Source organism: Thamnophis elegans, chromosome 3 (assembly GCF_009769535.1).
Source record: "Thamnophis elegans isolate rThaEle1 chromosome 3, rThaEle1.pri, whole genome shotgun sequence".
NCBI lineage: Eukaryota > Metazoa > Chordata > Lepidosauria > Squamata > Colubridae > Thamnophis > Thamnophis elegans.
In genome coordinates this window covers 68,476,918-68,720,710 of record NC_045543.1, presented here as the reverse complement: position 1 = coordinate 68,720,710, position 243,793 = coordinate 68,476,918, and the positions used below count along the sequence as shown (strand labels likewise).

General features: G+C 41.0%; 2 protein-coding genes across 3 annotated transcripts in view; both read left to right on the top strand.

The window, feature by feature from the left end:
* The first annotated feature begins 8,033 nt into the window (after window positions 1–8,033).
* Window positions 8,034–128,228, top strand: SH3GL2 (SH3 domain containing GRB2 like 2, endophilin A1). 2 transcript variants are annotated; one of them, XM_032214667.1, is made up of 9 exons: window positions 8,034–8,207; window positions 97,675–97,743; window positions 103,532–103,604; window positions 106,983–107,126; window positions 108,757–108,890; window positions 111,264–111,422; window positions 115,433–115,536; window positions 123,498–123,622; window positions 126,458–128,228. In XM_032214667.1, the coding sequence occupies exons 1-9, from the start codon at window positions 8,163–8,165 to the stop codon at window positions 126,658–126,660; spliced, it is 1,056 nt and encodes a 351-aa protein (XP_032070558.1). In that variant the 5' UTR covers window positions 8,034–8,162; the 3' UTR covers window positions 126,661–128,228. The 2 variants fall into 2 exon arrangements, with proteins under 2 accessions (XP_032070558.1, XP_032070559.1); XM_032214668.1 differs by lacking the exon at window positions 8,034–8,207 and adding an exon at window positions 86,112–86,153.
* Window positions 128,229–205,080: 76,852 nt separating this feature from the next.
* ADAMTSL1 (ADAMTS like 1) overlaps window positions 205,081–243,793 on the top strand; it is a 542,768-nt gene continuing 504,055 nt past the window's right edge. Inside the window, 1 exon segment of the mRNA XM_032212442.1 lies at window positions 205,081–205,502. Within this exon segment, the coding sequence (XP_032068333.1) occupies window positions 205,413–205,502 (90 nt within the window). The 5' untranslated portion in view covers window positions 205,081–205,412.

Below are 243,793 nucleotides of genomic sequence, written 5' to 3'. Positions count from 1 at the left end.
GCAACTTGTCTTCTACTAACTGTATCTACTTTGCTCAAAATATGATTCATTACTAACGTCATCAATATTATCTATTTCTAATACTTCTCTCAATTTCTAATTGTCCTAATGTAAGTCGCTCTTGCTGTAAGAAAGGATTTTTTTAAAAGATCAAGACTAAATCCAAGAGAAACCAGATAGAGAATACTGAACTACTAAAACATATTCCTTTGTTTTATTTTTATCCCACCTTTTCTCAACACAGCTTACAACAGATTCTTCTGTTATGGTATCATCCTAAAAGCAAGACAGATTGGGCAGAGTAGCTGGCCAAAATCATGCAGTGAGCTTCGTGGCCAGGTGGTGGCTTGAAAAAAATCCCCAACTCAAAATCCACCATCTGTGATCGCACACATACATCCTTAGCAGTAAGTCGTGTTGAGTCCAATGACGTATATTACAAGGTACAACATGTTCAATCAGTGTGCATTACCTATGCCTACATATGCCAGTGAATTACGGACATTTGTTCTGACCTAGACTTCCCAAGAGCAAGAAGCAAACTCCTTGTCCCAACAAAAAACCCTTTACTGTGAATTTAAATTTTACTGTGAAAATTGACTGTGAATTCTGCTCATTCACATCAAGCAAAGTATTTCGAGAGAGGATTTACAGTCACAGACCTTATGTGGCTTGGAGAGCTGACAGGCCGATATCTGCAAAGCTTAGCAAGGAGTCTTGGAGAGTCACGAACCAGTTAAGTGAACTAATGTCTCCTGTAAACTTTACTCCCCTTTCACTTCTCTTTTATTTTCTCTGGGAGGGGTCATTCATCGTCCACCTGTGGCCTTACTCCCAAGCAAACCCATTTGTTAACTTTTCCCTTCATCTAGCAACTCTGTGCATGCGCACACTGGGAACAGGCTCCATCTGTTTGTCTGCCTCACTGATGTCTGCCTCCAAAGGCAGCTGATAATTGGCACATGGCTCTGGCCCCCTCTCTGCCTCCAACACAGAGCCCTCATCAGAGCCTTCCCCAGACTCCAGGACTGACCCAAGTTCCTCCCAACCTCCTCATTGTCTGAATCTGGCAGGCCACAACAACATTAACCTCACAATCAATACAAACGCTACAAGCAGTGCAAAGAACCATGGAAAGATACATGCTTGGCATCCCAAGACAAGATAGAGAAACCTGCACATGGATAAGAGAAAATATAGGATATCATCAAGAGAGTAGAAGAATAGAAATGGGCTGGTCACATAGCAAGAAGAACTGATGGCAGGCAGACTAAGGCAGTTATACAATGGATCCCACTTGATAAAAGGCATCCACGAAAGGGACACAGAACAAGGTAGATCAATGGCATCAGAACTATTGCGGGCCCAATTAGCAAAAGAAAGCTCAGGGCTGTATAGGTTGGATACACGTGGAAGAGGCCTTCATTAGATGTGGAGTATCCACATCCACAATGGTTAGAATGATGATGACAACAATTTGAATGCTCTAGGATGGCCTTGATATTTGGCTTAATATCAAGATCCCTTTGCAAGAGATCACTTCAGGCCTCTTCCTTCTTGGTGAAAAATAGGTTTAAGCAATAGCAAGAACACTTGGACCACTTCACAGTGCTTTTTACAGCACTCTCTAAGGCAGTTTACAGAGCCTATTGCCCCCCAAAAACTGGATCCTCATTTTACCAACCTCGGAAGGATGGAAGGCTGAGTCAACCTTGAGCCTGGTGAGTTTCGAACTGCCAAACTGTTGGCAGCCGGCAATCAGCAGAATTAGCCTGCAGTACTGCAGTCTAACCATGACACTTTTTTCTAGCAATAGAAAAAAGTTGTATCAATGAAAATCAGGGCGTCCCCATCCACTGCCTCTTCAGTGCTTCTGCAGCCCCCCAAGCAGTGGGGAAATTCAATTTTTCTTTTACTACCAGTTCTATGGACATGGCTTTGTGGGCATGGTGTGCCTTTGTGGGCGTGGCAGGGAAAGGATACTGCAAAATCTCCATTCCCACCCGACTCTGGGGTCAGCCAGAGGTGGCATTTGCCGGTTCTCCGAACTACTCAAAATTTCCGCTACCGGTTCTCCAGAACCTGTAAGAAACCGGCTGGATTTCACCCCTGCCCCCAACAGATTATTCCCTTAACAGAACAACCCGTAAGAGACTCTAATGTTTCATGGCGAGAAAGATAGAATATAAATAAAGGCAAATGCCTTGCTGTTTTGGCAGCTATTCTTTAATAACGCTTTAATTGATTTTTGTGTCGACTCTGTTTTTACATTCAGTTTTTTTTAAGATGACCTGATACTGTATCTGTAAAATCAAATGATAGAAGATAAGTTGTTTAAATCATTCACTTTCATCTTGTTGCAGTGAAGAATCAATACTAAACATTCAAATGGTCATTTTAAAGAAGCAAAGCAAATAGCAATAATACAGATAGTTGTCGACTTACAAAAGTTTGTTTATGACGGTTGCAAAGTCCCGGGGTCATGTGATCACTTTTTGTAATCTTCTGATAAGCAATGGGGAAGCTAGATTCACCTAGCGACTGTGTTATTAACAACTGCAGTGATTCATTTGACAACTTTGGCAAGAAAGGTCATAAAATGGGACAAAACTGACATAACAAATGTCTCACTTAGCAACAGAAATTTTGGAGTCAATTGTGGTCATAGGTTGAGGACTACCTGCATATATTTATAACAACTTGAATTATTTTTTAAGAAGGTTTTTTTTCATGTAACACATGATGGCAGTAAAGTAGAGGAAATGTTACAGCATCTGCACATACACAAAAGTAAAAACTTTATTTTTTGTTCATCCACTGAATTGGATGATTGCAATGACTCCGGCTGTACCCATCTGGGATGATGGCAGTCTCTTTCTTATTAGTAAGATCAGGACACATCAGCATGATGGATAATCAAATTAATTAAACATTGAAGAAGAGTGGGGTGATTTTGTTATTTTGTGCTAGATTCTGTTCAAGATTATCCTGAAAGTCTGTTAGCAATATGGAAAATTGAGTTTGAAAGGAAAAGGCCCCATTGAAAAGTGGCAGCCAAGTAAAATAAATTGGAATCTGTGTGTCATTCGCAGCACCTGTGCCTTCAACTCAGTGGATGCCTTAACTCTGCCTCCTTCTTTTATTCCTACCATTTGGGGACCAGGGATTTGCTTCATTTTGATTGACACCCCCTCCCTTTCCAAAGCGTTTTCTCCTTGACTAATCCTCTGGGTATTTTATCTGTATAACAATAAGCTCAGCGTCTTGGAATTCAATGTATGTGCTGAGTAAGAACGTGGCTGTTTTGCTGCTGTTTTTAACTTTAATATTTTGTGTGCTTTTTCTGTTCTGTGTGCAGATATTGATATTATTATATCACAGTGGTGGCGAACCTTTTCAGCACCGAGTGCCGAAAAGGTTGAGTGGAAACATCACGTGTGTGCTCGCTCAATGGGGTGAGGCTCCGGAAAAGCCGAACTTCCAGGTTTTGGCATGCATGCGCGTCCGATGATCAGCTGGCCAACGTGCATGCACAGGCCAGTTTTCGGCACTGCTGCACATGCAAAGGACACCTGATCATCGCATGCGCGCCAGAAACAACAGGCAAGGCAGGCGTGCCAGATGACATGACTTCATGTGCCACTTTGGGCACACGTGCCATAGGTTCACCAACACGGTTATATCACCTTGGTAAACACCTATTTTCTATTTCCTATTCAAGTCCTTCTAACTCCTACTCATTTAAAAACTCACTATACATCCACAACCATTTACAATACAATACAATAGCAGAGTTGGAAAGGACCTTGGAGGTCTTCTAGTCCAACCCCCTGCCTAGGCAGGAAACCCTATACCATTTCAGACAAATGGCTATCCAACATCTTCTTAAAGACTTCCAGTGTTGAGGCATTCACAACTTCTGGAGGCAAGCTGTTCCACTGATTAATTGTTCTAACTGTCAGGAAATTTCTCCTCAGTTCTAAGTTGCTTCTCTCCTTGATTAGTTTCCATCCTTTGCTTCTTGTTCTACCCTCAGGTCCCTTGGAGAATAGTTTGACTCCCTCTTCTTTGTGGCAGCCCCATGACACTGCTATTATGTCTCCCCTAGTCCTTCTTTCTCTTAAACTAGACATACCCAGTTCCTGCAACCGTTCTTCATATGTTTTAACCTCCAGTCCCCTAATCATCTTTGTTGCTCTTTCCTAAGGTACTTCCAGTAACATGTGATTGCACTTCCAGGACCTTATTTATGAAAAAATTCCAACTTTTTCTATTAACTTATTTACCAATAAAGTATGAACAATAGTAAAGCAAACAACATAAAACAGCAAAATTTATTCTGAAACACTAGAAGCAGCCATAGATCGAAGCAAGGGAAAAAGCAGTATTTTACGTGAAGAAATTGATCTCAGCCAAAGTCTTAGTAAATTGTTAGGTTTTATCTCAGCCTCTAAAATATTGGGGCAATTCTACCAGGCTTGATACATTGTATTTACTATTTGTAAGACTATCTGTATTTCAATTCTCATTTTTAAAACTGGCATGGGTATAAAGAGAATGCTGTCCAAATGGGAACAACCAATTATCTTTCTGTGAATGACAAGTAGTAGCTTTTGGTCTGGAAATTATTAACAGTGATATATGGATATTTAGTTCTGGTCCTTCTAATGCATTGTGTTGATACAAAGGGACACCTATAAAAATCAATGTAGAGTTATAGATGTATTACAGGGAGCAAGAAATAACTAAACCACTGAAAATATTAAGGGATAATTGAATTGCACAGTCAAAGCTGTAAATATTTTGAAGTCATAATTGTATGTATGTAAGTAAAAAGCAAAATGTGCTTGAAACAAGTTACAAAGAGTGGATTTGTAATTTATGAGGAACTATAACGTGAAACAATACTGTAATGAATGTTGATCTAATCTACTTTTGTAACCTTCTTTGTAACTTTTTACACCATATTTTAGAGATACATTTTGAAGCATCCTTTGGGGTTTTATTGCTTAGTTGCTTATAGTAGATAAAATGGAAAAAATCTGCCTTTCTCCAGATATTGTTAAACTCCTTCCATTCTCCATTCTTATCCAAGCTCTTGAATTGATGAGAATTATGGGTTTAATGTCAGAAGAGAGATGGGAAACCATTCCTGGAGGATCATAGGTAAATTGTGATAAAACTACCAGTACTTTGATTATAACGTGGCTGGAAAGGAGTTAATTCCTTTGCAGTTTGTTGTTTAATAGTCCTTGAAATCAAGTGGGACACCTGGTGGAGGAAAGTAAATAAATTTTCAGGTTTCTCAGACTTCTTAGGCATTTTCAAACCACTGCTGTTTACCATCTGTTCTTCCAAATCAAAGTCAGTTTGTAGTGTCTTCTCTTCTGCCAACTGAGAAATACAGGGAATATATAGAAATAGTTGTAGTGCATATTATCATGAGAGCTTATCAGTAGTTTTAATCACTGATGTCATCAAAGTAACGAAAACCCACCTGGCACAGATGTCATTAGCCATAGACCCCAATTTTACACATTCAATTTAAAACAATTGGTTCCTGAGCCTCCAAGGTGAAGGGCTAGAAGAAGAAAAATCCCTTTCCGTTCCTTATGAATGTAGGAAGTTATCACCCAGCCCGAACCCAGAAAAATGAAATATCCTAGGAAATATTGAAAAGGCAGAATATTTTTCTGGATGTGAAAAGGAAGAAACATGTTTTAAAAGACAGAATAGCTCCCTGTAGCTTCCTACCCATCCCTACTTTGTCAATGGGCCATTAAGAATGCCAAGCTAGTCCACTTTACTTAATAAAGAGTTCTCCCCTTCAGCTCCAGGGGAATGGGATTAAGGCATGATAATATTGGCCCTTTACCCAACTCACCACATGGCATCTGAGAACTCAACCAAACCTGGATTCAAAACGCAGCCTAAAGAGTTGCCCCTGCATGGTCGCATGGGAGTCTGACAACCAATCAGAATACAAGCTCAAGATCAAAGGCCAGAGGGGGATAAAACCAGAGACTCAGCATCTCAGTCGGCCCTTCTCTTTTCTCCACCCAACATTGAAGCATGTCATCACCTTTTCCGTTCAGGACTCAAGCCATGTGGTCCTGTCCACCAATAAACCATCTTTCCAAGCAGCCTCCATGTCTCCAGTGTCTTTTTCCCCACTTGGAGCCGAACCCAGAAGGACATTTCTTTTTTCAAGAGAATGCCCAAGATGAAGTAATACCTAATTAGGGTAGTCCCAAAGGTCCTTTTTCAAAAGACAACTGAAGAAGCTCCTTGGATGAGAAGCAAAACATCTTCAAGGAAAAACAAAGTCCAGTTGCCTTTTGAAAAAAGCACCCTTGGGACCACCATGACCGGGATGACTGAGAATCTCCATAGACCTAATAATTTAAGACCTAAATTATTTTCCTTTCATTTACAGATCAGCCTCCATGGTGTTTGAAAAAAAGTCTCATACTTTGGCACAAAAGTTAACAGGGTATGCAACCAATGGCTTCTTTCTTAAATGGTAGATTTTACCCTTGCAGCGTATGTTTTGGGCATACCTAGAGTAACTGAGAACAAGTTTCCTGTAGTGGTTAAGATATAATCTTCTAGGCTTGCCTTAGGCATAAGAGCCGGCTAGGTGACTTTGGGATAGTTGCTCTTTCTCAGCCCAATCCACCTCACAGGGTTGTTGTAGAGAAAATAGGAGTCTTAGGTAGCACATGCCAGACATGTAGCAAATCTCTACTAATGTCTAGAGCAGTGTTTCTCAACCTTGGCAACTTTAAGTCCTGTGGACTTCAACTCCCAGAATCCCCCAGCCAGCATAGTATAGCTGGCTGGGGGATTCTGGGAGTTGAAGTCCACAGGACTTGAAGTAGCCAAGGTTGAGAAACACTGGTCTACAGTTATTGTGGTTTTCTGCTCAGTCGTTGCTTTTTATTTTTGATCATTTTAACTAGGGATATCCAACAAAGCATGATCAAAAGTCACAATGGTGTCTGTGATGGCGTGATTCAAACTCCACTAATTTTTATGTGCAGACATTCATGAATCTGATTCAGATTCCAACTACCTCCTGTTAGTTTGAAGATGATTAATGAGAGGAATTGCAGGGAGCCTAAGAGGAAAGATTAATATGTCTTACTAGTTTCGCATGAAACTGCAAAGAGGAGGAAGTGTATGCCAGAACACAAAGCTGTGTTGCTATGAGAAAACCAGGGGCTAGATAACCTAGTATCTGAAAACCTGTCCCATTTGTGGGTCCCAAGTATTAAAGTATTAAAAGTGGTAATTTAACATCAATGGGGTTCTATTCAGATCAATTTTGCTGGCTGGGTTTGCACACTACTCCATACCCACAAATTAGCAGTTCATAATACTACAAGCACCAAGTATATAGTTAGCAAATGGGATGCATGCTTATTTTTATTTTTTATAGTAATTATTTATTATTCCAAGCCCATTAAAATCACCGCGGGTCTATTCATATGCTGTCAAACCCAACACTGCAATTCCCAGCTTTGAGGATGTCGCAGAGTCCTTGTCCGAATGCTGCCTTATCCAGTTCTTAACTCTTCCGTTTCTTCGGGGGGGGGGGGACTTCCAGCGACTTGCAAGCTAAATGAGCGTGTGCAGACGAGCCAGATCCCCCACATCTTGAAACACACAAGCCAAGATTGCTGTGAACCAAGACCGGACGGGCAGGGGCCAAAACGAACCTTGAACTGGCCTTGAGCAACCCCTTCCATCAATCATACGGTCGCCTAATACTCTATTCCCAGGGGTGGAGATCTCCAATCGCCCCTGATCTACAACTCCCATAGCGATCGGGGGTGGGGGGTTAGGAAGAAGACGCCTACAAGACGTTTTCCTCCTCGGCTCCCACCGGGAAAGCCAGGCAGAAAAGGGGGCTGGAAAAGTGGGGCGCCTTTCCCTTTAAGAGGACGAGTTCCCACGACTTGACGTCAGGGTGTTTCTGCACCGCAGCCGGGATCTGATAACCCGTCGGGGAAGGTGGAGGGAGGGGGGGCGGCCGAGAGGCGGCAGCGAGGGCGACCGAGCAAGAGGCAGGAGAGGGCAAGAAGCATCCCCGGCCGCCTGCCTGCGCTCCCGCCCGCCCGCCCAGCAGTGTCCACGGCCGTCCACCTTCCTCAGCAACCATGTCCGTGGCGGGCTTGAAGAAGCAGTTCCACAAAGCGACGCAGGTAGGGCGTCGGGAAAACCGGGGCTTCTCGAAGGAGATTCCGGCTGAGAATCTGGCGGGGGGAGGGGGTGCAGAGAGAGAGAGAGAGAGCGAGAGATATGTGTTCACTCTGTCCAGCTTTCCCAGGAGCCAGAGCCGCGGGTGGCCTCTAGGGGGCGCTGCGCTTTGCCTTCCGCGCCCCGGCCCGATGGGGTTGGTGGTGGTGCTGATGGGGTGGAAGGAATGGGGCTGCGGTGGCCTCATTTTCCCCTTTTCCCCTCCCATGGGAGAAGAACCCGCCAGATGTCGCTTCATAACGAGACGGGCTAGGAAAGGAAAGGGGGTTGCGGGGTGGGGATGAGGGAGAGAGGGAAGGAACACGCGGTTTTGTGCATCCTCTTTGGCGCACTTCTGCAGGGGGTTCCCGTGAAATATGCACCGTGGCCCCCTTTCTCCTCACCCTTCCCCCAAAACCAAAACCCACCCCCAGGGATTGAAGTAGCAGAAAAGAGAGTGAGAACGCTTTGACTGCTAGCATTTGAGCTGCAGCGAAGAAAGAGAGAGAGAAAGAAGAGAGACCGGCGCCAAGAGACTCCCCGAAGGAAAGACGCTGTTTCCCCCCTGCGGGAGGCGAAATAGCAGCGCGCCCGCGGACGCCCTCTTGCCGGCCGTCTGGTCCGCTTTGATGTTCTTTTCGAACGCGCTTCTCCCAAAGGACATCATTGAACGCGCAGAGTTCGATTTTCGGCAGAGACGGAATCGCGCTCTCCTTTGATTCGCCTTCCTTTCCCCCTCCTTTCCCCGCCCCCACCGATCCTTCCCTGAGGGGCAGCATGGCCCCTGCAAAGCGCGGGAGGAGATGCGTGTTTATGCCGCCCCCATTCGGTTGCAAGTCTTTCACGGTGGGAAGGGGTGGGTGGGAGAAAAGGGAGCGAAGTCCGGCAGGCGAGCTGAGGTGATGAGAGTGCCGGGCTCTGATTAATGGTCTTGGCGCTTTCTGGTTGGCTCGCCGGGCCTGGCGCTTATGTAAACCTCTTTATCCTGCAGAGGTATCTTCCCAGGCTTGGATCTCGGCCTCCTTGGATCGAGGAAGAGATGAGTTTTAAAAAATAAAATAAAATAATGTCCAGGGATGTTATGGATCTTTGAATTCAAATACTCCTTTTAAAAAATGGGCAGTGAGAGTTATTTAAGGTAAAAGCCTCAGACAAGCATGACACACTTTAATTTTTATGTATTTATTTTCATCAAGCATGAATTAGATAACGGATATAAGTATATACATGATTATGAATACATGAAATGAATACAAATACAAGGGAATATTAGGACAGGGACGATAAGCACACTGGTGTGCTTATGTGCGCCCCTTACATACCTCTTAGGAATGGGGTTTTGATTATATATATATATTTGGCTGATGGATAATGGGGCAAAATGAGCTCAATTTTGATAACTAGAACCATTCCTGAGAAAGAGAAAGATTAGTCTGTTAAACCAGGACCCACAGGAAAATCTACTCTTCTCAGTTTGGGGGAGGAGGGGAAGGGTGCTTAAAAATTGACCTTGTCCCATTGATCTGCGTCTGCCACTGGAGGTGGTTTAAAAATAGATGAAATAATGCGCACAGTGAGCCCTCTGTTGCCATTTTGGAAAGACAATCTAAGGATTATGTCCCAACAGTCATATTTAGGTTACACAGATGTAAATTCTACCAATTCCACCAGATTGGCTCACTGATTGATTGGCAGAACTGCAGAATGGAGAGCTTGCTTTCTTTTTGATGTTGGTTCTTCACAAAACACCTTTTGGTGATCTTTACTTAGATGTAAACCAAGTAAATTCCATAATTGTGAAAACTCTGACCTAAATTCTATGCACCATGAAAACCACAATTTTTTTGTGAACCATTAAAAGAGCATAAAGCCTTTTAAAGCATCTTCTAACAGATCTTAGAGGATGTGTGCGTGACACTATAGTTTGTAAAACTTCCATGTCCCTGAACCCTTTTGACCAATAAGCAGGAGAAGTAGACCTAGGCTGACTTAATGGAACTGACACTCCTCATACATTTTCTATTTCTAAAAGTATGTTTTTGGAACTTTTATCAGTTTGAAGATCACATACTTCAGAGTTCTCCAAAGGCTTATGACTTGGTATGGTTTGATTCTGGGATGAACTGGGAGCATTTCTGGTGCTAAAAGTTGAAATGGGTACGTTAAGCCTAAGTGACGCCTTCTGATTTGTCCCTTATTACAGTTTTTCAAAAGGGGAAAAATTTGCTGGCATTCTACATTCTGAAAGTAATAAAAGGGAATGAAATTGGTCTACATGCATGCGTAATGCACTAATTGTAACGTTTTGCTCTGTCACTTTTATCTAATCAGTCTTCAGTGAGAGCTGCTAATGAGGTTAAATCTGTGGAGAAGAGGGAAGCGATGTTTTGACAGTTTGCTACTAGTTAGGAAATCTAATGTAAATTTTGTATATAAAAAGGTGAGAAAAATTCTCCCTTAGTTAAGCGAATGAATGCCATTAACATTGACAGAAGTGTTGGATCCTGAATCAAGTAGGTCATCTAGTGACTAAGGTGCCATTAGTTAATTCATTTGGATTTGTATGGAAATGTAATTCCATCAGTAATAAAAATCCTGTGAGTTGATGCGTTTGGTTTACATGGAGAGAGGATACACCTCCTTACAAAGTGTACTGTGTCTCATTCACTTCAGGTATGTGCCATTACATATCTGCAACATTCATGATGTGAATACAGTGAATAAAAAGCAGTCCTAAGTAGTCTTTAGAGTGATCTCTAATCTTATGGCTCTTAATAGGTAAGCATAAATAGTTGTTCTGAAGAAAACTTAACATGGAGTTTATCATTATTTTAAACAGTACTATATTTTTTTAAAAAATGGAGAAAACTGCAAAGCTAAATGAAAAAATCTCAGAAACTAGTTAAAATACATTTTTTCTAAATGTATATGCATTTTTGTTGTGATTTACATTGAAATTGGTTTCCTTGACATGCTTCTAGCTAGAGCTGAGCAGGTCAGTTTGGTGATGCCTTGTCCTTTGTTCACCTCTTCAGTCGATTATGACCCTGAAATAGCATAATCTGACAAGTCTAAGGTCCATATATGTTTCTTGTACCTTCCATTAGCTGTGTAAGATAAAAGCTACCCATTCTTCAAGAATTTTGGTATTAAAAATAACTTATAACAATAGCAATAGCAGTTATGTTGCTATTAATATCAACTTATGTTGATATTGTCGAGGAATCTTAATGTTGCCATAAGTGGCATACAGTTTTTAAATGAATGGTGTAACAAAAGGGAGTTCTGGGCCCAGTGAGAAACTCATAATGATTGGCAGATAAATAATTGGGTAGTATTTTCTAATTTCCTGCCTGAGCAGAGGGTTGGACTAGAAGACCTCCAAGGTTCCTTCCAACTCTCTTATCCTGCTAACAGGAGTTTCCATGATCCCAGGGTTAAGTAATCAGTTTCTAATTCTCCTTGTTTTCAGCAGTACTTTAGCTCAGTTGCCCTCCAACTGAAGAGGTTCAAAATACCAACAGAACATGAGTAGTTGAGAACTCATATAGGACATGATCAGAAAATAGCTCCATTGCAGCAGTTCACTGCAGAGGTGGTGTTCATTCTCTCCATTACATAAGCAATGTTAGATAGGATGAAAAGTGAATCCTGTGTGGTTGAAGTAACTTTTGATGTAACTTAAAATTTATTTTTCCTGCATACTTTTTTTTTGGGGGGGGGGATTTCCAGAAGTCTGTGCTTTCTATCTTTTTTAATATAATTTTTATGAAAGTTTTTTTAAAAAAAGATAAAAACTAATACAAACTAATATGAGAAATAAAAGAAATCAAAGAGAAAGCTAAAAGTGCAAGAAAATGGGAGAAAGTAAAGACAAAATAGAAAAGAAAGGAAAAAGATACAAATAAGTAGTTTCTACTCTTTATATCAGTTATAAGTACAAATATAATTTTAGCTCTTACTCTGTGGTTACATCATTTTTTAAAAATTTGCTTTAAGATTATAACATAACAAATTTTAGTCCTTTCAGCCACATATTTTCTCATTGTTCCATCTGTATATTATAATTTTTGCCCACTATATATTCTTCCACTTCTTCCATTTCATATTTCAATAAAAGTTTATACATTTTAGCAATTATATACTCATCATTTGTGCACAATTATGTTTCAAATTCAGTCTTACAATGTTCAAAACCGTAAGTTCTTTTCTATACTTAAAATATTTCTAATAATTGTAAATAAGAGAATCATTAACTACTATATCTCTCTGCCACCAGTTCTTCTTTTGACTTTATTTTACATTTTATGTCCCCTTGAAAACTTTAATATTTCACAATAAGTCAACAGTGTTTTGGTTTCTTGTATACAAAACGCTTCTTGTGTTGTGTGCTTTGGAAACAGAAAGGTGGTTTCAGGCACAACCTGGGCTTGTAGCTATTTCCCATTCTCAGTATGGCACATTTAATATACTGATTTTTTAGACCCACAGCAACCTTCACTTTTATCATACCACAAGTATCCATGCCACCCAAATCTCAGATCATGCGCTTATTACTCCAAAAGTCGTCTATTTCTCAGCAACCCTACAGTTTCATCCAAACCAAACAGCAAGCTGAAAAATACAGTTTTAAATCAGGTAAACACAAACTTCCTTTTTTGCATCTTATAACACCTTATCAATAAAGGAGAATACTTGTAGCCCAGGGTTGCAATGAGGGTCCTTGGCTATTTTCCTCTCAGCTTGGTTGTTATCTTGTTCCATCACCTAAATTAGGTAATATCATCAGTTTCAAGTTTAATTTTATTTATAGGCCGCCCAATCCCGGAGGATTCCAGGCGGCTTACAGAGAGGGGAAAGAAAACAAAACAAAATAAAAGAAAATAGACAAGTTAAAAAAAACAACAACACAGATACATTCATTTTAGTCGGGGCTGGACCTCAACACTGAGGTCAACAGCCCCAGGCCTGCCGGAATAGCCAAGTCTTGACAGCTTTTCTGAAGGCCATGAGAGTGGGTGAGGTCTGGATTTCTGGGGGTAGTTCGTTCCAAAGGGTTAGAAGGCTCTCCTCCAGGGAGCCGACAGCCGACATTGTCTGGCTGACGGCATCTGAAGGAGGCCCACCCTGTGGGATCTTACCGGCCGTTGGGAGGAATGTGGCAGTAGGCGGTCTCGCAGGTGTGCTGGTCCTAAGCCATGCAGGGCTTTAAAGGTAATAACCAACACCTTGAATTGTGTCCGGAGACCAATAGGTAGCCAGTGCAGCTCGCGGAGGATAGGTGTGACATGGGTGTACCTAGGTACACCCAATATCGCTCGTGCGGCTGCATTCTGGACTAGTTGCAGTCTCCGAACGCTTTTCAAGAGTAGCCCCATGTAGAGCGCGTTGCAGTAATCCAGACTTGAGGTGAATAGGGCATGAGTGACGGTCTGGAGTGTCTCCCGATCCAAGTAGGGCCGCAATTGATGCACCAGGCGAACCTGGGCAAAGGCTCCCCTGGTCACAGCCGAGAGATGGTGTTCCAGTGTCAGCTGTGAATCCAGGAGGACCCCCAAATTGCGTGCCCTCTCTGAGGGGTGTAAGTTTTCGCCCCCCAGGATCAAGGATGGACTATCTGGGCTGTCCTTCGGGGGGGAATATCCATAGCTACTCGGTCTTGTCGGGATTGAGCACGGGTTTGTTTACCCCCATCCAGATCCTAACAGCCTCCAGGCACCGGCACATCACGTCCGCCGCTACACTGAGCTGGCACAGGGCAGAGAGATATAATTATGTATCATCAGCATACTGATGATACTTAACCCCGTGCTGTTGAATGATCTCTCCCAGCGGTTTCATGTAGATATTAAATAGGAGGGGGGACAGGACCGAACCCTGCGGCACCCCATATTTAAGGGGCCTAGGGGTCAACCTCTGTCGCCCGACCAACACCGACTGTGACCTGTCAGAGAGGTAAGAGGAGAACCACCGTAGAACGGTGCCTCCCACTCCCACCTCCTCTAACCGTCGCAGAAGGATACCATGGTCGATGGTATCGAAAGCCGCTGAGAGGTCAAGAAGCACCAGGATAGAGTGCCCGCCAGAGATCATTGGTCAGTGCTACCAAAGCGGTTTCTGTGCTGTATCCAGGCCTGAAGCCAGACTGAAAGGAGTCTAGATAATCTGCTTCATTCAAGGTCCTTCGGAGTTGAAGTGTCACCACCTTCTCAACAACCTTTCCCAGAAAAGGAAGGTTGGAGACAGGATGATAGTTCTTAAGAATAGCTGGGTCCAGAGAAGTCTTCTTAAGGAGGGGCCTTACCACCGCTTCCTTAAGTGGCTGTGGGAAAGACCCCTCCTGTAAAGATGCATTCGTAATCATCTGGAGCCAGCCTCGTGTTACCTCCCTGCTGGTCAAGACCAGCCAGGAGGGGCACGTGTCCAATAAACAGGTGGAGGCACTCATCGCTCCCATGGCCTTCTCCACTTCCTCAGGTGTGACAAACTCGAACTCATCCCAGCAAATCTGACTAAGACCCTCCCTCGGCATCTCAGCTGGTGCTGCCCAAGTAGAGTCCAGGTCCGCCCGAATCTGAGTGATTTTATCCGACAGAAACTGAACAAACTCCTCAGCTCTTCCCTGCAGGGGTTCCCCCGCCTCCTCACCTTTTAGGAGGGAGCGGGTCACCCTAAACAGGGCGGCTGGGCGGGATTCCGCGGATGCAATAAGAGCGGAAAAATATGTACATTTTGCGGCCCATATCGCCACTAAATAAGTCCTAATAAAGGCTCTTAATAGTGTTCGGTCAGATTCGGAGTTACTGGCCCGCCAGCGTCGCTCTGGGTGTCTCTTTTGGCACTTCATCTCCCGGAGTTCCTCAGTGAACCAAGGTGCCCTCCTGGACCCACTGCTGCGGAGAGGCCGCAAAGGCACAATCCGATCCAGAGCCGCTGCAACATTCCAGGCTGCGACTAAGGCCTGTCGGGTTGTGGGCAAGGGAGTCAGGTATCCCTCCAAGCTCCTTCTGAAATCCTTCTGGATCCATCAGGCGCCTGGGGCGGAACCACTTAATCGGCTCCACCTCCCTGCAATGGGGGAGTAGCATCCCAAAATCAAGCCTCAGCAGGAAGTGATCTGACCATGACAAGGGTGAGATCTCTATTCCCCTTAATTCCAGATCACATCTCCACTGCCCCGAGAGAAATGCAAGGTCGAGTTTGTGTCCAGCTCTATGGGTTGGACCCTGAACTACTTGGGTCAAGTCCATGGTTGTCATGAAAGCCATGAACTCCTGCGCTCCATCAGAGTGTTTGCCCAGGGATGGCAGGTTAAAGTCCCCCAGTACCATCAGTCTGGGGAACTCCACTGCCAACCTGGCTACCACTTCTAGGAGCGCAGGCAGGGCCGTTGTGACGCAGCTGGGAGGTAGGTACGTCAAAATCAAGCCCAATTGAACCCCTAGGTCCAACTTCAGGAGAAGAGACTCACACCCCACAATCTCTGGGGCAGGGCTCCTGCGAGGAGCTAATGATCTTCGGATAATAACTTATCTGGTGTCGCGGTTGGTGTAGCACCTGGAACCCATCTGAGCACATTTCCGAGAGGGGGACTCCTCCCTCTTGGCCCAGCCAGGTTTCAGTTATACATGCCAGGTCTGCCTCCTCGTCTAAAATTAAGTCCCAGACGAGGAGAGCTTTATTTACTACAGACCTGGTATTTAGCAGCAGCAACCTGAGACCGGGGCCCTTATCTCCTCTGCCACCAGGCCCTTGAGTTGAGCCAGTAGGACCGGAACAAGGAATCGCTGTAAGGTAGCGAGTCCTTCTTCCCCGGTAATGGCCAGCCCTACAGCTCCCATCATATCTGCCCCTCCCAGTCGTAACCGAAATGCTCCGACACTCCCCCATCGCCGTAGACCCCCACCCACCTCCCATGGCCCCCATTCTTCCCGACAGGCCGCGCTCAGCATTCATACCAGGATGGGGGGGCGAGTCTGGGCCCCCATCCACTTCTGCATCTGCACTCAGTGGAGGGGGCTTCAGGTTGCCCACCCAATCCTATCATATACAACACACAGCCACTCTCCTCATACACCCCCACTACAATAGTTAAAATACAGAGTAATAATATAAAAGGTTAATCAAATATAAAAGTTAAAAGTGGGAACACGCTCTCACCCATTCATACAACATTCCCTCAACAAGCAAGATAAGCACAGTTCTTGACCCGCAAAAGCGGTTGGCACAAATTTAAAATAGGTGAAGTTGGTAAAAGTTTGGGAGGGGGGGGCTCTATGCTATTGATCTTCTCCCCTGCGGAGTCCAGAAAAGTACATGAAGTCTGAGAGTCTAAAATGGCTGAGGGGGTTGATGCCAGTTGGGGGGAGAGCAGGCTTCCTGTCCACGTTCTCCTCGTCCCCCGTCCTCTCCTTCTACGAAGGTTGTATAACACGGGATCACACGTAGAACTATCAGCATGGCCAGAGGTCTCCATGGCCGCAGCAACAGTTAGAATAATAAGCAGAAAAATCCCTGAGGACAAAGGCGGGGGCGGCCAGAGGGCGAATCAGTGCAAATTTACTGACTAATACTAGTTTGGATAATAAAACATCTGCATCAAAACAACCCAGCTCAGAGAGTACCATCGACCCCTCATTACACCTTACATTTAATTTGTGCTTTCTTTCCTGTCACAACAGTTTAGATATGCCACTGTTCACATGGTAGATCAGTTGCCAAAACATTATCTGAAACAAAAATCTCATTTTAGGGAAGACATTTTTTAATCACAGTAATTCTCCCCAGCAATGTCCATTTTTCTCACATCTTAACAGATCTTTTAAAACTTCATTCCATGCCTTAACATAGTTGTTTTGAAATAACATGCAATTCATATTTATCATAGAGATATAAAGCTGTTCTCATTTTTTAAACTTATTCATCAATTTTGTTCCATTTTCTATTTTCACATTTTTTTTGTTAATCTTCACATTTTTTTAAATCTAGAAACCTGCTAATGGATCAAATTCATTTAATTTACATGCTAATATTTCATTTTCCTTTAAAGGATCTGACCAAGTCATATGCAACAACTCTTAATATACATTTGTTTTTTCAGTCTTTATTTCCAAAATTCATTTCATCTTTTATCTTTATTTAGTATTTCAAGGAAGAAAATAAGAGAGGGGACAGTGGTTATTTTTGTCTTGTTCCTTTTTGTATCTCATAGAGCCATGATGGCGAACCTATGGCTCACATGTCACAGGTGGCATGAGGAGCCATATTTGAGGGCACAGTAGCCCTCAACTGGTGCGCATGCGCATCATCCAGCTGATTTTCACCCTTCCAGAGTGCCGGGGAAGGCCGTTTTCACTCTACCCAGGCTTCAGGAAAGCCTTCGGAGATTGGGGAGGGTGAAAACTCCCCTCTCTCGCACAGGGCGGGGGGAGGTTGCACATGCACAGGTGGGGGGGTCACATGTATGCACGCAATAGCACGCGCACACACAATTTTGGCACACCTTTAGAAAAAGGTTAGCCATCACTGTCATAGAGTATTGTTAGATCTCCATTAACAAATATTTGCTCTTTTTGTGAAGTATAAATTGATTTTACCTATTTTCTAAGTTTCCTCCGAAATTTGTATCTTCCAAAACCTTGAACAGGAAAGCCCAGTTCACATTGTCAAAAGATTTATCTGCATCTAAGAAGATCAACGCAGCTTGCTCCAAATATTCAAAAATATTCAATATATTTCTAACATTGGCGTTTAAACTGTATTTTAGGTTTAAAAAAAACCCCAAACATTGATGTTCATGAATACATTCTTGCAAAATTGTTTTCGGTTCAGTTCTTTTGTTGATGTTCCTATTGAAATAATTATTTAGCCAATTTTTTGTAAATTGGAAATCTGTAGAGAGGGGATAGCTCTCCATTAGCAAACAGTAGATTCTTGTTAGTAGTATTCATACTAGAGGGAAATATAATGGGATTTATCTGTTTGACAGAACTAGTGTATTTATTCTCACCCCACCATCATCATGTTCATATTTGTTGGAGGAAATGAACATCTACAGTACTTTGTTTTCCTTTTCCAAGCAGTATAATGCCAAAAGGTGTTTTAACTCTCTGAATGTGTCACTGAAGATGTGAAGCTAAATTAACTTAATTGCAAATAGATATAACAGGATCTCTTACATGAGTTCATGCTTTGGGTGAACTCAAATCATGTGCCCTGTAAAATGTGAACTGACTTTGTACATGTCCTCAAAACAAAAATATATTACTAGCTAATATTATTTGAGGGAATAAATACAGGTAGTGCTCAACTTACAATTGTTCAATTAGTGACTGTTCAAAGTTACAATGGCACTGAAAAAAGTGACTTACGACCATTTTCCACACTTACGATTACTGTAGCATCCCTAGGGTTACATGATCAAAATTCAGACATTTGGCAACTTACTATTTATGACAGTTGCAGTGTTCTGAGGTCATGTGATCACCATTTGCAAACTTCTGACAGAATCAATGGGAAAACCAGATTCACTCTACAGTGATATTACTAAAAACTGCAGGTATTTACTTAACAACTGTGGCAAGAGAGGTTGTAAAATGGGGCAAAACTCAGTTAACAAATGTTTTGTGAGCAACAGATATTTTGGGTTTGGTTGTGGTCATAAGTTGAGGACTACCTGTCTAACTATATTATGTTGGCTAATGGAAAACTATCCTTTTTTATTCTATTGCTTATATTTCTTATATTGCTATAAGAAATAAATGAAATTTCACTAGATAGGATTTCTGTGATAATACTGGATAAATATTTCATACTGGAAGTAAAAACGCTATCATGCAGGTTTATATATGCCACTTCTGTTCCTGGTTTCTTGAATAGCATGTTTTTATTCCCATGGTCGAAAAGTCTTTTTATGTGGACAAAGCTGATTTAGAAAGCTGACAGGTGTTACTGATGTACCTGTTTTCCTTCTCCTCCCTTTTCTTTGCTTTTTCTGCTGAACAAGTCACAGGTTAAGATACATTTTACATTTTGAGGGAGCCTTAAAATGTCCCTACTGGGAATAAGGATCATTTAATTCCCAATGAGTAAGATTTAAGGGCTGTAAACCAATTTATTAAGTGCTGAATTTCCAGTTGATATGAAAAGGTTTTGAGATTTACACAGCTGTGAAATGTTGAAGTTAATGGAGTTGCTTTAGATGGTTGAAGAAAATTATGGGACAAAATGTGGAATGTCTGCAAAGGCCCTGAAGATAAAGTGCACAGACTAAAATTGTTGTCCTTAATCATTATTTCATGTGGTGATAAAGGTTACTGAGGTGATTTTGCACCAAACCTAACTAACATGGCCTAAGGAATAATGAAGTTGCAGTCTTAACAATAATGGAAGGTCACATTCTGTCCATTTCTGGTGTAGTAAAAACACATGATTCAGTTTAGCCGATTAATGTTTCTCTGATTATTTGATTTTTTTTCACTTAATTGGTATCTCCCAACTGTAACCCAATAGATAACCCTTCTATGTCATTTTCAGCTATCAGTTCTTTCAAAGCATTGTCCATGTTAGAATAGTCATCTTTGGAAAACTGGAAGCTTTCAGATTCGGGTTTTCCCAGATGTGCCAATATGACATCGCTAATAAATTGGATTTTTGAGGAAACTCAAGCCTCGGAGTCTTCTTTCATTGGAGGTATTACTTGGAACCCTGACATTAACCCGAATCTGAAAGCTTCCAGGTTTTCCTCACCAAAGTGAAAGTTCAGGTCCTTGCCCAGAACCCACATGTCCATCACATAGTCCAGTCAGGCACCGTCCCAATTGGAGATGCCGCCTAGTCACACCACTCCAGGTGCAGGGCAAGAGGTCCTTGACTCTCTGAGAAAGGAATGTTATTTAGACTATATATCTCCTATACTCCATATAATCCCCCTCCCATTTTCCCACAGCAGAAAAATGTGGCAGGCCTCACAGGTCACCCTTTTCTGGTGTCATCATCAGAAGCTTCAGCTGGTCTCCTGCAGCCATCTGGAGGGTTAGGTGAAGTGAGGACCCAACTCCTTCAAACGTTGCCTGTCCCTGATCTCTATCCATAATTTGATTTATATCCATAAATAATGGATGAGTATGATTTATATCGACAAATAATTACCAAACCATCTGGTAAAGTCAAGGTATTTTTAAAGGTTAATATTGATATGCATGCATATATTAAAACATGTAAATATAACAACTTGCTGCTTGTCAGCTAATGCCATCGTGCACTGAAAACTGGTTTATAAAATTTCTACTATTCTTCATCAATCCGTTTCAGATTCTCTGTTAAGAAAATTCTTCTGGATTAAAATCTACAGAATTTTAGAGAAAGGCCTTGTATACACTCAGTCACCACTTATATATCCATATATGCAACATTGATTTTAAACGATTTCTGTTCCTGCATTGCCTATTTGTTTTCAGGATTTCTGCCTTTGGTGTGATTTTTCATCAACACAATATCTTGGCTTATTTTAAGGCTTTGTGTGATGATGCAAATCAATCATGTAATCACAGACTTTATTACTAATCTCCTAGGTTTTAGAGTCATGAAATTCAAAAAAAATGTGTTGGAGTTTACTGTGGGTTTCATTGCATTATATTCTAAGCAATCAAATTCAAGATTATTTTTGCTGACAAATTTTAAAGGGACTTGAGCTAATTTGAATCTATTTCGGCATACTTTGCCACTCAAGGCTATGGCACACAAGTTCTATTTCATACCACAAAAGCAAAAAAAGTTATATGCTTGTTTCCTTGTGGCTTAGCTCTGTAGGAACTGAGCTCTTTTCTGTGAATCTGTATTGTGAAACATTGAGTCAGATTTGATGAGTTTTTGAATGATAGATGGGTTCATTTCCACAATTCCAGACTAGACCCCTGAACCTGATCTAGGACTCTTACTATGTCCGAATATGAAGTTCCATACAAAATATATACATTTACTCTTAAATCTTGTTAAATTCAGGCATCTGTTGTTGAACAGCTTCTGTCACAAGTCTGATAGTTCCCTACTTCACTCTCAAGTAAATTCACATTGTTGGCCATATATGGAAATAAGGGAAAAAATACAGGGTCGTCCAGACTTCCCTTTATCCAGATGAGCACATGTTGTTTTAGTTGCGAAGTCATGTCATGACCGCATGGACAATGTTCCTCCAGACCTTCCTATCCTAATCATCCTCTGGAGTCCATTTAAGCTCACACCTATTGCTTCGGTGACTCCATCCAGCCACCTCATTCTCTGTTGTCCCATTCTTCTTTTTCCCTCAATCTTTCCCAGCGTTAGGCTCTTCTCCAGTGAGTCTACATGAGGTATCAATTCCAGTTAATGATCATAGGATATATATTTTTCTAACTTTTGGCAATTTAGTGAATTGGACATAGAACAACAATGCTGATCTTTCATTAAATATAGGGAAATGCAAGATGCACGCAAGAGAGGAGGTTTGAAACTACCCAATCTAAAACTATATTACGATGCAGTGGTATTATCTGTAATTAGTGATTGGATCGATTTAACCAATGATAGGATATTGAATATTGAGGGACATGATCTGGTATATGGCTGGCACGCTTACCTGTTATTCAACAAAAAACTGGACAAAAACTTTAAAAGTCATATTTTAAGAAATGCTTTATTGCGGGTCTGGAAAAAATATCAACATAAACTAAATGACAAGATACCCATGTGGGCAATTCCTAGACATGCAGTTGAAAATATGAATATAGCACAAAAACAGGATAGAACTACTTACAGACAGCTCCTCATTTTGGAAAGGGGGGCACTACAACTAAAATCCTTAGAGGTATTGAAAGAGGAGAAGGTAGTTCAAACATGGTTCCGGTATGGGCAATTACAGGCCAGGTGGAAAATAGATCAAAAAACTGGTTTTATCCAAGTTGAGGATAATCTATTTAAACAAATAAGAGACCAAAGTTTAATGCATATAAAGAGGATATATAATGTATTAATACAGATAGTTCGGAAACAGAATTAGTTAAAGATTGTATGGTAAAGTGGGCTCAAAATATTGAAGAACCAATAATGTTGGATACGTGGGAAAAAATTTGGGTAAGAAATGTGAAATTTACACAAGCTCAAAACTTGCGAGAAAATTTTTACAAGATGCTCTATAGATGGAATTTAGATCCTAAAAAGTTGGCTTCTATGTATCCGAATTTACAACCTAAATGTTGGAGATGTGGTTCTCTTGACGCTACATATTTCCATATATGGTGGACTTGCCAGAAGGTTAAGGCATTTTGGATAAAAATATGGTGGATTATGCAAAATATTTTTAAAAGAAGGATAAAGTTTACTCCTCAGTTATTTTTGTTAGGTATAAGTACTGACTTTACAGCGGTAGAGATTAACTTTATTTTGCATTTAATAACTGCAGCAAGACTGTTGGTGGCGCAATATTGGAAGAAGGAAGACTTGCCTACAATTCAAGAATGGACATTGAAAGTCACAAATTTAGCCGAGATGGCTAAAATATCTGCATATCTTAAAGACCACTCAAATGAGGGATATAAACGAGACTGGAAAAAATGGGTTGATTATATACAAAATAAATATGGGACTAAGAAATTCCAGATAGCCTGTGCTTAAGATCAGGAATGATTTAAATTGTTTAAAGATAGCTTAGCAAGAAGGAGCTAAGCTCAATGTAGAGATGTTGTTAATTTCTTATTCTTTTTTCCCCCAATATATTTTAGACCGTGTTTGTTAAAAATCTATACCGTGTACGGGTTCTGGGAAGTCAGGGGGGGGGGAAGGATGTGGGGGATCGGGGGGAGGGTGGGGGGAGGGAATATATTAGGTTAGACAAGATGTGTTAGATATCAATGTAATGTGACTTCACATGCATACTGTTCTTTTTTAATTTTTCTTTAAAAATAGGATAGGCCAAGTATATTGATATGTAGCGGAAATACACCAAGGAGTGAAGGAGTGGGAAAGAAGAAAGATGGGCAGAGAGGGATGGGAGAGAGGGTGGGAGGGAAAGGTGAGAAGGAAGGGGGGAGTGGATGTGGAGAGAGGAGTGGTAGAGGGGGAGGGGAAGTAGGGTAGAGGGGGATGATGGAGGGAAGATAGAAAGTTGGTGGGTGGTGGAAGAAAGGTGTATGGAGAGAGGAAGAGTTATATTGGGTTTCTATTTTCTGGGGCCTTGTTGTCAAGAGGAATTGATGCAATTATTGTTTAATGCTGTATGGTGTTGGTTATGTACAGTATACATATGAGTGTATGAAAATGAAAATAAAAAAATTTTTGTGAGAAAAAAAAGAAGAAAAAATATAGGGAAATTCAAGTCGCCTAAAATGAGCATTTCTTCACTTAAGGCATAGTTTTATCTGTTGCATTTATTGCCCTTAAATGAGGTTTGATAGCTATCCATTTAAATAGTTTGAGAAGGAATAATTAGTCTCTAATTAATTCAGGGAGATTAATTTATTAATGGTTGTATGGCCTTTAATTATATCTCAAAGCAAATGGCAAGTCTTGGAATTGTAGGAATTGGCAGAGGAGAAAAATTCATATTTGTGAATTTTTTCAATGCTTTTGGTTGCCCCTCTGAAATACACTAATTGGGCTGATCCAGCTGATATCTCCTTAGTTAGTATGGTTGCTAAAATAAATAAAAAGCACTTATGAATTTCCTTTGACTGGGGAGCACCAGAAAGGCCTGTTGCATTAGGTTTAGAGAAACTGAGCCCTACACTGAACAAATGACAGGGAAGCTGCATAATCTTTCACTGTAAAGTTGTAGAAAGATGTTGAAAGTTCCTTACTCAGCTTTGGAATCTGTGAGTACGTGTGCCTCTGCACATTGCCATTTCAATGTAATGTGTTGAATTTGGGAGTTCAAACTACTCTAAATAACAGTTGAACTCTTCTATATCAGCTTTCTGTAGGGTCTATAGTTTTTCTACTTTTGTCATTAAATTGTTTGAAAACTGCCTAGAGAAACATATTTTAATTTTCCACAGGATTACAGTTTATAATCAAAAGTGCAAAGCTTCTTAACCTTTCAGTCTCTGCCAAATCTGTGTTTAAACTTTGAGTGTGAAACAAATACTTCTCCATCTGACATGCTGGAAAATGCCTGAAAACCATAGCCAGTTTTCTATGAAACTGAACAGCTTTTTGAACATTTTGCAAAGTGCATGATTCTGTAGAAGATGGAAAAGGGAAATCTGTATATGCCAAAGTTTGTAAAGGTTTCTCCTCTAAGGACTACATTTGTCTTGTTGGAAGTTATGTTTTACATTTACTTAGTAACTAAACTAATCCAGGCATCCAGACTAATAATTTCCTTGTTTGTTTGAAATATTTAACATGGTTGCATTATGGATTCACATTAAAGTACTGCCCCTTCTGTTTTCATGCAAAATAAGTTCTTACACTGTTATTTGCCATACAAAAGTTAAAGTGGTTGGATAAAAACATTAGTGAATTAGAATTATGGGATCCATACTGGTTAAATTGAGTGTTCATCAACTGATGAGTGATTCTGTATTGTCAATCTGTTCTTGAGTTTCTAACCTTGTGCTAATATGGTGGCCTCTAAATCATAATTTATGGCTATAGGCAGACTTACATATATATGAATTTGAAGTCTATGCTACATTGGGTTACTTAAAAGAATATTGTTAAACTAATGAAAGTTTAGTACATTGTACATACCTAGCTACTGTTTCATTTTTGATAGAAAGCTGATTCCTATGGCTTTTCAGAGAAATCTAAAAAATGATAAATGTCCTATGGGATTAGTTAAAGGAAATTTTTTAACTTATCTGTTAAGTATAGGCATAATTTACTGCTATTCAGAGGGATATAAATGTCTTGTTATACATTTTGGCTTTTGTGATAAATATAGTATATCTTATGGATACTATTAGGTTCACACAGCATGCTATCTAGATTAAAGTTGGGTTGAGTAATTTGTAGTGTGTACCTGAAAATATATAAACCCCTTTGGTGTTTCCAGAAAGTTTACAGATTTTTCATTTTCAGAGATTTATGTAAGTCCTACTGCTAAATAGTCCTCCTGCTATTTTATAAATAAAAAAAATCAATGTGATCGCTAGGATTCAAAAATGATTTGATGGCTCATAGTCACTGCTAAATAAAGGGAGTTCATGAGAACAACGGATTGCAAAGTGTAATGCTTATTTTAATTAAAAGAAACCAACATTTTGCATATCAAGTGTGTGTGTGGGGGGGAATTATGCCCAAACCAAGCTCAGTGCATTCATTTAACCCCATTGTCTTGAGGATTTCATGAAAGTGGGCTGATTTGGACCAGGCTAAATTATATTTGTTCCTTTCACTTGAAGGTGCTTTTTCAGAAAGCAACTGGAATTTGCCTTTTGCTTGAAGAGGTTTTGCTTCTCATTCAAGATGCTTCTTCAGTTTGGACTTAATGATGGAGAATGGAAGTGAAACGTCTTCAAGCAAAAGACAAAGTCCAATTTCCTTTTGAAAAAGCACCTTTGGAACAACCATAACCAGGATGACTAAGAACCTCCATAGACGTTCCTTTCATTGAGGTTTTCAACCACACAGATTCTTGAGACACTACTTCCCCTGCTCAAAACAAAACCCAAATGAAGAAATTAGCACCATTCAGCATAGAACAGATTAAATACCAATCTCTAAAGCTCTTGGATTCCTCCAGTCTACTGTCAGAGCCATAGCCTTTGGATGACAAAAACTGTGCAGAACAGAACCCTGAATAAAGTAGCTAGAACTTTACCCAGAGGCATCTTTGCCTTTTGAATAATGCTTGAATCCTCAGGGTTTTAACTGCTTCTTGCAGCCTGGGGGTGTTAGATGCCTCAGCAGCTTGCTTTTTTCTGAGCAGAAGTCACATACGGAAATTGCTGTTCCATAATTTCCCAGGAAACCATGAATTGTGTTTGACAGATGTGCAGTTATTCCTCTTTCATATTTGGGATTTACACTACTGTGTTGCCTTTAGAGTTGGTAGCTATTATCTATGCAGCACTTTCCCCTTGCATTTATTTGGTCCTAAATATTACGGCTCTGAGAATTTGTTTTTCCTCTCTTGATAAGCTGTTTGCTTTTTCCTCTGCTGTCTGGGGCAACTCCCCACAACGCCATCCTCCCCACTATGTGTCTGGAGACAGGCTCCAAATGCTGGAATCCAATTAAAACTTCCCTGTGGGCCTCTCGCATTCCCTGTTTCTCTTTGTTGCAAACCTGTAGAGTTAACAAGCAGTAGAATGATGCTGCACACTCTGCTCCCACAGCTCAGAGTATGATTATTTATTGAGTGCTTCCAGCCTGCATGATGAATACATTATTCTCCGACAAAGAAGGCAGCCTAATTTAAAATAGATAGTTGATAATGATATTGAATTTCTTAAATGGCAGGTTGGCATACCAGCAGTTGCCTCTCATTAAAAGCATCAGGCAGTGGGAGAATGTTATGATAAAACTACCACAGCGTGATTTTTTCTGACATTTTCTTGCCATGCTACAATTTACAGTTATCCTACAATTCTATTGTAACTCAGGTGCACATCCAACTTTTGTGTGTATGTTTTCAAAATATATGGGTATGGTACATTTGCTATTATTTAAGTAGAAAAATACATTGTAAGTATAGTGTCAATGATTGCAAATTGGCACATTGGAAGCAATCTATTCTGAGTAGTAAATAAACATAAATAGATCTATTAGATAAGGCAACTATTTTAAGTAAATTCACATTTAATGACACATTTGATGAAGTAAGTGCAACTAAGCCGTTCTAGATCAAATCCTGCCGACCCAATGTTAATGGGTGTAATATTTTACAATGACGAGGATTTACTCCAGAAGCAGAATTAACTTTTTCAGCTGAGTTGAACTACTGGGAACCATAATGCAATAGTTTTCAGTCAGTGTGTCAATTCTTTGCAATATTAAGGAACAATTGAAAATTCTATGCCCCTCTCTGTTCTGTCTTTTCAATCTAATTTATGAATGTTTCCCAAATCCCAGCATGATGTATATCTGTCTCATTATTACCACCCCTGTTGCTTTCGCTTTTGTTCTATATTTAGAACTGAAGCAGCATTAATAAATAGGAAGTTATTCTAAGCGGACACGAAACTGCTTCCATTCTGGTTTCAGTCTTTAAAAATCAATTTCCAATCAAGATATGTAGTGGCTGCTTTTGAGATTACAAAAGGTTATTTAACATTAAACAAAACCTTCTGAGATTAAGAAATAGTTAGAAACTGAAAATCAAGAATCAATTGGTTAAGTACCCAGAAGTGATCCAAAGGACACTGGTTGTAGTATCCAGGATCCCGGGGAAGGGAGCTGTGAGAATACAGGCAGTCCTCAACTTATGACCACAGTTGCGACTGGAATTTCTGTTGCTAAGGAAAACAGTTAAGTGAGTCACATCTGATTTTACTACTTCTTTGCCACAACCATTAATGAAATTACTGCAGTAATTACTACCACAAGGTTGTTAAGCCAATCTGGCTTCCCCTATTGACTCTGTTTGTTGGAAGCCAGCCGGGAAGATACAAATGCTCTCACATGACCTGGGATGTTTCTGCCATTGTAAATACACGCTGGTTGCTAAATGCCCAAATTTTGATCATGTGACCGTAGGGATGCAGCAACAGTCATAAGTGTGAGGACCAGTTGTAAGTAACTTTTTTCAGTGCCATTGTAACTTCAGACAGTCATTAAATGAATGCTTATATATCAAGGACTTAACCTAGAAGAAAAGCAAATAAAGTAGGGAACTTTGAGAGGAGAGAAGTAGATTTTAAAAATATCCAGGAATAAAACCAAAAGTATAGGGGTATAATAATGAGAAAAATATGCATCATATTGGGAGACATTCATAGGCAGGATTGAAAAGCTAGAAGGTAGGAAGGTCATTCCAGTTAAGCAATCTGCCTGCTAAATAATTAAAAGTGCATGGAACCAGTCTTCAGAATACAGTAGATTTTTGAAGGGTGAAAAATTGCCAGATGCATCCAATATGACTCTTTTTGATTAAGGAAAACATAGCTTGAAGTAGTTTTGAAGAAATTGAATGTAATTATTTTAAACCTTTATATTTAAAATGGAAAGCCTTTGGGAATGTGTATCATCAATGCTGCATAATAGAAACTACATTAATAACTGCAGTAGAGCTACCAAAATTCAATACAATAGAATAAACTAAAACAGGCCCCACAGTCTCAAATGCTGCAGTTTACACAAAACATTTGGTAATTGTGCAATTGCAATGGACATCACTAGATCACAAGTATATCTTCATTATGTGATAACTGCAAGTTAAGGATAATCACAAGCTTTTCTCAATGAAGTTGACAAATGTATCCAGGGAACAACAGAAATATTAGACCAGTGTTGGTTTGCCTGGGTGAAGCATTTCATTCTCCATTGCATCTACCACTTCTTATTTTTAATACAAAGTGTTCTGACCCCCTTCTCCGTCCAGTAACGAATGCCGAGACAAGATTAACTGGAACTCCACAGCACTTTATTAGCAGGATTAGCAGGAAACATAAATCTCGGTGGCTGAAAGCCCAAGCATAACAAACAGATAAGAACCTTGGCAGCAACTCAGACGTTGATAGAGACAGATAACAGCTTCTCCAGCGTTAAGAATGAAGTTGAATCCTGCAAACCAGACTCCTCTCAGAATCTCTCCTTAAATACAATCTTGAGAGGAGCCTAATTACAACCACCTGGGTCCAATGATCTTTTGTAACTGCGTAGCTGTTCTCTCCGTCGATCTGCCCAGCGTTGCCGGGCATCCAGGACTACCTCCCTTGTCTCCTCATCACTACTCCAAGGCATGACGTTAGGAGCACACTCCTTTCGTCTTTCACCGCTGCTCCATGCCTCAGGCGCCTCCTGGTGGCCAACCAGCCTCTCTGAACCCTGCTCGGAGTCGGAACCCTGTCCAGGGTCCTCCACCTCTTCCAGAACTGACTCATAAGGCCCCTCGCTGGCGGAGTCTGCTTGCAGCTCCAACGGCTCCTGCTGGGTCACAACACAAAGTGATATGCTGCATGCCCACACATGTTACTCTGAAATGAACTATTTTTAATTTGTTAAACTCTCTCATTTCCTAGCCATAAAAGTCTGTTTTAAAAAAAAACCCAGCTTCCAGAATTCCATATTATGTCAGCTTGCACTTCTAATAAATGCAACAACAAAAGCCCTTGAAAACTAACACCTTAAAAACAATGTCTTAAGGGAATGCCATGAATGCAGAGCTTCATTACCACTGATTTTATTTATTTATGAAATTGGTATTACCACCCATCTCACCAAAAGTGATTCTGGGCAGTGTACAACAATTGCATAAAAACCACAAAAATAAAAATAACAGTTGTAAAAAATAAAAAAATCTACATTGAGAAATCAATAATGACAAACAAATACACTAGTATTAGTAAAGTATTTAGTAAATCATCTATATTATAATAGGGGAAGTCCTAGAAGCTGTCATTACAAGAGAATTGATGGTAAAATATGCTATTCCGATGCTTAATTTAGTATCCATTCTTATAAAAATATCTGAGAGAAACTGTCTGATCCATAGTTTTTGATTATTTAAGTGCCCTTAAATCCAGGACTGAGCTTCAAAAATTTTAGCAAAGGGTTTTCTGCCTGGCTGCTGTGTGGGTGTGCCATGGTGGGTGTGGCCTAGTTGGCCTCCTGCACCACAGTGTATGTGTGTGTGTCTGTGTCTCTGTGTGTGTGTGTTTGTCCTCCCCAAGCTCCTGAGGTTTTCCTCAAGCCTCCGGGAGGGCGAAAGCAGCCTCTCTTCTGTAGGGGTAGGCCCTCTGGAGGCAGGAAATGGGCCTGTTTCTGGCCTTCCCAAACTTCCAGTAGGCCCTTTTTTCACCCTCCCCGAGTCTCCCCGTGTACCTTGCACTTACCTGCATCCAAAATGGGTGGGATGGGGACTCCTGGGAGAGGTGAGGTGGGTGGACTAGCAAGGAGTGGGATTTGGGGGTTCTCCAAATGGCACAGAATTTTACCTAGATTCTCCGAAGCCCTGCAAACCTCCAGCAGCCCATCTCTGCTCAAATTAACTCTTAGCAATCACAAAGGTAGATTTTTTTTCTCTGGTGATCTGTCCCTAACACTGGTCCTTCAGCAATTCCAAATGCTGATGTTGCAATTGATTCTATCCATCTTGCAGCTGCTAGAGCTCTTCATCTTTTTTCTCCCACTTACCCAGCATTAAAAGCCTTCCCCAGAAAACTGTGCCTTCACATAATGTTTCAGAAATACCGATTCATGGTATATTCAGCTATTTTTGAAAGGTTGAGTTTGCTAAAGGGCCAAATCCCCCCCGCCCCCAAAGTAACATGGGTCCAGCACTATGGCAATTGTGTAGTTCAGTAAATAGCCATATAGAATAATTATCAATTGTGTGCATTAAGGCTGTACATACACAACCCAGAGTCACATGTGTGAGATGCATGGCTGCTTAGTTTTGGAAGCAGAAGCAAAAAAGTGAATCTATGCTATGAGGTTGCAGGATTGTTATCAGCCTGGATCGATCAGCACCATGGACAGCGGTCAACATAGCTCCCCCCCTCCCCTTTTGCTTCTTGCCTACTAATCAGTCTGATGACTGCAGGGACAAGTTTGTGCAATTTTCTAGGCAATATTTTCAGAAGTGCCTAAGGCTGAGACAGGAAGATTGGATAAAAAACAGCTCTTAGTTCAGTATCTAAAGCAGGACTATAACTCAAGCTTCCTCCTTCTAGTCCCCAGTGTGTTAACCACTAGACTGAACTGCCTCGAATATGTTAAAAATGGAGTTTGGAAACAGTTACAGAAGATAATGTTTCTCTTGCTAATGCAACACAATACGGAATGATGTCTATGTATACACCTGTTGGTTGGCTAATGAATAAGCAGATGGAATTTGTAACCAAAGCAAGAGCTGCATGTTATGATAAATGAGAGCAATTCTGTTACACTAAAAGCATAAATTAAGAAAGTTGCATATGCAGATTTAAAATGCATCTGGGAAATGCTTGCATTCTTAAAACTGTGTGCCTACTGCATTTACATCCAAAATGTTGTTTCTGCAGCAGCACGTACTTAGCAGCTCATATATCCAAAGGCAACTTATAAAACTTCAAAAGGACACAAGTAGTAAGCGTGCTTAAATGATGCTAAACCTTTCCCTGCTGTTATTTAGTTTTGAACATATGCATAAATACGATTTAGCCATGTTATCAACGTGCCTTCTTTTCCATCAAAATCATCCTAAAATCTGAACGATGCCTTTGAACATCTTCAAACATATATGTTTCAGGCATTTAGCATTCAAAATAGGAGTACTATGGGCTTGTCTCTTAACCAATTTCTTCAACTTTATACTATATGATGTGTTGGACTTCAGTTCCTATAACCTCTAAGTAGCTAGCATAGGAAGGCAATTTTATTTTAAGATCTTTGATTCTCTTTATTTATAATACGAAGGGGTAGGTTTGTAGGGTCCCAAATGGAAACTATTAATTAATCTTAAATTGCATAGTAATTTGTTTTTCAGCTATTCAAGTGACAGCATAGACCAGGGCTGTCAAACTCCTGGCCCTCGGGCCAGACACATCACGTGCTGGCCATGTTCACATCTGGTTTAATGAAGGGAGGGGAGTCCCAATACGTCATGTGACACTGCTGTGACAACATGAGTTTGACACCCCTGGTATAGACCATTCTTCCCACTCCACCTCCAGATTTTGTATTTGACAATATCTGGTAGTAATTCTATTTCCTCCAGCAATTGTAGTTTTCAGTTGTCTTTGCTTTCTCTTTCCTCTATTTAACAGAATAATTGTGTGCTTCTTTGCAGGGGAATTATACAAGATTAACCGGCTTGGAGTCAGAGAAAATATATCAAATGAGTGTACGTGACAAGTTTGGGATGTGTATCTCTACAGTCAATTGCAAGACTGAAGGTGACACATCACAGCAGTGTTAATTAATTAATGAAGTTGTGCCAAAATAGAAAGGAAGGCTGTTGCTTGTCCCTAATCCTTCAGGGATAGATAAAAGTTGAAATTATCCAGATGAATATGAACAAAAAAATTGACTGGGCACAGTGTTATCATGTGCTATGTTTGATTAATCCAGTAACCTCTAGAAAGTCTAGTTACGTAAGCAAAGTGGGATTGTTCCAACAAAAGTTTTAACATTCTCTTAAATCTCACTGAGTTTAACTGGAGAACCAGGGCACAAATGTTGCACAAAACAAATGATGCATAAATATAAACCCTCCGAGTTTAGATCTTTTTCAGAGTTTTCCCCCAATCCTCCAGAGCAGATTTTTTTAGCAAAGGGAAAGCAAAGTTCTTTTAACAGCCTGTGGAAGCTCTAGGCAACATTAAGAGTCTCCCCTTCCTTTTGCCCCCTACTTTTATTGTGAGGGAGGTTGGGATGACAGACAACTTCAATCAGCTCAGCAAATGAGTGGAAACTTGACAGTAGGTCCTTCATGTTCGCATTGATCCTCTACATCAGTGCATTTTCCTACATTCAGTTAATTTCTGATGCAGATACCTGAAATGCTGAACTCTGATGTGCATCTAGGGCTTCAGAAATTTGTGTCTGATTGTGATAGGCAGGAATGTATCTCTGTTCCACCCTGAGTCTAGGGCAGTTTTTTGTTTCTGCTCCTCCCACTAAATCCTCTCTTCAACATCATTATTTTAATCAATTTTTAAATTTCATCATTAAGTTTCATGGAATTCTATCGTAAGTTTACTTGTGAAGATAATAGGTGTTAATACTACCAAGTCTTTACATTTTTCATATTAGTACCACTAATTGTTTTGTGTGTATGTGTGTTTGTATGCATATATAAGTAGTATTGTTTAGAGATGAATGTGAATGTGTATAATCTCTCTCTCACTCCCTCTGTCTCCTGTCTGTCTGTCTGTCTGTCTGTCTGTCTGTCTGTCTGCCTCTCTCTCTCTCAACGTGTGTAAAAGAGTTCATTCTCTACCTAATTGGGAAGAATTAAATGCACCAGTCTTTTGAAGCAGCCATGCACAATTTTGACCAGACCACAGTTGGCCTTTCAACAGTGTATCAGAGGCTGCCCTCTAAGAAGGGTGTGTGTGCGCAGGACAACATTAAAAATTAGAACATCTCCAATTTACATTTAAATTGAATTAAATAGGTAAGATGATTACTCTCCACTGATGAACTAAATAGTTTTTGTCACCACCTGAAAAAGTAGTTTGATAATGATGTTTGCTAGTCTTTGGAAGCTATACAGCTGTAAATTATGTGTCTTTATTTTAAAGCCAATAGTCGTTACTGTGGTTTCAGCATCAACTGACAGCATAATTTCCCATCCACCCAAGCCACATCTTGACAACTTTATAATTGCCTCCAGGCCATGGTTAATATTTTTTTTAGCATTTAATTTTTAGCTAGCACGTTAAATTCTTTTAGATGTGCCACATCTTTCTGAGAATTTCTCTTGAGGTGGAGGAAGTATGTGGGTCTGCAGAAGATATATGATGGTTATTGTCAGCCTCTATATTGTTTGCTTGGTATTCGCTGCCATAGTAACAGGGGGAGGAGAGGGTTTCAATATTTGGGAAGGGAAGCGAGCTGGAGGAGCTATCTTGGGATGAAGAAGGAGTTTTGTTCACACCTTCTTCTGCGCATGCTGAATGGACTTGTTTAGAACTGGCCAAGGTTAACCATCTCTGCATACCAGATGGATTAAGCCACCTGAAAATGCACCCCACATGACACCCTTGGGGATTGGACATTCAACTTGGGGTTGTTCCGGGGAGAGCTTTGGACAAACCTTTGATATGTACAATTTCACGTCTGACAGTTATTCTAGATAAAACCTGCATAAGTATTAAAATGCACTTACATTAGGGAATTGAAGAAATGAAATTAAAATGCACTTACATTAAGGAATTGAAGAAATGAATTTTTGGATTCCCTAATCACCTTAAGAATGGATTATTGCAATGTGTTCTATGTGGGATTGCCCTTGAAAACCCTTGGAAGCTGCAGTTGGTCCAGAATGCAGTGGTGCAAGTAGTAGTGGACATGCCACAACATGCCCAGGGCAGATTACTTTTGCAAGCTGCATTGATTCCCAGTTGGCTTCTTGGTGCAATTCAAGATGCAGGTTAACACTTTTAAAGCCCTTTGTGGCATAATAATGACAGCCGTCTCTGATAATTTTTACACATACTGGTAAAATCTGGCAGCGTAGGTGTTTTTTCAGATTCTCTTCAATTAAGCAGTGTCATCTAGTGTGAATTGGCACTGTGCCTTCTTTATAGTGGTGCGTGCTCTCTGGATTTGTATCCCTTCTCCAACTTATATAAGGCATTCATCCTACTGATATTCCAGAAGGCACTGAAAACATGGTTATTTTCTCTGATCAAAAAGTAGGATGCTGGTATGCTTCTACAAAATCTAGGTTAGCTTCTGAGGGGTTCTTTTCTTTCTTTTTGTTTCTCTTTGTTCTTTCACTTTTTTCTTTAATGGTGTAAAACACTCAGAAGGTTACTGAGAGATCAAACAGTCAAGGGTGCAATTCATGAACTCTGAATTGAACTTCACTAGAGCTAGAAATTCTACAGAATTTTGAAAAATAATGGTTTTATTTCAAAGGGAAGGCATTTCCTATTTAATTCTTAAGGCACACATATTTCATGAAACTCCTTTTAAGTTTTTAATATTTTAAACTATTAAAATATTGAATATTAAAATATTCAACATTTTAAATTAAAAATATATTGACCACGTTAGTTCCATTTGTTTATTATGATGTCTCTGAAGAGTTCTTACTCTAGTTTTGAAGTTCCTACTGTAACATAGACTTCAGTTGGGTTTCCTTGTGAGAAGGCAGAACTAGAAGCAAACACTAAGCCCTTCCTTCTGCCTGTCCTTGTATGAATAATTAAAATAACCTAACATATCATAGGCTATAAATAAAACAATGACATTGTATGTGATCTGTTAGATGCAAGAAAATAGGTCATTAAAATAATATATTCTCACTCTTGGAAGGAAAAAATATTCTGGTATCCCTTTCACTAATTAGTTTGAGTGTGAATATTGTAGGTGAATAGAATGCTGTAAAATGCTGACATTTGCCATTTTGTTAACATCATTTGTCCTTTTAAAGTTTTCCAGTGAAAAAGAAGGCAATCATTTCCTTCAGGGAGTAAGAACACTGGATGCTACCCTGTTCCCCCCAAAATAAGACTTCCCTGAATAATAAACCCAATTGGACTTTTGAGTGCATGTGCTAAAATAAGCCCCCCCAAATAAGCTCTCCTCCAAAATATTGCAACCCAGCAGCAGCCATGAGGTGACCACACTCACTGCCTCCTGAACCTAAAAAAAGGGCCTCCCCGAAAATAAGGCCCTGTCTTATTTTCAGGGAAACATGGTGTTGATAGAACACAGCTACAGACATTATTTAGACTTTATTGGCCAATCACTACCAATGATGACTGGGAGACACTTGTATCCATTTTTGAAAAATACATGGGCTTAAAAATCTACTTTTTAATTTATTTAAAAAAAAACACATGATAGGCAACGGAGACTATCCGTTAAACGGAGACACAAGATAAATATAGTAGATATAGTAGATATTTAATGATTATGAATCCATCATGAAACTTTGTACATTTTCCCTCTGACTAACAGGATCCCATAAGATATAATTTCTCTGGACCTATTATGGATAAACAGTTGATGCTTTATACCACCATTCAGTTTGGTCTAGTAGTTACAGCACCAAACTTGAGCCTGGGAGACCTTAAGTTCTAACCTCACTTTAGGCATAAAAGCTGGCTGGCTAAAGCTGGGCCAGTCATTCTCTCAGCTCAACCCACCTTACATAATTGTTGTTGTGAAGAAAATAGGAAGGAGGAAGGAATATTAGGTATGTTCGCCATCTTGAGTTATTTATAAAAAATAATATTGGCAAGTTTGGAATAAATAAAATATAGGCCCAAATACCTATATTGTATGTGATATATCTAAATATCTCTTTGGTACTTGATGCAACAAGCAAACCAATGAATTGTTTTGCCTTCAATGTGTGCCTACTTTTCCTATGAAAAAAGTGTCATGGTTGCCCATAAGTGGGGAGAATTTTCTTTTGGCTGCCGATCAACAATCCCAGCCACAAAATGTCATGTCTTGTCATTCCTCACTGGTCATTCATAATAAGGATTTCAGAGACTTCTTTGAGAATTAACCATTACACTGGGTTTTTAATATGACAATAGATCTGTTTAACCGGATCTAAGAAGAAATATTCTCCAATTGCACATGCCCTAAATGGGGAAAAAGCTTTATTTTGTTTAAGAAAAATAGTCTCAATCTTGCTTCACATTTCCTTTTTATCTATTAAAAAGTGAAAAATTAGAACATTGCACTTTTGAAATTTCTAAATGTAGTTTGTGTTCTGCAAATTTACATACATGGGCAGTTTTTTTTTATTACTCATGGCATCATGAATAATCGGGTATCATGTTCATCTACTTAATTATTTTTCTCTTGAGCAGGATGAGTTATATAATGGCTCTTAGCTATGTATGGCTCTTTCCTGCTTCAGAGAAGAAACAGGAGCTACAGAATTTTAATGAGGAGAAAATGTCTCTAGGATAAAAAATTAAATGTTGGTTGAATGCAAAAGTTCATTCTGAATACCAGAATAAAAAGATCCATCCAGTGGTGTGTGCTTCATTTAGTGACTTCCATGTTTAGTGGCAGTGACTGGGTTTACATATGAGGTTCATTTAGTTTTGGCTAAATTCAGGTTGTAAATTCAGCCTTCACAATATATTTGCTCTGTCCAGGCATTGGCTTCTGATAGAAGTGAGTTCAGCAAATGTATATATAAATGTAAATATAGATTTTGGTGGGATATTGCGGCACTATGGTGGGTTATATGATATTATTGTGTGGCTGTGTGGATTATATTCTGATTTTATGGAAAGCTGCTATCAATTGTTGTAATGGGCTGTGAGAATAACCTTGGGAGATAGGATAATGAACCAGGGGAGAATAGAAGGAAGAGGGATGGAGAAAGTGTCTTAGACGGACCCTCTCTAGACCTCTAGAAAGTAAAGATGGGAGGGAGGGACACACTTTCACACTTGCAAGATTCCATTATCAAAATCTTACAATAAAGGCAATGTTAATATTTATGGTAGTGATTTCCTGTCTGGACTAACTGAAAGAACTGACAATTCTCTAGGACTAACATGTATAAGATGTATCATTTCACAATGTAAATGAGTTGTAATCAGCCTGCGTTGTGAGATTAATCATCCTCTTGGGATACTGAAATGAATATGGCCCTTTCTCCCACCTGGGTGGCAATGAGTTGTCTAGGAAAGCCTTATTAACTTCATTTGCTTATCAACTTTCCAAGTTGGAAATCATTAGGGCAAGTCTCTTAAATAGGGCTCGCTGACCTCCAAAATTAAAGCAGTATAAAATGAATTCATATGTATCTTACAAGTTAAGCAAATCTCAGAAAATACCATGATGTTTGGGCCATCTATTTATTCATTTAACATCACACAGAATTGTATTGTTCTATCTATACTCTTAGAAGATTTATTTTATTATTTATTTATTATTAAAATTTATATGCCACCCAATTCCGAAGGACTCCGGGTGGCTTACAAAAGAAAAAGAGAAAGAAAAAAATAAGTAAAAAGGACAGTTTAAAATTACAACATGCATTCATTCTAATCGAGGCTGGACCTCAACAATGAGTTCAACAGCCCCAGGCCTGCCGGAACAGCCAGGTTTTAACAGCCTTCCTGAAGGCCATGAGAGTGGGTATGGTCCAGATCTCTGGGAATAGTTGATTCCAGAGGGTCGGAGCAGCCACAGAGAAGGCTCTCCTCTGGGGGCCCGCCAGCCAACACTGTCTGGCTGACGGCATCTGAAGGAGGCCCAATCTGTGGGATTTTACTGGCCGCTGGGAGGTATGTGGCAGTAGACGGTCTCGAAGGTACGCTGGCCCTAAGGCATGTAAGGCTTTAAAGGTAATAACCAACACCTTGAATTGCGTCTGGAGTCCAATTGGTAGCCAGTGCAGCTCGCGGAGGACAGGTGTAACGTGGGTGTACCTCGGTACACCCAATATTGCTCACGTGGCCGCTTTCTGGACTAGCTGCAGTCTCCGAACGCTTTTCAAGGGTAGCCCCATGTAGAGCATGTTGCAATAATCCAGCCTTGAGGTGACAAAGGCATGAGTAACCATTTGAAGTGCCTCCCGAACCAAATAGTGCCGTAATTGTTGCACCAGGAGAACCTGGGCTAAGGCCCCCCTGGTCACAGCTGACAAATGATGTTCCAGTGTCAGCTGCGAATCCAGGAGGACCCCCAAATTGCGAGGGTTAAGGATGGACTGTCTAGGCTGTCCTTTGGGGGCAGCATCCAAAGCCACTCAGTCTTATCGGGATTGAGCACGAGTTTGTTCACCCCCATCCAGTTCCTAACAGCTTCCAGGCATCAGCACATCACGTCCACCGCTACACTGAGCTGGCACGGGGCAGAAAGATACAGTTGTGTATCATCTGCATATTGGTGGTACTTTATCCCGTGCTGTCGCATGATCTCACCCAGCAGCTTCATGTAGATGTTAAATAGGAGGGGGGACAAGACCGAACCCTGTGGCACATCATATTTGAGGGGCCTAGGGGTCGACCTTTGCCCCCCGACCAACACCGACTGCGACCTGTCAGAGAGGTAAGAGGAGAACCACCATAAAACAGTACCTCTCACTCCCACTTCCTCCAGGCGTTGCAGAAGGATACCATGGTCGATGGTATCGAAGGCTGCTGAGAGGTCAAGAAGCACCAGGATAGAGGAATGTCCTCTATCCCTGGCCCGCCAGAGATCATCGGTCAGAGCGACCAAAGCGGTTTCCGTGCTGTACCCAGGCCTGAAACCAGACTGAAAGGCATCTAGATAATCTGCTTCATTCAAGGACCGTCAGAGTTGAAGCGCCACCACCTTCTCAACAACCTTCCCCAAGAAAGGAAGGTTGCAGACAGGACGATAGTTTTTCAAGATAGCTGGGTCCAGGGAAGGCTTCTTGAGGAGGGGTCTTACCACTGCTTCCTTTAATGGTTGTGGGAAATACCCCTCCTGCAAAGATGCTAGTAATCGCCTGGAGCCAGCCTCGTGTCACCTCTCTGCTGGTCGAAACCAGCCAGGAAAGGCACGGGTCCAATAAACAGGTGGAGGCACTCATCGCTCCCATGGCCTTGTCCACTTCCTCAGGGGTGACAAATTCGAACTCATCCCAGCAAATCCGATTAAAACTCACCCTCGGCATCTCAGCTGGTACTGCCCAAGCGGAGTCCAGGTCTGTCCGAATCTGAGTGATTTTATCCGACAGAAACTGAACGAATTCCTCAGCTCTTCCCTGCAGGGGTTCCCCCGCCTCCTCACCTTTCAGGAGGGAGCAGGTCACCCTAAACAGGGCGGCTGGGCGAGATTCCGTGGACGCAATAAGAGCGGAAAAATGTGTACATTTTGCCACCCGTATCGCCACTAAGTAATTCCTGATAAAGGATCTTAATAGTTCAATCAGATTCAGAGTTACTAGCCCTCCAGCATCGCTCTAGACGTCTCTTTTGGCGCTTCATCTCCCGGAGTTCCTCGGTAAACCAAGTTTCCCTCCGGGATCCACTGCCACGGAGAGGCCTCAAAGGCGCAATCCGATCCAGTGCCTCAGCTGCTGCAACATTCCAGGCAGCGACCAAAGACTCGGTCAGATTGCGGACAAGGGAGTCAGGTATTTCTCCAAGCTCCCTCTGAAATCCCTCCGGGTCCATCAGGCGCCTGGGGTGGAATCACTTAATCGGCTCTACCTCCCTGCAATGGGGGAGTAGCATCCTGAAGTCAAGCCTCAGCAAGGAGTGATCTGACCATGACAAGGGCGAGGTCTCTATTCCCCTTAACTCAATATCACGTCTCCACTGCCCCGAGAGAAATACAAGGTTGAGCGTGTGTCCCACTCTATGAGTTGGACCCTGAACTACTTGGGTCAAGTCCATGGTTGTCATGGAAGCCATGAACTCCTGTACCCCATCTGAGTGTTCCCCAAGAGACGGTTGATTAAAGTCCCCTAGTACCATTAGTCTGGGGAACTCCACCGCCAACCCGGCTACTGCCTCTAGCAGCACAGGCAGGGCTGTTGTGACGCAGCTGGGAGGTAGGTACATCAAGAGCAAGCCCAATTGAACCCCTAGGTCCAACTTCAAGAGGAGAGACTCACACCCCACAATCTCTGGGGCAGGGATCCTGCGAGGAACTAATGACCTTCGGACAATAACTGCTACTCCCCCACCCGTCCTGGTGTCGTGGTTGGTGGACCACCTGGAACCCATCTGGGCACATTTCTGAGAGGGGGACTCCTCCCTCTCAGCCCAACCAGGTTTCAGTTATACATGCCAGGTCTGCCTCCTCGTCCAATATTAAATCCCGGACGAGGGGAACTTTGTTCACAACAGACCTGGCATTTAGCAACAACAACCTGAGACCAGGGCCCTGATCTCCCCTGCCACAAGGTCCTTGAGTTGAGCCTGAGGGGCCGGAACAAGGAATCGCTGTAATGTAGCGAGTCCTTCTTCCCCGGTAATGGCTAGCCCCACAGCTCCCGTCATATCTGCCCCTCCCAGTCGTAACCGAAATGCTCCGATCTTGTGGGACTTCAGAATCCAGACTGACAGGCACTTGGCCTACAACACCCCTGACATAACAATAATTGAAACGAAAAAAGTATGGTTCATTGACATTGCAATACCTGGTGATGCACAAATTGAAGATAAACAGCAAGAAAAATCACAAAATACCGGGACTTGCAAATTGTGGTTGAGCGACAGTGGGAAAAAAAATCATGTGTTGTCCCAATTGTAATTGGAGCCCTTGGAGCAATACCTAAAGGCCTACCTCGCTATTTGGAAATTCTAAATTTACCTGATATGAACATTCTGATTCTACAAAAAACCACCCTACTTGGCAACTTATATCTTCCAACGTTACCTTAACAGTTCCTAAGTCCTTAGGATTCGAGCTGTTAGGCTACCAACCAGCCCCAAAGGCTGTGAATCACACCAAAGATTAACAAAATAATAATAATAATAATAATAGCCTTTATTGTCATTGTACATACAACGAAAATGGTTATGTTAAATATGTTAAAATGCACACATTGTTGATATTTATTTCTCATTTTTATATTCCATTAAAATCCCAAAGTTCCCAGATTCTTGTTTTACTGTCTAAGAAAAGATTAGGCTAATGTTAGTGCTCCAATGTCTACCTCATGTGCTTTACTGTTTTATTTTGAAAAATATCTATCCACTCAATTTTGCCCAGGGTAAGCATTGAATTCAGTCCCTGACAGTGTTGATTAAAATGAGAGTGGGAGACACTGGCGCCACTGCTACTCGTACTTTTGATTTTTCAACTCTTTAAACTGTAACATCAACCCTAAAGCAGACTTAATTAAAATATCTTCAACAGCAGGACGACTGTCAGAGTAGGCGTTTCTGAGCTAGAGGGGCGACTGGATGTTTCGACATGCTCTCACACACTTATCATAGTTTCAGCAATTTGATTTTGGTTTTTATACTGAGCGTGAAGAACTGGGAGGTTGAATTCATTTTCAGGGCAAAGGATGATTCCAAATGCATGCTGTGCTCACATTGTCCATTCGGGAGCATGGATGGTGCACATGTTCTCAGCAGTTACACTGTGGTTCTTTTTTTCTCCTCTTCATTATCTTGGAATAGATTACAGTGGCTGCAACCTGTGAATTATGCCGAGATAGAAGTGAAAAGGAATCTTGGAAGGAATAATTTTGTTTTCTTAATGTCTCCCTCACCAACCATCATTTTATTATCCTCATTTAATTGAATTAAACAGTCACAGGGGGAAAGACTTAACAAAGACTTACCTATCTTCCAGACTCCAGGTCTATGATGGCGAATCTATGGCATATGTGCCAGAGGTGACACGCAGCACCCTCTCTGTGGGCGTGGGTGCATATGGGGGGACATATGTGCATGTGGGTGGAAGTGACGCATATGGCGGGGCACACATGTATGCAGGGGGATGGATGCATGTGGGGGGGAATGCACAGGGGGCAGGGGGCATTCGCGGGTACAGGCATTCATTCCATTTTGGGGCCATGCGTGCACACTTTGGGCATTCGGTCCATCACTGCTCTAGGAGAGTCTGATGATAGTTTCCGCCCATCACAGTCAGCACGAAATTACTGTCTAAAACACCTGGATAGACCCCAGATTGAACATGCTGACTTTATACACTGATTAATTTGGGGGTGAAGGCTCACACATTATCTGTATGTCTGATTTGTGCCAAAGAGATCTTTTATGCATATTCACTATGATTTTGATCAAATATTAAGTACATAATGTTAACAATGTACAAGGGCTATTAACTGACTCCTAGTGCGCCTATTATTAATTTTAGAATTAAATCAGTTTTTGCAACAGCATGCCTATAAAGGGGATTTTTTTAATTAAAAAAATGGTTTTTCTGTTTTCCTAGAGCAAATTAAAAGATTTCCCCATACAATTAGTTCTGGACTCCAATGCAACCTTCTTGAATGAACACACTCAACAACATACTTCTTGTTTTTCCATGGTTTCTTTTTTTTTTAGATGCTACCTTTCTTCATCCTTATTATTCTTAACAAGATAAACCACTTCTTGACTTGAGGATATAACACTTTTGAGCCAGACTGCATTTCTGAAGTTAGCTGCGTGTCATATAAAAATGATCATGACCTAGATCTTTTGATATTCAAATAGCAGCACCCCTAATAATAGCATATGGGCAAAATCTTTTGGCTCTAAATTCTCCTTTCCAGTACAGGTAAGTCCTCGATTTAACAACCACAACTGAGCCTAAAATTTCTGTTGCTAAGTGAGACATTTGTTTAGTGACTTTTGTCCCATTTTACAACCTTTCTTGCCATGGCTGTTAAGTGAATCACTGGAGTTGATAAGTTAGTAACACGATTGTTTAAGTGAATCTGGCTTCCCCATCGACTTTGCTTGTCAAAAGATCGCATAAGCCGGGGCTGCAAACTCCCGGCCCATGGGCTGCATGCGTCAATTGCTGGCCACACCCACGCTCAGTTTAGCAAAGGGTGGGGGGAAGTTCCAATACATTGCATCCCTGGCATAAGTGGATCACGTGACCCCAGGATATTGCAGATGTCATAGATATGAATCAGTTGCCAATAACATGGATTTCATTTGGGGTGGGGGAGAAGGAGAATATTGGCCTGTTGCTTGAACATCGGCCGGATCAGGGATGGTATGACTTCAGCATTGGAATGGCCTACATCCAGCTTTTTGGGTAAAAAAAAACCCTGGATAAATAGAAAAAATAATCCATTCTGTCCCCCCACTTGAAAGCATTACATGTAGTCCTCAATTTACATGTAGACCAGAATTTTTCTTGCTAAACAAGGCAGTTTCTAAATGAGTTGCGCCTGATTTTATGACCTTTTCCCCACAGTTGTTAAATGAATCACTGCAGTTAAGTGAATCAAATCCAACCTTCCCCATTGACTCTGCTTGTTGAAAATCAGCTGGGAAGATCAAATATAGCGATTACGAGGGGGTGCTACAAACATTGTAAACACGTATGCTGGCTGCCAAGCATCCAAATTTTTATTATGTGACTGGAGAATGTGCCTATTATAAATGCAAGAACTGGTCATAAGTCCTTTTTTTCAGTTCTGTTGTAACTTTGAACAGCCACTAAATGGATGGTTGTAGGTCGAGGACTACCTGTATTTGGTTTCTAATAATACTGAATACCTTGTGCCAAAATTGTATCATTACCAAGCCATGGAAATGACATACTTTTGATATCTAGGATGTGGACGCCACAGTGTCTACAGTGTAGGGACCTAATTTTTGTATTGCCTTTTTTTTATTTTCTGCCATTGTAAGGAAATAGCAATATCCTCACAACAACTGAGGCAATTTAACTCTCAAATATCACAACCTTTCATGTTTTATCTCTAGTTAAAAACATTCAGTTCTGAAATAGAAACATTTTGGTAGTTAGCAACGTTTATAGTTTTGTTCACTTTCCTTTTTGATCATCCTTTTCTATGGATGCAGTAAGCCAAAATGGTTCCATTTGAAACTTTTCCCCTCAATTCTAGGTTTTTTTTAAAAAAAATGGTGCACCCTGCATAAAAAAAGAACCAGTGAATCCAGTTTTTAATTTTTAAATCCAAGAATTAATCCTCTTCGCTTAAACAATAATGTATAATGATATAGTGGACCAGTGGAATGCCATCCATATAGTTTACTTGGACTACAGTAAGGCATTTGATAAGGCAGACCATAACCTACTACTAGATAAAATAGAAGAATGTGGGTTAGACAGCATCACCACCAGATGGATTCGTAACTTGGCTGACCAACCGCACTCAACGTGTAGTCCTCAATGGAACTGCATCTACTTGGATTGAAGTATGCAGTGGAGTACCCCAAGGCTCTGTTTTAAGCCCAATACTCTTCAACATCTTCATCAATGATTTGGATGAGGGAATAAATGGGGAACTCATCAAATTTGTAGATGACACCAAGCTGGCAGGAATAGTCAACATTCCAAAAGACAGGCTTAGGATATAGAAGGATCTTGACAAACTTGAACATTGGGCACTATATAATAAAATGAAATTCAATGGTGAAAAGAGTAAGGTTCTACATTTAGGCAAGAAAAACAATGCACAGGTACAGTATAGGTGGTACCTTGCTCAATAGTAGTAACTGTAAGAGAGATCTTGGAGTCCTGGTGGACAACCATTTAAACATGAGCCAGCATATAAATATGTGCAGCAGCTGCCAAAAAAGCCAACACAGTTCTAGGCTACATAACAGAGGGATAGAATCAAGATCACATGAAGTGTTAATACCACTTTATAATGCCTTGGTAAGGCCACACTTGGTATACTGCATTCAGTTTTGGTCGCCACAAGGTAGAAAAGATGTGGAGACTCTAGAAAGAGTGCAGAGAAGAGCAACAAAGATGATTAGGGGACTGGAGGCTAAAACATATGAAGAACGGTTGCAGGAATTGGGTATGTCTAGTTTAATGAAAATAAGAACTAGGGGAGACATGATAGCAGTGTTCCAATATTTCAGGGGTTGCCACAAACTATTCTCCAAAGCACCTGAGGGTAGGACAAGAATCAATGTGTGGAAACTAATCAAGGAGAGAAGCAACTTAGAACTGAGGAGAAATTTCCTGACAAAACAATTAATCAGTGGAACAGCTTGCCTCCAGAAGTTATGAAAGCTCCAACACTGGAAGTCTTTAAGAAGATGTTGGATAGCCATTTGTCTGGAATGGTATAGGGCTTCCTGCCTAGGCAGGGGATTGGACTAGAACAGTGGTCCCCAACCTTTTTATCGCCGCGGACCAGTCAGCCTTTGATAATTTTACCATGGCCCGCTGAGCGCGCGCAGGGGTGGGAAGGCGTTGTTCGCGACGACACATTGATTGCGTACCTGCGCGGGGCTCTCTTCCCTGGAGCCTTTGCGCATGGCCCAGGAGCTTTTGCGCACGGCCCAGGAGCCGTTGCGCTGCAGCGATCATGTCCCCCGGCCGCTGCAGCGATCATGGCCTCCGGCCGCTGCAGCGATCATGGCCCCCGGCCGCTGCGCGGCCCGGTGCCAGGTACTCCACGGCCCGGCACCGGTCCGCGGACCGGGGGTTGGGGACCACTGGACTAGAAGACCTCCAAGGTCCCTTCCAACTTGCTATTGTATTGTATTGTATTATCCTTGAGAGCAATCTCCACATCCCACATATGGCAAGTTGATTAAAACTCCCAAATTTAAGGTGACTTAATTTTAGCGGGGGGGGGGGGATGGCTCCACTTTAGGCAGAATCTGTGAATTTGTAAATATTGAATGCAAAGGACCAGCAACTTGGAAAGAAACTGTCTATTCATATGCTGGCTAGCTAATCACTGTTGGAAGCAGGTTTATATGTATCTCTTTCTTTTGATCAAATAAGTGGAATATAAAAGAAAAATCCCGAATACTGTATAGTAACTGGACTTTAGGGAGGGAATCAAATAAACTTCCCAGTTTAATATTGAGCCTTCTCACCCATCAGTTTTCTTTTGTTGCGTTGCTAGGCAACCTTGACTTGGCCCTTTCTAACAATGAATACCAACTGTTGTTTTGCTTGATTCTTCCTGTGTCACCTTTTTAACTGGAGGAATTGGCCTGTGGCATAATGTCAGGTGCTCTTTTTCACCAAGCAGGGGTTACCAGAAAACGTAATTCAGTTCTTTCTTACATTGTTCAGTCTTTTAGTAGACAGTGACTACTTTTTAAATCATCTCTCTCCCTTCCTCCCTCCCTCCCTCCCTCCCTTCCTCTCCCCTTCTCCCTCTCTTTTTACAAAAGCTAAATTTAGGACATAAATGTACAGACAAATGTTGTAAAGCTGCTTGATCGATGCATACAGAACGTATCATTGCTAGTTATACTTACTGTACTTTTGAAAGGCCTATGAATGGCACTCACATTTTAGGTGGCTCAGAACTATCCAATGAAATGAAATGAAATGAACCCATTTTCATCTTTCAAACAAACCAAATGTGGATTTTTTTACATTCCTGATTGAGAAACACATCATCTGACTATAATTATCTGTATAGATATTCTGTGGCAAAAGGATAAACACATATAAAATGATCTGAATATGTCCTCTTTATCTGTTGTTCACGGAGTAACTTTGAACACTAACAGCCATAAGCTGGTAGTGGTCTTCCTGTAAGGTTAATAGGACCTCACTTTTTAAAAAAATCTACTCAAAATCCAAGAAAAAGCAAAAATTGGAGGAACTAACATTTCCCTTCTTGTTTCTCCTGTTTTGATTATCCACCACTTCCTATATATTAAGTGCAACCACAAGCATCTCAACAGTTACTCATCCTTGACAATCACATGTCAAGATACTAAATTGCCCACTTGTATTCTGGACACCTGTTTCTCATGAATGGACTGCAGGAACTGCAGCTTTTTGTCATTGACTTGTCAGTCAAGTAGTGAGGAATTGAGGAATTTCAACCAAATTTATAGCTTTACTGTAGCCTATATAGATCTAAGGTTTGTCAAGCTTCATTTCATTATCTCTCTCCCTTTCTTTCTTTCTTTCTTTCTTTCTTTCTCTCTTTCTCTCTCTCTCTCTTTCTCTCTCTCACACACACACACTATATTCTTATTTTTTATTTTTGTATTTTTTCTTTTTTTCAATTTTTCTTTTCATTCATTTATTAGTAGTACGGTATTAGTTCATGAGTAATATTAATTCTCACCTTAATTGTAATGATTAACAAATTTACTATAATAAAAATACTATATTTAGGGGGAGAATGAACATGTGTTTTCTGTGAAAATCTTCATTATTGCCACATCAGGACAATTGTTTTTCTTTTTGAAAAATAAGGAAAGCCTAGGTTGCAGCTTGCCAGCTACATGGCAATGTATCCATCATCATTATCTTCTATTCTTGTGTTCCAAATCTCACTACTAGAATTTTTTCCCATCCAGAATAGAAAGACTTTGTTTGCTTTTTTCTTTTTTCTATAGAAGCCTGGAGGGGAAACTCCAATGTATACATGTATTTTGTAAGTTTCTTTACATATAGAAAAGTAAAAGTTTCCCTTGTCCAATCGAATCCAACTCTAGGGGGAAGTGCTCATCTCCGTTTCTTAGCCAAGGGAGCCAGAATTTCCAAAGACCTTCATGTGGTCATGCAATCAACATGACTATATGCCAAAGTGCACAAAACGCTGTTACCTTCCCACTGAAGTGGTACCTATTTATCTACTCTCATAGAGTAGATCTGTTAGGTGGGCAGGAGCTGAGGCAAGTAACAGGAGCCCACCCCATTGCGTGGAGCTTGGTCTTGATTGAAGCCTGTCAGCTTTCCACTGAGCCATTGCGCCTTCCCTTTCAATACAGAAGCAATGTTCAAAGTATTCCAAAATAGTTGCAAGCATTTTGAATCTTGAATTATGGTTTTCCACTTCTATGGATGTGCACGTTCAGGAAGGTACTTTCTGATTAAAAAGAAATATGAGAAAAGCTGGAAGAGTTTAGAACCATTTAGGTTTAAATTTCCTGTACAATGCCCATTCACTTCTAGCAAGGCTACAAAAGTGACTCAAAGAGAATCTCCCGAGGAGTGTGCTCTTTGATTAAAGATGAGAAGTTGAATCATGTCTTGGACAAAATAAGATATATCTTCTTCTAGAGTGGAACCTGTCCTACTTTACTCTGCTGTGAACATTCACGTTATTGGTTAATATAGCTTTCCCAATTTGCTTTGTTGCCTGAAGCAAGGAACAAGATGCCTTCTGATCCCATTACATCCCCTAAAGCTGCCAGTGATGAATCTCCTTTATCACTGTTTCAGGAACAATATCCATTCCCATCTGACAACAGTAGGCTACCATCACAATTGTTTCCAACCCCAATGGTATACTAATACTTGTAATCACTTTCTGCTCCCTAAAGTCTGCTCCTGAAGCTTGCTTCACTTCATCAAATGATGGTGCTGACCCTGACCATTAATTCTGGGATTTCTGTCTCATTTTTTTCTCAGATGCAGACCAAAGCTTTAATTGTTTTTTATTATTATTATTATTATTGTTGTTGTTGTTGTACAATTGTATCACAGCGGCCAGTTGTTTCGCCGGATTTGGCATTGGTTACTAGTCGGGCCCCACCCAGGGGCCTAGGACGTCGTAACGTATTTTCGTAATATGCGTGCAGATCCAAGCAGTGCGGCTTTTTGCATTTGACTGATGGTGATTTTGTCAATTTTTAACTGTTTTATTGTAATTCCAGTGCTTTTGGAATAGCACCCAGTGTGCCAATTACCACTGGAATTACCACTGCTGGTTTGTGCCATAGTCGTTGAATTTCGATTTTTAAGTCCTGGTATCTTGCGATTTTTTCATGTTCCTTCTCGGCGACCCTGCTATCACCTGGTATTGCGATGTCTATGATTGTGACCTTATTTTTCTCAACCAGTGTGATGTCTGGTGTATTATGTGCCAGTATTTTGTCCATTTGTATACGGAAATCCCACAAGATCTTGACCATCTGATTTTCGGTGACTTTTTCAGGCTGATGTTCCCACCAGTTTGTTGCTGTTTTAATATTATAATTTTTGCACAAATTCCAATGGATCATTTGTGCTACTGAATTGTGCCGCAATTTATAATCAGTCTGCGCGATTTTTTTACAGCAGCTGAGTATGTGATCAACAGTTTCATCAGCTTCTTTGCAAAGTCTGCATTTGGCATCATCAGAGGATTTTTTGATTTTGGCCTCAATGGCATTTGTGCGGATAGCTTGTTCTTGCGCAGCCAGGATTAGTGACTCTGTTTCTTTCTTTAATGTACCTGTTGTTAACCATAACCAAGTTTGTTCACTGTCCACTTTATCTTTTATTTTTTCCAGAAATTGGCCATGCAGTGCTTTGTTCTGCCAACTCTCCATTCTTGATTTTATCACATCTTTTCTGTATTCTTGTTTCATCTGTTGGGCCTTCAGTAGATTTTTGTTCTTTACTTCAATTAATAGATGTTCTTGACTTCTTTTAAATAATCAGCCAGTTCATGTTTTTCTTCTTTAACTGTTTGCTTCACTTGTAATAATCCTCTGCCACCTGATTTTCGTGGCAGGTATAGTCTATCACTATCACCATGTGGATGTAAACTGTAGTGCATTGTCATTAGTTTCCTGGTTTTTTGGTCCAAAATGTCCAAATCAGCTTGCGTCCAGTTAACTATATCAGCTGTGTATCTTATAACTGGTATTGCCCAGGTATTCATGGCCTTGATTGTATTTCCACCATTCAAGTTAGATTTCAAAATTTTCCTAACTCTGTTGGTGTACTCTCTCCTGACAATAGTTTTTACTTCTCCATGTTAGATGTTATCCAACGGCAGAATGCCTAAGTATTTGTAGGCTTCATTTTTGTTGCATTTAATTAGTTGGCCATTGGGCATTTCAATTCCCTCACATGCAATGATTTTGCCCCTTTTTATGGATACAGTGGCGCATTTTTCCATGCCAAACTGCACTGAAATATCAGTGCTGAATACTCGGACTGTGTTTGTCAGTGATTGGATTTCTATTTCTGACTTTCCATAGAGTTTCAAATCATCCATATATAATAAATGCGAAATTTTTTCAGCTTCTTTGGCTGTTTGGTAGCCTAATTTCATTTTTTTAAGATTACTGATAGTGGGATCATTGCGATGATGAAGAGAAGAGGTGAAAGTGAATCACCCTGGAAAATTCCTCGCTTGATATTAACCATTCCGTACATCTCATTCCCTACTGCCAACTCAGTTCTCCATTGTTTCATCGCCTTTTGAGTAAAGGATGTAATATTTTTGCTAATGCCAGTTGTTTCTAAGCATTTTATGATCCAACTATGTGGCAATGAGTCGAATGCCTTTTTGTAATCAATCCAGACCATATTCAAGTTCATTTTTCTGTTCTTACAATTTTCTAATATCATTTTATCAATTAGGAGCTGATCTTTTGTGCCCCTGCACCTTCTTTTGTTGCCTTTTTGCTCTACTGGCAAGATGTTGTTTGTTTCCAAATAATCCATCATGTTATCTGCAATAATGCCTGTGAGTAATTTGAAGGTTGTTGGTAAGCATGTTATTGGTCTGTAGTTTTCAGATGTTGTTCCTTTAGTTGCATCTTTCTGAATCAAGTATGTTTTTCCAGTTGTCAACCATTCATCAATTTGGCCCTTTTGTAAAATTTCATTCAATTGCCTAGCCAATATTACATGTAAACTGGTCAGATCTTTGAGCCAGAAACCATGTAATTGGTCCTTTCCAGGTGATGTCCAATTCTTTACCTTTTTAACTCGATTTTTGACCATCTCAGTTGTTTTTTCTAATACTTAAATTTGTTTGTTGCCAATGTTTTTATCAAAGTCATGTATCCACTTTGCTTCCTTATTGTAGTCCTTTGCATTTTCCCACAATTCTTTCCAGAATTCAACTGTGGCCTGCTTTTCTGGTTTTTCACTTTTGGTGTCACCATTCACATTAAGACTTTGATAAGTCTTTGGAAGACAGCGTTTATATCTTTGATACCCAAAGAGGATCAAGATACTACTCAACCCAAAAATTATAGACCTATTTCATTACTGAATGTAGATTATAAAATTTTTACTAAAATATTAGCAAATAGGTTAATGTTGGTCATTCAACAATTGATACATACGGACCAAACAGGTTTTATACAAGGGAGACAGATGAAAAGTAATGTTAGATTAATTATTAATGCATTAGAATATTTGGGAAAGAACAACCAGATCCCTGCTGCGTTTATATTTTTGGATGCTGAGAAGGCCTTTGATCGAGTTAACTGGCAATTTCTGCTGAAGATACTGCAAAAAATGCAGATAGGAGATAATTTTTTACAGTCAATTAAAGCAATATACCAACAGCAAACAGCACAAATCATAGTCAATGGAAGTTTAACAGACTCTTTTCAAATTGGAAAAGGTACAAGACAGGGCTGTCCTTTGTCCCCATTATTGTTTATTATAACTTTGGAAGTATTGTTGAATAAAATACGGGGCTTGGATGGTTTAAAAGGGATCAAGATTAGGCAGCAAGAATATAGAGTCCGCGCTTTTGCGGATGATTTGGTCATAATATTGGAACAACCGCAGGAATCCAGTATGGTTTTAATGAATACGATTAATCAATATGGTCAAGTGTCGGGCTTTAAAATAAACTTAGGAAAAACCAAAATATTAGCTATAAATATGAATATTAAACAAAAGGAAGAATTAGGAGTGATGCTAGGATGTGAGGTAGTTAAAAAAGTCAAATATCTTGGAGTTAACATTTTAACTTCAAATGGGAAATTATATAAGCATAATTATGAACCACTTTGGCATAGCATACAGACAGAGATGAAAAAATGGGAGAAATTGCATTTATCTTTGCTGGGTAGGATAGCGGCAGTGAAAATGAACATTTTACCAAAATCTTTATTTCTTTTCCAAATGTTACCTATACTTAAAAAAGATGCGAACCTTTTAGAATGGCAGAAGGGTATCAACAAATTTGTGTGGGCAGGAAAGAAGCCGAGGGTAAAGATGAAAATAATGCAAGATGTACGTGAGAGAGGAGGATTGAAACTACCTAATTTAAAACTATATTATGATGCAGTGGCATTATCTGTAATTAGTGACTGGACTCATTTAACCAATGATAGAATATTGAATATTGAGGGACACGATCTGGTATTTGGTTGGCATGCTTACCTGTTATTCAACAAAAAATTGGATAAGAATTTTAAAAGTCATATTTTAAGAAATGCTTTATTGCGAGTTTGGAAGAAATACCAATATAAATTAAATGACAAGATACCCATGTGGGCAATTCCTAGACACGCAATTGAAAATATGAATACAGCACAAAAACAGGACAGAATTACTTACAGACAGCTTCTTACCTCAGAAAGGGGGATATTACAATTAAAATCTTTAGAGGTATTAAAAGAGGAGAAGGTAGTTCAAACATGGTTCCAGTATGGGCAATTACAGGCTAGGTGGAAAATAGACCAAAAAATTGGTTTTATCCAAGTTGAGGATAATCTGTTTAAACAAATAAGAGATCAAAGCTTAATGCATATAAAGAGGATATATAATGTATTAATACAGATGGATTCGGAAACAGAATTAGTTAAAGATTGTATGATAAAATGGGCTCAAAATATTGAGGAACCAATAATGTTGGATACATGGGAAAGAATCTGGGTAAGAAATGTGAAATTTACACAAGCTCAAAATATGAGAGAAAATTTTTACAAGATGTTCTATAGATGGCATTTAGATCCTAAAAAGTTGGCTTCTATGTATCCGAATGTACAGCCAAATGTTGGAGGTGTGGTTCTCTCGACGCTACATATTATCATATATGGTGGACCTGCCAAAAGGTTAAGGCATTTTGGATAAAAATATGGTGGGTCATGCAAAATGTTTTTAAAAGAAGGATAAAGTTTATTCCTCAGTTATTTTTACTAGGTATATGTACTGACTTTACAGTGGTAGAGACCAATTTGATTCTGCACCTGATAACTGCAGCAAGACTGTTGGTGGCGCAATATTGGAAGAAGGAAGACTTGCCTACAATCCAAGAAGGGACATTGAAAGTAACAAACTTAGCCGAAATGGCTAAAATATCGGCATATCTCAAAGATCATTCAAATGAGATATATAAACGAGACTGGAAAAAATGGATTGACTATATACAAAATAAATACGGGACTAAGAAATTCCAGTTAGCCTATGCTTAAGATCAGAAATGATTTAAACTGTTAAAAGTCAGTTCAGTAAGAAGAAGCTAAGGTCAATCTAGAATGTCATTAATTTCTTTATTTCTTTTTTCTCAATAGATTTTAGACTGTGTTAGTTAAAAATCCATACCGTGTACGGGTTCTGGGAAGTCGGGGGGGGAAGGAGGAGGGGGGTGGGGGGTGGAGGGAGGGAGGGGTACACACAACAAAAAAAAATTGTACTTCAATGTCTTAATGATTGACAAATGATGACATATTTGTGTTTTTTTTTAAAGAAAAATAAAAAAGTTCTGTTTAAAAAAAGACTTTGATAAAAACGCCGTTGGTCTGATCGAAATTGCTGATTTTGTTTATATTGGATGATTCGTGCATCATATCTTTCAATTTTTCTAGCTGTTGCTGTTATCTGCTGTTTTACAATCTCTACAGCTTCATTGATGTTTCTTGTATCCAATCTATATCTTCTGATAGGCCGATCTATGATTTTGTTGTTTTTAATCTGTTGCTCATGCATGTTCTTTAAGTTACTAGCATCTGCCCTTAATTTTTTGACTTTTTGTTCTAATCGGATTTTCCACTTTGGCTTTGATGCTTGGCTTTGGCTTTGATGTGTGACTAGATACTTTGATTTTAATGCCTAGTTCATTAGTGACTATTGCAACGGCGCTGTACATTAACTGGTTCATTTCCAAGATGGATCCCGATTCAATTGTTGAAAACACTGCATTAACCATTTTCATGATAGGGGCCAAAATTTTCTTAGGCACAGTTTTTAGTGATGGTAAACGTTGCCTTTCCTCATTAAGCAGAAAATGCTCCATGATTTTATCCTTTAATTCTTTTTGTTTTTGAGTTAGTTCATCAGTTGGCTCAGTGATAACTGGTTCTAGTGGTAGTGTTGTTATTTCCTTCCCAACAACTTCTTCTGGGAGTTCTACTATAATGTCTTTAGTTGTGTCTTGAATATCAGTTATTTCCGCTTGTGATGTTGTTTTTTTGGTTTTGCAATTTGCCTGAATTTTCTCAAGTTCAACTTCACTAAACACTTTATTCCGTATAATAAATCGCCTTTGATCTGCTAGTCTTTGTTCACTAACATTTGAATCTGGATATTGTTGTTTCCATAATTCATACATTCGCTTTTTCTGGCTCTGAGTTGTAGTAACAGGCCATTATGGCACGGTTTTCATCTGCACTATATTTTTGTCGTTTTGTTGGCTGGTCCACTTGTAACCCACTTGTCGATGGATGTCCAGGGACCTCAACATCCACCGTAGCCCTTGTTAACCCGTGCGACGACCGATGTGGTATAAAATTTTTATTCGTTTCTTTCACCATATTGTATGGGTTGGCGGTTTTTTTTTTATAGGGCCAGGTTGCCAACCTGACCCCAACCCTCCTCCTTTCTCATCCGGGCTTGGGACCGGCAATGGCGAAGTTATTGTTGTTGTTATTGTTGTTGTTGTTGTTGTTGTTGTTATTATTATTATTAGCCTTATTAATAGTCTGATTAGTGGTGATAAAGAGACGGTTTGGTGTAGGCCCCAGGCTACAAACCAGGAGCCATCCTTAGGCATGAAACTAGCTGGTGACTTTGAGCCAGTCATTCTCTCTCAGCCCTTGGAAGCAGGCAAGGGCAAACCATTTCTGAAAATGTGAGTAAGACACTCAGGATTCTTATGGGTGGCCATATAAATATTTTAAATAATTTTAAATAAATAAAAATACTTTTCCAGAAAGTCAGCCAAGAATGAAGACTACTGTATATACTCGAGTATAAGCCTAGTTTTTCAGCCCACTTTTTGGGCTGAAAAAAGCCGCCTCGGCTTATACTCGAGTCAGTGAAAAATTTGCCCGAAATGGAGGAGAAAAAGGGGCGGGGCCATGCCGCTGGGTGACACTCGTGAATGGCCCAGTGCCCCTGTGAGTTTCCCCTCCCTCTGTGTCAGTTTGCCGCGCAGCGCGCACCGCACCATCCCCCCTCCTCACGTTCTAATGTAATGCAGGGCTGTCTTACGATTCCCCTTCCTCCCCCTCCTGCCGCTCTGCAACGATGTCCCACCTCCTCCTTGTTATGGCAAGCAGCCACATAGCGATGTCCCACCTCCTCTGGTACAGTGATCCAATGATAGGAATCACTGTGCCGTGTGTCATAGGAGGCGGGACATCGCTCCCGCGGCTGCACGGGACATCATCATCACAGCGGGACATCAGCATCATGAGGTGAGTGAAGTATTTCATTGAATACACCGCTAGTTTACTGTTTTTCTTTGAAATAAATATTCAAAAACATTATTGGTATCTATTTTTATTTTTGAAATTTACCGGTAGCTGCTGCATTTCCCACCCTAGGCTTATACTCGAGTCAATAACTTTTCCAGTTTTTTGTGGTAAAATTAGGTGCCTCGGCTTATATTCGGGTCGGCCTATACTCGAGTATATACAGTAATTGAAGAAACACAAACATCAGTAGTGATGATGGTAGTATTTGTATACCCCATCTTTCTGTCCATCAGGCACTCCATGCTGCTATCTATATATCCCTCCCTCCCTCCCTCCCTCTCTCTCTCTCTCTCTCTCTCTCACACACACACACACAGACACACTTTGAATGTCAAAACATTTGAAATTACTGTAAGGTTCTTTCAGGAGGCTGCCAATCTGAAAGACTTTTTCTTGCTTTTTTCATTGTCAGACATTTCTACATATCCCCATATCTCCACATATTCGTCTAGATCAGGGATCAGCAGCCTGCGGCTCTGGAGCTGCATGTGGCTCTTTCATCCCTCTGCTGTGGCTCCCCATCACTGGTCGGCTCCACAATTGATAGGGCTTTCAGTTAGGACAGGTAGAGGAAAAAAGACACAGAGCTAGGAGGAGACTCTATGGTGAGGGAACCGGACTTCTAGTCGACTCCAGAATTGAACAATGGCTTCCAGTTAGGACCTTTGTGGCTTTTGAGTGTTTAAGGTTGCCGACCCCTGGTCTAGATAAAAATGTGCATATACCAATCTGATTCGAGCCAATGTGCCATTTTTATGTGATTTTGAAACATCTATAAACTTGTAACTATCAAGTAATTTAAGATTCATGTTACTACTGCAGATATGTGTGGAGGAAGCCTTTTATATTTCTGCAGAAATGACTTGAAATGGTCTTTGCAACCATAATTTACAAGCTAGTGTCAGAACCTTAAACTTCCAAGGAGACAGCTCAATGATGTTTACAGCCAGGGATGAGCATGTGAAGTTAATGTTAAGTTAGACCAGACTCTTAGCTTGAGAAAACCAATATATCAACAATGTTCTGAAGTCTTTTTTTCCCCCTATAAAAGAGTCCTTTTGGTTAAAAAAACAAAGTTACACCAGAACTCAATAACCACAAAGTTATAATCACAATGGAAACAAAATGTGGCAGCTCTCATTACATCTTTTTCCAATGATGGTTTATGGACACCCTGCTACAAAGTACTCAAGTTTTATAATTAACAAATGCTGCATTTAACCATAAACTTAAGCCTTTAATCATTGTCACAAAAATAAATGTACTCTGGTATTATCAATAAACTTTTAATGTGAACAAAATTCAATTGCTTGTAGGAGGATTATTTACATGAAGAAATCAAGGTACATATATGGTAGACAAGATTGCCTTAAGGGTGTAGTTATTAATTATCTAAGATGAACTTTTTAGTTTTCAGTTGTCCTTCCTTACACCAATCATGATTAGATTCACATATCACACTAACCTGCAAATTACAATCCACCATTTGATTTACAAATTACAGCTGATAGATCTCAAATAAACAGACTTTTTTTTTCTTTTTAAAAGCTTGAATTCTGCAACCTTCCTGAGTCAGTGGACACATTTTTTTAGAGCAATGGTATAATAATTCTCATGAAATGGCCCTTACGGTTAGGTATGTATCAGGGGTGGGTTCCGGCAGGCAGTACTGCCGGTTCACTCATGGGCTTGTGCAGAAGCGAAAAACAAGATGGTGGTGCCTGGAGAACCAGTTCGGGGGCATGGCAGGCCTGGGTCGCTGCCGGTTCCAGCCATCCGGGCCGCCAAACCACTACCACTAGGAACCCACCACTGGTATGTCTGTATGTATGTTTTAAGCCAAGACTTGCAGCATTTATTAGCATAAAAAGAACATTAAAAGTACCATTACACACTGCTAATTCTCAGCAACCACCAAAACAAGACCTTCCAAGTGCTGTCTGGAAGTTTGAATTTAACTAATTCTTAGGAGGTTATCAGGGAAGCAATTAACTTAGCCTTAAGATGGTAATTATCTATGTAGCCCTTGGCCATTTATATTTTATAAAAATACCCCCTGCATCTATGTGCGACCCACATATATAGATGGAAGTACAGTTGATGCTTGTTTTGCTTTTCAATCTCCATTCGATTTTATTCTTAATTAAAGTTATGTAAAAAGAAAAGAGAAAGAGACTTTTGGGCATCTAGGTAGATATCTACAGGTAGGTTGGTGACTTCAGACGCGGTGTTGGAGATGAGAAGTTTAGTGTAATAAACTGTAGCAAATACAGTCTTCAAACCACCTTTGTTAGATTATATTCTAATTTAGTGCTTATTCATATAATGTAACAGGGACATAAAAACAGGTTAAAAAATTAATCTAAAAGAATAGATATAATTTTGTTCCATGGTGTTATTCTGGGTGTCCCTCCCTCCCTCTCTCTCTCTCATCTACTTGATAAAAAGTGTCCACAAAAGAGACCTAAAACAAGAAGGATCGACAACATCAACAAGCATTGTGGCCCATTACACACACACACACACACACACACACACCATTTTCAATGCAGAGTTTGGACTAAAGATATTACTAACTTGAATTTTGCTTTTCTTACATTGAATGTGAAAAATCCAGAGGAAATCTTCCATATGTGGTTGGAATTATAAAAAAAAACAATAAATGCATCTTCTGTTTGAACACGTAGTATATAGGCCTGATAGTCAAAATTCTTCTCTACTGTGAGTAGTAACAGCACTGAATAAATAATAGAACAAATACTTTTTGGATCAATTTCTAGTGCTATCTAGTTCCTCTGAAGTTCAATTTTATTCGACCTCCAGAAGGGATTGTAAGAATCTGGAATTTATTTTTCAATCCATGCAGATATTTCTTTGTGGATATCCTTACGATTGACGCTGTATGATACCACTGTAGAAGCCTATCAGGCATGTGACACAAAGATTTAGCATGCTGTTTTAGGATGGAGTGTTGCTTTTTTTTACCTACTACACACTGAAGTGTGTGTGTGTGTATGTGTGTACACACACACACACAATACTCAGTATTAATTAACATCATGAGAGATGCAATTTTTAAACTGAAAAGGTCATAAAATGTCTTCTTCTAAGTGGATGCTTTCTAAATTTATCCTTACTGTGGGGTTCTTTCTCTTTCATTAACATTTTTATTTTGAGGGCAGAAGAGGCGAGGGAATCAAAGAAGTATCTGACCAGTAAATTAAAATTTGCCTGACTGTAAAATAGGACAATCTTACTTTATTTTTGTCTTAATTAGGAAATTAAAAGTCCTACCTACAAATAATTTTTAAAAAGGTATCATTTATATAGGAATAGCAGGCAAATTCAAAATAGCAGGCAAAATCAAAACTGGGGGAAAAATACAAATTATATATCAGCAAACTGCAAATGTGGGCTGACTGGTCATTTGGACAAAAGGTTCCTGGATTTTTAAGACTTTGTTTAAAAAGTTGCTTTACTGCTATATTTTGTGTCTCTTATCTGATTATCTTATGCATTATGAAAAACACTTCCCTCCATTTATTTGTATAATCAAATATTTTTACTTTTCAGGTATCTTCTGTGTGAGTGACTTTTTTTTAGAGACAGACAGATAGTTAGGTTTACTTGAATGTTTCTTCAGGAAATTACCCACTGCTTGGGGGGCAAAAAAAGTTTTCTAACTTTCTAAAAACAGGAAGTGCTATTCAGCATTAAAATACAACTTTCCCCCAGGACATTTGAAGCAACATAAAAATAGTACAGTTAACAATATCATTCCAGTGGTAACTCTGTGGAAATTGCTATTTAAAAGGAAGGACATTTTTTGTAGCTTTATGGTTTACCTTCTAAAATCCCATCCCTGATGTGGAATCTGTAAATCTACAGAGAATTTCTTAATGATCCATTTAAATGTGTGGCACAGTATCCCCTTAATTGGACTTTTCCATCTGGTGAGTTTTACATAAAGAGAATATGAAACTTCTTCCTGAGTCTCAAGTCTCTAAGCACTGGCTTAGTGCTTCACTTTGCATCTCTTGCAAAAGTATCCAGCAGAGAACTGCCAAAATTCTGGATTTAGTGGTTTAATCTCCCTTGATCTCAAAAGGCTGCTTAGCTTCCTTCACTTACACATGGCATCCTCTTCCATCTGCGTTGAGGCAGTAAGTCCAACTAGCCTTCATGGTTCAGGGTAATATTTAAGTTCTAAAGTGGTCCATAGGCGTCGGCAATATCTATAAGATGTAGCTAACACTTCACCCGTGTCCATTATTGCACAGGTAAAAAACTTCTCTTTCCCATGCCAAGCAGAGGTGGTATTCAGCCAGTTCAGACCGGTTCTGGCATACCGGTAGCGGTAGCGGACGGTAGCGGAAATTTTGAGTAGTTCAGAGAACCGGCAAATACCACCTCTGGCTTGCCCCGCCCTCCCGCCCCAGTCGTTCCCTGTCCTATATTCCTTTGGTTTTTAGCTCAACTGATTCACGCGGCAGAGCGGATTGCTGCGCCTCAGCTGAGCTAAACAACAGCTCAGCTCATCAGCGCTAACACCAAGGGCAGTCTTTGAGTGCTGCGCGCATGTGCAAATCATGCGTTAGGCGCTCTCTCTCTCATAGAACCGGGGCAGTGGGGGGAGATTTGGAATCCCACGTCTGATGCCAAGGGGTTCATATCCATAACCACATAATTTTTCCTTCTTACAGTCCTCAGAGGCAATCAACAGGTTACATTCATTCCTAGTTTTCCAAAAACTTAAATTTACATACTACACCTAAACATATAGTAAAATTGTCATGCGTATAACATTTTTACCCATTTGTTTCAAGACTAGTGCAGAATGTCTCTAATACCAAGTTTAAATGTGAAAGGTTGTCATGTTTTAACGGTGACAATTAAGGTTACTAATTAGTAAATATATTGTGTGACCATATTGAGCTACAGATGGCCAAGTTTCATTCCCTTATCAGTTGAAATTTCAAGAATTAAGTATTTTTCAGATAGTGCTTGTCTGCCTGGGGTTTTCATTTTGTAACTGGAATCAGTGTATTTTTCAGAAATTGTTTAAAAATTTATTCAAAGTTCAAAGCCTTTATTGTCATTGTACATCATGTATACAACAAAATTAGTTTAGCCTCTATTGGTGCAGTCCATACAAGAATACAAGACAACATGAATAATATAAAGAATAATATTCTTTAAATAATAATAACTACTTATACAAGTAGTTGGGGGGGAACTAGTCATAGATTTCCATATTCTATTTATTCTAAGAAAAAAAAGTATGATATCTTAGCATAAGAGCTTTAGTATTACTGTAATTTACTAAGCCTCCCCTGCTGCTTCCCATTTTTAGACCATTGTAGGTGTCACACAAAAGTCCACACCAACGGGGGATTAATTCATAAGAAACAAAAGTCATGTCCTCTCTGTTCTGATCTACTTAGAATCTAAGATCTTGTTTAAGACGGTTTAATTTGAGGTTGCACGATTGGGGCAGATTACATCCAAGACTATTTCCTGCTGATTGCTTTTATTATACTATTTTGAGTATCATAAAGTATTGATTTAAAGTCTGGTTAAATTGCATGGATCATTTATACAGTTTTAAATGTTAACTGCTCTGTATAACAGGCTTCAAAAGAAGGATAAGATTAAAAAAAAACGGGAAGGAGGAAAGAGACAAGGTAGAAAATAAAAAAAAAGAGGCATACATATAGGTCAGCCAATGTAATGCAGCACTTAAAGGTGTTAGACTAAGATATGGAGACCAGGTTGGGAAAGCAACAAATAAAGTGCCTTACGATCCAGAAAAATGACACATTAAAAATAGCTGAACAAATTTTCATATGGATAAACAAAGATATTACAAATTACAGTTATAAATAAATAAAACAAATGTCAAGTTTCTAAAAAGAAACCTACGCTTTGTAGAACTCAACTGTTATTAAGTTCACTTTAAGGTAACTTTAAGAGAGTTAATTTGGTCTAGTGCTTACAGGATTGTTGTGGGGAAACTAAGGCATGTTAGATATTTTCACCACTTTGACTTGTTTTATAAACATATATATATTTAGTTAGTTTATATATTTATATTATATGTGAGGTCAACAGTAGTCAGTCTTGGGTTAAAATTGTGGAGATTTAGGGGTGTAACAACAGACTCATGTAGTGCATTCCAGGCACTGACCACTGTTGCTGAAATCGTATAGGTTATATATAGGTGAGATATTGATTAATTAAATAAAAAAATAACGCCTAGTCTAAAATCTAGAAGTTCTCAATTAATTCAAAGCGTTGGGGAACTCAAAAGCTTTTGTAGTTGTAAAATGTGCACATTGGCAAATACGCTTTTGGTGCCCTGAGAATGGCTATGCATTAAAGATTCCTTTCCCCCTTTTTGCATCTATGGCTGAGATGGCGAACCTCTGGCACCCGTACCACAGGTGGTATGCGGAGCCCTCTCTGCGGGCACACAAGCTATCGCCCAGCTCAGTTCGACTGTGCATGTGCGTGTGCCACCCGCTGGCAAGTTGATTTCTGGGTCTCTGCTGTGCATGCAGTAGTTGCACATGAATGCGCGGGGACAGCTGGAGTCACATGCACATATGGGACGTCCATGGAGTGGGTGTGGTGTTCCCCCCTTGCACCCCATTTTTAGTCCCAGGAGGCTTCAGGGTGGTCTGCTAGGGCCAAAATGGAGTGCAGGTGTGGGGTCATACACATGCGCAGGGAGTTTGCATGCATGCGTGGAGGGTGGGAGGTGCATGGGGGGTCATGTGCACATGCACAGGGGGTTGGATGCATTGCATTGTGGGTGTGGCATGAGTGTGGGCACACATGCAATTTTGGCACACAAGGACAAAAAGGTTAGCCATCACTGATTTATGGTATCAAGTCTGATGAAATTTCCTTCTTGGACAAATCATACAGTTATAACAATTAGTAGAGCTTTGTTTATATGCCTTCCAATTTTTGGTTATTTAAAAAATATACATAACATCTGTAGTATTTGTAAATTTCCAGAAATTGCAGCTACTACTTTATTGTAGTTGTATTAACATCTGCTGCTGATTTTTTATGGTATTTTCAGATTTTTATGATTCCATCTTTTATGTGTCCCTTTTATGGCAAGCTGTTTCTAAAACACTTCTTAGTGGATGATATACACACATTAGAAAAAATTTCAACTATACTGCTTTGACAAAATAGACTAGTTTATATTTCTTTAAAGATGTCTCATGTTTATTGTTTTCTGAAGGTCTGTAAGGGAGCCATTGCTCCCAAAACTATTACTTAACTTTATAAAATTAAAAAAACAAACTAGAAAGTTAAGAATTTTCAACTCTAAAATATGACTTATTTGGCAAAGGATGATTGGGTAGCACTTTTGTTCTCTTTTTGGAGGCACTATTACTCTTAGAAGCTGACTGATATTCTATTAATCCTTCAGTTAATCTTGACTCCCACGATCTATGTGGACAGATTTATGTGGGACTTGGCAATATATTCAGAAATGATTTTGTAGTGTCCTCTTCAGAGATATTTTTTTTGATTTCTCAGTCTAGTGCTAAAAGCAAAGGGACTGGCACAAATCACTCATCTGGCTTTTGATTTGGGAATCAGAACTCACATTTTTATACTTTTGATCAATCCCTCTTAATATAAGGTGACCAGACATCCCGCTTTTGCCGGGACACACCCGCTTTCCAATGCATTTTCCCGCTTTTTTAAAAAGCACGCTTTTTTTGGCGCTCGCAGCTCCCGCCCATCAGCTGCTAGCTTGCTGGGCTGGCTCATCGTTCTGTTCTCTATCCTACCTCCTACCTACAAATTTAAGCCAGCCCAGCCTGCCGCTCACAGATTGGATTGGCCTGGACTCCAGCCAATCAGTGAGCTGGCTGGGATGGAAAACGCGGCGTGCTTAAAGTTTTCCATCCAGCCAGCTCACTGATTGGCTGGAGTCCGCTTAGCATGCCGCATGAGTCCCCCGCCCATCCGTTGCCGCTCGCATGGGCGGGGTAGCGTAGCGAGTGAGCGGGGAGCGAGCTCGCCTTTCCAGCTCCACTTCCGGACAAGCTGTGGAAAAACCTCTGCGAAAAGTGCCACCTGGGGCCGCCGCTTCTTCTCCGAACTCAGAGTAAGTGACGAGCGGGGCGAGTGAGGGGGGGGTGGCGGGATCGCCACCCGCTGCACTGCAGCTGACTCACCCCGGGCCGGGCGGGCTGGGAGGCTCTGGGCGTCCGGGCGGGAAGAGCACAGAGAAAGGCAGAGCGGCGCTCGACGCAACTCTGCTATTTCTGCTGGAGGAGTCCCTAGATAGGGAAGGCGGGTGGCGAGGCAGAGCAAGGGAGCGCAAATGGCAGATCCCGGGCTCATATGCAGAGGGAGCTCTCCAGGCACAGGAGCGCTGGAAAAGTGCTCCGCTCATGCACCCACCGGGACGGAGCACGCTCGCTCCAGCCCTGCCTGCCGGCACGACTTTGAAGTGTTGGCTTGCCGCTTGCCTTCCACTTCGGCCCGCGCGCAAGGCAATCCAGCCCTTTCAAAGTCATGCCGGCAGTTTAGAACTCGCCCGCCATTCAGCGAAAGATGTTTCGCTGAATGGCGGCCGAGGGGCACGCTAAAGTGCCAGCATGAGTTTGAAGGGCTGGCTTGCCGCTTGCCTTCCACGTCGGCCCGCGCGGAAGGCAATCCAGCCCTTTCAAAGTCATGCCGGCAGTTTAGAACTCGCCCGCCATTCAGCGAAACATCTTTCGCTGAATGGCAGCCGAGGGGCACGCTAAAGTGCCAGCATGAGTTTGAAGGGCTGGCTTGCCTTCCATGTCGGCCCGCGTGGAAGGAAAGCCGCACTTCAAAGTCATGCCGGCAGTGGGAAGCCTTTGCCGGCCCGATACCAGCTCTGAAGTTGCTTTCCTTTCTACTAAAGCCCCTGCTCAGCAAAGCAAGTCGGGGGAAGTCCTTTGAGCCGGCTAGAAAAGGTCTGCCGCGAACTGGGAAGCTGACGCACCCCCCTCCTCTCTGCCCCCCCTCTGCAACCCCGGATACCCTCTGCCGCCGTGCCTGAAGCATGGGAGCGCTCACCAGCCGGCAGAACGCCGGAGTGGAAGAGGTGGATGTCCCATCCAATTCCTCTACAGATACCCCCCAAAATCTGGTAGACGGAGCAAGCGGGGGGGGGATATGCGAGAGGTTTGCGGGGAGTCCCGCATGGCAGGGTTTTGCGCGCGCTCCGTACTCTGAGTTGAGGGAATGGGAGCAGCGGCTGCAACCCCAGAGTTCGGCTAGGCGAGAACTTTAAGGCGAGCGGCGGGACGGACCCTTGCTGTCAATCTCCCCCCCCCTTGTGCCTTTTCGCAGCCGTCCCATCGTTCTCCCGCCAGTGGGGCTGCTCCTGTGATGTGGTCCCCCCCCGTGGCTGCGAAGGAGTTTCCCGAGAGTTTTAGAGGGTCAGGAGTACGACCCTCATTGCAACGTCGCCATTTGCAAGCTCTGGCTGCTTGGGAGGATGGTTATTTATTTATTTTTTTCTTCTTGCTTCCGCTTTCTTGCCGGCTTGCAAGGATTGTGGTGGCGGCTTGGATGGAAATAGTGACATTCGTGGCATCGCGCTTGGGGTTAAAAACTGCTTTTCGTTCGCGGCAGCAACTGCTCTTTGAGAATTCTTGCTTGAAAAAACAGGACTCCCTCACGCGGTCCTGAATTGAGGTCCATATCCCTCCACCCCTAATTAAAAAGCCCCTGGTAAATTCTTGCCTGTCCTGTGCCACTTGGCATGCCTGCCTGTTTAGTTGTTACTGCGCTGATTGAATTCTAAAATACCCCATCAATCTTCCGATGTAACATTTAACCATCCCCGCTGCTAATGAGAGTTCGCCCCTTCGCCCGCTGAGTTGGAGTCGGCGATGGGACGCGCGGGGTCGGTCGGTGGCTCTCTCGCTCGCTCCTCCCGCCGCGGCGCCAGCAGCAATGGGATATGCTTGGGGAAGGGACAGCCAGAACCACCTGCCCGGATTTGTGCTCCAGCCGTCGCCACCCGCTTCTGCTGCTGCTGCTGCAGCAGCCACCAGAGACTCCTTCCCCTCCGCCGCCCGCATGGAGTGGGGAGTGAGCACGCGAAAGGAGAAAAAAGGAAAGGGCGACGGCTCCAGGACACAGCGACCTGTGGGAGCGCCGGAGGAACCGGGGGATGTTATAGCTGCTTTTCGCTTCTCCACCTTTTCCTGGGGATCGTGGAGGAATCTTGGTCTGGCATCATTGAGGAGAACCTGCCGCGCGCCTGTTTCGAGGCTCATCACTAGCAAATACCCACCGCTAGAAGATGGGGAGGGTAACCTGGGTCTTCTCGGGCCAGGATCGGACCTTCCTGGCTGCCTTTGCCACTGCTGCCGCCGCCACTGCTTGGCAGATTCTCCTCAATGATGCCAGACCAAGATTCCTCCACAATCCCCAGAAAGAGGTGGAGAAGCAGGGCGGAGAGAGGAAAGGAAGCTGCAGCCGAAGGGAGAGACGCTCGCCCCCGTGTTCAGCAAAGCAAGCCCGCTGGCGGCGCCTGTGCTGTGGTGGGAAGCGAACTGCGGGTCCCCCCCTGCCGCCACCGCCTTCTTTACCTCTGCCTCTTCCAGAGCCCGGGGTGGCTGTCAGGGCGCTGACGGTGGAGCGGACGCGGCCAGTTTGTTACTGCTTCCAGGATCGAGACGGACGAGGGAAGCGGCGGTGGCTGGCCCCAACAACAACACGGTGCGGTGGGAAGCGAGTCTGCAAGGCTTGGTTGCTTCCCATCCGGAGGTGGCGGCAAGAGCAGCGCGTTGTTGTTGTTGGGGCCAGCCTGCTCGTCCAATGCTGGACCTTCCGTTCTTCCTCCGCACCTCGTTACAGTCGCTGCTGACGTCCGCCGCCACCGCTTCCCTCGTCCGTCTCGATTGCTGGAAGCAGTAACAAACGGCGCGTCTGCTCCGCTGTCAGCGCCCTGACAGCCACCCCGGGCTCTGGAAGAGGCAGAGGTAAAGAAGGCGGCGGCGGCAGTGGGGGACCCGCAGTTCGCTTCCCACCACAGCACAGGCGCCGCCAGCGGGCTTGCTTTGCTGAACACGGGGGCGAGCGTCTCTCCCTTCGGCTACCGGGCCTCACTGGAGTCAATTGCAAAACCGCGTTCAGCGCTTTGAGGACCTGAGGCATCTTGGGAAATGCAGTTCCCTATCGGAAAGAATGGAGTAGCTGCGAATTTGTAACAACAGAAGATAATAACTTGGTGCTTCGCAGGTTACGAAATTTGCACACTGTTTTTTAAAAGTTAGATAAAGAAATTATGCTGTGAAAGCGACTAGAAAGCCTCCCCTCCCCTTCCTGTGTGCGAGAAAGGGAAGGAGAGGAAGGAAGGAGGGAGGGGGGAAGGAAAAAAGAAGAAGGGAGGGGGGAGAAGATGGAAGGAGAAAAGATGGATGGAAGGAGAAAGAATGGGAGGAGAAGGAGGAAGATGGAAGAAAAAAAGAAGAAAAAGAAGAAGGGAGGGAGAAAAGAGGGAAGGAGGTAGGAAGAAAAGGGGAAGAGAGGGAAAGAGCAGAAAGACAAAGAGGATGAAGTTGATAGGCAAGAGGAAAGAGGAAGGAAGGAAAAAAGAAAAAGGGAGGGAGAGAGGAAAGAGAAAAGATGGAACTAGAAAGGAAAGAAGGGAGGGAGGAAAGGGGAAGACAGGGAAAGAGCAGAAAGACAGAGAAGGTGAAGGTAGATAGGCAGAAGGAAGGAAGAAGGAAGAAATAGGAAAGGAGGGAAGGAGGAAGGAACAGAAGCGAAGAGGAAGAGAGAAATGGAAAGAGCAGAAAGACAGAGAAGGTAGATAGGCAAAAGAAATGAAGCTGAAAGAATGGAAGGAGGAAGGAAGAGAAAAGGAGGAAGGGAGTGAGTGAGGAAAGAAGAGAGGATGGAAGGAGAAAGGAAGGAAGAGAGGGAAAGAGCAGAAGACGGATAAGGTGAAGGTAGATAAGCAAGAGGAATGAAGGAAGAAGTGAGGAGTCTCGAGGAGGGGGAAAACATTTAGTGACCAAAGTTACAATGGCATTGAAAAAAGTGACTGATGACCATTTTTCACACTTAGCGACCGTTGCGACCATTTTTCACACTTAGCGACCGTGGTCACGTGATCCTCATGGTCACGTGATCAAAATTTTGTTTGGCAACAGATTCGTATTTATGCTGTTTTCAGTGTCCTGGGGTGTCCTGGGGTGAAATTAAAAATTTTTTTTAATCAAGCCCCCCCCCCCCCCGGTCAAAGGCGTCCCTCTTTTCCAATCTGAAAATCTGGTCACCTTATCTTAATAGGTACTTCAAATTGTTATGTTGTGTCGAATCTACCTTACTTCTGATTGTCCAAGGGAAATAGTTTGAAAATACTTGAATCCTTATATATTTTCTCTGTTTCTGTTTCCCATTTCTCAGTATCTTTTTCATAAGAAGACTTGGAAATTCCATTCTTCCATCTTAGTTATCTTTGTTTTTCAATTTCTTTAACTCTGCATTTTACTTCCAATGTATGTGAGCAATACTGCTTCTTGCAACTGGAAAAAGTTTATGATTCTCAATAGAGTAGAACTCACATGTTTTGTCAAGAAATTGTTTTAAAAATGGGTGTTGTTTAAGAATTTCACCCCTCTTGCGATTCAGTGCCTCTAGTCTAGTGCATTTAGCGTTATTGAGAGCTGCAAAAACAAAAGCAAACGAAACGCATCCAACAATCAATTATTTTGGTCTACATTTTAACCAGCACATTAGGTATTTGAAAGAATTGATCGCAGCATGCCTTTGACATTTTGGTGGGTGCATTTATTCCTTCAGGGTATGACAGCACTGGCCTTTACAGGGAATATATTATTATATTTCACTCTAGGTGTAATGCTATAAGAATCTTTATTATAACGCAGTAAGAATCTTTTATTTTTTAACAGCAAAGATGTGTCTCTGGAACCATCTCTTCTGAAGGTTGTATCTCATCAATCTCTCTTTCCGAGGACCTAACTTCCCCTTTGATAAAAACAAAGAGAATGTTTTTCTCCAAGGACCTTTATAGCTTTATAGGCTTTCTGCTAATGTACTTTAATTAAGATTCCTTAATCTTAATTCAGTTTAAGCAGGGGCTTGAGTGTATGCCCTAATGGGTCATTACAATTCTGTAGGTTTTAAGGACATAAAATTGCAGTTGCCTGGCTTGAAGGGAATGATATGGGTTTAAATATTAGAGCTTTAAAACACAGACCAGCAGTAATTTCTAGGCAGAAAAAAAGGGAGGCTGAAAAACTGAAGTGAATGTAGTGGTCTTTTCTGACACATTTTTGGTCTGGCAAGAAGCAAGAGAAGCAATGGGGAAATGGCGTGTGTCATGTGTGTCAGTAGGGATTTTAGCTTGCTTTTGGCAGCTGCTTGCAAAGCTGTAAAAGGGTGAAGCAGAGCAATTGTAGGCAAAGGGAAAAAACAGGAGGATATTCAGACAGCAGGAACTGCCTACAGAAGTGCTCCATTTTGGCAGTGTTTTCCACGGCAGAGAATTCTGGGCGTGCAAGTCCATGGCTGTGGGAACAGGCCAAGTTAGGAAACATTGGTGTTAAAACATCACCTTATAAAGCACATGTGCTAATATAAAATACGGAACCTGGGACAAATAATTGGATATATCCATGAAAGGGCTAGAGCCAGGGGTATTAAACTCAAGGCCCGCAGGCCGGATCCAGATCTGACCCACAGGCCCTCCCTGGAAACAGCGAAAGACCGGCCCACGGTGCCTCTGCCAGCAAAAACAGAGCTTGGGAGAGTGGTGAAATTCAATTGTTTTGCTACCACTTCTGTGGGTGTGGCTTGGTGGGTGTGGCAGGAGTAGGATACTTCAAAATCCCCATTCCCTCCCCACTCCTGGGGGAGGGTATTGCAAAATCTCCATTCCCACCCCACTCTGGGGCCAGCCAGAGCTGGTATTTACCGGTTCTCAGAACTACTCAAAATTTCTGCTACCAATTCTCCAGAACCTGTCAGAACCTACTGACTTTCACCCCAGGCTTAGGAGGGTCGCACGTGGCCTCCCCAAGATCCGTTTTTTGTAGGCAGAGAGCTGCAGGAGGCCGTCACAGCTAAAAATGGAGCCTCAATGAGTGACGTAGAGCTGGCCATGTCCCCTGCCCCCCCCCAGCCCTCCAAAGTCAAACAAAACTCTGATGTGGCCATCAATGAAATTGAGGGCTAGAGCATGGATGTCCAACTTTTTGGCTTTCCCTGGCTGCATTGAGTGAAAAGGAATTGCATTGAGCCACGTATAAACTATGTAATATAGTTAATGTATATAAATGACAAACTTTATTTATTTTTTTATACTAGCTGTCCAGGGCCACATACAGCCTGTAGGGTCCAGGTTGCACATGCCTGGGATAAAGCATACCTGTAATGTCTAGGAACACATGGGCAAGTAAGGAAGGCAGGTCCTGAGTTATAAGTCAACAAAAAATGACCTTCTCTCTTTCCTCTATCTAAAGAAAACAAAACCCATCAACTTAATAATTCAAGTTGGGAAGAGATAAATCTGGGTTGCAAGAACAGCAAGAAGGAGATGGAGGAGAGATTAAAAGAAGTGGGGGGATTGCTATTTCCCCCGACCCTGAGGAAGAAGTAAGTTTAGATGCCCCAGAAAAGCCAATAGTAAGTTAAGGGAATACTGAATTAGGGAGATGACTTCCAATACAGGAATTGTTATTTGTGTGGATGTAAACAACTAAGATCACCTGAAACTCTTAGAATCAGTGGTGGGATTCAAATAATTTAACAACTAGTTATCTGCCCTAATGATTTCTTCCAACAACCATTTCACCAAACTACTCAGAAACTTAACAACTGGTTCTCCCGAAGTGGTGCGAACTGGCTAAATCCCACCACTGCTTAGAATGTTAAACTTTTGGCTTAATTTGTGTTGAGATTTAAAGACTTCCATATTTCTCTGAGAGATTAACACTGTAAATATGATTATCCTCTGTAGTTTCATGTTCTTTCCACACGATCATTGACTTGTATAGTTTCTTTTTATGCATCTTGAAACCTCATTGCCTCCAAAGGCTTCCAAACAAGAGCACTGAAACTATTTTAGTTATTATGACAATTGCATGGTCTGTTTAGCAATCTTACCTTTCCTTTGTACCATTCATTGGGAGATTATTTTTAATATGTTTTTAGCAGCACTATAGACTGTAGGTTTATCACAGAAGTCAGATTTACCCCCCAAAATCATTATTTTTTAAAATAAAGCTTAATTTATGATTAAGTCTTGCTCTATTCTGATTCCTAAGTGGGCCGTATCTTTCTCTCTAATATCCCTCCAACTAAAGCTGCAGTTATTTAAAGAGGTACTATATATTTTAATCCATTTCAACCATTCTTGTATTTCTCTGATCTGCTAGTACATTAGGGGGTGGGATTCCTAATGAGGCAACAGGCTGAAATGAAGAGGAAAGGGATCCTCTGTACAAGTAAATGGTGGCAGTGAAAGTACTATAAAGTTGCTATTCCAAGGCAAGAAGGGAGGCCAGGTTGTGTAAAACGTCTAGGACTGGGGTGTCAAACTTTATTTTATTGAGGGCCACATCAGGGTTGTGTTTGACCTCGAGGGATCGGGGTAGATGTGGCCAGCTCAACATCACTCATGCTGGGGGCAACTGTAGCGGCCAAGTGCTAAGGCAGAACTTCCCTCACTCTCATACTTTGCTTCCTGCCTTGGTTCCGGCCGTCCTTCCTTCCTTTTCTTCTTTTTCCTTCTCTCTTCAGTCTCCTTTCTTTTCCCCCTTCCTTGCTGTCTTCCCATCCTTTCTTCTTTTTCTTGTCTTTCCTCTTTCCCTTTTCCTTTCCTGTTTCTTCTTGCATGCTCCAATGCAAAAGGGGAAACATTTCTCCTTTTGTCTTGCTTTTAGTTTGTTTTGCTAGCCCTCTGCCAGTGAACATGGAAAGGGGGAGAAGCATGGGCCCCCCGAGCTCTGTTTTTGCTGGCAGAGGCACTGCATTGCTGTTTCCAGGGCGGCCTCACAGGCCAGATCTAAGCACCCTGCGGGCCTTGAGTTTGACACCCCTGTTCTAGGAGGGGAAGTAAAGCTTCTTTACCTTTTTTCCTTATGAGCTTAGCCCTTGCTCTCGCAAGTTGGCATAATCATTACAAAGTACATAAAAACACAAATGGATAGATGTGCATCAAGCACGCAGTAAAAGCCAAAGATCATTGATTTACAAATATTTCACATTGTTTGCATTAATCCTTATTTGGAAATCCTAGATATGGGTAGTCCTTGACTTACAACCATTTGTTATTGACTGGAGTTAAAATAGCACTGGAAAAAGTGATATATGTCCATTTTTCACACTTATGACCGTTGTAGCAAAAGTGACCAGATTTTAAAATTGGTTAAGCGGGATATCATTGACTGGGGGGGGGCAATGTGTTCTTGATTAAAAATTTTGCCGCCTGGTGCTGCGGCTGAGCCACCAAAGCTCCTGCTGGCACCCCCACCTGTGGCAGCGGCAGTGCCGCCTCCCTCCCCCTCTGCTCGGAGCACCTGAGCTGGGCACCACTTTTGAGAAGCCATGGGGCCTTTTTTTCCTGCTCCCACCCCCTCTGCCGCCTTCCTATTAGCTCCCGCGGCCTCATGGCTCATGTAGTCCCCCACACACACTTTTTTTTTGCAAAAAGCGCCCTCTCCCTTTGCAAAAGTGTTTGGGGGTGAGAAGGAGAGAAAGGCAAAGGCGGACCCCTTGCCTTGCTCCTTTGTGTCTAGGGCAGGGTCCCCAAACTTGGGCACTTTAAGACTTGTGGACTTCAACTCCCAGCATTCTCCAGCTGGAGAATGCTGGGAGTTGAAGTCCACAAGTCTTAAAGTGCCCAAGTTTGAAGACCTCTGCGTGTCCAGGCCCCCTCTTCCCTGCCCCCCATTGTTCCTTTAGACCCTTCCTCGCCCAGAAGACAAAGGTGTAGATGAGGAGGACGCTCTTCAGGCAGGTGATGACTGGCTTGGTCTGCAGCCTCCGTGATGGGGTTGCCATTGCGCCGAGCCTGGACGCCGCCACTCTGCCCCTTATCCAGACCAAGCCAGATTTCTCCCGGTCAATCGCAAATCCGGGCGGACCTGCCGAGCCTGTCCAGGATTTGCCGAAAGACGGAAACACCCTCCACCTCCCACCCCGTAGCCGACGCCGATGAAACACCTGACGCTAGCCGAGCACTTTTCTGGACGACCCGAACCCAATCAGAACCAACCTGAGCTTTTCCAAGCTATCCTGAAAGGAGGCAGGAGTTTCCTTTGGCTTTTTCTGACGTCTTGCCATGTGGGCGGCCACGGGAAAAATTGGGACTTTTTAAAAAACGCCATGGGACGCAGGACAAATTATTAAAAATAGGGACTGTCCTGCCAAAAGCGGGACGTCTGGTCACCTTAAGCATCCCTGCAGTCACCACAAAATTCAGACGCTTGGCAACTGGCTTGTATAAATGACGGTTGCAGTGTCTGGGGTCATGTGATCACTTTTTGCAACCTTCTGACAATCAAAGTCCATGGAAAAGTTAGATTTACTTAATAACCATGTTTCTAACTTAACAACTGCAGTGATTCACTTAACTATCGCAAGGAAGGTAATAAAATGGGGCAAAACTCAATTGCCATTTTTCAACTAAATTTGCAATCAACTCTCTAGACCCAGCTCTTCTTTTGAAGTAGAGTTAGACAGAATTGTTCCAAGAAACCATGATTGAATGCTGGTTCTTCTCTGTAAAATATAATTGAATGTCTAAAACAAGGGTGTCAAAATGGATTTCATTGAGGGCCGAATCAGGGTTGTGTTTGACCTCAGGAGGCCAGGGTGGGCATGGCCAGGGTAGGCACAGCTTGTTTAACATCATTCATGTTGGCACCTGTGGTTCCTCTGCCAGGGAAAATGGGCTCTCAAGTTCCATTTTCGGCTGCAACGGCCTCCTGCAACCCACTGCCAGCAAGGAGCTCGGGAGGGCTGCATGCGCCCCCCCAGCTCCATTTTCACAGCCCGAAGCACCCGTGGGCCAGATCTGGCCCCCAGTCCTTGAGTTTGACATCCCTGGTCTAAAGGATTTTCTCTCACCTAAGCTAGTGTCCAACTTTCTTCCTAAATATATAGCAAATAAAAATATTTTTTCAGTCATGCTCCCATAAGCTCTGTTGAGAATATTTCAAAATAATTGACCAGATAATATACAGTATATTGCTTAAAAATAAGAATTGGAGCTCAACTAACTTAAGTCCCATTAATCGGTTTAAGTCTATTCTCCGAAGTCTAAATGTACCCCCCTAAAATCTCTCAGCATTTTTTAAAAAATTATTGCACCATGTACCAGCTTTTGACCTTCTTGTGAAGCTATTTTAGCTATTATGACTTTGTAATGAATACATTTTGGCATGTGTACTGGCGGACACTGTTCCCTCTAAGGTGCGCGCGTGCGCGGCCGCGCACATGGAAAGAAATCCCCGCGCAGAAGTTTCTAACTTCCGCGCAGAGATTTCTACCAAAGCAAACGTGGGGAAGTCCTTTGCAGGCGGCTAGAACAGGCCGCCCGCAAAGGACCTCCCCAGACTTGTTTTGATGAGCCGCCAGTCCTCTTGCTTCTTCTCCTTCACCAGCAAAGCTCCCGCTGGCTTCCCGGCCCATGGCTTTGGCGTCTCTCCCTCCACGCGGAGCCCCTGAGCTGGCTCCCACGTTATCCCTCCCCCTTCCTCCTCTGCCGTGCTTTTGAGGCCGCGGGAGCTAGTAGGAAAGCGGCGGAGGGCTCGGCCGCTTTCCTACTAGCTCCCGCGGCCTCAAAAGCACGGCAGAGGAGGAAGGGGGAGGGATAACGCGGGAGCCAGCTCAGGGGCTCCGCGTGGAGGGAGAGACGCCAAAGCCATGGGCCGGGAAGCCAGCGGGAGCTTTGCTGGTGAAGGAGAAGAAGCAAGAGGACTGGCGGCTTTGAAATGCAACCCCTGCCTTGGTCCCGCCGGCCGCGGATTTGATTCGGCGTAAGTGGGGGCCGAACACATGCTGAGCCGACTTTGCGCAGTGAGGCGGAGTAATTCAACCCCCCCCCCAAATAACGTGTGTGTGTGTGTGTGTGTGTGTGAGAGAGAGAGAGAGAGAGAGAGAGAGAATTGGATCAAAATTGGTGGCCAAAGGAGTGGAGGGAGGGAGGGAAGGAAGGAAGGAAGCCCTGCCCCCTGTGAAAAAAACTGAAGATGGAGCAGTGAATGAATAAACCATAAAAGCAACAAACAGTTAATGCGTAAGTAAGCTGAGGAGGAAGTTCTCAACTAAGGAAGCAATATTAGAAAGAAATATAAAAAGCTCAATATGCCAAAACACTTATTTTAGTCTTCATTTAATTACTTGTATTGTAGTCTGATGTAACATCTTTTTAAAGTTAACGTTAGAAAAGATAGGGTACAAAACTTAAATAATAAAAAAATGTACATTCATTTTGAAAAATAAATGCAATACTTGATTAATTTCATATCTTTATTTAAAATAGTTTTGGCATGGCATATGATTTTATTGACTCAGTTGGAAATGATGTGGATGTTGTATCTGACTCTGAGGTATATATATTCTTACGTAACATAACATATAGCATATTGTCCAAACTTGCTAGACTATTTAATTGATCTTACTACTTTAAAGGGGGAGAATTTCATGATAAATTATTTTATTACATTTATGTTGCATTTATATATTATATTTATTACATTTATATTTCACATTATATATTTGTATTGTTATTTTAGTGTTTATTGTCAATTTTGATAGATATATTGATATATCAATACTGATTTTACTCATACTAAATAACAATTACTGCTATTATTTATCAGCATCAAATATTTACAGTTTTTAATATTGAGTTAGTCGTATTTTAGAATAATAGCATTATCTTTTAATAGGATAATTGGCAAAATCTAATTCACACGTGATGGGTTGCATTCCAAAGAATGTGAGAGGACAGGTTGCCTGCAAAATGCCAGGACCCAGGACCTGTTGGTGCCATGTCTCTCTCTAGCCAATCTAACAATGTAAAAGCTGAGCAGAGAGCCTTTTTTTTCCCAGGGTGAGCGGAAAAGTATAGTGTTTGAGTGGCACTTTTCATGCCTGGCATTCATCGGGTTCAAACCTCGCTCGCAATTGGCGCTTGACGCTTGGAATGTTGCGCAAATGTCCAGCAGACGCGACAGCAGTTCAAACTGTGGCTCTCTTAGGTGCTCAGGCATGAAACTGTGCCGCTCACACACTGTACTTTTCCGCTCACACTGAAAAAAAATTAGAGGGAACATTGCTGGCGGATTGTCTGATATTTAATATTCAGAAAGAGAAACGAGATTCCAAAGAGGAATAAAACAAAGAATGGAATGCAGCATCCCAGATCAGAGGGTTGAAATGAATGAATGATTGAATCATTCTGGAGAATCTTCTGTAGGGCAGCTGGACTCTGGCATATATGAGTCAGGGGCAGTAAGTTCTACTCATTCTTGTGTTAATTAAAATTTAGCAATGAACACAAATGCACAGTAGAGAAGATTACTACTTTGTCTCAATGTCTATCATTCTTCATTGACAAAGTTTATATCTGTTTAGCTCACTGAGCCTAGTAGATCCTCTTTTCCATAGCTTACCAGAAGATTGATCTAAGAGGAAATTTTTGCAATGTCTTATGAAAGGCTTAGTGATTTGAATTAATTAACATAGGTTATTTGTTTGTTTTTTTAAGTATCCTTGCCATGAAGTTACATTAAAGTGTTCAGTAAGGACCGTTTCATGTTGGAGAAGTTTTCCTGGTTCCAAGTTGGTGAAGACTGAAATTCAAAATTTATAGAAATCACCATGATACATTTCTTTTTTTAAAAATGCTAAGTTTCAGCATAGGATAAAATACAAAAAAGAGAAAAAATGCAGGTTAGGGAAAGGAGAGGTTAAAGAAAAAGCAAACCAGTAGTGCAAAAAAAAAAAAAAGAGGAAAAGGAGAAAAAAATAGCTTCCAATTTTCTTTGATCAGATACAGATATAAAATTCATTAATCTCTTATTTTAACATCAAAAATAATACACAGTATTTCTATAATCATAGAGAGTTCCAATTGTCAAATTACAGAATTAAATGTTTTTTTTCTCAGTTTCTAGCAAAAACTCCCAACAGTGGTTTCCAAGAAAAAACAAATTTAGACAAAACCTTTTCTTTAATCAGAGTAGCTTCATCATCTCAGCCAATTCCATTAGCTTCAACGTCCATTGTCCTATTGAAGGAATTTGTAAATCTTTCTATCTCTGTACATATAAAAGTCTTGTGGCTGTCATATAGAGCAGGGGTTTCCAACCTTGGCAACTTTAAGCCTGGCAGACTTCAACTCCCAGAATTCAACTCCCAGAATTCCCCAGCCAGTTGAAGTCTGCCAGGCTTAAAGTTGCCAAGGTTGGAGACTCCTGAAATAGAGAAACAAAGTCCTATGTTTTCTTTCAATCTGAAAGAGGGAAAAGCTCTGGTTTCAATTCTACATTTATTTTAAGAACTCTTCCGAATTATAATACATATCTGGTAACAATATTTTCTAGCTCCTTTAAATATCAATCAAAGATGATGGAATATGAATCTGATAGAACATTAAACATATTAGTTAAATTCCAACTTATATTTGTTGCTCCCTTACAGATCTTTGACAATTTATCAGATGTTAAATACTAAGGATACATCATGTTATAAAAATTATCTTCCAAATTTTAATTCATTGTAAATTTCAACCCTTCACATATTCGATTAGGCATATAGTCAGAATTCTTTGCTCATTTTATCATACAGACCTTGACATCTTCTGTACTCATTTTTAGCAAAAACTTACATATGATAGCAAAACCCGTCCATCATCAGTACACAGATCCAAGTCAAAATCAGTATTCTCATTTATAAAATCAAAACTTCTTTTGTCCAACTGAAACCTTTCTGTCAAACTGAACATAACCAAATCATTGACAAGTATGACCTTCCATTTCTTCGGAGAGTCAGAGGCCAATTAAGCGAACTAATTGTCTCCTGCAAACTCCACTCCCCTTTCACTCCTCTTTTATTTCGTCTGGGAGAGACCATTCATCGTCCCCCTGTTGCCTTACTCCCAAGTCAACACCTGTTCTTTAACTGTTCCCTTCATCTGGCAACTCTGTGCATGCACACACTGGAAATAGGCTCCAACTGTTTGCCTGCCAAACTGATGTCTGACTCTGAAGGCAGCTGATAACTGGCATATGGCTCTGGCCCCCTCTCTGCCTTGGACACAGAGCCCTCATCAGAGCTTTCCCCAGACTCCAAGACTGGCCCATGTTCCTCCCCAACCTCTTCACTGTCCGAATCTGCTGCCAGCTCCACTGGCCACTGGCGGACCGCAACATTGACTCCATAAACCATTTAGAGAGTAGTTCAAAGCACTATGAGTTCTGTTGCTATTGAAGATGACTATTTACAACAATAAAAAATAATACAAACTGCTTCTAAAAAACATGAAGACATTACTTCTTTGAAAATCTGAAAAGGTATTTGTTTTTCTCTTGAACTTGAACACTTAAATTTGGGTTAGGGTTAGGGTTAAGAAACTTGATTGCCTTTCTAACATGAGAACTATTCTTGGGCTCTTCATTCTAGCTTGAAAGAACCCCACCACTAGTTTATTTGAACCAAGGTTAGACTCTTATCCTCACATTCCCCTCAATGGGCTTTTAAAAAATATAATAATGCCAAATAGAACTTTTCTATTGTGTCATATTTGCTTATTAGCCTCTGCTTTGGAGATTTAATTTGGGCTAATTTTAGGAGCTCCTACCCATAAAATTGCAATATATACAACAGGCAGCCAGATGAATGAGTCAGAAGGACAGCTGAGAGAGGCTAGGTAAGCGGGGCAAGAAATGGACTCATTCATTCTCTTATAAATGTGGCTGACATCAGAAGCTGAAGCCTGCAGGATGCAGATCTACAAAAGGAGGCACTCGGGGAAGTCATTTCCTTTCCGTCACTATTGTGCGAGTATTTGCTGCGCTTCTGAAAAGAACACAGCTTGGCTGGCAAGATAAAAATCACCGCATTCACAAATCGCTGGAAGAGTGTGCAATGCTGGCAGGGTTTTCCACTTCTCTCCTCCTGTGACCCCAAAGCAGCTGTGCCCCTGGGGTTTGCCCTATTTTATTCTTAGATTGTGTGGAGAGGACTGGGGTGGAGTAATTAGAAGAGCATTGGAGACTGTTCAGAAAATAAAACGACCACCTTTGCCCTTGCACGACTTTTTAAGTTCTCTGGTTCACATTACCTGTATCTTCTTAATATTTAATATTGACATCCTGCTTCTTCTTAAAAAGCTGATAAATTACAGCATCTTAGGTTCTTGGGGAGAACTCGGTGTGCATGACGATCGACACCAGCTAAAGAACCGGCAGCCATGATTTCACACTTTTGTGATGATATGTAATAACAATTCATTTTAAACCTGTATGCCACCCAACGTTCAAGGATTCTGGATGACTCAGAAACAAAGAAATTATAAAAAAAAGATGGCAAGCATAGTGAAGGGAGGGTCATCATGACTCTTCTAACAACAGCAGAGTGGGGGGCCGGACATATCCAGAGGGCAGGTGCTGCTATGGGGGAGGTGCACTTCTGGGGTCTGAGAGATGGCATTGTTTAATCAAAGGACCCCTCCAGCTTGCAAACTCTGCAGGATCAAATTAGCTGGGCAGACATTGTAGGAAACAGGGAGTCCCTCATAGAACATTCTGGCATGTTTTATATAACTAAAGTCTTTCTATAATCTTAAAATTCTGTTTGTCTTTCCATTCTCCATCTTTTTTTTAAGCATCTAAAATCATGTTCTGTTGTCTTTTCCAGAATCTTCCTGTTTATTTGTCACAATCTGTTAATTTATACATTCCTTTGTACCTCCTTTCTTCAATATAGATTAGGGTTATATATATTAGGATTATATTAGGGTAGATTAGATATATTAGGGTATATATTATATATGTTAGGGGTTCCCCCCCAATCATCATGCCATTCTGAAATAACAGCAAAAAGCTAAATTAAAAATTTGATTTTAGAAAATTACAATGGACTAAGGATACAGATAAAATTGGACTATTGAAACTATAAAATATTAGAACTAATTATAAGGAAGAAACAGCTTCTCATGGGAAATAGATTCTGCTTTGCATTTTACAAGACAAATCAAAGATAATTTTATGATTTCAAAAACTGGACATTAAAGGCGACTAAAGATTTTAGGCAGAGAAAAGATTTACAAGCCTGTAAAATATGGCATAGCATAATCACAATAAAAATGACAAATTAGACTTTTGAAGAATAGAATAAAAAAAATGTAGTCCTAATATCAACAATGTCAGTAATTATGTTTGCTTCTATGGATGGACTATGTCCAAAAGATGTTATTAAAAAATGACAGATGTACAACAAACTTTAGCAGACAAATACAAATGGTATTGAAAGTGGATTTCAATTGGTAGGCCAAAGAGAATGTATTTTAAAAAGATGTTTCACTGGATATACAAAACAAACTGGCCAAGATATCAGAATGTAAAAGGGAAATATAAATGACAAACCAAGAGTGACCTGAATAATATTTTCTTACTGATTTACAAAGGAGGCTTATTAAAGTTTTGAAGAGCTCTGTTCAATGGGACAAAGAAGAAATGAAGACAAATCAAATCCTTTAGCAATATTTGAATCAACTAACAAGATAGAAGTAAAAGGAAGAAATATAAAGATATATTTGATCAACATTAAAACAAGTTATATGGTTACTTCTGATAACTCTTTATGGACTTTCTGCTGACACTAAGATAATATATTGTTTTATGGATTTGTTCATAGATAAGAGATGTGCTATGTGGGATGAAGAGATAAACATTTGTAGCCTTTGTAGGGGGAGTGTTTGAAGAATCACTAAATTTGTTTATTATTTTAATAAAGGTTGGAAGCCACTTCTTTATTTTCTCTCTCTCTATTTTTTCTTTTTTTTCTTGCACTTTTTACTCTTTTCCAGTCTCTTTTCTTTAAATTTAGTTTATATTATATTTTATATTGTAATCAAAATTCTTAATAAAAACATTTTAAAAGATATGAAATACTTTTGAATTCTGAGTTAACAGTACTTTTATTGTGTTGTGTGCTGACAATGGCATTGTAATGCTGTGTATCTCATTCAACTGCTAAGCTCGCTATAATTATTATACCGCAAATTAACTTGCCTGAGAAACATCAACCAAAGGGATAATTGCCTAGATCTAAATAGTAGCAAATTGTTTTGCCAGCTATAATATTTTAGCTGTAAATGTAGTGGTACTACTCATGACTGTTGAATTTAAATATGATGGCATTAAGCCAACTAGTTTACTCAAGAGAAATAAAACCTTTAATTTGCAAAGATGTGGCTTATTAAGTCAGAGGCATCACACAGTTATTATTCAAATATAATTAAATAAAGCAGGAGATGATGCAAACTAATTGTAATCTTTCTTGCCGTTTACAGGATCATCTAATTCTAAATGCATTCAAGGAATGTTTACCAAAATCACAGTAGCAGTTTTGCAAAGAGGCATTTTACTTTCTTAGTCCCCTGGAAAAGTGAACTTTATTTTATTATTGGTGTCCTCCATCTCCAATCAATGCAAGATTTATTCTGAGACACCTAATTTTGATGTAAATCAAATATTGAACTAGGGAATATGGATGCCAATTACCATGCAAAATAGTTGTGCCGTGTTTGTTTATATGATTATTTTAACAAAACTGATTGAAAACCAGCTTAGGCAATGAGATTTCAAAATTCAAACCTTATCAGCATGAGTGTTAAGAACATAGCAAAAATGATCAATGTGGGCCCCCTAGGAAGAAAGGATCTTCTTTATTTTGAGTATGTCTCAAATTCCAAATGACTAACTCTTCCATATAACATTTTAAGGATATAAAATGACTCTGATATAATAAAAGAAGAATAAAGGAACATACAAGGATATGTTAAATATAATTGCCAGATATACAGGTTGTCCTTGACTTACGGCCATTTGTTTAATGACTATTCAAAGTTATGATGGCCTTGGAAAAAATAACTTGCAACCTGCCTTTAAATTGCAACTAAAATACTACCCCCACAGTCACGTGATTGCAATTTGAGCACTTAGCAACCAAGACAATGTTTGCCACATCTTGCAGTCATATGAATTTCTGTAAGGCAAAGTCATTTGAAGATGCTGGATTCATTTAACAATGGCATGATTCACTTAATGACCATGTGATTCACTTAACAACCAAGATAAAACAATCTTAAAATCAATTGTAATAAGGTCATAAGTTGAGGACTAGCTCACAGGAGCTTCTGTTATGTTGATGATTTAAATGGAAGAGATAGAGATCAATATTATGGTCCATTTTTCATTTTGGAGTGAAGGGTGGAAATTGGAGTGAGGGAAGGATTAGGGAAAAGAGACTGGACCATTCCTACCCTAAATTTTTTTCAAAACTACCTGGCCAGTTCTGCTTCCAGAATGCAATTAGTTTGTTGCCATTTTTCAGTAATACAGTCTTGGGATTCTGTGCAGCTTCTCTCTGCAGTTAACCATGCTTATTTTTTAGCAACAGAAAGCAGATCAATTAATCAAGAATGAAAGTAATGAAACAGATCATATAAAACAGTGGCTTTAAGTATTTTGAAATACACAAAGGATCTATAATTGGGTGGATAAAGGTGGCAGAGATCTTTAAAAAGATCTAGAAATGAATGAATGCACCAATTGAACCCCTCTTTTATGTGAAAAATCTGTCAAGATTTCTTTTACCTTAAAACGCAGTGAATTACAAAAATGGATTTCAGTGTTACCTGGCTGGCTGTAATGAATATAATCTCTGCCATCTATTGGTTTTAGGTGCAAAAGTTCACAGCACATAATCAAATTAGAAAAATCCATATTCTTCATCACCATAATTATTGTGGTAAAGAAGTGTTTATAGCAACTGTTAAAAAGTTGTATTTAAAAAGTCATATTTGTGCGTCTCGCTAAAAAGGTGGATTAATTATGGAAATTTATCCGCAACAGCACATTTTCTAGGCCAGAGAACTCGATTTTATTGAAGGCCACATCAGGGTTGTGTTTGACCGTGGGGGCGTGGCCTGGGTGGATGTAGCCAACTCAACGTCACTCATGCCCGGGGCATCTGTGGTGGCCTGGGCACTGCCTCCTTCAGCCCTCTGCCCATAAAAATGGAGCCGGCGAATCCATTTTCACTGGCAGAGGCCCTGCAGGCCATTCCTTCACTACTTCCAGGACAGCCCCACGAGCCAGGTTTAAGCAGCTCACAGGGCAGAGCCAGCATGTGGGCTTTGAGTTTGACACCCCTGGTCTATGTAGTTCATTTAAACCAATGACATGTAATTGAATTTAGTATCTTAAGTTAGAGTTGGACTGGGCTTCCATAGAGTCTCCTACCGGAATGTCTCTCCAAAAAAGCTCTTTCTCCAGAATGCCACATCTCGTTTGACAGAGATGCTTGGAGAAGACAGTTGAAAATGATTTCAGTTCATGCCATGATACCTTTTCCTGGGCACATCTTATTTTTATTCCAGCAGTAATCATCTTGACAGCCTTTAATCCTGGACATTTGGGAAAAGAAAACCATTAGGGGGTGATGGTGAGTAGTAGTTAATCCAGTCTTCTTCCAAGTAGCATATAGCTGCAGCAGGGCCTATAGCCATGATGGTGAACATAGCACATGGAGTCCTCTCTGTGGGCACACGAGCCGTCGCCCAGCTCATCTCCGCCACACATGTACACATGCCTCCCACTGGCCAGCTCATTTTCAGGTCTCTGGCACGCATGTGGGAGATGCATGTGCATGCACAGGGTGGGTCATGGGCGCATGCATGGGGGGGGTGCCCACCCACAGTTCATTTTTTGTCCCAGGAGGCTTTAGGGAGGCCTGCTAGGCCCAAAATGGGGTGTGTGGGGGGGTTGTGCACATGCACAGGGGGAATGAGGCACACACAAGGACAAAAAGGTTAGCTGTCACTAGCCTATAGAAAGATTATCTAGTAATAGAGGGAAAAAGAACTCCATTTCTTTGCAGGATCCAGCCCTCTGATAAAGATAGAATGAAGGGGATCTTCTCTGGGCTATTAATCTTTAAATGACATTGATTACAGAGTTGCTCTGCCTTTTCCCTATCTGAGCAACTACTTGGCAAGGCCCTAATTTAGACAGATAATGCAGCGATTCCCCAGGAATCCTACTGCAGACAGACTGTACCTTAGAATCTATTTTAGGCATTAAGATGCCTGATTGACTCATGTATCTTAAGGCTGCGTGTTGCCATGTAGATTTCTGAGAGCTTTTGGGTATTAGAATGCTGGCATTTACTTTTTAGGAGTTGCTTACTACTCTTAACACTTCAGTGTATGATAAATAAATCAAAAACACATTTATACCTACAGTTTCTGCCTTTCCATTAGAACAACTCATTGAACTGATTTCTCATCTGACCACACCAAAAAGCTTTTGCATCAAATATTGCCACTCTGTATTTTCTTAACCATACTGAAGTTGAGATGAAATTTTCTAGGCTCTGGTAGGGGACCAGGGACCTATTCCTGAACAATAACTTTCAGCATCCCAAAAGCTTATGACTGCCCATGCTGTGTAGAACTATGGTGAGCGTGGGAGACCACACATTTCTTCTCTACTTTAGCTATGCTGAAAATCGGGTAGCCAGTTGAAAATAGGATTCTTGCCTCTTTAATAATTAGATACAAGGATGTATCGAGCAGATATAAATGTAATCTTTGCAGAAACTTCCATGGCAGAAGGTTGCAACCCCAAATTAATTAGTCAGAAAGGAGGTTATGCTGGAGTGTAAGAAAAAGGAATTCCATATGTGGTGCTTCTGCCTGCAAATTTTATTATTCTGCCTGCAAGTATTCATATTGAATTTTGAAGATTGGTGCTGTCACCTGATTTTTCTATGATCTCCAAAAAGACTTATTTCACAAGGACATTATTGTACTTCTTCTGATGGTGACCAATTCACTTTTCTAATGACAGCTTTCAAATATTTGGCAAATTGCACTGGATGAAAAGCTAACGTATCAGGATAGATTCTTTGGAGAAATCATACAAGAAGATGCAGGTGAAACTCGAAAAATTAGAATATCATGCAAACGTTCATTTATTTCAGTAATGCAACTTAAAAGGTGAAACTAATATATGAGATAGACTTATTACATGCAAAGCAACATAGTTCAAGCCGTGATTTGTCATAATTGTGATGATTATGGCATACAGCTCATGAAAACCCCAAATCCACAATCTCAGAAAATTAGAATATTACATGCAATCAATAAAACAAGGATTGTACATAGAACCATATTGGACCTCTGAAAAGTATAAGCATGCATATGTACTAAGTACTTGGTTTGGGCCTTTTTTGCAGCAATTACTGCCTCAATGCGGCGTGGCATGGAAGCTATCAGCCTGTGGTACTGTTGAGGTATTATGGAAGACCATTATGGATGCTTCAAAACAGCCTTTAGCTCTTCTGCATTGTTCGGTCTCATGTCTCTCATCTTTCTCTTGGCAATGCCCCATAGTCTCTTTATTGGGTTCAGGTCAGGCGAGTTTGCTGGCCAATCAAGCATAGTAATCCCACGGTCATTGAACCAGGTTTTGCTGCTTTTGGCAGTGTGGGCAGGTGCCAAGTCCTGCTGGAAAATGAAGCCAGCATCCCCATAAAGCTCGTCTACGGAAGGAAGCATGAAGTGCTCTAAAATCTCCTGGTAGACAGCTACATTGATCCGAACTTAATGAAGCACAATGGACCACTGTAGCAGATGACATGGCTCCCCAAATCAAAACAGACTGTGGAAACTTCACACTGGACTTCAAGCATCTTGCAGTGTGTGCCTCTCCATTCTTCCTCCATACTCTGGATCCTTGGTTTCCAAATGAGATGCAAACGTTGCTCTCATCAGAAAAGAGGACTTTGGACCACTGAGCAACAGACCAGGTCTGTTCGTCTTTAGCCCAGGTAAGACGCTTCTGACGTTGTTTGTTGTTCAGGAGCGGCTTGACAAAAGGAATACGACATTTGAAGCCCATGTCCAGGATCCGTCTGTGTATGGTGGCTCTTGATGCACTGACTCCAGCCTCAGTCCATTTTTTGTGAAAGTCCCCAATACTTTTGAATGGCCTTTTCCTGACAATCCTCTCCAGGCTGCAGTCATCCCTGCTGCTCGTGCACCTTTTTCTTCCACACTTTTCCCTTCCACATAACTTTCTATTAATGTGCTTTGATATAGCACTTTGGGAACAGTGCAGGCCACCAGTTTGACACCACTGGTAAATTCTTTTAGAGGGGATGAGTTTCAGTTAGCAAAGGTTTTAGTGTATTTCAATATAGCAAAAAAAATCATTTCCATTGAATGATAGCCAATAAAGATAGTTATAATCAAAAGCCATACTTTATGTTAAATTTCAGTATCACATTCAATTCTTATTCCCTAATATTAATTTACCAACGAAACGGCTCTAGCCTCACTTGCATTATACTGAATAGGCCTGTTTCTCTAATACAAAGCAGCTATTGCAAAGATACATTATATTTTTTAGCAGGGGTAGTGATTTAAATGTGTCTCCACCATCATAATACAATTTTGTTTAATGACTTTCCTACTTTCACACAGATCTCTTAAGTGTGTGGTTAAGTGGCAACAAGTTTCACTGAAATAATCAAAACTTTTTCAGCCAACATGTAGTTTCAGATTGAAATATGACCTTCAAGACACACTTTTGATGAAACACTGAAATAAAATTAACCCTCTGTTTCAGCTACAAAGACATAGCAAAGCAATAGAAAAAGGATGCTGTTCCTAATCTCCATGAAAAATAATTCTATACATCCTTTTATAAGTATAATTATATGTTTACTTTCTGGTTATTGTTCAAATAGTTCGTTATTTTCACATGGTAGCAAGCCTTTCTGAATTAATAACAACGATGGCCTTTTAGGATACCCTGCATTACAGCTGACATTACTCCTTTATATGATGACATTAACTGCATGCAAATGAAGTCTCTTGTACATTTTGTGCGTTTTGTGCCATTGCTGCTGCTGTCTTTCCACTTGTTCGTAGTTCTTTTTGTCCCCAATTAATGTGCAATAGCACTGCAGCAGTGATTCTGCAGCAAAGCGCTAGCAAGGCAGAAGAAAATTTAGCAATCCCAACACTGCCAAATCACCAAGCAGGATGATAGATGGCTGAGTGGGTGGGTGGATGATGGGGTTAATATTGGCCCCAGAAAAACGAGATCCTGATTCTGAAGAAGATGAGAAGAACTTTTGTGTAACTACAAAATCTCAATTGATTACTTATACTTTTGCCATTTTAATGAAGCATTACAATGCCAGGTATTTATCTATTATTATAAAATATGTTTTTGAAAACTAAAAAAAACTTCTTTAAGCTACAGCAGTAGGCCCTCTAATATCATACCGATATCTCAGGCAACATAAAATATAGTACTGAGTATTCAGTTACATACAGTACTATTCTTTGCTTTTGTTGATCTGTAGCACAGATCTGGGAGCCTACTGGGTTCTTGGTGTGAAATGCTGTTATACTCATTCTGTCCTTCTCCCAGTAAAGTTATCAAGATGACCACATTTAATTTATCCAATAATCAGACCAGCGCTTCTGTTGCTTTTTAGCCTGCAAAGAAGTTTTTGGCCTTTTAATGAGTTTTGTCCATCGATTACCTCTGTTTATTTTGGTTCTCTCACACTTTTTTCCCACCAAATAAGATGGGTTATGGACCAATAGTTGACAGTTACCTCTGTGAATTTATGTATCCACATCATAATGATATTGCACCTGTTAAGTTTTCCCCATATGGAATGCAGAAAATAAACAAGAGCCCAGACCAGAATCTAAACTGGAGTAGATTTTGATAATGAGTATCCTTCAAGAATACTTAGATATCATTACCCTTTTTACCACAATATCATAAGGACATAAGCAGTGCCCTTCTAGTCCAGCAGTCTGTTTTCACTGTGACCAACCAACTTCACAGGGAAGGGTCCTAGTCTCCCAGCAGCTGGCCTTCAGAGGCGGGAATGGGACAACTTGCCATAGCAAATTCACCGCAGGTAACTTGGCACAGGACAATTCGCCACGGCCAACTCACTGCGAGACAATTCATTGTGGGACAATTCTATAATTCTATTCAATTATTTAAAATAAATAAAAATTATTTTAATTTTTGCCATTCACATTTCATTTTGCCCTCCTTTTGCATCCTTTCTTTAATGATTCTGTTCCACTATTTCTTTGATACTAGGGTAACTCTTGTCCTGCAGTGAGTTGTCCTGGGGCAAGATGGCCATGGCGAATTGTCCATGGCAAGTTGGCTGTGGCAATTTGTCATAGACCCTTCAGAGGCAGCCATCAAGCTGACGGACATCGATCCCCATAAAGTGATCCAATTTGATTCTTCTGGGATTCACTTTTGTTAGTTTGGGACTAATTGATCCTCTAATGGATAATGTGCATTTATGTCCACCAGCCTAACTAAATTTAGCCATGATAGGCAAGGAAAATCAAAAGAGCCCAAATAGGGTAATTCTCCTCAAATATCTTGGTCACATCCTCAGCCTGTACTTATCAAACTGGACAAAATTATGTTTTTGTTCAGATGCATTGTACATCAGTAACCAGTTTAGAATTCCATGAGATGCTTTATTCATGATGGTAGACCTCTGTCTTAGCTTTAAGATCAGCAGCTCATTATCTAAATTGCTGCAGTAATCAATCTTTCTAGCTAATCTCATAGTCATAAATCCAGTCCCAAGTTTAGAACACAAAAGTAAACTTGCTGTTGAACAGTATTAAAGACTACAGGTACAAAGTCAAATATCAAGGATGTTCCTATGGCAAGAGGTTGGTTCAATGAGAGTCAAAAATTAATATTGCTGTAACAAGTTATTCCCTAAGTATTAGAAACCCTTATGAAAAATAGCAAATATACAATACTATTATTCACCTCAAAAATATGATTGCATCCATAATTGCAGCATCATATTAATCACTGTTGTCATTAATATGATGCTGCAATTGTCAACATGTGTTCCAAAAGAACCAAAATTAATGCCAATTGTTTTTCCTTATTTTATTTGGTCCTCTTATTCCCCCACATATTTTATCAAGGATATTCGAAGAATATTGCAATTTGTGCATGATTACACATTGTACATATAAAATCAGATGTAAAGAAAATTTCAATTGCTTGCATCTATCACAAATACCCATGCTTATGAGCAGAGGTGGTATTCAGCAGGTTCTGACCAGTTCTGGAGATACCACCTCTGACTGGTCCCGCCCCCATCTATTCTCTGTCTCCCGAGTCCCAGCTGATCAGAAGGGAATGGGGATTTTGCAGTAACCTTCACCTGGAATGGGGAAGGAATAGAGATTTTACAGTATCCTTCCCCCAACACGCCCACCAAGCCACACTCACAGAACCGGTAGTAAAAATGTTTGAATCCCACCATGGCTTATGAGCCATGGTGATGCGGTGGTTAGAGTGCAGTACCGCAGGCTGCTTCTGCTGCCTGCCTGCAATTTGGCAGTTAAAATCTCACCAGGCTCAAGGTTGACTCAGCCTTCCATCCTTCCAAGGTGGGTAAAATGAGGAGCCAAATTGTTGGGGACAATATGCTTACTCTGTAAATCACTTAGAGAGGGCTGTAAAGCACTGTGAAGCGGTATACAAGTCTAAGTGCTATTGCTATTATTAATGTAAGTTAGATTTTGATAAATATTGTTTATAAAGTTTTGACCAGAGGCTAATACAAAGATAGCTGTGTCATAAAATCAAGAAGGCTTTATTGTTGTTTGCATGAAAAGTTTTAATTAGTTGAAGGATTTCAGTATACTATGAATTTGGCTTCCATTGACTTGCGGCTATAATTCATAAATTGCAGTTTTTAATCCTGGAAGACATTGAATAATGGAATATTAGGACTCCGTGCTGGAGTTATGTTAGAATGCAAGAACTTGATAATGTTGTGGGATAAGACAGTAAAACTAAAAGGTTGATAAAAGAGACAATCAAAACATACTACAATGAGGATTGGTGTTGTTCAACAAAAAAATCCAACCACAAAATGCACCTCTCTTTTTATTCTGTGATATAGAAAGGCAATCTTTAGTTTGTGGTGCTACAATATTTTTGAAGAACCTGAGGGCCACAGTGAAAAAAACAGTATTGCAAGGTGGGTTGAGCTAACTGTTTCCATCGATTTAGAGGGGTTCTCAGATAAATTCTCTTAAATGTGTGTTAGAATTTTCACCGCATTCTTAAAGTATTTTTGGACTCAAAAAGTTGTGCCACCAATTTTTCATAAGTTTCTGCTTAAAGAAGAATTTGGGGCCATGAAAAACAGGCATGATTATTGTGTGGTCATGATTATTATATATTTGTATCTGTACTAAAGAACTTTGGAAGTTACTCTTCTACTTTTTTCATATATATTTTCTTTTCAGGTTTTACTTTTAAGTCTCCTTTTTCTCACTTCTGTCTTTTTCTAACTTTTCTATTATTCTGTCCTTTATCAGTTTTTGAAACTCTATAAACATAGGTAGGTGTAAGAGAGATTGTGTGGTCATGACCTGTTAATAGAAGAGAAATAGGGAACTAACTAGTAGTTACTTGAGCAAAGAAAAGAAATGCTGGACACAGACAAAATTTATTCACTCCTGTCCCTGAAGTTCTCAGGGACACAGCCCCTTTGAAGCTTTGATCATTCACACCATTAAATCAAGTTATAAAGTCCAAATAAAGAGATAAGCCAGAGAACTATGACAAGGCTGTATATTTTCCCTCTGTTTATTCACCCTGAATGCTAAATATATATCAAGGAAGAAGATGACTGTGGTTTATAAAATTGGAAGGAGAAACATCAATAATCTGCACTATGCTGATGACGCTATTCTGATAGCTGAAAATGTTAAGGCTCTGCAAGCTCTAGTAATGAAACTCAAGGAGTGGAGTGAAAAAAATGGGACTAAAATTAAATATAAAGAAGGCCAAAGTAATGATAATAGGTAGAACAACCAGCTTTAGAATTGACAGTAAAGATACTGAATTGATAGATAGTTTCTGCATTTTAGAATGAACTATCAACAGCAAAGGAATAAGCAGTCGAGAAATAGAACAGCTACGGAGGCCTGGAAAAAGGTATTCAAATCCCATGATGGATCTGCACCTACAAAAATCAGAAGTACACAAGTAATGGCATTGCCATATGGAAGTGAAAGCTATACTTTGAAGGATCAGGATAGGAAAAGTATTGACGCTTCTGAATTTGGTTGGTGAAGACTCCTATAAATACCAAGAAAACAAACAAATGGATCATTGAGCAGATCAATCTAGAGAACAAGTGGCCAAGCTTAAGTTATCCTAATTCAGGCACATAATATGAAGACCTACCTCATTTTTTGGAGTATAAGATGCACCTTTTCCCCCCAAAACAGAGAGTGAAAATCTGGGTGCGTCTTATACACTGTATACAGCATTTTTGGCTCACAAAACCCCACCCCTTCACATCCAGAGGGTTTGGGAGGCCTGCAAATGCTCCTGGGGGCTGGGGAAGGCAAAAATGAGCAAAAAAAACAGGCTGTTTTTGCTAATTTTTGCCCCCCCCACCTCCAGGAGCACTCTACAAGCCTCCTAAAGGCTATGCATGCCCCTTTTTGGCAAAAAATGGGCCATTTTTTGTTCACTTTTGCTCCCCCCCCCTGCCAGCCCCTAGGAGCACTTTGCAGGCCTATCAAACTCTCTGCATGCTTCATTTTTCACAAAAAAATGAGATGTGCAGAGGGTTTGGGAGGTCTGCAGAGGGCAAAAAAGTGTTTTAAATTTAACTCTTCAAAATCTTGGTGCGTTATATACTCTGAAAAATACAGTAGTTCTCCAGAGAAGGCTTGTATGCTGGGAAAGAAAGATAAGATTGTATCATTGGGACACCTGAAAAACTGAATTAAGAGCTAAATCACCCTGGAAAAACTTTATCCATGTGGTGTCTGAGAGTTGACCACAACTTGATGGCACATCATGATGCTGTTCCCCTACCCACACAAATGCATGGTGCTTCTATTAGAGATGACCAGGCCACATTTTCTGCCTGGAAAGTGAGCTGGTTTGAAGTTCTGTTGAAGGGTGGGGGAATTTTTATAGGCCTCAATACAGAAATCCATGATGTCAAGCCCCAGGAAAGTCAGGAGATCCAGACTGTTCAAATTGGTATAAAAATGTATTGTAAACTTAAGCTCTGTATAAGAATCTGAACTACTAACAGCCAAGGGAAACTAACAGGAGATAAGAATAGAAGGGATTTAAGGTGGGCTCGACTTAGATCTCTTCTGGGCACGAAGGGACTCATGGCTGATGATGCATTTGACCCCTCCCTCAGGCTCAGCCTGGTCATCTCCTATACATATGATCGGTTTTCTTTCGTTTTTTCTCTGTCATCAGCTTATCTGCAGTCATCCTCCTTTAACAGGAAGCCTTTAGCTCAGCAAGCACTGAGTTTTATGTTCGTTTTTCTCTGGTGGTGAGGTTTATTCTCAAGGAGGCTGGTGTTTTTCTTTCATCAGAGATCGCTGCATGCATAGTGGAGGATTTGTGGTTTCAGGCTCGGTAGCACACGCTCCCTTTTCTCACAGCTTTTCTAAAAGTTGCTTGTGTGCCAGGAATTGATTAGGGAAATGTTCTGTGTTTTTCTCCCAATACAAGCATAGCTGCTGTCAGTGCTTTGCATATTTTTTTAAAAAATATATTGTTAATTTTTATTGACCAGGTTTTTTTCACAGTGAAAATTATAATGCATAATTCTGGAGAAATTAAGGTTGGAGCCCTTGTCGAAGTGGGGTTATGGGAAGGAAACCAGCAGACTAAAAAAAAAATCAGCCTGATTTTTGTGTAATTCATCATAGCTGCCCAGAATTGTCTGACTACCAATGGTGTTGCAAGCAGTTGAGATGCAGATGAACTATTTCTGCAGTGTTAGTGATAGCAATAGCAATAGCACTTAGTCTTGTGTACCACCACATAGTGCTTTACAACACTCTCTGGGTGATTTTACAATGTCAGCATATTGCCTCCATCTATCTGGGTCTTCATTTTACCCACCTCTGAAGGGTGGATGCCCTGTCGAACTCCAGACTGTGGGCAGAGTTGGCTGGCAATACTGCATTCGAAGTACTATGCGATCTAATGGTAGCAGAAAACAGTTCTCTCAGGATTATCCAAGGTCTTGAGAGCAGGATTTACACCTGACAGGATCAGGGCAGACATGGTCCCTTGGAGTGAAAGGGTCCTCCTTTCAGCTTTCTACTCAGCTTCCCTTCTCATAGAGTTTAATGCTTTCTTCTGCAGTGAGGGAATAGTGGCTCCCACTCCCACCAACTCTCCATGGAGAAGAAGACTTTTTTCCCCCCATTTTTGTGTTATGTGCTTGCATATATTTGCGTGTATCTGCTCTTCAGAACACATTTGGCTGTCTAACCTTGTGCACACTGAGTTACACATGCATCTCTGTGTGTATATGTGGGTGTACTGTTGTATCAGGTCTAGGCCAAATGCATTCGTATATTTCCTACCACTCTAGTTATAGGATGAGTCAAGCAAGGATTAATTCCCATCTGGTGTTTCAAGATTGTTTCAGACATTCCTTAAACAATTATCCTGGAAATATCACAGAAGGCCCAGACAGTCCTGTTTTTTTCTGACAGGCACTCCTATATAATAAATATTAATACAAGGATGCTTGTTTTATTGCTATTTTAAATCATTCCTAACTGTATGGAATTGTATGTGTGTGTCTGGATTTGAAGCAGCAAAGGACAAAGCTGAAACTTTAATCATTTCAGCAAAGAGATATAAATGCAGCAAAGCAGCAAATGAAAGTACTTTCATTTTTGGAAACATTATTAAAAGAAAAATAAAAGCTCAATCTCTCTTACAGGATGTATGCTTTAAATAGCATGAAAATGTGACTCTAAAATTTTACTTCATCAGATCTTTTTCTTCTATTGTATAATTAATGGAAGACTCATTAGAGCCACTTTTACTGATTAGAACATTGTTCACTTGATCAGTAATCTTGAATTTGAGAAGCATTGCTTTATACAGGCTTTTACATAGTTCAGACCTGGCTTGAAATGTGTGTGTTTGTGTGTGTGTGTGTGTGTGTGTGTGTGTGTGTGTGGTGTTCCAGCATAACTCTAGAACGCCTCAAGCAATTTCAACAAAACTTGGTACACAGATGACTTACTCTCTGGAAAAAAATACTGTGGGGGTAAGATACCTCTAACACCCCTTGGTGTGTGTGTTCTGTTAAGATGCAGCCTGTTGTGCCTTAAAATGACTTCTACTGTACAGCGAGGTGGAATTGCCATGGTAACGGCATCGCAATACCCCACAAAGGGGCTTCTTCTGGTAAGGGGGAAAATCCAACGTTAGAAATTATGTTTGGTCCAGACATTTTCTCCTATAAATAAATACCCAGACAATACCGGGTTATCAGCTCATTTAAGATATAATACCAAATGTCAAAAAGCATTTCCTGTGTTCATGTTTGCCTCTGTTGTGGCATACAGTTAAACAAGAGCTATTTTCAAGATAGGTACATCTCTAAATGTATCCCAGCTTTTCCAGTGAAAGCAGTATATTGTAAGTTCTGCCATTGTTGAAGACACTGGGGAATCTGGTAAGGAAATATCTCAGAAATTATGATCCAATGGGGCACTGGTTATCTAGTAGTGTATATGTCCCTGTGCAACAAATGTTTACAACCACAATGTCATCAAAATGACAGTACAAGCCTCATGTAATTGAGCAAATAAAATGATTACCGGTATATAATTGTATCATGACCTCTGATGCACCATAGGGCAATTTAGAAGAGGATGAACATTGTCATTTGCCCACTCCTTCACTCAAAATGCACAATGTAGATGTTCCAGTACTCTGATGGTCATGAACACAATTGGAGGATAATGAGCTTGCCCATTCCCATGTTTCTAGGTGCATTTATAACATACACACTACCACCACCATTATCAATTGGAATAAAGGAATAGTTGCAGATTGAAGAAAAAGTAGAATTGCGGGTATAAGCTAATGTGTCATTATGTTCAGTCATTAGTCAAGAGCATATATGATAAGGGAAGGAATCTGCTGTTGCAATATACTTCTTCATCATCACTGTATACTAATTGAATATCAATAACACCCCCTCTAGATCTGCATTGACTTGAGTGTTTGTTACTAAATTATTTGCATCTAGTTTTCTATAGTAGTAATCTCCTTGAAGGCAAAGATAAATAGTATGTATGTATCAGTGGTGGGATACGACCGGTACCGGTGCCTGCCGGGACCATCAGGTACTGTTCTGGTACAGTGCTCTGGAGGGCCCACCCGCCCTCCTCACCTGTATTTGAGCCAATCGGTTTATGCACACGGAGCGTACGGCGCCTGTGTGATGCTCCGCTGAGCAGCTGTAGTGTCGCAGAGCATTGTGGGTGGTAAGTACGCAGGTGCGAGCTGCATGCATGCTGCGCTCATGCATGTGGTGGACCCCTGGCCCCATTGCATTGTACCGGTTACAACGGGATCTGGAACCCACTACTGGTATGGATGGATGGTTGGATGGATGGTTGGATGGAAGGATGGATGTGGTGGCTCAGTGACTAAGGTGCTAAGCTTGTAAATCAGAAAGGTTGTCAGTTTGGCAGTTCAAATCCCTAGCGCTACATAACAGAGTGAGTTCCCTTTACCTGCCCCAGCTTCTGCCTACCTAGCAGTTTGAAAGTATGTAAAAATGCAGGTAGTAAAATAGGAACTACCTTTGGTGAGAAGGCAACATCGTTCCGTGGGCCCTTGGCATTGAGTCATGCCAGCCACATGACCATGGAGATGTCTTCGGAGAGTTCTGGATCTTCGGCTTTGAAACAGAGATGAGCACTGTGCCCTAGAGTCAGGAATGACTAGCACAGGGAACCTTGGGAAGGGAACCATTCATTTTACTGTATGTATGTATGTATGTATGTATGTATGTATATTTTTGTGTCTGTGCGTATTCTACCTACCTACCTGCTTATCTATCCATCTATCGATACCTTCCTAATAGTTATTAAGTGCTTATACAGTGTAAAATAATTTAGCTTCTGTATTATCTGTTTTAGGTTAATTGCATTCCTTTTATTTTACTTATAACTATTAAAAATAAGGAAATCACTGGAATGGTCAAGCCTATCCATTGGAAGGAACAAGTTTCTGGAAACCTTCTTAATCCTTTTCATTTTTGGAATGCAAAGGTTTCCCCCCACCTTCTCTCTTGAGATCTGATACCATTGAACAGAATTGCTTAATTTCACTTTCTAAACAATAGCACCATCTAGGCAGCCATGACCCACAGTTAATTTTGCACAATAACTAACAGGTCACACCCTTATTTAAAAGAAACCCCAATGCAATCTCATCAATATGATAAAATTTCAGAAATGGTTTTTTCCTTATTATTCATAACTATTACTCAGAACAGCCTTTTCCAATTTCGTGACCTCTAGATGTGTTGTGTTACAATTCCCCAATATTCTGCTCTGACCTAGGCTTCCTGAGAAATCATAAACCACAATCTTAGTACCCCAAACCCTATTTTATTTATACAGCTGGAAATTATGGTCATTCCCAGTCTGCAAGGGTTCACAAAGTCCATGAAGGTTCCGACAGATGTCTGCTCGAGTTGCCACAGTCTTTCAGAGGAATGTTGATAAACAGCCACCTTATCTCCCTTGGGATGCTGCAGAGATCTAATTTCCAAATGCAGAACAAGGCCAAATTTAGCACAGAGTCAAACAGAAATTTTCAAAGCTTGAACCAACCAGTTGAACTAATTACTTCCTGCAAAAGCTCACATCCCATTTGCTCCTCTTTTATGTCTTATGGGAGGGGCCAATCATCTCCAAGCCTTACTCCTAAGTCGACCCTGTTTTCTTAATTGTTCTTGCCTTCTGGCAGCTCTGCGCATGCTCACTGGGAACAGGCTCCTGCTGTTCTTCAGTTTCGCTGATGTCAGACTCTGGAGGCTCCGGAGGCAGCAAATAACAACCAGATGGCCATGGTCCCCTCTCTGCCTCTGGTGCAAAGCTCTTGGCTGAGCCTTCCCCAGACTCCAGGACTGGCCCATGTTCCTCCCCAACCTCCTCACTGTCCAAATCTGCTGTCAGCTCTGCAGGCCGCTGGTGGACCACAACGTATTCCTTTCTCTCTGGAAATGATAAGACTGCTTGAAAAGCACCTCTGAAAATACACAAAATAAAGCATTACAATTGCTTTATTTTATCTGCACTGCTTTGCACAGAAAGGTTTATAAATATACATGATGGTGAATAAGGAGGAGGAAGGAGTATGGCATATGTTCACTGTGAGTTATTTATAATAAATGAGTAAAAAATCAACTTTTTTTTCTTTTTTGCGTTTTATTGCAGAAAGTGAGTGAAAAAGTTGGTGGAGCGGAAGGAACTAAGCTAGATGAAGACTTCAAAGAAATGGAAAGGGTGAGTCTGGAAGTTAATTGCTCTTGTATCACTTACTGCGGCATTCCCCAAATGCATTTTTATATATTTTGTCAAAGAACATCACAGTTGGATGTTATGTTTTCCTAGGTTGCTTATCTATAGCTAGACAACATAATTAGCATAACTGGTACTATTTAGATCAGATTAATTCTAGCATCTAGAGCAAAGGTGTCAAATTCAAGGCCCGGGGGGCGGATCCAGCCCATGGGGTGCTTAGAACTGGCCTGCGGGGCTGCCCTGGAAACAACGAAGGATCGGCTTGCAGTGTTTCTGCCAGCAAAAACAGGCTCCCAAGCTCCATTTTTGGCTGCAACAGCCTCCTGCAACCCTCTGCCAGTGAAAACAGGCCCAAGCTCCGTTTTCACTGGCACAGGATTGCAGGAGGTTGTCGCAACTGAAAACTGAGCTTGGGAGCCCATTTTTGCTGGCAGAGTGCTCAGGCCACCACAAGAGTCCATGACCCAAGTGATGCCGAGCTGGTCACGCCAACCTCAGTGCCCCAAGGTCAAACACAACCCTGATGCAGCCCTCAATGAAATTGAGTTTGACTCCCCTGATCTAGAGTGAAGTTTTATCAACTTCTTACTGTTCGGGCCTCATCCCTCAATTCCCATGCTGCTACATTTTGGAAGTTACAGTCCCACTACATTAGGTAGGAGAAGGTTGGTTTAAAGGTTCAAGAGATGATTGGGAAAGGAGCATCCAGACTTGCCAGAAGAATTGCCCATACTTCTTATCTACGTGACAACCTACTTTAAATAAAATGGTGGGTTGTCAAGTGGCTCTTGCACTGATAGGAGGAAATTATTGGGTACATCATGTTCTAATAAACTGTGCCAAACTTTAGGGGAGAGGCAAAGCAATGATTCAAGGAATACTTCCTCCAAGAAGGGAATTGCAATGCCAGGTGCATAGCAAATTGTAAGATGGAAGAATCCTATTACCATTCTCCTTGAAAAATATACCTTATTCTAAATAAAAAGTTTGATTGTTCTTAGTGATTTTCAGGAGGATGTCTGTTCTCCTATCTTGCAATGAAGACTTGGAAAATAACAGTCCACAAAAACAATAGGCTGGCCAGATAGGGAGGTGGGGGTGAATCAGAGGTGGTATTCAGCCAGTTCTGACAGGTTCTGGAGAACTGGTAGTGGAAATTTTGAGTAGTTTGGAGAACTGGCAAATGCCACCTCTGGCTGGCTCCACCCCCATCTATTTGCTGCATCCCAAGTCCCAGCTGATCTGTGTCCCAGGTGGGTCTTTGTCACTGCCCCTTCATTTAATAACCAAGAAAGAGACCACTCAAGCCCATATTTCAGGATTAAGTGTACTTATACTGGTTAAAAACAAAAAGAAACAAAGCAAAGCTGAATCTGAATAAAAAGGCGCGAAAGCAATAGATATCAATACAAGATTCAATTCCCTCCCCTTGGTACCCCAGTCTCAGGGGTGGGTTTCAACCGGTTTGCGGCGGTCCCTGCGAACTGGTTGGTCGGCGAACCCGGAAGTAAGTAACTTCTGGGAACAGCGACGGGCCCACCTGCCCGCCCGCACTCCTTACCCAGTTTTGACGAGTTCTGCACTTCCACACATGCGCAGGACGCATAAAGCACCTGCGTGATCCTCCAGGAGCAGCTGGAGCATCGCACAGAAGCTAGTACGCATGCGTGCGTTGCACACGTGCACGAGGATGCTGCCGGCCCCGTTCCAACCGAACCGGTTGGAACGGGGCGAGAAACCCACCCCTGCCCAGTCCATAGTCCAATCATAATTCACCCAACTGTCAGGTGGGAGACATCTTCGAAAATCATCATCAGGATGGAATGCTGGACAGTTGGCCTTGGCAGGAAACTCCCTTCCTTCCGCATGCGCAAAGAGATGGTGAGAATAACTCCCTAATTAAACAGTCCTCCAGCACAAAATGATTCCCTTCCCAAATACCATGCCCCCGCTCCCCGTTTAAATGGCAGCCGAAAAGCAGCAACGAAGCAGAGGCTGACAGTCTTCTGTTGCCCTGCAGAACGGAGCTGGAAAGCAAGTTAGTAGGGTGGAGAGGGAATGGATATTTTACAGTATCCTTGCCCTGGAGTGGGGTGGGAAGATAATGAAGATTTTACAGTATCCTTCCCCCCAGAAGTGGGGAGGGAATGGGGATTTTGCAGTATCCTTCCCCTGCCATGTCCACTAAGCTATACCCACTAAGCCACGCCACACCCACATAACCAGAAGTAAAAAAAATTAAATTCCACCCCTGGGGTGAACAGAACATCTGCACTTTTAATAGTTCTGTTCAAGAATGACAGTCAGCAGACAATATTCAGATTTGGAAGTTATGCCCAGATATCTAGCAGATTCTTTAAAATTCATCTACAAAACCTATGCATATAGAGGTGAACAAAATATATGAAAACTATGATTGCAAAACTGGTGTAGACATGGCATGGCACATTTTTAAAAATAGAGGGCCTTTCCCCCCCACTAGGAGCAAAACTCTCAATTGATCACAAGTATGAGCCTTCTCCCAGCTGCCTTTTGCACTTTTAATAAATACTTATAAAATGGAAATATGTATTTAAAGCACAATGGTTTGGACACAGTTTTATAGCATGATGTTCTAAAGCTCTATGGATGGAATTTGCTGTTGGTAGCTTTTTAATTTCCTCTGGGGCCCAATACTTTACAGCTGTGGTTGGAATCTCTTAAACTAAAATGCTTCTTCCATTTTAAACAGATCATTATAGAATACATCTCCATATTGCCTTTTGTTCTTACTCAGTCTTCATACAATCAATAGCACTGAGAAGTATAACCGTGAAGGGATACATGTTCACAGCCTCCTTACGCAAGTGGGTGATTCTTGGCTTAACCTAATTAACAGAATGGCTGCAAGTATTTAGTAGATGCGATAGTTTATGTCTCTTTGAATAAGGTGGGAATGTATGTGTGTGTATCCACATACACACACACCTAATAAATAAACTAATCGGCTGTTTAATATAAAGAGATATAATAAATCCATTAATGAGGCACTATCCCATTTCATTAAAGGTAATTCTTGCCCAAATCTAGCCAAAAAGCTACCACAGAATCCACACTTTGAAGCTGCTCTTATGAAGCTCTTCCTGCTTCTGATCTTATGGTCAAGGCCTTTCCATTTTATGCTGGTGCTTGGAGAACTCAATTAGGCCAGCCCTTGTCGATGCTAAGCCTTGTAATGACATGTAATAAACTCTAATTATTCCCCAGGCTCCCAAAGAGCTTCTTGTCATCTGGCAACAAGCAGGTGGGTGAACAAATAAAAGGTGGGCGTGCAGCGGAAATTAATAATGTGAGAGGATATCTGTGTGTGTGCAGCAGTGCAGCTGCACATGAAAAGAAGCGGCTTGAGATGTCATTAATGGGGATCGCCAAGCAAGAGCATTAAGGGGCTGTTTTTAGATCTCTGTCCAAACCGTCAGCAGCTCACCCGCGCCCCTCCCTACATGTCTCACTTCTGGATGTCTGGGGAAATCAATCTGAAATATTAACAGAGTAGATGAATTTTTAATAGAGGAGTGGGCTTCAAAGGGTAGAAAATAAGCACGATTTCAAGATGCTGGTGGATAGGGTGGCACTGTCAGCCTGCAGCATGGCTACTGGGAAGGGAAAAGAAAGGAAAGGAAGGAATGGAGAAGCTTTAGCCTGTTCTGTGTTGCAAAATATAATAGAAGCCTTAGCAGGTGGGAGAGGGGAGGGGAGAAGGAAGGGGTCCCTCATTTTCTTTGCTAGTAACTCAGAATAATGATGTCCCAAATGTTCTATTACTGTGAAAGGAAGGTATCTCTTAATTTAAACCAAGCCCTCACAAAAATCAAAGCAGCAGAATGCATATCTTTAGACACACATACCTGCACATGTGCACTCTCTCTCTCTCTCACACACACACATACACACTCACATTAAAATCTTGTGCGATAGCAATAGCATTCAGACTTATATACTGCTTTATATCCTTTCTAAGCAGTTTACAGAGTCAGCCTATTGCTCCCAACAATCTGAATCCTCATTTTACCCACCTCGGAAGGATGGAAGGATGAGTCAACCTTGAGCCTGGTGAGATTTGAATTGCCAAATTGCAGGCAACTGGCAGTTAGCAGAAGTAGCCTGAAGTACTGCACTCTAACCACTGCACCGCTATGTGCCACCGTGGCTCTTAAGTGCTAATGCTATTCTATTTTCCCTACAATAACCACCTTGTGAGGTGGGTTAGACTGAGAAGACTGACCCAAAGTCATCTAGATGACTTTCATGCTTAGGATCAGACTCAAACTCCCAGCCTCCTGGTTTCTAGCCTGGTGTCAAAACTAGTTGACCAAAGTTGACCATTTTCAATTTCAAAAGATTCAAATGCCAGGGTGATAAAATGGAGAAGTGGGCATGGTATAGGATTTTTATCTGTATGTGTGTTTGTGTGTTTGTGTGTGTCTGTCTGTATGCAGATTTGATTTTGACTATTGGGATTAATTTATTTTGGACATTCTGTGTTGCTTAAAAATTGAACCAGTAACATAAATAAGCAATCAAATTGTGCCTCCTGCCCAAAAGAGGGCCAAGAATTGAAAATTATAACAATTGACTGAAATTATCAAAATTCATTGTCCATAAATGTGCCAGAGGATGGATGTGAGAGTGATCTGGCTGAGACATCTGTCACCCCATTGATCGCCAGGGTTGATTCAGCTGATCTGGCTGGTTAGGTGGGTGTCCCCTTCCTCCCTCACCGCTCCATGTGTGTCCCTCCCGAAGCTGCGCGTTCGGTGGAAGAGGACGACCATCCCAGATAGAAAGAGTGTACCAATCTTCGGTCAAGGGTATATGATAGCTGTGCTCCCCTGTAGAACCTCCAAACAAGCTCAAGTGCCAGAGGTGGTATTCTGCTGGTTTGTACCAGTTCGGGTGAACTGGTAGTGGTGGCAGCGCAAGGCTCCACCCATCCACCCAGACATCATCACGATCTTCTGTGCATACATGCGCACTCCTACTACCGAACTGGTAGCTGTGAGGTGCCTCTTTGTAAAATCAATTAAACTTCCATCTGCATCCAATCAGTCTTTCTCAGCTATACACATACAGACCACAGGCCTTCCTTTCATGGGAAAATCAGAAAAGAAGTGGGGGGGGAGGAAGGCCTTATAATGAGGACAGAGATCATGCAGTAGGGAAAGAAGAAAAGAGGATGGCGGGAAACCAAATTGGATGGATGGATGGATGGATGGATGGATGGAAGGAAGGAAGGAAGGAAGGAAGGAAGGATACTCCCTGCAAGCTTCACACAATGAAACTGAAGGGCAGGAAGTTGCTCCGAGGTGGCGCAGTGGTTAAATGCAGCACTGCAGGCTACTGCTAGATCAGCAGTTCAGCGGTTCAAATCTCACCGGCTCAGGGTTGACTCAGCCTTCCATCCTTCCGAGGTGGGTAAAATGAGGACCCGGATTGTTGGGGGCAATATGCTGACTCTCTGTAAACCGCTTAGAGAGGGCTGAAAGCCCTATGAAGCGGTATATAAGTCTACTGCTATTGCTATTGCTCCCACTCCCACTCTCATTGCTTTTCCCCCCACCTGTTTCTGTGTGTGGGTAAAGAAGTGTCTCTGAAACGATGACACAATAGAGTACCAAGGGGCACTGCTCCCTAATATTGAGATATGGAAGAAGAAAGAACAAGGGTATTGAATTTAGTTTTTCCATTCTTATTTGGGAATTCTTTCCTTCCCTTTCATTTTGTATTGCAGAAAGTGGATGTCACCAGTAGGGCCGTGATGGAAATAATGACGAAGACAATTGAATATCTTCAACCCAATCCGGGTATGTCTACTACTACAATTTGAATCAGAGAATATTTGAATTTATGGGCATTTCAGATAGGTTACAAAGAAAATGTTGCCCAGCTCATGAGCTGTCTCAGCTCATTCTCTCTCTGTCTCTCTGTCTCTCTGTCTCTCTGTCTCTCTGTCTCTCTCTCTCTCTCTCTCTCTCTCTCTCACTCTCTCTCACTCTCTCTCACTCTCTCACTCTCACTCTCTCTCTCTCTCTCTCTCTCTCTCTCTCTCTCTCTCACAAACACACATACACACACACACACAGAATGCAGTGTGGAGATCTTGCATTTAACCAAACTGGGCCAGAGCAACGCGTGGCTGGGCACAGCTAGTGTATATATACCATAAAAAGAACTACAGGATTCAGCATAGTTTTCAAGTTTTAGCAATGACAAACATGTTGGACACACAGGAAGTTGTCCTCCTCTTTTGTTTTACCTTTGTTTTGATCCAAAGCCTTTCCCACTGCTGAATTACAGTGCTATCCACCTGTCCTTGAATCGACAAAAAATTATGCCAGCAGAAAATTTGCTCTCTTCATGGCTTATTCCAATTCCATCTGTTGCCTCTGTTCCCAGTCACTATCATCATCAATTTCTGTCTGTTAAGTAAATTGTATACACCTTGAGGTTCCCCTAGGACAGGGTTGTTAAACTCGCAGCCAATGGGCCGATTGCATCATGCGCTGGCCACGCCCAGTTTAATGAAGGGAGGGGGAAAGTCCCGATATGTCACATGATGTGCAAGTTTGACATTCCTGCCCTAGGATATTGTTGGAAAATACTACTCTAACCAGTAGAACTTAGGACAATCTCTCCTGTACTAAATCTTCCCCTCCCAAATACCAGGTCTCCCCCTCCCCGTTTCAATGGCAGCTGAAAACAAATAGCGAAGCAGAGGCTGACACTTATTATAGTGCTTTTCTAGTTAGGAGTTGCACCAAATGCATTACAGAGGAGGACATCTGAATCAGTCTCATTTATATTTGAAGACCTTTACCCTTTATCCTGAAATGGATGTTTAAGTTGCTGAAAAGCAAACCATTATAGATGATATAGTCATATTGTGTTTGTTTCATCAATGGCCACTAGCAACGATGCATGTTTCCTGGTTCAACAAGCAAGGTGACATGGACAGGCTGTTCTTTCCTTAGTTTCTTCCATCTGAAAAAAAGAGAAAATTTTTCATCTAGGTTTCTCTAAGTGTATCAATATTTTGACTATTTACAATCGTGTCCACATATAGTGTCCTTGTTGTGAAATCCCAAAGATGCTTGACCCAACGATTTCCAAATATAAGGGTCACACTGATCAATTTTCTATTTATCATTTTTAAGGGATGCTAAGCCCAGACTCAAGAGATGCAGTGGCTCAGAGGCTAAGATGCTGAGCTTGTCAATCAGAAAGGTTGGCAGTTTGGCGGTTTGAATCCCTAGCACCGCATAACAGAGTGAGCTCCCATTACTTGTCCAAGCTTCTGCCAACCTAGCAGTTGGAAAGCACGTAAAAAATGCAAGTAGAAAAATAGGAACCACCTTTGGTGGGGAAGTAACAGCGTTCCGTGCACCTTCAGCATTTAGCCACATGACCACGGAGACATCTTTGGACAGTGCTGGATCTTAGGCTTTAAAATGGAGATGAGCATCGCCCCCTAGAGTCGGGAACGACTAGCACACATGTGCAAGGGGAACCTTTACCTTTAGCTTAACCCCAGGTGGCCAAATTTCTGCACCAAGTTATACAACTGTGCAAAACTTTTAATTAGATGTCATTTTATTATACTATTTTTTCCTTTTCCTGATAACGAATTGCTGTATCAAACGATCTGTCTTTTTTATGTAAAGGCTGGTCAAAAACCATAATATAGAATCCTAGCTCTGGAAGGGACCTTGTAGGTCATCTAGTCCTACCTCCTACTCCCATGAAAGAAGATTTTGTGAGCTTTTGTTAGTCCATCCTGGACTAACGGTTACCCAATCTTTTCTTGAAAACCTCCAGTGTACAGCAGCTACAAGTCCAGGGAAAACTGTTCTATTGATTAATTGTTCTCACTGTCAGGAAATTTCTTCTTAGCTCCATGTTGGATCTTTTGATTTGACTACTACAATCAACATTCTCTCAAATCTAGACTGTTCTTATGTGAGAAGGCATTTATCATGCAAAAATAACCCAGCACCCAGGAATTCCCACTTTTCTCCTGGAAATCCTTATTCCACACATTGTCCTATTCCACTCTTCAACCAGGAATTGTGAGAACTGCAGGTTTCTGCAAAGGGGAAGTGTAAATAAACTCTTCCTTTATAATCAGTTGTTCACTGACATTGTTCATCTTCAACCTCAAATCCCATTTAATGGCAAAGGGATGGTGAAAAGTATAGTTTAAATATATGTAAAGGAGACCAGAAAGGTGGCTAGAAAGCAAACCATACTATTCTCTGCCTGGCAACAGCTCTTCGTATTCTCATGAGGTTGGAGTTAAAAGCTGGTTTCTGCACGGTTTAACGTTAGTGTCTCCCAGGTTTATCATTGTATTTTTATTCTATAACTAGCTGATAACCTGGCATTGTCTGGGTATTTATTTATAGGGGGAAAATGTCCAGACAAAACATAATTTCTAATGTTGGATTTCCCCCCTTACCAGATGGAGCCCCCTTGTGGAGTAATGTGAAGCCATTACCATGGCACTGCCATTACCAGCACTCCACTGTGCTGTACAGTAGAAGCCATTTTACGGCAGTACAATAGAAGCCATTTGAAGGCACCACAGGCTGTATCTTTATATGAACACACATCCCGAGGGGTGTTAGGGGTGTCTTACCCCCACAGTATTTTTTTCTAAGGAATAAGTCATCTGTGTACCAAGTTTGGTTAAAGTTATGCTGGAACACACACACAGAGAGAGAGAGAGAGAAAGAGAGGGAGGGAGGGAGGGAGAGAGAGAGAGAGAGAGAGCGCCTTTGTTATATATATAGAAGATAAGAGAAGAGATGAAGCTCATTCTGAGAGAGTTTTGAAATTCAACAGTATCCCTGATGGGAAAAAATAAAATATTGTAAAATTATGGAGCTTCCATAGCTATTCTGGACATGGGGGGAAGAGTAGAGACCATGGTTGTTTCCATCAACATTTCTTTTGGTGAATGCTCTTACATTACCACCATTATAAAAGAGTTTTATCCATTTCTGGGTCTGAAGACTGGTGTGTCATGCCTATCTAGAAGGAAACTAAATTTCCCCATGGCTTAAGAGTGTTTTGTGAGATCTTTCTTTTATATGAGGTTTTTTTAATGTCATTTATAGGCACGACTCACTTTCCAATCAGCCCGGTTTATTGTCTCTGCTGATTAGTTTCCTCTCTGCTTGTAGCCTCCAGAGCCAAACTCAGCATGCTCAACACCATGTCTAAAATTAGAGGCCAAGAAAAAGGACCCGGTTATCCTCAGGCTGAAGCCCTGCTTGCAGATGCCATGCTAAAATTTGGGAGAGAACTCGGAGAAGAGTGCAATTTTGGTAACGTTGGCTTTATTGTGCTTCATCTTTTAAAAGTAATAAAACATGGACTGGGTTATGCCAAATATCAATTGGGTCTCAGGTACAAGAAGGCTAACTGGAATATTCATTTCCCTGCTTTGGTATGCTAGACGTTTCTCTTGTTTGCGGTCCGGTGCGTCGGGATAAAGCACGCCTTTAAACATAAATTGAATTGGGAGTACCCAGTTCAAAGGGGAGTGGTTCTATTTGCTTTTCATTTAGATTCCAAGGTTGGCCTTGTCTAGTAGCTTTTCGGGAATTTAAAGTTATGTTTTTTTTTAATATTTTTTTTTCATTCTTTAGTATATTTTATTTTCATTTTCATTTTCATACACTCACGTGTATACACCATACAGTATTAAACAATAATTGCATCAATTCCTCTTGTCAACAATGCCCCAGAAAATAAAAGCCCAATATACCTCTTCCATTCTTCATACACCTCTTTCTTCCCCCACCCTCCAACTTTCTATCTTCCCTCCATCATCCCCCTCTACGCTACTTCCCCTCCCCCTCTACCACTCCTCTCTCCAGATCCGCTCCCCCCTTCCTTCTCGCCTTCCCCCCCACCCTCTCTCCCATCCCTCTCTACCCATCTTTCTTCTTCCCTACTCCTCCTCCCCTTGGTGTATTTCCACTATATGTTGATGTACTTGGCTTATCCTATGTTTTTTAATGTAAGTCTTCACAAGATGCATGTGGAGAATTTATCAACTAAGAATGGAATGTTCTGGAAAACTCGGGAATATTCTATTGGCTTTTAGACAGTTCTTAAATCTTCTCCTGCCTGTTCTGTCTTAGGGACAGTTCATCAGTTTTAGAAGTAAATTCTCTGAACCAGAAGATGTCCATGGTGTTCCAGACATGGTATTCTGGGTGAAGCAGACCAATCCAGGAAGATTCGGTTCATTGTTCAGCCAAATTTTAGCTCATCTCTAATTCACTACTGAAGTCTCGAATAATAGTTCAGAGCAGTTTATAGTTTGGAATCTCTTAAATTAAAATGCTTCTTCTATTTTAAACAAGTGATTTTAGGGTACATCTCAGAGGTGGTATTCAGCAGGTTCTGACCAGTTCTAGAGAGAACTGGAAGCGGAAATGTTGAGTAGTTCAGAGAACCGGTAAATACCACCCCTGACTGTCCCCCCCCCGCATCTATTCTCTGCCTCCCGTGTCCCAGCTGATAGGGGGAAAATGGCGTTTTGCAGTAACCTTCCCCTGCCATGCCCACCAAGCCATGCCGTGCCCATCATGCCATGCCATGCCCACCAAGCCATGCCATGCCCATCATGCCATGCCATGCCCACTAAGCCATGCCCACAGAACCGATAGTAAAAAAAAATTGAATCCCACCACCGGTTTGGAGCAAATGTAAGCTCTGAATATGAGGCAAGCAATATTTTATTGGGGGGACATTATTCTATTTATTAACCCTTGGAGAATTATATCCAGTGGTCTGATGATATCACTGAGGATGGGGATGAACTTTCTAGGCAGATTTTTTTTTCCTTTGGCAGGTGGGGGTTGTAAGCACTTAAGAAGCAAAAGGGAAAAATATTATTGCATCAATTTAAATTAAAATAAAAGCAATTATGGTTTTTCTTTTTAGGCCCAGCTTTAGGTGATGTTGGAGAAGCAATGAGGGAGCTGTCTGAGGTGAAGGATGCTTTGGATATTAATGTGAAGCAGAATTTCATTGATCCATTGCAAAATCTCCATGACAAAGATCTGAGGGAAATACAGGTATTGTCACAAATAGAATTTTGTGATGGAATCAGCTAGACGTTGCAACAGGAGCAGATCTATTGTGATAGCAGAGATGGTACGGTTTCTGAACTGGCAGGCCCCAAAACCCAGAGCCTCAGTCTTGCCAGGGTTTAGTAAAAACCTGTTGTTCCTTACTCAGCCCTCATAGCCTCCAGGCTCTGGGAAAAGGCATCAACCGCATTGCTTAAATTGCCAGGAACAGAAAAGTATAATTGGATATCATAAGCATAGTGATGTCATCATCTCATGCCATAGTGACCCAGCAGCTTCATGTAGATGTTGAGGAGTGGAAAGAGCATCGAAACATACAACTGTCTGCCTATAATGATTTCTTAACTGATCACATCTACTCCATTAAAAAAAATGAAATCACAATGCATGCCTAGCAATAAAGCTGAAAATTGGGACAATGTAAACTGTCATTATTATATATTTATTGTAGAATTTATTTATTTTTTAAAACTTTAAAAAGTAGGTGCTTTTACTTTCCATTAAAAAAAATCTTAAAAATATTAGCATGGGATACCACTCAGTGAATATGTCAGTCAACATACATACATACATACATATATATTAAGTTGGTGAAATCATGAACACTTTTGTTCTTGTATTTCAGTAAAAAAAATAAGTTTCTGATCTTGGATAATAAGGATTTAGCTTGTTATTCATTTGAACAGCACTTTTAACTTAGTATATTTTCCTTCATCTGGAGAGAGTTCCTTCTGTCTTATGAGCTAGGTGTCAGGGTTCCAAATAACATCCAAAATTAAATCAGAGTCCGAGACAAAGTATTGCTCAAAGTTCCAATTTATTAAGAGAGTCATGTTGGCACATCTGGGAAAACCCGAATCTGAGCTTCCTGGGTTTTCCCCACCCAGTTGAAAGTTCATGATCTTGCCCCCACACCCACAAGTCCACCACATGGTCCAATCTTCTACTGCCATGCTGGCAGTTCCACCCATTCAGTTCCGGTCAGGTGCAGAGGTGTAGAGACAAAGGATGACATTGGATTCTAGAAAGGAATTTTGTTTTGGCTACATAGCATTTTACTCCATACCATCCCCCCTCAAAATTCCCCACAATAGAAACAACATAGTAGAATAATAGAAAGTGTGGCAGGCCAAAGATCCAAAAAGGAATATGGCTGCAGGCCTGACCCTTGGCTTTATTTAAGTCACTCAACAAATTTGTTTTGTCTTACCTTAAAGTAAAGTACTATTTTCTACATTTTTCTCAATTATAAACACTTGGCAATTTTCACTCGTTCACAACTTGTCTAAGATAAGATAAGTTTGTTCTTGCTTGTAAATAAATAGTGCCATTCTTAATTCTTATTAGTATCAAGCTTAGTTAAACTTGGTTTCATAAAAACATTAACCTGGGGTAGTAGTTTAAAAGTGCTGGGAGCGTATGAATTCTAGTCCTTGTCAAACCTGACTCAACTCCATAGTTATCTGTACCTAGTTTCACTTGCTCACAGTGTTGCCAAACAGTGTGGGAGAATTCCTGAGGGTGAAGGGAGGCTATGGAATGCAAGTAAGCCATCGAGACACATTATCGAATAAGGTCAAGTGATGAAGAATGTTTTGACCGAAGCAGACAGCTTTTCCCCAAGCAAAAGAACTGAACTCAGTTGGTGAACTATGAACTGTGGGTAGCCTGGAGGGGAAAGGGGGAGTTACTTATGTGGGCTTTTTTGGGAAAAACCCCTCTCTCTGGAACATTATTCCCCCCCCCCCCGAGATTAGAATGGCCCCCTCTCTAGCACTCTTCCAGAAGGTGCTGAAGACCTGGTTCTGCCAGTGGGCCTGGGGAACTCAGAGTGGGATGAAGCCCATTAAATGGCTCATATGAGATGCTGTTGCAGGGGCAGTGGGTGTGGGGGGTCATTCTAATCTTATTATATTATATTAATTTATTTGATTCTTTTTATTAGTTTTATTGTTTTAAATGAGGTTTTATATTCTGTAAGCCGCCATTGTGAATAGGTGGCAATAACAAACAAACAAATAAATAATAGAAAGGAAAAAAGAAAAGAGATTTTTAAAAGAAAGAAAGAAAGAAAGAAAGAAAGAAAGAAAGAAAGAAAGAAAGAAAGAAAGAAAGAAAAGGCTACACTCTTGATTAATCTAAAGAGCTCGGACTTCCTTTTGTTGAATGTACCAAATGGGATGGTTGACATTCCTGCCTTAGGCACGAAGACAGGTGGGTAAACTTGGTATAGTCACTCTTTCTCAGGCCTAGGAGGAAGACAATGGTCAACTACTTCAGAAAAAGTCATGGTTGATTTTAAGGGGTTAAAAAAAAAAGGATTGATAAAGCTGTTGTTCTTTCTTCACCCTTTTTCAGCACCATCTTAAAAAAATGGAGGGCAGACGCCTAGACTTTGATTACAAGAAGAAAAGACAAGGCAAGGTCCCAGATGACGAAGTCCGCCAAGCACTAGACAAGTTTGATGAGTCCAAAGAGATTGCTGAATCCAGCATGTTTAATCTGCTGGAGATGGATGTGAGCAAATGTCTCTCTCTCTCTCTCTTTTTTTTGGGGGGGGGAGGTATTTTGGACAGGTTTTTTTTTAATTAATAGAAATTCAAACTTGGTTAAAGAGCAAGTTTTTTTGGTTTTGTTTCCCTAGACCCGTGATGGCGAAGCTATGGCATGTGTGCCACAGGTGGCATGCGGAGCCCTCTGTGGGCACACAAGCCATTGCCCAGCTCAGCTTTACTGTACATGCGTGTGTGCCTCCCACAGCCAGCTGATTTTCAAGTCTTGGCTACACATGCGGGAGACACGCACGCATGTGCAGGGGGGGCATGCACATATCCATCATGGTGGGGGGTCATGGGGGGATGCGGTGTCCCCCTCATCCCCTTTTTGGTTTCAGAAGGCTTTAGAGAGGCCTGCGAGACCCAAAACGGGGCACAGGGAGGGTTGCACACATGCGTGGGAGGGTCATAGGAGGCGGTCACACAAATGCATGGGGGGAGGACAGGGTGGTTGTGCACACATGCACAGGAGGCAGGGCGCATTGCATTATGGGTATGGGTGCGCGTGCATACAATTTCAGCACACAAGGACAAAAAGGTTAGCCCTCACTGGCCTAGTGTGTAGATCTGGATTTCAAAGGCAAAATATTACACTGGTGTTTCTCAACCATGGCAACTTTAAGACATGTGGACTTCAACTCCCAGAATTCCCCAGCCAGCTTCTGGGAGTTGAAATCCACAAGTCTTAAAGCTGCCAGGGTTGAAAAGCACTGTATTACGTAACGAAATGAAATGTGGTTTTCCTAAAAGCGTTTTGCGTTTTGGAATTCCAAGGGCAAGATTGTGCAAACATGTTTTGAGGTGAAATTGGCACTGTCAGTAAATTATTCTACTTGCTATCAATTTTCATGTGAATGGCATTTTGGAGGAAGACATAGTAATACTCTTAGACACTGTTTGGACTGAAGCAGAACCCCATGGATCTCAACATAAATTCCAACTCCCTTATGAATTATTTGAATAGTCTTGAATATATTCAACAGTGACTAAAAATACCTGCAGTGAAAATAATGGTGACGTGCCTCAAAAAATTCCTCAAGACGGATAAAATGTCGTATTGTTTTACCCCACTTCAGCTTCAAATAAGTCAAGCTCTAAATAAATTGAATTATATATAATATCTGAACATGCTGGAACGAAATTCAATTAATTATATAGCAGGATCACAGTGTTTCTTGTTCTCGCCTGAAACTGGATATATAGAATTCAATCAAGCTAACAAATTCCAGTCTGGTCAGGCTAAATCCATGTCAATGTGAAGTTTCACATGTTTTCTGGAAAAAGAATGGCAACTATCCCCAAGAGACTATTCCAATTTTGTCTCCAGCTGAAACCCAGAACAATGAAAACGTTCTGGGGATTGATTCAGCCAGACCATCATTCTATACTTTACTAGTGTGGAAAAGTAACCCTTTTTTACAGGTAGACCTCAACGTACAACTGCAGTTGGGAGCAGAATTTCCATTGCTAAGCAAGCTGGTTGTTTAAGTGAGTTGAACCCAATTTTTTTTGGCCATGGTCGTTAAGTGTATCACTGCAGTCCTTAAACCGATCTGGCTTACCTCCTTGACTTTGCATGTTGGAAGCTAGGAAGGTCACCGATGATGATCACATGACCCTTGGAGGATGTAACCATGGTAAGTACATGCTGATTGCCCAGCACCAGAATTTTGATCTCGTGACCATGGGTATGCTGCTACATTCACAAGTGTGAGGACCAGGGGTGGGCTTCAAAAATTTCAGCAACAGGTTCTCTGCCTGGTTGCTGGGTTGGTGTATTCATGGTGGGTGTGGCCTAGTCAGCCTCCTGCCCCACGGCGGGGGGGAGGGGGTGGCGTTTTCGCCTTCCTCAGACTCCAGAGGCTTTCCTTGAGCCTCTGGGAAAGTGAAAACTGCCTCCCCTGGGCTCCGGAGGTGCTCTGTAGTGCTCTGGAGGCCAGAAATGGACCTGTTTCCGATCTTCCGGAACTTCCGGGAAGTCTGTTTTTCCCCCCCTCTCCGAGCCTCTCTGTGGGCCCTGCACTTTCCTCGCATCCAAAATGGGCCGCATGGAGACTCCTGGGAGGGGGACAGGGGGGTCTGGAGGGGCCACCAGGGGTGGGATTTTAAGGTTCTCCAAACCAACCATAATGTTAGCTACCGAACCCGGCTGAACCCGTAGCAGCCCACCCCTGGTGAGGACTGGTTGTAAGTAATTTTTTTCGATGCTGTTGTAACTTTGAATGACCACTAAGTGAATGGCTGTTCAGTTGAGGACTGCCTGCCCTCTGATGTGAAAACATGTTTTTTCCCCATAAGGCTTTGCTTGTAAATGAGCAGGTTTTCACCACCATTGTGTCAAGTACAGGTGGTCCTCAATTTACAACAGTTCATTTAGTGGCCATTCAAAGTTACAATAGCAGTGAAAAAAGTGACTTATGGCCATTTTTCACAGTTAAGACCTTTGCAGCATCCCCATGATCATGTCATCAGAATTCAGATGCTTGGCAACGGGTTCATACTTAAGACCATTGCAACCTTCTGACAAGCAAAGTTAATAAGGAAGACAGATTCACTTAACAACCAGGCTACTAACTTATCAACTGCAGTGATTTACGTAACAGCTGTGGCAAAAAAGGCAAAACTCACTTAACAAAGGTCTCACTTAACAACAGAAATGTTGGGCTCAGTTGTGGTGGTATGTTGAGGACTATCTGTACCATACCTTTAGCAAGAATATATTACCCTGAAGAAAGTATTGCTTTAATGATAATAGTATTACTGTATAGTATTCTGAGATGCAACCTCAGTCAAGGACTTGTTCAGGAATAATCTAAAGCAGGGTTGTCCAATTTTGGCAATTTTACAACCTGTGGACTCCAACTTCCTGAATTCATGCTGGTTGGAGAATTCTGAGTGTTGAAATCCTCAAATCTTAAAGTTGCCAAGGTTGGACATCCCAGATCTAAACACTTCTTTAGCTGGTTTGCAGAACTAGTCTGGTGGAGGACTCCAACATGCCAAGTATATAATGCCTCTGAATTGGCAAGCTAAATTGAATAGGTCATTCATGATGAAAGTTTTCTTTGTGAATATTGGTTTGGACTTTGATTAAATGTATGAATTGTTTTTATTTGCATGTGAACCGCAATAGGTGTATCTTGCACAGTCAGGCTTCTTTTTTAAAAAAATAACCAGACTTGCCACAGTGTATGCATGCATATCAAGATTCTTTTATAAATAAGGCATAATTAAGCTGCATTCAGTGTTTTTGTATATGCACACTTGCTTATGAACGTACATGGCTTGTTAGTTAAATTGAAGTACTTTAGAAACTACCTTTTTGGTAGCCTTCCAGAAAATGTCCAGTAAGAAGTGATATGAACATTAGCTGTCCTTTTTTCTCCAGTTCAAATATTTAGTTCAAATTCCACTTTTCCTTACTCATTGCTTTTTCAGAAACTGAATTCACTACAGAAAAGAGTTGTAATAAGGTTGCTCTCTCTCTCTCTCTCTCCCTCTCTCCCTTCTCTCCTTCCCTCTCCTTCCATCCCTCTCCGTCCCCCTCCTTTCTTCCTTCCCTCCCTCCCTCCATCGCTCTCTCTCTCTCTCTCTCTGTCCTTCTATATCTTCCTTCCTCTGCTTTCTTCCTTCCCTCCCTCTCTCTCCCTCTCCTTCCTTCCTTCCCTCCCTTCTTTCTTTTTCCCTCCCTCTACCTCCCTCATTCTCTCTCCCCCTCCCTCTCCTTCCTTCCCTCCCTTCCTCCTTCTTTCTCTTTTTCCCTCCCTCTACCTCCCTCCCTCTCCTTCCTTCCGTCCCTCTGCCCCCCCCCCCTCTGAGTTGAGGGCTCCATTGCTGGAGGTTTTTTCCAGAAATAGACTGGACAGCCATTTGACTAGGGTAGCAGAAGGTCCCTTCCCTCGAGCAGAGGATTGGGTAGAAGACCTCCGCAGTCCCTTCCAGCCCTGTGATTTTATGTTCTGTTCTTTGCAGGTTGAACAAGTGAGCCAGCTTTGTGCACTAGTACAAGCCCAGCTGGAATACCACAGGCAAGCCTCAGAGATTCTCCAACAAGTTAGTCTCAAGCTGGAAGAAAGGTAGCTAAAATTGAACAGAAGTATTTGGGCACATGTTTTTGATATCGGGTTTGAAAACTGAGGTGAAATTACACTGAGATATGGCTGTGTTGCCTTTTCAATGGGGGAGCAACTTTCCATGGGTTATAGAGAAAAATACATAGAATCATTTAATTTTATTTTAGGGCTGGGACAACAGGGATGAAGTGGCTCAGAGGCTAAGATGCTGAGCTTGTCGATCAGAAGGTCGGCAGTTCGGCGGTTCGAATCCCTAGCGCTGTGTAATGGAGTGAGCTCCCGTTACTTATCCCAGCTTCTGACAACCTAGAAGTTCAAAAGCACGTAAAAAATGCAAGTAGAAAAATAGAAACCACCTTTGGTGGGAAGGTACCAATGTGCTCCTTTGGCGATTAGTCTTTGAAACGGAGATGAGCACCACCTCCTAGAGTCGGGAAGGACTAGCACATATGTGCGAGGGGAACATTTACCTTTACCTACCTTTTAGGGCTGGGACATGATACATTTTGCAACGGCTATTCCAGTGAAAATAGCTTCCCACAGTCCTCCATTGTTCCAACCCACAATTTGGCTGCCTATTAAATATGTAATTTCTAGAATGATGGATGATGTCGTTGCTTTTAGAGATGTACAAAACATCCTATGCATGGAATTATGGACACATACATTATCCCTGTGCATAGGCTTTCCTACCCCCCCCCCCCAATGTGTTTGCTCCATATATTCCCTTGATGGCAAACCTATGGCACACATGGCCTTCATGTTTGGCCATTTCTCCCCCCCTTTCCTCCGGAGAGTGAAAAACAATCCAACACACAAACCGGAAGTTTGGGAACAGACTTCCGATTTGCACATTGGGTCATTTTTCTCCAGAGGCTTCAGAACAGGGTTAGGACTAGAAAGGACAATTAATATAAATCCAACGAAAGGAAAGAGGCGTAAAAGACTTCCTCCCTCTCTCTGTCTCTCTCCCCCCCCCGCACCTCCTCTCTCCCCCCCCCATCAATACAGGGCTCGGTGCTCCTTCTTCACAGCCCGCAGTTGTGGGTGCCTGCAAAGCCAGGCAGGAAAGGAGAAGAAAAGAGGGTGGAAACTCTCCAAGTGTGAGCAAATAAAAAGAAACACCAAAACATTTGCAACTGCTGGGGCTGCAAAACAGGACATCCCCATCTCTTTGCTCCCTGGCATGCTTGGTGGAAGTTCCCCAATCCCCCCCTCTCTCTGTGCCCCCCCTCCCATGGCTCAGAACTGGGAGGAACCTCGCAGAGGAAAAGGAAGAGGTAGGAAAGGGGGGGGAATGGAGGAGAAAGAGAAGGAGAGGGAGAAAGAGAAACAGAGAAAAAGAGAACTACAACAGAGAAGATACTGAGCCCTGATGGGCTTGCTTTTAAGAAAAGGATTTGGGGGCTTGGACTTGGTGGTTCAATAGATCTAAGGGTTAAATAAAATGGCAGAGAGAGTTGGGGAGGGAGAGGTAGAGAATGTCAATTCCCGTGGAAAATGAGAAAGAAAATGTTTCATCCCACAGCAGGGCTGTGGGTCGTGGAAAACAGGAAAGCATCCGGCTTTCCGTTGGATGATCTGCTACTTTTCCTCCTCTATGTTTTTCCTGGCTTTGGGGAGGGGGTCCTTAGGTTGTCGAATGTCCCCCACCCTCAATCGCCCGCCCAACAAAGAGAAGTTCCGAAAGTCCCAGCAAAGGGGGCGAGGAGAGGAAAGGAAGATCCTAAGTTAGAAGATCCCAAATGAAGTTAGAAAGGCTGGGTCCCAAACTGAGGTGGCTTAACTGGGATAGGGGGAATAGGGGGTAGAGCTTCACCAAGGATCCTCTTCTCCTTTCCCCTCCTGAGATCGCCCCCTTTCCCCAAAAAAGCAGAGGGTGTCAGTATTTAGAGGGAGCATCTCCCAACTTCCCCCCTTTGTGTGTCACTCTTTCTCTCTCTCTCTTTCTCCCCCCATTTCTCTCCCCCCTTTCCTTCCTCCTCCTTTTCCTCTGCACGGTTCCCCCCAGTATCTTGCATTCTCCTTGCAAGGAGCAACTATATGGGACATTTGTGGGCTGTTGAAAGTCTTCTTCTTGTTCAGAGAAATATCACTAAGAGCTGATCAACTCACTTGAAGTTAAAATGGCACTGAAAAAAGTGACTCATGAACATTTTTCACACTTATGACCTTTGCAGCATCCCCATGATCACGTGATTTACATTCAGATGCTTGACAACTGACTCACATTTGTGATGGTTGAAGGTCATGGAATCTCTTTTAGTGACCTTCTGACAAGCAAAGTCAATGGGGAAGCCAGATTCACTTAACAACTGTGTTACTAATTTAAGAACTTGCAGTGACTCACTTAAGACTTGTGGTGATAGCTCCTTGTGCACCATTCACCACCTGGGAGCAGTCACTTACCTGCCCACTTATCAATCATCTGGGACTTACAACTTCCTGCTAGCTTCTCTACTGACTTACGTTGTTGGAAACTAGAAGGAGTTGGGAGCACGTTTTCAGTTAACACCTCATGCATCTTGCTTAACAACAGTAATGGGAGCTGCTGCAATTGTTGTGACCAAGCAATGTAGTCAAGTGATATCCCGCTTTGCAACCATATTGCTTTGCAATGGGAATTCTGGCCCAATTACCATAGTTAATCAAAGAGCACCTGTATCGTTACTGCGTTTTGTACTAACAGAAGTATCTGGACTGTCTTCAGGTACAGAACCTTATACGACTAATTTTTGAAATGACTTATATATAGACATCTGCCAAGAAAAGTCATAAAATGGGGTAAAAGTCCCTTAACAAATGTTTTGATGTGTGGTCATATGTTGAGGACTACCTGTATTTTCTCTCTAGAATCTCAGAACGAATAATATCTCAGAGGATCTTAGGGACTCCATGTTTTTCCCCAGGCTGATGAAATATTCTCGACACGTATTTACCTGCACTTTTTGATTTTTTTCTTGCTCACTGACTATGCCCAATCTTTCTGAATTTATTCTGCTTCTCTTTTTCTTGCAGTTGGACTCAAGTGATGTAATGCAATTAGGCCTTCAAAGCCCCATTTTCCAAGTTCTGCTTGGACATTAAAGAAAAGGAAATCATTCATTCCCCTATGAACCAAATAGGGTTCACCTGTCTTTTTTCACTGTCTAGCGATCTTGCTTGGTGGGTTATTTTTTGGATAGATTTTAAATCCTGTTTCAATTCCATATAGTCATGATGTTATATTTCCCTTTAGCCCTGGTCATAATGATTTGGATTAAAATTTCTCTTTTTTAAAATGAATTATTTTCTGAAAATTTCTTCAGGACTTTTGTTAATCGTTTCAGACTATTTTGAAGAACCTCATCCGGAGAGGTGGAGGGGATTCAAGAATTTATAGGCAGGTTAAGTGGTCATTCAGGGCATATAAAGAAATTTAATTTAATTAGGGCCTCCGTCGGAATCCTGACAGTGACATCATCTTGAAATAATTATCAAAAAATAACTGTAACTTGATTTTGCAGGGTTTAAATACTGTAGATAGAACCATAGTGTTTTTCAACTTAAAAATCTTATATTCCTATCCTAAGCCTATCTAGACTTTAACTATCATCTATCACAGTTTAAGGACATGTTGTACAAGTCTGTTGTTTAGTGAAATTATCATGGATTTTGACAAGGTGGCTTCAACCGTATATATTTGCCTATGTGCTTCGAATCAGCCTGATACAGACTTTCTATACCAGAAAAAGGTACTCTTGACATTAACCACAATGGACAAGTCCCCTCTATTGGATTCCATCAATAGAAATGTCAGGAAATTCAGTGAGCTTAGTAATCTGTATAGCCTCTGCCTTCATGGAAATGGGAAATGTTACTTCTAATTCTTTAAGCAGAAACTCAGGTTTCTGTTTAAAGAAAATAGGTTTGTAATAATCAGACCTTCAATAGAGGGTAAATCCTATAAAAGCTATAAAACTTCAAATCCAAGTACTGTGTTCTTTGACAAAAAAGACCAGGTATCTTGAAATATCTCCTGCATGCAACACCTTGGAGTCAGGGCCAAAAACTGATGTTTTTAGAGATTCCCTAAGGAAAGCAATTAGGAGACTTTTCATTCAGAGTTGTGTCTGTCCCAGAGTAAAAAAAAAATCATGGGAAAGTCTCTTTGCCAAAGAACATTAAAATAGGGTTAGAGATAGGAGTAGATTTAGGAATAGGATTACATCTCCTTGGAATCAGGGCTGAAAACTGATGTTATGGATAGATTCTTATAGGCTCTCAAAGATAAAGTGACTCTGACAGCTTTTTGTTAGGACTTCTGTCTGGGCCAGAATAACATGCATGGGAAAATCCCATTGACTATGAAAATGAAACTAGGCGTAGGGTTATGGGTAGGGTTGGGTCTCTTTGGAATCAGGCCCAATAGCTGATATTAGGGGTAGAGTCTTCAAGGTTAAGGGGGATACAGTGGCTCAGTAGCCAAGACACTGAGCTTGTCGATCAGAAGGTCAGCAGTTCAGTGGTTTGAATCTCCAGCACTGTGTAACGGAGTGAGCTCCTGTTACTTGTCCCAGCTTCTGCCAACCTAGCAGTTCGAAAGCATATAAAAATGCAAGTAGAAAAAATAGGAACCACCTTGGGTGGAAGGTAACAGCATTCCATGCACCTTCAGCATTTGGTCATGCTGGTCACATGACCACGGAGACATCTTCAGACAGAGCTGGCTCTTCGGCTTTGAAACAGAGATGAGCACCACCCCCTAAAGTCAGCAATGACTAGCACATATGTGCAAGGGGAACTTTTACCTTTTACCTTCAAGGTTCTCTAAGGAAAGAGAACCTGATAGCTTTTCATTCTGACTTCTTTATGGACCACAATAAAATACTGGGGAAATCCCATTGCCAGTGAAAATGAAACTAGAGTTAAGGATGTCACTTTCTTTAGAAAACCTCTAAAAATCTATCCCTAACATCACTTTTTGACCCTTACTCCAAAAAGAGCTAATCATAACCATAACCCGTTCCTTAACCCTAACCCTAGATTCAATTTTCATTGTCAATGGGATTTTCCCATATATTACTGTGCTCTACAAATACCGTATTATTCAGAGTATAATCAAAAAAGAGGCCGAAAATCTGTGTGCATCTTATGCACTGAATACAGCATTTTTTCCTCCTGAAATCCTGCCCCCTTCACCAAAATGGCAGTGCATAGTTTGTAGGAGGCTTTCAGAGAGCTCCTGGGGGGTGGGGAGGGCAGAAATGAGCGAAAAACTGGCCGTTTTTTGCTCAATTTTGCCCACCCCAGCCCCCAGGAGCACTCTATAAGCTTCCTAATGCTTTTTTTTGACAAAAACCAGGCCCATTTTCGTGAAAAACAGGCCGTTTTTTGCTCATTTCGCCCCCCCCCCAGGAGCACTCTACAAACCTCCTAAGGGCTATTCATGCCCCCTTTTTTAAAAGAACCAGACCCGTTTTGGCAAAAAAGGGCCTGTTTTGGGGAGTTATTTTTTAAAAATTGCCTCTTCAAAACCTTGGTGCATCTTACACTCCAGTGCATCTTATACTCCAAAAATGTGGTATGTCTAAGAAGGCCAGAGGGAGATGAAAAAGGGGATGGAGAACCTCTAAGAATCTATTCCTAACATGAATTTTTGGCCATGACTTCAATGACAGCTACTCCTAAATCTACCCATAACCCTAACTCTAATTTCATTATCATTGACAAAGGCGTTTTCCTATGTACCATGTTTCCCCAAAAATGAGCCCTCCCTGAAAAAATTACAATACAGCAGCAGCCATGAGATGATCATGCTCACCACCTCCTGCACCTCAAAAATAATAAGACCTCTCTGAAAATAAGGCCAAGTGCTTATTTTGGAGGTTAAAGGAAATTAGATAATGTCTTATTTTCGGGGAAACACGGTATTTTACTGTGCTCCACAAACAAGTCCAAAACCAAATCCGTCACATTCTCTTTCCTTACTTAGAGGAAATCTTAAGAATCTATTCCTAAACCAAGTTTTGGCACTGACTCCATTGGGAGCTAACCCTATCCCAGAGGTGGTATTCTGCCAGTTCGCACCAGTTCAGGAGAACCAGTAGTGGTGGCGGTGCCTACCCACCCAGATGTCATCATGGACCTTCTGCGCATGCCCAGACGTGTACGCTCCCGTTACAGAACCGGTAGTGAAGAAAAGAGGATACCATTTTCATTCAGGCTTCTCCGTGGAGCATAGTAACATACATGGGAAAATACCATTGCCAATTAAAATTAAACTAGGGTTATAATTAAACTGATGTTAGGGATAGATTCTTAAATGTTCTCTAAGGAAAGAGAATGGGACAGATTTTCGTTCGGACTTGTTTTTTTATCACAGTAAAATACATGAGATAATCTCATTGACAATTAAAATGAAAGTAGTGTTAGGTTTAGCTTTCCTTGGAGTCAGGGACAAAATTTGATGTTAGTGATAAATTCGTATAGGTTTTCTAAAGGATTTAGGATTTAGGATTTTATTAATATTTATAGGCCGCCCTTTTCCCTGAGGGGACTCAGGGCGGCTTACATAAAATAGGGAGGGGGGGTACAAAACAATAAACATAAAACAATACATAAAAGTAAAATAGTACACAACATTCATTCATCATTCGGGTGGGGACAGATTGTGATCTTTATCCCCAGGCCTGACGGGATAGCCAGGTCTTAAGGGCTGTGCGGAAGGTCTGGACGGTGGTGAGGGTACGAATCTCCACGGGGAGATCGTTCCAAAGGGTCGGAGCTACTACTGAAAAGTAGTGGTTGCCAGTCGACACTGACTGGCAGATGGAACTCGGAGGAGGCCTCCAAGTAAAGAAAGAGAACATGACAGCTTTTATTTTTAAGACCACAGTAAAATTCATGGGGAAATCCCATTGTCAAAGAATATGAAAACTGAATATGAAAACTGAAGGAATTGCAGTCAGGAATAGCTGGGATATCTTAAAATGTAACTATCTGTGTTATTTTACAACGAAGGTAGCCAGTGTCGCCTAAGGTTCTCTTAAGCAGTGAATCAGCTGAACAGTACAAATAAAAAAGTATTACTGAGAACCTTTGTAACTCAGATACTGGCTTTCTGAATAGTTGGGAGATAAATAAATTTGTAGGGCTGAAAATAAAGTCCAACCTGATTCTATATTGGAAAGGTTTACGACCTGGTTTTCCAGCACGTAATGGTCTTAACAAGCAGCCACAGTCAACTCCAGTCCCAGCTTACAATCATCGTCTTTTAATGACCCCATAATCCTTTGCGGGGTGGAGTGAATGGAGCTGAGTGTTTACTGGCTGGATGCCCTTCCTGTTGTCAATGTGGAGTTATATGCAGCAGATATAATCTCAACGTGCCCAGAGAGAGAAATATATGCCTCTACCTAGGATCAAACTCACAGCCTCCTGATTGTGAGGCAAGAGTTCCACCTCTAGGCCACCGCACCACTCCCGGTCCCAGCTTATAATACATACCATAGTATAATACCTCAATGATGTATTCATTCATTCTTCATTGTAAAGGAGAGCCTGTAAGATCATCTTCTATACCCATTGAAATAAATTGAATGTATGGCACTGGTATTTGTATCAAATTCAAGGTATATATCAACCTGGTGAAAAGATAGTTCAAAATAGAAGCCTAAACTAAACTTGTCCTCTGTCAAGGTGTCCAGGAGAATCATTGAATGTGAATCAAATGTTTGTACAATTTATGCATTCTTTTTTTGTGGCAGATCATTATGACATTAATTTTAGGGCCAAAAGAATGAAGATGACTGTGTTTGATAATCAGGCAAAGTTTTACACGATGTACTGTAGTAGAGGTATACTTAATGGCTTGCTTGTAGACTTGCTAATTATGAAAATGCAAGAAAAAATGTTTTCCTTTATTAGTCTTAGTGGATTAGAATTGGATTAGTTCAAATTAGTAACTGCTCATTTTCTAACAGAATAAAAGAAACATCGGTTCAGGCCAGAAGAGAATATCAGCCGAAGCCCCGTATGACCCTGGAATTAAGTGACAATAATCAGCACAATGGAGGGCTCTCTAATGCTACCACTCCTAGGCCTTCAGGTAAGAATGAGAAAAGAGGAGATGAAAAAGAAATGTAAAAGAAAATTTCTGTAATTGTCATAGCTTCGTTGGATCCCGGTTCGGAGGAGCAGAAGTTGGAACTGAAACCATCTGACAGGGATGGCACGGTCCCGTCTGAATGAGTGGAGAGTCCGGGGGATGAGGACAAGGCACTCCCAAAGCCATCTGGCAATTAGGGGAAGGGGGACAGAGCAGGGGTGAGTTCTGGCAGGCACTACTGCTGGTTCGCTCATGTGTAGTGCAATTAAAATTGATCTGCGCATGCGCAGAACTCAAAAACAAAAACAAGGGGAACCGGTTTGGGGGCGTGGCAGGCCTCAGTCACTGCCGTTCCAGCAACCCAAGCCACCAAGCCACTACTGGTTCGGCTGAAACAGTAGGGACCCACCTACCGGCAGAGCCAACCGGATGGGGAGCTGCTTGTTAGGAGCAGATCAGCTACAGAGGGCCAATGGAGATGACTGGCTCCAGACCACCTCTGACAAAGAACAGCTGCCTCCCCTACCCGATCCATGGATGAGAAGAGCACAGTGTGGGGAGGATAGAGAAGGTCAGTGAGGCTGCTCACGAGGAAGCAATCCTGTCCCTCCTCACAAGGAACACCTGGGGAAGGGTGATTTAACCAGACACCAGGGGAAGGTGTATGTTTGCTTTGATGTGCACTTTTCCAGCTTTTGTGAATACTTCCTAGTGACACTTGGACTGTGTTTCTTCACTCTTTGGTTGTGGACTCTGGACTTGGGTCTCTAATTTTGGACAGTTGGACTGTGCTTTGGTTTTTGAAACTCTGGACCTATGTTGTGGACTTGGTACTCAGAGCCAAGGTGGCGCAGTGGTTAAATGCAGCACTGCAGGCTACTGCTAGATCAGCAGGTCAGCGGTTCAAATCTCACCGGCTCAGGGTTGACTCAGCCTTCCATCCTTCCGAGGTGGGTAAAATGAGGACCCAGATTGTTGGGGGCAATATGCTGACTCTCTGTAAACCGCTTAGAGAGGCCTGAAAGGCCTATGAAGCGGTATATAAGTCTACTGCTATTGCTATTGCTACTTGTGGGTATTGTTATTTCCCTCTTTGCCTCATGAGTCAGCTAGGACTTAGTTCATGGCGCCAGAAAATTCAGACTCAGGGAAAACAGGAATGGGGTGGAATTTCACCGGCACCATTGGTGGGTCGTTTTGGCTGAATTAAGTATGCAATAAATGGATTCTACTTAACTTCTGCCTTGCCAGTGTGACTTGGGTCAGAACAGAATTCTTCCTTTCTCTGGAGGCAAGCCTCTGATCCTGGGATCCTTGAGATGCTGGGGCGGGATTAAATGATTTTGAAATATTAGATAAGATTCACGAGATTCACAAAACCATCTGGGGATAGATGATCAGTTATACAGAGATCCATTTCTGTTGTTCCTTCCTTTGATAGAATGTCTTTTATCAAAGGAAAGCCATCTAGGTGGCAGGTCCTTGACCGATATCAAAAAGCTAAGCAAGATTGGGCTAGTTAATATTGAGATGATATTACTGGCCAAATGGAGATAAGAAAAGAGAAGGATGCATTCAGTTGTATCTCAAGAATTTCAGGAGGAGTTAACTTTAATTCCAAGGAGGTTTTTCTATTAATAAAAATCATACTCTGTAAAAGGTTATAAAATTTTAACATCTGGGTGGCTATTAGTCACTGGTAACATTTCATTCTTGCACAAATAGCATTTGCTGTAGTGGCATCTCATTTTCAATTCCATCCAATTATTTGTAAAGGAATACAAATAGCATTATGATCCACAAGGACTGAGAGAATACAGTTAGCTGCTAAATCATAGACTGGTATTGTGATGTTCTTTTAATAATATTTTTATAACATAATGTAATGTAAGGATAATATAACATAATCTAAAATATATCATTTTAAGGTAAGTATTGTAATAATTTACAACAAAGTGAGATGTAAACCAGTTCAAAAAGTAAGCTTTTTTTAAATAGCCAGCATATATTCAGGGCTTAAAATTATTTTAATAAGAGATTCATAAAATAACTGGAAGAATGAAGACTTCCTCTGGTGCTGATGTAAGCATAAACCAGGCATTTAACATTCGTAATCATAGAGACGCGGTAACTCAGTGGCTAAGATGCTGAGCTTGTCGTTCAGAATGTCAGCAGTTCGGCAGTTCGAATCCCTAGCGCCATGTAATGGAGTGAAAGTCCGTTACGTTACGTGTCCCAGCTTCTGCAAACCTAGCAGTTCAAAAGCATATAAAAATGCAAGTAAATAGGGATTACCTGTGGTGGGGAGGTAACAGTGTTCCATGTGCCTTTGGCATTTAGTTATGCCAGCCACATGACCACAAAGACGTCTTCGGACAGCGCTAGCTCTTTGGCTTTGAAACAGAGATGAGCACCGCCCCCTAGAGTTGGGAACGACTAGCACATATGTGTGAGGGGAACTTTTACCTTTACCTAATGTAATAATAATATAACATAATATAAAATATATCATTTTAAGGTAAGTATTGTAATAATTTACAACAAAGTGAGGTGTAAACCAGTTCAAAAAGTAAGTTTTTTTAAAAATAGCCAGCATGTATTCATGGCTTAATGTTATTTTAATAAGAGATTCATAAAATAACTGGAAGAATGAAGTCTTCCTCTGGTGCTGATGTAAGCATAAACCAGGCATTTAACGTTCCATAATCATAGGTATCACAATGACTCTGTTTTCTGTTGTATTTATTGCCCGTTCAGTATGCAGTGCTGGGTCTTATAATTGCCTTTAGTAAGCCCCACGTTTCTCTCTTTTATCTTTTTTTTCTTTCCACGCAGGTGGCGTGGCTATGGATCAGCCGTGTTGTCGAGCTCTGTATGACTTTGACCCTGAAAATGAAGGAGAGCTCGGTTTTAAAGAAGGCGATGTCATCACCCTCACTAACCAGATTGATGATAACTGGTACGAAGGCATGATTCATGGGCAGTCTGGCTTCTTCCCCATCAATTATGTGGAAATTCTTGTTCCTTTGCCTCATTAGGGTAGCCCATCCATCCTGTCAAAATTACTGTTTCTCCTAAATAATAATATTTTAAAAAAAGTAATTTGTTGGTACCACTGCTTTTGAAAAAAATTAAGAAAATCAATAAATGAAATGGCTGCTTATTCCACATCACAACTGTAAACTGCATTGGCCCCACGGATAATATTTGATTTTTTGTGTCACCCTGCTGCAGAGTAGTGATGTGTGATATTTTCTTAAGGCCGGACACGTGGGATGTCCAGGTTACTACAGAGATGTCTTTGCACTGTTGGGATGAGAGGATGTGCCAATTAATGGTGCAGGTCTTAGTATTATGGAAAGAAAGCAGCTGAGTGATTGGGTAAGATAAAGCATATTGACATTATATCATTATTTTCTTCTCTTTCTACAAAGAAGAGGAAGGGGGGGAAACCACGTCCTTGGACATTCCATCTTTCCCTATCCAAACAGCGGGGACACATCAGCCACTCACTGCGCTGTATTTGCTATATTCCAGGTGTGGCAGAAGGTATCTAAGGAATCTATTAGTAGATTTTGTATGTGTGGACAATTGTGTTTTAATTCACAATTGTTTAACACTAGCAACAACAACAGCAAAATTCTGCCTAAAATTGCTGACGTGAGGAGAATTAAGGGTACCCAGCTGTCATTTTAAAGTGAAAGGGTCCTACCGACTGCTAGTGCTCAGAACAAATTCTTTTGCTTAGTGTGCTCAGAGGCTCCTTGTTTTTTTTTTTTTTTAAATCTAAATGTATTTAGCTCTTACCTGGCTCTGGTTGGTGAATCTGGGGTTCTAGTTAAAATAATAATAATAATAATGCTAAACTTTTTAGTCTGCCAGCCCCATTTTAGATTGTTAATTCAAGAGCTGTTCAATATCCAGGTTACTTAAAGGCTTTTTAATAGCATCCAAAAGTTAAAGCAGGGAAGATTAACTTTGGACGTTAGCCTATGTGCTTGCTTAGAAAACTTAAATATTAAAAGCACAATGCCAGCAGAAGTCACAATCATACTTGGAGAAAACATTTTAAAAACAACATTCAACTCCTTTTACTTTGTGTAAAATCTAGGCATAAGAAGCATAATTTTAAAACGTCATGAGCCCTTTATATATTTACTAATAATAATAAGCAACGTACACCATGTAGTTTTATTTTCATCTACCTTGTGTTCTTTGAACATCATTTGTGTATATTCTGCCCTCAGTGAGGACTAAATAATAACAGATTTTTGTGTGTATGTGTGCTTAGGAATTATAGTGACACATAGTTACATACACAAACACATTTCAATTATTTTTCTCTCCATGCTGTCCTCTATGCATTTATGTACCACTTCCTCCAGTTGGGGTGTAAAATGGTGTCTAGCTGGTTTATTGTTGTTTCATTTGAATTACCCAGAATTCTGTTTCTCTATATAAATCTGTATATAAACCTTGTGCTGCTTCAGATGTGCCACTTCAGTATTGGACCATGTGAAATGAAGGCAGTCCTTTTGCTTTTCATGTATAAACTATACCATGAACAGTGTTGCTCTTTCAAATAAAAATGCTGATTGACAAGCCACAATGGTTATGTTTGCATTTTCTTCATTAATATTTGTGTTTAGTAATACCAAATAGCTGCAGTTTTCTATTCAAGATACTATAAGTAGGGGAGGAGTTCAAAAATTTCAGCAATGGGTTCTCTGCCCAGTTGCTGGTTGGGCGTGGCCATGGTGGGGATGGCTTAATTGGCCTCCTGCACCATGGTGTGAGGGCGTTTTCGCCTTCCCCAGGCTCTGGAGTCTTTCCTTGAGCCATCAGAGGTCTTCTGGAGCTCCTGGGAGGCCCATTTTTCCCCCTCCCTAAGCCTCCACGTGGGCCCTGCACTTACCTTGCATCCAAAATGGGCCGTGTGGAGACTCCTGGGAGGGGTGGGGTAGGGTGGGCGGGGCTGGGTGGAGCCAGCCAGGGGTGGGATTTGGAGTTCTCTGAAACAGCCGTAACGTTAGCAGTAGCAGCCGATCCCTGACTATAATAAATCTTTTGGTTAAGACAGCAATTGGGGCCAGGACTGCCATTGTTAAGTGATGGGATCATAAAATGTGAAGTCATGTGAATGGCTGCGTGCCTTTCCACCATAGAGCAAAACACGTCCTGCTGTATGGCCGTAGTGCGGCGGCATGCACTTTAAAGTGACGGAGCACCTTTCCGCCATAGAGCAAAACACGTCCCACTGTTGCGCTGCGGCCATACAGTGGGATGTGTTTTGCTCTATGGCGGAAAGGCGCACCGGCACTTTAAAGTGCATGCCGCCATACCACGGCCATACAGCGGGACCTGTTTCGCTCTATGGTGGAAAGGCGTGCCGGGACACGTGTGAAAATAAGAGCAAGATACAAAAACATAGGAATGAACCAGATCTACCCCTTTCCCAGCAACAGCTCAGCTCTTCTCTGCGTCCAGCCATCCAGTGAGCAGTCCAAGCTAGGCCCCACAGCAATGCATTGTAAGACAATTAGGATACTTGTCTTGTAGGTGAAGGGTGCACATCTTTCATCTAAACAGCTCCCATAGAATCCAGCAAATAGACTACCAAACCAATTTGGGCATCTCTCAAGCTACACCTCTAAGCACATCTGGCAGCTGTTCCATTCAGCTCCTGGGTAGGAGCCACCCATTCTAGTCTGCCACCAAAGAAGCTGCTGTATTTCACTGAGCGATGGGGTCCATCCAGAGATCCAGTGGGATGTCGGGGGGAAAAGACTGCCTCACCAGCCATAAACTTCGCACGTCACTGGTGTGAACCATGAGATTGCAGGAACGATCAAGAAAATGATTCAGAAAATATATTCAACATACTAAAACTTAGAATAGCAATCTTCTTGAAACAATTGAAGGACAAATTCACATTCTGTTTGGAGAGCCACACTGCACAAGTTACACAAGACTGTTGTCAAGGGAGCAGATGCACAAAAATCAGAGAATAGAGGAAAGCTATAATTCAGTGGTTAAACGGACAGAATTGTGTTAAAGTAACATTCTAGCCCCATCCCCACATTAAATTGGATCACCTTTTTGCTGTGGAAACACCAAAAAGATTAATTGACCCAATCAACAGACTCTATTGGCATTACAGCTTAGTCCCAAACAAGCCCGGTTGTGGTTAAACTAAGCTAACTTCAACCATGTTTGAGGAACATGAAAGTCCAATTGCTTTGTGTCGCACTCTGGTCCTCCAAGAAACAGCTGGAGGCATAGAGCAGCCAAACACATGACTCCATCCTAAATCCTGATGGACTTCAGCTGCTAAGTCAGGTCAATAGGCTAGTGGATTTCTCTGACCCCAAAATGTGACTTTAAATCCCATTTAGTCTGGCTGTACCTATACCAAAACTGCCACTAAGATGATTTAGCTGAGTGAGTGGCTTCAGTGGAATAAATGTTTTGTGAGAAAAAGGGTAAATGTTTTTGGACCACATAATACTGCAATCAGGATTTGAGATATCTGTTTCTCTATTATAGATAGAGCAGTAGTGGGATGCAACTCTTTACTACTGGTTCTGTGAGTGTGACTTGGTGGGTATGGCTTGGTGGGCGTGGCAGGGGAAGAATACTGTCAAATCTCCATTCCCTCCCCACTCCAGGGGAAGGTTACTGCAAAATCCCCATTTCCTCCCTATCAGCTGGGACTCAGGAGGCAGAGATTAGATAGGGCGGGGCCAGTCAGAGGTGGTAGTTACCAGTTCTCTGAACTACTCAAAATTTCCACTACCGGTTCTCCAGAACTGGTCAGAACCTGCTGAATACCACCTCTGAGCTAGAGGATACCTCTTTTTCTTCATTTAGCAGTTGATCTACTCAGCATGAAGACATCCAATCTTCCATGACCCTCTATAAACTCCACCAATAGAGTACTACCTATCAGTACATCCTAAGTCAATTTTCAAGTTCATCTATAGTATGGTGAGCATATTTCTTGGGTGTGGGGAGGATGGACTGGAAAGGGCAAATCTGAAAGAGAATAAACAATTTAATTCCTATGTTGATAACTTTGCAAAGGACAATTCCAGAGCCAACCCCCCCCCCCAATCTTATTGGAATGAAAATATCTAACATTAACTACCGGTACATATGTAAATTTATGTTAAAAAGACAGTTTCATTTCCATATTTTTTCTCATGAATAAGAAAGACTGTGCATTAAATTAAATGACCAAAATAAAGGACAAAAATGAGTTTTTGAAACCTAAAAGCAGCTTTCCGCAATACAGAACTATCCTTTGTTATAAAGATTTATGGCCCTGTAGGAACAGGATAATTTAGAACACCAACAACATAATACTATCTTTGTAACTTCCAAAACAGCTATAACCATGCCTTTTTTGTCTTTGTGTCATTCACATCAAACAAGTAAAATAGCTATTGGTTGTTTTATAAATTTCACTAACACAGTGTAACTTATTCCAAGTTGAAATAAGAGTATTTGGGTAACAGGCCAAAGTTAGATTTATAGATAGTCCTCATTTTACGACCACAATTGAGCTCAAAACTTTGGTTGCTATGTGAGTCTTCTGTAAAGTGAATTTTGTCCCATTGTATGACCTTTCTTACCCCAGATATCGAGTGAATCACTGCCATTGTTTAGTAACACAGCTGTTAAGTGAATCTGGCCTCCCTATTGACTTTGCTTGACAGAATGGCGCAAAGGGGGATCACATGACCCCAGGATGCAATGGACATAAATGTGAGTCAGTTGCCAAGCATCAGAATTTTGATCACATGAACACGGGGAGGCTGCAATGGTTTTAAGTGAGCTTATCGATCAGAAAAGTCAGCAGTTCGGCGATTTGAATCCCTAGCGCCAGGGAGTGAACTCCCGTTACTTGTCCCAGGTTCTGCTAACCTAGCAGTTTGAAAGCGTGTAAAAATGCAAGTAGAAAAATAGGAAACACCCTTGGTACAGTGTTCCGTGTGCCTTCAGCATTTAGTCGTACGGGCCACATGGCCACGGAGGCATCTTCAGACAGTGCTGGCTCTTCGGCCTTGAAACGGAGATGAGCACCGCCCCCTAGAGTTGGGAACGACTAGCACATATGTACAAGAGGCACCTTTACCTTTAACCATGTAAGTTAGGTTTGCCTAACTCTGGAGAATTTTTTAGAAATCACTAAATGTTTTGTGCAAATATAGCTAGATATCTGTAGAGGAAAAACTAATATTTTCTATTTTTTAATTCTCTATTTGCTCTTGTTGGCTTTGAGCTACAGAGTGAAAGTACAGACAGGCAATGCGGTCATAGACCTCACTGTGGTCTGTAAAGGTAAATTACTTATAGGAGTAACTGCATGAAGGCTGTCTAACTTTATACAATCTGGGAAGCTGCAGGGCAATCAAAACAGTAGATTTTATTCCTACATCCTTCAAGTCTGAGAATAGCTATAAATTGTAAAGTGATTATTTGTATGAAAGGCACATCCAGCTGTTCCTTGTTTGCAAAGGTGGGCAAGCCAGCTATTCTTCAGTCAAGAAAAGGACTGACAGAAGTTTGGCAATGGCCTGTGCCTACGTAAGGGAAAGTCCAGGAGTTTATTGCGGTGTTACTGTCTGCCACGTGCAGGAATTCTGAAACTTCCAAATAAAAGTCTAGGGCTGTCCCTAAGGTGCTTTTTCAGGAGGCAACTGGGCTTTCTTGTTTTTTCCTTTGAAGACATTTCACTTCCCATCGAAGAAGCTTCTTCAGTTCTGACAGGATAGTAGGGAATGGAAGGATTTAGATTCCTTGCAGACAGTTGGTAATCCTGTCAGAGTTGAAAAAACTTGGATGAAAAGCAAAATGTCTTCAAAAGAAAAAACAAGAAAGTCCAGTTGCATCCTGAAAAAGCACCTTTAGGACAACCATGATCTGGGTGACTGAGAATCTCTACAGCAGGAGTCTCAAACTCACATTGTCACGGCGGCATCACATGATGTATCGGGACTTTTTTCCCCCTTCTCTAAACCGGGCATGGGCGTGGCCACATGTGACTCATCTGGCCCATGGCCCAGACATTTGACAGCCCTGCTCTACAGACTATTAGTCTAGGGCTGTATTGAGATGGCCAACTGATTGGCTGGTGGGCCTTCCTTTGACTACGTTTGTTTCTTTGTTTGTTTGTTTGTTTGTTTGTTTGTTTGTTTGTTTGTTTGTTTGTCAAACATGTACAGGATAACAAGTATAGGTATGAACATAAACATGAACAAAGGAAGTAAATGCAGATAAATGGGGACAGTAAAACAGGAATGGTAGCAGTGGTAGGTTCCTGCCAGTTCTAACCTCTTCTATAGAAGAGGTTCCATAAATCTACAGTGCTGTTTATAACCGGTTCCAGCTCCCTCCCCCTGCCCGTCTGCACATCATCAAGATGAAGAGCAAGAGGAGGAATTCTGGGAGTTGAAGTCCACAAGTCTTAAAGCTGTCAAGTTTAAACATCTCTGGGGTTTTTTTCTAAAGGGTTAGGGGTGCAAGAGTTTTTAAGGGACAGCTTTAAGACTTGCGTGCTTCAAATGCCAGAGTTTCTGAGCCAACATTTTGGTTGCTAAGCAAGAGCGTTGTTAAGTGAGTTTCACCACATTTTACACATGGCCGGCAAGTCACTCCTGCAAAGCAGGCCACACCTACAGAAGAGGTTCTAAAAAATTTTGAAACCCACCCCTGGATGGTAGGCACACTGGTGCGCTTATGCATGCTCCTTTTACGGACCTCTTAAGAATGAGGTGAGGTCCACGGTAGACAGTTTGAGACTGATGCTATGCGGGGGTTGAGGCTGTAACAATGGAGTCAGGTAGAGCATCCCAGACATTGGCCACTCTGTTGCTGAAGTTGTATTTTCTGCAATCGGATTTGAAGTGGTTTATCTTGAGTTTGCATCGATTGATCTGCCTGTGTATTATTGTGGTTTAAGCTGAAGAAGTCGTTGACAGGCAAGATGTTCTAGCAGACAATTTTGTGTACTATGCTTAGATCGAACCACAGGTGACGCAATTCCAGATTGTTCAAGCCCAAAATTTCAGGCCTGTTGGTATAGGGAATTCTATTGTGAGTAGAGGAATGGAGTACTCTTCTCATGAAATACCTCTGAAAAAAATTGACTTTGTCATTTATGCTACGCCTATGACTTGCTGACTTTTATTTTTGGGGTTCTGGGTTGTTGTGTAAATCATGCTCACTCCACTGAGGACATTAAAACAAGTGGGGGGAGGGAAAGTGCAATATGAAGCTTAATCAAGAATTTTCTCAGCTTTGAATGACAGAATTCAGGAAATCCAATTGGAACAGTTTTTTCAAATTAGGCTAATGGTTCACTACTTTTGTAAAACATAGTTATTTTTTTTAGTGATACAATGCATAAGAACACACAAACCACTGTGCAAAAATCTTTTAAAACATGGTTTGTTGATTGTGTCACATTTGTTTCTCACATTACACTCAGCCAAAATAAATCAACCACAATAATTGGGTTATACCACACACTTAGCCAAAAACACACCATTAATACAATATATGAGCTTCATGAATGAGTAAACTTTTTTTAAAAAAAAAAAAACTAATATTTGACTTTTTTTCTATTTTTTTATAATTACATTTTCTCTTTGCTGATGACTGGAGATAGAGTAGATAGTGTGGAAGAAATTTTTAATTGGTTTGTGCCAGCTAGTGTAGAAATACAGAAGTGATTTGTTCTGACTCTTTCTTAGGTCCCCTATTTACAGGGTAGGTATTCATTGTGCCCACATAATAAAATATTTTCTATGCCTTTGAAATAATTCAATTTTTCCCCTTAATTCATCTCACCACTGCCTACACTACTGAAATCATAAGTGTTTTCTCTCCTACATTCATAATATAAATCTTATTGTCATATTCACTTTATGACTGTCATGTTTGTTTAATGACTGTTGCAAAAAAAAAGACATAAAATTGGATCTTGGTACATGTTGACCACTTAACAAAAGTCATTGTGGGCTCCATTACAGTCATCACTCCAGAACTACTTGTACCTGTGATATATTGCATACTGTGAACCAAACCTCTTGTGTTATTAATTAACAATATTTCTAGGTCAGCCACATGAATTCCTGCTCACCTTTTTATTTGGCCAAGAGGCCTGCTTCAGCTTTCAGGTAAAACAAATCTGTGCAGCAGCACATTATCAGATAATGTGAAGCCTTGTTACTAAAAGTGACACAGAGCTATCTCAAAAGCCATTGGAAATCTTCTATTGCTTTTATGTTCTTATGTTTGTAACTGTTATAAAATATGTGTGCATTATATATTGCTTATTATTCAGACATTTTAACGCATGTTGGTTATTCTAAATTAGCAGTCCTTGGCTTTAATAAGATATTTGTTTATTCAAAAACCAGCCCAATTATACAAAACAGTTAGTTAAGTACAGTTTTTAAGTCCATGCAAACCTGAAAAATAACAGTGATTTCCTAACTGATATGCTCATAGGCCTCTCATCCCATTTACTGGAGAAATGTATTTTAACTGCATTCATAAAAAGTGAACCAAACCCTGAATACTAGAGAGCCACCCTGATCTTAACTTACAACCACAACTGAGCCCAAAATATATGTTGCTAACGGAGAAGTTTGTTAAATAAATTTTGCCCCATTTTACAACTTTTCTTGCCACGTTTGTTAAGTGAATCACTGCAGTTGTTAAATTAGTTACACTGTTGTTAAGTGAATTTGGCTTCCCCAGGACTCTGCAGCTGTCGTAAATGTGAATCAGTTGCCAAGCATCTGAATGTAAACCATATGACCATGGGGATGCTGCAATGGTCATAAGTGTGAAAAATGGTCGTGACTCATAAGTACCTTTTTTTCAGTGCTGTTGTAACTTTAAGTGAACTGTTGTAGGTTGAGGACTACCTGTACAGGCATTCAGGACTTGGATCACTTTTCTTCCCATATTCTCCACTTGAACGCTGTGCAAGTTCTATATTATTAAGCAGTAGGGGGCCCTCTGACATTTTAAGATTGTTAACAGTGTCTGAAGCCAGAGGATATAATTCCCTTTTTTGCAGCTTTATGCTGTGGATTACTGACCAAAGAACAGGTTTTGCTGACATTTGTGCTTGAGACAGCTGTATAATATCAAAAGTAAACTACCAAATCTGTTTGTTGCAGTCTGTCAGCTGAAAATTAAGACTGAAGTCACAAAGGAGACTGGGAAATGTTAAACAGGTAACAGAACGTAATGTATTAGTTTGACCCTCATGGCGTTATGAGTCAGCTCAAGTCACCCTGCGTAAGATCTTTACGAGGGGCACCTGAAAAAGGAACTGGAGCTGTATTGCTACATTGCTGAAATAGGCACCCCAAAGTCATAGACAAAATGCATTTATTAAACCAAGAGCAATTTTATAAAATTGCTGCAATCTAGCATTTTAGCTGTGCTTGGGATATATCGATCAAAAGGTGTTTAAACTGATTAGTGTTGTCTTCTTACCATTACAGTAATAGGAACGCTGCAAGTGACTTATTCTACACTTTCCCTGTTGTCTTAAAAAGCATAATTTAGTCGATCATCCTTGATCGACTAAGGCCACGAATCAATCAATCAATAATTTCTATTACATTAAATTAAATTAAAATGCAGAACAATATGTTGCATGTTTGAAAATGAGACAAAGGGAGAAATTTGCAAGCGGTATGAATGAAGGTGGTTTGTTATTGTGGAATGGAATTGATGCATGCATTCATGGAAGTGAAAGTATAGGTCTGTGATGGCAAACCTATGGCATGCGTGCCCAAAGTGGCACATGAAGCCATGTTGCCAGTTTGTCTTCTGGGTTTATGGCACACGTGCGAGCGCAACGATCAGCTGTCCTTTGTGTGCACTGGTGATTGTCAGGTGTGCATGCATGCCAAAACCCGGGAGTTCAGCTTTTCCGGAGCACAATCCCTTCACACATGCAGCAGTGCCGAAAACCGGCCTGCACATATGGGCTGGCCCGCTGTTCATCAGGCACGCATGGGTGCAAGAACCCGGGAGTTCAACTTTTCCAAAGCTCGCGTGTGACATTTCCGTGTTAACTTTTCGGCCCTTGGTGCCGAAAAGGTTCACCATCACTGGTTTAGGTTGAATCGAAAAGACTTTAAAAAAATGTAAGCATGCACACGTAATCCCTGGCCTACAACTGCTCATTCGGCAACCATTCAAAGTTACAATGGTTGCCAAATGTGGTTATGACCAGTCCTCAGAGTTCTGGCTATCTCAGCCACCAATTAAATTGCTTGGGCAACTAATGTTCATGACCAGTTAAAGTGCCCCATGGTCACCATTTGCAACCTTCCCTGCTTTTCCCAAGAACTGTTGTTATTAGATGATGATGAAGGGATCTATTAGAACTTGGGAATGAGAATTTGGCCTTTTAATAACTTACTTGTTGAAGCTGAGCCATATCCAAAGCTGTGACCTCTAGCAGCAGATTCTGTGAATCACACCTCCCGTTCGTTTCCTTTCGGGGGAAACTAAGACGAGAACAAAATCAGTGAAAACAGCTTTTTCTGGCTCTCACGTTTCTCTTGAAATGACAACTTAGAGTGAGGAACATCAACAAGAGGAAGGATTTTTAGTCCAAAGGTTCGAGCAGAATGGGTCAGAAGGTCAGGCGAGATTTAGACTACAGTCTGTCAGTTCCCAACGGAGCTGAAGATATGAGATGCCCTGAAATAGCACATTTGACAAGTGATGCCATGACATATAACAACCCTTTGATTTATCAGCAAACATGTCTTATCACTTTCTTGTGGTTCATTTATTGAGCAGAGCTAGGCTGTGCCATGGATTGGAGTCCAAAAAATGTGCTGCTGGATCATGAATATTCACCTGTTTCAAAGGCTTTATCCAACTAGTGTATATCTTTTCCTAGATAAAGTGCAGCAGCTGTTTTAAAGATGTGGTGTCTCCATGGGCTCCAAAGGATCTATTTGGAAGTGCTGTGAGAATGGTGAGAAGCACAGAAGAGAAAGGGATTTGCAGCCATCGTGTTGCAGGGTTAACCGCTGAAAAAGTGAAATGTTTGAATTGTTGTCCCCAAGGTGCTTTTTTCAAGAGGCAACTGGACTTTCAGGTTTTTCTTTGAAGACGTTTCGCTTCTCATCCAAGAAGCTTCTTATCTCTGACTGGATGGTGGGGAATGGAAGGATTTATACTCCTTGCAGGCAGCTGGCCATTTGCATTCTTTTAGCAGATCATTAAGGTCACCTGGGGGTTTATCTGTCCTCAGGGTCACCTGAGTGGTGCAAATTGGTGTGGAGCCTTCTCGAAACTGCTGAAAGGACTGTGTTGTTGATTGGAGAGAGGTGATGTCATATCCCTCCCCCTCTGTTGAGCGAGGGGCTGTTCAAGTTTTGACATAGATGGCCTCTTTATAGATGGTTTGAAAGAGGGGGCAAGCAGGCCATCTGTGTCAAAATTGAACACTCCTCTCTCAACAGAGGGGGAGGGATACGGCATCATCTATCTCCAGCCTACAACACAGTCCTTTCAGAACTTCCAAGAAGGCTCCATACCCATTTGCACCATTGAGGTGACCTTATTAAACCTCCAGGTGACCTTAATGACCCACTAAAGGAATGCAAATGACCAGCTGTCTGCAAGGAGTATAAATCCTTCTATTCCCCACCATCCAGTCAGAGCGGAAGAAGCTTCTTGGATGAGAAGCGAAATGTCTTCAAAGAAAAACCAGAAAGTCCAGGTGCTTCCTGGAAAAAAAAAGCAGCTTTGGGACAACCATGACCTGGATGACTGAGAATCTCCATAGATGTCTGAATGGTGGTTAAGTATGATTTATGTAAGCATTACAAGCTGTTTCCACTTTTGTTCTTCCCATTATAAATGGGCAATAACTTAGACAAGGGAGATGTATTGCAAGATGATATCTTAGGCAGCCTCATTCATTCATGTATCCTAGTTATATCCTGTCAGAACTCAAGGCATGGGTTCTCTCTTTATTTTATCATTGCAACAATCCTATGAGGTAGGCAGAGTGGAGAGATGGCCCTTGTTCAGAGCCACCCAGGAGCATCGTGGCTAAATCAAAATTTGAACTTGAGCCTCCCCACTCCTAATTCAGATTCCCAACTATAAGGCCACTATAGGTTTGCTCTCTCTATAGAGAATGCTCCACAGACGACCTACTGCAATGCACGAAGACAGGAATTCTGAGAAACGTGTTTTATCCATTTGGTTCAACGATAGGTCAATTAAGAAGTGCTTTTCACTGGAAGTGCTATTTAGGTTCAGCAGAGGGGAAGAGAAAGAGGGAGAGGGAGAGAGGGAAGCCCCAGGGGAACCAAAATATGCTCTCACAGTTAACATATTGGCTGACTGATCTTTCCTGGCAGGCAAACAGACATCTCCCCAAAGGTGTGGCTCATTCGTAGACCTGAAAGCTCAGAAAGTGACTCTGGCAGGAAGTTTGGGTGTGTCTTCCTGCCTCAGGAAGAAAATACAGTTTTTCTGCACTGTTTGCCAGGATCAGCCTGGGAGTTGTCTCCATGCAGGCTGTTTTTTCTTTTCTTTTTTTGACAAAAATGTAATTCCCAATTCCCAAAATGTCACAGTATACCTGAGCCTTAAAGGCACAACAGCACACTAAGAAGAAGAAAATACGCCTGTGAGCAGGCTGCTTATTCCTTCACTCCTTTTGAAGTCATTGAACCCTACCAGGTGTGCGTGGATGTCTTACTCTTTGGTTGACATTATAATGAAGTTCGCAGCGCTTTGCCAAATAACTGTTGTCACTTGCACTCTGTAGTAATATAGATATACACACAGATTAGAATTATTTTCCCCTACAAGCACCAGCAATGAATTTATACATTTACTTAAGAAAATGCATATGCTGTTTAGGCTTCTAGCAGATCTAAAGGCATCAGGCAAAAACAGAATTTTAAAAATCATCAGGATGCAATTAAATTTAACAAATATAATCACTAGCATAAAAAAAACAAAATAATTGTTAAAATACAAAACTATATATAAAAGCCCTAGTGACTGCATCTTTTAGTCTCTTGCTAAACCTTAGTTCAGGTCTAGTAGCATTTCTTCCATAGTTCGAGTGCTCAATGAGAAAAAGCCAAATTAGGTGCTCGTGTTAAGTTTAGCTATGATTGTACCAACAAAAGTCATTTTTGGAATGACTAGCGGAGAGTGGATGCATAAAGGGGTGGATTCAGGCGGTTCAGACCGGCTTGGGAGAACAGATGGTAATTGTGCATCCGGTTTGCCAAACCGGTAGTTGGAACAACTGGCTGGCCCCTGTCACCCACCCCTCCCAGGAGTCTCTACTGTTCATCATGCCAGGTAAGTGCAGGGCCCACGCGAAGGCTCTGGGAGGCTGAAAAATGGCCTCCCAGAAGTTCGGGAAGTCCATAAATGGGCCGTAAAGGGCCTCCGGAGTCCAGGGGATGTTTTCACCCTCCCAGAGGCAGGAGTCTGGGGAGGGCAAAAATGACCTGAGTACGCTGTTCCCCCCATTCACGCCCACCCAGCAACTGCACAGAAAACCGGTGTCACGTTCCGGCGTTCACGTTGCATACAAACAGAGATTCAGTTTTTTTGGTGAAAAACTTTTATCTCTATCTAAGAAACTATGTGATAACCAGCACTAAGTGACAATGATACAAAGGTAATCAAATCCAAGTCAGTTCTAACCAAATTAACACCATCACCCATATATATACAGTATACCATTATCCCACCCAGCTCCACCCACAACTCCACCCAGATGACACCCACACACCATCACCAATCACCATGACCCACACCCTCAGGCACACCCCCGCTCAGGGTCATCATAGCTTCTTTCCTGGTTAGCCGCATCCAAGCAAAAGAGTTACATCAGAGTAGGCAGTTGCACCCAAGTAGAAGAGCCACATGCAGCTACAGGCTCAATCGACATCAGAGAGGTAACATCAACGTGGCAGCGTTAGTGGCATGTAAGCATGGCCGAGCGGGCATGGTGATGGACAGGTTCCCCCTGGATGGCAGCCTGAGGGCTGACAACCGGTTGCTAAAAATTTTCAAACCCCCCCCCCGCCCCCCGGGATGCATACTTTTAAAATTGGTGGTCTTGTAAATAGCTTGGTGCTAAATTGAATACGAATTTGCTGGGCAAACACCTTGAACAAATTGAAGGAATCCTCTGGGATTAAGTAGAAACCTTCAAGTGACACTAGTCTCCAGGTATGGTGCCATCCTTTAAGCAAAACTGTCCTCAAGGACCATTCAATGAAGAATATATAATAATAATCTAATTTGAGCTACCAGCATTCATGTCTCCAGAGCTTCTCCAGGTAGGAGTGAATCTATTTATTTTTTATTAATCTATTTGTCAAATTTCTACACCGTCCATCTCACCTGAGTGGCCTTCGGAGTGATATACTTGCATGTAACAGCCAAAACTGATAAACGATTGTCTTTCTACTGATATTATATGACTATCTGGTGGGAAAGCTGAACCTAGTACAAGGTCCACACCCTGGTTTGTATGAATTCCAAATCCTGAAATCTACCCCAGAATTTTTTTTTTAAAAAAACCCTTCCCATTATCCCCTTATACTTCAGTTTCTACTCCTTTATTTATTTATTTTTCTATATGCCAGAGATTTAGGTGATGTTCAAGATGTACTTTGTTCCTTAGAGTATAATTGTTGCTTTATTTTAGTTCTGTCTTTGGTTATAAACATGCCTGGGTGTGAAGCACACAAAATAACTCTATAGCATTGCAATTATATACATGTTTATTGAAAAAACACACATCTGCTCACCTATTTTTTCCTTCTCAGTGTTCTCTCCCTGGACAGCTTGGATTATATATTACAGTTTCCTGAGAAATAAGATGTCTTTTAGATATTTAACACCTTATCACCTCTGAGTGTAAAAGAAAAAGGGGATTTTGTTTCTCTCTATCCCTCTCTCTCTCTCTGTGTATGCACATATATTATGTATGTATGTATGTATGTATGTATGTATGTATATGCAAGTAGAAAAAATAGGTACACCTTTGGTGGGAAGATAACAGTGTTCCATGCACCTTTGGCGTTTAGTCATGCCGGCCACATGCATATGTGTGAGGGGAACCTTTTCCGTGTGTGTGTGTGTGTGTGTGTGTGTGTGTGTGTAAGATGCACACACATCAGAAGCCAACTTTCCTCTTCCCCCTATTCATAAAATCAACTAATTTAAGGGAGAAATGGAAAATAATATTGATTCTTGTGCCAATGTTAGTCCTGTAGCCTACGAGGTGCCTGATGGCAAAGTCAGCTTAAGCCAGATATCAGAGTGATTGAATCAAATTTGTACAATGGCTGTCAATCTTGAGGCTGATGAAAGTCAAAAGCCCCAGTATATCTGTTTTCAGGCTGCTGTTACGGCTGAGCTGATGAAGGTCATATAGAGCAAGGGAGAAGCAACACATATTTTCCCTTGGGTTTTGATTCCTCCCTGTCCCACCCACACCTTGCTATAACATCAGCCTTTGGCTCAAGAAGATTAAACATATTTGAAGTTAGCAGAATCTAGCCTTTCTCAGCTGGAAGCCACCCTGTTTTTAATAGCTGGAATAATTTTCAAATGATTTTTCAAAGAACCATTTGAAAATCTACCTAAGAGCAACGGAGTTCAAGAGTTCAGGTCCCATAACAACATGATAGTAGCATTTAGTAGCTTTAAATCATCTGAGGAAGAGAATTTCAGGGGAGAATATAAAAGGAATGGTAGGAAGGAAGCAGAAATTGGAGATCACAATTGCAGGAATTGGGTATGGCCAGTCTATAGAAAAGAAGAACTAGGGATGACATGATAGCTGTCAGGTTTCCAAGTAACACCCCAAACAAAATAAGACTCCGAAGTTCCTTAAAGTTCCACTTTATTAGGGATGTCATAATGGCACATCTGGGAAAATCCGAATCTGAAAGCTTCCAGGTTTTCCCCACCCAAATGAAAGTTCAAGCCCCCGTCCATGTCCGTCACATGGCCCAATCAGGAACCGTCCCAACTGGAGATGCTTCCCAGTCATACCCCTCCAGGTGCAGGGCAAGATGTCCTTGACTCTCTGAGATGTTACTATGACTATATATCTCCCATACTACATATAATCCCCCACTCCCATTTTCCCACAGCATTATATGTGGCAGGCCTGAAGGTCCAATGGAAAAGATGACTTCCAGGCCTGACAATAGCAGTATTCCAATATTTGAGGGGCTGCTACAAAGAAGAAGGGGTCAACTTATACCCAAAAAGTAAGCTAGGAGCTCAAATTAAATGAACAAATAGGCTGTATCTGTAAAAGAACAACTCTGGCGTTATCACCGTTCATATCTCAGGTGAGCTTGCTGAGTCTCCTAGCGCAGAAAGCAAAGCAAACTTTCCAAATTGCTTGCATATTTTCCTTTTTACTAAAGAAACTTCTTTGACATCATTAGGCCAAGAGACGTGGGTGAGCTGAAAGGGAAGGGAAAATCTTTACAACCTGTTTGGCAGGCTCCATTATGGTCATAACTTAAGGACTACCTGTAATATGGATCCCTACATTGAACAGACGATTGGACTTTAATAGCTAAATGGCCCTTCTAATTCTATTATTCTAGATTATAGATGCTACCCACATTTAAAAGCAAAATGGACCTTACTTCAAATTTTCTGTTCCCTACTTTGCAGAGTAGGGGAGGACGCGGTGGCTCAGTAGCTAAGAAGCTGAGCTTGTCAATCAGAAGGTCGGCAGTTCATCGGTTCGAGTCCCTAGCGCCGTGTAATGGAGTGAGCTCCCATAACTTGTTCCAGCTTCTGTCAACCTAGCAGTTCGAAAACAGGTAAAAAATGCAAGTAGAAAAATAGGGACCATGTTGGTGGGAAGGTAACAATGTTCCATGTGCCGTTGGTGTTTAGTCATGCCAGCCACATGACCACGGAGACGTCTTTAGACTGCCGGTTCTTTGGCTTAGAAACAGAGATGAGCACTGCCCCCTAGAGGCAGAAATGACTAGCACACATGTGCGGGGGACCATTTACCTTACTTTGCAGAGTACTTCATGGAAAAGTACATTTTAAAAATAATCCTTGTCCTCTTTTGCAGAAATGCAGGGGGAAAACAAGTAGAATACAGATGTTGGATATTCCTGTTATACAGAATTAAGTGACACACTAAGAGAAACATTTAGCATTCGTTTTGATTCTGATTGCCAGCTATGTATTTTTTTACATTCTTCCACCATATTAAAACATGCTTGATAGATAATATCTTGAATAGAACAAACTTGAATAGAAAAATTGTATAGAAAATTCCTCATAGATGGCCTATGACCATGATGGCAAACCTATGGCATGTGTGCCACAGGTGGCATGCGGAGTCATTTATTAGGGCACGCGAGGTGTTGCCCGGATAGCTCCAGTGCACATGCACTGTTTTTTAGGCCGTTTTTCACCCTCCGGAGGCTTCCTTTTCCATGAAAAACCAGCCCTACAGGCAAACTGGAACTTCAGGAATGGACTTCCGGTTTGCTCGTAGGGCCATTTTTTGCCCTCCGGAGCCCTCTGGAGGCTTCCCTGAAGGCTCCAGAGGGCTTTTTCACCCTCACCATTCCTGAACTTCTGGGTGGCCCTTAGGGCCGGTTTTTCACCCTCCAGAGGTTTCAGGGAAGCTCCTGAAGCCTCCACGGGGCGGGGGGGAGGGAGTGGAGAGTGGGGAGGGGAGACTGTTTCACCCTCCCCAGGCTCCTAGAAAGCGTCTGGAGCCTGGGGAGGTCAAAAAAAGCATGCCTAAAGTGGGGCGGAATGCTGGCCATGCATGCAGGCCCTGGTGAGAGTCATGCGTGCATGTGCAGGGGTCATGCACGAATGTGCAGGGGTCATGCACGCATATGCACTGGGTCATGTGCATAACATTATGGGTGTGGGTAAACTTGCACACAACCCCTCTGCGCACCCCCCGCTTTTGGCATGTGATCCAAAAAAGATCAGTCATCACTGGTCTATGAAGTAAGTCCAAGTCACGTTAAACAGTTATCTGTTTGCTTTGTTTAGTATAGTGAAAATATTTAACCACCTTCAACAATAATATAAAACCACCAGAGTTACATATCTTATATTCAGAATTCTGCCTCAGTTTATTACAATATTGTCTATGCTTTTTCCTGTATTGATAAAAGAGAAACTGAAGCTGACTAGTCAATATAACCATCAAATCCATATTCTTGGACCAATTCTTAAAACAAGAGTGTTACCTTATCTATATCACAGATATCATCAGCATTGTTCAGCGAGTCCCTCTGGAGCACTACACATTTTTGCTGATTTGCACAGGGTGACTTCATTCTTCATCTGCATTAACAATATGTACCTCTGTAGTCATGAGGTCAATTTATGATTTCCCCAGTGGCTTCCATAATCCTTCCTGAAGGCTCTTCATTAAGAATCTCCTTTTCTTCTCTCATCCTTGTCCCAATGGAAGGGATAAACCATGGATGCCATTAAAATGACTTTTGCCATCAGCATTCCACATGAGCGGGGAGCTACTTTATGGACCACACAGAATAGTGTCCTGCATTGCTTATGCCATTAAAATTCAAACATTAGGTTTAGAATTCAAAAGTGGTAAACCTCTGGGACCTTGATCGTAATAGGATTTTTGAATTTGCTTCTGCAAAAGTTGTCCCTTCTTGTTGTTTACATTTCCAACATGAATTTGAAATAGCAATTACATGTTCTTCATTTGTACACAATTTGCTTCAAACTCAGTCTCATAATGTTCAAAACCACAAACCCTTCTGTCTACATTAACCCTTTCTGATCATTGGGGGGGGGGAACCATTGGCTCAGAGGTGGTATTCAGCAGGTTCTGACCAGTTCTGAAGAACCGGTAGCGGAAATTTTGAGTAGTTCGGAGAACTGGTAAATACCACCTCTGACTGGCCTCACCCACATCTCTTCTCTGCCTCCCGAGTCCTATCTGATCAGGAGGAAATGGGGATTTTGCAATAACCTTTCCCTGGCGTGGAGAGGGAATGGAGATTTTACAATATCCTTCCCCTGCCATGCCCACCAAGCCACACCGACTAAGCCATGTCCACAGAATCAATAGTAAAAAGTTTTGAATTCCACCACTGCATTGGCCACTATATCCCTATGGGAGATACAAAAAGAAGCACTGGATGCCCAGTGTCTCCTCTCTTGTTAGTTTTGGTTCTTGAAGTACTGAATAGAGATATAAGACAAAATGAAAAGTTTGTGGGAGCAAAGATTGAAAAAAGAAACATATAAATTAAGGGCTTTTGCAGATGAAGATGCTAATTATAAATTTGAAAATCAAAGATAAAACAAAACTGATGAATAAAACGGTTTTTAAGATTGATATGAAATATCTGGGTATTGCTGTGACAAATATGAATTGTATGTTATTTCAAAATAACTGTTGAGACATGGAATAAAGTAAAAAAAAGGATGGTCTAACCTTTAGATATGGCAGTATAATTTACAGAAACATTTAAAAATATTAAATATATGGAGTCAAAATGTGACGAGCAGGTCAACTATTATTAAGAGCTTTTGATGGCATTTTGAGTTATATAGTATAGTCATGCTAAGGTGTTCCATAGCTGCTAAGGAAGTTGGGCAACTGATAACTTGCAAACCTCAATGACATGGGCAATATGCCAAGCTCGGTGATTCTCAACCATAGCTTTATCAACCATCTGGGACAGCATTAGATTCTTGCCAGGCTTATAGACCAGTTTGATTCTTAAAACCGCAACTGGAAGAAAAGTCACTGAAAACTACAAAGTATCTCAGAAAGTTCCTACCAGTGGTAGTAAGTTAGTTACATAAGACATACATTAGCTAGTAAGTGCCGAGACAGACATATAACAGGACTCATTCCTACAGAAGAATCCTGAAAGTCCATTTGGAAGCATCAGTAGATATTTTAATTTTTAACTGAGGTTTCAATTAAATGCATTGGTGTTCTAAATGTTTGGTTTATGCTGAATTTCCGGTTCCATTATTCTGCTTCATAAAGAGCATGAAGGTGAATGGTATATTTGTCAGATATTTAATATGCTTATGCACATGAATAATCAGTTCCCAAACCCTTTGAACTTGTTCATTGAACTCCTTTCTTTGAACTTCTTCCTTGGAGGAAGAGGCATGTTTGAAATGACCCACATTTGTTTCGGATGGATCGGGTATTGAAATTTACATAATTATTTATTGAATTTCAGGGTAGCTATTGTAGTCATCCTTTAAATATCTCACATGTTCTGCCTTAGTGCAGCCAAACACCAGGGTGTTATCAATAAACACCTTAACACCAGGGACCTCATCAAGCATTTGCTGGATTCTCTTATAAAAGATTCCTAAGGTAGATTCAGGCTGAATGGGATCTTGTCAAAGCAGCATTTCCCCAAAGATATATATTAACTTACCTAACCTTGAACTCTTCTGATCTAATGGAACCTACCAAAATCCAGAAGACACATGCAAAATAGTTCGCACCGTTACTTCTTTTTTGCCTATTTCTTTGGGTGCAAGTACTGCTGATGAGACATTTCTCTCCTTTTTAAAAAAGAAATTACTCAAAAGCATACATATTCAGGAAATTCTTCTACCCATTCTATAATTAAAGTCAGTAAGTTGCTCAGTTCATTCTTCAGATATTCTCCAATAGAACTTTTCTAAGGATGGTGTATATTTGGAAAACATTTAGCTATCTAGTTTTATCTATCTAGTTGCTCCTCCATGTTAGAAGCTATGATGATTAATTTCTGATAGTTTTCAAACCCAAAATAGGGAAGTGGGCCCTATGACTACAGCACTACTGGCTGATCTCTTGCTTTCAATTGGAAAAGAGCTATAGTTTGGACAGTTCCTGACATAATTGTTCTACCAACTAAGTATCTTTGCGGAGAGCTGTCATAACTTCAAACAGTTGCTAAGTGTCCTGTCATAAATCAAGGAATACATGTAGCCTAAAACAACTTCATAAGGAAGATCTTGGATCTTCCCGAAGCCTCTAAGGATGGATGTAGAATTACCTTCAGTCTGTCAGGCTTGCAACCATATTTCCTTTTAGATCTTTGGCCTGCCACACTTTCTATTATTCTATCATGCATTTTCTATTGTGGGAAAATGTGAAGGGGATTATAATGAGTTAGATAATATGTAGCCATAACAAAATTCTTTCTAGAAAGCCAGGTGTCTCTGCACCTGGCCGGAACTGGATGGGTAGAACTGCCATCATGGCAGTGGAAGATTGGACCATGTGATAGAGTTTTGGGTGTGTGGGCAAGATCTTGAACTTTCAAGTTGGTGGGAAAACTGGGAAGCTAACTTACAGATTCGGGTTTTCTGAGATGTGCCAACATGGCTCTCTTTATAAATTTGAACTTTGAGGAATCATTTGCCTCGGACTCTGATTTACTTTTGGATGCAGTGACGTGCAGTCAGGGGAGGCAGGGGAGACAGGGCCTCACCACTGTCATCATGAAAAGAAAATAAAATTAAAAGGAAAAAGGCTGAGATAGTTGCTGCCAGAGTCACAGTGGATGACTCTGCTTAGTGCTTAACTGTTTAAAAAAGCCTCTTTAAAAAGTGCCCTCTGCAGGAGGAGGCGAGAGAACCACATGCCTCATTTAGTCTATCTTTATGATCACTTGAACAGAGTTAAGCAAGGGTTAAAAGCTGAAAATTTCCTTATGTAGATGAGGCACATGGTTCTGTCGCCTCCTCCTGTAGAGGGCACTTTTTTAAAAACAGTTAAGCAGAGTCATCCATTAGAGGCTCTGTCAGCAGCTAACCCAGCCTGACCTCAGCAGCTCTTGCCTTTTTCTTTTTACATTTTTTACATTTTCATCATGGCAGGCAAGAGCAGAGTTGAACTCCTCTGTGACACAGCTGGAAAAGGTATGTGGATCAGAGGGAGGGGGGAGGAATTTAAAATTAATGTAATTTGTAAGTAATTGTAATTTGTATTATTGTAAGTAGTGTGTGTGTGTGTGTGTGTGTGTGTGTGTTTTACCTGCCTCTGCTAGAGCGCGGGCTGGCACTTTATTTTTTATGTGGGACATAGTGGCCGGCAGGGCTCTTCCACCTCCCGCGTCTCCGATCCCACCTTCCCCCTCCAAACACCCCGCGGGCCTGGCTCCAGGTGCCCGGAAGATGGGTGCCGTCGAGTGGGACACATCCCGCTGCATGGCGGACACGGTGGCAGGATTTTAAAGTCCTGGCACCATGTCCACCATACAGCGGGACGCGTCCCCCTCTAGGGCGGACATGGCAGCAGGGCTTTAAAGTCCTGGCACCATGTCCGCCATAGAGCAGGATGCGTCTCACTGTATGGTGGACATGGCACCGGGACTTTAAAGCCCTGCCGCCATGTCCGTCATAGAGCGGCTTTTGCCCGCTTGCCTCACCAGCCATAAACCTCACTGCACGTCACTGTTTGGATGCTATTTGGAAACTTGACACAGTCATTGTTACAACTTTCACTGTTGGGGCACTGTAAGAAACTAGACTTTGTTTTTTCCCCATTACACAGCTGGGACTCCATGGATCAAATTTTTGTTGCTTACCTAATGTATTCCCAACCCTCTGTGGGAGAATTAAGCTCCTGGATCAGAGGAAAAATTAGAGACAGGGATTTTGGTTTTGAAAAGGATGTCAGTAAAAGTGCTACTATAATGGAGACATCCAATATTTCATCTTAAATCGATCGCTTAAAAAAAAGATTTAAACCTCTGTCAGTATCTGGTTAATATTTCCAGCACCACGCTGAGAAAGGGTTTTATATCCCTTTGCTTGCACATCGTGCCTTCAGTATATCTGGAAGAGGGGAATTTGTAAGTGTCCTGTTGAACAGCACCTCTCTCCCTGTTAGCATCAATCAAGTAGAGGATATTATCCACTTTGTCCTTCAACGCTTCATTTAACATGAGATCAGGTCCAAATGAAAGGTGGATTCAAGGTTTCAGACCTCAATCTTCCTGCAGATACTGTTTCCAGTTGTTACCTTTGCTTTGTTGTCATTTAAAGAGAAATATTTTTTTTTAGTTTTTACTCGTAGCCCTGGCTTTATTTTATTTTGGCCTCTTTTTAACGAACGCTCCTTTTATTACCGTGTTTTATTTTATCCTTATTTTGTTTTATTGTATGTTATGCGATGCTGTATTGTCACGAACCATCATTAAAATAATGAAACAAAATATGAGACTTCGGCACTTCGAAGTTAAAGAGCAAAATAATATTTGAATTTTATTTATTACTGACTTTATTGTTTGGCTTTTCCCAGAGAAATAAAACCTGAGATCCATATCCCCACATAATGCTAGGCTTGGCTGATGAAGCCATCCTTAGTGGGTGATGATGTTATGCTTACTGCTAAGCCAGTTTTATGGTTCGGAGTGATGTGTTAACTGATCCAATGTATACAATGTAAAAAGGTATCGTATGAAAGTATTCTACATGCGGCTCTCTTTGTATGGGAAGGAGGGCCAATAACTTAAGTCGCTTTTCTGCATAGACTGTAATTGTTAACTTTCATTCTCTCCAGTTTATTTATTAGTGCAGATGGAACATAGGGGAAACAAAGAGATGGCCTGGACAATTATTATTGATGATAAAGGCATGGTGTCCAAAACCTCAAAGTGATATTGACAACACTCCTTTAAATCTTATGCATGAACCACAAAATATGTGATTTTTCTTTGGTGGCTTTTAACTAAAAGTGCATTTTTAATACTTTTCCCTATCTGTTGGCCACAGCCAAATAAAAGCTTTGCAAGAGATGAAGGCTCTTGAAAGCTCAGCTGAACTTTTTCTTGTCCTAAACCATTACCTATCAGAAACAGGGATGGGTGCTGGGGAAGAACTTCTAGCTAAGATTCTGTGCAGTTCTGAGAACCCCCAAATCCCACTCCTGGCTAGCCCCGCCAACCCATCCACACTTGTATGAGACCGACAAATGAGCCTGCCGGAAGTTCAAGAAAACTGGAAATGGGTCTGTTTCTAGCCTCCAGAGGACCTCCGGAGCCTGGGAAGACTATTTTTGCCCTCCTGGAAGCTCGAGGAAAGCCTCTGGAGCCCGGGGAGGGCAAAAACATCACCACCCCGCCATAGTGCAGGAGATCAACTATACCACACCCACCATGGCCACGCCCACCCAGCAACCAGGCAGATAACCTCTTGCTAAAATTTTTGAAGCCCACCCCTGATCAGAAGCAGTGCTTATTATTATTGTCTACATATCTTCATGGCACACCTAGTCTTCTATGCAAGGAATCTGTCAGCTGGCAAAGCTTAAAGCTGTTTAGTCTGCTTACAACAATTCTTATTGACTGGATATGACTGCAATACATGAAGCAGCATGTTGCAGCCCTAAAAGCACCCATTTAAACACAATGCAGAAAATGTTTTACATGCTCCCTTTAATGCTGTCAGTGTGTAACAAAATTTGGGTGTAACTTCATTCAGTCATAGGGTCCATAAAAGTGCCCTTTGTTCATTTATCTGTTATTTTCCACTTTCATGTTTTGTCCATAGGGATCAGAGATCAGCCCTAAATATTGGATGAGAAGCATCTGGAAGAGATCATAGATATGTGTTTGTGGATTACCATATGGATTTATTATATCTGTTTCCATCCATATTTACAAGGAGTTCAGCCAGTATAGCAGTCTTATCCACCTGTTACTAGGAAGGAAGGAAGGAAGGAAGGAAGGAAGGAAGGAAGGAAGGAAGGAAGGAAGGAAGGAAGGAAGGAAGGAAGGAAGGAAGGAAGGACCAAGATTTCTATTTTTAAATCTATAAGGATTCAGAATGAATTGGCTGCCTAGTTTTTAACTGATTAACTGGTTCCTATTTCCAAGGAGTTCAGCCAGTGTAGCAGATAGTCTTATCCACCTGTTACTAGGAAGGAAGGCAGGAAGGCAGGAAGGCAGGAAGGCAGGAAGGCAGGAAGGCAGGAAGGCAGGAAGGCAGGAAGGAAGGAAGGAAGGAAGGAAGGAAGGAAGGAAGGAAGGAAAGAAGGACCAAGATTTCCATTTTTAAATCTATAAGGATTCAGAATGAATTGACTCCCTAGTTTTTAGGGAGATATCATAAATATCATTGTTTTTGTCAGTGAAATTTTAAATAGTTTTAAATTGTACATTTTTATCCAGTCCATTTGAAAATTAATTTACTTCCCCACAACAAAGCGTTTATGTTGTGTACTTTGTACCAACCTTCACAGTCTCTCCCTGTGTCCGCATTTTTTCCCTTGAAAAATGACACTCGCGATTTTGTATTTAAGGGATAATAATATGGTGAAAAGTCATTAAAATATGTGATGATGTTGCTTGCATATTGTAATTCAGTATTGTTTTTCATCACTTTAGACTGGAAGGGAGTGAGTTTGATATGTGCACTCTTTTCTTTTCACATCAGAAACTTACTAGCCTACCAGTTCTGCTAATTTTATGTTTATTAAGGATCATTCTTGTTGGTTTTGTCCTGGAAGAACATTTAAACATTCAGTTTCCCATCTGCTTCCTAAAAGAATTCAGCTTAAATTGGACAATATTTTCCTCAATATATACATTCACTGCTAAATCTTATTAAAAAAAACTTTCTGAAGCAGAATGGGTGTTCTGTTGCCATCAACTCCCATGCAGTTCCCCATCACTCTGAAACTGTGTTGATGAATTTCAATCAAATTGGCTGGGAGAAAGAAAACATGACTTTGGTTGATTTTCAGGGACACTGGGATGTGAAGGATGGATAGGACCAGTGGTGGGTTTCTACCGGTTTGGACTGGTTCAACTGAACCAGTAGTGGTTTGGCAGCCTGGGTCGCTGGAACTGACAGCGACCCAGGCCTGCCATGCCCCTGACCCAGTTCTCCGGGCAGCACCCTAGGCGCCAACATCTTGTTTTTTGCTTGTTTTTCACTTCTGTGCATGCGCAGAACAATTTTTATTGCACTGCCCATGCGCGCACAGCACGCATCAAGTGCAAGCACACCACGAGTGAACCAACAGTAGTACCTGCCAGAACCTACCCCTGGATAGGACAGTGCTCTAGCCTTGGCCCTTCTAGAAGATTTTAGCTCTCACCTTTAAAACCTTGAAAAACTGCTTCTGAAAAAAAGGACCCAGAATGTCAGCTTTTCCTTTTCTCATATGAAATCTGTTTAAAATTGATTCTAGGACAAAAACTGAACTTTTACAACCTAGTCAGATTTGCAGAAACAAAGATCCTGTATGATCTCTACAAGCCCCATAAGAAGTATGAAAGATATAAAATGCTAACACACAAACACATGCACACACACACACAAACATTTATACCTACACATACACACATTACATAATGAAACACATATGGTAATAATTTTAAATCAACATTGTGCCTTCTCTGTTGCAGTTCTAATGAAAATCACCTATAATTATTTTTAGAGAGTGAACAATCTTCTATTGGTTTTACCAGGTAATTTTTTCCAAATGCAAAGGATTAAAAAAAAACCCCTCAGGAATATTGCCATATTCACCTTTTTCTAAGTGGCCATGATTGTCATTTCATAGATGAATTGATTAATTTAAAAGCGTCCTCGACTTACAAACCACAATTGAGCCCAAATTTTCTGTTGCTAAGTGAGACCATTGTTAAGTGAGTTTTGCCCCATTTTACAAATTTTCTTGCTTCAATTGCTAGGTGAATCACTGCAATTTTTAAGTTAGTAACACAACTGTTAAGCGAGTCTGGCTTCCCCATTGACTTTGTTTGTCAAAAGGTCACAAAAGGTGATCACATGACCTTGGGAAACAGCAATGGTCATAAATATGAACTAGTTGCCAAGCACCTGAGATTTTGATCACATGACCATGGGGATGCTGCAATGGTTAGAAGCATGAAAAACAGTCATTAGTCTGTTTTTTAACTGTCACTAAATGAACTGTTATAAGTCAAGGAATACATGTGTTTTCATGCCCTATCTCTTCTTGTTTCTCACCACTCCAAATATATAACTTAACAATGATTCTCTGCACACGGATGAAGGCATTTCAGCTTTGGCTTTTTTTGAAGGGGGGCTTTTAAACTGTGACTGACTAAATTGTTGAAAGTGCATTACCTCTCCCAATAAAATCTGCAAGAAACCAACAAAAGTATCAGATAGAAAGAGTTATTCTGCAATATGGCACAGGTGCCAGTCTGTTTTATGTTCTGGCAGTGTTTTGTGCAATAGCACATAATCATCATTATAATCAAAATAAATGGAAAGCCTAAATGTAGAAATTACGATATAGCTACGTTAGCTTCAAAGACTAGGATCAAATCTGATTTTCCGAAGGCTGTAAACAGAACCTTTAATTCAATACTACAGATCTGGATTCCTCCAATTATTGTGTGGTAAAATTCCCCAAGCTGCCCCCAATCAGCCTAGCCAGTAATGAGGGATGCTGGAAGTCGTAGTTCCAGAATCTCTGGAGAGTCACATGTTTGATATTTTTGATTTAGTGCTTCAACCACAAATTCCCTAACAATACTTGATATTTCATTTCCTTCTATTATATGTTGGTTCTAGCTTTGGCTGTTGTTATTTGACTTTCAAATGGCCCTTTGCCTTTGCCTTTATGCTAGCAGGTTCTTCAAACCAAACCTGAGTTGTAAAAAAAAACCCGCTAGTTTTCTGACATTAGGTTCATTTCTATAGCAACAAAAAGGACTGTCGCAAATACAGGATTATAACTGTCAGGCAATAAGTTATTATCCACATGAACATACATCAAATAACAAAGAGCAAAGGGAATATAGAATGTGATGGGCCAACTGAAATGGTTTTAGGATATTTTTTTTGCATATAAACACAAAGAAGCCAGTCTCAAGTCAAGACCCAGGAGACTAGCAAAACATGGGTTGCTTAGTGGTGGATTCTTTAATCCAAAGGTGAGTCCAAATTGCATTTGAGATGTAGAGCTATTAAATGTAGAGCCAGGCTCTGGAAAAAGGATAGTAATTGCAGAGACAGGTAGCATCCATTCCTTCTTCTAGCTCAGTGATGGCAAACCTTTTCGGCACCAAGTGCCAAAAAGGGAGCATACACATGCGCTCTCTTCAGGGATGCACCCCGTAAGAGAAACTGCCAAGTGGGCATGCACGTGCTGGAAACCAGAAGAGCTGGATTTCAGGTTTCCATTGTGAGCATGCATACTGGCCAGCTGGTCTCCCGCTCACTGGCATACATGCACACGTGACAATCAGCTGGCCGGCACGCATGCGCACAACGGAAACCAGGAAACCAGCTCTTCCGGTTTCCAGCACTGCTGCACACGCAAAAAACAGCTGATCAGCGTGCACGCATGCACATCAGAAACCCAGAAGAGGAATGGGCAGCGCCGTGCATGCCAGGAGACATGGCTCTGTGCCACTTCGGGCACTCATGCCATAGGTTCGCCATCACAATTCTAGCTCCTTAATAAACAAATGGTTCCTGAGTAAAAAGTGTTTTTTAAAGGGAATATCTGTAAGTATTTTCTTTTACTCAGAAAAGGGGTACAGATAGTCCTCAACTTACAATGATTCATTTGGTGACCATTCAAAGTTATAATAGCATTGAACAAAGTGACTTGCAACTATTTTTCATATTTAAGACCATCGCAGCATGCCCGTGATCACAGGATCAAAATTCAGATGTTTGGCAACTGGTCCATACTTATGACTGTTGCAGTGTCCCAGGGTCATGGGATCCCCTTTTGCGACCTTCTGACAACTGAATTCAATGGGGAGGCCAGAATTCACATAACAACCATGTTACTAATTTATCAACTGCAGTGATTCACTTAACAACTATGGCAAGAAAGGTTTGCAAGAAAGCAAATGTTTCACTTAATAACAGAAATTTCGGGCTCAATTATGGTCATAAGTCAAGGACTACCTGTATTGTGGAGCTTCCTAAAAGAGTCCACTGAATAGCCTGCAAACATTCAGGCTTCTGACATTGGGAGCAAGTAATAGCGGTTTTGCAGATGTTGGCACTGGCTGCCAATTGGGTTTGATGAATGTTAAGGTGTGATTTTGATCTGTAAAAGTCCTTCTTGGCTTGGCATCCAGATAGCTTCAGGACTATCTTCTCAGGCCTATTCTGACCCCACTGATGGGACCTAGCAGGGAAACACTACTGCAAATAGCACATATTGAGTCTGTCATCTGCACCTCCATAACTGTCTGGTTTGGCTCTGCAATCCAACAAGACAGACACAGACTTCAGAGGATAATTAGAACTGCAGAAAAAACAATTACTGCCAACCTGCCTTCCATTGAGGACCTGTACACTGCATGAGTCAAAAAGAGGGCCATGAAAATATTTACAGACCTCTCGCATTCTGGACATAAATTGTTTCAACTCCTACCCTCAAAACGACGCTATAGAGCACTGCACACCAAGACAACTAGACACAAGAACACCATCACTCTGCTAAACAAATAATTCCCTCACCACTGTCAAACTATTCACTAAGGCTGCATTACCATTACTATTAGTCTTCTCATAGTTCCTATCACCCATCTCCCATTTATGACTGCATGACTGTAACTTTGTTGCTTGTATCCTTACAATTTATATTAATATTGTTTCCTGATTGCTTATTTGTATCCTATGACTACCATTAAATGTTGTAGCTTATGATTCTTGACGAATGTCAAGAATACCACCTCTGGGCATATGTGCCTGTAGAGAGAGCTATTGAAAGTTGTTTTGAACTGTGGCAGCATGTTTAAGAAATAAATTAAACTAAATACATAATGGTCATGATAAATGGTGACTTAGCACTGAGGATGATTACTTATAACTATGTATATGGTTTTTTGCTGAACACATCCAACTCATGGATTCACATCATTTCCCAGGATTCTGGAAGAGAATTTGGAGTATCAGGAATCTACAGGATGTGTAGCTGACACAAATATCTATTTCAAGGGAATTCTAGTTCCAAAGTAATATGTAATAAGATTAGCAAGAATTTGTATTCATAATTATTTTTTTACTGCATGGTATTAGTCTCCCATTTTTATTGCTGTGTAAAAGTTATCAAACTGGGGGTTTAAAGATCAGCCTTTATTCATTTTTCAAATAGCATCAAATTAATAATCTTCCCATAATCTGTAATTATTTTCTGAACCTTTTCTAATCTCGTGTTTACCAAGTTTTTTGGCAAGAGGAAGTTTTTTGTAGATGACGAGTAACATCTTATGCTTGATGTGGAGGAGTCAATTGTTTCTTGTAATTTTTTTTTACTTTTTCCACCTGATTTGTAAGCTATAGCATTGTGACTTGAACAGGCCTGATAATTTGTTCCTGTTCTATTGAATGTCTGCCTAGTTAGTATTTAAAATCTGAAAAATATTTTTTATCTTATCTTTTTTTTCTAACAAAGTTTGATTATGTTTATTGCTTGGGAGTTTGGTTTAGGAACAACTGGATCAGAGGTGGCATTCAGCCAGTTCTGACAGGTTCTGGAGAACTGTTAGCAGAAATTTTGAGTAGTTTGGAGAACCGGCAAATAGGCTGGCCCTGCCCTCACTGCCTCTCAGCTGATCTTCTTTTGTTGCCCTGAACAGGAGAATGGAGCTGGGAAGCAGGTTAGTGGGATGGGGATTTTGCAGTATCCTTCCCCTGCCATGCCCACAAAGCCACACCCACAAAGCCATACTATGCTCACAAAGCCCAAAGAACCGGTAGTAAAAAAATTTGAATCCCACCACTAAATTGGATCCTCTAGCCTCATACTCCCAAACTCCATAGTCAGTAATTTAGTGATAGCAGTGTTCCAATATCTAAGGGGCTACCATAAAGAAGAGTGGCTTAACCTATTCTCCAAAATATCTGAAGGCAGAACAAGATAGATGGAAACTAATCAAAGACCTGGAACTAAGGAGACATTTCCTGATAGTTAGAACAATTAATCTGCAGAATGACTTGCCTCCAGAAGTTGTGGGTGCTCCAACACTAGAAGTTTTTAAGAAGAGATTGGACAATCGTATATCTGAAATGATAGGGCAGTGGCCCCAATCTTTTGGGACTGGTTCCTTGGAGAGATGTTTTTCCACAAACCGGTGTGTGGTTTTGTATGCTGCCTGCATCCCACAGATGGTGCTTTGCTTGTTTGCGGGCCAATAGTTGGGTACCCCGGTGTAGGCTTGGACTAGAAGACCTTCAAGGTCCTTTGCAACTCATTTATTCTGTTATGTTCTGATCTCTCCTGTAACTTGTTCTAGAGAACCCTTGCATCTCCCACTCTTCCAACTCGACACCTTTCATTGTGGTTGCCATGGTGAATAAGTGAAAGTATGTCACCTACTATGATTGAAAGTAAAGGCAAGCTGCTCCTTACTGTTTTTAACATTTTACTCTTGATTATCTCTCTATAATTATACTCCATATTAATATCTATCAATTACTACTGTCATTAAAAATAAACAATTAACATTCCCACAATGTCAAATCTGTTAGTTTAATTAATTTTAGTGTTTTCAAAGGCATATTCATCAGAAAGAATATTACTCCTATTTTATAAAATCACTATTACTGTCCTTTGTCCATCTGAAACTTTCACAGATCACAATTTTTGTTTCCTTTTAAATTGAAATCCTTTAAATAGCTGTTTTCCCTCTTCTTAATTTCAAAAAGAAGGCATTCAGCAAAAATCTTTGATCTTCACTGCCATTTGGAATGTCTCTGTTAGGTTGTAATGTAATTAAACTGTAATGGTTTTAAGAAGGTGAGACTTTTGCCAGTCCATGAAGGCTGCATAACAAGGGCATTTTGTAAATCCCTTGGCTCTCAAGTCTCTTGACCCATAATCAACCAGAAGAAACTAAATTCCTGTGGCCTACTTGTGAGAACCAATTCTCCTAGACCACCGGTGGGTGATCCCAAATGTCTCCTTCCTCCAGAGAAATTTCTATCAGCCAGAACTGTGTCTTAGATAGTGATTCCATCACTGTGCTATCTCTGCTTGCAAAGTGGAGATGGCTAATCAACCATAACAGCTCACTTGGAAGCCCAAAAGTGTTGCCTTTTTCCTGGAATCAATTGTTCATATCTTCGCCAGCCATATGGACAAGCCAAGACAGTGTGTGGATCAAGGCAGCAAGGGCAGAATCAGTGGTGGGATTCAGCCAGTTCGCACCCATTCAGGAGAACCGATTGTTAACTTTCTAAGCAGTTCGGAGAACCAGTTGTTGGAAGAAATCTCTTTTTTTTTCATTTTACAGGGCTAATCCTGTAAGGAAGGCAGGAAGGAAACATTCTGGTGTTGTTTCTAGCCTAATGTTTATTGCCCTGCTTTCGGAAACTGCCTCTCTGGTTAACCCTTATTACATTGCAAAAGCTGAGATGAAGCGCCCATCGACGTGAGTGATGTTGTGTTGGCCATGCCAATCCAGTCACATGATCACTGAGCCCTGCCTACCCAGCTGGTCATTAGGGCAGATAACTGGTTGTTAAATTATTTGAATCCCACCACTGGACAGAATCTATCCCCTTTCTCTGAAACAAGATCCAGAAGAAACTCAGATGGCAATTTAAGATGAAGCCTCATGCAGCACAACAAAATGTGACCAAATAACACCCAAACCAGAACAGTATGAGTAATTTTAATCAACAAGAAATCTGCAAAGTTATCCGGCAGGCCTGCAAAAATTTTGTTCCAGAATTTTCCCCTAAAAGATACTGGATACCCTTTGAACAGGATGCTAGGCAAGAATCAGCAAATATAATCAGTGCAGAGAAGAATGAATGTTTTGCTATTCTTATTGACACTGATTAGACTCACACCTCCTTTTCTGCCATACCAATATTATATATTAAACAGAATAAGCACTTTAGGAAATTTTAGAGGCTAGAGAAAATGTTTCAAGTTTAAAAAAACCGCCTGAAAGAATGAAAAGTAGCAAAATAATCACTATATGTATATCCTAAAATTAAATGTATTTGAGATACAGTAGGACTACTATTTTATTATGCATCTTATTGTCTGGGACGTCTTGAGGAATATAGGTCCAGAAAATATTCCATAATTGTAATTATCCGGACAAAGATCCTTGAACATAAATATACCTAACGCCTACAATGATATTAATGTTGCGGGAAACTTTTCAGCTGCTTCATTTTGTTCAGCTCCATATCTAGGAGCTACTTGGAATGGGGATTGGGCCAGAGACCTCAGCAGAATAATCTCATCTCGCATTCTGGCCATCTCTGTATTCCAGAAGAAACAGAATAGCATGGCAAATGACCAGGACATTCTTCAAGTGCTCTCTAGAAAGCCAATGGATCCATTTAATAACTGGAGTAAACCAATTTAAATTGTCTTACAGAGGTCTAGGCTGACATGATCCACGGCTTTCCATTTTCATTTGCTCTGAAATAAAGACTAGGTCAAGTTTACTCAGGAATCCTTTCACCCCAAGATAAGTGGAAATACAATCACCACAAGATAGGAAATACAATACATAATTAAAATTCTACTACTTTGATGGTATCTTTTTCCAAATAAAAAACAGATTATAAATAAAAGATATATAAAACAAATTGTAGATGGATTTTATATAAGTTTTTTTCTGGTTGGCTCATATGTGAAGTTTTATTTGGCTCATCTGTGAAGTCAAAAATGCAGGACACATTTAGAAGATTCCTCTTTGTATATTGCTTTGCCACAACAAAATTGCTCATAAAGCAGTCCTTAGTAAATACTTAGAAGTAGTATTTCACTGGGGGAAAATGGTTTTGTCACCCATATGCCATTGCAAAATCATCAGTTCTTTTTTTAAAGCTGCCATTTTAAAAAAAGTATTCCTACCAGCTTTTGTATGATTTATCAGGTTTCAAAGAGGAGGAAAAACGCAGAAGGAACTAGCCCACTTAACAATAACTCTATCTCTTCTTCAGTGTCATCTTTGACAAAATAAAAGCCACTGCCAGTTTCTAGTAGGAGACCATTCATGTTAATCTGTTTTTTTTAAAGTCATGATCACAGAATGAGAAAATTTAACTACTCAGACGTGGGATTCCGCCAGTTTGCACCTATTCGGAAAAACTGGTTGTTAACTTTCTAAGCGATTCGGAGAACCGGTTGTTGGAAGAAATCTCATTTTGTTTTTCCACTTTACAAAGCTAATCCTGTAAGGAAGGCAGGAAGGAAACATTCTGGTGTTGTTTCTAGCCTAATCTTTATTGCCCTGCTTACAGAAAGTGCCTCTCCAGTTAACCCTTATTACATTGTAACAGCTAAGGTGAAGCACCCATTGACGTGAGTGACATTCAGTTGGCCACACCCAGCCAGTCACATGACCACAGAGCCATACATACCCAGCTGGTCATTAGGGCAGAGAACTGGTTGCTAAATTATTTGAATCCCACCACAGACTCTACTACTTTCTTGGTTTAAGGCAACCTTCTTGGCTCTTTTTTTAAAACCCCACCAATCCTAATTCTCATCTCTTTCTTCTACAACACTAGTAACAACATAAGGGAACTGTGGAAGAAAGAACACATTGTACTTGATGCATTCTGTCCATTTAACTTTTAAATAATAATTGGATGGGGATATGTGGATATAGTTTTAGGGTGCACAAATTTCCTTGGCAACTAATAATACCATACGTATTATTGATATACTGAAATCAAATCTGGGTGTCCCGTTATCTTTAGGATGAAATAGCAGAACTACTATTAAAATAATGCAGTAAGTACATTATTAAACATAATGCATTTATGGAAAGCATAGCTAAAAGAATGTTTGTGGTTTCTCTTTAGGCTAAACTCTTCAATCATTTGAGAACCAAGATTGAGTTCAGTGAAAGATACAACAAACACAAAGTCTTATATGCAAGTATGTGATTGCAGAGAAGATTTCAAGGAAGTATTCATTAGAACAAGGCCATCCAGGAGAAGTGATAAAAAAAATGCATGATGGAAACCTTGCTCCTATTATATATGTTGCAGATATGACATATGTAAAAAAGGATCAAGAATTTGAGTGTGTAGTTGTGCTTGATAGGTTGTCTTTGGTTAAAAGTAACTCTTCTCCTGAAAATTTCTTTAAAATCTTGGTATCTTGCCTAGGAGAAAAAAGTATGCAAGACAATACTACTATTTTGCTGTCTGTCTGCTGAGCTTTTAAAAAATAACTTAATCTATTCTATAACAATATAACTCATTATGTTACCTTAGGCAGGAAATCTAAATGATGCTCTTCCATTATAGTAAAATATATAATTGTAAGATAAATAATTAGCAGGCAATTGTCATTTGATCCCATTGTTCCCATTAACAATAACAAAGACAAAGTAATGAATTTCAAATTTGATGACAATTGTAAATTATTTATTGATATTTAATTTTTCATCCACAATATTCTTTTTACATAGTCATTTATTTTGTTCCTTAAATGTTTTAAAATAATGTCTGTTAGTAATACTCAAATTTTGTGAGAAAAAAATGCTAGGCCCAATTAATTAAAACCCTTGGATTATTATTTTTTTCATGCAAATAAAACAAAGCCTCCAAAAAGGATTGTAAGCAGAAAAGAATGCATGTGTGTTTCTGTTTTAACACATCAAAATGAATTTAAACCATAAATATATTTATAACAAGAGTCATGGTGGCGCAGTGGTTAGAATGCAGTATTGCAGGCTACTTCTGCTGACTGCAGATTGCTTGCAATTCAAGCAGATCAAATCTCACCAGGCTCAAGGTTGACTCAGCTTTCCATCCTTCCAAGATGGGTAAAAGAAGGACCCAGATTGTTGGGGGCAACAGGCTGACTCTGTAAACCGCTTAGAGAGCACTGTGTAAAAGCACCGTGAAGTGGTATATAAGCCTAAATGCTATTTCTATAACAGTTAATAGAATGCAGTCTGAAAAACAAATTGTGGAATTCCCTTGGGATAAGAAAGACTGTGAACTGAGAAAAAAATAAATGAACAGCATTGCTCATCTATAAGAGAAGTTGCTCTTCTTTGACCCACCAGCATTTTCAGTTGAATACAGAGCAGGTGGCAGCAAAAAAGAGAAAAGCAGATGCTAACTGCAGGCCATACCTTCTGCATTTGTTTTAATCGATACAATTTCATTAAGAAGTGATGTTTGCTTGCCATATCTGAAATTTGGTAGAGGTTCTTCAGCCAAATAGAACATTCTAAATGCTTTTTTTTTTCTTCAGAAAGTTCCTGATTTTATATTAAAGCATTCAAATGTGCTTAGACCAATTTAATCTGTTAATAGTAAGTGCTTTTATTTGCCCTGAATGCTAAAGGAGCTATTGATTTCTGGCAATAAATCTAAATCTAAATCATCTAAATCCAAATCCAAATCTCTAAACTTCTAAACCTCTAAACCTAAACTTCTAAACTTTTAATCCCAAATCCTTTAAGTCTATTGAAGTCCTGATTGTTTCCAAACTGATACCTCAAAGAGTGTAAAACTCCAGTCATTCATATTTCAGACACCAAGTTGTATGTTAGATCTATTGTGTGTGACAACTTTCTCAAATGTGGAACACTTTGCAGGAGCTGGAACTGCAATTCCTAGAATTTCAAGCCACCATAAGACAGAATTCTCAAGAAGGCTGGTATAACTGATAATATTTTTATACTTTTAAAGATCTGTCTAGAAGCATTTCAAAATTTGGGGAGTGTAACCTTTATTTGCTATGGGATTATTTCTTAATTAAAACAGGATTGGAAAAATCTATGATCCTCTAGATGGTGCTAGTAGACCCATCCAACACGAACATTGATGAAGGAGTTAGGATTTACATTACCACACTCCTAAATGAAAATATTTATCTGCTGCCTTTTGCGGGAAAGAACTTTAAAAGTACTAATATAAAAAAAAGAGTGCAATTATTACAAGTATAAAATTTAACAACTCGTTATACCAAGCAGCCTGTGGCTTTATTTATTTTTTTTAAAGCTAGAGTTATGTAGGCAAGGACCGTAATTATATTGTGCACATAAAATGCAATTTGCAAAGCATTTGTAGCAAGAAAAAGAATAGTCCTTATAAACAATCCCCAATTAAATGTAACTTTCATTTGTACTAGAAGTAACAAAATTACAAATCTCTTATTCAACAGGGCACATATACACTAATGAGGTAATAAATCATTCTTTTAAAAAAAGTTTTATTTTACGAGTTCCTTTTTTAAAAAATAGCCATCATCTCTTGGTAATGGTGCTTTTGCAAATTTTGTTACTATGAAATTTTATACAATACATCCATAATGTATGTGGTTTACTAATTACTAGTACTGTTTTTAAAAATGCCAATTCTTGTAGTATATGCCATTTCTTGTACAGTTTTCTTGGTAACATATTTTACCAGTAAAACTCATTGTTTTTCACCACAGTAAGGTGGACAGGGCGGGCTACATTCAATATTGAACGTTATGGGAGATATATTTTGTTAACCAATATCACATGCAATTTGCTATATGAATAGTTACATTTTTAATATTTTTGGAAAAGACGTAATAGCTAGGTTTCCACACAATTGCTCTTGTGCTATTGGATTCACAAAGCACTTTGTTTCATAAACCATATTTTAGTTTGGTATGCTATACTAACTAAATGGAACATATGTATTTTTTAATGCCATGATATGTTTCTTGATATACTGTATACTGTATACTGAACCAGGTCATACAGATGAAGATGAGCGAGCAGAACCGAAATTTCCCCCTCCCCCCACAATTCATGGAAAAATGGTCATCCATGAAATCAGTCCATAGTGCCAAAAATGGTTTGGAACCGCTGTCCTAGTGGACCACACCAAAGTATGAGCCAGTAGTATGCTGCAACCGCCAAAACCAGCCAATGCAGTTCTAGAATGCAACAGAGAGATAGCATCAAGATCACAAGAAGTGATAGTACTGCTCTGTACTACATTAGTAAAACCACAATTGAACACTGCTTCCAGTACTGGTCTCCATGATGGTGAGGCTCTAGAAAGAATAAAGAAAAGTGCAACAAAGATGATAAGGTCAGAGGTGTGTTTCTGCCAGTTCGGCCCGGATTGGTCAAACCGGTAGTGGCGGTGGTGGGAGGCTCCTCCCACTCACCCCAATACTTCTGCATATGCGCAGAAGTGTTGCACACGTGAGAGAGAACACATGCGTGCACAAGCAAACTGGTAGTAAAACAAATGGAAACCCACCACTAATAAGGTGTCTGGAGGCTAATACATAGGATGAATGGTTAAAGAAACTAGGTATGTCTAGCCTATCAAAGAAAAGGATTCAGAATGACATGATAGCTGTCTTCCAGGACTTGAGAAGCTATCACAGAGAAGAAGAGGTCAAACTATTCTCCAAAGCACCTGACGGCAAGACAAACAATAATAGGTGAAAGATAATTAAAGAGTGATTCAACCTACAACTAAGGATAAATTTCCTGACAGTGAGAACAATGAATGAGTGAAATGGCTTGCCTCCAGAAGTTATGGATGCTCCATCACTGGAGGTTTCTAAGAAGAGACTGGACACCATCCCCTATAGCATAATAGCCCTATACCAGAATAGTATAGGGCTATTATGCTATAGGGGATGGTGTGTGTGCACATGCACAGGTGTGTGTGTGCATGTGGGGGTGAGGTGAGGTGCACACAGGGGTGGCACACCCACACATGCGCCCTATCCCTGCCCCCCATGCACATGTAGCCCCCCACTTCCCATCAGGGACGTGCAGTCACTAGAGGCAAGGGAGGCGTAGCCTCACCAGTCTCCTCAGGAAAAAGAAAGAAATTTAAATATTTTTTTAAAATAATTAAAGCCAAGATAGTTGCTACCAGATTCCAGGTCACAGTGGCTTGGTGTCTGCTTAGTGTTAACCAAAGCAGGAGGCGAGAGAACTCGGGGCCTCCTTTCCATAAGGAATTTTTCGCCTTCTAAAAGTTAAGAAAGAGTTAAAAGGCAAAAAAGTTCAGATGCAAAAGAGGCACTAATTCTCCCGCCTCCTGATCTGGAAGCAGCGAATCATGTTTTCTTGAGCACGCTTACGTTGGGCGGGTTATTTCGGAGGGCGTGCGTCAGAGGAGAGAGGAGTGGGGGAGAAGGAGGAGGCTCGCTCTTTGCTGCAGACCTGGGCGCTTGGCGGCTCCCACGATGCAAAGTGCCCTGCCCCCCCCTGCTGCCCCGGCCTGCTTCTCCAGGCTCCGCCGCTGGAAGTCCCGGATCACCTCTGGGGGAAGGCTGGGTGAGAAGCAGAGCGAAGCTTCTCCGTGGCCTCCCGGCGCTGCGCAGAGGCTCTTGCAGGAGCGCGTGCCAGCAGCCGGCGGCCCGGAGCGGCCCCGGCTGCGAGACAAGGCAGCGCTTAAAGCAGCCGCTGCCTTGTCTCGCAGCCGGGGCCGCTCCGGGCCGCCAGTCGCTGGCACGCGCTCCTGCGAGAGCCTCTGTGTAGTGCCGGGAAGCCGCGGAGAAGCTTCGCTCCGCTTCTCACCCAGCCTTCCCCCAGAGGTGATCCGGGACTTCCAGCGGCGGAGCCTGGAGAAGCAGGCCGGGGCAGCGGGCGGGCGGCAGCATCGGGGACTGCGGGGCACTTTGCATCGCGGGAGCTGCCAAGCGCCTTTGCTGCAGACCCGGGTGCTTGGCTGCTCCCGGGATGCAAATTCCCCCCCCCGCCGAGGCCGACCCCTGCCCTGCTGAGCTGCTTCGCAAAAGGATGCCCAGCTGAGCCTCACCAGGTATAAACCTCACCACACGTCACTGCTTCCCATGCATGTGCACACACCCCACATGATTGCGCCTCTGTGCACATGCACAAGGCACCCCACACACACCCTGCATGCTTGCATCTCCATGAACACACACAAGGCACCCCACATGTGCCCCAGCACCTTGTGCATGCATGCACAGCCCCCCCATGTGCCCCTCCCCCATGCATTCACGGCAGAGATCTGAAGCCCAGCTGGCTGGCAGGAGGCACATGCACGTGTGTGGCAGAGCTGAACTGGGGTGATGGCTTGCATGTGCCACCTCTGACACGTGTGCCATAGCTTCGCCATCATGGGTCTATATTCTAAGTAATAACTTAGAATTAACACTGCCTTGAAATATCTGGTAGAACAATACAGTAGTACGAATTTGAAAAATAAATAACCAGAATCACGGTATAACAATGATTGTAGCTATCACAGTATGTTACTAGCTTATATATTCCATCTTGGTGTTATGGATTTTGGTTTTCAAAAGTTTGCAGTCCATAGTAAGGGAACAAAGAAGATTTGGAAAATGAGGACTATAGTATAAATGAAAATATTTTCAGTATGTGTTTAGCAGTCTTTGCAGCTGTTAAATTATGCTATCTTATGCTACATTTCTTGGGATTCAGGATTAAGGTCAGACCCACTTGTAGAACCAAGAGATCCATGACATGCCTGATCCAATAAGAAAGTTGTCTTTTTTCCAAATTCCCCGAAATTGGGTGCATACCTTGAAGCTGCCTCCAGGCAACTTGACTTCGCAGAACTGGCACTTAACGGAGATGATCATATTAGAACTAACTTATTTTGGCAGCAAAATAGTAGTTATATATCTCGGATGAACTGTTCTTGCACAATTTCTCTAATGTATGAAGAAGCACAATCAGGCTTTTCTTCTGCATTTAGGATGTAGATATTTCCTTTCTGCTTGCTCTAAAACTACAGACAGAATGACTTCAGTGCTTCTGACAAAATAGACACACTGCAGCACTGTTTTTCAAACCTGTCAAACTTTAAGATGTATTCACTTCAGCTCCCAGAATTCCCCAGCCAGCATCTTAAATTTGCCAAGTTTGAAAAATGCTACCCTACAGTCTCAGTCACATATAAGTAATCAAGGAAGTAGAAATGCCAAGTTTTATCTGGATTGCAGTGTCCTTTCAGAAATTGGGGGTGGGGGGGGAAGCAATAAAAGAAGAAACACATTTCTTTTTTCCTCTCTTTCTTCTTGCATTCAGTATGTAATGGAAGACACTGTTATGTTCCACTGAGGGGGAATAAGGATTGTGCCATAGTTTGCGTTAGTTGATAAGAGAAATGGACATGAGGATATCAGATGCAATTTCAGGACAATTCTTTTTTTCACTGTACCCAAAAGAAAATAGACATTATTACAATTTGAAGAATTTTCAGGCTATTCTGCTTATGGTAGTTGGGAGTGGGGTAGAAGAGTGATCCTGAGTAGATTCTGGCCGGAGTCACTACCAGCCGATGCCGGTGACCAGAAGCTGCCTGGCAGGAAGCCAAACAAGAGGACCTCATGATGATCCATGCTTTGAAACTTCTTCAAGTAGTATGGGAGAAGCGCCGTTTCCATGAAAGCCATGCTGAGAGGGAGGCTGAATTCGCTGAGCAGGGGGAGAGGCGAGCGGATGACCTGTCTGAGATGGCCCTGGGGCCAAACACCAGAGCTGGTCAGGACAGAGGAGCCACAGCCACAGCAGCCATTCGAGCCCCTCCAATGCCAAAGATCCCTCTCCTTGGAGTGAAGTACGGAGGGGATCCCAAAGAGCTGGGGGTTTTCCTGGTCCAGGTTTGGAATTACATGCAACAATATGGAGAGGATTTTCCATCGGAGGATGGCATTGGAGGAGAAAGCGGCAGCCTGGACGGTCGCTTTGCATAACGATGACTCCCCCCTGCTGAGGGATTACAATGTGTTTATGACAGTCCTGAGGAAGCGCTTTGATGACCCCCTCACAAATTGGAAGGCAAGAACCAGGATGAAAACCCTAACCCAGGGAAGAAGGTCAGTGGCTGAGTACACCCAGGAATTTCATGAGCTATCTGTGCATATGTGTGGTCCAAGGAGTCTTTAATGGAAAGCTATATGGATGGCTTGAATAATGATGTATACCAGAGCTGTGTGAATAGGGAGGGGGCACGCAACCTGCAACACTGGTATCAGCTGACAGCAGATGTGGAGATTGACCTAGCCAGAAATCAATACCATCGAGGCAGCGGGAAAACCAAAAAAAAAAATCCTGCCCCAAAAGAGGCTCCAAAAGGAGAGAAGGAATGGTCTGTAACCAAGCCCCGGTCAACTTCCAGTTTCCATTGTAGGAAGGAGGGACATGGGGCTGCTGACTGCTACTCAAAGATTGGCCCCAAACCAACCACTGCTGGAGAGAAGAAACCAGACTGGCAACCAGAAAAACGCAGAGACACCGCCCTGAAGGGCGTGGAAGTTGCTAAGGATTTTCTCCCAACCCAGGAGGAAGAAGAGCCCCCCTTCTTTCAGGAGAAAGCAAAACCGACTTTAATGACGGCCACCTGGTAAATCCCCAGTCAGGCCCCCATGACAATTCGAGTAGAAATTACAGTACCCTCTACTGGAGTCCTTTTAGATTCTGGCTGCTCCTGATGTGTAATTAGCCTAGTAATGGTGGAGAAAATGAGTTTAAGACTGAGAACTATGAAAGTACCCATTGCCTTTTGCCAATTGGATGGATCAGTGACTGGAGGGAGGCGCCCATTTTGTAACTGAACCAGTAGAAATGTGCATGTTTTGTCGTCATGCCGGGGATGGATCAGTCCCTCATACTGGGATGACCTTGGCTGCGGAAATGGAACCCATACATGAACTATCGGAAAGGGTGTCTATGCATCTGTTCCACTAAACCACCAAAGGGGGAGGGAAAGATCTTCCACCTAGCCAGGGCTGCAGCAGACTTAGCAGCCATTATGCATGAGAAACTTGAAGGGGAGGAAAAAATTCCTAAGGACTATTGGGACCTCAAAGAGGTTTTCAGCAAAAGAGCTTCCGACAAACTTCCTCCCCACTACATCACCAATTGCAGCATAGAAATCTTCCCAGGGAAAAACTCCCTAAGCCCCAGATTTACTTGATGACTCCACGTGAAATGGAGGAGTTCCGCAATTTCATTGATAAAAATTTAAAGAGGGAGTTCATACAACCTGCTAGATCATGGGTGGCCGCACCCATCTTGTTCAGAGAGAAAAAAGATGGCTCTTTTCATTTATGTGTGAACTATAAATACTTGAATGATATATGCGTGGAAAACGTGTACCCTATGCACCTCATGAAGGATATGTTAGCTCATCTGGACAAGGGAACATTTTTTCACAAAATTAGATCTAAGAGAAACCTACTACAGACTCAGAATAAAAGAGAGAGATGAGTGGAAAACTGCTTTTAACTGCCCTTTGGGATGTTTCCAGTTTAGAGTACTCCCATTTGGACTTCAGGGGGTGCCAGCCGTCTTCATGCAATTAATTAATGAGGTGCTGCATGAACACCTGTACAAGGGGGTGTTAGTTTACCTTGATGACATCGTCATCTACACAGAAACACGTGATGAACATGTGACATTGGTGCGCTCGGTCTTGAAGAAACTGCTGCTGAACATTTTGCCAAATTGTCTAAGTGTGAATTTCACCAGGAGAGGATTGATTATTTGGGGTACCGTATTTCCCATGAAGACATCGAGATGGCCCCGGAGAAAGTCTGGGCTGTTACTGAATGGGCAGCTCCTTGCACCCGCAAGCAGCTACAAAGTTTTTTGGGGTTTGCTAACTTTTATTACCAATTTATCCCCTCATTCACTAGCATTGCAATGCCCATCATGAATCTCCTAAAATCAAAGGGAGAGACTAAACCTAGGCCTAGTAAGCCTCTGAACTGGACTATGGAATGTCAAGCAGCATTCAAGAAGTTGAAATGACTGTTTGCAGTGGAACCAGTTTTAAAACACCCAGACATGGATGTGGTCCAAGCAGATGCAAGTGACGTTGCCGTGGGGGCAGTGTTGCTCCAAACAAACACAGATGGAAACCTACAACCTTGCGCCTACACCTCCCGTAAACTTACAGAAATGGAAAGAAGATGGGCCATATGGGAAAAGGAAGCTTTTGCCATTCAGTGGGCCTTGATAATCTGGCAATATTTCCTGGAGGGGGCGAAACACCCATTTGGACTGATCATAAAAACCTTGAAGCATTGAAAACCCCATGAAAGCAACTGTGATTCATCCAGTCATCCCAGTTAAACACCTAGCTGCCCCAATGGTCACCAGGATCCAGGGAGCAGTGGATTTAGAGGTGCCCACTGACCTGATGGAAAACCTGAAGGAAGTTCTTGCATCTGATGACTGGTTGAAAAAGCATTCTGATGAGTGCAATATGAAAGATAGCCTTGCTTGGGTAGGAGCTAAGCTGTATGTTCCTGCCAGCCTGAAAACTGTTGTCCTTCAATGGGCCCATGACTCGAGAATGGCGGGACATTTTGGTTTTGTGAAAACTTTGCATTTGATTAAAAGGCAGTTTTGGTGGCCTTTCCCGAAAAAAGACATAGAATCCTACATAGCCAACCATCCTGTTTGTACAGCCGCCAAGAAAGCCTCAAGGACTACTTCAGAGTGTTGCCTGACCTGGTGCACTGTGAAAGGAAATATTGATGGATTTTATTGTCGAGCTACCAGAAAGTCTCGGGAATACTGTTATCTGGGTGATCACCGATTTGTTCTCCAAACAAGTCCATTTTGTACCTTGTTCCAAGATCCCATCGGCAAAGACATTGGTTAAATTGTTTATTTTACATGTGTATAGATTACATGGAGTTCTTGAAGTTAATAGGCTCCTCCCAGGGGATAAGCTCCTCCCACCATCTGCCGACTAATAGAGCTTGTGAAAGGGCTAACTCGGTTCAAGAGCAGGACCTTAGGTGCTATGTCAATTATCAACAAGATAATTTGGCTGACCTCTTGCCTCATGCAGAGGTGGCGTACAACGATTCAGTACATAGCAGTACTGGAATGATCCCTTTTAAAGTTGTATTTGGCCAGGATTTTGTGCCCATTTCTGAATTGCCTCAAGAGAAGCCACAGATTTTGTACTTTTCTGAGTGGAGCGACCAACTTCAACATTTCTGGCCAATGAACTGCAAGGCCTTAGATGCGGCTCACCAAGCGCACAAAAAACAAGCTGATAAAAGAAGAGCAAAGCCAAAAGAGTACCAGGTTGGGCATAGAGTGTTTTTGTCCACTAAGTTTCTTCAAACTACACAGAAATCTAAGAAACTAGGCCCAAAATATGTGGGTCCTTTTCCCATTGTCAAAATTGTAAATCCTGTATCAGTAAAATTGAAATTACCAAAAACTCTAGGAGGATCTATCCTGTGCTTCATGTAAACTTACTCAAACCGGAACACACATCTTCTATGAGTTCACCCCAACCTTCATCCCCTATTCCCCTCCTTATCCAAGGAGAGCAACATTTTGAAGTTAAAGAAATCTTAGATTCCTGGAAACATAGGGGACGTATCCAATATTTGGTGCCCTGGAAGCATTTTCTCCCTTCCCAGGCTGAGTGAGTGAAGAAATCTGATGTCAGGGCTCCTTCACTTTTACCATAATTCTATTCCAGGTATCCTGATAAAGCTTAATATTGATGCATATTATTGGATGTTATTGTTGTTTTCCTTTTTTATTTCTTTCTAGGGATGATGCCCTTTTTTTTAATAATAAATGTTTTTTTAATTTTAATTTGAAACAAGTACAACATCTTTCTTTACATCTGTAGAAAATGTATCAATCGATTACAAATAAACTTTGGTACATCTCCTCCACAGTCAACAAACATAACTCATATTAACTCGAGCATTTTGACTCAGATATTCATACATATCGTTATATATCCATTTTCATTTGACTGTAATTATTATTTAAAAATATTAATAAAAGTAATAATCTTGAACAATACATGCCCACACCAGTGGGAAAAGAAAAAAGCAAAAAGAAAAAGCAAAAAAAAAACAAAGAGGACAAAGGACAAGGCAGGAAAGAAAAAAAAACAAAAACAAAACACAGGTATCTATTATAAAAAAGAAAAAGTATATCAACTGGTTACAACATGCTTTGGTGCATCTCTTCCATTAACTCATATTAATTCAAATATCTTAACTCAGATGTTTACCACATTAACATCATTATACCTCCAGTTTTAGTTAACTATAGTTATTTAAACATCCTTCATCCTTAACTATGCCAAAGAATTAATCCATAACACATGCTGACATTTCATTTACTTGCTTGTAAAATCCTCTATTAACATCAAATCCTCATATCCTATTTTAGCTGAACATCCATAATATTTAATTATATCATATATCATAACATTTTCCCAGTATTAATTAACATTTAGCTGTATATATTTTATTTAGTTTTTTAATAGTGAAAATTATTGTAATTAATGCTCTTTATGTATAATCCAAAAATGTTTTCTCATATCCAATTGTTATTTATCATATCAACTCCACATTATATACATTACTATCAATATCAATTATTATTCAGCTATATCTGTTACAAAAAAGAGTAATTAGATTTAGCTAATTTTCAATTGTATTCTTCAGTCTATCAGCCAACTCCACATTATATACATTACTATCAATATCAATTATTATTCAGCTATATCTATTACAAATAGAAGTAATCAGATTTAGCTAATTTTAAGTTGTATTCTTCCATCTGTCAGCCTATGTCTCTCCAATAGCAAAATCTTCTCAGTCCAGTTGCCATTCGTTGAATAAATTTACCAAATGTTTTTATAAGCAAGTCCAAACAGAGATATCTTCGCACCTTTTTGCTCTGAATGTCACTGATGAGATAATAATGTTGTCCCAGGCTTGTAAAACTTTTCAAATTGACTTTAATTCTCAAGGGTGGAGTTTTCATTTCTCCTCCACTCTGTCTCTTAAAATGAATCTTCTTTATAGCTCCCCCCCTTTCCAGCATGGCATTCCTTTCTTCCTCTGAGATAGACCAGACGCCATTTTTCACATTTTCCATTTGTATTTCAGGAACATTCAAACATTCAACGATCTCACCTTTTCCTTCACATTTTAAAATCAAGTAATCCAATTTTTTTTCAAATTTTTGAAATGAATCAAACAGCTTTCGAAATGCGGAAAGAAGAATCTGGAATGAGCCCTTAGAAATATATTCCGACGCCATGATGTGTCGTAGTTAGAATTTGCAAGTAAAAACACGCTGGAAACTGTGCAATCTTATCTGATCTTAAACACAGCCAAGCAATAAAAGAGACAGATCGTGAAGGGCTAATTAGTAGAAGGTTAGCTTTACGACCCACTTAGAAAGAGTCAAGGGGGGGAATGTCGAAGAATTCCTTGAAGCGTTTAAGAAATAAAGTAACCACCGGTCATAAATCCATTAAAAAAAAGACCAATTCGCCGCTAAGTTCTTCTATTCTTTGGTTTCGATTAGCTTAAATTTTTAGTGCGGACCGTCTCTCTTTGAATAATAAAATCAGCTTACCAGATGACATCACTTCTACCATTCTTAGGGGCAACCTGCAGTTTCGGTTAGCATACAGCTAATCCAGAAGGAGCTGGCAAAAGGGGTTAAATTCCAAGCCCCCCAGAGACCTGCGAACGCCTCTGAGGTAACTGGATCTCCCCAAACCTTCACTGTCTCTTCGGGACAGCTAGGATCGAAAACGACCCTCCAATTTCCTTCGGAATAGGGGAATTTCAGGAATAGCCTGAAACTCCGTCTTCTCACTGCTAAGCCCCGCCTTCTTCCGGGATGATGCCCTTTCTGAAGGAGGGCCGAATGTCAGCCTCTGTTTTGCTTGTTTGCTATCGGCTGCCATAGGGGAGTGTGGGGGCTTGAGGTATTTGGGATGGGAAACTTATGGTACTGGAGGAGTTATCAGAAAGAGAGATTGGGTCTCACCATCTTCTGCGCATGCTGATGGCCTATGTTTGGACTTGGTCAAGGTCAACCATCTCTGCATATCAATTGAATGAGAAGTTTGAAGATGCAACTCACATGACACCTTAGGGAGTTGCAGATTGGTTAATGGGTATGAGTGATTAGGGGGTGGGGTGGGTAAACATTTGTTATGTATTTGTTCATACTTTTTTGGCTCAAATCTTGCTTTCCTTTCACTGCTATCTTTTCATAACCAGTAAAAGTATCTTTTATTCCACAAACAATGGAGTTGGGAGTTTTCTTTCTTGATTATTGATGGAAGCATGCCTGACATTTTCCCATGTATTTCACTGGGAAGCATAGAGGGTGGGGATTCAAAAAGTCGATCCCCTCATAACCATACCTATTGGCTAAGAATCCATTGGCAAGGTCAGTTTTGCTCTCCGAGTTCAAGGGGACCTAGTCCTAACTCTAAGTTGGTTTTTTTTCCCCTATGGGATTTGCCCATGTATTTCACCGGGAAGCATAGAGAGTGGGGACTCAAAAAGTCCACCCCTTCTAACCATATCCATGGGCTAGGAATCCGTTGGCGAGGTCGGTTTTGCTCTCCGAATTCAAGGGGGCCTAACCTTAACCCTAAGTCTAGAGTTATATAGAGTCTTGAAATAACTCATTAATTAATTATTTGAATTTGAAGGTTATCTTGCTAATCATGGGACAAAGATGTCTTGCTAACCATTTTTAGGAGGTATGTCGTCATGGTACAGTCATTTTCTCATTCCTAGGCCATCAGGAAGACAACATAATTTCATCTACAGTTTTAAAGGTATTTTTATTTATAAAGGTAAAGGTAAAAGTTCCCCTTGCACATATGTGCTAGTCGTTCCTAACTCTAGAGGGTGGTACTCATCTCCGTTTCAAGGCCGAAGAGCCAGAACTGTCCGAAGATGTCTCTGTGATCATGTGGCCAGCATGACTAAATGCCGAAGATATACAGAATGCTGTTACCTTCCCACCAAAGGTGGTTCCTATTTTTTCTACTTGCGTTTTTACATGCTTTCGAACTGCTAGTTTGACAGAAGCTGGGACAAGTAATGGGAGCTCACTCTGTTACGCAGTGCTAGGGATTTGAACCGCCAAACTGCCAACCTTTCTGATCAACAAGTTCAATGTCATAGCCACTGAGCCACCCCATCCCTCATTTTTATTTATGATTATTTGATAATTTACAGATCATCAAAATACAGCATATGACTCATTTATCCTATATGGAATGGACTCTTGCACTTTAGCTAGCTATATATAAATGATTAGTTTTAGCAGACCTGGTATTCAGCAATGTTGCAGGAAAATAGTAACTAATGTTATATACAGTCCCTCTTCCTTTTCACAAGCTGTCTGAGAAGTACAGATATTATAGGTAGAGATATGAAAAGGAAGGGTAGCATGTACCAGGAGGAGGAGGAGGAGGAGGAGAATGAGAAAGAGGAGGAGAAGAAGGAGAAGGAGAAGAAGGAGAAAGACTGCATGTCTTCTACTTCTTCCAAAGCAAATTGTGCTGAATGAATTATTTGTGAAACCATGTTGGTGATAATGTGATCAGGAACTGAAAACCTTCTTCCTAGATTAGGCACTATCCTCTGTTATGATAGTCTTTTGGGTTTCCAGAGAAATCAGTCATGTGGATTCCATACCTGCCTATGTAATATCTAACTGGACATGACATGGCTTTATATAACTGATTTTGGCAATCTTGTAAAACAGGGGTGGGGAATTGATTTTCCCAAGAAGGGGCACAAGAGAAACTGGGATAGTTGTGGAGGGCTGCTGCCACTGCCCCACCCCCTCACTACTCTGTGTCCTGCTGCTGCCATGCCCACATCCCCTGCTCCCATCGCTGCTGCCCTACACCACCATCTCCACCGCAATTGCCCACCTCCCCAACATCACCCTGCCCCCTGCCAATGCCCCCTGCCCCTACTGCTGATTCCCCACCTACTGCTGCCAATGTCACTGATGCCATGGACTAGACAGCAACAGGGTCCACTGGCTGTAAAATGTTCTAGAAGAGTGTTAGATTTCTTTTTAAAAGTTTGTTGTCTTTAAAAAATATTATAGACCCGGGTCTATAACAGGTCGAATTGTTGCGGCTGTTGATGAGTTTTTTTAATCTGTTTTTTGTATTTTGTTTTGTCTTGTTTGTTTTCTTTGTATTGCCCCCCCTTCCCTATTTGGTTTGTTAGCCGCCCTGAGTCCCCCCGGGAATAGGGCGGCATACAAGTTTAATAAACTATAACTAACTATAACTATAACTTAAAAGAAAAAGATTGACACATTCATTGATTTCAGGAAAGAAAACCAGGTTCCACCAGCTTTTGTGTTGCTGTTTTCTGCCCCCAGGTTGTAATGCAATTTTCCTGCTACTCAATGCCACTTTTTTTTTTACTTTTATGAGGGCAGGGTGACATTTCAGTATGTCCAGTGCTACTTTGGCTACTCCAAGGTTATTTCTGGCTGCTGTTGATCTTGACCACTTGCTGCCATCTCTCCACATCCTGGTATAGTGAAACTGAAGATAGTTCTTGTCACTTTTAGTTCAAAGGACAAGTCACAGGTGCAGCTCAGGGGTTTGATATGAAGTGAGTAGGAAGACCAATCCATTTCATAAACCTTCCAGAATGCTGGTGAGCTGTCATGCGGGTTAATTAATATGCAAGATAGAACTTTTTTCCACTTTTTTCTTTAAAGTCTATTTTGCTCAAAATGTAAACAGTCAATGTTGCAGAAAAAAAGAAAAATGATTGGTGAATTTTCATAATTCATGTGAAATGTGATTTAATTTTGTTCTCCACCAAAGATCTCCAGTTCTAAACTGTACAGCATCACATTGTCTAACCCAGGGGTGTCCAAACTTGGGAACTTTAAGGACTAGGGGAGACATGATAGCAGTGTTCCAATATCTCAGGGGTTGCCACAAAGAAGAGGGAGTCAAACTATTCTCCAAGGCACCTGAGGGTAGAACAAGAAGCAATGGGTGGAAACTAATCAAGGAGAGAAGCAACTTAGAACTGAGGAGAAATTTCCTGACAGTTAGAACAATTAATCAGTGGAACAGCTTGCCTCCAGAAGTTGTGAAAGCTCCAACACTGGAAGTCTTTAAGAAGATGTTGGATAGCCATTTGTCTGGAACGGTATAGGGTTTCCTGCCTAGGCAGGGGGTTGGACTAGAAGACCTCCAAGGTTTCTTCCAACTCTGCTATTGTATTGTATTGTATTGTATTGTATTGTATTGTATTGTATTGTATTGTATTGTATCAGATCACACCGCTTATTCCTTTACCCCGTGACTTTGGCAGCTGTTCTCCAGAGACATCGAGATAGATGCTATTATGGTATATACAATCCTTTTAACAATATGACAGGAATTGAAATTCCTGTCTCTTCATATGAAATATTTGGACTACTGCTTCTACGTTTTTCTCCTCTGTTGTGATTGGGGGAAAGTACAATGTTCTCCACTTCCAGTTCTTCAGCTACCACAACAGGGAGAAGCACAGAGGTCCACCATATGTTTTGTATGGAAACCAGCCTAGATTTCATCTGATTCCCACTGTAGCTGATAGCTGATGTAATGAAGCCACGCCTCTTTTGCGTTAGCTTGTGACTTAAACTTGGGACAAGTATGCTGCGATTCCTTCTTCTGAATTTCATTTGAACCTCCTATTGTATGGAGGATAGTAGATGACCCTTGCTACTGCCTCAGAGTTGTGTTTCAACTCACTGTGTGAATGGCTCTCCTTGCATGACAAGTACTATGGATTTCATCCGAGTGCGAGTGAAAGAGCAGGAGGAAACAGCCGATGTTTCATAACTGATTATCTTCTTGGATTGCATGTCAGGGATGTTCTACATATGTACAATGCTGAAAACTGCCTTGCCGCAAAGTTTAGTAATGCGGTCATTCACGATGTGTTCCAAGAGGTATGCAATGGGTGTGAATTTTGGGCTGCACTGTTTCTCTTGAAAAGAAATTTACAGGAAAAAGCCAAATAGTTCTCATGGGCAAGATAAATTTTTGCTGCAGACAGGTTATACAATAACATCTGCTGTTGCAAGATTTGTGCTGGACCATGAGGAACAACAGAAAACCATAATGAATTGGACTAAAATAAGCAAGGCCTCTGAGAAGATATATCTTTTCTGGGATGAGACAGCTTCTCTCTCAGCCTGTTTCAGCACCAGGCCCAACAGTGCAGGCATCTTAATAGAAATCAGTCACAATTAATACACAAATATAAACTGGCAGTTTATGAATTACACAGCTTACTGTGGTTCAATTATTCTTTTCGCTCGACTCACCCTCTTGCTTTTAAACATATGCACTAAGTATTTGTATGATTCTGAGGCAATATCCATCGCTAAAGCCCTGTGGGCAGGATTTTTTTTAGTGGTTCCATAAATACCCACATTCACTGGCTGGGATTAATGATTGTCAGTTGTGGTTGCAAGTCATTCTGATTGCAGATTAATAAATAACATTCTTTGTATTTGTTTTCCTTTCCCATCATTTTCACTCCATTGGTAATTTATACTTTTATTAAAATTTGCTTGCCAGTAATCCTGTTGTTCTGCTCAGTATGTTCCTACTCAGATGTTTGAGGTATGTTGATCCATTTTACGACTTACCAGTGTTGAAACATTCATATCTCTTTAGAGATAAGCAGTCCTCGTCTTATGACCACAATTGAGACCAAACTTTCTTTCGCTTTTTGGGCTCAAATAAGTCAAGAACAGAGACGGGGTGGCTCAGTGGCTAAGACACTGAGCTTGTCAATCAGAAAGGTCAGCAGTTCAAATCTCTAGCACCACGTAACGGAGTGAGCTTCTGCTACTTGCCCCAGCTTCTACCAACCTAGCAGTTTGAAAGCATATAAAAATGCAAGTAGAAAAATAGGAACCACCTTTGGTGGGAAGGTAACAGTGTTCCGTGTGCCTTCGGTGTCTAATCATGCTGGCCACATGAGCACAGAGATGTCTTTTGACAGCGCTGGCTCTTTGGCTTTGAAACAGAGATGAGCACCGCCCCCTAGAGTCGGGAACGACTAGCACATATGTGTGAGGGGAAACTTTACCTTAAGTCAAGAATTACCTGTTTCTGTTTGGTTCAAGAGTCCTTCAGATATCTATGGCAAAGAGGACATACATGTTTAAGAATGCTGAATATAAAACAATCAAAATTAGGAGTAACTAGGAAAGTTAAAAACCATAACCTAGAGGTGAAGAACTCCATCATCCACCCCCAAACTAGCAAGGGCCTTAGGCCAGGAAGTAGCAGTTTTCTGGCATTTCTGGAAGACCAGGAGTATGGGAGTGACCTTACCTTCAGTGGAAGAATATCCCAGCAACTAGTATTTAAAGTTATTATATCAGAGTAATTGCAGAAAATATGTAGCCATTATTCCCAGTTGCCAAATCTAACCCCTTTTAAAATCTGTCCAAATAGGTGATTACTGCTATATATTTGTTAGTGATTTTAATGTTGTCCATTATTACATCTGTCTTGGATTTCCCGCTTTCTTTTGGATATCTCCTTGGTGGAAATTGTATAAAGCAGGTCAGAACTCATTTTTCCCCCTTCTCTGTTATGTTTCTTCTGAAATCTGAAGAAAAAGGGACTAAATGACACGGTCAGGAGAAACTGGAAAAAAAATAAAGCTTGCTTTCAAAATTGGGCTGGATCTGGCTGAAGATTGTGGAGGCCTTTCTGGAATTCTATATTTTAAAAAAATATTTCAGAACATCCCTGTGAGAGAAGCATGTGGGCAGTTCAAAATATTGTCAATACTTTCATTCTATGCTTCCTCTCTTCTTTCTTGTCATGAGACATAGAGCAAAGCTATTTATAAGAGATTAAAAAGAGTTCCAGAAGCCATGCTCTTTCCCAAACTTGTTTCTGAGCTAAAAGAATAAGCATTCACTCCTCTCATTTTGGAATAGATCCAGTTCTTTTGGTCCCTTTTTCTGCCTTCCTTTTTAAGGTCTAATGAAGAAATCCAATCAAGATTACCTCATAGTAAAAGTAAATAGCAATAGCACTTAGATTTACATACCACTTCACAATGCTTTATAGCCTTCTCTAAGCGGTTCACAGAGTCAGCATATTGCCCCCAACAATTTGGGTCCTCATTTTACCCACCTGGGAAGAATGGAAGGCTGAGTCAATCTTGAGCCTGGTGAGATTTGAACTGCCAAATTGCAGGCAGCCAGCAGAAGTAGCTTGCAATACTCACTTTAACCACTGTGCCACTGTGGCTCATGCTCCCTCAAGTTAAGTTTGATACTCATAACTTCATGGAATTTTCTTGACAGCTATACATTACCTGAGTTTCTATTTCCTTCTTCCATGATATTTGTTTTTCAACATTCCAATCTACCATTTCCTAGTGGTGTTACATCCACATACCAAAAGTGTAACTTTTTTTGCAGGAAAACTAGCCAGGGTCAACTTGCTGCCATCATCTACCATGATGGTGAAAAAAGCATGTTAATTTATTTATTTATGATCTTTTTCTGCAAATCCTCAGTATTAAATTTTTTTCCCCCTCAACAGCTGCATGCGGCTGTGTTGGCTTTATCTTTAAGTTATTCATTAACCTCTTTGCTTGAACTCATCAGAATGCATCTCTATCTCTATCTCTACATCTACTCATATTTATCTATATGTCAGATATTCACTCTCATGAGAGATATTGTATGTTTGCTTCCACATTTGCCATTTTATTGACTGCTTAGCAGAGATCTGCTTTGAATTTTATTCAAAGTTTATTTTAAAAGAAGTTTAAAAGGTAGCCTTGCTCATAGAGTAGGCACTACAAACCAGAGATGGGTGTCTGCCGGTTCGGCCCAGATTGGGCGAACCAGTAATGGTGGTGGCCCACCCGCCCAGACACTTCTGTGCATGTGCAAAAGTGTTGTGCGCATGAGTGAGCGAGCGCACATGCATGAGCAGACCAGTAGTAAAAAAATTGGAAATCCACCACTGCTACAAATGCTTGGGCTATCCCTCTTACTTTTAATTAGCCTAAATCATCTCCTGTTATTTCTATTTAGAGACTGATTTGGCATCTTCGTGGCTCATCCTTAACTCAAGAAACAAGTTATAATACATTGTTTCCATCATCGCATCTTAGAGGCATTTATTTATTCATTCATTCATTCATTCATTTGTTCATTCATTCAATTTCTATGGACTGCTCAACTCAACCAAGTGAATCTGGACATCATGTTTAAACTGCACCCACTGCAAGCATTGCCTTTGGTTGATGGGTCTGTAATTAGATAATTAATATACATTAGCTTATGTTTACCAATTATTTGATTGATAACATTTTCACTATAAGACATCTGTCAATGGAATCAACATCTTTATATCCATGGCCTCTCCGCACCATGCAGTGTCAGCACCCTGGCGCTCTTGTGTCTCACACACAATGCTTGCGCTTTCCATGAAATGAACACAGGGCAAAAGTTCCCTCAGAAATCCTGCAAATTTTAAACAAAACCATTCTTTGCTGAATAGCACTGAGCATTCCCCCTGGTGCATTCTAGCTGGATGATGTAAAGTGCTCTGGGTGTGGGAGGCCATGCCATGAAGCACAGGAAATAGCTTAAATCTTCTCAAATGTTTATAAAGTTAAGTAAATGGGAAACGGTTACAGCTGACACTGCCAACCACTTCAGAGCTATTTTAGCGAGAAATACTATCATTACTATTATTTTTATAATAAATAATCCCTCTGTCTTAAAATCCAGTGCTGAATTAAAAGGTATGGGGGAAGAAGGCTATCCTAATATTGTGGGAGTACTGACCCTTTTGGACATATTTTGAATGCCTTTTTATTTATTAATTCTGTACTATCCATCTCTAGCTCGGTACTCAAATATATAAATAGAACAGGGCATTGTACTCAGAATTAAATGCAAGAACTAAAGTTTAACATTCCATTCCAACCAATTAATTGCTCAGGAAAGATAACATCCACACACATACTGTCCATGTCAAGATCTAGAAGCTAGAGAGAATCCAAAATAATAGGATAAATAGTTGCTGGAATTATAACCCTGCGTGACATTCTGAGAGGGCAGCTACCTTAGGAAACTAGAATCTCTCGGCACTCTGTAAATATATTTATTGCTAGCAAGTTAATGTAATGTTTAGAATCCCGAAAGATTGCCAATAGAATAATCAAGGCACGCTACTCTTGATTCTTTCCTTTTCATGCTTCCCACCCAATCCTGAACTCAAGAATCTCTGTTTCTTCTCTTTAGTATCTTATAGTGCTTGTTGTTTTCTCTAGACCAGAGGTCACCAACTGGTGGTCCATGAAAATTTTTTGGTGGTCTGCAGTGCACCCGGTAGAGAGAGATATACAGAGAGAGATGAGAGAGAAAGATGAGAGATCCTGGTGTTCTGTCTTCTGTGCAAAATGGGTCCAAATTGAGTGTTTAAGGTTGCAGAAATAGGCAGCCAAGGTAAGTGCCTGAAGGACCCCATCTGGTCACTGGGAGTCCAGACGCTTCAGTGAGCGGAGTGCTGGATTCATATTAGTGGTCTGCGGGATTTAAAATTATGAATTTAGTGGTCCCTGAGATCTGAAAAGTTAGTGACCCCTGCTCTAGACCCATTATCTATCACACCATATGACCCTCAACACAGGAGCTCAAGTTGAGATCGAATTAATCACTCGTTATCCACAAACAACAATGTAAATTACTTACAAGCCACACTGGCCAATTTTGGTTGAAGGCAATGGAGGCAGAGAAATACGTTTCTGATGTAAGAATCCAAATGAGTTTTAAATGGGCTTTATCTCACATTGAATATGATCAATCATAAGAATTTCTTCACATGTTCTTCAGCTTAGAGCCCACTAATTTCACTATTACAAGTTGCCTAAGGCTAATTTGACTTTGTAAGAAGAAATCTGGAGCTTAAAAGCTTTCCCATGTCATCTCTGCTTTGTCCCAGTGACAATGTCTGGAAATTCCATTAAAATATTCCCCCTCCCCCCCCCCAAAAAAACCCCATCTGGCTCTATCGTTGTCAAGCAGTTTCCTGCAATAACCAGCCATTAGTCTAAAACTGATAAGGGACTTCTTTATTCATGATAATGGAGTTATATGAAGCTTCTTCATCTTTTGATCACTAGGATCACTGACAAGACTAGCAAATCCAAAATTTACTTTTCTCCTACAGTGTGGCCAGCTATTGGCTGTGAATAACTCCATGATTGTCACGGATGACCTGAAATCCTGAGCCACTTAGTTAAATGGGCAACCTCAGTATGAACATTGAAATCCCTTTGGTGAAGAAGCCTAGGACAATCCAATGCCACACTTCACATCACCTGGCTGATGTCATGAAGAAAAAATGTTATATGGTATTTCTTTAGTGTCGCAGCCATCCAAAGGCAGCAGTATGTATTCAAAATTAACATTTGGTTAACAAGAATATGCCTACCCCACTTTCCTGCCCTTCGATAATAGACTATAAAATAGGGAGTGAGATGAAGCCTCACTTGCTCTGTCAGACAATCTCTGGGCAACATGCATGATTACCACCTCTAGCCACTTTTATCTAGCACTGAACAGCAAGAATTTTAGTGGGGGTGGGGAGTAGCTATCACCTTGACTTTCATTGGGCCAAAGTTACATTGATTTGCACAGGGGAGTCCATGAGTGGCCCCCCAAATTAGGCTCAACCAATTATTAAAAAGCATTTACAAACCTTTGTGTTCTATTTATCAAGATAGCATCAAAAGATGCCATCTGATTTTTGATTCAACTTGGATTTCATCATGCTTAGTAATAAATCTGAAATAAATTGGTATTGGAAAGGCTTCTTCAGCTGCATGATTGTTTTTGAATGTCTCCACTAAGAAAAAAGGCAAACGCTGAAGGATTGTCTTAATGTGGTTTCCATTTTCAAAAATATGCCAGATCTTCTGCTATGAAGAATCAGTGGCCCTCCAAACATTGTTGAAGCACAGCTTTTGGCATCTCTGAGAACGAGTGATACTGGCTGGACCTACTAAAAATTTCACATAGTTGTATTGGAAGACGTGAATTCCTTTATCCTTACTACTTTGCTATTGTTCACTGCAACAGGCAAATACTATTCCATTTTACATTTTTTATTGTTATCATTTCTTTAGTTATATTTTTGCTGGATTATTAACTGTAGTTGAGAGGTTCTTGGTATATTTATTTATATTCTTTTACTTATGGGTACACAGCTTTTAGATTATAACAAAATGTAAATTTTAATCTTTTCAACCTCATATTTTCCATTACTCTATCTGTATATTATTACCAGAATTTAACCCACTTTTTCATACATTCCATAACTTCTTCTATTTCAAATTTCAATAAAAGTTTATATATTTTAGCAATTGCATGTTCATTATTTGTGCACAATTCTACTTCAGACTCTTACAACATAGGTTGTCCTTAATTTACAACAGTACATGTGACCATTCAAAGTTACAATGGCACTGGGAAAAGTGGCTTATGACCATTTCTTACATTTATGACCTTTGCAATATCCCCATGGTCATGTGATATACATTTGGATGCTTGACAACTGACTTACATTTATGATCGTTGCAGTGTCCAAGAGTCACGTGATCGACCTTCTGACAAGCAAAGTCAATGGAGTTGTCAGATTTACTTAACAACCAGATTACTAATTTAAGAATTACTGTGATTCACTTAACAAATATGGCAAGAAAAGTTGTAAAATGGGGGGAAACTTCTCACTTAACAACATAAATTTTGAGCTCAATTGTAGTCGTAAGTTGAAGACCACCTGTCCATCTTTTGTTCTACTTTAAAATGTCCTAATTGGTAGACATTGGTATAAAACCATTGACAATTATATCTGTCACCAGTTCTTTGATTATGTTTACTTATTATTTCTCTTCTATAAAATGCTTCTTGTGTTAAGATCCACAAAGGGGTTTTCAGTAATCTGGGTTTCTACCTATTCTATATTCTCAATATGACATGTCTAACATAATAATGTTTAAAATCCATATTAACCTTGATTTTGTCATATTTTTGTCACAAATATCCATGCCATTCAAATTTCAGGTCACATCTTTCTAACTCTAAAAACCTTCTGTTTCTCAGCAGCATTCACTTTTTCATCCAAGCCACATACATCAAGCTGCAAAATAAAATTTCAAAATCTGGTAAACCCAATTCTCAACTTCCCTTTGCATGTTGTAACACATTACATTTAATTCATTTTTCCCCCTGCCAGACCAATTTTTGATGTATCCTTCTCCCACTAGTTAAATGGCATAGCAATTGACAAAACGTACTGTCTGAAAAGAAAACACCATTCTAGGTAAGACCTTCATTTTTATTACAGAAATTTCCCCCCAACATTGACAATAGTAATTTCTTCCATTTTAACATTTCTGGTGAGGATTTGGAGTTTCCACTGAGGATTCACAGTGAATTAGACATCCCTGAAGAAGTAGGGATGGTAACGCAGCCTAAGAGGCAGTCAGTGAAGTCTTTCTGGAAAAAGGAGAAATACTGAGATTGTCTACTTGCATTCTGGACAGTTGCTCCTTGTGCGTAGATTGCAAGAACTGAGATTATTGCAGTCTGCTTGTGTGCTGAGAGGGCGTTTCAATAATTTCAATCATGCTCATAACCGTAATGCAGACTGAATCTTACCCATTCCAGTATATAGCAGGATAGAATTCTCAAACTATTGACAAGGATTCCATAAAGTTATTCAAATTGTATGACATAGTATGTTTCCCAGAAACTTGGATGCTAGAAAATCAGTTTGATATAACATATCTGTTGTGGCCCAGCAGGAGCCGTTTGAGCTGCCACCAGACTCCGACAGCGAGGGGTCCTATGAGTCAGCCCTGGAGGATGTGGAGGACCCTGGTCAAATTTCTACTACTCAGTCAGGGTTCCGACTCTGAGCAGGGCGCAGAGAGACTGGTTGGCCACCAGGTGGCGCCTGAGACTTGGATCAGTGGGGAGGAGACAAGGGAGAATGATCCAGAAACCAACTGTGAGTTGTTCCTGGATGCACGCCGTCGAAGGGCTACTTGGCGTCAAGAACAACTACCTAATTACAGGATGTAATTGCACTCAGCTGATGGTCATTAGGCTATTCTCCAGACTATAAAAGAGACTGCTTGTGCCATGCCTTCTTGCAGAAGTCAACTCTTTGACTAAAGAGAAACAAACTTGGCAGGCTGGATTGCTGCCAGAGTTTGTCTGAATTGCTACTAAAGTTTGTCGGCCTTGCTGCCAAGGTCTTTATCTGTTTGTTTACTTGGCTTTCAGCCACCAAGAGTCTGAACTTGTTATTAAAGGACATTCTCATTTAAGCTTGTCTCGGCATTTGTTACTGGCCAGAGGAGGGGGTCAGAACACATATCTATCTGGTTTCATATCATGCGTCATTCCAGCAAGGAAATTATATTCTATGGGCTTTCCTTTTTTAGGTTTGGTAAATAGAAAGTGAATCTAAAGGCAGTACAAATAAATTTGGATTGTAATCCCTCTTTCCTTTTAACAAGATTTATGATAAAAAATAAGACTGCTCAGAATAAATATTAATAATTATTTATCTATAATATTAAATGTTTATGTGCCTCTAATAGGTTCTAAATTCAAAATAAGGACCACTGGGCTATCCCTGAAAATAGAATTAATGGTCTAGAAAACAAATTTATACTAGATACTATTATCATAGTAGAAGATCTTAATGCAAGAATAATAAGAATATTTATTGATACTAAACTTTATTAATTATTAATTAATTAATTAGAAAAAAGGTAATAAGATCTAAATAGCAAAACAGTTAAAAGTTAACACTGATGAACGGTCCCTTACTTTCCCTTATACTTAAACCTGGCAGGGCATCTAAATTTAAATTGAATTTTAACATTTTGAATGGCTTTTAGCCCAGAGATTCTTTTGGCAATTTTACATGAATCAATGAGTAGAACAATAATAATTGAACATTTCAAAACATGGAGGTTATTCCACTAGGCTGTAATGATTACCAACCTATTATATTCATTTTTTTCATTTTATTTATTTCGTTTGTCAAACATGTACAAGATAACAAGTATAAGTGTAAACATGGACATGAACACAGGAAATGGGTACGAATAAATGTGGAGAGTAGGACAGGGACGGTAGACACGCTGATGCACTTATGCATGCCCCCTTACAGAATATTCCTGAATACTGTCTTTGAAGATAGTGGAAAGTTGAAAATACATAATGGCCACATGTTTATACTTAAAGGCCATAAAAATTAAAATTGTCTGTTAATTTAGGTTATAAAATCACTGGAACAATAATTCAAACCATCAGCAGATACCAGCTTAAATTGATTAATGCTGATCCAATCTTTTCAGTTATCCTGAACCACTAACAACAAATAGTTGACCACTTAAAACTAGAATTAAGGCAGAGTGCCTCTAAATTAAGTTCAATTCACCAACAACATTGCCACAAGTTTGATATGGAATGTAGAACAGCACATTGCATGGTTAAGAATTTGGCAAGGAGAGCAAAAGACAGTTGTTCCTCATGGATAATTATGGAAGAAGAAGGGAATATAAGCTTAGGAAGTAAAAGGAACATAAACTTCTTCTAGAGCAAAAAAAAGACATTATATCAAACAAATATATGATATTCCCTCCTATCCTCCATAGATTCTAAAGGCACATTATTGATGAATGTGATAAAACTTATAAATGAATGATAATGATAATATGGGAAAAGATACAAACATCTTAGAGGTTAGACTGTCCAAAGAGACCTCAGAGAACCCTTATATTAAAGATTTTGTTCCCTATCCAACTCGAGGTAATGTAAAATGTTATGATGCTACATAAAGAACAATAAAATTCTGGGGTACAAGTGGTAGTCAACCAATTTCTTCATTCCTCTTGTAAAAACCAAGTTGTTCTTTACTTTTCAGATGCAGTAGAGTTATGCAGAATTTCTACCCTTATGATATGGAATTATTTCAAAACAAGCTCCTCTGAACTTTTTTAGTTGTACCTATCCCACTTTTCTATGCAGAAACTGTATATATCCCCAATTAAAGTTTGAAGGACATTTAATAATCGGCTAGATTCCTTTTAGTATCTGATCCTTGACTTCTCAAGCAATGTTTCCTGGAGCAAATGAATTTCTCCACTTCTTGCACCAATTGATTTACTTTTTATCCAATTCTACGTATTCCTTTGGTTTTTAAATTATTTTTTAAATTCAAATAATGCAAATAATAATCTATTATTTAAAAACAGGGTGCTGGCTGTCTTTGCCCAAAGAAATGTGTTTAATTTATCAGAAAATAAAATTACCCCTTTGTATACCCTTAATGAAATCAAAATTGAATGTGAACATCATCTGAATTAAGTTACAGTGACATCCCTTCAAGAGGCACCACAAAACTATGGTTCCAATAAATGGTATTAGAGGGACAATTTCTCAATAGCTCAAATTGTATGCACTTCTACCCTTGTTCCAAGGAAATTATAGAAGATTTTACCCATTATTTATTGTATTGCCTATTTCCACTTCAGCAAATGGAAAATTTCTGAGAACTACTTGATAAGAAAAGCATTTTGGCCTGATTCATATAAAATTAAATATCTAATGAATTTGGACAAGAAGACCATGCTAGGGAAATTATCAAGTTTTGCATGAGTTACTGCTAAAAATATTTTATCAAAAGTTTCTAATGTGTTCTAATATTTTACTTGCTGTTATAACACTGTTTTTCTGTTTTTATTTATTTTTGTACATTGTAATGAAACTTACTTTTGAGCAAATTGGAAATAAATTAGAGAAACAAACTAGACTTTTGTAGAAATATTTCTGGTTTACTATTAAAGAGTGCAAATACTTGGTGGATTTTACAAAACAAAAGATAAAGATAAAGATAATACTGTGATGCAGACTTTAACTACAAAATGCAAGTTGAGATGAAAATATTAAGGGCATAGAAAGACAAAAGAGAAAAAAAATCATGTTGATATTATAACACCATAATGGCAATCACCAGAAAAAAAACCAGAATAGAGGGGAAAGGAGGACTGGTAGGGTAGAATTTAGACCGTATTTTGTTAAAAAAAATGTTTGAGCACAGGGCCAATAAATGTGCTGAAACATTTGACCCTAAATTTGAAAAAAGAATGGATTTCCCCATTGGCTTTGCTTGTGGGAATCTGGCAGGGAGCATTGGAAATCAGAATCACATGATTGTGTGATTGCTGCAACAGCCCCAACACTCTCTCTCTCTCTCTCTCTCTCTCTCTCTCTCTCTCTCTCTCTCTCTCTCTCTCTCTGTGTGTGTGTGTGTGTGTGAACTGATCTAAGTTAAGTATCCTGGAAATTTTACTTCTACTAGAATAATGGGTCCCAGATTCTTTATTGTATACTTTAAATTAGCAGATTTTTGCACCTTGATTCAAAAACTGTTGCAGGAAAATAGACTGGGCTAACTTGAGTGTTCAAACAGTCTAAATGAGGATTTTAGTAGTATATAGTTAGATGCTGTATTATGCTAAAGATTTTTTCTCCCTTCTGATGAAGCACAATGCATAAAACTGCTTGTTATGGTGCCCCAAAATGATTATAAATTTGTCAGTCCTCTATATCAATTCATTACAGAGCTAGCTGGCTTGATGATAGAGTTCTGTCCAAGCTGAACCCAATTCTAATCTCAGTGGGTTGAATGATATACATGAATTGCATATTTCACACGAACTTTTTCTCACATAAAGTTATCAGCACAATGTCTCATAAAAATCCATCTGTTTTCCCCAATTCACATTTTCATTTTAGCTTCCCAAGCTGATGCCCTCCAGATGTGCTGTAACTACAACTCCCAGAATCACCAGCCAGCATTTGGGAAATCCAGACCACGTGGCATTTTAAACAAGCAGATGTTTTATTTGAACCGGCTGTTACATTCACATGACAGGGGTCTATGGGGCAAATTATGTTTCCAATGTATGTGTTCTAGATGCCTATGCAGGACCTCATCCCAACAGTTCTTTAAAAACCATATCTATACCAGGAAAGCTAATATTGGATCATTGTTAGGCCATTAAAAAATTGAAAGAATATCAGCAATGACACTGACTAAATAAAAATTAAATGACAGAATCATAGTAGCATTATCTAGAAATGTTTTTTTTTTATTTATTTATTTATTTAAATATTTGAAATTATTAGCTGGTCAATTCTAGTGATCTCCTGTTAACAGTGAGCTTGTCGATCAGAAAGGTTGGCAGTTCAGCGGTTCAAATCCCTAGCACCATATAACGGAATGAGCTCCTGTTATTTGTCCCAGCTTCTGCCAACCTAGCAATTTGAAAGCAAGTAGAAAAATAGTAACCACCATTGGTGGGAAGGCAACAACGTTCTGAGCGCCTTCAGCATTTAGTCATGCTGGCCACATGACCATGGAGACGTCTTCAGACAGTGCTGGCTCTTTGGCTTTGAAACAGAGATGAGCATCGCCCCCTAGAGTTGGGAACAACTAGCACATATGTACAAGGAGAAGCTTTACCTAATGGCTTAACTATATCGCTATCCTTTATAAACTATATGACTATATGACTATGTGTTTTGATATTAATACCATAATCATAATAGCCCAGAAAATTGCTATAGTTCATTGTTGGGAGATGAATCTCATCAGGCAACTTCTCCATTGAGCCAGAAGTAAAGAAAGCAATTCAGGCATGATAATTGCTGGCAGACTTTCAGCCAATCACTTCCTCTGTAGAAAAATAAAATTAGGAGGATATTACTCCAAGCTCCTGGAGGATAGGGATAAGAGAAATTTACTAAAATCAATACTGCCCCTCAATTTGGCAAGGTATCAAGATGCCAACAAGTACCCTTAAATAGTAAGTGCAGTTGTTCAATGCAAAATGAATGCTTCATAATAATAAAAAAAACAGAAACATATTCCTCATTGAGATCATTGGTATGTAAAATAAATGTGCACACTTACTAAGGAGAGCCAAGAGTAAACAAGAAGCCATTCTATTTAACACTGCACTGACATGTTTCTTTGAGACTCATGGCACACATTGTTACCATGGGGACTTGCATCAATGTAATGAAAGATTGAATTTGGTGTACTAGCTAGAGGATCTTTTAATAGTTGAAGAAGCATAGTGTTTTTAAATTCCTAAATCTGGTTTACACAACATGCTGAGAAACGTTATGGGTGGATTTTGTATGTTGTCCTAAATGGAACTTGGGCCAAAATTGTGGCTGAGGTTGTTTTATTTAATCACAATCTAAAATTGTGGGGTGGCTTTGACTTGTTTCAGTTATGGCTTTGAGTGTTATCCAAGCTCAGATTAATGGCTAGCTAGAAGGAAGGAGGAGGTGAGGATGGGAGTAACAGCAGAGCAATGGCATTGTTAAAACACATACACACACACACTCCTACACACTCCTACCCCATAATGTAGAAAAATCAAGTAAGGTCTGATGGCATGACTAACATATTTTATCAAAAGTAATACACTTTTGTGAGCAACATCTGACTTTATCAGAAGCACAGAGTAGCTAGACTGGTGTAAGATTAATGCAGGTTACTTCAGCAATTTCTCTCATTTAGTAAGTTTATGTATATGTATAGTAAAACAAATTAATTAGCGCAATATTGGTTTTTATAAAGCAGTATACTGAGAAAGGAATATATTCTAATACATGCAAATTTTTATATCCACTTTTGAATGAATTTGTATTTGAATGCATTTGAGAATTATTAAGGAGAAGGTTTTGGTTGTTTTGTTCCACTAAGCTAATAACATAATTGTTTCTGGCATGCCAAAATTATACTCTAAGTGGTTAAGTCCATAAAGGAAGGAACAACTGAGGCTTATTATCCATTTTTGTTTAGACGGATGAGCTGTAGTCATTTTAATATATTTTGAAATTAATATTGTTTGGCATTATAATTAAATGTGTCTTTCGTTGTTCACTCACTCTTGAGTACTGATGTGGACTTAGCCCTGAAGGGATTACAGAGCAGAGAATTTCCCCCCGCTGTTGAAGTTTGTTTCCTGCACAAAGAATGGAATGCTACAGAAATCAATTAGAAAACTATCTATCCCTAAGCTAATTGCCGAAAAAAGACAGCAAAAGGGTTGGGTAGTTCCACTTGCAGTGGAGCTTGTGATAAGGTTATTTGAAAGCTTTCATAATCCAGGCAAGGGTGACCTTTGACAGGAAAAATAAACTTAAACAGAATTGAACTATATTTACAATCAAATAACATTCATTTTTGAGCAGACATGCATATGAGTATCCTGAAAGACTCCTTGCTATGGACAATTTCTATTAACAATCAGTAAAGGAATTAATGAGTAAAACAGGAATGCACATGTATTTTATCCTAAACATGATTATCTGAAAATAAAGCCCATTAAGTATTTGGAATTTCGAATAACATATGATTATTAATTATTATCTGAGTACATCAAGAGCTCTTCACTATTTCTACTAATACAAAAGCAACAAATACTAACCAATAAGCAGCAAAGTTACAATCTTAGTAATTAACCCTACTTAATTTATCTCTAGGCTGTTGTACAGAATTTCTGGTTATGATCAATCTATATTTATTCAGTTATATAACACATCAAATAAATTACATCCAACAGACAACTGGACATTATTGTACAAAAAGCCAGCAATATTAATAGATTAACAGAATTGGAAGGGACCTTGCAGGTCATCTAGTCCAACCCCCTGCCTAAGTAGGAGACCCTACATCTGCCTCTATCTAGGATTGAAGTGACAACCTCATGATTGTGAGGCAAGAGCTCCACCTCTAGGCCACAGCAGCAGGACTTAAATAAATAGTTATTTTTTTACAGTGACCAGAAACATTTGATAATCTACTTAAATGGAAGAAAACTAGCTAACTGCTAAGTAACAATGATAAACAAAATACATATATACAGAGTGGGAGGGACAGGTAAAGGGAATGTAATAGTCCAAAGAATATTTTTAAATCAAAAGTTGAAAGGTTGCTTTTGCCTCTTAATTGTGAAATTTGATTGCTTTCTGATCCTGGGGACAATCTAAATTTTGCAGAATTCTTACATGATTAGCATTATTTACATGAATATTTATGATACGTCACTCTCTCCCTCCCTTTCTGTTTAGATTATGTTTTGAGGTTAGGAATTTGTTTTCTTTTGGAAAATCAAGTGAGAAACTCAGTGCTTTGGTTCTATATGACGTGATCTTAACATAAGGCTTATAAACCCGTTTATTGTAAAGGAGTTATGTCAAACTCGATTTCATTGAGACCTGCATCAGGGTTGTGTTTGACCTTGGAGGGCCGGCTGGTGGCCATGGGTGGGCTTGGTCATGGTGGGCGACCCAGGTTCAAGATGCACTTTTTCCTTCTCTTCTTTCTTTGTACAGTTCTTTACTGTAACCGTTTCCCTATCTCTTCTACCAGATATTACGGGCAAACATTTATTACTTATTCCTCATACTCCTCTAAACTTTTTATTTCTAAATTTATACACCATTGTTTAATAGCAAATAATAATAATTTGAAATATAGCCAAGTGGTCTTAGTGTTGGTCCTGTCTGACTTAACAATACAAATGCCCTAAATTTTAAATATGATTCCATTTTTCAAATTTCCCCACATTCTCAATGAAACTCACTTGGTCTTCAAGATGTTAATATTTGGATATGGTTTTTTCCCCCCAGTTATTCTTTCTACCCTTTCCAGAAAGCTGCAGGCATGTAACTATTGATAACTTGGCTTTCATTTCTGTGTTTTAACCATTTAGTTGAATCTGGCTCTTTGCGACTTTATAGGCAAGTGCTCTCTCTGTTATCCTGTCAAACACAGCTTCTTTCAATTGTTGGATGTTCAACTTCGTATCAGATTTGATATTATTAAGCCAAGTTCAAAGAAAATCAGATGTAGTTTTGTGATGGGTCTGGTTTTATATGATTTAACACCTCTCTGTAAGTTACTATGCCTGTACACAGTTCAAAGGCATCAGTTCTTATTTAATCAGCCATTCTCAGTGTCCAATTCTAATACCCATACCCCATAGGGAACACTATTGCTCTAAGTAGCCTGCTTTTTGTATTTATATCAATATCTCTGCTTTTCCAGATCTTATTCATGTTAACCACCAGTGACATGCAGTGAGCTTCATGGCCTGTGAGGCAAGCGCAAAAGCCCCGCCAAAGCCCCGGCGCCGTGTCCGCCATAGAGCGGGACCGGGACCCACTCTATGGCGGACGCGGTGCCGGGACTTTAAAGCCCTGCCGCCGGGGCTTTAAAGTGGTAGCAGGGCCCCAGCGGCGTCCGTCATAGAGCGGGACCGGGTCGGGACTTTAAAGTCCTGCCGCCGGGGCCCTGAAGTGGAGGCCCGTTCATCTCACCGGTGTGCGCCCGCTCCATGAGGGAAAAGAGGGTGATGTCCTCCCCGGGAAGCGGCCATTGAGGTGCTCCTTCCGTGCCCTCCGAAATAACCACCCAACATAAGCATGCCTTCCTCGTGGCTCCTCTTGACCAAAAAACGATTTCTTTTTCCACAGTCGCTCAACTTCAAACCTGCAAGGCATGATTTGCTGCTCCCAGGTCAGGAGGCGGGAGAATCAAAAAGAAATCATTTGTTGGTTCCTCCTTTGCAGACGGAATTTTTTGCCTTTTAACCCTTGCTTAACTCTTAAAAGGCAAAAAAATCCTTATGCAAAGGAGGCCCATAGTTCTCTCGCCTCCCCCTACAGTTAACACTAAGCAGACTCAAAGTTACTGTGACTTGGAGTCTGGCAGCAACTACCTTGGCCTTTTTAATTATTTTAAAAATTCTTTCCTTTTCCTGATGAGACTGGTGAGGCCCCGCCTCCCCTGCCTCCACTGAGTGCACGTCCCTGTTAACCACTGTAGTGCAGCCTCAGGTTATCCTGTGTTTGATTTCAGGAGCAGAACTGCCATCGTTAACAATTTTAGATCCAAGGAAGATAAATTCTCAAATTAATTCAATTTGTTCCTTATTGTTTTTAAACATCTCATATGTGTCTGCTGCTGTCATTATCTTTGTTTTTCTGATGTTAAGACTCTATCCTACTTTTTCACTTTCCTCCTTGATTTTCTAGAACATTTTTCCAGATCTTCGTTATTTTCAATCAATAATGTTGTATCATCTACGTACCTCAAATTATTTATGATTCTTCCCCCAATCTTCACTCCAACATCAGGTAGTTCCAGATCTAATTTCTGCATGATCACTTCAGCGTATACCATATTTTTCAGAGTATAAGATGCACTGGAGTATAAGATGCACCAAGATTTTGAAGAGGCAAATTTAAAAAAAGTTTTTGCACTCTGCTGGCTTTCAAAAAACGGCTCATTTTTCACGAAAATGGGCCCGTTTTTTGTCAAAAAAGGCATAGCCGTTAGGAGGCTTCCAGAGTGCTCTTGGGGGCTGCCCCCAACAAGCAAAAAACAGCCTGTTTTCCACTTGATTTTGCCCTCCTCAGCCCCCAGGAACACTCTGGAAGCCTCCTAAAGGCTATGCATGACCATTTATGCAAAGTCGGGTGGGGTTTCGGGAGGCCAAAAATGCTGTATTCAGTGTATAAGATGCACCCAGATTTTCACCCTCTTTTTTGAGGGAAAAAGGTGTGTCTTATACAGTATATTGACAAAAAAAGCTGATTAAATACATTCCTGTCTATCTTCCTTACTGATCCCGAACTGATCTGTGTCACCATACAATGTTCTCACTGTTGCTCCTGATCAGTGTACAGTGATCTGATGAGTCTGATCAGGCGGATTGGACAACAAGATCCTACACAGCTACTCATAACCTATTGTGTTCTACACATTTAAAAACCTATCTGTAATCCATAAAACACAAAAAGGATCTATAAAGATCCTTTTGAAATTTTGATTTTTCATAATCCATTTAATATTGGCAATGTCATCTTGAGTGCCATGCTCCTTTCTAAGTCCAGTTTGAACATCAGGTAACTCTTGATCAGTGACATTCTGTAGCCTCTATTTAATGATTTTTAACACTCTTGTTTGCATGAGAAATCAATATAATCATGCAATAGTTGGAGGAGTCTCTGGCATCACCTTTCTTTACTAATGGAATAAAAACTGATATTTTCTAGTCCTGAGACCATTGGCATCTAGTCCATGTCTCTTGACATAGGGCAAGAGATATGGGTTAATTGGTCTTGGTAATTCTGCAGGTATTCCATCAAAACCTGCAGCAGTTTCCCCATTCCCCCTTGGCCCATTCTACTTCTTCTTTCAAGATGTTTGGTTCTTTATTAATTAGGCTGTCATCTTTGTCATCTTGCTGGTAAGTCAAAACTGCTATAAAGTTCTTCTGTATATTCTTTCCATCTATTCTCAAACTTCTGCTGGTCATTTTGTACATTCCCATTGTGGTTTTCAGTAACGCTATGCTAAAAACGCGGCTCGCTTCATTTTCACTATGGCAAGCATGAACTTAGTAGATCCTTTCATATTAGCTTCTTCCAGAAGAAGCTTCTTCCACTGCTCCTCACACTACTTATTTTTGCCTTTTGGATTGGAAAATTGCCAGCTTTTAAAACTTCATCCTTATTATCTTTGGCCACCCTTCGCTGATCAGCTATTTGTCTAGTATCATCAGATAGCCCCTTGTTTGTTCTCTTTGGTTTTGCCACATGCTATTCAGCAATTTCTTGGATGTCTCACCACTGTTCATTTGGGTCTTTCCCTTCTAAATTGAGTAGCACTTGGAGGTTTATCTGTGTCCTCAGGGTCACCTGAGTAGTGCTCCTGGTTGCTGTAGTCTGCAATGTTTTTTCTGGAAATCCATTCCTACTCCTACTCCATTCAAAGGGGGTTCATCCCAAATTGTATAGTTAAAAGTCTGAGGAGATTCTCAGTCATCCAGGTCACGGTTGTCCCAGAGGTGCTTTTTCAGGAGGCAGCTGGACTTTCTTGTTTTTTCTTTGAAGACATTTCGCTTCTCATCCAAGAAGCTTCTTCAGCTCTGACAGAGTAGTGGAGAATGGAAGGATTTATATTCCTTGCAGACAGCTGCTCATTTGCATCCTTTTAGAGGGTCGTTGGAGGTTTATCTGTGTCCTCAGGGTCACCTGAGTAGTGCTCCTGGTTATTGGAAGAATGAGGCACGGTCTAGACAACTACAACTATTTAATTACTTACCATGCTTTTAGACCAGCCCACTCATCAACCTTGTAAAGGTAAAGGTTTTCCTTGTACAGTCGTGTCCAACTAAAGGGTTGGTGTCGATCTCTGTTTCTTAGCTAAAGGAGCCAGCATTGCCGTATCATGTGGTCGGCCTGACTACTCACTGACATGCACAGAACCCTGTTACCTTCACACCAAAGTGGTACCTATTTATCTATTTGCATTGCATGTTTTTGAATTGCTAGGGTGGGCAGGAGCGGGGGCAAGTGACAGCAGCTCACTTGGTCAGCAATGTTTGGGTCTTAAACCTGAGCTGTCAGCTTTCCAGCTGACAAGCTCAGCATCTTTATTTATGTTGGGCTCCTTATCAACCTTGCAGACCAGCACATCCCAAGAGGTTTCTGTCAATCAACACATTAAACACATTAAAAACAATAATACATAAACCACAGTCAATAAAACACCCTCTCCAGTAATCTAACAGCAACCATTTAAGAATCAATGCCCTATGAAACAACTTGGTGCTCACAGCCTTCCCAAATAAGAGAAGAGGGGATACCATATATGTTTCCGAGGATAAGAGATTTCAAGAGGATGGAGCCATTATGAAAAACATGAACCCTTACTGTGGGGGAGGGAACCCTCAAGATCCCAATCTGGACCAGGGAGGATAACTAGGCACCAAGCCATGAAACCAGCTACTTGATTGTGTGGTGAATTTATGGTTTAACTTATTATGTAAGATTAAGTTAGCTGTAGCTAAGCATGTCATGTGAACACAGCCAAAATGTCATCACAGCTGGGTTTATATGACAACTGAACCACAAACAAGTCAGCCACATATTAACCTATCATACCTATGTTATGTTATCATCCAGCAAACGGTTTAGTGTGTCATGCATGCCTAGAAAATTGGGCTGAATCTACTGCAATAAAGTTTGCCATGAGAATATGACCCACAAGTCTCCATGGAGATTGTAACTCCACCCAATTCTGTTTGCGTTTCTATTCCCTAATCTGTCTTTTTATTAACTAGGAGCACCTCTGTTTAAATTAAACTGCGATACTACTCAACTTGTGGCATTAACATATTCCAATACATCTCTTTATCCCTGCAAAATCTTTGTAACATACTGCCTTAGTCAATATTTTTCATACTTGAAGACTAGGATATACAAACATACTGAAAGGGTTTTGACAATTTCATCTACATAATATTTATAGTATTAAACTCTGGGAAAGCACTTGAATCTCTCGCAAAAAACCTCATGCAAAAGAAGTTTATAGAAATGTTTACAGGTCTTTGGGGATCTTACTAACTTTTGATTTTGCTAGTTTATGTATATAAAAGAAAATATTAATTCATTTTTAAAGCCTCAAAGCACTATTCTAACTTCATAAAAAGGCTGTGAGATCATTTTAAACTTTGGGAGAAAAAGGGCAGTACATTTTCAGTGTGAAATTTGGCATGCCTTCTTAGAGTTTAAAAGTATGATCTCTCTACACATTGACATTTGGTCTAATTATTAATGAATGCCAGTAATTTCTTCTAGCATATTTCTGTAGCTTTCGGTTACATGAAAAGGTAACTAAAATGCATTATTCTATCAATGTCCACTTTGCACATGGAAAAAGAATGCCTTAGAAAATGTTCAGATGTTTATATCCAAATATATATTTCAGCTACAGTGCTTTTGTACTATTTTAGTACCAATCCTCACATTTCATTATTCACCAGAAAACGGATCCAACACCTGCTGAAGCAAATGGAAACCTTCCAATTTCATTTTCTGTTTGACTCTGGTAACTGTAAAAAGAGGAGGAAAATAGCATATGAAAATGTATCCATATTCAAATGCTTCCAAGGGATATGAATATGCCCAATAAATATGTGGTTAGATGAAGATATAAACATCTCGAATTGTTCCTTCAAACATCATTGGCTCATAATTCTAAAGATTTAAACTCTTATAGTGCCAGAATAGATAGGGTTAAGTTCACCATGTGCACATCAGGTTGAAGATTCATTACAACAAATAATCATAAATATCAGATATCTCCTTATCTTTGAGTCAGGGAACTTTATATGAAAGTTAAAAAAAATTAATATCCTCATTTTTTTCTATGAGGAAGATGTGCAAAATATCTCAGCAGTGGTTTATATAATGCACAAAATATGAAGACAGCTATGTCTATTTTCAAACTGTATACAGGTTAGTTTTATTTAGGGTCCTAATACAATGCATTTGGCTTTTCAGTTAGGTGTGTCCTTTCTCAATGACCCAAGTACACAAGGTTGCCACAAAGCAGAGGGAGTCAGGCTATTCTCCAAAGTACCTGAGGGCAGGACAAGGAGCAATGGATAGAACCTAACCAAGAAGAGAAGCAACCTAAAACTAAGAAGAAATTTCCTGACAGTTAGAACAATTAATCAGTGGAACAACTTGCCTCCAAAAAATGTGAATGCTCCAACACTGGAAGTTTTTAAGAAGAAATTGGGCAACCATTTGTCTGAAATGGTATAAGGTTTCCTGCCTAAGCAGGGGTTGGACTAGAAGACCTCCAAGGTCCCTTCCAACTCTGTTATTCTATTTCTATTCAATTTCTACAATGTTCAGACACTACATTCTAAGGGAGTATTCACGCCTAAGCAGGGGTTGGACTAGAAGACCTCCAAGGTCCCTTCCAACTCTGTTATTCTATTTCTATTCAATTTCTACAATGTTCAGACACTACATTCTAAGGGAGTATTCACACATATAGTACTCAAGATGAAAGTTGAGAAATAACATGACAATTGTTGCTGTTACTTTGCAAGAGTTTGGGGAATTGAAGCTGTATTTTTCATAATTCCAAGATGACAGTGTTTCTTTTTGCTTGTTTCTTATGATTTTCTTATTAGCAGGCTCTATAGGCAATTCAAAGTATTTAAATCTGAGAATTGCTTTTTTTAAATTATCAAATATTTTAAGAAGAGTACCTAAAGTATCCTAAAGAGTTCTTACTATCTGTAGACTTTGCAGAGAGGTAAAACTTTACAGACACACACGCACGCATGCACACACGCACGCACGCAGGAAACAATTGTTGTATGGATTAAACTGAAGCAGACATTTTCCTCATCTTTCTATGTGAAGGAAAACCTTACTGCCAGTTACCTGCTATAAAAAGTGACATTGACCTAATCAGCACTTTTCTATATATCCGTGATGGTGAACCTATGGCATGCAGTGCCCTCTCTGTGGGTACATGAGCTGTTGCCACAGTTCAGCACTGCCTGCGTGCGCCTCCCACTGGCCAGCTGGTCTTTGGGTCTCTGCCGTGCATGCATGGGGGGCGGGGCACATGCAGCTGCCTGCCCGCACATGCATGGGAGAGTGTTTGGGGGTTGCATGCGTGGGGGGCAGGCTGCATGTGGGGGGGTGCGTGCACATGTGAGGGGCTGCACATGCATGCTGGGGTGAGCCACATGCACATTGCCCTGGGGGGGGGCAGTCACACACGCACACTTTGGACACTCGGTCTGGAAAAGGTTAGCCATCACTGCTATATATCAAGACAGACAACCAGAGTAGGTTTTCTTTTAAGTAAGCATCTGTGGGCTACAAACTAGTTTATATCCATATGATTTTGGGTTAAATGCTTTAGGAATAAGTTCTGTGGTTTCATGTTAAACTACTAATTGTTACTGTATGCAGTTATCAGTACATTTGGAGTTGGTTTCCACAACCTTTTTTTGCCAATTTTTAAACACATCATTGCAATTGTTAAGTGAATCATATGGTCATTAAGAGAATCCAGCTTCTACAATTGACTTTGCTTGCCAGATGCCAGCTGAGAAGGTCACAAATGGGGATCTCATGATCCTGGGATACGGCAACCATTGTAAATACCTGCTGGTTGCCAAGCACCTGATTTTGAATCATGTGATCACGGAGATGCGGCAATGGTTACAAGTGTGAAAACCAGTTGTAAGTAACTTTTTTCAGTGTAATCGTAATTTTAAATGAATAGTTGTAAATTGAAGATTGCTTATATATTCCTAGAGCCTATATTTTATTTGAAATTCAAATTATCTGAATTTGCATGTGACCCCTATATTTTATTATTGTTATGAATTCATGGCATTCTACATTGCAATCCTATCAGGTCCTCCTGGCACGATTGCATATGTGGTGCTCAACCTTAAATGTGGTGTTCCAGATAACATATTTTGGAGGCGTGGAGGCTTCCAGGCTAACACAGGGTACTCTTCCTGCAACCATGCTTTGTGAAAGCTGGGCCCACCCAATATTAACATCTTGGAGTGGCTGGGAAGTTTTATACTCTGGCAAGAAGGGTTCTACAGGGAGATGGCCAAGTGTGGGAGAATGGGACATGAGCACAGTATTTGCTTACAGTCCAGCCAATTTTGTATGTAATGGTGGCCATGACTGACGCTTCTGTGGCAGCTGGCCAGATACTCTAGGTATAGCACTACAGACTTGCTCCTTGTTGCCAACTCTTTTATGCGCATGAAACTATGCATGTCTTCATTCCATACTTGCCCAGAGGGGGGGAAAAACCCTACTTCCTGCGTCTTTTATAAGAAGATGAGGCTTTCAAGAAGAGACTGGACAGCCACTTGTCTGAAATGGTATAGAATCTCCTGCTCAAGCAGGGGATTGGACTAAATGACCTCCAAGGTGCCTTCCAGCTCAGTTGTTCTATGTCTATGATACGACATTGTGCTAGTAAGTCTCTATGCTGTTTTGTTTTTTTCATCTTGTCTGCTAAGATTAAGTTTAAGGCCTATCATGCTTTCAGCAAGAAATGGAGTACTGTTACTTACAAGAAGTCTGCTGACATTTAGAGGGTCATTAGCTTCTCCAAAAGTTGGGTCTGCAGGAAAGAAGCATAGATTAGAAAGAAGATACATCACATCAAAAGAATATACATCACATCAAAAGATGACATATCTTAGGAGGGTTTTATATGCAATATATTCTCCCATATGTCCAGCAGATCCCTGCCTGTGCAGTGCTGTGTGTTATATTGTTGTGCTGCCTGCCATACTGTCAAGAGGCTTGAGATTTGAGATTTGAGAAGTTTATTTATATGCCGCCCTTTTCCCTGGGGGGACTCAGGGCGGCTTACAACTCGAAAAGGGGGGGGGAAACAAACATTTAACACGTAGGACAGTACGTCATTAAAAACACAACATTCATACCATTCGGGTGGGTTACAGTCTTTAGCCCCAGGCCTGACGGGATAGCCAGATTTTGAGGGCTGTGCGGAAGGTCTGGAGGGTGGTGAGGGTGCGAATCTCCACGGGGAGATCGTTCCATAGGGTCGGAGCTGCCACCGAGAAGGCTCTCCTCCGCGTGGTTGCCAGTCGACATTGACCGGCAGATGGGACTCGGAGGAGGCCTAATCTATGGGATCTAATAGGTCGAGTGGAGGTGATTGGCAGTAGGCGGTCTCTCAAGTGGCTGCCTGCATTTCTCTGCAAGATAGTCAGCATGGGTTTCCTTGGTGAGGAAAGCATAGACATGCTGTGGGGAAGTTATCACAAGGATGGAGATGAACCAGTGCTAGCATGAAACGTAGAGGTATCATGATCAGTTGAGGCCTCATTGAGGTGCAGTTTGCAGATATGAAAATGTTTTTTGTTTGCTGCAGAGGGATGCCTATGGGTAGAATGCAGGCATTACATAAATGCTGGCACAAGCACTGGGAATGTGAGTACGTTGGCAGGAAACATCTTATGCCACCATACCAGGAGTGAAATCCAGTAGGTTCTGACAGGATATGGAGAACCAGTAACAGAAATTTTGAGTAGTTTGGAGAACCAGCACATGCCACCTCTGGCTGGTCCCACTCCCATCTATTCTCTGCCTCCCAAGTCCAGCTGATCAGGAGGAAATGGGGATTATGCAGTAACCTTCCCCTGGAGTGGGGAAGGAATTGAGATTTTGCAGTATCCTTCCCCTGCCATGCCCACAAAGCCACACCATACCCACAAAGCCACACCCACAGAACTGGCAGAAAAAAAATTGAATTTCACCACTGCACCATACTATGGAGGCAGAGTGGATGGTACCTTAAGTGATTCTCTTTTCCTTCTCCGCAGCTTAAGGAGGACTTTCTATGAGTAGGCATGTATCTGGTACTGTGGAATGAATGAATGAATGAATATTAGCTGCAGCTAAAAATCACAGGGACAGTCTGGAGCATTAGTTTATAATGAAATCCATTTGTGTGTAAAATGTTTTGTGAGAAATTCTCGTGTACCAATAATAATCTTTTTAAAAAATGGATTGTGTATTTGACTATACTCTGAGTATACTCCCTGGTATACAGGTAGTCCTCAATATATAATAGTTCATTTAGTGACCATTCAAAGTTATAACAGCACAGAAAAAAGTGACTCATGGCGGTTTTTCCCACTTACAACCAGTGCAGCATGATAAAAAATTCAGATGCTTGGCAACTTATTCATATTGATGACATTTGCAGTGTCCGGGGGTCACACGATCCCCTTTTGCGACCTTCTGACAAGCAAAGTGAATGGGGAGCCACATTCACTTAACAACCAGGTTACTACATTAACAATTGCAAGGATTCACAACAACGGTGGCAAGAAATCTGGTAAAATGGGGCAAGGTACACTTAACATCTGTTTTGCTTAAGAATGTTGGGCTCAATTCAGGGGTGAAATTCAGCAGGTTCTGGAGAACCGGTAGTGGAAATTTTGAGTAGTTTGGAGAATGGTCAAATGCCACCTCTGGCTGGCTCCAGAGTGGGGAGGCAATGGAGATTTTATAGTATGGTTCCCCTGCCACGCCCACCAAACCATACCCACAGAACCGGTAGTACAAAATTTTGAATTTCACCACTGGTTGTAAGTCTAGGACTGTTTTCTGCATTCCACAAAGTCTATTTTAGGGGCCATACAAACAATACTGTATAGCAGCTTTTAATGTACGCTTACAAGGTCACGGGCAGGTGAAGGAGTTGTAAATACGCCTCTTGTAAACCACGCTTGGGGTTCCCCTCCCTCCACTCTGTTGTATGTCGTACATCCAGTTAAAGGAAGGAGGGCAGCGGCCACCCGCTTTCTGCATGTATGAAATCGGGACTCGGAGAAAGAAGCTGCCCGGGGGTCCAGCGGCGCGCGTCAAAATTCCGATCCAGCGAGGCTATTCCTCGGGGGAAATCAGCGGTATCTCTTTAAGGCAAGTTAGACGGGCGACGCCCATTTCCACTCGCCCGCCCTGCAAGACTTCTTTTTAAACGTGCCTTTTTTCCTCCACGCGTAGCGCCTCGAGTGAACTCCGCCGCTACGGCTAAAAGCGAGGAAGCCCAAGTCAGAGGAAAACAGCCCCCACCCACCCACCCACCCACGGCGAAGCGCTGCTGGGTCGCCGCTCTCCCTGCGCCCTCATCGCCCAACCAGACTAACCGGCGCGGGGACGGACGGACCGAGAAACAGCCCCACCACCCGTCCCGTCTCCCCGAGCTCATCAAGAGCCGAGACACGCAAATCGGGCACGTTTTATTTGTTTTTTCCCCCCGGCGAGGCTTTTCCCAGGTGCCGCTCCGATCGCGCGCGTGTCCCGGTCCCCGCCCGTCAGGGAATCGGACGGCGAAGATTCGAGCAGGAGGTATTGGAGAGGATCGGGGCACGATTTTGCGCGCCTCCCTCTTTTCCCGCCCTTGGAAGCGAGAGGGGTGGATTAAAACCATGGCAGCGCCAGGACGGCAGTCACACTGTGGCCGGAGAGTTGCCTCCCTCTTCGCAGTCACCTTGTGGTTCCTTTCCTCGGCTCCACAGGTAAGAGGCGTTGCGTCCCCGCATTTCTCCCCCTTGGTTATTTCGAGTACCTAGCTTCCCAGTGGGGGAAAGTGACAGGTGGATTCTCAGGTGTGTGTGTGTGTTTGTGGGTAGTGTGGTTGTTTGAAACCAGCGTGAGTGGATTCAAGGTGTCCATCTGAGATGACATATGTATGTTTCTTCTCATCTTCATTTGTTTGGTGGGCTACTAAGGGGTCCCGGATGGTCCTCGGATGCCCTCCACATCATTGGCTTCTGGCAATTGTAATCCCAGAATTTCCTAACAGAGATCTGAGCTCACTGGGAATTTCCTAACAAACTGAGATTTGAGCTTCCTGGCAATTTCCTCCAACAAACTGAGATTTGAACTCATTGGGAATTTCCTTTAACAAACTGAGATTTGAGCTCACTGGAATTTTCTTCTAACAAACTGAGATTTGAGTTCACTGCTTATTTCTCCCCCCCTCCCCCCAATGGCAGATTCCATGGCTGGGGTTGACAGGTGTCACTTGCTCTAAGAAACGGTGTTAAAGCTATTTTAAATACTTGACCTTTGATCTGTTACATCGCAACTGCAGAGAACTTTGAACTTTCAGGACATGACATATGAACATCAAAAATGTCTTTGGCTTGCAGAGTTGGGCATATTTTATGCTTCTACTACAGATAACCTCAGGAGAGGTTAATTTCTGCCACTGCTTATCTGCCTTCAGAAACTGCAAAGGGGGGGAAATCTGTCCAGTTCCAGAAATTTGATTTCTCCTTCATTGCATATAAGTGGACGAGAAAATAAAACCTAAAAATGGCTTTGGGAGGTGAGTGTTAGTTTTAATCCATGAATAAGGGATAGGTTCTCCTCGGTAAACTTTTCTGGAACGTGTGAGCAGATTTGTCAGTTTGTGGTAAACTGTCAACTTGAGGGAGGGGAGGAAGAGCATGAACATGGGAGCTTGCCTCATAAGGAGAAAAAGATAAAAAAGTTAGAAATTCCTTAACACCGTTTTTGAAGGACATATTTCAGAGTTGAAATTTTAACTTGGGTTGGAATGCATGTTGCCACATTGGTTTCCCCATAAAATGAGTAAATCTTCATTTGAGATACTCTTTTGTCTAAACCTGCTCTTTTCCTCCTTAGTGATATAAATAATGAAGGCTTTTTTCAAATGCTGAAAGAACCTATAGATATTGTGTGGATTGTGCCAAGATACATCCTATTAACTTTTTACTATCTGTACAGGCCATTATGTAAATCAAGATTGTCTCTTTTCTTTTTTCTGCGCAGAAGAAGCATGAACTTGGCATATACTAAATCCCATGGTTTCAGAACAAAACCTATTGTGTGAATCCTACTACATTCTACTGAGTCTCTCATATTAACCTGTAGGACACCAATTTTTAATTAAATGACATTATTTGCATTATTTAACTAAATGTGTGGTCCCTTTAAACACAAATCACTTTTCTAATTTAACATCACCAACCATAGCATCATGATTGCATTTTGGAACATAAGTTAATAAACTAAAATAGGTCTGCTGTGGAGAACTTTGGAAAGCTGTGTTTCGTGATTGCATAGTACAGTATATTCTCTTTCTTGTCAATATTAGATTTTCAAAGTTTTTACAAGAATGTTTAGACTTGGACTGAAATTTGCGATCCTCTTGTATTGCATTGATCTAGATTTAATCTTGCCACCTGGAGTCTCTGTAAGTTGGGCAGCTATAAAAATTGTTTAATAATTTCATTAAAACATTTTAATAGTGCACAATGCATCGGCTGTCTTGGTTTTAAAAATGCAATCTACACACACAATATTTAAAATGTATTTGTGATATCTGTCCTGTCTGTCTGTCTGTCTGTCTGTCTGTCTACAGTGCATTCAGAAAGTATTCAGATCCCCGTCACTTTTGTCAACCTGATTCTGCTGTTGTTGAAATTCTTGTGCCTCCCGTTTGTCTTGATCGTTGCTGACTCCTTGAATGGAGTCCACATGTGGTAAATTAAATTGATTGGGCATGATTTGGAAAGGACACACCTCTCTATAAAAGGCTTCAAATCCAGGGGTGATATTTACTTACCTTCCCTACCAGTTTGCAAATGTAAGTGTGCATGCGTTAAGCCTTCTGCGTATGTCCTTTTCACTAAAAAAAAAGGGCCTATATGGGATGCCGTAGAGCTGGGGCGGGTGGGCGTGGCCACCTGCAATTTTTGCTACTGGTTTGGGTAAACCTGTCTGAACCGGTAGAATACCACCTCTGGTCACAGCTGACAATGCACACTATCGCACAGCAAAAGCCATGAGGTCAAACAAACTGCCTGCAAAGCTCAGAAATATGATTATTGCAAGGTACAATTCTAGGAAAAGCTACAATAACATTTCTGCTGCACTGAAGGTTCCTAAGAGCACAGTGGCCTACATAATTCTCAAATGTAAGTCGCTTGGCACAACCAAAGAGCTGGTCGCCTGGTCAAATTGAGCAATGGGAGGGGAGGAGGACCTTAGTAAGAGAAGTGACCAAGAACCTGATGGTCACTCTGACTGAACTCCAGAGATCCTGTGTGGAGATGGGGCAGAGTTCCAGAAGGACAACCATCACTGCAGCCCTCCACCAAATTGGAATTTATGGAAGAGTGACTAGATGGAAACAACTCCTCAGTGCAAAACACATGAAAGCCCATCTGGAGTTTTCAAAAATGCACCTGAAGGACTCAGACTGTGAGGAATAATCTCTCCCTCTCTCCCCCTCCCTGCCCCCCCCTCATATATATCTATATCTATATAAATAAAAAAAACAGTGTATCCCTGACCATATTTAACAAATTTAGATGCCCAATAATTTATTAAAAATAATGTAAATCAGTATAATGGTTTTAGACTACTACAAAGAGAATGGATTGCTGGAAAGCAAGACAGATAAAGAAGTTTTTACTTAAATACTTTAGAGCCGCTTATATGATGAAGTTTGAATTACTTCTCTCTAGAGAATTAATGCCAGTTATGGAGTAGTACTTTCTCTCCATTGACACAACATGACAACAACAATAGCTAGGTTTCCTGAGAAACTCAGACAAGCTCACAGTGAGAAATTGCTGCACGGACTGTCTTTTATAGTTTTATAAGTCATAGAGATGTGGATTGGGTACGGAAGCCAAGAAATACTTTGTCCAGCTCTATTAGGTAGGATCCATGTTTTCTGTTGAAAATCTAGTACTTATTACAGAAGAGATAAAATATGCTGGCTTTCTGTATGCTTGAGTAATTGTGGGTTTTGTTTTGCTTCTCTTGGTTGTTGTTAAAGTTACCCTCCTCTGTTGGCTCAAGAATTCATTTTGTTCCAGAGAAGGCAACAGAATCAGAGGCTTGGAATGCTGCCAGAAGCAAAGAAGAATGCCCAAGCAGCTGCAAAGGGGACATAAAGTAATCATTTAGAATCTTCCTTCATTGATTTCATTAAAGAGGGTTGCTCTCATGGAACTGTGGATTTGTGCAAATACTCCCTGGACTATCTGGCCAGCTAGCTCACAATTGCCCTGGCTAGAAACATCCCCATTCCTCTCAGAGATCACTTTTCCAAAATATCATTTCAGTATGGTTTTAACATTGTTCTGTCAATTGGCTTTAGTTAAACAGCTAGACGTTTATCCAAAGTTTCTTTCATTGCCCGGGATAAGGGGATGGATTATTTGTCCTGTGTCATCCCAAATACAGCATTAAAGATGCTGGCGTGGGATTTTTTTTGTTCTGAAATCTATAATTGAGCTTAAGTTGGCACAATGTAACTGTTCTTTTGCCTGCCAATCATTTTTACTTGATGAGTGTAGGGTTCTTTTGGACTTTAAAATTCATGTTGTCATCACCACACATCTGGATTAATGCAATGTGATCTATATGGGTATACTTGTTTGTATAGTTATGTAGCACCAATCCTATGACCACTGCATTACATACAAATAAGGTTCCAGGTGCAATTCAAAATGCTCTTTTTTTTACCACCAAGCCGTGGTGAGCCGCAGTGGCGGAGTTCAGTACTGCAGGCTACTTCTGCTGACTTCCGGCTGCCTACAATTTGGCAGGTTGAATCTCACCAGGCTCACGGTTGACTTGGCCTTTCATCCTCCTGAGGTGGGTAAAATGACTACGCAGATTGTTGGGGGCAATATGCCAACTCTGTAAACTGCTTAGAGCAGTGATGGCTAACCTTTTTTGGATCGCATGCCAAAAGTGGAGGGGAGTGCAGGGGGGTTGTGCACAGGCGTGCCCACACCCATAATGCTATGTGCATGACCCAGCGCGCATTCGTGCATGACCACCTGCACATGCGTTCACAACCCTCCCCTGCACCTGCACGCACGTCCAGCATTCCCCTCCCCTGCTTTAGGCATGCTTTTTTTGCCCTCCCCAGGCTCCAGGCACTTTCTATGTGCCTGGAAAGGGTGAAAACAGCCTCCCCTGCTCCCCAGGGGCTCCCCGGAGACTTCAGGAGCTTAAAAATTGCCCCTATGGGCAACCCAGAAAAACCAGTGAAAAACTGGCTGTATGGGCAACCCAGAAGTTCAGGAACGGTGACTTCTGGTTTGCTTGTAGGGTTGTTTTTCACCTTCCGGAGCCTTCAAGAGAAGCCTCCTTAAGCTCCGGAGGGCGAAAAACGGCCCTACGAACAAACCAGAAGTCCATTCCTGAAGTTCCAGTTTGCCTGTAGGGGTGGTTTTTCATGGAAAAGGAAGCCTCCAGAGGGCGAAAAACGGCTTTAAAAAAGCGCATGTGCGCTGGATCTGTCAGGGCAATGCCTCACGTGCCCTAACAAATGGCTTCGCATGCCACCTGTGGCACACGTGCCATAGGTTCGCCATCACGGGCTTAGAGAGTGCTGTAAAGCACTGTGAAGTGGTATATAAATCTAAGAACTATTGCTATTGCTATTAAGCTTGAGGTCAAAATGCAGAGCCAGCTCTTCAGAGAGACAGCCTACATTACTCATCCAGTGTGGACCTCCCAACAATATCTTTTAATGGTTCTCCATGTAGGGGAGTCGAAGGGGACCAGGGTTCACAAGCAATGTTTTTCTGCAATAGCCTCCATGTTATCAAACAGTTTGTCTCTTCAAGATGTGATTGGCACCCTTCAATTATTATTGGCCTTTTGGAAACTACTAAAGACAGAGTTGTTCCACACATAGAACCTTTGGGGAATGAATGGCCACATTTGAGCTGTTCCATGCTTATTTGAATTTTTAGTAGCTTCTATGTGTTTACTTTGTTATTGTGCTGTAAACCACCAAGAGTCCTTTTTGATGAAAAAGGAAAGGAGGATATGGAGAAAAAGAAAGAATTGTAGCATACTTAACACTGATCTTGATTCCAAGAGATGAAGTTCAAGGACGGAATCCAATAATTACTTTCTTGGATTGTGTTCTCTCATTTTCCCAGAGGGAATGATCCATAACCAACAACTAATAATAATTTATTAAATTTATGTGCCACTCAGAGTTGCTGGTAGTTGGAAAGTATATTAAATTACTTATTGTTATAATTGTTTGCACAGTTAGACTGGATTTGGCATTTTTACCCACCAATCACATTCTTCCCAGGGATTTGGGATAAGCAAATGTTGTTATTTGATGGTGCATTGTGGCAGATTGTAAGTTGTTCCAAGTAAAGCTACCTTTTGATGGTGATTTTGTCAATGCCAATGATTGCACCCAAAATGCCTGTTACTATTAATATTGTCTTTGCTTTCATCACACACTGTTGTTTGATGGTATTTGCATTTGTTGCTTTGCAAAAGGCTACATATCACATTTTTAAATACTCTTACGAAGCCACTGGAGGAAATCCAGAAAGGCTTAGGTCTTAATATGTGTTTTATGATTATGTGAATAGCCCACAAATATTTCTTGTTTCCTTCAACAATTTTTGGGAAAGCTTTGGAAAATCTGTGCAGATATCTGAATACATATTGCAGATGGATGAGAACAGTAAAACTAAGACTGAATCAAATAATCTGGTGATTATAACTGAGTTCACAAATCTAAGCCACAAGGTGTGGGGTTTTTCTTAATTTAAAGGAAGTAGACCTTTTTACAAAATTTCATGCTGTAATTAGAGAATGGGGAAATTGTAACTACCCATTCTTCCTCACTGGCCTTTCTGTCCAAATTTCCTAGGTACTAGAGGATAATGAGAGGTGGTATTCAGCAGGTTCTAACCAGTTCTGGAAAACCTATAGCGGAAAATTTGAGTAGTTCGGAGAACCGGTAAATAACACTTCTGACTGGCCCTGCTCCCATCTATCCTCTGCCTCCCGAGTCCCAGCTGATCAGGCGGGAATGGGGATTTTGCAGTATTCTTCCCCTGGAGTGGGGAGGGAATGGAGATTTTACAGTATCCTTCCCCTGCCATGCCCACCAAGCCACGTCCACAGAACCGGTAGTAAAAAAATTTGAATCCACCATTGAAGATAATGACACCTGACAGACCACATATTCTCCAAATCTACCTCATTGTACTTACTCAGTAATATGTATATGGGGAGGTTCTTAAAGACTCTTTGAAATTTTGCATTGATACAGTTGTTTATGGTGGTTTATCAATTAAGATGAATAATGCCAGTCGCATTGATTGGTGACAGTGTATTTTGAAGCTCAAAATACACTGCTAGTGCTGCTGCTGATCACCCTTAAAAATGTAACAGACTTGAAATTAAATTATTTAAATTACCTTTATAAATATGCCTGAGACCTGAAATGGAACTTTTTTCATAGTGCCACTGTATTTATGTTTTTTTTTTCTTATAGCTTCTTTAAAGGTTCTAATGTTCCAGTCATTTTTTAAATAGAGTTGTCAAATCTTCATTTTAGGAACCAGAATGGTTATATTTTAACTAGATGTTTCATATTTTTATGTATCATGTCATTGATAACCATCTTTAAAATTATATTTCAAGGCTTTGACTTGAAAGCATTTGACTTGAAAATGTAAATAAAATAGTCAAATTAAAGCATCATAAAATACATTGTAATAAAAAAGACAGAACCGAACTAAACGAAGCTGGACCCATACAAATCATTAGGAAATTAATTACGATTAGGAAAGAGATCTGACCCCCCAAGATGTGACTGATGGCTGTCAGCATCTATATTAAATGAATGGGACAAATTCATGGAAGATGAATTTAACAGTAGCTACTGTATGGATTTCTTATAAAAATGTGATCCACAAAACATGCTATGTGATTTCTGTACTGGAGTTTCTCACCTTAGGTCTTTCCACTTTAATACAAAACATAGGTGCAGGTATTTATTTGAGCATCCTCTTGGCATAGAATTACAATATTTATTCACTATGGTATTTCCATGTAGAAGAAAAGAAGCATAAGCCTTTTATCAGTTGTGTATGGAAAACATCATTAAAGATGTTAGCGTTCAATGAAAGTTGATCTATTATTATTACATTGTCTTGTCTAGCTGCATTGTAGAAATTGTCCTTTTATGTGTACTGTACAACTTGGCTTTAAGCTGAAAAGGAATCATAAGTTCTCAAATAACTTCAATACTATTATATAATAGTAAAATGAAGGGTATATGTATGATGTTTATTGTAAAATGTACACATTGAAGTAAATATTATATACTACAGTTCTTTCTCCTCTTGTGAAGAATAAAAAGGCTTCTAAAGTTATAAGCCAATTCTGGAAGTTGTGGCATGTTCTTTAGCATCTATTCTTTCACTTTGATTTGCAGAAATTTATTCGGGGAAAATGTTGTGTTGCTTTTGTTGAAGAAATGGAAACTTGTAGTGAGTACGGTACTTATCACTGTACTTTAAACAATAACCTGTGATTGAATTTTTGACTGCCAAAGGAATCTCTACAATTGAAATTCCCCACCGAATACAAGTTATTTTTGGTGATTATTATGATTTGAATGAGTGCTATCCATTGCTGGGTCCAAAAAAAAAGTGAACTGGTTAAGGACAATTGGTAGTGTATTGAAAAGAAAATTGCAATCAGGTTTGGAATTTTACAGGAATGTGTAAGTCACATTATTGATCTTCAGTATTGGAAGATTGCAAGATGGGTTCCTTGGAAAGGATGGCAAAGTTAAAAGTTTCAAGACCTGAAATTTTCTAGCAATTGTCATTCTGCAAGAATGAAAGTAAGGCATTTCTTTCCTGTATTTAGATAGCTGAGAATATGGTTTCATCATTATAAAGGAGAAATGAAATATTAGTTGAAGAAAGTCACTGCAGGATTTGATCAATGAAAAAAAATCAAAATCCAAACTTTGTAGGGAAAGCTCATGGTTGTAGTCCTTTGGGATACAGGTTGTACTACAAAATAACATTATGTATACTGGTTTGCATTGTATAAAATAAAGATGGGATATAAATCTAATAGTATTAATTCAAAGAGATTTTCTTGAACTAGACACTGCTATTAGCGCAATACTCAAAACATTGAGACAACAATTAAGCAGAGATTGGAAGCCCAACAAGGAAATGATGCTGCAATATGATAATCTTAGGCCTCACACATCACAAGCTGAAATTGGATATCACATAGTCCAAACTTAGTGATATCTGACTCTTTTTCCTCCAAATTGAAGGAATACCTTTGTGGGCATCTGTGTGACTCAAATGATGAGATGGAAATAACAGTCAGGACTGGTTAAAGGGACACGGTGTCCACTTCTTTGGAGGCAGTTTTAAGAAGCTTATCCATCATTGAAGTGTCTTTGACTTATGACCATTTGTTTAATAGAATAGAGTTGGACGGGACCTTGGAGGTCTTCTAGTCCAATCCCCTGCTTAGGTAGGAAACCCTATATCATTTCAGACAAATGCTTATTCAACATCTTAAAAATTTGCATTGTTGGAGCATAAGTTCTGGAGGCAAGTTGTTCCACTGATCAATTGTTCTAGCTGCCAGGAAATTTCTCCTTAGTTCTAAGTTGCTTCTCTCCTTGATTAGTTTCCACCCATTGCTTCTTGTCCTGCTCTCAAGTGCTTTGGAGAATAATTTGAATCCTTCTTCTTTGTGGCAAATCCTGAGATATTGGAATACTACTATCACGTCTCCCCTAGTTCTTCTTTTCACTAAACTAGGCATACACAGTTCCTGCAACCGTTCTTCATATGTTTTAGCCTCCAGTCCCCTAATCAACTTTGTTGCTCTTCTCTGCACTCTTTCTAGAGTCTCCACATTTTTTCTACATTGTGGCGACCAAAACTGGATGCAGTATAAGTATGGCCTTACGAAGGCATTATAAAGTGGTATTAACACTTCATGTGATCTTGATTCTATCCCTCTGTTTATGCAGCCTAGAACCGTGTTGGCTTTTTTGGCAGCTGTAATGACTATTTGAAATCTGAAAAGTGACTTGTGTCTGGTCCTCAATTGTCCGACTGCAATTGAGACTACATTTTGGTTGCTAAATGACATGATAGCTGATAAAACATGGCTGAGTCTGATTTTATGACCATTTTTACTATGATCAAATGAATCACTATGATCATTAAGTAAATAATGTAATTGTTAAGTGAATCATGTGATCATTAAGCAAATCCAGCTTCCTAAATTGACTTTGTTTGTCAGAAGCTGGCTGGGAAGATTGCACATTATTATCATGTGACTACAAGACATGCAATGGTCATAAATGTGAGCCAGTTGTCAAATGCCTGAATTGTGATCATGGGATTGCAGGAGTGTGCAATAGTCATAGTTTCGAGGATGGATCATTAATCACTTTTTCTGTGAGGTTGTCATAACTTTGAACCTTTGTTAAATGTATTGTTGAAATTTGAGGACTAAACTACCTGTAACTAAGCTACCTGTAATTTACTAATTGAGTAAAATTGGTGTTTTACACATGAAGAAAGAAGCTACTTCAAGGTTGAATAATGTCAAGTTTTATCAGAATATTGAAAATACCAATGCACTTTTCCCATATGATCTTAAGAAGCTTCCATTCAAATTAAACTGAAAGTAGTAAAATCTCCAGGATTCAAACACTCTTTACACACACTGTTCTACTCCTACTTATTTTAAACAATTTCCCTGAAAATAAGTAGATTGACTGTAGAGATCTTTTCCTAAATGTTAACGATAGCAATTTGGTAAAAGGGAATAAAACAGGCATATTGGTGAAGTTGTGTAGTTCCATGTTAATAAATAACCCTGGGTAAAGTGAAAGTCACCTTGCATTTTTATTCTCCTTGCTACCTAATCTGAAATTAAAACAAATCTGTAAAATGACTTGTCTTAAACTATTTTAATAAAAGCACTTGCATTTTGCAAACACTATAACTATAAAAGCATATAATGTGTGGATTGTAAAGCAAACATCTCAGTTTTTATGCTTGCATCTGCTATTCAAGTACAGAGTGGTCTGATATATAAATACTGTTTGTGGATGGGAATAAGAGAGAAGTATGAATACAATATGATCAAATGCCTAACATACCAGTAAATGTGTATGATTCCTTGCCTACACAGCCCACCGCTTGCCTCTCTGTCTATGAATATTTTTAGAAGAAACCATTAATGGAATGTATTGCAAACATTACTTGTATCAAAAGGTACACATGTATATGTTGGTTTATACCTACGATGGCATTTATGTAGACCTCCAGCATACTTCTGTCTACCCTTTTACACAAGATAATTATAGTGAGTACAAGAAGAAATATTTGGGATTCATTATGAAAACCCTATTTGTGCATTATGCTAATTTGTCATCTACTTTGTGAGATGACTCCTATTTTTTCAAATATTTGTTAATATTTATATATAGATAGTTCATATTTTTACTCCCACCTTATTGTTTCATTCCAATGAGGAAGTAATTGTCTAGGACGATGTTTATCAGAATAATATTTAAAAATACTGTCTTTGGGGATGGTAAAAACTTTCTCCTGCATAAAGAATTCTAAAACAGAAAGACACATGACAGAAAATCTAGGGCAGTGATGGCTAACCTTTTTGGTGTTGAGTGCTCAAAGTGCATACACAGGTGCACACCCATAATGCGATGTATGAGTCCCCTGCATGGCCCCCATGCATGCACACATGACCCACCCCCCACATTCTTGTGCACTCCCCATGCAACCCATCCCCATCCCATGCAACCCATCCCCTGTGCATGTGCATGCGAATCCCATGCGTGCACCTCACTCCCACACATGCACGGCAGAGACCCAAAAATCATGTGGCCGGAGGGAGGTGCGTATGCATGCATGGCAGAACTGAGCTGGGGCAATGGCTCGTGTGCCCGCAGAGAGGGCTCTATCTGCTTGCCATAGCTTCGCCATCACAGAACAAGGGCAATATACAATAATATACTATATCTTGGCCATTCTGTGAAACAGGAAAATATATAGCTTGTGTATGTTTGTTTGTTTGCTTGTTTGTTTGTGGTCTTACAATACCTCATAGTTTGAATAAATTATTTTCTCCAACTAATTCAGTCAATAAATTGTTCTTTCTGGTCAAAAATAATAGGGAATACCAATTTCTCTGATAACCAACTAAGGAAGCAGATATCTGCACAAGTATTTGTAATGAATAGTTTACTTTTTTTTTAAAAAAAAGGGGGTGCTTGGTTGTTTAATTCCAAAGAATGAACTTTTCACATGTGGTGGCAGTTGAAAGAGTTCTTATTGATCCTTCAAAGAGTTGAAACAGAGCTCAGTATGACAGATATGATGAATGCCAGAGAAACTGTTGGCCCAGAAAGAACATATGGTGCTTGTGTTTGGATTTTAGAGGTTGAAGTAATGGAGAGCAAGTCACAGATGGAGACTATCTAGACAGTTCCCCAGGGAAAAACATGTGAAGAAGGTTTGGGAGTGATAGAGTACTGTCAATAGCCCTGTAAATGAATATTGATGTACATTCCTTTCCAGTATTTGTTGAGGGTGGAATGGAACTGAACCATGGTGCTGCCTGACGAGAAAAGCCATCAGCCAATCATGGGATGATGGGTAATTTGCTATTTTAACATTTAAACTTGGAGCAGATGTTGGATTTTTGACAAAGACAAATTGAATACCTTCAGTTGATGTATCTGCTGTTTCCCTCCCTTCACTATTCTAATAAATGCAGACTACAATTTTTTTATTCCTAATATGACCCTGCAGAAGAAAGATACAATAGGTTTGCAATGTCAAGTATGAGGTGAGAAAAATTGCCCCATTATTTAACTTGTCTATTTGATAGATGTATACAGGAAAGACCACACAGATGCACGTGATTCGATGCTGCTATGGTTGAGGAGACCCAAAATAAAATGTGAACTTTCAGAAGAGGACTATTATTGCAAAGTATCTAACAAAGGAAACTTAGTTCAAACTGTACAGTAGAAGTCTTTAACGAGTTTGTAGGTACACTGGTCATTTTGAGAGCATGGTATGGATGGTGTAGCTTCTATGTGTGATTTTTACACCCCCCCCTCCCGGTTTATAAATTAGCTGCCATTGAGATATAGCCAGGCACTTACATATCAAAAGGTAAAAAAAATTACAATACAGATAATCCTAAACATATTTTCCCGCATTCAATCATGTCTGAGTCTCATAAACTGCCTGGACAAGTCCCTGCAGTTTTCTTAGCAATGTTTTTTCAGACGTTGTTTGTCATTACTTCCTTTCTAGGGTTGAGAGAAAGTGACTGGCCCAAGGTTATCTAGCTTGTTTTGTGCCCATGATGGGACTAGAATTCACTGTCTCCCGGTTTCTAACCTGCTGCCTTAATCACTACCCCAAACTGGCATAATGTATGTATCAGAAGTGGTATTCAGCACGTTCTGACCAGTTCTGGAGAACCGGTAGCGGAAATTTTGAGTAGTTCAGAGAACTGGTAAATACCACCTCTGATTGGCCCCGCCCCCATCTATTTTCTGCCCCCCCCGAGTCTCAGCTGATCGGGAGGAAATGGGGATTTTGCAGTAACCTTCCCCTGAAGTGGGGAGAGAATGGAGATTTTACAGTATCCTTCCCCTGCTACGCCCACCAAGCCATGCCCACAGAACCGGTAGTAAAAGTTTTTGAATCCCACCATTGATATGTATGTTTAGAGTTATCTCAACTTGTATTTTTTAAAAATCTATTAAGTTAAATTATAATTTGTCTATAAGGTGTTTTTATTATAATGACTCATACTTTAAAAAAAATTATATATTGAAATAATTGATGACACACTCTTTACATACTTGTAATGTTTTGGCTAATAAAAATGGTTAAGGTTGCAAAACAATGTATCATCAGACACATGTTTTGTAGATATATATCGGATTTTGAAACCATACTGTGGATACTGTCACAAAATATTTACTCTCAGAGGGATTTACACTTTCAAGTTTTAAAAACAGAATCATAGTTAACAAAGCACCATTTATTGGACGAGGTTGCTTCCATCCATTCTAGCCCTTGGTGATCTTCCCTATTCTCACTCTTAACAAATTATAAAATAGCCCACAAAGAAAAAAAATATCAGTGTGTTCATATTTTATTACTGATCTTATTTAAAGACTATTGAATTTCCCTGTAGGACCAGCAATATATGTGAGTAAAATACATTTTCAAGTTACAAGTAATTTTTCCTTTATGTAAAGCTGAAGGTAGCTATGAGGTGTATTGCTCAGCAGCAACAGAATTGCGTTTATAAACTAAAAAAATGACAAATCGTAAGCAAGAGTAATTTATAGGAAAAAATTACTGGCTTTCTGAACTTACCTAACCACTACTTTGCATGTGTCCCTGCAGTCATTTTTTTCCTTTTTATAAGATGTCTCAGCTCTTAAGAATATGGAACTAATGTTTGGATTAATCTTGGATTAATGTTTTTGGAGTGCTTAACTATATTCCTACACCAGCAAATGTCAAAGGATAATCCTACCATTACAGAGAATGAAACTGCCAAATCAAAAGTAGTAGAAAAGCTTGGATGTTTGCAAAATATGTCTGAATTTCTTTGATGTGTTTGTATCAAAACAAAAGATTCCGTTTTCCTTTCAATATATTTCTACACAAATTTTTTTGGTGATATATTTTTTGCAAGAATCGTTTTGCCATTTCCTTAGGCAACAAATGTCTTGGATGAACTAAATCAAGCAAATCTGTTTAATTATAAAATCATTTTAAGCAAACTGGATCTTATTGATCATGACAGCTACTTCAAGCTGCTACTCTTGAAGTTGGGACATTGGCAAGTAAAATAATTAACATTCATTTATAGAATGACATTTACATATATTTATGGGATGTAATTGTGGTTAACTACACAATAATTGAATGTCCATATAAATATGGCTTCAAATCTTGATTTTCCTATTTGTTTCATTTTATGTTCAGAAATTGGACATAATGTTATCCAAGCAGAATTCTTCTATTAACAGATTGTCAGTAGCATAATATGAAACCCATTAATTATCACTGTAGTGTAAACAGAAGCAAATAGTTTAAATGGCAAAAGTCATGCTGCTGTTGGTTCTTTTCACATTAATTTGTTAAATATACGACATTCCATACTGGGCTTTGTAAGAATCTAGTGGGAATATTGTTGTAAGAGCCATCCAATTGGCTCATAGAAACAGTAGAACCATAAAGCAGGATAGCTGTTCTTGAAAAATGCAGCAAATCAGCCTTACTTTACTAATTATCTCGCAGACCATATTATTTTTCTTTATTTGTTATAATTTATTGTGTAGAACTTTTCCAGTGGTTCCTAACATTATTAATTTGCAATGTGTGCCAGCAATAATTTTAAAACAATAAGGTACCCTAATATGACTGTTAAAATGTTATTTTACTGCTGACAATAACTAGAAGTAGCACTAGCCAAATAATAGTGTGCTTGGTGAGAACAATAACATTAGCTGAATAAAGCAAGCCAATATCATATGTATTGCAACTGAGCAAATAGAGCAGTTTAAAGATTGCCTTAGGCTTTCTTGTGAGTTATTTTAGGCTTTGTTAATGCCTACATTAAAATTAGTGTAACTTGACTGGCAACAATTGCAAAGGCATTGCCCAAAAAGAGCCCTTCTTGCCCACTAGTTTAATATGAATTTCATACTGTAGGCCAGGGGTGTCAAACTTGATTTCATTGACCTCGGGCTGGGGTAGGCGTGGCCAACTCAACATCATTCGTGTTGAGGGTGCCTATGGTGGCTCGTGTGCTCTGCCAGAGAAAATGGGCTCCCAAGCTTTGCTTTCACTTGCGATGGCGTCCTGCAACCCTCTGCCAGTGAAAACAGAGCTCTGTTTTCACTGGTACAGGCACAGCAGGCCAGTCCTTTGTTGTTTCCAGGGTGGCCCACAGACCAGATCTAAGCACCCCGCAGGCTGGATCTGGTCCCCGAGCCTTGAGTTTGACACCCTGCTATAACCAGTTGATTAAGTGAAAGAAATTCATGTCATCCACCCAGAAGTCTAGGAAATTGGGATTTGTGGTGATATTCAAATAAATAAATGACTATTGTTTGTTAATGTTGTTGGTCTGCTATGTGAATTTGTTCAGTTGCATTCTTCATAGGAATTGAGTAAGTAATGATGGCATTTGTTTGGGTTGAACAAGGCATTAACTTAAAAACAGCTTGTTATGTTTAAATCCTGGAAACTGTAAATCTGTCTGAATGTTCTGCAACAATTTTTTCCCCATCAAAGATTAGGAATTTTCCAGGGCGCTGCTCTGGAGAGTCCAAGCAAGGGTTAAATATATCCAATCTGCCCAGAACTGAATTGAAACTTTAAGCCATGCCTCTGATGCTGACTATCTTCAGTTTTTTTCAATTCAGCTAGCCCAGTGGACGCACTTTCGAGTTTCTCTCCAATTCTACAGATTGCTTGGACTCTCCTAGAGTTAAAAATAGGGAAAATTCCCTTAATGTTTTCTTCTTGAACAGGCTCGAGAAGAAAATTCCTTTCTTTTCAATTTGGCCTTTTGCTCACCCTTTCGGTCCTCCCGGTGTCCTGTGTTCACTTGAGCCCCGTAGGGCCACAGGCAGCTGTCATGGGAGGTGCATGGGTTGGAATGCCGATGCCAGTGCTGTCGCAGCACCCCTGCTGTGGTGGAAACCCCCGCTGAAGGCTCCTTTGCTGCCGTCCGCGCTTTGCAGAAGCCAGCGTTCAGCGTGGATCTTCAGGGCTCCTATCTAGTTCTGGTGGCAAATTTGAGTTGCATTACTGATGCGGTGACCAATTTGGGACAGGAAGTTCCATCCGCCATTTTGTTTTCGCCGGTTTCGTTTCTGAGCACGTTGCCGCAGCTGCCTGGTCACCTGACTCACTGCAGGTGCCGCGTGGAGGCTCCTTGTCTGGTCTGACCGGCGATTGCACTGCACTCCTACTCTATCTAACGAGACCACCAGATTAGTGTGGCAAAGGATCGTGGCTTATCAGGTCACCTCCTTATCTGACATGCAAGGTGCTGAGAGCTGCTAACACTCGTGCCGCATTCCTGCTTGGCTGGATCTGATCTCAGTGACCTTCTGTGTCTCTCTTCTGAGCGCTTGGGTCGGTGGTCGGCAACTGTGAAGGTGGTGAATGGAGGTAGTCCCTGCCTGTCTCAGTTAGATCCCAACCTTTCAGCCATGGCGGATCAGATCCCTGAGAACTCAGAGCAGATTGGGCCCTCTTCCAGAGCTTTCTCCAGGCAAGCTGGCAAGGCTGCCCAGGAAGCCATCGGGGCAGCAAATCCTATTCTAGGCCCGGACCCAAACATGGATCAGGCCCGGATAAGTATGCCATATGTTTCCAGAAGGCCTTAGAGTAGCACTTTTCCAAGGCTCAGCAGCAGGCCCAAACCTCCCAATCGGTGTCTCCAGTGGAGCCCTCCATGGAGGTTCAACCAGATCAGAGGCAACCCATCTCTGATAGTGATGAGGAGGGCCAAGAGGTTTCTCCCACTGCTTCTCTTGCCATGATGGCTTCCCCAGGTCCTTCAATGGTTGACCAGGCCGATCTCTTCATCTGGTGGAAGGGCCCGCTCCTGTGGCCCCTTGGCATCCCATCAGCCGGCCCCCTGACCCATTCCAGGAGTTCGACCCATTGAGGACCAGGCCCCCAACCTTTCAGCAGAAATGCAGGAGGTTATTAACAGGGCTATATCCCAGGGCATAGAGGCGGGCATGCTGCAGCGAGGCAAGCACCCGCGCAAGACCCAACATCTCCAGCCCCAAGATACTCCCAGAGAAGCACCCTTCACCTAGCCTTCTCTGTATCCACATTCCTCTCTGGCCAGTGAGGATTCTGACTGGGAGGAAGAGGACGTCCTACCTAGGCAGGAACCTGAGTTTTCTAGGGACGAAGGGGTTGCATCCGAAAAGCCTGTCTTTTTGGGCTTATTTAAGCTTGCCAACTTCAAAAACATCTTGAATAAGGCAAAGGTCTTGACCCGCTTGGGGTCTACCCCCCCCCCCAGATCAGGCGACTAACAATCCAGATGACCTATCTGGGGACCTCTTTGAGGAGCCTGTGTCAGCCCAGGAGATAGTGCCTGTCCCCAAGCTCTTTCTGAATGTGGTTCAAAAGCAATGGGCACAACCAGCCACCCTTGCTACTCCCAGTAGCAATGATAAGAGGTTGTACACGGTAGATGCCAGTCTGGAGGACTTGCTTAAATTACCTCCCATTGATCCTCCTGTGGCAGCTCTTACCTCACCCTCTGTATTTCCTCCCGATTTGCTGGAAGGACTCAAAGCAGAGGACAAGAAAACAGAGAACACCTGTGACAAAATGCACTAGGCGGCGGCTTGGGCGATTAAAACATCCGTCTCGGCGTCCTTCCTCTAGGGCCACCTTCCTCTGGTTGAGACAGTTGCTGACCAAAATTCTGGGTGGGGATACCAAATTAAGGCAGGATGTCAATACGATTATGGCAGCCACTGAGTACACCGCTGACACCTGAGCACAGCCAAATTTGCCTCCCGGGCCTTGGCGTCCAATGTCACTACTAGGCGTTTCTTGTGGCTGAGGCACTGCAACATTGACATGTGCTCCAAGTGGAAGCTGGTTTCGTCACCCTTTAAAGGGGACAAGCTTTTTGGCATACAAATAAATTAAATCTGAAATCTGAAATCTGAGCTTTTCAGGAAGGTCCTGGACCCAGTCCTTGTACAAAACAAGAAAAGAAGGTGATGCCATCATTCACCAAGAAATCTGACTGGAAGGGCTCCAACTCCTACAGGAGGCAGCCCTTTCGGAATGGGGAGCCTTCCGCCAGCTCTGCCTCTTTCCATCGGCCATACTCACAGCAGGCTGACCGGTCCCAAGACTGTCAGTCATTTTGCGATAGAGGTCGCCAGCAGAATTTCTCCAGGTGTTCCTTTCGAGGGAGGTCTGGTGCCTGTCCTTTCAAAATATACAAGTGACTACCAATGGTCAGCTCCCATAGGAGGGCGTCTTCAGTTATTCCACACCCAGTGGGAGTGGATCACATCAGACTAGTGGATCTACAGACAATCCGCTTGTGTCTCACCTTGGAATTTCTCTCCCTTCCCCCCTGACACTTCATCCGCTGTTCCACCCCTTTGTGTCCTGTCAAAAAGGCTCTCATGGAACAGGAGATCGGGCATCTCAGGGACATCAAGGTCATAGAACCGGTTCCACCAGATGAGGAAGGAACAGGATTTTACTCCATTCTGTTCCTAGTCCCCAAAAGCTTCGAGGGGTGGAGGGGAATCCTAGATCTAAAAAGATTAAATTATCACCTAACTTACCGGAGATTCAAGATGCAGTCCCCGCAGTCCATCCTGGGCTGCATCAGGCCAGGAGACATCTTGACATCCATAGATCTCAAAGAGGCCTACCTTCACATACCCATTCGCAGAGCTCACCACCGGTACCTGAGATTCGCTTATGCCAGCCGCCACTACCAGTATTGGGCCTTGCCGTTCGGCCTGTCATCAGCCCCCAGGACATTTACAAAGATCCTTGCTGCAGTTGCAGCCTTTCTCAGATCTCGTCCTGTGCGGCTCCATTGCTACCTAGTCCTCATCCAGTTGTCATCACTTCAGCAAGCGATCCAAGACCTGAGGTACACCATAAAGGTCCTCCAGGACCACGGCTTCTCCATAAATTTGGAGAAAAATCATCTTCAACCAACGACCAGGTTGCAACATCTAGGCGCCATCATCGACACTGTCACCTGCCTGGTCTTCCTATCCCTGGAGCAGGTAATGAGCCTCAAAGAGAGGGTCATACAGGTGCAGTGGTCCCCTCATGCCAAGGTCGTGCAGTTGTCACAACTCCTAGGCAAGATGATATCGTGCCTGTCCATTGTCCCGTGGGCAAAACTCCATTCTCCTCCCTTTCAGTGGCTCATGCTGTCCTACCAGAGGGCTAACAAAAGCAGCTCGATGAGGTTATCGGTCTCCTAGAAAGTACGTCACTCCATCAGGTGGTGGCTGTCTCCACCCATGGTGAAGGGCTCCCCATTCAGGGAGCCAGAACGTCTCACCATCACGATGGATGCCAGCCTTTATGGCTGGGGAGCTCACCTCCACAATCAGCTCTCCAGGGACGTGCAGTCAGGGGAGGCAGGGGAGGCGGGGCCTCACCAGTGTCATGAGGAAAAGAAAAGAATAATTAAAAGGAAAAAGACTAAAGTAGTTTCTGCCAGACTCCAGAGTCACAGTGGATGACTCAGTCTGCTTAGTGCTAACTGCAGGGGGAGGCGAGAGAACTACGGGCCTCTTTTGCATAAGGAATTTTTCGCCTCTAACCCTTGCTCAGAGTTAAGCAAGGGTTAAAAGGCAAAAAATTCCTTATGCAAAGGAGGCACGAGGTTCTCTGCCTCCTGATCTGGCAGCAGCAAATCATGCCTAAGTTGCCTTTTTATTTAATTTTTTACATTTTCATCATGGCGGGCAGACAAGAGGAGAGTTGAAATCCACAGCTGGAAAAGGTATGTGGATCAGAGGGAGGGGGGAATTCAAAATATTGTAATTTAATTTGTAATTTTTTATTGTGAGGAATGTGTGTGTGTGTGTGTGTGTGCATGTGTTTCTTTCTTCACAGCGGTGGGGTTGGAGGAGGCGGGGGGCGAGGCGGCGGAGTGGGGCAGCGGCAGGGACGTTCTCGCCGCTGTGTCTGACAGGCCAGCCATAAATACAAGATGCCTGGCCTGTCGGACACAATGGTGGGATCGGAGGAGGCGAGGGGCAAGGCGGCAGAGCGCGGCAGCGGCAGGGACGTTCTTGCCGCTGTTTCCGACAGGCCAGGCTTCTCACGTTTATGTCCACCATAAATGTGAGACACCTGTCAGACACAGCGGTGAGAATGTCCCTGCCGCTGCTGCGCTCCCACGCCTCACCCCCGCCTTCTCTATCCCCATCCACTGTGGGTGTTCCCTCCCCCCAAGCCGTTTCATGAACGTCCGCTAACAAAGAATCAGGCCCCCGCCAGCCACGGCATGATTCAACCTCTGCTTTTCTTTTCGAGGTGCCCTTCTCCGCCTCCCAACCCCTCCTCCCAAAAAAACCCTCCAACTTCCAACTGTTTTCCCCCTTTTCACTTATTTTTTTTAAAGTAAAGGATGGCATTGCCAAGTGGAGAGCGACGTGCCAGGGGGAAATGCCAGCCCGACTGAGGCTTTAATGGGCTATGGAGGCGAAGGGGAATTAATTGGGTTGGCTCTTGGTTGGCACTGAAGGTGCCCTGAGTGGGGAGGGGGTATAGGGCGGGGCTTTCCTGTAACTGGCTGAGCCCTGAATGGAAGCGGCTGTTTTCCTGCGGCTTCTTTATGGTTTTGTCAGCAGCGGGATCGCTTCGTGCGGGCGCGATTCATATGAAGATGGAGACGTGGGGAAGCAGGGAGGTTGGCAGGAGTTGAAGAAAAGAGGAGGAGGCAGGGGGCAAGGCGGGGGAGTGCAGCAGTGGCGGGGATGTTCTTGCCGTTGCCGCGCTCTTGCCTCAGCAACTGTAATCCTCACCACACATCACTGCAGCTCGCGCAGGGCAGGTGGTCTTCGGCCGAGGCCACTCACAGCATCAATTGGCTGGAGCTGAGAGCAGTCAGATTGACCCTCCTCCATTTCCGCTTCAGCATACAGGGGCGTCATGTGAGAGTGCTAACGGACAATGTAGTGACAAAGGCCAGGGGGGCACTCGCTCCAGATCCCTGATGTCAGAAGCCGATGCCCTAGGTCGGTGGGCGGAGAAACATCTCCTGTCAATACAGGTGGAGCACATTTCTGGAGCAAGCAACATCCAGGCAGACTGGCTGAGCAGGGCCACGGTCAACCACTCAGAGTGGCTCCTGCATCCGCTTCTATTCCAATGCCTGCCCCAGAGTTTCGGCTAGCCTCTGGTCGATCTGTTCACCACCCTGGCCAACATGCACCTTCCCAGTTTCTTCATGAGGTGTCACAATCCGCAGGCCGAGGGCGTCAACACCTTGCACTGCCCATGGATGTGGGGACTGTTGTATGTGTTCCCGCCATTACCTCTCCTTCCCAGAGTCATCCGGAATATCCTGTCGGAGGCAGTGGAGGTCTTGCTTGTGGCACCGTTCTGGCCCAGGAGAACCTGGTTTACCAATCTGGTGAGTCTCTCCATCAATTCTCCTTGGCAGATACCACTGCACGAGATCTCCCTCAGCCAGGGGACCCTTCAACATCGAGAGCCCCAGTGGTTGCAACTGGCTGTCTGGCACTTGAGAGGGATCTCCTGAGCAGGGGCAGCTTCTCGACCAAGGTCATCTATACCATCCAGGCGTCCAGACCTCCCTCCACAACCTGGATATACGACGCCACCTGGAGGTCGTTTGCCAACTGGTGCACCTCTCACGGGTATCTGCGACTTTGGCCATGATTCCCGTCATCCTGGACTTCTTGCAAGATGGACTTGACAAGGGACTGTCGAACACTCCTCATTTGGACGTCATCCTACTATCCATAACTTTCTGAGAGGCGCAACCAATTTGAAGCCCCCAGTGGTCCACAAATATCCCTCATGGGACCTCAACGTTGTTCTCTGTGCTCTGATCCGTCCTCCATTTGAACCACTTCGTTCGGCCAGCATTAAGCATTTGACTTTTAAGACCGCCTTTTTGATCGCCATCGTAGAGCTGGGAGCTGGGAGTTTGGGAGGACTTGTGTTTGATACAACAGGACAGGATGGTTCTTCGACTGGACCCAACGTTCATCCCCAAGATCAACTTCTGGTTCCACTGGGCCCAGGAGATCATTCTCCTGGATTTTTGCCTGCATCCCAGGCACCCGAGGGAGAAGTGTTGGCACATGCTAGATGTCCACAGGATGCTCCGCAGATATGTCAAGCGCACGGCTGTGTTTCGTTGTTCAGAATCACTCATTTCTTTCCAACCAGCCTCCCAGGGCAGGAAAGTTTCCTCCTCTACTATCAATGGTTGAGGACCTACATTGCTCTCGCTCAAGTTCTGCAGTCCAAACCTGTGCCTAGCCATATCATGGCACATTCTACTAGGAGTGCCACTACCACGGCAGCCTGGGCGACGCAGGTGCCGATCAAGGAGATTTGCAGGGCGGCTACTTGGACTTCGTTATCTCCGTTTGTTCGGAATTACAAGTTGGACAAGTTTACCTCGGTGGAAGGGGCCTTTGGGAGGCAAGTTCTTCAGGGCATTCATACCAGCGGAGAGACCCTGAACACGACTGCTTCTCGCCCTAGTGACATTTAGCTTGGGTATGTCCCTTGCTTGGACTCTCCAGAGCAGCACCCTGGAAAATGACCATTGGCTTACCTGAAGGGTTGTTTTCAGGGTGCTGCGAAGGAGAGTCAACCTGGTTCCGCTGGTTTCAGTACAGATGCCTACAGTTCCAGTTGGATTTGTTTCTCTGTTGGATATGGTTTTTTGGATTTATTGTTGGACTTCTCAGCGCGTAACAGTTCCATGCCTTCATTGAAAAAATCTGAAGATAGTCAGCACCAGAGGTGTGGCTTAAAGTTTCAATTCAATTCTGGGCAGATTAGCTGTATTTAACCCTTGCTTGCACTCTCCTTCGCAGCAACCTGAAAATGACCCTTCAGGTAAGCTAATAGTCATTTTCAAAACCTCTGGATAAACACTAGTGTTATTTTCCAAGTCATCTAATATTTCTTATGTAGATCTAAACATATAATGCTTCTTTAATAGAGACGTTTTAGTATAAATTTAATTAAATTCCACTAAGATTCATATTGTGGTGAATATGCTATGTTGTTAGTCTAATATAGCATATGCTTATTACAATAATAGTTTGTTTTGGTTTCATATGGAATATTCCTTGCATAGTGTTATCAAGCACTGTTATGATTTGGATTTCAAGTTCATACTTACTTTTTAAAAAACAAACTAAGACTGAAAGATCAGGACCATGTAATAGCTCTATGAGCCAGACATTCTCTCTCAGCCCTAGAAGGTAGGCAATGGCAAACTACTTTTGTAAAAAATCTTGCCAAGAAAACTTGCAGTGACTACCAAAAGTGAACATTGACTGGAAACCACAAACAAACAGTGGATAGTATGTAACAGACAGATTGTCTGTGATAGACAATAGATTGTCTGTGATAGACAAATGATGAAAGGCACAATAGAGTGTAGGGTAATAGTCAGTTTATGATAATAGCAATAGACTTATATAATGCTTCACAGTGCTTTACAGCCCTGTCTAAGTGGTTTACATAGTCAGCATATTGCCCCCAATAATCTGGGTCCTCATTTTACCAACCTCGGAAGGATGGAAGACTGAGTCAAACTTGAGCCTTGTGAGATGCCAAACTGCTGACATCCAGTGATCAGCAGAAGTAGCCCACAGTACTGCACTCTAACCACTGTGCCAAAATTGGACTACAATAGGATTCTACTCCAGTTGAGAAGGAAGCATGGTGATTACACCTTGGTTGTTACCCACAAGTGAGAGAAAACATACTTTTTTTCCTTTGAAATGTTTCACAAATGAATAAATATTTGTGGGTCACACTTCATTTTATTCTTTTTAAGCAGAATTTATATTACAAAAATCTAGTTCTTCCAGTCTGTAAATTATTCTTGAATATTTCTGTTTTGGCATGACACCATGGTCGCTCCATTTTTGCCCCAATAAAAAAAAAACTGCCACTATATCATTTTCCTAGTATATATCCTTGTCCCAGTACTTATATCTGATCGTCAGCCACTGCTGAAGAATCAAAAAAGTTCCTTTAGTTGCCTGATTTTTGGAAGTAGTGTTTCCCCCCTTATCCTGCTTCAAGACCTTTCATTGGTTATGTTGTGGACTTCCTCAGTTAAAGAATTTGGATTGGTGGAATTCAGGAAGAGAGCCTTCAGTTGCCTATTAGGCAGATGGGCAGTTTCTAAATCTGATATTTAAATAATCTGTGGTGCGTGAAGAAAGCAGCTTGAAACAAAGCAGTTGACAGCAAGAATCTGCTCTTCCCATTGATTCTATTGTAATTTCCCCCCCTTTCAGATCTAGATGAAAATTCAGACTGCCAGAATGAAGCTACCTTCTTGCTTTTTTCATTGGCCAAAAATAAGTCATTATCAGTACTTGTTATTGGTACTAGCCAACATGACAGCAGATAGGCTGGGATCTGCATCTCTCAGCATTCACACAGATTATTATCTGCTAAAAACCTCCACTTGAGCATATTATTGGAATATCCTCTTCGGTCCAGTTCCTGGGCTTTTGTTCTGAAACTAGTTTGGCTGCAAGCATGACTAGAACTCTGCCTTTTTTTTTAGTGGGTAGACCTTTATAGTGATGATCCTAAATGTACACAGCCAAAGTATAATTGAAAGGATTCATTCGTTATAAATCTATAATTTGTATGGTGAGGAATTCTGTTACTGCATGAAAGCCTACGACCTGGCTTTCTTTCCTCAAATATGCTTTTTTTTAAAAAAGGTAGTTTGCAGCTGAAAGTGATTTTTCTCTTATAACCCATCTCAAGTGGCTGTGTCCTCACTATATTTTAGGATAGTATATACCTTCCCATTGGACTCCACAACAAAAGCTCTTTCTCATACTCTTCAACAACACTAGCCCAGTGACTACATCTTGGCTGCGCTGATCCAGTTGATACCGGATACAAATAGAAGAGGTGCAAAAATGCTGGCACTTGGTTAATAGCTTAAATAAGTGAGTAACCAACCCTTAGGAGGGGGGGGGAGGAAACCATTCAATTAATTGACATCATGATGGCAAAGAAGAAAGAAAAAATAAGGCATTGTACATAACAAATCAAGGAGATTTTTTACACAATGAATTATATTTAGCAAGTTGGAATTTCAGTTGAGAATACCACCAGTCATGTCCCTTAAATGTGCACATTAAAGCTTTATGGACTGCAATGCAGTATGGATTCATTCCAAGCATGGGATAAGGACACTATGTCCTTACAGCAAGATACAGCAAGATACAGCAAGATTTAGGATGGCATAATTTCCTTCTGGCATCAGAATGGGAGGAAAAGCGGAGGTGTAGTTCTGCTCTGATGTTGTATATAATGCATCTTTTGAAATTCATACAAGGAATAACCTAACCATTTGGGGAAATAATACAGTATCCTATGCATCTTAAAGAAGAAAAATCCAAGTAGCTATCAGTGGCAAAAGAAAAGAAAGGTGTCACTGTGAAGCTTTAATGGAGTATTAAATCCACAAAAAGGGGGAGGGGAAGATACCTTCAGTTACAGATCCCCTCTTTCTAGAAAAAAAATTGCACATTTTTCCTTTCAAAAAAGCTGTAGTCCTCATTGTACTTTATGGTCAACGTTTGATTTGTATGGAATTAGAACTTACTCCTCCTGAATTTGTATCCAACTTTCTGGTACATACTGTATTGCATATACAATTTGAGTTATAAACAAGATTATATGGGTTCCCTATTTTAAGTGCTGAATTAATATATAATGAATAATTGCTAGAAGGTTTGCTTTAATAGGTGAATCTAGGCATTGGTCTAGTGGTTAGGGCACTAGACTAGAAGTCAGGAGACTGAATTCTAATCTCACCTTAGGCATGAAAGTCAGCTGGTGACTTTGGGTCAGTCACTTTCTCAGCCCAACTCAGCTCACAGAGTTATTGTGGGGAAAATAGGAGGAGGAAGGAACAAATAATTTAAACAAAGAAACAACAACAAGAAAGGTAATGCAGGTGAACTTTTTAAAAGCTGCAATACAACATTAACTATTTTTTCTGTAGTTCGCATTTGAATATACAGCTTTATTTAGCTTTATAGACCTCTTAATTATTTACCTAACTTAATTTTTGTGAAGTTATACGCAAATCTCTTACATGTAAGAATGTAATACTTTCCTTAAACCTGATATTATCTCATTGTACCCCTCTACTGCATGCCATTTCTGATACTGACTTAATTTTTCCCAGTACTTATTTGTGACTTTATTCTCGTCCTTTGCCTTCTTTTGTTTTAAGAGTGAGCCAGGCAGTCTCAAACTTGGTAGTGAAAAACTGTGTTCTTGCTTTTAGTAATGTGATCTGCAGGACTCTGAATGCCTGAGATTTAACCATTATTTGCACAAATAATGATACTTAGTTGAGATAAATCAGCTTAATGAAAGTCCATTATTGTTTCCAAGATTGAAACAGCAAAAGGATGGTGATACTTTAATCAGTGAAACACATTGCTTAAAATATAAGTAAAATTGGTAATAAAGGTTTCCAGGGTATTGCTGCATTCTGCCTGTAGTATTAGATTTAAGACTTTTAACAGATAGCATGTAGAACTGGATTTATCCCAATCAGTTTAAATTTGTCAGAGCTGAAAGTCAAACAGAGGACCATGCAAGAATAGGAGAAAAGAAAACTCATTCTAGGAGTCTGCCAAAAAGAGATTTCTAATTACTGTAAGGCTGACCTTTCTTGTCATCTGTAATCTGGCTGTTGCTAAATGGCATGCCTGTATTCTCATTCTCAGTATGCCATATGAATGAATATATTGACTGAAATGTCTAGATCTTCCTCAAGATAAATGAATTATTTAAAATATCCATCTCCATCTCCCACCTTTTATACATATATGCCAAACTAATGCCAAACTAATTTTGCTTCTAGTACGAGGTAGAGAAGAGAGGTATATTCAGCACCATGGATGACATTCATTACATACTATCTATAGTTGCAGCTAACTTTTCAAAGTCATATTACACTTTAACATGAATTTGGGTCAAGTGTTTAAGGCACTAGGCTACAAATCAGGCGACCATGAATTCTAGTCCCACTGTAAACATGAAAATCAGCTGGGTAACCCTAGGCCAGCTACTCTTTCTGAGCCCATCACACTTAACAGGGTTGTTGTTATGGGGAAAATAGGAGAAGGAAGAAGTATTAGGTATGTTTGTTGCCTTGAGTTATTTATAAAAATAATAAAGGTGAGATAGAAATAAAAATGTATGTATACCTGCTGGATGTGTGTCATACTAGCATTTGAAGACATAAATCTTTAGGCTATTTTATGAGAATGAAAAGTCATATTAAATGGTTTGTGTGGACTTTTTATGTTTTTTAATTGCAGAATTCATTCAATATTGCCCTTCTTTTCAGTGTGTGTGGGAGGTGTAGTATATGTGTTTCGAATATTATTTGGATCAAGTGATTCTGACCTTTTGTAACCACAACATCTCTCTGCTTTCTTTTTTTGGATTTCCATGCAACTCTGAAAGAAGATAATTTCTCTCATGATAGTCATTGAGAGAAATAGGAGGAGGGAATGTTGGGTATGCTGCTCTGGGCTTCTAAATCATAATCAATTTCAAATATTTCTGTATAAATATGCTAATCAAACTACAGTATTTTTTCAGAGTATAAGACGGACCGGAGTATAAGACGCACCAAGATTTTGAAGGGGCAAATTAAAAAAATGTTTTTGCACTCTGCAGACCTCCCAAAATAACCCTGGTTTTTGCAAAAATAGGCCTGGAATATTTTTTCAAAAAAAAGGGCATGAATAGTCTTTAGGATGCTTGTAGGGTGCTCCTGGAGGGTGCCCCCCCCAAAACAAGCAAAACTGCCAATTTTTTTCGCAAAAATGGGCCCATTTTTTTAAAAAGGGCATGCAGAGCATTTAGGAGGATTATAGAGTGCTCTTGGGGGCTGGGGGGAAAAATTGAGCAAACAATGGCCTGTTTTTCACTCATTTCTGCCCTCCCCAGCTCCCAGGAGCGCCTCTGAAAGCCTCCTAAAGGCTATGCATGGCCATTTTGGTGAAGGGGGTTTTGGGAGGCAAAAAATGCTGTATTCAGTGTATAAGACACACCCAGATTTTCAGCCTCTTTTTTTGAGGGAAAATGGTATGACTTATACCATTATAAAAATATGGTATTTCCAATGTGTCTAAATTGGCACTCTCCATGCAATCTCTGCAAGCATAGAGTTCCTTGGCACCCATCAATATTTCTCACCAACCTGACTTCAATTAAGGATCAGTTAATTTATAAAAAGGAAGGAAGCCTTCTGCGTTTACTTACAAGAATGTGAGAATGATGACTGGATGTTTGGACCTACAATATGACCCATTTAACTAGAAAAAAAAAAGGAAAGCTGAGGGATGTTGGAAGCATTTAGTGGGATTAATTGTAATAATAGAGAGAAAAATCTCTAGTTTTCCTTCTCAGAAATAGGCATTTTGTGCCTGGAAAACCTAATTGTTTGTAGCCACTGGATGTGAATGCAAGAGATGCTTTTGAAATTTCAGTTGTGTCCTATCCAAAATTTAAAGATCTGTGATATAAATCATACATTTTAATGAATGTCTACGGAGATTCTCTGTAGACATTCATCCAAGTCATGGTTGTCCCAAGGGTTCTTTTATTATTAAATATTGTGGTCATAAGTCAAGGATTTCCTATAATTCTACTCTATTGTAAGGCTACATTAACAGAATCTTGCAAGTCTGAAAGTATAAACTTTCCACCATCATTTTTCATGGCTTGATCCATTATTGCAGCTGCTTCCTAAATTTGTGTATTTGACCCTTGGGGGCTCTTGCCTCTCTTGTCTGATGGTTTCCTAGGCAGCATCTCTTCTCCTGGTTTTCCAAGGTCTTCCATTAAAGGTGGGTTTTGTGCTAATCTTTCTTACCTAATATTGTTTCTGTCCTGCTCAGAAGAGGTTTTCATTAGCCAAATCCATTATCTTGCTGACAGTGGCCTTGGAGGGAATGTGCAACAATATGCTAAATTGCCTAAACCCTTGCCCAAACAGTGCAATCAAGATAATTTCACTTTGTCCTCTGGCATCTCCTTTTAATCAGCTCTGGTGCTCTAAATTATTAGCCTTTTTTAAACTTCCTAATTGTAGGCTGGCCTGATGAGAATGCTCTGTTTTTATTAGCAAATGTACACTTCCAAGAGGGTTGCCAAATCTTGTCTGATTATGACAGCAATGAGAAGGTTTTGGTTTTAATATTGGCTATGTCTGATGGGTGATTTATTTCTGCCTCAATAGATCTGGAATTTGAATAATTTCCTGGTATCTCTCTCTCCCCACTTTCTTTTTTCTGACTGTATTGCATTTGATATTTTGGTCTTTGACCAAATAAATTTAATTAGGGTATAATGTGGTCTCTGGATAATGCAGTGGAGACCAATCTGGCTGCACTTTTGTGTACCAGTTGAAGTTTTTGATTGACACACACAGCAGTCTTGGGTAGAGTGCATTACAGAAATTAAATCTGGAGATAACCAGTAGTATATGGCAGGTTTAGATCATTATTATCTAGGAAAGAATGTAGCTGGAGTATCAGGTAAAGCTGATAAAAAGCACTCTTGGCCATGGACTGCACCTGAGGCATGTGGAATGACAACTGGCTAAGCATGCAAACCTGGAGAAAGACAAAATAACAATTTACTACTTAGTTTGTTTGTTTGTTTGTTTATTGGATTTATATGCTGCCCTTCTCCCAAAGGGCTCAGGATGGGTACAACATTAAAAAAAAACACATATTACAAAAGTTAAAAAGGAAATTAAATAAAGTATCAAAAAACATACCCAATTAATATTAACCATACAATTTTAAAAATTAGATTAAAATTAACAATTAAATTAATCATTTATTTTATTCTGTTCAAGACAGGCTGGCTTGCTGGAAAAGGAAACTTTTTAGGGCGTGTCGAAAGGACCGGGGGTCGGGGATTATACAAAGCTCCAGGGGCAGCTCATTCCAGACGGAAGGCACTCCCACAGAGAAGGCTCTCCCCCTGGGGGTCGCTAGCCAACACTGTCTGGCCGACGGCACCCTGAGGAGGCCAACTCTGTGGGATCACACTGGGCGGTGGGAGGCTACTGGTGGCAGTAGGTGGTCTCTCAGGTACCCTGGGCCTAAGCCATGGAGCGCTTTAAAGGTCATAATTAGTACCTTGAATCACACCCGGAAAACAACCGGCAACCAGTGCATGCCGCCTAAAAGGGGTGTAACATGGGAGCACCTAGGTACCCCCATGATAACCCGCGTGGCCGCATTCTGGACCAGCTGAAGCCTCCGGGTACTCTTCAAGAGCAGCCCCATGTAGAGAGCATTGCAGTAGTCCAGGCGAGAAAGGACAAGGACATGAGTGACACATGCACAGGGCATCCCGATCCAGAAAGGGGCGCAATTGACATACCAGGCGAACCTGGTAAAAGGCTCCCCTGGTCACGGCTGTCAGATGTTCTTCTAAACTAAGCCGCGTATCCAGGAGGATTCCCACATTGCGGGCCCCCTCTGAGGGGGCTAAAATTTCTCCCCCTATCATCAAAGATGGAACAAGATGCACAAATCGGGATGACGGAAACCACAGCCACTCAGTCTAGATCATTCTGCCCCAGGCGCCTGATGGACCCTGAAAGGTTCCTGATGGAGCTTGGGACTTTTCCTGAATCGCTTGCTCACAGCTCAACCGAAGCCCTAGTGGATAGGGTGGCCACTGGGGCCTTGGATCACGTTGTGCCTTTGCGGCCTCTGACCCAGTGTCAATCCTGGGTAGCTCCCTGGTTTACCGAGGAGCTCCGGGAGATGAAACGCCGGAAAAGAAGCCTAGAGAGTGGTTGGAGGGCCAGCCAGTCCGAATCTGATCGAACACTAGTAAGAATTCATATTAAATCCTACTTAGTGGCGATAAAAGCGGCTAAATGGCAACATTTTTCCGCTCTCATCGCGTCCGCAGATAACTGCCCACTCGCCCTGTTTAGGGGGATCCATTCCTTACTTAACCAAGGAACTGGGAAAGACCCCTTTCAGGGTAGGGCTAAAGAATTTGTTCAGTATCTGCAGGATAAAATTGCTCAGATCTGGACAGGCTTGAACTCTGACTGGGTAGATTCGGGCGAGTTGATGGGGATGAATCTTGTGGAGACTATCTGGGATGAGTTTGACCCTGTGACTCCCGAGGGCATGGACAGGATTATGGGGAGACTCAGTGCTGCCACTTGTGTGCTGGATCTGTGTCTCTCTTGGTTAGTTTCGGCTTCCTGGGAGGTGACACGAAGCTGGCTCCAGGCGATTACCAATGCTTCATTGAGAGAGGGGTTCTTTCCCACTCTCTTGAAGGAGGCGGTGGTGAGGCCCCTCCTTAAGAAGCCTTCCTGGAGCCAGCTTCTTTAGCCAACTATCATCCAGTCTCCAACCTTTGCTTTGTAGCGAAGGTTGTCGAGAGTGTAGTAGCACATCAGCTTCCCCAATACCTGGATGAAGCTGCCTACCTGGATCCGTTTCAGTCGAGTTTCAGGCCCAGGCACAGCACGGAGATGGCATTGGTCGTGTTGGTTGATGATCTCTGGCAGGCCCAGGACAGGGGCTGCTCCTCTGTCCTGGTCCTATTAGACCTCTCGAAAGCTTTCGATACCATCGACCATGGTATCCTACTGTGACGACTCGGGGGATTGGGAATGGGAGGCACCATTTTATGGTGGTTCTCCTCCTACCTGTCGGATTGATCGCAGTTCGTGTTGACTGGAGAACAGGGATTGACCCCGAGGCATGTCACTTGTGGGGTGTCCCAGGAGTCGGTTCTCTCACCCCTCTTGTTCAACATATATATGAAACTGCTGGGCAAGGTCATCCATCGTTTTGGGGTAAGGTATCATCAATTTGTTGATGATACCCAACTTTTCATCTCTACCCCAAGCCACCCAAATGATGCCCTCAACGTGATGTCCTGATGCCTGGAGGCTGTGCGGATCTGGATGGGGAGGAATAGGCTCAAGCTCAGTCCCTCCAAGACTGTTTTGTATGTACCATAAAGTCAGTAGATGGAAAACTGCCAAAACAATATAGGTTATTCACTTATAAAATGGTTATACTGTAATCAAGAAAGCTAGATAATGTAACTGTAGAATACCCATACGTTCGGATCATATTCTCTGATTTCATATTTCAAAGCTTAACAGAATTGTATGTATAAATCCAGGCTTTCTTTAAAACAAAATGTGAATATACTGTTTCTTAATGTATTTATTTAATGTTTAGTTTAGAATGTATTAGGATCAGATATAACATGGTAATTCCATTACAAGAAGTTCATACAAGTAGTCGTAGACCAAGGGTGTGTGTGTTCAAACTGGCGGCCAGTGGGCTGGATGCATCATGCGCGGGCCACGCCCACCCCAGCTCCATAAAGGAAAAAAACTTCGTGATACGTCACGTGACGGCACTGTGACACGCCGAGTTTGACACACGTGTCCTAGACTTACAACCACAATTGAGCCCAAAATTTCTGTTGCTAAATGAGACATTTGTTAATTGAGTTAGTAACACAGTGAAGGGTATCTAGCTTCTCCATTGACTTTGCTTATTAGAAAAGTACATGACCTCAGGACACTGCGACTGTCATAAATATGAGTCAGTTCCCAGGTATCTGAATTTTGATCGCATGACCATGGGGATGCTACAACAGTCATAAGTGTGAAAAATGGTCATAAGTCACTTTTTTAGTGCTGTTAGTCAATAAATGAACTCTTGTAAAGAGTAGGACTATCTGTATTGCAGTGGTACTTTTAATTAAGACACTCAGCTGATTCATCAGTCAGTTGAGTCAATGAACCAGCTGCATAATTTTAGATGAATCCTCTTACTCCATCTGAAAATCCCTACTTTTTCCTCTTTTCAGTTTTTGAAATGTCATGTCATTAAAGGCAAATGAAAATATTGTCATGGGTTGTGTGGGTATTCTGAGAGAAGCTGAGATTCTGCGAGTTCCACAGAATGGGGGAGGAATTATATTAACCCTAGAGTTGGTTTATTGACATTGTGATTGAATACAATAAAGTCATGGAAATGGTGTGGGTGGGGTAGAGGAATCCGAAACAAGTCAGACAAGAGATTATATTCTTTAGAGGGTAGGTATTTAGAGATCCATATCTGAACACAACTCAAAGAATAGTTCTGTCATTCAGAATGCAGCCCACTGATTCAGTCATGGATGGAATGACGATTGAAATCAAACTTGCCAGAAGTATTTACTTGTAAATTAATTTATATTGGAATACGTTTTAAAAAATGGTTTATGTTGTATTGCAATTGCTTTCAAATTTCACTTTCGTAATTCCTTTTCATAAAAGTAGCAGTGGGGTTACTCTAATAGAAGAATTATTTCAGTCGGGAATTAGTATTTTTCTATTCATAAGAAAAAAACTAACTGTAAGCTGAGTTTCTATGGAGATTCTCAGTCATCCAAGTCATGGTTGACCCAAAGGTGCTTTTTTCAAGAAACAAGTCGACTTTCTTCAGCTCAAGAAGCTTCTTGGATGAGAAGCGAAACGTCTTCAAAGAAAAACCAGAAAGTCTGTTGCCTCTTGAAAAAAGCACCTTTGGAAGTAAACCGAGTTCAATTGGATATATATCTTTTAGAAATGAAGAACTAATGTATGCATAATTAACAAAGGTAATTAAAATGCTATCTAGGTTCCAAAGAATATATGTGGACAAATCAGTATTTGGAATTAATCTATTTTCAGACACTCTATTGATGCTAAATCTGGGATTTCATGCAGTTGTCCTTTCTCCATTGGATTCTATGGTTCCCTAAAAGTATAATATGTTGTACTATAAAATACCCAATTGTAGTATAAAATTCACCTTGGGTGAAATTGAGATAACACATCCTAGTGGAATAAGAGAGGAAGTAGTTTCTTAAAATAAGATATTTGTCCTTTTTCAGTCCAAGCACACAAATGAGATTTATTTCATATTATAAAGTGTTTACAAGCAGTAATTGGCAGTGTGGCCATACTTTGACAGGGTTTACAGGAAAATAGAGCTTGCTTCTACCGAGTCCTGTGTTGAGTGGTGAGGCAGGATTAGTCAGATTCAAAGTGTTCATAGGAAGGTTTCAATCATTGTGGGGTCAGAATGACAATTCTCTGGATATACAGACTTCAACACACAGTCCAGGTTGGATGAATTCTTCCCAACAGAGAGGTGATGGCTAGCATTTGCCCTGATACAGGTGATGTAGGGTTACTGCCAGGTAAGAACCATTTAAGGCTAATACCACTCATCTCTGCTCTCCAGAGTGTGAGGCTTTTCTGGAGACTGGATGTTTTGTGTATTAGTTGAGGGAAAGACGCAGGAGCCATGGAATCAGAGAGTAAGATGTTTATTAGAAGATGACAGCGATTCAGATTCTGTTTCAACTGACACGGTATTTATACTCTCAGGCACAAGCAACTGTCATTAACTGTCACTTTATTACCCAATCACAGGCTGTGCTGTGTCCAGCCAATCAGGGCGCAGCACAGGCTGTTGCTGGGTATACAATACTCCTTCCCCCCAGTTATTTGCATAATCACCATATATTTGTGTGTTATCCATTTGTGTGTTGTTTATTTGCATTTTTTGTGTACATGTTCAACATTTACAATTCTCTCCTTCCCCCCAGTTATTTGGAAGTTTTGTGTTATCTGTTTATTTATTCGTATTTTTGTGTTCATGTTCAACATTTACAATTCAACATTTACAATTCTCTCCTTCCCCCCAGTTATTTGGCACATTTTCATATTCACATTTTCATATTCACATTTGCATATTCACATTTGCATATTCATATTTGCATATTCACATTTGCATATTCATATTTGCATATTCAAACTCTGGGCATGCTTGGCTAAATACGCATGCGTACAAGTTCCTTATCGACGTTGCCGATCCTGGAGGCTGGAGAGCTTACATGGAGGGAAACTCAAAGAAGTCCAAGCCTGTTGGTAACTTCGGTTGGACGTTGTGCTTTCTGTTGGCGGGTTTTTTTTTGCTGCGGCAGGAATGGCGTTGCGTTGCAAAACGCCTCTTGAGAAGAGCAGTCAGGCCAGGAGCGTGGTTTAGCGGCCATATTTATGATGATGTTTGTGCTTTGGATGTGTAGGAAGGTGATTTGAGAGCGGAGACGGCAATTTGAGAGCGTTTGAGAGCGTAGACAGCACTTTGAGAGCGTTTGAGAGCGGAGACGGCTTTGGAGGCGTCGGCTTTGTGAGGAGGTTTGAGAGCGGAGCCGGCCCTGGAGGCGGCGGCGTTGGAGATCCTGGGCTCGTTCGGAAGGCAGCAGGCAGGCTTATGAGCGGCTAGAGGGCTTCTGTGCAGCAAGCAGGCTTCTGAGCAGCTAGAGGGCTTCTGAGCGGCTATAGTTGCTAGAGTTGCTCCTTGGGAGGCAGGCAGCTTTGTAAGGGCCCTGGTGGAGCAACAGTTGGCTCCAGGCAGCGGCGGCTGGCGGTTTTGTAAGAAGAACGGCGGCAGCGGCTATGCTTGGTCGATATAGAAGGCAGGTAGCAGACTTCTGACAGGCAGGTAGCAGGCTTCTGACAGCTTCTGAGCGCGTGTCAGAGGTTTGAGGAACATCGATCTACAGCTGGGTCTCTTTTCCAGTGCAGATGGAAGCAGGCAGAGCTTCGCAGGCAGAGCGGCTGAGCTGAATTCCTCAGCTACAACTACAGTTCCACGTCGTTCGGTGGAACTAGTAGTGGCCATTCAGATACTAGGCAGCTAGTTGTGGCCATGCACTATGTATTTGGAGCCGGTTGAAGCGACTTCAAAACGAACGTGGTTTGTATTAGGCAGATAGAAGCCGTGAGGAGAATGGAAGGCAGCAGCGGCTGCAGGCAGGCAGGCAGTTCCAGCCGAGGTTGGCCTTCGCAGTCTGTGGCTTGTCCTTGGAGTTGGCGTGGCTTGTCCTTCAAGTTGGCGTAGACGGAAGGCTTCACGGTGGCTACTGCTGCTGCTGAGTGCATGCTGGCCATTTGTTCTCCGTTGTGACTTTTTTTCTGATTTTCGCGTTGTTTTCCAGGCTCTGCGGAATCGCAATCCCACCCTCGTCGCGGTTATACAATAGGATGATTGCTTGGGATCGGGACTCTTGCAGAAGTGGGTAGGTAATAACTCGGCCTGCCATGCCCCTGAACCGGTTCTATCGGTGGTGGCGCCATCTTGATTTTTCAATGCACAGAACAATCTTCATTGCTAAAATTGTTTTTTTTCTTTTCTAATGTGCGCACGCGCAGAGCGCACGTTTGGCATGTGCGTAAGCAAAGTGAGCATGCATATACACAAATATTTTTGCATGATGAACCGGCAATAATGCCGGCAGGAACCCACCTCTGGACCCTTGTTATCTGATGCTGGTGAAAGTGTTTTGGACTATTGTCTGCTGAGTCAGTTCCTGTTCCTCAGGTTGACATTTATTGATCCAAAGCATCTAGAACAGGCTTTTTTGGATGTCAGGATCCCATGAGTCTGAACATTTATTAGAGAATGTCCAATGAATATTAAGTGGTATTCTTATGATTGCTGCAGAATTAAGCTCCATTAATAAGAGTGAAGGGAAGAGTGAAGGGACACGGTGGCTCAGTGACTAAGATGCTGAGCTTGTTGATCAGAAAGGTCAGCAGTTTGGTAGTTCGAATCCCTAGTGCCTCATAACGGAGTGAGCTCCCGTTAGTTGTCTCAACTTCTGCCAACCTAGCAGTTCAAAAGCATGTAAAAATGCAAGAAGAAAAATATGGACCATCCTTGGTGGGAAGGTAACAGCGTTCCATGCACCTTTAACATTTAGTCATGCCGATGATATGACCACGGAGACGTGTTTGGACAGCACTGGCTCTTCGGCTTTGAAACGGAGATGCGAACCACCCGCTAGAGTCGGGAACGACTAGCACATAAGTGCGAGGGGAACCTTTACCCTTTACCTAGTAAAAGTGAAAGACATTTAGCATACGTTATATGTTGCCTTTTTTAAAGTTTCATTTTCCCCTCACTGCTAAATTGTAAGTCAACATTATGGAGATCATAAAATGCTCTAAAAGATTTGTCAAGTCTCCAATGGGCCTCTGTTGTGAAATTATTATATAAGATTCATGATCTTTCTTTGATGTACGTGCCATGGATTACAGATGTTCTTTGGAACTGATGCTAAGAACACTTCAACTTAATTATGTTCATTGTAATATGACTTACTGTTCAATATTTACTGTATGATTCAAATTAATAGAAGAACAGGGAAAGGAAGCAAAGATTACAATTGTCCTTTGGCATATTAATGTCAAAGAGTTTTTGAAAAATATGGTGCAGTTACATTGCTTTTTCCATATTCATAGAAAGCTGTTTTTTCCTCATGCTACCTTTTGTCCATTCTCAGAGAAGAAATAATATAATATGTGCTAGTTTTTACTGGTGAATATTTATTTATTTATTAATTTTTATGCCATCCATGTTTCCTAGAATTTGACTCTGGGCATTGGTCAGGTCTTTGCAACCTTTCAGTCTTCAAAATGAATAAATAATGATGAAAAAATACACTGAACTCTCCCCCACCTCGTTATTTAGAAAGCAGATTATGAATTGGTTAATGATAACATAATTTATTAATATCAACCTATTACTTTCATGATTAACTTCTAGAAGCACAAATACCTAGGACCAAAATGATAGCTATTATTTCACAATATATATATATTTTTAATCAAACTTGGTGCAATTTTGTATAACCTTGAATCATTCTTTTTATCCAATTGACAAATTGGAAGATTTAGCGTTTTGTTCCAAGATATAATACATTAGTTGAACTTTATTTCTTCCTTAAAATTAATGCTTCTAATTTGTTTTACCACATAAACCATGTTCCAAGAGTCATTTTTCCCACGAGGCTGGGTTAACATTTTAAATATTTAAAACATCCCCATTAGAGCATCTTTATGTAAGATTTATATATTAATCTTACATCTTTATGTAAGATTTATTAGTGGTTGTTGTGTCTCAACAATGTTCCTTACAGGCTATGCTGCCATTTTCCTTTTTGTGCATCCCCGTTTAATAGTGCTATTTAATTTGCAGATTTATGCCTACCTTTCTCTT

Coding starts and splice junctions, on each gene's coding strand:
- SH3GL2 (XM_032214667.1), top strand. CDS start 8,163: ATGTCCGTGGCGGGCTTGAAGAAGCAGTTCCACAAAGCGACGCAG. Junction 107,127..108,756: donor CGGAGAAGAGTGCAATTTTG/GTAACGTTGGCT, acceptor TTTTCTTTTTAG/GCCCAGCTTTAGGTGATGTT. Junction 115,537..123,497: donor AGTCTCAAGCTGGAAGAAAG/GTAGCTAAAATT, acceptor ATTTTCTAACAG/AATAAAAGAAACATCGGTTC.